The sequence below is a fragment of the Netta rufina genome (assembly GCF_964035555.1).
Source record: "Netta rufina genome assembly, chromosome: 15".
In the NCBI taxonomy this organism is placed as follows: Eukaryota; Metazoa; Chordata; class Aves; order Anseriformes; family Anatidae; genus Netta; species Netta rufina.
Genome location: NC_140138.1, coordinates 6,356,658 through 6,564,951, shown reverse-complemented (window position 1 = coordinate 6,564,951; position 208,294 = coordinate 6,356,658). Strand labels below are relative to the sequence as shown.

At 44.8% G+C, this 208,294-nt stretch overlaps 4 protein-coding genes across 9 annotated transcripts; 2 read left to right on the top strand and 2 right to left on the bottom strand.

Annotated features, from left to right (window-relative positions):
• Positions 1-2,602: 2,602 nt before the first annotated feature.
• Positions 2,603-74,360, bottom strand: CLUAP1 (clusterin associated protein 1). Of its 5 annotated transcripts, XM_084295843.1 has the most exons (13): positions 74,330-74,360; positions 73,990-74,101; positions 72,005-72,089; positions 67,210-67,389; positions 66,076-66,171; positions 50,658-50,741; positions 48,421-48,554; positions 47,092-47,233; positions 26,063-26,135; positions 15,848-15,955; positions 6,547-6,602; positions 3,575-3,628; positions 2,603-3,055 (listed from the first exon to the last, which is right to left on the bottom strand). In XM_084295843.1, exons 1-13 carry the CDS (start codon positions 74,349-74,351, stop codon positions 2,900-2,902), a joined length of 1,302 nt encoding a protein of 433 aa, XP_084151969.1. In that variant the 5' UTR covers positions 74,352-74,360; the 3' UTR covers positions 2,603-2,899. The 5 variants fall into 5 exon arrangements, with proteins under 5 accessions (XP_084151969.1, XP_084151970.1, XP_084151967.1 ...); XM_084295844.1 differs by lacking the exon at positions 3,575-3,628; XM_084295841.1 differs by lacking the exon at positions 74,330-74,360 and having other exon boundaries at positions 73,990-74,275.
• Positions 74,361-87,128: 12,768 nt separating this feature from the next.
• Positions 87,129-90,559, top strand: LOC311215125 (glucagon receptor-like; the record flags this gene model as incomplete). Its single annotated transcript, XM_084296153.1, has 13 exons — positions 87,129-87,206; positions 87,354-87,450; positions 87,668-87,775; positions 88,036-88,157; positions 88,245-88,351; positions 88,494-88,650; positions 88,942-89,101; positions 89,242-89,302; positions 89,393-89,462; positions 89,600-89,688; positions 89,811-89,949; positions 90,202-90,243; positions 90,488-90,559. The coding sequence occupies 13 exons, from the start codon at positions 87,129-87,131 to the stop codon at positions 90,557-90,559; spliced, it is 1,302 nt and encodes a 433-aa protein (XP_084152279.1).
• A 3,638-nt stretch (positions 90,560-94,197) lies between these two features.
• Positions 94,198-109,550, bottom strand: ANKS3 (ankyrin repeat and sterile alpha motif domain containing 3). Of its 2 annotated transcripts, XM_084295832.1 has the most exons (18): positions 109,519-109,550; positions 107,024-107,134; positions 106,713-106,888; positions 106,146-106,344; positions 105,807-105,928; positions 105,060-105,141; positions 104,237-104,372; positions 103,767-103,925; positions 102,518-102,643; positions 101,205-101,320; positions 100,177-100,344; positions 99,587-99,711; positions 99,184-99,325; positions 98,442-98,614; positions 97,165-97,250; positions 96,175-96,258; positions 95,581-95,675; positions 94,198-95,351 (listed from the first exon to the last, which is right to left on the bottom strand). In XM_084295832.1, the coding sequence occupies exons 3-17, from the start codon at positions 106,880-106,882 to the stop codon at positions 95,593-95,595; spliced, it is 1,971 nt and encodes a 656-aa protein (XP_084151958.1). In that variant the 5' UTR covers positions 106,883-106,888; positions 107,024-107,134; positions 109,519-109,550; the 3' UTR covers positions 94,198-95,351; positions 95,581-95,592. The 2 variants fall into 2 exon arrangements, with proteins under 2 accessions (XP_084151958.1, XP_084151959.1); XM_084295833.1 differs by lacking the exons at positions 94,198-95,351; positions 95,581-95,675; positions 96,175-96,258 and adding an exon at positions 97,340-97,495 and having other exon boundaries at positions 97,166-97,250.
• A 1,837-nt stretch (positions 109,551-111,387) lies between these two features.
• On the top strand, positions 111,388-206,543 carry DNAAF8 (dynein axonemal assembly factor 8; the record flags this gene model as incomplete). The annotated part of the gene is made up of 31 exons (XM_084295756.1): positions 111,388-111,534; positions 114,043-114,156; positions 115,376-115,873; positions 118,688-118,784; positions 119,212-119,350; positions 120,195-120,341; positions 121,183-121,251; positions 123,985-124,350; positions 125,950-126,109; positions 140,837-141,028; positions 143,591-143,746; positions 148,401-148,595; positions 157,282-157,398; positions 159,625-159,769; positions 161,931-162,243; positions 165,008-165,114; positions 168,332-168,486; positions 169,838-169,985; positions 173,737-173,868; positions 175,317-175,511; positions 176,786-177,112; positions 178,646-178,708; positions 180,347-180,400; positions 182,515-182,684; positions 188,019-188,214; positions 192,221-192,315; positions 193,907-194,027; positions 196,621-196,835; positions 198,431-198,516; positions 202,467-202,536; positions 206,466-206,543. 31 exons carry the CDS (start codon positions 111,388-111,390, stop codon positions 206,541-206,543), a joined length of 5,067 nt encoding a protein of 1,688 aa, XP_084151882.1.
• Between the last annotated feature and the right edge of the window lie 1,751 nt (positions 206,544-208,294).

The following is a 208,294-nucleotide window of genomic DNA, read 5'->3' as shown; positions in this document are numbered from 1 at the left end:
CTCCTGGAGGACTGCTGGGGTGAGCTGTGCGATCTGTACATACTTGGAAATAAATCAGTTCCTAGCTGGAAAAATTCCTTTGCACGGCCTTTCTCTATTGCTTGTGGATCATCGCATAGGACATTCAGCGTGCACCACTAGGGCTGCGTGCCCCTGCCCAGGCTGGAGCCCCCACACCCTGCTCTAGCACACCAGGAGGGCTCATGGCTTTTCCATGAGGCATTAGAGGCTGGCTCGTGATCTCCAGCAGGATATAGTGATGCTGAGTGACTGAAGTCCTACCTCTGTCATCATTATTTCAGGGCAGACAGAGCCCTGAGGCCAGCTCTGCCCCAAGTCTGTTTGGAACCCTAAGCTAAATGTTACCTGAAGTACCAAAAGGAGACAGCAATCAATGATCCCAAGCAGGCTCACAAACCCTGGAGCTGCAGGAAATATGAGGTTAACAACAACCTGAAAGCCATTTATAGATCTGTATGCACGTACACAGACCTAGCTATACGAAAACACTTCCATGCTGGAAGTGTCAAATACCCAGAGGGTGCATTTCCCCCAGCACTGGGGGTGGCTGCTACAAGCACTGCTGCTCACACCTGATACAAGAAGCTGTAAAGCAAACCACAGCTCCCCTAAATCCTGGCGGGCTGTGTTGGAAGGCTAGGTGGCAGTGCTGCCTGAAGAGCCTCTGGCTCTGCGCACGTGATTTAGTGCATCAGCTTTCCCCTTCAGTCTACAGTATAGGAAATAACAGAAAACTGGTCCAAACTCAGAGACTGTGCCCAGTCACACGGGAAATCTCCCTCACAGGTCAAAGGCATCTCTTTCAGCATGCAGGGAGGACCAGAGCAGATTCCCTGAATACCACAAAATAATGCTTTCCGATCAGGTCCTAAAATCTGGACATTTCAGCCCTTGGGGCAAGCACATACACTTTTTCCCCGGCTGCCACAGGACCACCCTAATGGATTTGCAGTAGGTATCTAGCACTAAGAACACCATCTTCTGTGTCTTTCTTCGAAGTGAGGTGCAAAATGCTGATTAACTTTATAATTACGGGTGCAAAGAAAGGTCCTAACTGTCAGCCAGTTCAGCTCAAGCCTATATAATTCAGTGCATTTCAGCTCGTCACAGCACCCATATATGTCCTGTTAACTGCATAAAAGTTGTGGAGTGTGTACCTGTGAAGTTTGGGCTCATTCCAACAGGACATTTTAAGTTCTAAGCTCTGCTGACAGGTGTCAGAGAATCGGAGAGATGGAAAATCTCTTGTTTTTTCAAGTAACTCACGTGCATTCCTTCCTTCAGTGCAATAATGGAGGGGTTGGACCTGACTGTAGACTTCAGATGTAGGGAAAGCAAAGTACTTCGGTGATGTGAAGAAAAGAGAAAGGCAAGAGAACAGCCTGGGCTCTTGCCTGCCCTGATGAACACACACCAGAATGAACTCTTCTAATCAAGCACTGATTTCTGCTCCTGTGAAGACAAACCATGACACTAAAGCAGTGCTAAAGGGAAGGAGGGAACACACTACAAAAACTCCAGCTTTTGCTTTCATCTGAGTACCTTCACTGGTGGCACCAGTTAAACCCACCGACCTTCCCAGCACACTAAGCACTTCTGCGAGCAGCAGACTACCAAAGCCTGGATGCCTACAGGCTCATGTTCATGTCCCAACACCACCACGGCCCTATACTAACCTTCAGCTCCTACCACATACCTTGTGATCCTCTGGCTCCTGCACACATCTCTTATTCCTCAACAGGTTAACTGAGTATCCCCATTAAATGTCCTCCTAACATCTCCTTGTTTTTTTCCCCAAAGCGTGCAGGAATTTAATATCCAGACATCCTTACCACTCTTCACTGGAACTGGCCAGGTATCCTAAAAGTTCTTCAAGGAGGGGTAGACAAAGGGGGCAATCACTTGAGCTTGTTCCTATAGAAAATCAGGCTAAAACTGGTGAATAATTAAGTATGGAAAATACACCTATTCCCGATACAAGTAGGAATGTTTTCTTAAATAAAAAAATGCAAAGGGGACCTCTTCTGCCGGGAGAACAGCGTTGCACACCAGTCAAATTCTACTGATTTCTGGGTTTGGACATCTGTTCTCTTGGTGACCCGTGATACATGAAGAAAGGCAAGCAGAGGAACAAAAGGAAGCAACAGTGCCCAACTTCTGGCCATTTGAGTGCCTAAAGCTCAGTCTGCCCTAGAAGCACCAGTATAATTAAAGGACTAATTTCATATGGATTTAATTACAGCACAGTCTCACACAGTTGCTCTCAGGACACTCAAGCACGGTGCACTCAAGTCTGAGAACAATTCCCATTGACACAGCTGAAATGCTAAGAGATGCTGCATGGAAGGCAGGCCTTGAGGATCCCTTCACTAGTTTCCCAGTTTTAACTTCACTCCTTAGTTCTGCTGGCACTGCTCTTTGTAGAGACAAGCCCTTGATTAAGTAAAGGGTATGCTTAGGATAAACAGATTTAAGCCAGTTTTAAAATCAATTTAAATGTGTTCCCAGAGCAGCTTTTCATCCAGCTTTATTAAGCCAAAAAATCTGTTTGGACATAATAAAATGCAGGGAAATCAGGCACACAATGCTCACTGGAGTGAGACTTCTGGCACTGCAGCACATGAGGGCCAGTTCTAATGCAATTATGGAAATAACAGCACTCCACATTACTGTGATTCTCATTACGGATAAACTGCTCATACTTTGCGAGTCACAGGACTGGCAATCCAGGTTTAATTTTCAAGTTTAATGAACATTATTTACCAACTCCTGAATTCATGCTGACGAGCGCTTTTCAGATGGCAGGATATTAGTTCCTGGCCTGAATGCTCTCCAAAGTTTTTATTTCAAGGTGCCTCCTGGTCCTGCTGCTAGAGGGTCAGAAGTCGTTGTCGCTTTCCTCTAGAGGTTCTGGCTTCTTTGCTCGCTGACTGGATTTGCTTGGGGAGATTTCCATGCTGTCATCTTCCACATCCTCCTCCTCCTCTTCATCTTCATCATCATCCAGGTCAATCTCGCTATCCCCCGACTCCTCCTGCAGGGAAGCACACGGAGTCCATGACCAGTTCAGCTCTCGGGTGGCGAGGCACCTCTGCCAGCTCAGAAGTAAAGGCTGGTGCCTCTGGCTGACATCGAGCTGCTTCCTCCCCTACGCCTGGGGCCATGGGGACGGCCATTTATTTGTCTGGACTGCTACGGATCCAGACTTGGACTTGCCCTGGACAGCAGCAGATTCTGCCAGAGGTTTTGTTCTAGCCCACAGCTCCAGCTGCTGCCTTTTAGAATAACAATAGGCCAGAGCTCAGCTGCCTCTGGGAGCTAAATGCCCACACGGCTCCACCAGCAGCTCCCCGCCTTGCTAGACACTGCCTGCTCCAGTCGATTGACAACAAACATCCTTCCTCGCTTCATGGGGCTGACAAAAATGAACTTCCTGACTTCTCCTCAATCCGTGGTATTAAAGGCCTCGCAGAGTGTTTAATTTCAAAGTGGTACCTACTGTGAGACCGAAGAATCAAGGCCTAGTGGAAGAAAAACTGCAGAAGAAACCCACCTGTGCCTTGGCGATGATCTTGCGCTTGCCTGGCTGGGCTGGGGCAGATCTCCCCTTGGAGAACCAGAGCAGAAAGGAGAGGCAGAGCAGGAAAAAAAAAAAAAAAAGTACAAGAACGTAAAAGAAAAAAATAAAATAACCAGAATGGGAGCAGGAGGGAAGGTGGCAAAGGCAGGTACAGCTGGGGCATCACATGCCACATCTGAGAACTGGTTGTTATGCTGCAAAGGACACTGAGAATACAACCAAAGGGGGGGAAACTGAGTCTAAACTAGAAAGCACAAGTAGGTGCCCAGAGACCTGCTCACCAAAAGGAGCCATGCAGGTGGTTCTGCCTGAATCGTGTGCTGCAGGAAAGCAGCTGCCCTGTATGGGAGGGGAGCTAGAAGCAGGGAAAGGCAGAAGAGCTGCCTGGACTGGGTTCACGTCCCCATCCCACATGGGGCAGCAGTCACCTTCAGTTCGAGTGCTCACCTTGTCTTCCCAGACTCAAGGGCAGCTCTGCCAGGTGATGGGGTCGGTGACTGGACCCCAGTTGTGGTGTTGCAGGAGATGCCCTGCTCCACACACAGGAGAAACCCACAAGCAAAGGTGGGGTGCCCCGTGCAGGGGGTGCAGGCTCACTGGTACAGCTCAGGGGCTCATCGGATAGGAGAAGGGAAGGACAGGGGAGCCACACAAGCAAAGAAGTGCCAGAAGCCAGCTCCCGGGGAGGCTGCAGTCTGCTCTCTTCTCAAACCCAGAGCCTGATCAGCTCCTAACCAGCCTCACTAGCTTTGTTTCCTGACCTCAGACACAGAAGCCTGCAGAAGTCCCTAGCAAGCTTCTCAGCCCTGGTGCCTGCTGAGATGCAGAACTAAGAGGGCAGAGCCCTAAGACAACCAGCCTGGCTGCAGCTGAGGCAACGAGAGGCTTTCCTTTCCACACCTGATGTGCCAACAGGGAGACATGGGAGAAGACTGTGAGCAGGACGTGGTAAGAAATAACACAAGGGAAATCCAAAGGGCAGAGAATTACAGAGGATGGTTATTCATAGACAGAGCTGGCCATGACTTGGTAAAGAACAACCAGGCAGCACTGGGACTGAAGTCACAGCATCTTCACCTACAGCACTGGCACTCCTGACCCTACCCAGAACTGGGTCTGAGTGCCAAGGGCATACCTCACTCCCCAGAAAGCAACGAACAGCTCTCTACATCCATTCTGGCAGAAACAAACAGCAGAGCACAGCCTGTAAGCTGCTTTCCAGAGAAAAAAGCGAGGACAAACACGGTGAAGGCAGCTCGTCCCTCTCTGGCAGGGCACTTAACTCCCTTATCGCTATGGTGCCTCCGAGTCCCTGCAACGACCACTTAACAGTGGCATTTTTCCTTTTCTGAACCTACCTGCAGGAGAAATAGCCTGCCCAGAGCTCTGCACCGCTAAGCCAGCAGCATCAGACAACCATGGCAAATGGCTTTCGTATTTGGTGGCAAACATCAGGAGTTCCCACCTATCCTTACATCCCCCCAGCAGCTTCTCTCTCATTTTAAACTCTCCTTGGGACCCTGGGGCCTGGCGACCCACCACGGCTCACCGGAGGGCTCTGTGGCAGGCAGTGCTGGGGATTTGTCTGGGAGGACAGAGGTGCTGACCCTGCCTGTGCCCACGCTCCCAGAACTCACGTGTCACTGCAGGCACAGGCTGCTGTGCTCTGAGCCCACCAGAGCTCTGAGATGCAAAAGATGGCCCAAAGCCTCAGATGCCTGGGTCGCAGGGCCGAGCTCTGTACTCCTGTACCACCCAACATCTCTGCTCCAGTGCAGAGCTGTGGGCTAACTCACAGCTGACCACAAACCTCAGCTTCCTGCTCCAAGCCAGCGCTTTGCTGCTTCCCCAGGGCCTGGAGCCTAGCTTCTGTGAAGGGATTTCTGTAAGAGAGCGTTCTTTGTTTCAGAGAGGCTGAATTTCCATGCCACGAAGGCAGCACTGAGAGCCTGATAATGCCCCAGTGGCACAGGGATGCCTGAACTCCTGGCACGTCTCCTCATCCAGACAGGCAACACGGGGTGAGGTGTCTGCTGGATGGTGAGACAGAAAGGCTCCACGCTAGTAAATTAATAGCATGGGATCAAACGTGAGTTCACAGTCATCAGTTTTTAAGTGTTTGTCCCACTTCCTTACACAGTTTTGGCCTGTGCCAGCAAGCACCCTCCCAGACAAAGTTCCAGCATCACCTGGGGAACAGGACAGCCCCTCTGATCCCTGCTGGCAGCTTGGATACAGGCACCTTTTGGGGATGGCGGGGAGAGCTTACGGCATGGATGCAAGCCATATCAGAGCAGCTGGCTTCAGGGTCAGAGGCTCTGTCTTACTTCTTTGTACAAATGTAGCCACTTAAGAGTGCCCAGAGGCATAGAAAGATCACCCACGTGCCAAAGGCTGAGCGGAGCAGTCAGTAACTGCCTGCTGTACCAACCTGGGCGTGCCTGCCTAGCTACCATCAATTCACCAGGTCAGCCTCATCCAGATGCAAAGCCAGGAGACAGCTTCACCTGCAGGACCAATGCTTGAGATGCTGCGTGGTAGCACAGGTTGGTGAAAGGGCTCCAGGGAGCATGACTTCGAGCAAATTAGGGGACTCAGATCAACACATCTAATTCCTATTACGTTGCACTGATCCCTCCTCCCAGCCACCTGCCCCCACGGCTCAGCAAAACAGCATCACTGTACCCTGTGTGCTGCTATTGACATGCTCTGGGCTGAGGTGAAAGCACAGGGCAATGCGCAGGGACTCTAAGAGCAAAAGAACAACGGGAAAGTATGTGTGTGTGCAGATAAAGGGAGAGCAGCCAGCTGGAGGGAAAGAGGGGAAAAGCAGGCCTGTGGCATGAAGATTGAGCGGATATAAATCTGTTTCTCTAGCTAAGGAGAGGGCTGTCATTCTAAAGCACTGCGGAGAAGCCCTGCAGGTGCATGGGATGGTTACTTACTTCTTCCTCTGTGTCTCCACCTTGCATTGTTCCCACGATCCGCGTGCCAGTTCTTCCTGCAGAGCAAAGAGAGTCACCATAAAGCCAGCTCATGGTTAGCAGTAGCATGGAGGGGGAGCGATAGATGAAGTTCAGGGTTTCCTTTTAGAGAAGCAACCAAATGGCAGCGGGAGGATGAGATCCCAGCACATGTAAGGCCACCCCACTTGGTAAGCCTCAGAACTGGGAAGAAGCTGGAGAGGGTGAGGCTGACAGGGATTCCAGTCAAGACTGTACTCCCAGAGCTACCTGATACTGCTAGGCTACAGCATACAATAGGCTGAAGAAAAACACTAACTGGATGCCTGGTTAACAGCCCTGCTGTGGCCATCCCATTTCTCCATCTCGTGCCACCACTAGTTTTCGCTATGACAGACAGATACAGGATTTTTTCCAATCTAGAGAAGATCTTTTTTTTTAAGCATGAGAACAACACAACTTTAAAATGTATCCTGTAAACCTCCTTTGCACCTCCCCAAGTACAAAGTACCTTTTTGCAGGTTGATTTGGGCTAGTTATAGCAAACAGCTGGCTAACTCAGCCAGAAGCCACCAAACAACCCTTGCTGTGTCAAGACAGATAATTGAAAGGATCCTATATCTTCAAATAAAAACTATCAATCTGGTTGCTGACAACACAGGCAGTGGAGATGGAATTATAAGATGATTCCTGGACAGAGCTTTAGATTCTCAAGCTTTAGAGACTGATAGACATAGCCGTACTACATAAATTCAGAGGTGGTTGCAGCTGATGTCGTTAAATGACAATAAAATGACTTTTGCTCAGCCTACAAATGGGACCAAGAGTTTAACTGCAATTTTCTTCCATAGAAAATTCAGCATGAAGTGCTAGATAGGGATTTACTACCTCAAAGCAGAAAGCAGCAGAGAGTTCCTAAAATTTACTGGTAAGACAAAGCTGAGAGAGATCCCGAAGAGAACCAGACTATCAAACGAGCAGAGCAGATGAAATAGGACAGTTCAAAAACGCCAAGGAAAGAGCCTGGAGAATGCTAACAAAGTCTACAAGACGCTGCTTTTCCATCAGCAGATACAGGAAGGGCATCTTACTGGCATCCAACTGCGTACAGCTGGAGGAAGAAGAGGACCAGGTGCTGCCCTGACTTTGATGCCTACATGAGTTTAAGCTAGGAGGACCTCTTTGAACTAGTGCCTGTGGGATCAGCAGCATTAGACCCCGTGGCACAGCCCTGGGATGCTCACAGAAGACACCATGACATGCAGAGAGCCTGGAGCTTCAGGCTGTGCAATGTGCTGTAGTCTAAGCAGGAGAGAAGGCAGATTTTCCATGTTACCAGAAGAGCTTTTGTGACAGAGGCAGGAGCCTCATTTTACCGTTCCGATATTAAACCCCAAGTCTCTGCGTGTGGGAGCAAGAGAAGCGACAGATGGCCGCAGTGAATTTCCTTGCGTGCTGGAGGGGAGGCAGGAAACAGAGGCGTTGCCTGCACGCAACAGGGAGGGCTGGCAGGTACGGGGGTGTTTGGCACTTGAAACGTACTGGGTTCAATTTAGCTGGGCTCAGCTTGCCGCAGCATTAGTGCTGCACCACTCTGGCCACAGAGGCTCACGCAGCTTCCAAGCAGGTGAAAGCCTGTTATGTTTACTTACAGATAATGTGAATTCAGCTGGGACAGGCTGTACAAAGTGATAATTAGGTAAAATGCTAGTAATGAACAGACTGCAATTCACTGCACCTTTGGATTCAAATCTAATCTCAGTGCATCGCCATGGTTTACAGCCACTGAGCTATCAAAGATCAGGAGTGAATGTGCATCCATGATTTTATCCCGTGAGCATTTGCTATTTTTCCTCTGCGTGTGATGCCTGCCATTGTACTGCCCTGTGCAGCTGCCTACAATGGATCCCCAGGACCAGAGAGATTTACATCTTCTTACTCAGCAGTAGGTATATGCTAACCCTGTTCCTGACAACAAGAAGTGACACTTAACCCGAGAGGTTAGGACAAGCTGCCACGAGGGGAAGGCAGATTTGCAGCTGAGACATTTTGCCTCCAGTCTGGAGATCTACCTTCAGTCTTCCAATCTTAATGCAAATTTCCAGGGTGAGCTCCCTTCCCTCTGGCTTCCCCTCCTTGCACAGAAAATGAGGATAAATCTTTTCCCTGATCTTTCTGATTCGTGCACCCTTTGGGTTCTGCCCTCTTATGTGAGTGTAGCCCTTAGCAGAAGGCCATGATCTCAGCAGCGCCTTCCAGACACTGCTAAAATAAAATGATTTACCAAGCACACTACAGTTGCTGCTCATGCTTCTATTTCTCACACCACCCATGGAAAGGAAACTTGCTTGGAAGGAAGTCACTTGTCTCAACCCCACCATCTCGGACCTACAGCCCTCCTTCTCCACTAGGTCCAGTGGCCATAACACGGGCTGAAAGCACTTGAACGCCTGCAAGAACTTCCCTTTGATGGCGCAATAGGTGCAGCCAGAGATAGCTCTGTTGGGAGAAGATGATGAGATGGAGGGAAGGAACACTATTTCAAGTTAAGACAAACTCACTTCCATGAATTCCAAACCGCAGCCCCTTGTCGGTGTGTCCAAAAGCACCTGACTCTTCTGCCCCCAGCTACACGAGCACATCCAGCAGCTAGCCACATCAGCAAACCTAAAGACTTTGCAGACTTGTTTCTGAAGGATGGGAATTTACAGAGATCCACACAGAAATACACTAAGACCAGAAGAGCAGCTCTACTGGCTTCCCTCCTCCCCAGACGAGTTTCCTCTGAGCACTGCAGTCAGACCCAGCGGTTCCTGAAACAGCGCTGACTTTTCCCCTTCTGCTTGAGCTGAAGAGGCAAGGAAAAAGAGACTAACCTGATTCTCCAAAATCACTTTGAAGCGTTTGCAATTAGAACTCACATTTCTTCATTAGAAAGTATATTCACACTAGAAGCACAATCACAAGGATCCACAGCATGACATGGACACAAAGCCCCAGTCGGATTACAATTGCACATTGTGGTGTTCTCAAGGGAGGAATTTTAAACGTTCACGGAGAATCAGACCAGGTTGGCAGAGTCCTCTGAGGTGCTTTGAGAGCAGGTGCATTTGTGAAATTGTTCTCCTCAACTTCATACCTTATCAAACAGCGGGAGAAGTTGACTCCTGCCCGTGCACAGCCAAATGCCTTTCTGCAAGACCCATTCTTCATGCCTCAGCCTTCTCCCTCTGCCACCACCACAGTACGTGTAAAATCCAGACCCGCTCATCTCCTGCCTTTCACAGACTTTGGATCAAGGCCTGTTTGCGAACACATGCAACAAGAGGCCTGCAAACACCTGGCTTTGTGAAGAGCTGTCAGGAAGAGAGCAGTCTGACCAGGTCAGAAGGGAGTTTTGTTTCTGTTGCTGTGTATCTCCTGTTAACTGCCAAAGAATCAGAGGGGGATTTTCAGAGGAGCTCTGGGGTTACAGACAAGAATCATGAACCTTCAACAGAAGGGAAAAGTAAGAAGAGCTCAATGCCCAGCAGAGCTGGTGTCAAGGCTGCTGTTCGCCCCGACTCACCTGTTGTATATATATATATATATATATATTTATATGTGTGTGTGTGCACAGGTTTATTTCCTTTCAGTGCAAGCATAAAACTCTATTTTCTACTCTGAAACTATGAGATGTAGAATGCCTGCAAGCCTCCCTGAGTATTTGAGCTGCAGATTCCTGGTACCTTTGAGAGCTATTGGGACATTTGGAGGGACACTGACAGCTTCTTGAGTCTGTGGCTGAAGTCTGCATGTGCAGCAGACCCTTGGCAAATCCTTCTTAGTGACACTTTAGTTACCAAGCGTGGCATGACTCTGAACAAGACGTTTTCTTCTGTTCATTTCTTTCTTTCCAACAACACAAGCTCCAGTGCCTCTGACTGCAGCAGCAGGGAGATCCTGACTGCTACCTCTGAACACTGGGGGGAACAGTCAAGTGGGAGACCACATCCTACACTAAGCTGCATGCCAGGAAGAGGCAGCTGTCCCTATGGAAGAAGCTGAGATCAGGGATGGACTCACACAACAGAAGACAGATTAATTATTTAACATACATTTTTAAAAATCAGACAGGTGACATCCACAGGAACTCAATGTGAACAAGACATCAAACAAGGACCAGGCAGCTGTTGCACATTCATAATTGAATCCCTCAATTCCCCCTCATATTGATGGCATGCCTATGGTTCCTAGGCACTGAGGAGGCTAGAGGGAAGTAAAGCATCCTTGAAATTCAGTAGCAGAAGCCTGACCACAGTCATGAGCTGGGGAGAGAATTGCCACAAGAGGAGTCTGACCATTTCCTTATGTGAGAACAGATAAGGACTTCCTTGGTTTTCAGCTTGTGTGCTGTAAGGAGGGATTAGGAAACAGGACTGTGCAAGGCCTGGGAGGATTTCTTGCTGCTCTGTCAAAGCTCCCATTCTCCCTAAAGGACTGAAAACATGAGGGCTGATTCACCCACTGGAGCCTTGCCCCATGCCTGCTAGCTGGCTCCTATTTAATTATCGCCAACAAAAGCTTAAGAATAAAAGTAGGACACGGAGACTAACCATTATCATCTCAAAACACCGAATATCTGGCACAAAAGTATCATTGGCATGCTTCAGGCGTGCTGCTCTGTGCGCACTGCCTCCCTGAGGTTCATCTGTACGGGACCAGGGATCCACACGGGCCTGGCAGCACAGGCACAGCTGGCAATGGCAAACCAGCTCGTGTCCACGGGGACCTGGGGCCACGCTCCCTGCCTGTCCCCAAACTCATCTCTGGTTTGATTGCTGTCTACTTGGTTCCACTTCCTTCAGTGAGATGTAGCTGGCTTTCTTACTAAAACCCCTCTGTTCTCATCTGCTGTCCTCGCTACGTTAAGCTGCAGGTTTTCACAGGCTCACATTTTATCCCTTCCCTGGCAAGTAGTCATGCTAACCTGGCTGCCAGGACTTCATTACCACTTTGATCCTCTGGGGCTGTTCTGGAAAGGCAAGAGGCTCCAAGAGAGCTGTTCTCACTGTTTCAGTGTGGACTGATTGTTTAGAAAGTAAAATTCAGCATTTGATAAAGCTGCCTTACAATAAAGACCAAATGGAACTGGAATTGTAATCGTCTTGACAGCAGAACAGTCTCCGTAGTCCTAACAGGACAAAAATGCCCCTCAACATCAACATCACAAAAGGAAACATAAGAGACAGAACAACTGGTTAACTGGGTTTTGGGAGCTGAAAGATCCTGGCAGTGGGGAATAGAGGATAATTTACTATATGGGCACGGTCCCACTGTTTTGCAAGCACTAATCACTTCTGTTTCATTCAGTAGCGTTTCCACTGCCTACCTTGTTCCAAGCACAGCGTGTGCCAGTCTGCCATGGCTCACACAGTCAGCCAGTGCAGCCTCTGGGAAGAGGAAAGATCCTGAATTTGCTCATGATTCCACAAAGCCTTTCAGAACTCTGGATGAATGAGACTGAAAAGATGGATCTGCACATGCATCACTTCAAAACCTGCCACTTTTGGTAGCATGGGTAATAAAAAAAACCACTTCAGTTCAAGGGGAGACCAGACAGGTTCTTAGAATAAAACACCTACCAAGGGTTAGACCAAGTATGTGGAAACCAAACCCAGCTCAGGAAACCCTGATGGAGCTTGAACCAGTTTGAGAATGGGACAGAACCCAAGGGAGGTCCTTGCAATCATCCCCCCAGGTATGTTCTTTCAGGCAGTGCTGGAAACAGAAGACCAAGCCACATGGACCTTATGCCTGCCCTGGCACGGTACCTTCTACCTTCCCAGGATGAAGCTTTGCATATTTCTCTCCAACATCTATACCATCTGCATGTGAACAACCATGCTGCTGCAGAACACTGCTCTATGGCCTGATTCAGGGAAGAGCTTTGTCTGCATTGCAGATGGCTAAGACCTTGCAACACCGCAAGAATTTCTTTTTCTTTGGCTCTCTGACAAAACAGTCTTATTTCAAACATAAACACTAACTCACAGTTTGACCTCAGGAAAGTTCAAGCATTTGCTATTTTATTTGTGTAACAGCCTCACTTATCTATTCCCAGGCAGAACAAAAGTGGATGTGAATTTTTATTTACGCTTACAATGTTCAAATTAAAAGATGCAGATGATAAATAAATGTATTCTTTCACTTATAAAAGCAAATGATTAGTGACATGTGAATTTATTACAATAAGCCACATCAAGGAGAGGGCTTGCCTTTAGCTGTGTTGACAAAGCTGGCTGTAGTGCCACAAAGCCAACAAGCCAGCATCTGCCAGTTTGGTGCCCATCCTTCTAGACATTCATTCTTACCCCTGTGCCTGTTCTCTCCTTGTACAGAAGCACCTCCTGGCTTCGCTGTATCGGTGAATCAGAGCGTAAATACCTTGAACTCGATGGAGATACAGGCTCCATAGCCCATTTTAACCTCCTTCCTAGCCCGCCTATTCCTCTTTGTACATGGGGAGTAAGGATTTGATTTTCTCTCTGTACCACAGGAGCTGGCAGTCTGTCATGTCTCCCCTAGCCAACACTCTTTTCTGCTCCATGGGAGACTAAATCCTATACTTTCAAGTCTTTTAATTGGCTAAAAGAATAAAACCAGGAGCAATATTGTCAAAGCTGCATTTAGTTTGAATTTTACTGCATTTAGACAGACCTGCTGAAACAACTCGAGAAAGTGTGTTGATTTTCCTCATACCAAGTGGCCTAATAGGAGTGATTATGTCTCCCTATGAATCTTGCCTCTCTAATGACAAAGCACGCTAGAATATCTGCCCATCTATTACAGAGGGAGGAAGTCTCCTCTTACAATACTAATAACACGGAAATTAGAGATGTAAAACTGAATCACAGCAACTGCAAGAACTGACCACAGTGGACTACTTCTCCTTAGCAGAACAAATATGGCTCAGGAGCATCACTTGGTAAGAAGACACAGTACTTCAAAAGAAAGCAATGGGAAGCTCTTGAATTGAGCCAAGGAAAAATGGTAATTAATAAAAATTATGTTCTTATTATATGGTCTTAGTTATTAAATACATTTTAAATTCGAACTACCCATGCTGAAGTACACATATAGATTCTCTCTGCATTTAAGGATGAACAACCAGTGGATGCTCAAGCTCAATCTGTTAACGGAGCTGAAGAACCTGACATTAATCTCAGGTCCCGACGTTGTCTCCAGCACTTCAGTTTGCCAGGCTCACGCAGTCAAACACAACCTCACCACTGATGTGACCAAAGGGGCCAATTAACACAAAAAAGAGGCAGACTCAGGTTGCCCTCGAGGCTAGAACTGCTCCTCACTAAGTGTGCACTCTGGATAAGGCTGGACCTCCTGAAAGAAAGCTTGGCTGGTGTCTTGACTTAGTCCAAGCTTTTTTTCCCCTATGTTCTGTACCAAGAAGGAATCAGCAGGCCTCGGAGAGCTCACTTTACACCAGAGGCAGAGATATAGCGAGGCTGCGTTTCCTAAACAAACCATTTTGAAGCATCGCCAGCAGTATGCAGAGCCTGCTGTTAATCTCAGTGTAGATACAGCTAGAGCAACTAGGTGATTTGCCCAGGGTGATGAGAAGTAACCTCAGCAAGGCAGAAAAGCAAGCTGATAATTCTTCCCTTAGAAGTCTAAGGGTGTTTGTATCCATCTCTGCCAGCAGAGATTGCATGGAAGCACGGTAGGACTGAAGTGCTGAGTTACAGTGGGAGAATACAGCCTCACCCCTGGATGAACCATGGAAAAGGCATCTCAGGATCCATTTCAACATACAAGGAGTTGGTTCAGTAGTTCTGTTCATAGCAAGTGAGAGGCAAAAAGAGGACAGAGAGCTAAGGGAGACTTCCAAATTACAGAGACACTGAGTAAAGATTGGCATGGCCACTGGGTAGTCAGCAAACCACAATCAGAACATGCAAAAGCCAGAGGATAATCGTGTGTCAGAAGTAGTTTACTAAAGACTAGGATGAGACCTACAAGAGCAAAGAAGCCATCTAAGCAGGATGGCAGAGGAAATATCTCAGGGATTTCAACTGTTTTTTTTTTTAGGTTGGACAAGTTAAGGCTGAGTCTCCAGAAAATGCAATTAGCAATAAATTCATCCTAGGAAAAAAAAAAAAATACTTGCAACAAAATCTACAGCTTTTATAATAAAACTTCCTCCTCCTGAAGCTGATGTTAAAAGCTGACTAACTGCAGCCAGGACCTGTACCGCTGGGTTATGAGGGCATCACAGACAGTTACAGTCAGCTCTAAAGCTCTAAAAACTGAGTACAAACTTTTCTTTAAGAAACTGCACTGTAAAAATCATTAGTGAATATTAGGGTATCTGGTACTTTCAAGACTTTCAACTTTTCAAACTTCTCAACAGTTTTCAACTTTATGAAAAGTAGGGGAAATGAGGATAAAAATGCTGGATTTTTTTTTTTTTGTCTTGAGAACTTAAGCTTCTTGCTCTAGTCTCCATTAAAAAGGGGAGAGCATAACTCTGCTCAGAAAGAAAACACATTTGCAGTCTATACAAGTAACACGTTCCAGCAGAAGTAGTGGCACACGGTATTATCCACACTGGCACTTCATCCAGAGCCCAGAGAGGCTTTTGCTGATGGACAGAATCACTCACAGCTGACAAGAACGCCAGTGAGAAATAACCTGATTTTCTGCTTTCATTTTGCTTGACTGTAAACTGAGCAGAACATTTTTTTTTCCACCTAAGTGAAACACAGATCCTCAGACTGCTTCTGACCCAGAATCTATAGGAATCGGCAGCCAGGGGCTGAAGTTCCACTCTGCATGAACTGTGCCAGAAGCCGGGGGTCCTCCCCTGAATGAGGTAACTCAGGTGTGTCACACCCTTGACTGTGTCAGTGCAGGAGGCTTTACAGACCTACTAAATGTCCCATTTTGAAGATGACCCTACAGGAGATGATGTCTACACCTAGAAGAAAATAAATGCCTTGCAATGAGAAATCATATTTCTTTTCTAGGCTTTGCACAAAGCTGCTTCTGAATCTGCAAAGCAATACTAAGAAAGGATTTTTCTCACTTTTTTTTCCTTCAGTAAATCCTCCTTAATTCACTCCCCTGAAAGCACTGTATTTTCTCCAAAAGACACTGTCCTCTTACAGCTCGCTTGAATGGAGCAGTGTCAATATCCTTGAACAGGGTCTTTTATATTTAAGGTTACTCAGATGCTTTGAGCTTGTCCTTTTGAATCAAAGCAACTCAGGAAAGCTGAAGGTACCTTGCATTAGAGCCTCCATGGCCATGTGCCGCTTTATGATCTGCCCCTCTTCCACTTCACTATCAGAGCCTTCATCCTCTTGAATGTCTGCATCGGAATCATCATTATCTGGTTAAAACAAAAGCAGAAAATAAACATCATTAAAACAACCCGCAGCAGCCCATAATAGCAGCTAGACAGAAGAGCTGCTAACGCTCTCTACCTTTGTTCAAGTCCAAGATTAATTCAAAACGTGTTGGAAACAGGGCACTGTCTCTGCTGACAGGCACAGGGGAATAGCCAGCTTCCCCCGCCTCGCTAAGGAAGGCATCTTTCCACACGTAAGTGCCAAAGAAGTTGAGATGAGCAGAGTGCACAATATAAACAATTGTCTTGAGACCATCCCCAGGTCGTACTGTAAAGGCAATGTCCTGAATATGCTCTTTGGGTATGAGCCATATGTCCAGTCAGAAGGTGCTATTTCTGAAACTGATTTCAAAATAAAGATCTTTTAACAGCTTTTGGGAAGTGTGGGCTTATTACATCTTAGTCTTTTACTCTGCCGTAAGTAATATCCAAAAAAAAAAGTCCCCTTAGACTCTTTGCCTTTCACTTAGTCATAGGTTAGAAAAGCACAATGAGACATCTCCAGATAAATGAAAGTTGTTAGAGCTAAACCCAAGATGTCCAGAAAAACAGGAGTAGGAAAAGAGTCTGGAGTTCCCAAGATGCAGGAACTTCACATGTTTTCATAACCTGCCTTTGTTTCCTTCCTCCCACCCAAACTAAAGCCGAATCCCTGACAGCAATCCCCCAATCACCAAACTGCAATAAACCTAAAGGACTTGTCCTTCAGAGTGAAAGGGTGACAAAAACCTTCAAGCACATTGAAGCACCTGCAGTGGAAATGAGGGCAGGCCGTTCTCCAAGTCAGCCACATTGGTCCCATCTGAGCCCAACTTCAAGGTTCACGTGCAAGACCAACCAAACCAATTCTCCTCTCAGCCTCTTCAGAGGCAGTCCAGCTGGGTGCAGGAGGGTGCAGGAAGTTTGGAAGAGGCTTTGCTCCATTTAAGCCTCCTTCTACCCATGAGTTTTTTTCCCCTCTGTGCATGCAAGCCAACTTGTTCAAGCTCCTTGGCTCACGAAGACCAAGCTCTGCCTTACAGCTTCTGCCCACTTGTGATTGTTTAATCCCCTCCCCAGCTGGGTCTTCAGCTCCTGGCATCCGACAAATTCCTGTGTTTTATGCAGAGATGAGCCCCCCTGCAACAGCTGCTCCAGCAGCTCAGGGCTGATGCTCCAGCAAGAAGCGCTGCTGCGTGGTGGCCGGTCTGCAGGAGCTTAAGGAATCACGGGTGCTACGCCAAAGCCCTCGGGACTGCCCGAGCATAGCACCTGGCACAGCAACGAGAGTTGTCTGTTACTTGCAGAAAGCAGGCAATTCCTTCCCAGGTACACTTAATTACACACGTCTGAGGTCAAAATGGAAATAACTACTTTAATTATGATTAGTAACGAGCCGACATGTCTTTGCAATATTTAATTATCAGACAATATACAATATATTAGACTTTTTCTACCATAATCTTTTCCATTGCAGTATTAAGCTAATGACAAAACAACACGGGATATATTTGATACCCTGGTAAGACTATGAGGCTCCACGACCATTAGCTACAATTTCTGTTCGTGTTGCACCTTCTTCCTTGGCAAGTGATGGAATGACTGCTGTGGGAGCTGAAGACTGTTTCTGTTTCCCAATATTCAGGGAAGCCAGGTTTTGTTCAGGCAGACCCCTCTGGAAGACCCATGTGTAGCCTGAATGAAGGATTCAGATTTGTGCTGTTGAAGAGAGAGACTACCTCATCTGCCAGGGCTCTCACTGCTACTTCTGAAATGCTCTTTTTCATTTTGGACTTCTTTTTTGCCCCTTCTTTGAGCAAGGATTCCTCTCTTGCAGATTTTGTCACATGTGCTCCTCCTGTTCCGCAGCACCACCAGCCAGAGCGGAGGATGCTGCTGAGACCAGGTCAGATTCTTCCCCATTAGCACCTTTTTCTCACTCTCCTGAGCATGAGCCAACAGCTGAGACCTGGACTAATGGATCCAGTGCTCTCTGGTGGCAACCCAAAGTGACAAACCCAGTTAACACCACTTTGGGGACAGGACTCAGAGCCTTCACCCTGCAGAGGCACAGCGATGCGATTCCGCTCGGGGCAGGGGCACTGCTGTAACACACAGGGCTTTAATTTCACATTTCACTTCTCTGGAAACCATTTTTTAAACCATTGGTAGCAACAGACTCTCAGATACAACACGTAAAACACATTTCCCTTCAGACAGAACAATGGTAAGATGACAAGGAGCACAGAAAGGAACCTGCCATCATCCCTCTGCTGTCCGTAGAGGTGCCCTCTCCCCTAACCAGCCGTGCTGATGGCTTCATGCTCTCCTGAACCACGCGCACCCTGCTGCTGCCTGCAGCACATTCCAGCACTGTTCAGCCATTTCTGACCCATTTAAACTTGCAAAAACGGAAGATCAGCTCATCATATAATTCCCCACAGTATCTTTCTGCTGGAATTGGGACTGGCAGTAAGATCGCATGGCAAACAGTGCCTTGGGACAGAATTGATACCTACCATGGAGACAGAATCCGTGGCTGGAGGGCCTCAAGCTGCTGCTTCAGGAAAGAAAAAGGTTTAAACACAGCTTTTTTCTCTCCCATCCTCTTCTTTCACTCAGTTGCTCTGCTCCTCCTAATGCCCTCTATCTCACACTTACTTTTATCCCTCTCCCCCACTGACCCAGATGTTTTACCTCTCACCTGCCCGTGCTGGAGGTGCTCAGCATGGACACCACAGAGAGCCACTGGCACCCCCCAAAAAGCCTCAGCTCCACCTCTCCTCTTTCAAAGTGTGCTCTACCAGTCAAGCCAACAGCAGCTGAAAACCTAGCTTTTAATTACACCTTTAAAAATCCCGGATTACTTTCCAGTAAAAATGAAGAGAAAATCCATCAGGTGAATTACCGGCACGCAAACACAGATTGCTGTTCTTCCAGCTGAGCTAAGACCTTGAAACAAAGCTTGTTATGGGTTTTGGCAAGGGTCTGGACTTTCTTTGAACAGCCTGTCTGGAACTGTGCTGCACAGACCCCAACGTGAAGTTTTACCAGGCTGCTACAGTGAGCACACGCTGAAGGAACAGTAAGGTTGGAGCTGAAATACAAATTGTGAAAAACAACCTGTGCCTCTGAGCCTCCTGCCTACTGCCTGGACAGACACCGAGCACCCTTTTTACTTGAAGAAAAAAAAAAAAAAAAAATAATAATGCATTGCTCTAACCAAGCTTTCTGTGTTGGGTGGCTCAGTGGCTCCTAGCACCATGCTCTTCAGCCCACAGGGCTGTGGAGGGCCAAAATGCCAAGGGCACAGAGCGGAGCATGTTGCTAAAAATTATTTATATATGGTGAAAACCAGCTGAGCAGAGGTTTTATGGAAGGATGAAATGGCAAACTAGTCTAATGTTGTGTGATCTGACCTACCTAGAGCATTACAGGACTCCTCCGCCCTGTATTTCTCATTGTACCTGCCCAGGGTGTCCAGTTTCCAAAAAAACCATCCTGGATCCTCAAAAAAACGGTGACAATTCAAACTTTCACTTAACACACAGAAAGAAATCCTACAAGAGGTGACAACCACTAACTGTGTAATACTGCACAACAGAAATTACAGCACAACAGAAATGACAACGCCTCCATTCCGAGCACAATGGGAGAGTTTTTTATGGGGAAAATGTGGATTTCTCTCAGTATCAATATAAAGCAATGAGAATAATAAAGCACTCTACTTCCAATTCCCACATACTCGTACACGAAGTACAGAACACATTCTAATGTAGCTGGATTATGAGATTTGCATGGCTTTACATGAAGATGATTTAACTTTTAACAGTAAACTGCAACTCAGCAATCTATGTGCCCAAATTTAGGCTAATCCTGGCGGCTTACTGAAGCTTAAGGCTGGTATTTTAACACGCTCCTGTATTTTTACTACGGAAAGGTAATCAAAAGAAACACTCCATGAACTGCATTTGGCCCACTTCCTCACTGCTGGGATGTACTCTACTGCACAGAGAATATTGGCAAAATATCAGACCACCTGAGAGAATATACTGGGATTTGAAACTCTTGCCTTACATTTCAGTATTTCCACTTCATAAAGGTAGGCTTTAGTCAACTAAATTAGTTTCAATTAAACTAGTCCAGCCACAAAAAGTACATCCTGATTACAATTGAGAAACAGTGCTCTCAGAAGGCGTGTCATTTGTTCCAAAACACACCTGTTTCTAGAAAAAAAAAGGCAAGAGCAGATACCCGGACTGATAAAACTATATTTAAATGATTAAATTTGGGGTAATTTGCAAAGCTTGAAGGAAAAGCAGCATGATTTAATAACATACCAGTGATTTCATTACAGGTTTGTTAGTTTGCATAAATATTCAAGTAAACGTATCCAACTGTAAAATAAGAAGGTAGTGGGGTGAAGATAATGAGCACAAAGGGCATAGTTTATTGATAAAAAGAAGTAAATTTAGAATTAGATGTAAGTGTTGCTTTGCATGTTCTATTTCATAATAAAAATCCCTGCTTTGAAAACAGGCCCTGACTGCATGATTACCGTATTCAGGAAGACGTTGATTTTAGTGAAAAATGTCATGAGAAAACCAAGTGGGTAACCAACAGCCACTTGAGCCAAAATAAAATCCACTTAATAAATAGCATTAAATTTTAGAACAGGAAAAAATAAAAAATAAAAGGAGCGGATTAGGATTTTAACGTTACCAAGGGAGGAAAAATGTTCAGCTCCCACTTGAAAGGCCCAGTTCTACCAAAGCCACACTCATGTCTCACCAGCCTCAGAGAAACCAGTCATACAGTTCAGCCCGGACACTGATGTATTTGCAGCTCTGCAAATTTGAATGGAAATAAATGCTTTGATATATGCATTTCAGTAGGGAATATCCCAAATAGCACAAAACTGAGACCCTTTGTGTCATCTCAGAAAAAAGTCACGTTGGTCTACAAGCTCCCAAGCAAGGTCTGAGCCCCTATGGTCCTACCGACCTCAGCAGAAAGCATGGATGTTCAGACTTAACGTAGGAAAACTGAGCAATGCCATGCCCACAAACACCAAGCAGGTGTTGCAGTTAGGTCTAAGTGCACTTTCTCACCTCGTATCATTTTTAAAAGGTCTGTTGCTGCACTACCCGATCTCATGTCTTAAACAGTACAGATAACTAACCACTGCCCAGGGAACCTACAGGTCTCTGTCACTTGAAATCGTGAAGAATAAATCTCCATTCAAACTGGGATTCGTAGCCTTGGCACAGGAACGAGTAGCTATTTGGCCCATTTTACAGAGGGGTCGTACTCAGCCACCATAACAAGTTTCTGATGATCTCAGAGGCCAAGAATCCATCGCAGTACTATTAACCTAGAACATGAATTTGCGATTATTTAATGAGCAAAACACAAGACAATTGTGGACAAATTCCAAGCATCTCTTGCAAGATGGATGGGCTTAGCATGCTCCTGGTGAAGGTGCTGAGCATTAGCAATAGCAGCCAGGCACCCGTGGGGATTACCCAGCAACTCCCTGCCACACTTCAAATGTGACAATTACTGCCACAGGGCTTTTTGTTTATCACCTGTCAGATGTCAGAGCATCAGTTCTGGAGTGGAAAGAATAGAAGAGATTCAGTACATCACTGACCTGCAACAGCACCATGTGATTTGCTATCCAGAGCACAGCATCTATTTGCTCTGTTTATCTGAGCAAGATGCTGGATCTGGGCACATCTTGCTTGCCTGTCAAAAAAGAGTTAGCTCCACACGTAGAACTGGCCAAGAAAACGCTTTGGTTGTGTACTGGGCAGAATTCAAGCTGTACAGGAGCATCGGTCAGTCCTGCTGCTGGGACATGAGGTTTGCTCAACACCACCAGAGAGCTGCACATCTCAGTGCTGCATGGCACGGGCACTTCTTCCTTCTACAGACCAAGCAGGAGCAGCCAGGGCTGGGCTGGCTGACTGCAGCGGCAAGCCAGGGAATGGCACCTGCACTGAAAAATGCAATTTGACAGCAAATATTTTTGCAAACTGAAATCAAATGCTAGGCACAGATTTGGCCAAAAGAAATATAGGAAAGAGTTTGAAACCTTCTAAGGGTTTATTTTTATATATTGAAAATATATATATTTTTAAAATATGTATGTATATTCTGCTTTTAAATTCACGAAAAGAAAGAATGTGTATAAATGAAATAGGCTGATTAGTCTGAAAAAAATATATTTTAGCTTAGAAAAAAAATCACTAGTTACTTTTTTGCTCAGCAAACATTTTTTTTTTTCAACAATGGGAGAAGCTGAAAAAATGCCCTGAATTTCTGCAGTGGTCAGTGACCTTCGTAGCCCTCTCCTCTCACACCAAACCATTATCAGAGCAACTCTTCACGTATCTACACCTGACAATAGTTCTATCAACAGTTTTCACAGTGCTCATCCAGCAGTGTCGAATACAATATTTTAAGAGGCACTGTTCCATTACCCACCACTACAGCAAGCCCCGAGTTTCAGGCAATTGGCATTTGTTACTTTGCACCAGCCTTGGATGTGCTACAAAGGCAGCACGCTGTGAAAAAACACCACATCGTAGATTGGTTTCTCTAACAGCATCTTATGTGAAATTAGGATTACAAAAATGCCAGCAATTTACTTATCACTCTTCACACACACACAAAAAAACAACATTTCTGTAGTGCTGCAAGTACTTAACTGCATATATTGTCATCATGCAAATACTGCTGAAAGCCTGATCTGGATCTAGAGTTCAAGGTCTTTACATAATTTAAGAACAGTTTTTACCACATAAAAAAAAAAAAAAAAAAGCTAACGCTAAGTTAAGTGCAGTGGTTTTATGAAGATGTTCTGTGAGAAACAAAAGATGATTTGCAATGTACACTAGGGGAAAAAAAAAAAAAAAAGAAAAAAGAGCCAGGCTATTTCTGAATTGCACTAAATGTTGTTGCAGATTTTGTGCGTGCATCCTGACATATCCTTTGCCTTTTGCCTGTGTTCCTAACAGACCTGCACAATTCAACCTGTGTTTTACAGCCATTCTTCATGATAAATGTCATTTAGGTTTCTTCGCTATTAGTTCAGCCTGAAAGGAAACCGAGAGCTGTCCAGAATTCCTGCAACTTCTGCTGCAGAGGAATGAACTGTTAATTTGCAGCCCTTCTTACCAAATTAGCAGTGGATAAGGTCAAAGGATTCAGACAATAAAAGAACTGCATCGATTACAAAGGTATGCAAAGGTGAGAGTGCTTACAGGGGCAGGCTGAGTGCTGACTTTTATCAGTTAATGGTAACAAATTCATCACCTGATTCCAGCCTATGCTGTTCCAAGAGCCTCATTAAGTGCTTTGCAGCTCTCAGGGGCAAAGTGTAATGAGATTTAGAGCACCTTCCCTTTCCCTCGCAGGAGGCACTGGCCCCGTGCTGCCTCTGTGCAGGCAGACCACGAACCTGTCCCAAGGGAGCTCACGGAGAGGTTCAGCCTTAGGAGACAGGGACCCAGGCCAGGCTGCTTACCTCTGAGCAGAGCTGCAGGGGAACGAAGCTCAGACCTATTTGTTGCCCTAACAGCCCGGACAGCAAGGTCCTGAGGTTTTTTGACAAGCTGAAGATGGAAACCAATGCTAAAAGCACTTGGACTGCGCGTGTGTTTATTACTTAAAAATGCAAGTGAAATAAACAAGTGATTTTTTTCTCCTAAAACCTGCTTCAGAAAGATCTTCCTAATGGGGAAGAAAAGCCTTTCTTTCATCTTCTTTGTGCCCGTCTCACTAAAAGGCACGTCCTATCTTTGAAGGAGGATACAGCATGCAGAACCTCACACACTGGTAAAATATAAGGTCTAAATGCTCGTGCCCATTAGGTTTTACACCAGTTCCTCACAATCCATGTGATGCTTGCAGCAGTTTCTGATAAAATCACAGAGTGCCAGGCCAAGGCTGCAGGGCTCTTGGGAACCCTCAACTGCCAAAGCTCCATCCCTTGCTGTCCTTTCTGTTTCCAGTGTGAATTTCACTAATAACCTCTTTGGGGCAGGCAGAGCTGTTCAGTGGCGCTGCACCGATTCTGCTGCTGTTTCTGTTGCCTCTTGTGCAAGATATATTCTTGACTTGGGGTTAAATTCACCCTTAACAGGGTGCTGTGCCACTTGAGATACCATCTTCTTCCTTCTCTTCTCCAAGTAAATCCCTTTGTTTTGAACTGTATAAAAGGCATCTTGTAACTAACAGTGAGAGGAGGAAGCGGGGTCTGGTCTGAGAGAACACAACTTGGTACCTGATCATTTCATGTTAGCTAACTGTGATCTCAGCCAGTTTTACAGCATTCAATAAATTAACCTTATAGCACCTGGTAACAAAGCTGTGTTCCGTGATCAGCACTGGGGAAACAGCCTCCAAGAGCCAAATTTATTGCCTCAGTTACATCCCTGCAGCTCCACAGACTTCAACACCGTGTTCAGGTAAAGGCAGACTGTAGCTTAGAAAGATGACTTGATTTGCCAAGGTTATGGGACAATCAATAAATGAGCCAGCAATGATCCAGGATCCTGTTGCTCCTATCACTAGAACAAACACTAATTTTGTCATTTTGGAATAAAGACATATTATGGCAATATTTTTTTGAGGTCAGTAAAAGTCTTAATTATGTGTTCTTAGAAGTTAAATCACTCACTAAAAGGCAAGGTTTGTATTATTTGGAAGATGACTGAGCAATTTTCTAAGTGAAAGTCCACTGGCAAGGAAAAAAAAAAAAAAAATCAGGAAAATTTCATGTTACACTTCACATTGCTAATTACTGATGATAAGTGTTCTTCCCTCTTGAACTTATTTACTCTGGAAACCTACTGAAACCAAACTTAATCATCCTGGAAACTATCACATAGCAGGACTTGGACTTTTTCACTCAAGTAGATCCTTGAAATAGTTCCACATTCTTGCAATTTACATTACAAATCCTGTGTTTCAGATAAAACTTCACTTTTTACTGCATTGACATAAGGAGATGAGATCAAAGATGGGCAGAGATGAATGAATTTCCTCTTTCATGAGCTTGTTCAGAACACATCTGCCAGCAAACAAATTGTGAAGCGTAACTTCTATGTCCTTACCCAATTTTAGCTTTCCTGAACTCTCCCTTTGATCCTGAGAGTTAACCCTCCTCTTGTTTTTTTCACTACCAGATAAAAACGCACATATTGCAATATCCAATTCACAGGGGCAATTAATGGGGAAGTTCTGCTGACGCTTGACTCAAAAGAAGCAAAATCTGGTTTGTTAGCTTTCTGCAAAATCTCAAGGGGTTTTTGTTCCTTTCTGTTCTTCAGCTAGAATTCTAATTAATTAAAAATGTATATAAAAAAAAGATAATCCCCAAATTTTAATTGCATTCACATTTTGCAGGTACACTAAATCAAGAAAACCCAAGAAAGCAAACATGGATCACACTTTGAAGACTAGTGATATTAACAAGGATTTCAAACAGAAGTTGTTTCATCAGTGAGTGTTACAATCTGATAGATACGTCACAAAGAATTAGTCCAAACACACAGCCACCTCCATGGCACACGATGTGGCAGACTAACCGTTGAGGACAAAATTGATCCAGTTTTGCAAGGCAAACCAGCACCCGTGCACCACGAGGCAGCCGGGGAGTCCCACAAACCAAGGAGACGACTCACCAGCACACAAACATTTTCCCAGGCAGAATCCTCTAACCAAGCTTGGTAGCAAACCAACTTTACATCATCAATCCCACTGTGCTGGGACAACTGCTTCATCTGCAGCTAGCCTGAAGGGGCTGGGATGTCAGTAAAATGAAGCTGCCTGCTGCAGCTGCACAGCATGTTTAGCGAGCGACTGTTTTCGCCTCTCAGCACTGCAGGTAAAATTCACAAGGTGAAGGAGCATTTCACAGAGGTTAGGTTCTCCATTTCATTGGTGTTCTTTTAAAGTTATCATCATCCCACTTTTTCTAATATAATTTGTTGACTCAGTCGTCTATCCCATGTCCCTGTGGCTTGTAAGTGTGCATTTATACAAGTAGTAGCCAGTGCTTCATTTTTCTGTCAATACAACTAGTTTGGAAAACCCACTTACTTCCACTCTTAAGCAGGTGCTGCTCCTCTTCCTTCAGCCTGTTCTGCATCAGACGCAGCATGTTTGCTGCTTCCTGTAACGGGTGAAAACAAACAAGTCAGAAAAGCTGCCACATTGCCCAGTCAAGCAGCTAACTAGATGGCCCTATAACAGTTAAGAGCACTCAAAAGCAGAATGAGAAAGGAAAATTTCAGCACTGGAAATACTTAATGGAAAAAAAAAAAAAGGTCTTAATTGAAGCTTGGGAACTCCTACTTACTTTGCCCATGAGGTCAGGATATAAAGCATATACCCATGTAAAACAATGCACTGAAAATCAGCCATACATTCCCGTCAGCTGAAACTTTACTTATTGCAGTGAAAATAAGTTCACTTGTTTCTGTCCCACAGAACATTACTGCCATTACAGAACAGAAGAGACTTTCTTTGGAAAGTGGTTTTTGGTCTTTTTTTTTTTCCAACCAATACTTCATCAACCACTAGAAGTGGTTTGTGAAATGACTGCGGCTTTATAATACATGAATCAAACCAGGATAAATTCACACATTTCCATGCATGCAAACAAAATGGGAAGAAAAAGCCCAGACAACGAGCTGGAGAAGTACAGCCATACACTATATAATACTAGTATACTATGCTATTGGATAGTACTACTGGTAGGATTTGGGTACAAAGAAGAGCCCTGATAACAAGACTGCGCAAGGTGTATCGTTGATTTTCTTTTTTAAATATAGCAGATTAAAACATGCTGAGAAACAGTACTGTACTGACAACATGACAAAGTTCTGACAAAGGCAGTTAGCAAATGAAAAGGGTAAGTAGAGCAGTGGTTGCTGTGCTGAGGAATAGCAGCAATCACAACCTTCAACCTATTCAAATGAATGCCAACGATAAAAGGAATATTACAACAAGGCCTACGAGGACTTAAAAAATAAAACACACTTAAGTCTTGCAGTTTCAACTGAGCAAGAAATGTGACAGCTCGGAAGGGAAGAAGTAGGCTGACAGGAGCTGGGCAGCAGCAGTAAAAACAGACATTTTTAATCTGGCATAATGGATTAGTAAGAAAACATGCCTGCCTCTGTAGACAGTAACAGATAGGAGTAATTTTAATCTCCTGGTATACATGCATTTGCTGAGCATCGCATACCAGGTAGACTAAAGGAATTATCTGATTGCCAAACACAACGACACAATTCTAGGAGGTCTTTTGCTGAGTTCATGAAGTTCTCCATCCAGTTAGGGCTAAAATCTACCAAAGTTACCAAGGGGTTTTAGAAATTAAGGTTCATTATTGCAATAGCAGCATCAGACAGAAAAATATATTTTTAATTACATCTAGTTTAAACTAGGATAACATCGATGGCGAAGAGCAAACTAAACACGGTAGAGTAGGTAAGACATAAAACATACAACCAGATCAAGATAGAACCTATAATATTAAACAGATGACAAACAAGTGATGGAAGGATTTAGCCGCTCGTTTTACTAGCTCTATTTTTTTCTACAGTTGCACTCATGCAAGACAAGTAGATGGGAACGCTAATTAACTGTAGATTGAGCTGCAATTCTTCTGAGCCTTTGATTTTCTATGCAGAACTTGTATACAATTAAAAAATAAACAGACAACTGCTGCTCTGACATGGTCAAGTCTGCACATTAAGTGCACGTGCAGAAAGGACCCAGTGGATCAACTGAAATACCTGTGGGACAGAGGGAAAAAAGATCATCTGAGAACAGCTGAATGGTAGGAAAGATTTTTACTCTCAGATGGAACTGTGTATCCTTACATACGGCAACAGTGAGGTAGCTTGAGAAAGAAAAATCTCCCACCAACCTCTTGGAAAACTACCAGGCCCTACCAGCACACGAGGAAGCTGCTGGAGATGAAGGCCTGGCTTGCACAACACATCGCATCTTGGGATAAGCATTCCTGTCTTTGGAGTTGAAAGTCATGCTGAGAAAGCTTGCAGAGAAATTGCTTCCAGGCAGTAAGCCGAAGTCATTTAAATTCTGTTTTTGCCCTTAGTATTTGAAATAAGTAGTGAACAGCATTTTTCTTCATTGGTTGCTTGAGTTTGGTAGTTGAGTTAAAGGACTGGCTGGGTAAATGGTCAAAATTGATGTCTAATCATGTGTTGAGTATAATTAACAAGCAAGGTCAGCAATGGCATAGGGATCAGCAGCCACATTGCTGCACGGCACACGTGCAGCTGTCTGTGTGCTCATATAACCTTAGAAGTTGTTTCTAGGCCAAAGATTTGAGTTTCTGTGTGGTTGTGCTTGACCAACCATAGTTTTGAATGCAAAGGAAGTGGGAGACCACAGACAAGGGAACAGGGCAAAACCCAGACTGGCTAGGGAAGCCGGTCACATACACTGCCGTGTCAGGTACTGACACAAGCTGCCAGCACAGGTGACTGGAGGAGTTTCAGCTAACACAGCTGAAGTCGCTCAGGAGGATGCCTGTGACTCCCAACACCACCTCCCGGACAGCAACGTTCATCCTGGCAGCTTTCTGAGCAAGACTTACCCCATTTCAAAGATCCCAGTAAAGGTCTCTTACAAACAACTGCAACTGACCGCTGTAGTTCATATCGTGTGCAATAATTAAAGCATCACCAGCAAAGAGCTTTGACTTTGTCTAAATCTTAGAAGAAACTGTAGGAAGAGGTTACTGGACCCCAAAATTCCCAGATTACTTCTCTGGGTAATTACAGTCCTGCTTGCCCAGATCTCATTCTTCCACGAGAGATGAGGAGCAGATTGCATCAGGCCAGTTAGCTGGGGGAGCTGTGCCAGACCAACACACAACCTGTGTGAAAACCAGGAGAAACCCAGGTCCATTGCCTTTTGGCAGACAAATCACATTTATTTATTTCTCATACACTAAAGCAAGGGGATTTTTTTTTTTCTTTATGCTCTTAGCTCTTTTCCCGACGTTCTCCTGGAGGACAAATTGTGACCCCCCCTCCTCCCCAGCACCACTGCACCTCTCTGTCCTGAAATGGGGCGGGCAGCGAAGCAGAGCCCCAGACCCCGTGAGGCTTCAGGGCACACAGGAGCAGAAACCCCACAGTGCCCGATCAGCTCCTGCTTTGGGGTGACCTGGGAGGCCCCGCTGTAATCACTCTGATGCACATTCACTGCCTCATTCAGATTTCTTAATTAGAAGCTGACCAGGCTGCCTCAGCCTCTCTCCAGTGAGCCAGATGCACCCGTAATACCCTAATAGCTCCTGCTCGGCGAGGCTGAGCTTGCTCCGGGTCTCGGCTGTTCGGAAGCAGCTGGAGCACAGGCACCTTGCACCGTCTGTACGGTGCCTGAAGGAAGGAAATGACAAGTGCAAGAGGCATCTCCGTAATGCCACGGCGGCTCACACGGGTGTATGGGCAAGACACAAAATACCGACGCCTGAGATGCAAACCTGGATGTTTTAACAGGAGGATGAGAGCCAGAAAGGGGCGAAAGGCTCCTTGGAAATGTCAGGGTGTCCGTGGGGAAAGCCCATAGGCATGGAGAAATAATCCCTCCTATAATGAAAGCCTGCTGACCAGAATTTTCTGTGTGCCTGGGCAGGTGCTGAGCACCGGTGGTTGCACAGGCACTCAGCGAGGGGCCAGTTGGGCTCAAAAACCTGCCTGGGAATGTACAAAAGGTTCTGGGGAGAAACCAAGCGATTCCTGCTGGGAGATGGAAAGATGACTGCCATTGCAAGGAGCGTTACACAAAAGGCAATTGTGCAGAAGCTACCTGGAAATCAGAACTACTGGTGACGGACTTGTATTCTGCAGGAATTTAAACTGATTTAAACAAGCCTTGCCCCTGCCCCAGCAAACACTTACAATGCTTGCTGTGTCCTTGGGATGAAGGGTGCAAACGAAGGGATCTGTCAGCCATCCGAATCGCAACCCCTGTGGCTGCTGCAGCCTACGCAGTGCACAGGGCAAAGATCAACAGGGAGGGAGAGAAAGAAAGGACACTTCCCAGATATCATGGGATATCAAATTCATAAACTTAGAAAACATGTTTAAAATACATCTATTCACGGACCACTGAAATAATAATAGATACAATCATTGCCTAATAGTGTAATTCCTTGTGTAAGTAGTGTAATGTATCTGTTAAGACTGCTGAAGGCAATCCAAATTCAATCCAATAAGCAGCCTCACCTGCCCCGCACCCTCAGCCACTTGCTCCTTTGCTCCTGCTCTGGTGCCAGCATTCGTGCAGCTGCACAAAAGAAACCCAGGTGTAAACTACAAATCCATCAAAATAAAATGAAACCAGACAAATTCTCCAGTGCAGTTCAGCATGATGCTGCACGAAGTCTCAACTTGCACATGGAGGACGGGGCGTTGCCGTTGCAGGAAAAACTGTGAGGGTAAGAAGAGGGAGCAGTGTGGCTTTCAGCTTCAGGGCTGATTCCTGTGCTTAAAATCTAAGAGAAGTGGAGCCTAAGACAATGATTTGACCATACAGCTGAGACTTCTCCCCCTTTCCTGGAGCCTCTTCCTTGTGCTGGCAGCAGCATCTCAGCTGACCTCGTAGCGAGCCAGCACAGAGCTCACTGGCAGAAAAAAAAAATGTTGATTTTTCTACAGTTTAGATTTCTGAATAGCTTCGTGCATGGTCAGATAAACGCTGCAGTCAGCCCAAGGGAGCTGTTGAGACTGTACAACACCATCCCTTTCAACAACAGCCCATCACTGCATCAATTTAGCTGTGCTGCCAGGCTACATCCTACAAAAGCTTACCAAAAACTGCAGCAAAACAAATTTGTTTCAAACAGGCAGCCTCGAACCAGTTGGAACCAGGACAGCATCATTTGTGCTGGCTGTAGCAGTTCTGAACAAGCAAAATCTTCAAAGGAGAAGGCAGATGCAGTAGCCATTTATGTATTTAGAAAGTGAATTATATTTACCACGGTTTGTTTTTTTATTGTCACATTCTCACTTAAAGGAATCTGAAGGAGACAAATTAGTGAAAAAATTCAACGGCTTCATTTGTTTTTAACACCTAAATCTTAAACCACGTCAACTTTCAAACAGCTGCATCAGTGGTAGCTTCAGTTTCCCTCTTTCTCCCTGCTGCTTTCAGTGCCTGCAGTCACCGGGCTGTATTTTCTGCCCCCACCAGGCTCCACCTTCACCCCAAACCCCTGTCCCCAGACTTCACGTTATCTAACAGAAGCGACTTTTACCAGCTTGGGGAAAACAACAATGTGCTAATCAGGGATGTTTTCCAGTTTTATGCTGGCCACTTCTGTGAGACCCAGTGCTTCCCATATGCAGCAGGGAGAGCTAAGGGCACGATGAGCATGGCAGAGATGCTCCTTCGACGTACTAAGACAGCAGCAGAGCAGCACCCCACGCAGGACAGCAGTCCTGTTTTCTGCACAGGGCAGCAGTGACAGCCCCATGAAGCCAGAGATGTGGCCTAGCAAACCATGCAGCAACACAGGAATTCGTTGGCTTTGTTTGTCTGAGAACAACCTGGGCTCCTGGGCACGTCAGCAAGTACCTGCTCCAAGCCCCTGCCTCCAGCAGGGTCAGCAGTGGGATCACACCACAGAGCTCCTCAGGTCTTAAAAACCTCCTGTGACAGAGCCTGGGCAACCTGCTCCTGTGCCGCCTATCCAAACAGCAAAAAATATTCCTTGGTGTCAAGTCAGAACTATTTTTCATTGCTAGCAGCTTGTTCATGTCTTACACGTAAGGGTTCTGTTCACCATAGCCGCCAGTTGTGTGACCAGCTCTCCGCAGCAGCACCAGCAGGCGATGCAGGATCCTTCTGCCAATAAGCCAGGCCAAACAAAGGCCTTTTAAATAAGTTTCATGAATATTGACAATGAACTGTGCTTTTTCATGCTTATTTCTTCAAAGTGTCCAATTCAGCATCAATGTCACCCATCCCTCCAGCAGGCCAAACGCTGTTGCGAGACAGGTGTACGTTCTGCATGGAACGGGCACAACACAGATACCCTGCACCTGCTTTGAGTGGCAAAGGGAATGGCTTTACCTCTCACGTCAGGCTATGGAAGCCTTAAAAAACAGCAAAGAGACAAAACATGTCTGTTTGGCAGAATGTTTTACTATAATCTAACTTGTTACCCTACAGACAAGTAAAACGCCATCTACAATTCCCTACAGCGGAGAGCGGGACTTGGCTATGAAAGTCCTCCTTCATACAGCAAGCTGTATGAAAGCAAAGCCCAAGAAATGCTTTTTCATTTATCAGTTTCTTATTTATCATGAATTATAATTTCTCTGAGAGACATTGCTAAAAACCACGCCATTACAACCACTTGCAGACTATACATAGCTATGAGCAGGGTCTGGGTGCGGGGCAGATTGTTTGGGTTGTTTTTTTTTTTCTGGTTGTTTTTAAACAGACCAACACACCACCATGCAAAATATCCTCCAGCAGCTGACCTCCAGATCGCACAAGCTCTGCCACCAGCTCATTGCTTGACTGAGGGAAGCGATCCATGATTTGAATAAGCCACATGATTTCTTGACAGCCAGTCCCTCATGATGCAGCTAATGCTGCTGAGCATTGTTTCAAACAATAAAATTGAGTTGCTGAAATCATGTAATTGAAGACACCTCCACGTCCCTTCAGAATGAGAAGTGGCAAATCTAGGCTCAAGAAAAGAGAACCAAAACCAATGCAGTATTTCATCATTTAAGGCTTTTTTAAAAAAATAAAAGTTAACATCCAAATTTTATTGGGAAAGGCGTGGAGAAAATGTCAGCAGGATTTTGAATACCAAAAGTCTGTGCTCTGGAGTCAGCTGGCAGACAGTGTGGTTACCGCTAAGCAAAAAGACAAAGGAAAGAAATGAAGACAATAAGGGGGATAAGTGTGAAAGAATGACAAGACAACAACTGCAGATAGCTGGCTTTCTGTTCAGATGCTACCATTTCAATTTTTGCCTTCATTATTTCTTCTGCTCTCAGACACCCTCCAAATCCCAGAAATCTCTCAACAGCTCTCTCTCTACGTATAACCTTTTCATCTTAGTAAGAGAAAATGATGTTTCCTTTTTATTTTTTTTCCCCCCTTTCCTGGCGATTTGCTAGAGCATCTTGGTAATCCTCCTGCTCTGTAGTACACTTGAAGCGAAGCGATTTGGAGATGAATTGAGCCACCTCATCTTCACCTTGCCTGTTAATCTCAGCAGCTGTTTCTTGCTTTGTTAGAGAACAAAGCAGCTGAGATTAGCTCTTGCTACGCTCATGCGATGGGATTTGTTTTTCATAATAGAGTGTTGCCACTCATTCAGCGGGGGTGATGAGATATAAGGACCAGGAGAAATTGCACGGTGCCTGAGCAGAGAACGTGACCGCACTCTTAGCAGGAGGAAGCCTGCTAGGTACAACAGAAACACAGGGAACACAACACCAAGGCTGCACAGCTGAAGCTCACGACAGCATGAGGTGCCAACCTACCCAGAGCTGTTCTTTAAGAACTGAAGACAACGCTCCCTATCACGCCAAACTGCTTATAATTACCTCACCCCAAATTAATTAACCAACCCGCGGAAGCCCATCTCTAGTCCTGTACCCAAAAGCGCACGGCATAGAGAATGAGATTGGAGGCATTAAGAGGCACACAGGTGCAGAGCTTTGAACCCACTGGGATTACAGAACCACAGCGAGGAAGTTTGCAGCCTCAGAGCGTTGCAAGAGATGGATACGGGCACTCCAGAAAAGGCAGGCTGGGAGAGGAGGATGAGGAGGGGCTGCGCTCTCTGCAAAGGAGCAGCTTGAATGCACTGAGCCGCCTTGCATTAGGTGCTGAGCCCGGTGAGAGCTGATGGTTACAGGTCAGAGGACAAAGCACCGGCCTATAAACCAACACAGATCATGCTGCATAAACTAATGTTCATTTTAACCTCAAGCTTTGAGCTGCCTAAGTCATATTCTTAGCACATCAAATCACTTCAGTAAAAGAAACAACAAAGAAACCAAAGGCACAGCTGGGATTCTCCGGTTTCCCATCTCACCTGCAGTCACTGGATAAAGACTTTCACTTTCCTATAGAAGCCACCAAATCTGAGAAGGCCAAAAAAGCCACTTCTCTCCATATCACATGGTATTGCACTCGGTGAACAGCACAGAACCACAGCGGAGCCGGCTTGCAGTGCTTAAAGCTGGCAATAAATCAGGTCCCCAGCACCCTGGCTGGAAGACAGACTTTGCATCTAGAGGTTGCTTTCCTTCGATGCCACCACCTCAGCACTTCTGAACTGCTATCACTGGGAGGTAGCTTCCCTGATAAATGCAAAAGCCACAACCTCCCTCCATCCTGGTTTTAAATCAAGGACAGTGCTTTGGAGATTGGGGCCTCCAACAAGCTTGTCACTGCTTCAAACACAGAGCTCTGCATCAGGAAGAAAATACAACCTTGTCCTAGCAGATTCTCTGGATCACTCTAAGTTCACACTAATAAAAAACTTTTACATACATTTATACCTCTTTACCATTTTGGCCTGAGGTGTGTCTGAAAATCACCACCTCTGGCCATTTTATTTTATTTATTTTTTTTTAGGAGAGGTCATCCTTCCAGTGGATGGGCACGCACTGAATGAATTGAAAATCACTAGCCCCTATTACAGGACCATCTGTCTCCTCCCTGGTCTCATTATTCCCATCTTCTCCCTCAATTTGATGTCCTGAAACAGTCATTGCCTCTCATCATTAATGGCCATTTTTACAGTAATCATTTCTACTGAAACACACATAAAGCATACTTGAGAGTATTTTATACGCTTAACTGATACTCAACAGAAATTCACCAACTGTTATCATAACACTGTCCCTACAGCGATGGGGGGGGCAGCTCATTTCTGCCAGCGTCATTATTTTAAATAATGAATTTGATTCATTGTCCTTCTTCAGAGAAAACTGTTTACCTTGAAACTATTCTTCTGTCCCAGCTAGCCATTACAAACACCCGTTGTTGATATATTTATCTAGAATAATTTTTTTTTTTTTTTTGAAAAAACAGCAAATCTTACGCTATTTTACAACATGATTTGGTCTTTCCAGTCTGTTCTTTTCCTGTCTTAAACCCTGCTAGCCTTATGTTTTGCTGCTTTTTGTGGTAGAAGAAGTGTTCACAGGGAGTACTGTAATAGACACTGTAAAGGTACTCGAATAAATGGGGCAGAAGAGTGTTAGTCACTAAAGCTGACAGCATAATACCTATCCAAGTGAAGCACCAACTTCATACTGAAAGGAGCTCGGCAGAATCACAAAGACCTTCACGTTCATTGCTTCACAGTACGTGGAGAACACTGCAGCCTCCCCAAGACAAACTCCAGCAATAATATTTAGCAAAATAAACAATTAGATCTGACAGGTCACTACCAAAGTGCACTTTCATCAAGCAAAGATGTAAAAGACTTGAAATTTTCTTGAACCGTTTATCTTTACAAGGAAGCACACAGTAATTAACCAAATGCCACTCATGCTATCATAAAAGTGAGAAAGACTAAAATGTTTTCTAACGTAATTAAATTTATCATAAAGGAAAGACAGCATAGTATTAAAATATCAGCATGCGCTTGGACAATGACTGTTTTGGAGAATGTCTTTAGGAAGGCGAGCTGTTGTCAAGGATCTGTAGGAAAGCGAAGCCAGCACCAAGCTGCCCGGCTGTGCCTTTGCAGGATGCCACCTGAACAGCAGAAGGCAGAGAGAGACAAAGCTGTGATTTATAGCCTAAACTACCTACACTAATGCTACTCCCACCATAGCAGCTCTTACTGCTACCAAGCTCAGGCCACAACCCATAAAATACACTCAAAAAAAACACTAAACATAATAGGATGAAACATAATCCATAGGACGCATTTTGAAATTACATTGGTTTAATGTTTCTCACATACTTCTTCCTAAAACTCCCGTAATTACTGAGCAGTTTTGACTTCAGTTCTTCCAGCTCACAAGCACTGCAATAACCACTTTTCGCGGAACAGATAAATTGGAATTGAAACTGAACAGCACACTTCATAAAGTGAAGCTGAGAGGTGGCGTCCTGAGACTTTCGGCGGATCGGTTACTCACCCTCTTGAATAAGCAAACTGTGCATGAAGGTCTCACCTTGAAATTAATGCTTTCCCCTCAGGAACTCAAAAGGATGGGACTAAATAGAAAGAGCAAATTAGCTCAGGGTGACAAATTCCACCTTGGTAAGTGTTTGCTCTTGCACTGCTGGTTGGGTTTCACGACTTGCCCTATAGACTGGAGGGCCATGTTTGTGCTTCCTGTAAACTTCTGCCTCCTCCTGCAGCTCTCCCCTCTTGTCCTTATGAAGTAAATTGGTTCTTCTCCTAGTGGCATGTTTCTTGATGCACTATAAAATCTTTCTGCACAGCTTTCTCCCCCATCTCTGCCACATACACGTTTTTCATTCAAATGGTCAAACATCTTGCCCAGGGAGGCCACGCAGTCTCTGTCCTTGGAGGCTTTCACGACCTGTCTGGATGGAGTCTTGAGCAGCATGGTCTGATGCCATAGCTGACCTTTCTTTGAGCAGGAGGTTTGGCTGGAGACCTCACAAAGTTCCTCTCCAACCAGAATTAATCTGTGAATCAGTGGTCAGTGTGAAGCAGGCTTAAACGTTATTTACCTCTTTTGACTATTTTTCTATTTAAAAATAAAAAAAAAAAGCTACCCCAGATAGTCATCCCCACTGCTGTACTGTACTTGTTTTGTGCTAGATATTATGACGGATGGCAATTCAAGGAATTTGACATAAGCTACATGAAGGCTCCTGAGAAGGGTGGCAGTTCAGCTCTCTGTAATTTTATCTCCTTCATTACGAGCTCTGCCAGTTCTGAAGTCAATGCTGGCTCCTACGAACTTGACGCTTTCAAATCCTTTTTTATTCCATGACCTTCCCTCCCCTCTTTTTGAGGCCTCAGTGATCAGGATCCCTTCTTTTATGTACACATGCACCCTATTTTCATTCCTTCTTGGGGCAGTCAGTTTCCCCCCACATTTGTGCGTGCATTTTATACAGCATGGGTCACTTTGCAGATCGATGTGAATTTTCCCTTGACTACCTCCACTCGTTCAATAATAAAGGGAAAGAGGCAACATGAATGTGGAGAAGCCTTCATAAAACACACAGGTGACATTTATACCAACTGTTTCTGCTGAACTGCTTTTCCAACACTACTCCCAGAGCACGCTTTGCTGTGCCACCAACCAGAGCCATCTCATTATTCACATAAATTGGGCCATTTGGAAACGAGGAACGGTGCAATGTCATCATTCACCAGGATAAGTACAAGCATCAACGCCTTTTTTCAGCTGGTTAAAGCAGCACAGGGATGCTGCCTACAGGTAAGTCTAGCATGCTTATACTAGGTTTAGTTTCTTCTTTCACAAAAAGATTCAGGTTTAATAAAGCTGACTAAAGGCCTGAAGTTAAAGGCCCCAAGAGGATACAAGGAATACTCCTGAACCATCCAAGAACCACAGATCAGAGCTGAGGGAGCAGAACGTTATTGGTATTACAGCACTGGGTCACTGAGGATTTCTGTGACCACCCACGACAAGGCTTAGCTCAAGAGGATCAGGAAGAGACAGACGAGAAAAGGGTTGGAAGGGAAGCAGCCAGACTGCATCATGAGACTGGGTGTGATCACAGGTGCCTAAATCATCCTCCAGTGCTGAGTGACAGAATCCAAAGAGAACTGAGAAAAAAAAAGCTGGGGGGGAAATCCCAGACTAACATTTTCTGCCCAGAATTTTCCAGTTAAAATGCTTTCATACGAGCTTCAAGTCAGCACTAACACTCAGGAATTCGCCGCTACCTGAAATTGTGTCACGGAGGATAGACTTTATTCTGCCACTCAAATGTAGTCAGCATCAGATTTAGTGCAAGTTTACCACCGTGACAGCTCCTCTCTATTCTTCCAATTCGTTTTAGTGGAAGACGTGAATTATAATGACTCAATAACAGCTCATTGAGCATTCCCTCCATGTATTACACTTTTATTGTACTAGCTTACAAGCTATATTGGTTAGATGTATGATTTATCTGAATTAATGTACAATTCCGCAATGTAAACCTGAGGTCAGTGTGCACTGTGTGAAGAAATTATCATCCAAATTAGTATTGATTGGAAGTTAGTAGTCACAGCTGTATCTTGTTTACCACCATAAAGCAGTCACTGTCCCATCACCACTAAAATCTAACAGCAGAATTATCCCCTCCCTGTGTCACAGGTAGCACAAACCTTTAAGCGTTCCAAGGGGAGTCAGGATCACCAGCTCTTTTCGAGGATAGCATTTATTATATTACAGGGTAGTAATTCTTGTTGAACTCAATGGTTCCAGGAATTGACAACAGAATCGGCTTTCATCTTGAGATCAATTAGTTCCAGTACAGCCCATGTTTCTTACAGCAAAGAATCTCTTCTACAGGTGGCTGACACACACACTTCAGTTTATTTCTCAATTCCCACCAGCCAAGCCTCAAATTAAGAGGCAGCACCAGCAGCCTCTGTCTTAACAGCGCTGTTGTTAGAGCCCTAGCACAGGGCTTAGAGAGCTGGGTTTTACAATTTCTCCTGCCTGACAACATTTGAGCCTAGTGCCTGCTCACTAAGACAGCGCTCTAGCTACAACAGTAGAAGACAGGGATAAGGCTTTTTTTTTTTTTTTTTTTTTTTTTTTTAATTTCTCATTGTGATGGGTAGAGAAGAATAAAGTAGACAGGACTTACTACGCAGACAAATCTGTTTAAAAATCTTAGTATTTCTAGGACTATTCACATACATCAGGCTATTACTCTTTAACACAAAATAAGTTAATCATTTCTGGGCAACCACTGACCTACAAAAATATCAGGTTTCACCTTACACATTCTTCTCTACTTTTCAGTAATTCTATGCTCTTCACCACATAAGCTCTTACCTCATTTCAGGGTAGCTTCATTCCAGCCTAGCGTGCAGATTAAGAAACAGGCACTGTTGACTTAAAACTCCTTGTGCCGAGAAGAAATTGAGATGTAGGATGCGCTATATGATACTCTTGCTTCTTGTTGAAAGATGGCCACCACCAACTATTTCAAGTGAATGCAAACTGCCAAAAGTGAGTTAGACCCTGCTTAACAGGCTGACCTCTCAGAGATGCAACAGAGCTTGAGCAAGAGAAAGGCACACAGCTCCACAGATTTAAAAGAGAAGGCCCTTGGAGAATGTAGCAGCCTTAAAATGGAGGCCAAGGCCAAGTCAGAACGAATATGGAATCCTGGCAACACAAATGTGACTCATAGTCCCTTACCTTTCCTTAATCCCGATGCTTCACCCTCTTGGAATGCTTCTGAACTGGTCCAGCTCCCAGTTTAGAGTGCCGGTATCCATCTCAACACCAGAACCAGCTTCTGGGAACCCCAACAGCATTCTGGAGCATTCAGAGGAGGAAGGGAAGGACTCTGGGAGGTGCCGTATCTCCTACCACCAGCCCATGGGCTAGGTGGGTGTCTGACACAAGGCTTCTTGTTCTGTTCGTACTTGCAGTCTTTCATTTTCATGTATTTCATATAACTAGAAATTGTTTCTACCCAGCTGGAAATCTGAGAATTACTCTACTATTTAACATTATATAAAAAACAACCTGTTTTTCACATTGAGATTATGCATGTTTGTGTGAATCAAAATGCCAGCGTTTCACAGCTACCTGCCTCTGCTGCTAAGCACCTTGTGCTGTAGCAGAACCTAAATTTCACATCATTTTAATGTTACCTACTTATGGCATTTGGTGCAAATCAGTTGCAAAATGTCAGTCCCAAAATAACTGTTATTTGGGCTTTTTCTTTCAACCAATTCCTGGGCTTGTAACCGCTTATTAAAAGGTTTCTTGTAATGATTTTTTTTATTTGTGTTGATCTTGTGGGGGGGAGGGGAAGGCTGGAAGAAAAAAAACTTGATCCACTTGATCAATGTTGCTTCAAGTGATCAGTAATTGTCTTCTGCTTTGTCTTCTACTTAGCTAGATTTCTGTTACATAATTCACACACCTAAAATACTTGTGAATATTCAAAAATGTAACTCAGGCATACAGGGAAGGCAGAAAACTGCCAGGTGAACAATCCTCTTATCCTATTTTCTTGCCAAATAGGATTGGATAAGAGAATACTTAAAAACTAAAAGGCAGAGCATTCTGAACACACAAAATAGACACCATTATCCTCTAATGTTTCTTGAGGAATGGGGGTCACTACTGAAGAAATTCAGCAAGACAACCTAAGAACTTCAGAGGCTGCACAGTCTCTGATCTCTAGCAGCATTTGTGGATTTCCAAGCTAAGCTATCACCGTAAGCTGTTACATCTTGTGCTTTACAGAAATGATTGCTGGCATGACAGAGAAGTTACCTGAGAATTACTTAGTGGATGCTGTCTCCATCTTCCTTCCCCAGCTGCAGAGCATTTCATACCTAACAGGATGACAGCGGGTTTGCAGCAGCAGCAAAGAACTAGCCTGGAGCAGCCTACGAAGGGGGGGTTCATATCCAAGCACAGCACCAAGCCCAGATGCACAAGGATCCTCTCCACCTCTTGCTGCTGAGGAGTTTGTGGGCTGCTGAGGGGAGGGTATGAACATAGAAGTTTTTTCGGAACAACAGCGAAGTGATGAACCTGTACTGAGTGGTTCCTTCCAAAAATTGACAGCAGTAACAAGCGCAAGACAATTTAGCAGCCACTCTGGGAAGTCATCTTCAGTCCTGCCACCCCCTCAATTCTTTTAATGAATCCCACTTCAGGCTGTGTCAGAATTTGATGTGAGAGCAGAGATGACCTGCATTCCTGCATCATTCTCCTCTTACCAAGCCCCAGCAGTCTTGGCTTTTTTCTCTATCGCCAGATGTGTATTGGCCTATTCAAAAGCCTCTCTTTCCCACATATCCCTAGCTCACTGAAATATTTTAAATCTCATCTTGGCTCCCTTTTTAATTTAGCGAGCACAGTGAAAACAATGTTGTCTACACAGAGGTGCAGTTCTGTACTTGTACCTCCTGAGCCACCAGAAAACAGTTAGGGCTTCTCAAATATCAGAGTTTTATTCTCCCAAAGTCAAACTAGGGGTTATCAGGTGCTAGATACAGTGAGTTTTAAGTGGTATTGTTAGGGTTTTAATCAGCTGTTTTTTGATCTCTGAGTGCAAAAAGTTCTAGAGCCTGTCGAATAAAAGGAACACAAAGCCTTGAGTCAAATGACCCCAAATCCAGGCGACAAACGCAAGCTTGTTTGCCCATATGGCACATCACATGTCCAGAGAATCGTAGCAAATATGTGGATCTTTGAGCACTGAGAAACATACATCTCAATTGTTTTCGTTTCCCAAAAAGTTTATGCTAAGGTTTTTAAGGTGAGACAGTATCAATAAAGCACCAGGAGCACACAACCACTTCAGGGCAGTTCGAGGTACCTCTGAGACTCCAGCTCCAGTTGCCATGGTGTTGGTAGGGGACTGCAGATTTTTGCTTCAGTGGAAAGAAAGCATGCAGCAGCAGCTCCTTGTAACCTCCATCTTCTCTAACTTGCTCTTCACATGCCCTCCCACCTTTTCTGTCTCCACCATCTTCTCCTTCTGTGTGACCGTAATTTCTCAGGCCAGCAGTTTCCTATGTCCTTTCCTCCAACGCTCCATTGCCCTCATGCCTATGTGATCCCTTCCTCCTCTTCTGTTTTTTTCCACATTTCTCCATTATGGGATTTCTGTGTCTCAGCCCACCATCGCTGTCGTACTTGTACACTGGACTAAATGCCAGAACAGAAGCAATCAACAATTAAGATGCCTGTGCTTACTTTTACATCTGATATTCAATATAATTTAGCAATGCTGGACCAGGAGTGCTCTCCTGATACCTATAAAAATGTTACCAAACTGTCATAATTCAAGTGCACATTAGCTAGAAGATTAAAGACTGTAACCAAACCCTTTTCATATTAACCTTCTGTCTGGCTATTTCAGAAAGCAGACATTGCAATGGGAATGTCTAGATTTAATATTTCTAAGGGATAGCGCAAGGTAAAAGACTAAAAGCAAAGCAGCAGAACCTAAGATTATCTTGGAGAGCAGCAGAACTCCGATATCCCTGATATGTGCATGCTCAGAATAAAGTGCCTGGTTCGGGTATGGAGCTCTGATAGGAAAGCATTAGGTAAATGAAGACAGGATTTTATCTGGGTAGGGTGGGTTACAAAGAGAAAGTCATGATGTAGTTTGTTTTTTTTCCCCTTGCTTAACCTTTCATCACGATGGACTGCTTATTGAAAGTAATATCAGAATGATGAAAAGAAAAATGGTTTAAGCAATCTCAAACCAAAGATAATGACAGAGAAGCTTAGAACATTTTTCCATATGCCCACCACTCCACAGCATTTCTTAGTTGAGATTTCACAGTACCATCATAAAAGCAGTCTTAAAACACATCAGTAGGAAGTAGCTGAAGAAAATACTCCAAGCATGCCCCCTGCAAAGCACAAGAGAAACAAGTATATTCTGTCTTAAAAAAAAAAAAAAAAAAAAAAAAAAAAAAAAAAAAAGGCCAGCAAATGCTAAAGGACGTTGCCAAGTTATTCTGGCATTACACAAACTAGTTTCAAAAATGCCTTTCTAACTGTATTAGCCTGTGCTGTCCTTTAAAGGACAGGCATCTATTACAGTCCAAAAATCCAGCCCCCAATCTGAAAACCCCTGAAACTTTGAATTTTACAGCAGCCAAAGTTCTAATAACTTTAATGGCTAAACATCAGAACCAACTTGGTCTTAAAAATAGGATAAAAATTAATGAAGAGCATCGACTCTTTTTACATAGAAAAATAAGAACAAATCCTTCAGAAGACACGGCACATAAATCCCCGCTTCTGCACAGACATGCGAGAAGATGGATTAGTGCCATGAGCAGCACCAGAGAACGGAAACAGAATAAAAGAAGTGACTGAAAATGAAAAAATAGCTAAGGAAATCACAAAGACAAAATACCCTTATTTAAATTCCTTGGATCCAATAATAAATAGTGCATGACAGTTTGTCAATAAATGTGAGAAACTCACTCAAACGAGGAGTCATGTAAGGACTTCTGACATTTCCACAAACGAGAGTTGATAACGGACAAAAAAACTTTGTATTTTTCATACGTTTCAAAGGGTTTCCACATCAAACAAGCAGGCACTCTGCAGGTGGTAATTTCACCATCAACTGCTCAGTTCTGCCAATTCTTTAAGTTGAGACTCAATAGCAAGCCCTCACGTTCCTTTTAACACCGAGGGATATTTCTCAGTGCGGTGCTTGGCAGGAGACTACCGCCAATTGTCCTCCGAAGCTGCTCCCTCTTATCACAGACACCGGGTGGCAAAAGGAACGGGAAGCTCGAGGCAAACCCAAAAAATCCACACAAACAACAGGCACCACGGTTGGGAAAGGCTGGAGTGCTTCCACTGCTCAATGTCACTTAATTAAATCTGTGTGCTTGGGTACAATCTTTAAATCACTTTTCTAATTAGGAAATGCACTCTGGCCTATGTCATTAGCCATGCTACGTCAGCAGGCTACCAAAACGGCTTTGAGTCTAAGCACGCTAGAGATTAGTCTCGTTATTCAGCCACAGTCTCTCAAACAGAACAAAAATTCCTCTTTAAAACATGCAACCAGTCAAGGAAAAGTGGTCCAGGAAACAGCCCTCAGTACTGAGCAGCACACAGAGTGCTGGATTAATCTAATTACGTTGCTGTTGCTTTTCCTAGCAAGCTATTTAACAAAATACACAGCAATGATGAAAGAGTTGCCTCTCACTCTACCACAAGATAATTAAGATTTGTTTGGTGGAACAAAAGACAAATCACAGTTAAAATCAACATAATTTTCAGTATTCTTGACAGTTCAAGAGACTGCATATTAAAATGGATTAAATGCAATTATCCCAGTTATTTTTCCTCTGTTGATTCTAAAAGTGATACCGAGATGATAAACTCTCAGACAGCATTCAGCATCAGTTTGGAGCAAATTCCTTTTTTCAAGCATGTAAGAAAACCACCCACTGTTTTGCTTCACCAACACATACCGAAGGTGAAGAAACACTACCTGAAAAGCAGACCAAGTCAGAAAAATGCCCTGGTGTGCCAGCTTGGCGAGAGACTAACATGGAATAGATTAAACACAGCACTTTTAAAAATAAAAATACCCTCCCACCAGTTTGGAGCTAGGAGTGTGCCAGCAAGTCTCTTGGCTTAGTCAGGACCCAGATTCTTCATTCTCTTTCAGTTACCAAGTCCTGGAGCCTGATTTCAAGCACTGACATCTCATGGTTTCATATACTAGCTTGGACTTCAGCATTCTTGAAAATCTGGCTGTAAAAAGACAGGCACCACCTCTTCTTTTACTAAAGCAACAGCTTCTGCAACAAAGCAGTCATCGCTACTTGAGTCGCTGGATTGCTGCCCACAAAGGGATGTTTAGAGCCTCATCCTTTAAACATCTACATATTTTAGATACTCTAGTTTTCTGTTCTTGATCCCCATGCTCTTTTCCTCAGTCTGAAGAAAAACTGTTAAAAGGTACCTTTATTCTCTGTTTCCTTGTTGTCTTTTTTTTTTTTTTTTTTTTTTTGGGAGGGGGGGAGCAGTATTCTCAAACATTGCCTCAGGAAAAGATTTAACAGACATTAACCTACGGGAAGTGAAATGAAATTGTCTCAGCGTCTTTTCAGGGTTTAGCTCAAGCTATGGAACTAGACAGGTAAACTGCTGGTTTAAGCTAACGCAATGCATTTTACAGATGGTTTTAACAGATTAATTTGATCATTTGAGATCATTGTTAGGAACACTCAACCATGGCAAGAGCACATTCCAAGTGCAGAAGACTCTATGCTATTTTAATGTTAACATAAAACATGTGTTAGTTTAAGAAGTTTCCAGTCCTGATGCTTGCTAATGTGTACCACACATAACAAGTAACAGAAGTATGCAGAGAAAAACACTTTTTCTTTTTTTTTTAAAAGCCTTTAACACTCTTAAATTCTGCACAATGTTGAAATATCACTATCTGCTTAGCCTACTAAATTAAAAGCCAAAGAATCTATATGGATTCTCCTGGCATCTCACAGAAAGAAGAGGGAAAATAAAAAGTGTTCTCCATATTCTAAGCACAGGAACATTCCTGAATGGCAAAGGCTTTTCCTTCATCATATTACCTTTTAACAAAAATCCTCTCAAGAACTGTAAGCCAACTCATTACTAACTTCTGTGCATGAATTTATAAACAGTTCCAGGTAGTCGAATTCAAAACATTTCTACCTCTGGTATTAAGTCTCAATGACATTTGAGCAGAAGGGAAAAAAATAAATCAGATTTTAGGCTTCATTTCAAGAGTATGATTTAATTGAGGAAGGTGTTTTTTTCTTCCAAAGAGATGGGGAAGAACTAGAGCATTATTAAACAAGACACATGAAAATATGAAGCTCGCTACAGGTTAGAAATATGTGACACAGTTTCTACAGAGATAGATAGCTTATAAAAAGGGAGATTAATATGAAGTTGGTTCACAACAATTAACAAGTTGTCAAATGCCCATGTTATCTTTTAAAATACAGATTGACTTTCTCCTCAGGCAAATAATGCAGCAAAATATTTGAGCCTTCTGAACAAAATAGAGCATCCTTTTCCTGGGTCCCAGAGGTGATGGGCATTACTGTATTTTCTCTAGACAGCAAAAAGGACTGAGAGCCTGGTTATGAAGCCCTCTGTACACCATGTTGTGCAGCTCAGATGCACAGAAAGAGTGCAGACAATGCTCAAAGGGGAGGTTTCTTGACACAATCACTTCTACAGAATTGCAAAGCTTTCTAAAAAGATAAAATCTCACCAGCTCAAGAGAGACATCATAGAAAAAGAGGAACAATAAAGCTACCTTATCTTATTTTTAGCCTAAGCATGGCTCACGAAATTTTACTCTAACTAAACATGAGGGTAAATGACTTAACTGTTGTTTTTTTTTTTTCTTCCCCAAATCATTAGGCTCATACAGATACGACAAAAGCAAAATGTACAGTTAATAGACCAGACACAGGAAAGTTACTTGCAGCTCTCCCAAACTTCTGCCAAGAACAGTGAGTTGCGTTGACAAAATAAAACACGGTCTGCATATGAAAGGTAGGAGACCAGGAAGTGGAAGCACTGTTTCACTCAAACAAGGTATAGCACACCCACCAAGATTAAGGTCCAAGGGGAGATCATTCACTGAAACATCTCTTTTCAATGCAGACAGAAAACGTACTGGGTAAAGATTGCAAGAAGGATGAAAAGCCAATAATATCAGTAAACCATGAAGCTACAGGAAGCTGAATAAAAGGCTGGCTGAAAGTGCTGCAGCCCAATAAACACCCAAAGGAAAGAAAAAGATGAAGTAAGATGAGATAGAGATGCATATTCTCTATCCTGTTGGATAATCAAGAATCACCCTGAACTGATACAATTCAGTAAGTCAACAGAAAACAGAATTTCTCTTCACTTTTGTTTGGCAGAAGATTCCAGCATATCTGATTTTTTCACTGCTACTTTTTGTTATGTTTTCATTAAAGAGAACTATGAGGAAATTGAAGAGCCTTGTGCTAAGAAGCCCTTATAAATAAATTGTTGGCAGGCAACAAAAATAACTGTCTAATAGCTGTTAGCACATACACTGTATGTAGCAAGTAGAAGATTAGAAATACTGCAAGTACTCCACACAATAAAAAGCATCAATTGAGAAATAAAGAATCAAGAAGTTAGTCTGCAAAGGGGTATCGTTACATGGTTTAACTTCACTAACTGAAAATAGAAAGCTCGATTATCACATTTGTCCAAGAGCAATAATACTTTACAGCACATTAGTAAACTGCCAGTCATCCGGGGCTGGTTCTACGAGCAACAGGCTGCTTTGGCAAAGGGGTATGACAACATTTTCTGTTATAAGGCTAAGGACTACAAAAGAGAGTCTTGATGAGCATTTCTAAACTGTTTTACCTCAAACATCTCCTGCTCTGTCCGACGATGATCATCCAGGAGCTGCTCCAAATAGGTTAGATTACGGAATTTTTCTAGGTAACTACTGTATTGTTTCTGCAGTTGCTCCTCTATCTTCTCATACTCATCCATAAAAGCAGGACTGCAGACAACAAGAACAAACTACTCAGAGAAACACAGACCTGTACATGGGGAAATCTGAAACAGCATTCTTGTTTTTGCAGCTGCTTTTGCATGTCTACTGTATTAATCTATAAGGACCTTCTCTTCCAAGGTTCCACGATACTTCAGAGACCAAAAGCACAAGGCAAAGAAATACTAAGCTGTCCCATGAAAATTATAGCAAAGGTAACATTATTGCATATCCACTACCATTCCTTTCCAAACACAGAGAAGGCAGCATTTTGGCCTCTTTAGCAGACAAATCTAAATTAATCAGCTTGCTGTTCCTTAAATCCAAAAACTAAAAATAAATAAATAAATCTTGTTGCATGAATGGTAAGCCACCTACTTTACTGGAGGCTTATCTGCAACAAAACTGTACTGTGTTGTTAGAAGCATAACTAGTCCCAATATAAGTGATGAGGCCCTTTACTATAGTGTCTAGTGCTGTGCCCCACAGAATACCACTCATGTTCAGTCTTTCACTTCTACCAACTGAAGTGTTCCAGATCACAACGTGTATAGGAATCCAATGTTATTCTTCCCACCACTCATGTTTCTCATATTTATATTCTTTTTTTTTCCTCATATGAGGTTCAAAAATAGAGAATGATCTTATAGATTGCATAAATCTGCAATTTAACCAAGGGGGCATGGTTAATTTAACCAAGCTAAACCACGAATCTGAACATTTTTATGTTATGGCAAGCTGTGTCACTGCCCAGAGGAACCTATCCCAACAAGGGACGCTTAAGTACTTTGGTGGCTGGGAATGCTGGTAGCCTCTGGAACAAAGGGAATAATTGCACCACGTGCCATTTTCAGTGGAGGTACATGCCTCCATTTATGTTTACTAACAAAGGAAAAAAGACACGCTGCCTGGCCATTTGGTACAGCTCAGGCAGCAACTAGGCAGCCCACCAAATAATGTTCTGGGGGCTTTTAACAGCCCTGATAATCTAGTTTCAAATACAAAATAACCAAAAAAATAAACAACTACAATCCAGAGTGGGTATCTCTAGAGATGAAAATCCTTCTCCCACAGGCCATCATCTCAGTCTCATTAACGGACTTCACTCCTCGCTGATCTAAGCATTAAGAACACACGATACCATCATTTATGCTAGCACTCGTTTATGAAGTAGGTAATCGGTTCATAATCTTTACCGAACACTCTGTAGGGTCTGTAGCCTCTTCTGGCTTCTTTCCAGCTCCAATTTTCTTTTTTCAATCTTGGCTTCCAAATTGGCTTCATCCAAAGCCACATTACTCAACATGTCTTTAGTCTTTTGGACTTGTTCCTAAAGGAGAAGGATGATAAGCCATAGCACGCACTGGAATAATTAGAATTGTCTTTCAGATACTAAACCTACTTCTGTATTATCTCATATAACGTGTTTTCATAAAACTTTATAACAATGAGCTAGCACAAGCGAGGCAATGAGATTTTTATTTTTTTGTGACCAGGATAATGAACTAGCTATACATTTAGAAATTTAAAATATGTATTTTTTCCCCATACATTCTTAAAGAAAAAAAAAAAAAACAACAAAAAACACACAAAATAAGTTGTCCTGAGCTTTAACTTCCTTACTTTCTTTTTCAACAAAATGGTACTAAAAAACAGGAAGGAAAGAAGCCCCCTCCAAAAATCTGACAGGATACAGAAAGCCATCTTTCAACAGGTAAGCATCTGAATAAACACAGATGAGAAATGTGTTTATTTCTTGGCACTACTTTAGGGAATATCTAGGCTTTTATCAACATTCTTTTTCTTCCTGATAAATGTTACTTTTGAAAAGACGTTAATCTATCCCAATACCTTCATCCTCTTCTGAGTCTTGCTGCATCCATCTTTTCAAAATCTGGGAAGCATCCCAAAATTTGCAACACATTATAGGAATAAGGAGGGGAAAGCTAGTTAGAACAACTGAGTGCATTCAGGGTGCTCATGCTCTAGAAACTCTTGAATCTCTCTTGAGTGAAAGGGAAGAAGGACTTCACAGTTGCTGTTATTCTAGCAGTAATTGTTACGTGCTGTACAGCTATAATAGGTCGTTTCATTAACTGGTCCAGAACTAAACCAGATGAGGTATATGTTATTGGTATTTCTCAATTGCTCTAATATTTTCCTGTTAATTTATTAGCACAACTGCCTAGAATATCAATGCACATTAACAACATTTAGAGTTCATATGGACTGCAAGTAGGAGCAGAAACAAAGAAAGATCGCCAGGAGTATCTATTGATTATGCTCTGGCTGTTTAAAACCTGGAACTCCACTCCTTGTAATTATGCAATTGGACTGGATACAGTTTGCAGTTAAATAACTTCGAGTATTCACTAGGATTTAATTAACCACCATACTTGCCTATCGGGGCAGCTAATGATTCAGAGATACAGGAACCCAAGCACTGGAGCAAGGACAATGTTCCCGAGACCAGGACAAGGGACTTCTGAAAACTAGAACTGTAATGAAGCATTGGCATGCCACTAATTAGCACAGTGCAAGTTCTTCTCACCCCTTTCTCAGTTCAGGTATCCTTTTTCCAGAGCCCACCTTCACATCCCCAGAGGCAGCAACACATTTTGAGTTACCAGGTATACCCCTTGCAGCCCGGACTGTAAAATTGACGCAGCTCAAACAGTGGAGGTGGCATGCAGATTTCTGTGCTGATGCAGTCAATCATTCCTGTAGAGATTCTGGGGCTACTGCTGAGCTCCTACCAGAAGCAGGGATTACGACTAAACCACAGAGGGCTTTTTTATTTGTTGTTTTCTCCCAAGATAGAGGCCAAGGGAAGCTGTTCTTTGACACAGCTGTATTGACAGCAACACCATAAGTTTGTTACCAAAGTCAGTGCAGCTGGGGGAATATTTCACACATTAAACCAACACAGCCACACAGCACAACAGTCTGGCAGCAGAGCTGTTCTTAACATGTTCTCCTAGGTGCTGCTGCTAGCATAGTTTATCCGTTCTGCTGCAGGCTGTGATTTCTGACTGCCAGCTCAATCACTGTGCAGACACCTCTTCTACTCTGCCAAGAAAAGCTACCAGTTAGTTAGCAGGGTTGCTCACTTGGAACACAACAAATTTTCCAAAGAAATCATAAAGATCATCACTATATTCATTGCCACGATGCAAGGAGCCATCACAGACCAATCTCTGCCTTGATGAACATAGGTAACATTAAATGTGCGAACACAAAGACCAAAACTTGCATTAGCCATTAGTTGAAGTTTCACATTACCTGTTAACTAACCAGGCAGAGCATTACTTGGCCCAGTCAGTTGAAGGTGATGTGCACTCTATGGCTTAAACCTAGGCTGTTGATAAGAACAACTATGTTCTTCTTACAGGAGAGGAATGATGATTTTGCAATTAAATATCAATTTGCTTACCAGAACACAGTCAATGGCAATTTTCATCATCTTTTCAGCCTCATTTATCTCCAAAGGTCTGGCAATAGATTCTGTTCTTGCTTCCTATGAAATAAAAGTACATAAATATATTTAAACAGTACACTACAAAATTAGTATTTGCAGAACAGAGGACGGTCAAGCAACAACAACATAATCATCTGCATAACAAATGGCAGAGGATTTAGTATTTATGCACCGAGGCTCAAACAATTAAAAGAATGGGAGGTTATGAAAAAGTCAGTTAAGCAAGGCTGGGATCAACATGGAGCGATTAAGGTAACTTTTCAAAATGAAGTGTTATCATTAGAACTGCAACTATTCTTGAACGCAGATTTTTTGGAAACTGCACAGGTTATTACACATTAAGCAAAGTGTGCAACATGGAAGATTTCATCATTACAATGCAGCTCACATAAACAGCATTGTAGGAAGATGAGCCCAGTGTCAAAAATTCACAGACACAAGCAGTGTGAACCCATCTAACTAAGCCAGGAATCTGGGACAGCCTGTAGGTGCTTCCCACGCGGGTGTAGACCCATATAAAATGAGCTGATGATGCAGATGTACTTCTCTGATTTAGGTAACTGAGTGATTCAGATTCCTCATCAAGACAGCATTCCTTGTTTATATCCCCCCCCAAACCTCTTCTGCATACAGCAGTTCTGGGGACAGATGGGCTTAGGAGCATTCAGCATGCCCTCATCTGTATGACACCTTACAAAACTGACCAGGTCATTACACAAAAACACTGGATCGGTTGCTTGATTGGGAGAAGAGGGAGATTGTTCCAGCCAAAGGTCCTTAAAATCATCTTATGTCGGCAAACCATTTGGTAGCAGGTGGATAAAGACAGAAATAGCATCTCTCTAGAGAACATCTGACTAAGAATCTGAAACCACTTTATACACTGCAACAGGCTGTACCCAGCCTACTACAGGACGGATGCTGGAAGCAGATACAATTACTCCGTTACATTACCAGGCCAGACACTCCAGCTTGCGTAAGCAAGTACTGGTGGAGGCAGCCCAACTCCATCCTGCTGTCTCACCAACTCAAACTTGGGGACTTGCACCGTGAATCCAATCAGGGAGCTCACCTGGACAAGTTGCTTTTTGTGCAGAGCTTATTCCTCTGCTGCATCAGCTCCCTGAACCAGCCTGCCACATGATGCATGGAGGGCTTTTGTTATTTTTTGGGGGTGGCACAAGAGAAGTAGGGGAAATATCTTGTTGGGGAATGACAAGAGCTGCATCTGTTAGTGGCAGTGACAGCTTACACTGCCTAAGGTGCTTGTGAACGTTCCCCTGCCCACACAGAAATACAAGCTCCAAGCAGCAGAAAGTCAGTCTGGTTGAATACAGGATGCAAGGAGTCTGCAGAGTACATATTCCTGAATAACTCCACAGGTAGACACTTTTGGAGGAAGGCCGGAGAGGAATAAGTAGCTCAGTAGCTATTATGAGACCATTCTGCATCTACAAGCTCAACAAAATGCCTGTTCATTTGTGAAGACTCCACCTGAGCCGAGATGCACAGAAGCTGAAAAGGAAGCCAGATCAGCTGCTGGAAACACCGCCCTGCCAAGTGCACTCAGCTCTCCTGATGGCAACAGTGAGATCTCTGCTACAAAGCGACTGTATTTCAAACAAAATAGTTTACCACTCAGCAGGAGGAAGGAAATGATTTCCCTTTCCATTTTCAAACGGGATAAAAGGAACAGCGAGGACCTTAGGTTTTAATTATATGCAACTCCCTTACCAATTTCCTTTCAGTAGCCTGGTGAAGCACCCACAGATAATGCACAAGTCACTCTGACCTGTGTCAGATCAGGGTAACTGATGGGTTTCAGATATACCTCTGAGGAGCCATCATTTCATGCTGGAATCATCTCTACAAGTTTGATGTTTCTCCTTCTACCTTCCCTCTACCACCCGTGCAAGTTTTACCTACAGTCTTCATGGAGAAATCCACATCAATATCCAGAATGAGGTTTAGTGCTGAAGTCACGCCTGCTTGGAAAAATTTGTCAGGCCAACGAAGAGCAGAGTTAAGGCAGCAATTTGTATTTTCAGACCTGATTGCTGAACCATAGTTTAGCCAAAACGAAGGCAGTCAGTGCCATGAACATCTTCCTCGCACTCCAGCAGACCAAGAGGTGAACCCAGGTGGACCATCGCAGCTTCCATGGGCACACAGCTCCTCCCTAAGGGTCTACATTTGCATGCCCATTTTTCACTTCACTGCTACAAACAGTGCCATGAACCTGTGACACTTCAGAGCAGTAAATGTAAGTGGGTACTAAATCATAATGGAAAAAACAATACATTTTGAGAAAATGAAAATGGTCAATGAATTAATTAATGGATGTTTGAAAAGGCTCCCATCAGCAGAACATCTCCTTCATCCCATGAAAACTCTTGAAGGGAAAGCTTTTACTTTCAGTACCTCTTTTGAGGAAGGACCCTGCAACTGGCCATAAAAAGAAGATAGCTCACATTAATGTGCACAGAGAAAAATAAAATAACCCACAAAGGCTATGGAGTCGTTATGAAAAGTATTTACTTTAAAATACCAGAGTTGACTAATTTAAACATTATTAAGCCATTAGCAAATGAAAGAAAATGAATTTAAGTTCACACAAGCGCTTTGACAATCTCTGACTCCCCACACGAGCAAATAAACCATGTTTTCCTGCCAGCCCAACTTGTCATCAACAGCATTTCTTACCCTGTATAAAATACGCAGCAAGATGACAACTGAGATTTTTAAAACCTGACTTGGCACAAAAGCTGCCTGTTTGTGCTTAAATCTGTGGCTACAAATAGGCTGTACACCTGAAGGCAAACCAATATTCTGAATTTGCCCAAATACCAGGTATTACATTGCTGCTGGCTGTACTCACAATTCCATGTGCTCAAAAAAGGTGGGCAAATGAAACCAAGCTGCAAAATGTGTCTTTCTTCATTTTCTGTTAAAGTAATGTACTCTTTGCAATTAGGTGTACTAATCAGAACGCACATTATAATACACAAGAGGCTTCCTTTAAATTAACCATTAAAACCAGAGTTCTCAGGAGAGGTGAAAAATATAGAAAAAAAAATTATCAAGGCAAGGGGAGGGAAGAAGCTGAACAATTTAGGACTATGCCTAGTAATTACAACTTAAGAAGACAAACATATACAAAAAGAGAGAGGTCTTCATGAACAAGCTGATTGTTTACCACTTACTAGTGCTTCCTGTTCAAAGTGTTCAAAGAGCTCCCTGGCTATACTTTTACATGATAAATACTAATTAAAAATTGGGGAAGCCAAGTGTAAAATTATTTTTGATGAACTAAAGCTGACAATTATTAAAGAAAACACACAGAAGTACACAAGAGACACCATTTGCTGGCATTTTTTACCCACTCTGGTTCAACCAGTACTTGGTGCTGCACAGAAAGGCTGAGATGTTCAAGTTTTGCATCTCACTTTGGACAAAGCCAACTGGAAGTACTATCAAATTACTTGGCTGGTTTAGACTCAAAAATTTTTGTTTTCTTTGGAAATGAGAATTTCATTACAAAGTTAGGAAGATCTCTAATCAAAGGCCAGCTGACTGCCCAGTCAAGCAGAACAGAGCACAGCCTGACAGAACGTTCCCTGCAGGATGCAGAAGGCTAACAGGGAAGCCAGCTCCACCCAAGTTGCACCAATTTTGGCAGCAAAAGTGAAGATAAATTTCCTTAGAGCAAAACTGCACTGCTGTCGTTTCAGGAAATAACACTGAGCTTAAAGCCTTCAAAACTCCATCTGTCTAAAGAAATCACGAGTCTCATGTGTGCACTGCTGCTGAGTGACCATCCCCTGGGTCAAAAACCAGCAAAGGAGAAGGCCACAGGAGATCCCCCCAGTCTGAGGTCCTGTCAACAGAAACCACGCCAGCAGCTGGCCTTCCAGAAGCTGTGACAAGCTGTGGTTCTGGTCATCTACCCTGGCAGCCACCTTTTGGCTTCTATTGCAGACGTCTGCCTAACACGGGACCACAAACTGTCATCATAGTCACAACACTCAGTTTGGTGTCACAGTACAGCTTCTTTCTGCCAAAGGACAAGGAAGAAACCCGTTCATTGCACCAGGAGTTCTGCAGCACTCACCGAAGAAGCATCCTGTAGGGTACAAATACAGGGACGCTAATTCTATCAAACCCTCTTTCAGTTTCACTGCCAAATACCCAGTTACCATACAAAGGCCGTTTGAAATATAAAATGCAGACAAGCAGCACAGGACCTGCCTTCCACAGAGCTCTACAGACAAATTTCCTGGATGTGAAAAAACATGGATCTCTAGGATCATTAGGGAATACTTCTCTTCTATTCAAAGCAAAGTATTCCTTCGGGTATATGCAGGAGCTCTGAAATAAATGCTAACATGCAGGAGACTCCAGTGCCTGAACAAAGATGTCACTCATCTTCCAGGTATGCCCTAAGTCCTGTATTATATTTGCCAGCCATTTTCAGATGTCTTGGTCAGCCTCGGCCATCCGAAATGGGCTTATATGGCTAGATTTAGGCACCTGTACTGCAAATTAAAAAATAAAACAAACAAAAAAAAAACACAGTATGGCTGTGTATATATATAAAAATAAAAGCCAGATCAAAGCTCCTGTAAGTTTGGACTTCAGCCCACTTACGCATCAATTATAAGAAATATTCCATGCAGTCAACTAAAATTGTCAAGAAAGAAATACCAAACTCTCCCAAAGCACAGGATTCAGTAGCAAACACTACAGAAGGAACTGATTTGTTGTCAAGTGTCGTATGGGCTCCACAGAGCAATTACTGGCAGAGGGTTGACATACAGCTCCCAGCATCTTCTGAAAGTACATGGGATCGTGGCCTCAGCAGAAACCAGCAGCAGCACTTCCACAGTACATTTTAGCTTTCCATTATGCAAGAGGTGTTACAATCTGATTTAGAACCCTTACATGAAGGGCAATGTTGTGAGCCCATTGTGAAATTTAGAAGCACTTACGTGGACTCAGCTGTAGCTTGGCTCATTTGGCTTGCATTTCAGACCTAGAGTGGGAAATAGCTGGACAATTTCTCAGCCTTCTACCACAACCTGAAGAGCTTCTATTAAAGTCAGTGGACTCTGAGTATGGCAGTGATGCTGGCACTTGTCTGTACAGGAAGTTCCTGCAAACAGAACTAAGGTGGTGAATTTTGAGCGTACCTGTGCTACTTCGCGTTGTCCTGCTGAGCAAATACGCTGACACGCAAGAGTGATGCCACTGAGCGAGGCAGCTCATTCCCACTATGCTCCCGTTGATTTGTTTCCCTGGGTGCTGCAGTGACTACAAGGAACACTTAAAGTCATCCTAAATTCACAGGCTGCCTGGCCACAAAGTAATGCCAGAACAGCCAAATGCACCTCTTACCACACAACGTGGGGCCAGGAAGTTGCTGCCACTCCTGCAAAAGCCCCCACTGCTTCCTTTGCTAAGAATTTTTCCCTCTAAGAGTTGTATATTTGGTTAAAAATGAAAAGCCACTAATGCAAAAAACAGTCCACAAACATGCCCAGTAAAGAATTTCCAACTAGCTATTGTTTTCCATCGTGAATCACAACCAGCTAAGCCAGCTTCCTGCATGCCTATGTATGCAATGAATGGATGCACGCATCTTCTGAACTGCAGGAAGGGGTGCACAACTAGCACACAGGTCACTCATGATAACTGTTTTATATTATATGTATATAATGAATTCAGGAAAATAATTAACATACACCATGATCGCGCATTTGGCCAAAATGGAATGGATTATTAGGCACGGTTACACGTGAACAGGAAGGTACAGGATGGAAATTAAAAATAATCAAGACCTTCTGAAGGAACCTGATACTTGTAACAGCCTAATTTTTTCCTCAAGAGATTAAAGCTCAAATTAATTGAGATTTTTGCTGCTTCCAGGCTCCCAGGAAGCTGCTGTCTTGTACGCTCATCTCAGTAGTCCACAAAGTAAATCCACAGAGACATCTGCCTACTCAGCAATGCAGAGCCCTCAACCAGAGCTACCGTCCGAAGCCCCAGTAGCTATCGCAGTGTTTAAGAAGCGTGGCACGAGAAGGGGATCTGAGCTAAAGAACCAGCTGGAAAGCACAACTTTCTGCAGAGCAAAAAGAATCAGGCAGCCTGCCTAGCCAGATAAGACGTAATCTGAACATATGCTTTATGACAGAAGGAAACATTGCAAACATTAGCGTCCAGACTGCTGAACTGTGAGGCAAGAAGGAGAACTGTAAAGCTTTCTGACAGGCACATAGTTACACTGCTCTCCCCTCCCCACACCGACCTCCAGGTGGTCCACGGGTCTTCCAGCTCAGGAGCTGTTTCCACTGAATTACCTTCTGCTCACAAACCCCAGCACGTGCTTACTGGTGTCTTCCTGCATCCTTAAAACCCTCACCTTTAATTTAACACTTGCCAGGTTTCACAGCACATTGCACTGGTAAGGCTTGCATTAGCCCACAGGGCTGCAGGGTGCTGCTTGGACCAGGGGTCTTGATCCAGGCAGCAGCTCGTGATGTCTCTTCCATGGTCTGGCAAGAAGACAATGAACGTATGCCTGCCAGCACAGCAGAAGCTGTGTTTGTGAGTGGATTTGCTATTACAAACAGATGAAATTGGCCTTGGGCAGCATGGACAGTTGGGAGCATGCTTTTTGTTTTTTAAAGGAAAAAACAACAGGGTCATCAAAAAGGCAAGGCACCTGGTCAGGCCAAAAGTTACTTCAATATCTCCTTTTATCCACAGCCTTCTGTAACAAATGTTTTTAAAAGTATTTCCTTTCCCTACTCGATAAAAATAAAAGGAAAGCTTCAGGAAGGGTTATGATTTCCTCAGAACAAAAAAGAAGCATCAACAAAATGAATGTTTTGTTCAGCAGCATCTTTCAGACCTCAAAAGCACACTGTGACCCCATGCAAAGCTGCAGTAAAAGTAGAAACAGGCACTGGGTATGCAGCAATATCACCCAAGAGACAGTTTAAACTTTTTAACTCTCATCGAGCCCTTGATTCCACAAACATTGCCGCACAGCTTTGGGTTTCCATCCCCAACAAAGCTTAACCAGCAAGCAGCGGAGTGGCCGGTGAGCTCCAGTGACAGAAACACGGGGCGGCTCTTCGGCAGAAACAAAGGCAATTTAAGTCAGCACATTTTCCTCTTATGTAATTAAAATTTTGACATGGCTATACTTTGTGTCTAATGAAGGAAGGTTAGGAATAATGAGCAACTGAAGCCTCACCAGATATTCAGAACGCAGCGTTGCCGATGTAGCCCAATTATTAAGTGAACCTTCTTGCAGAGCCGTGCAGTTTTTGACAAGTGCTGTGACATGCAGAAGATGGTTTGGATGTGATTTGCTTCCCAGCTAAGCTAGAATGGCTTTTCAAAAACAGTCTAGAACTGAGCTACAAGCATGCAAGTCTTCCAGCTAGTTGACAAAATCGTCTCTGCACTGAAACAACTGGCCTCAAACCACAATGAGAAATGTGCCCCCTACCAATTTATAGGTGATGCTATGTCTCCAAGCCAAATACTAATGCAAAGCTCCCTAGAAAATCATTTGTCACATGAACATATAACCATGCCTATGGTTAAAGAAATCCAAAGTACAGGACAGCATTGATTCAACTTCTCACAATTTCAAGGTTTAATTCTGGCTTCCCACCTTGCAATAATCCCTCTTCTTCAAAACTGGTAAGTTGGGTTTTGGTTTGAAGCAGCACAGTTCAAAGAATTTGAAGCAAACCAGGCAATTCTCCGGAGTTCTGGGAACTTCAGAATTACAACTTCCCACTAGAAATCACTTTTACCCCTGTGATGTGCGTGGCAACTTTGCAGCCAAGGCACGGGGAAGAGAGAAATTCATTTATCAGCCTCCCCAGGCAGTATCTACTACCCAGAACTAACATTTGGCAAATGGAAAGCGTTTCCAACGTTACAGGTAAAATAATTTCTTGTAGTTACCTTTCAAGAACGCAGCTGTCATTCCAAGCCAACCCACCTCTCCCTCCACAGAAAGGGGCAGGCAGCAAACTGCAACAGAGCAAGCAGGGGGAGGCAGGGGAGAGGGACGTTTTAATCAAGAAGCAGGGAATGAAGAGATCCAGTTAAATGTCTTTAGTGGCATCTCTTTATGTTGTAACTAATGCCATTTCAGTTCCGCAGCTGGATCTGAATGCTTTTGGCTCTTCTGAGAGTTTAATTCAAGCATGTCACAAACTGAAGTCAGCAAAGAGATTCTTGATGGCTTCCATCAATTTTGGAATAAGCTTATACCGTGTGCATACAGAACAATAACACTCGTACCAACACCCTGTACTTCAAAATATATCCTCTGCAGACTTGGAAACACTGTCTGGCTGTTAAAAGCTTTGATCTACAAAATTACAGAAATTACTTTATTTACACAAGAGAATCCACAGGGACTAAATGGTTTGTTCAAGGTCGCAGACTGAGTAAGAGCCAAGAGGAGTGTGAGAATACTGACCCAGGGCACTGCCCATCCTCAGCACAAGCAAAGTACATCAAGAGAGAGATGATTTTCACCTTTCTTCAGTTGTACATGGCCTGGAGTTAATTAAGAGGTAAATAAAATGAAAACAACCTTGAGAAGGTCAGAAATCTTTACGCCTGCCACCAGCACAGAGGCAGTTTTATTTTGGAATTTTTTTTTGCTTCATTATCTTACTGTGTCTAATAAGTCAGCAAGCCTAAGCAAGGCAGCTACTTGACAGGCTCCTGCTAACATGTCCACGGGATCTCTGGCAGATGCAAAGTGGCAGCCTCTCCGAGACAGTCAGCTTCACCCACGTGTTATAAATAGCCGTGATTTTTTTCCTTTTGGACGTTCAACGTATGACAATTCAGGAGCATTCTTCCTCGGTTGATCACAATTGACCTTGAAAGTCATTACTGCTTTATCCTAAAGAATTTTTTGGGTCACCTCATCAGCCCTCCCTCCCAGTAAAGGCTCATCTTACCATCTTCCCCACGAACGACCTGTCAGTAACCAGCTGTTACACGACACAGAAGACCACTGGCTTTTCTAAGGTCTCTGGGCCATTTACAAGCCCGCAGCAGTTAGCTGTGTGGGTCCAGAGTCAGCCGACCCACGTGAAAACTGAACTGAATGCACAGTGAAGTGGTGCTGAATTTTGCCTGAGCACCAACATTAATTACTCTGGTGCTTTTCTTGATTTGGGGCTTGCCAAGCTTGATCACAGCATGGGTGAGTTTCTACTTCTACTTCTTTTGGTCCTCCTAAGCATAGAAAATACTGTATGCAGAGAGAGAGAGAGAGAGAGAAAGAGGGATAGAGAGAGGGAGAAATATAAATCAAATCCCTCCATCCCCACCCCAAACTCAAACCAGCCCCCACATTCCCTCATCTGGGTGGGGAGGGAGTGCTAGGAAATGAGAACTCAGTGTCTAGTTACTCTTCCAAAGCTGGATATAAATACTCTGAAAATTAAGGCCACATAGTCATGCAATGCAGAGGAAGTCCCACTGGCAGTAAAGGAGACAATGAAGATAAATACATGCATCTCCGTGCACAGAATTTGCTTTTCAGCCAGGGAACTCACTGTGTTGCACCAGAACTCATTCATCAGCCCCACTACAGCCCTACCATATATCAAGATTACAACGATTCCACGCATGAAGAAACAATTACTGAGCGCTAGGAACCAGCATATTTAAAAACAGGCTCTACGAACTCCAACTTTCAGATTTCTATACTTGGACCAGTAAGACTGGAAACTGCAAACTATCTGCAAATATAAGGGCTAAATCCATTTTCAAACAAGAAGTCTGTCCCTCCCCCAGCGCACTGCCACAGGACACCAACCTATGCTGTGCTCACCAACAGCTGTTCTTGAAACACGGCATCCTGGCAGCTTCAGTGGACTCCAGCACTGCACTCCAAAGATCCCTGGTGAAGCACAGCTTTCCATCTCTCTCCCTCTTAGTGCTCAACTGTGCCAAGTCGCCCCCCCAGCTGGAACAGGGCAAAGGCAGCGCCTGCACCTCTCCCCAACCACACCTCGCACCCCACAGCCCAATGCACGAGGTGGGAGAGCAGGAAAGGAAATGTCCTGACCTGTTTACAGGGCTGGAACCCAGCAGCTTCTCCTCACATTTTGGCTTTCTGCTGCTGTAGGGCTGTTTATCAGGAAATGCCTTCCCGTTCTGCTCCAATATAAAATCCGATTTCTTATTTAAACCAAAAAGGACATCTGTGATTTTCATCTGATGAGATAAGCATAGCTTTTAGTTAAGATTCTGACCAGAAAACCTACCAACAGCACCCTGGGCTGAATTAAGCAAATGAGTGCCTGTAGGTTTTGCTTCCACCAGTATTCTTTAATTAAAGGTTTGAGTGATGTTTATTGGTTGTGGGGTCTTTTGTTGTTTGAACATTATAGATTAATTCTAAAAGCAGTTTACAAATCAGAAATTCAATGAGGAAATCATGGATTTATAAAGGCATGACAAAGGCACAGCACCACATTTCCATGAACACAAATACTCTTTCAAATTAATACAGATGCATTTCCATCAATACGTACCTACGACACATCTGATATAAACTTTCCCTTAATAAGCCCTCCCTTTCTCTAGCTGAAATTTGTTTTCATTCAAAAAGTAATTTACAAAAGTGGCCCATTACTTGGATCAATAAGGTTTATCTTATGCATAAGGATTTTCTACATAGCTTCTATACAAATTATGTGCAAAAAAGAGCTCCAATAAAGAAAGCGAAGGTTGTGACACATTATAGTCAACGTTTCTACAGGAAATAAAAGCGAGTTTTACTTCACTTTTCCCAGTGATCTTTCCCCAAAAGGTGCTTTGACAATGAAAACAGATCTATTCAACCCATTGATGACAAATGCTGGCATTTCTTTTACAGTTACAGGAAAATGAAGCAGTCTTTGCTTAGGATAGAAACAAGATCCTCAGCTTAACTAAGCCTAGGCAGCAAGATCCTCCAATTAGGCATTTGGAGATGGATGAATTGGAAGGGAAGGAAGAGGGAGCTCAGGAAAAGTAAAACCACCGTGTTCTCAAATTCATTAAAACAATATCACAACTGTCGATGCATTTTAATATATGCAACAGGTTTCAGGACATAAAACGTAATTAACAAATAAACCATACGGTTCTCCTACTGCCCTTCAGTAGCGCGGTCTCTCCTCCAGCGCAATTTATCGTGTGCGTTACTTAGCCAAGCAATGTCAAAAGAAAATAAGCAATGGAAATCAATAATCAACACATTAAAAAAAAAAAATACTAAAAGTAACCTTAGATTAATGGCAGCTAATTTGATATGTACAGACAAAGCTCTAGCTCTCCCCATGAAGGCAGAATTCCCAGCACTTCTCCTGCCCACCTAGAAGGGGGTGGGAAGGGCAGGCACAGGATCTCACCCCTCACCGAGTCTGTGAAGAATCCAGGGAGATGGTGTGAAATGATGACGGGCGATTCCTTACTGCCCTCAACACTGGCTGTTTGGAATTAACTGCAACTCCACTGACTTCCATAGGCACTATCAGACTTCATGGCAATGGTAGAAAACAGCAGCATTTGGCTCTCTGCCTCTCACTTGATGAGTTCATTTCATACTCAAGTGAGCTCATGTAGCCCAATTATTTTAAAATATTTGGGAGGAAAAATTAGGACGATGAAATCATCTACAGGTAACCATACATCCCTCTTTTTCCCCCAGAGACATCCTCCCTCCCTGCCATAAACTTTGGGTAGTAAAACCCTGCAGCCCTGAGGATTCTGCTCCCCCAGCTGGGATAGCCTGCAGCGAGGCTGGAGCTGCTCCTGCCAGGAATTTGAGGCACAGGAAAGCTCTCAAGCTCAGCATTGCTGGGCAGCACATCAAATGTCTTACACCACACGCACTCAGGTGTTCAGATCTGTGATTGCAGGATCACCTGGTGCACCCAGCCAAGACCTTTGACCAAGGGGTGCACCAGCAGGTGAAAGGGGAAAGCCACCTCACCGAGCTGCAGGTGTCTCGTTTGTGCCATCCACACTGAGTTCCCTTTATACTCATCTGAAACATGCATGCATGCAGTGCAGTTCTGCTGCTCCAACATACACGTGAACTTTGGGGGTCACAAATCACACCCTGGGCTCCACTGCTGAAACGTGTAGGTTACCACCAACTAGAAAGGAAGCAAGGGCATTTATTTACAGAGGCTCACGGTGGAAACAGGACCAAAGTCATGAAGTCTCAAGGCAGAGAAGTTCTACAGGAATTCAAAGTGCAAAATCTGTGGTGCCAACAGCTTTAAAAGGTCTCATGACACAGCTGCATCACACGCAGTGAAGCTGGGCAGTATCCTGCATCCCAGCAGGACAGGTGGCTGAGGCAGACGCTGCTGGCTTTCCCTGGGATGGACTGCATTGATGTGCACACCCCACAGCACCACCAAACAGCACAATGGAGCAGTGAGCCAGTGACCCAGCTGCACATTCAGCTGAATTCCAGCTTCAGGGTAAGATATATCCCCCACCTATACGTTATTTCTGGATTCCCCTTTTCCACCTGCTTCCTAAAGTACAGGGCGAGGGTCTCAGGTTCTGTCACAAAGATCTCAGTACCTGCCAAAAGGAAGGTTATCACTCCTGAATCGAATCCCGGCTGTAATTATTCACAACTGTATTGCAGATTCCATCAGAAAAGCCCAAGACAACACTCCCCATATTATTAGTTAAGCTTCACAGAGGAAGAGAAATGTATTATATCTACTTTACAAAGAGGTAAACTGAAGTGACCCCAGTACCAGTTTGAGGGTAAAAGTTTTGCTTTGTAACTCTTGAAAAGATAGAAACGACAAGAGCCAGGGGAATTCTCTTCTATTTAGTCTCACTTCACCCTATGTTTTCTAAGCTCTCCCAAAGCTGCTGTGCTGGCCTCCACCGTCTCTCCAAACAAGAGGCATGACAGTGCCAAAAGCCATAAAACTGCCCAGCACTTCGGTCATTTCCCGGTATAAGTGACCTGTAAACTACTCAGAACAACACATTCAGTTCAGCTAATTTTTAGAATACATTTTCTGGTGCACGGGCTGGAAATAATTTTTACAGAATCTAAACTGCAATTTTGTAAAAAATGGCAGCAACAGGTGTCAAGTCATAAACTTTCTATTACTAACTGAAAGCAAGTTCTTCATCCCTTCCTACCAACTTATAGGTTCTTTATATGATTAAATACATTTTCCATAAAAAAGAAGTCCCAATTAAAAACCAACCACCGTGAAAGTGGTTGCTTTTCCCATACCCATTTTACAATATTTATTCAACAGAACAGAACACGAAGACACAGTCCTCAGGGAAGACCATATCCATTGTGCTCCCATACACAGCCCTAGACATATTCCAGGCATGGATCAGTTCCAAAGAGGCCATGGCTACAACTGCCTTTTGTCCCTTCCTCTTTCTAAGATGTTGCAAGTGCTCAGAGTCCCCATTTAAAATAAACAAACAACAAGCCAAGTACTCACCATCACCATGCTAGCAGTCTTTGTAGAAGAAAACAAAGCCATGAAGTAAAAAAATAACTCTGCTTATAATTAAAACAGACAAACTTGACAAACTCCACCAGAAAACTGCTTATTGCAACCTCATAGCTTTTTAACCTGAACATTATTTGCTTTGCTAAATGCTTAAATCTCAAACTCATCACACAATTACATACCAAACTTGGCATTTAACACACAAGCCAATTTATTTTTTTTCCTCCAGTTTTAACAAATCACTCAGAAGGCTGGAACCAGTATCAAAGGAAAAGGAACAGAGCAAGAAAGTTTCTTTGTTGCTCTCCAGGTACTCACTGCACTGGCACAGTGTCATGTTGTGCTTTAAAGATACAAACTTGTAGCTAATGAGACAGAAGCAAAGGTCATCTTTCCTAGTACAGGATTTCTTAAAGATAAATTCTGTCTGTCAAACCTTTTTGCAAAATCCAAACTGGTTACCTCTGCAAGATTAGTTAGACCCAGCTTGTGCACTTGGTCATTACACCACAAGAAATATACGCTCTCTACAGTATATAATAAATCCCATCCTTTTACAAATTGCACCTTTAAACAGACTACATTTGAAGGTCTCTTAATGGGTGCAATGAGAAGTGGCTGCGATGAAGCACTTACCCATCTCTTGATTTTTCATTTCACGCTTTCAGCACTCTGCACTTGTGTAAGTCCCTATTTTAAGGCCCAGTTCTAAAGTCAGTTGGACTCCAAAAAGCCTTGATTTAAAGTGATTAAACAATGACCAATTTCAAAGCAATGCTTAAGAACTTTTTAAAAATGCTGACTTACACTGACCTACACTTGACTTTTCAGCTGAGCTCTAAGAGATGCTGTACACAGGAAAAAAACACTTTAATGCTCTAAATCAAACATTAGCACATTAGGCAGTATTCACGTGAAAATTATTTCAAAGCCAGCAAATTAAGCAAAAAGTAGAAGATGAGGAGTGACTGATTAACTGTTTTGTAAGGCTTGTGTACATTGAATTAAACTGGTTATCACTTCTCTCTCCCTTCTAAGATACTAACATCTTTCACACAGCTGTACACTATGCTAATGTATCTAACAGAAAAGAAAACACTCCGCAGGTAACCTTCCCTGTACATCATCCATCCTTTGAAACACTTGCACTCCATCAAACAAGGACCTGGAAGCATTAGTTGCCTACTGCTCTTACAGGATGCACTTCCCACAGCTCAGATAGTACAAATCTGAAGATTTCCAAAGACAATACTAGAATATTCCAGGCTTCCCTTCCTTAAATGCCTGTTATCAGCAAACAAATGATCTACAGCATTACAGACAGAAGCATTAAATAAAATATTGAAAGACTTATTGGCAAAGTGTTTGATGACACTTGCATGACTTCATGCAATAGCTTAGTTGTAAAATCACAAGCTAAAGAATATGTACCCTGCAGGCTTGTGGGGCTTTCAATTACTGTAACAGAAATAATGAGCCTTGCACTTGGATAACTAAAGGCATTAATCATTTATCTTTCAGAACACATTCATCACCGCTGCTAAAACATACACATGAAGTCAATATTCCCAAATAGTTCTTCAGAGACTATTCCAGTTTTCTTCTGAAGAGAAAGTGCCAAACTGTTCTCTCAGTTTGATCGCAATCCAGATGTTAATATGAGCAGGAAGAAAATGCAAACTTTCTGACCCAATCCTACAAATAATAGGATATTCATTTTAGATGCAGCTGTTAAAAACAGCTACATACTTCTTCCACCTTTTTTCCTTTGCAGCACCCAGCAAAGGAAAGTTCTTATACACTCTCCAGGGTTTACTTACCCTTAGCTCAACTTCTTTGCCAAGTAAGTCATACAGACTTGCTCCTTTGGAGGTGATTTCAGAAGCAAGCTGTCTAGCTGCCTTCAAGTCAGCAATCTGGAAAGAGAGCAACAGCATTCATTGGCAAAAGAGAATCCACAATATCACACAGAAGATCCACAGATTTTTCCCGTTTTATGTTAAAAATGTACGGGAGGCCAGCACAGAGGCTGAATCTCTCCTGTAGCACTGAAGTTCCCCACTGGGATCACAGTGAGCCTGTCTCTTGGCTTTAAAGTGGTCTAGATTAGCCTCCGTTTACACATCAGTAAAACCTCAGACACCTCAGGCCAACAAAAAACACTCCCCAAAACTGACTCTGCCGGTTGTTGGTTCATGTGCTGCCCAGGGCAAAGGGAAATACCTTTTTCTACATGCAAAAGTAAAAAGTGCATATAGTAGAAGGTACATGGCTAGCACAGTGCACAGATAGCAAATGCTGATTGTCTAGAAGCGTGTTTTCATGATTTCTTCTAGGTACTTTCTTAGCAGATGTGACAGCACAGCTATAATAGAATCAAAGACTAAGAATATCAGAATATAAAGATGTGCTAAAAGTAACAAAAAAGCAGCAACAAGAACAAGAACTCCTCAGCTTATTCAACACAGTTTTTGTTGGTTGCCTTTTTTTTTTTTTTTTTTTTTTTTTTTTTAAGAAGTATCTAGAGAAGGCATTTACTTTAAGGGCTTGAACAACTTTGATGTCCGTTAGGACGATGGGAAGATTCTCCTTTCACTCAATGCAAATTGGCTCAAAACTCAACTATCAGTCAGTGGTTTGGAAGCTCCTTTGTTGCAATGAGATTAAGAGAGAGAAAACAGCCTTTATTCTGGCCTACTCCAACAGCTCTGCAATTTCAATAGCAATTCAAAACAAAGATAACCAATTTTGTGCCTCTGTTGCCTCTACTTCTGCTTAAGAACACACAACTCAAAAACAAGTCATAGTGTGTAACTTCAGGCACAGAAAGTCTGAGATAAAGACTTATCAACCTCCTGTAGAGAACGTTCTCCACTTCAGTTTCAGCCACAAAGTGTATTTTTTTTTTTCTCCCCCACAGATTAATACAGAACAAGACTACAAGTTTTCCTTACTTTTGAGCCAAGATCAAACTTGAATTTGCTGCTCTCTTCCTCACTCACGTCTGTGCGCTCCACTCCCTTGGTGTTCATAGCACTGTAAAGCACAGAGGTGACTTTCAGCAGTTCCTTCACTGCATAGCCATCTGCCTGGTAAAGCTTCTTCGTGTTCAGCTTTATGTGAGCCTTGGTAGCCTTTGGGAAGAAAGAATTTATCATGTAACAAAGAATAAAATCTTTACCTTTTCACACTTCGCTCTAAAGCTCTTTTTGGGGGGCACCATCTTCTTTATGAGAATAAATCTTCCTGTTTGGAAACAAATTTGCCTCACCATATTGCTGATGTTTATAAAAGAAATCTTTCTGAAATATGCGCACTTTCTGCACGTCAGAACATTTGCAGATAATTACCAGAATAAAAAAAAAAACTCAAACTATCCATTAATTCTTCCCTGTGTGAAGATCAGCAAAAACCCTGTGCACCACTTAAATTCAAATTAAGTTTAAGTGGAATGTAAGTGCTGCCCAGGTCTTGTGATGATGCTGCAGAGAGGTAAATTTCACCCTTAATGAGTTACAAGAATAAGATCAATTATCCTAATTTAACTGTCTTCTCTTCCACCAGTACCTGCAGAATATTTTACTGTTTCTCTCAAATTATTCCCTGCTACAATATTACCGACTTTATTCCCTTGTCTTCCATCTCTGAAAAGTACAGACAGACCAGTAAGGAAAAAAAACACCAAAAACTATAACGTTATCATTTTTTAATTCAAAATAGAAAAAAAAGTGAGCATCATAGAAACTATGCATCTGCTGCAGAAAGGACACAGTTTTCTTGAAATTCCTGACAAGATTACGTTACACATGAACAGCCACAAGGAGCCAGTGCTAAACTCCAGGTCAAACTTTGAGGCACTCTTGCTAATGGCCTGACTAAACAGACAAGCAAATAAAAACTGTTTGCCCTCTAGTTCTACAAATACAAAAGCTAAGTTTTAACTTCAGATCCTCTTATGGATGCCTAGCTGTGCAATACCTTCAGTCTTGGGATACATGACTTGAACACCAAAATAGTTGGTACTAGCTTTGTCTGCTCTACACTGGGCTTCTCCAAATACTTTAATGCAGGAAAGTTTCACGTGAAAATGGAGAGAGGACTGCATCTCAAACCACGGACCTAGCTCCAACTTTTCAGGGAGCAAAGGAAACAAAACAAAGAGCTGTTGATTAATGTTTTTTTCATCTGATTCCGGTCAAGCTTCATGACTTTACAACCAGATTTCTGAACAGTGCTTGCATCTTGCCTCTTTCTTCACAAAGCCACAACGCAGCACAGTGCCTCTACGCTCACTTCCTGCACGCAGGAACACAGCTAAAAGAGAAGTGAAACTTTCCAGAGCAGGTTACTGATGTTGCACACCCTGATCATGAGACTCACAGTACAAAACACTGAAACCGCTTTGGAAAATTTTGGCCAGTGTGACCTCAAATGAACCAACACACAAAGCAGAAAGCCAGATGTGTTCTTCCATCTCTTTGGGTACAAGAAATCTAAAAAACTAGACTGTAGAAACAGTGGGTATTAAATTTTAAGAGAAGTATGCCATTAAATTGGCGGAATCCGTTAAACATCCACTACACAAAGAAGACTAATACACCACATCATGAAGGACATGGTTAGAGACAGGAATTCCAATTTCAGTTCCATTCAACCTCAAGAGAGAAAAATCAATGTCTAGTAAAAGGAAAAAAATGTTTTGCACTCAAAGGCTACTTAGAAAAAAAGAGGAAAAACACACATAAAGCTACATATATTTTTCAGATTGACATAATTGCACTGCCTATTCAAGCAAGCAAACAAACTTCATGTTTGGAAAGCTTGAGATTCGGTCACCTATTTTCTAACAACTCTAAATAGTTGTAAAGTATCATGAAGAATCACTTCCATCTATCCTGAAAATCCAATTATTACAACGCAATAAAAAAGAAATAAAAATTTACTGCAGGAATGGAATCAACAGCCAGAAAGTTTGCTCTACTTTAAAAACCTGCTTCATTATTATCATGGAGCCAAATTGTGGACCCAAGGCAGAGCCTCAGTAAAGACGTTCAGAGAAGTGGGAACGCGAAAGGTTCCTGCCTGACCCACAGAGCAGCACGGCACCGTGTCACTGCCACTGTGCTGCAAGTCCCCTTCTTGGGGGATTAAAGTGGAACTGCAGAAATGCACCAGCCATCTTCCCACAGTGCTGTGTAGGAGGGGATGCTATGCCCTACCACTTAAACCACAGGGTGGTGGGCTCAGTACCTTTGTCCTTGCTTCTCCAAACAGTCTGCATCTTTCCTGTTACACTAAAACTTTCTATCAATCAATTCAGTAATTCAATAAGAGACAACCGCAGGCAGGAAGAATTTACATTCCTATGAGACAGGACAAATGAAACGGATATCCTAATTACATGAGGTCATACGGATCGTTACCCTCCTCCAAATCCCACAAAACCACAAGGTCCCGAATCTGACAACAAACATTAATTCCAACAGTGAGGGCAGTCTCAGGACACAGAGCTATGGACACACCACAAACACAGGGCCTTGCTGTGCAAAGCAACAAGCCCTACAACTTATTTCCTCTACCCCATGGCTCACTACTAACACACTCCTGTGCTCCTAAGAGCTCTCTGCACATTACCAGTACAGCATCCAAAGACAGTCATAGTTCAGGCCCTGAGATCCTTGGTTGGTTTCAGCAGCAATCCCTGTTGCTGACATTTGGCTTTTCTGGAACCCTGACACAGCGGTAAAGCACACAGCCCAAGCCGTACCAAGAGCAGCATTTGTACCTATGCCAGACACAGGTTTCAGTCCTTATAATCAGTTAATTAGCCAAATAATGTGTGATGAAAAAGCAAAAATAGCACAGGGAAGAACCACCAGAACTCCCAGCTGTGTGCTCCAGCCATTCAGTCACAGACCCATAGTCTTTAACCCATCTGGCCCAAGCATTTTGCATTCTTTCTGTACATCAGCACAGTCTCGGTAGTATCTAAACCCAGTAACACAGGGCAATGCATTGTTTGAGTAAAAACACATTTATACTCCTTGTCTGGTAAAAGACAGGAATATTCTGGATATATTTCATGGTGATTAATCCATCCTGATATTCCCTAAGATAAATCTGTCTCTATCACATCTCACCTCTAGCTACAGACACATAAAGCTCCCAGCTACTAGACAAGATAACTGTGGATTCCACAGACGTTGAGTTATTAAGGAAACGTCTACAAGCTTTTCTCATTCTGAAAATGCTGAAGAACTACAATAATCCCCGTATTATTTCTGTAATATCAACTAAGCATAGGATGATTAAAGAAATTTCAATTCATTTCATTTTCTGAATCAAATACTTCTAAAATCTTTAGGGATATCTTCCGTGAAATCAGGTAGTAAAAGGAAAATGTATTAACAACGTTATTAATGACTCCATCTTCTCATTTCAAAACATGCTTGGTTTGGAGGGCAGAAATCCCTCCCAACAAAATATATCTGTTCACTTCATCTTATGATGCTCCAGGACTCAAAAGTACATTCTGGTATGTACAGATGTGAACCATGTTCTGAACAAAGTAAAATTAAGAATCAAGGAAACTTACGGTGGACACCATCACAAATCTGAAGACAAAAGTGATCCTGATTAGAATATCATTTTAATACATTTTAAAAATTCAGAGAAGTTGGATAAGAAATTAATCTTTGGCTCTAGCATAAAGAATTCCACTGTTTATAAACCCATCTGGAAGTTTTAACCACTAAGTTTTTTCCACCTGATTAAAGTTGTGCACAGGTGTGTCATAACAGCAAAGGCTCATGCCACATCAAAGCAACAAGGCTGATGTGAAGGAGCGTGTTCACAGGAGACTACAGAAGTTGATAACCTAATTCAAGTGTGGCTAAGAATAAGGTGGTAAAAGATTGGCTCTGAGAAAAATAAACCTCAGCCCCATCACCGAGAAGGCTCATACAACAGAATGCCAGTGTACAATCCTATAGAGCACATCAGAGGTTATAACTACTCAAGCATACGAAATAATTAGGCATCCAAAGTTAGTAGTAAATAAGACAGAATCTCTTCTGAACCCATTTAAAGAGCTTCACAAATGTTCTATCCACAGCTATATCTTTCACTCTTACTCCCCCCCCCAATATTAAGAGATAAAGGTGAATTTTGTTTTATCATTAGGTGCTTAGATTCCAATTCTGTGAAGTCACAGACATAACTCTAGGTGATTTCAGTAACAACACACCCTGGGCTGCTCAAGTTTATAACAGCTGTTACATGAGGATCCCAAATCACCCACAAGGTCACCACTTGTTTTGGATCCGTACAAATACAAGCCTAAAAGAACACTCTAGACTCAAAGACCCTATGAACCAAGGAAGAATACTTCTACTTGACTTCACTACTATGACTCAAATGAAGCTACTTACAGTATCAAGTAGTTGTGCTTATATCATTGCTGAAGCTTTATTAGTAGTAAGTTCTAAAATTAACTCCTCCCTCCCTTTCTCTTCATTTTCTTACTATTTTTTAATTTGCATTTTTGGTCCTGAGCAGAATTCCCCAACCAATTTTATAGCCTAAATCATTATTTCAGAGAGAAAACAAAGCTGACCTGCAATCTGACATACATCACAAGAGTACAGTACATACTCAGCCACCCACCAAACAGAAATCATAAGGGATTACGAGGGAAACCATTAAAGCTAGCAAGGAACATGTATTTCAATGTGAAATAAACAGACATACCATAAACTGAGCTACAGCCTTAATGAAGAAAACGCGGTCCTGTTCTGTCTCAATATCAGGAGGAATGTCAGTCTGAGGCTCGTACCTGTGGAAAGAAGCATGCAGCAATTCTGAAATAAATATGCAGGATTGAGGAAACTCTCATTTATGAGGCAAAATCAAAAAGAAAAAAGACAACACATGTACAAAACTGAAAATAACTCTTTAGCTCCTACCGCAGATACAGGGATCCAAGCCCTGGAATGCATTGAGGGATTTGTGTACAAACTGCAAAAGCTATGAAAGTCGAGATGCTTCTCCAGCAGGAATTATTACTTCGGGATCCAGAACACATCTTTTCACTCAGGGTTTTGCAAAGGAGCAAAATTTAGCTGACTTGACCAAATCTGTGAAATACTTATACTCAGCAATAACTTACTACTTAAATCACAAGCTGCTTCTGTAAATCAAACTAAGCTCAATCACATGTGGCTTCACAATTTAAAACACCTGGCATATGACAGAGCTCATCTTCTCAGCCTTTCAGGTGGTACATTAAAATGTTGTGTGCTAGATTACTAAGGGCAGTAACAAAAAGAGCCATGTCACCTTTTAAGATGTTGCCATACATGTTTCCACACTCTCAAAATACATGAGAAAAGTACACGCTCACAACAATCCTTTCACACAGATTACTTTCAGAATTAAATGAAATGCAAAAAAGCAGACAGAAAGATTGTGAACTGCTTTTTAAAAAGCACTTGCAAAGTGCAGAAACTTCCAGAAGTCACCAGCCTACAGGAACCAAGGAAGAAAAAAAAGTAAATTCCTGGGGTTATTCCCGGGCTTTGAGATTTTCACCATTCAGACAGGCAAAAAGAAAAAGCATCTTCCCTTTCAAGTCACATTTGCAATTAAGAGCAAGGCATGTGCAAAGTAGCCCCTCTGCTTTAAAGTGTAATCAAAAGGCTTCTTGAGAGGAAAAGCTGCTTGTCAGTGTCAAGTGTAAATCTGACTCATAACAGAGAAGGATGCTGGCGTTCAGTTGCTGTTTGGCCTGAAAGTGAAGCACTTCCCTAACAGGCACAGAGCTCCCAGTTATCCCACAGTATCGAAGTTTAAGCTTTTAAGTAGAGAAACACTTTTTTTTTTTAATGATATTTTGTTATTTTTAGAAATACTATTTTTTAAATGATATTTTAATTTTCTTTCACAGCAACTCTGTTGTGTTGCTGGGGGGGACGCTGATTTACACTTTTAAACATGAGGTGGAAACAACAAGTAATTTAGACCCTCTGTGTAACAGCAGTAGCTTAAAGAATACTCAGGTAACTCATTTCAAGGACTTTCAAATCATTGTTAAGTATTCCCCCATTTTATTACAATTGGGGCAGCATTCAGGAAACATCCATTTAATTTTAACACTATTATATTAATTACAAATCCAGGCCAAAGAAACAGCTATCAGGCAAACAGATCGCTGCTATATTTTCCATTGGAATATTTGACGTGGGGGGTAGCTTAGGTTGTTTTATTTTTTCGTGTATGTGAAGGAAAGAAGAGTATGTATTAGCAGGTCAGGTTTCATAAACATTTAAACAAAGCCTGTCAATGGGTTAGGTGGGTGCGAAACCATAACCGGATAGCGGTGGGTGAACGCTGTGTTTCTATGCACATGGTTTTAAAACGCAGCACGGATGCTAGACGAGCCCAAACTGAACCAGTAAGAGCTGTGAGAGGATAAAAACTGACTGCATCCCGAGCAGCTCTGCCGGGACACAGCCTGCGGAGTGTGTGAGGGACAAAAGCACCTTCAGGGTGCCGTCCCTGACAGGAATCGGGCACTATTCTCTACTTCAGTTACCAAAACACATTGTTAGGTTCTGTAATCAAACTCCAAAGCCACAAACTTAATTACTGCATGTCCTGCGTGATGTGGAGAGGAGATGCCAGAGATCGGCCGGCTCACGGTAAGTTTCTCCACCGGCCCGAGGCCCCCCACCCACCTCTTCACCAGCCACAGCAGCACTTCGGCGACCAGCATGAAGTTCGGGGCGTGGAAATTCTCCAGCGAGATGAGCCGGGGATAGCCCAGCGCCCGCATCATCTCGGTGAAATCTGAAAAAAACAAAAAACAAACTAAAAACAGCCGAGAACGAGCGTCGGGGGGGCTGCCGCGAGCACCGACCCCGAGCCCCCCCCCCCCAACCCCGTCAGGAGCCGGGGCCCTAACGGAGCGCGGCACGGCCCGGGAGCCCTTTGCAACCAGCCCGGGGACACGAAGGGACATGAGAGGACACTGAGGGGACACCGGGGGGACACGGGGGGACCCGGGGCCGCGCTCACTGCGCAGGTCGCGGAACGACATCGCTGCAGCAGGCCGCGCCGCTCGTTGCTATGGAGACCGCCCTACGGCGCAGCGGCCGGGCCCAACTTCGCCGGGACGCGAAGCGTCGGGGAGGGCGTGGGGGGGGGCCGGGTCCTGCCTCAGGTCCTGAGGGGGTCCTGGGGGGGGGTCCGGGTACTGTTTCGGGTCCCGGTGGGGGGTCCGGGGCCCCGCAGCCCGCACACTGCAGCGGGGCTGGGCTCGGGGACGGGCAGCAACGCTGGGAGCACGGCCCGGGGGGGGCATCAGCCACAGCGACAGTGCTGGCAGCATTTCGTGGAGGAACTATAACGCAAAGCAAACAAGTTATAAAGTTATAAGTTATCTAAGTTATAAAAGTTGTAATTTATAAAGTTATGAAGTAGGTATGTGGCTTATCTTGGTGTTGGGTGCATGCGGGATGGCTCCCAAAGGCATGTGCACCCTAACACGGCGACTCGCCCTGGTTATCTGCAATAAAGAGCACGAATTTCCCAATACACCTCTACACGTGCATAACCTGTCCCTGCTGTGTACTACAATCAGCTCCAAGCAGTCATTTCCATGAACTCCTCTTGTCTGTGCCTGCTGCTGGTGGTGGTAGGGCTGAAGGCCGGTGACTCCTCTCCATCACCAGCAGCTGCCCCCTGCCTCTGTGCAGACTCAGCTGCTCCTCGACTCTCGTCCAAACCACAAGGTCATCTCAGCTGGTTTTTGAGGCAGGTTCCCCATTTTTGTCAGGAAATGTCCTCTGTGAGGGGCCCCGAGACTCCTCGTTTGGGTTCAGTAAGCAAAGACACTCAGCAACATCTATTTTAATGTGATTAAACAAGCCCCCATTCTTTCATTCCTGGCTTTAATAATTACGATTGTTTTATTTAGAAATCATTAATATGATTAAGCAAGCCCCCATTCTTCTATCCCTAGCTTCAGCAGGACGTGCCCCGCTCACCAAAGCGCGGGGCAGCCCCAGGAGCAGCCTATGCCGCATGCAGCAGCACAGACCCCTTCGATGAGCAAATACCTCCAGCAAATACCTCTGTGTTCACTGTCCATCCTCACAACACCCAAGAACAGCCGTGTCCCCAGGCCAGCCCCTCGCTCCCTGCCACCCCTCGGCTCCTGCCCATGACTGATGCTGACTGATCCTGTCAGCGGGGTTTCATAACAAACTACTCAAAGGCTATCGGTGTCCCGAGTTTGCCCCTACAGACATAGCCAACAGTTCTCATGTTGATGAATCAAGTAAGGACAACGTGACAGTTTTTCCGCCAACACTTTGTTGTTTCAGATGTCCTAAAGGAATGGGAGCGCTGACCACGGGACTGCGGAAGCACCAGGCAGAGTGGCCACAGCTCTTACTGACAGGGCCATCAATATTGCGGGGCAGAATGAGCTGAAAATAATCTAGATGTCAGGCTGATCTATGGGTGCCTCAGTACATTTTGTGAACAGTCCTCAGTTTACCAGTTCCAACTGCTCAAGCATATGTAACACATGCACACACAAACTCTGCTGAGAAGCACCCTATCTACATGATTGAAAGAGCAATCAAAACCAAGGAAATAACAATGAATCCTATAAAGATAAAAATTGAAAATAAGTAGTTACATTAAAAAACAGGATACATGATTAGAGGTTGGGTTCCTAATGCCAGAAAGCCATAAGATAGAAAACTTTAAATAATTCATTAGTTCAAGAGCTTATCAGCCATCCAATAACTTGGGCAGGGAGAACCAAAGAAGGAAGGAATCATTCCCCTGCTGTACCACACTGACCAGCGGGCAAAATAAAATAAATGGATGGTCATCATTTAACTCAGCTCTTCTTATTCATAGATGAACACTAGGCAGCATGAATGTCACTGGAGTGAATGCAGCTTTGAAGTAAAAGGGCCAGGAGGAAACTACAGCCACGTAACTGACAGGAATCTGCAGTATGGGGCCAAACCTTTCTCCCTGCCATGTTCCCATCCCCAGAAACTCTGACCCAAAAGAAAAGTGCTATACATTTGCGTTCATACCCCCAGATATGAACTAGCCTCCATGTAAACCACTCTTCATTCCACAGCCCAGTTCACACTTGAATGTTTTAGCATTGGGTTTTTTCCTTCCCTTCACTACTACAAAAGCTGGACATTTTGTTGGAAAGGAAGGAAAACCTAAACTTTTGGTGCAGATTTCCTGCAGCAATAGGTGAACTATCTGACAACATTGCAGATTTCTGAGTTGATAATATCTTCACTGCACACCTGCAGCGACTGGTCTCCATCCAAGCCTCTAATTTCATCTAAATGCAATTTCATTCCATTAGGGCTGTGGGAAGCTTCGACCTCTGCTGGGGGCCTGGTGAAGGTGTAGAAGGAAGCCAAGCAGGGGTGGTGAACACCGCCCAAGTGTTTTGTGAGCATGCAGGGCACTGATGGCCCCTCAGGCACAAGCAGACCAGTGCCTGGTGGAAGGTGGTGGCTGCACCACTCAGCCCAGACCACTGGTGGTAAGGAATTAGCAGCCCCTGCTGTGAATGGCAACGCTGTGAGATGCAGGTGGGGATGACAGAAGAGACCATGAGTAACAGTTTATTATTTAAATCCTCATGGAAAAAAAAAAAGTCTTATCTGCTTGTTTCACACACTGTACACATGAATTTTGGGGCTCACCAAATCACTTCAGGGCTGATAAGCACCATGTGTGCTACAACTGGGGCCAGGCAAACCCTTTTCCACAGCCTGGGCCCTGTTTGTATCACCCCATCCCACTTACATCCCCTGTTTTGACTTCAGGGCTGTGCCAACACCTTTTAGCCATTTCTCTGGCTCCATACCACTGGAGTGGAGTCATCCATTGGCTCATGAGCATCCATCAGGCAGTGGTTTCACCAAGAAAGCACTGACCTGAGCAGCTGAACATCATTGATCTAGGCTGCATGCCATCCGGTCCCTTTTAACTGCTGCAAGTGTTTAGCAGAATGTGCTTTTAAATAGTACATCATTCAAATATGCCATCAGACAGCCTGATGTCTGTGTCAGCTCCTGACTTCGTGCCAGAGGCTGCTGTGCAAACTGCTGTGCCTCTGCAAGAAGCACAGTTTCTGCAGCAGGGCTGAAGATGAGCTCCTCAATCCGAGAGGCGGCAGGCAGGGAAGGAGCAGTCTCACAAGATTTGACCACACGACCCTTCTAACCTCAGCCATTCTGTGAAGCTGTCAACAGATGAAGTATCCTTATAGGTATCTTATATTTAGCTATGTAGGATGACTCGCAGCTAGCTGCTGAAGAACATCTAACACTTCTTGACTATTCAGGAAAAACTGTATGTAAAGTAGATTGTAAAGAAGACGGAGTGAGACTCATTTCAGTGGTACCCCCTGGCAGGATGAGTGGCAACGAGCACAGCCTGAAACACGGGGGCTCCCTCTGAATGCCAGGAAACACTTTTTATTTCAAGGGTGACTAGGACCAGAGAGGTTTGTGAGTCTCCATCCCTGGAGATGCTGAAAAGCAGTCTGGACATGGTCCTGAGCAGCCTGCTTTAGGTGACTTGCATTGAACCTTGAACCTCACAAGGGCAGCCAGACCTCATGGCACCTATCAGTCTCCGCTTGCTCACAAGAGCTGTTTCCAGAGCCCTTAGAAAGGAAGAACTATTTGGTCCCATCTGCCTACCACATCATCATCTGAGAACAGAGGAAGAGTCTCGTGGCTTGACCTTTCCCTGGTGTTCCCCAGGTGCCCCTTGCAACCACAGCAGCCCTGCTGACCTGCTGCTCCAATTCTCCTGGCCACCAGCCGACACTTTCTGGTTCCCCTCTGGCAGCTCCACACAACCCCGTTGCATCCGGACACTACCCTCCTACCCGCCAGGTCCCCAGCACAAATAACCAGCTCTAGTAATTTTTCCTTCTTTCAGCCCTCTGAACTCTTGTTCCAGCTTCCTGCAGATGAAGCCTGTTTTTTTTTTTTTTCCTCCTCATTTTTTGCATTCTGCTGTTCTTTCCTGAGGTTGTTCTTTTGGCAGCGCTTGACATTAAAGTTGCTATCGCACGTTTCTAGCCAAATTCTCACACCTTCACATCGTAACACCTGGCAGATTGTCCTAAAGTGTTTTTTCCTTAACACTTCATTGAGAGCTGTTCTTCCATGCTGTTCCCACAGGGGACTGATGCTGGCAGCCAGGCCAACCTGGCCGCTCATCGTGCATCCCTGGTGGCATCTGCCCATGCTCAGGGATGCGGAGGCAGACAGGGGCTGCCAACGAGGCTTCTTCCAGCTCACATGCAGAAGGAGTGGACGCAGTGCCTCTGCCAAATCATTGAAATGGAGGTTTCCGGATGCTCTAAAATCCCAAATAAGCTGCACTTGGTGGGCAGGCGAGCAGCATGGGGTAGTCTGGGGAGCATGAGGGCAGGCGGTGGCATCGCATCTGCAGCCACAACGCCCTTCCCAGGGGCAGGCTGAGCCCGTGTCCATGCTCCTCTGTGCCCTGGTTTCAGAACTGCACCCCCCCTAGAAACCCACATATCTAAAGCTGAAAAAAGTAACTTTTTTTCTAGCTAAAACAAACTTCTGAGAGCCTGAGCGCAGTCTCCCTCCAGCAGCAGCTGATCCCTGCCACATCCCAGAGCCTTGCTGCTCACCAACTTGCCAAGCAGGGAGAAGAGCTGCAGGCTTCACCTACTTTTTTTTCCCTGATTTTGTCTCCTTATCTCACCTGGCTCTTCTTGCACTGCAAAAATCAGTCCTTGATCCCAGGGATGGCATGGCCAGAACTCTTGGCAGGGCTGCGATAAGCTCTGCTGTTGAAAATATGACCATGTGAGAAAGCCAGCAATTTTTATTCTCATTTCTCTAATTTTTTTTTTTTTTTTTATATTTTTTTAAATGAAAGGTAGAAAATTTTGAGGTGATCGAGGATTCTTGAGATTCCTCAAGCACAAAGCAACAAGCACTCATCTGTGCCCTCCCCGATGAGGAAAAAGGAGTAAAAAGGCCTCACGCTTCTTGTACATCCCAGAAGAGCCCCGTGTGAAGTCGCTGCAGGCATCAGCCTGCTCCAAGCCACCTCTCAGGCACCGCAAAATGAGAGCGTGGTTGCCTTGATGGCTGAGAAAATAAAGACTGCTTCTGCTGTGCTGCTTCCTGAGCTATCTGTGAGATAAATGCTGCAGAGAGTGTCAGCTCTACGGGCAGACCCCTTATGGCTTGAAGGGCTGGGAAGGGAATCTGCCAGAGCAATTCACTCAGAGAGAAGCTGGTGAGAAAAGAGAAGAAGAGGCAGGGTGGGGAAAAAAGGCTTTCATTTGGCTGGTATATGTGAGTGCCACACAGATGCTTCACATTCAGGTTTCTGCACCCCACTTCTGGTGCCTGGCTTCTGAGCCTCCCCCAGCTCACAGCTGGGGCAGATTCACTGTCACCTGAAGGCTGTTTTGTGCCAAATGCTGTCACCTTCGCTGCCCCATCCACTCTATCTGGGGTTTCTGCTTGCTGCTGAGTATGGAAGAGAGTTTCAGGAGCAGCCCCCACCCTTTCCACTTGTTTACCATCTCCTCATTGCTCCAGAAGCGAGGACAGGACAGGGACTGCTACTTCTACATAGGGGAGAACAGGGGATGGCTGGAGACCACTGGTAGGAGCCTCGGGGCTGTTGGTGCCAAGGAACCCCAGAAACACGGTGTTTTGTGCCTGGGGAAAGGAAGCATCCAGGAATGTCACGTTCCCCATAATTACATTGCACAGCTGCTCCCTCCTGCTAATGTGCTGGCATTAAGGGAGCCTGGAGAGCAGAGTGTGGTGCCCAGGATGAGCAGCAGCCCATGTATCATGCAGAAGGGCTAATAAATCAACCGCCACTGTTTGATCACTCAGCAGATAAGCAAGAGAAGCTACTTAGGATGAAAAAACATCCCCAAGCAAATAGGTTTCCAGATCTATCTCAGACTTTGTCTGACAGGTCAGGAGAGGAGGGACTGGATTCTCATCTATATGCAGTGAAAAACAAGACAATATTTCCACTCTCCAGCAGCTCCCTCCAAAGCTGAGTGCCACGTGGCCTGCCTGAAGCCAGCTGTAAGCACTTTTCTCCCCCAAATCCCCCTAATCTTGGGGTGTCTGAATTCAGATGGCTTGGCACAGCTTGATTTATAGTCTACGTGGGGCCAGAAGTCCAGATCGTCATCACTACTAGGCAAAGGGACCCAAAATCATGGTTCACTTGGGAAAAGTTTTGGTCTCTGCTGTACAGTCAATATTTTGGCTCCTGATCTGTGCGGATAGGACACTGGGCAGGCCCTGCCCATGCGCAAGCATGACTGCAAGGCAGAGATGAGCAATAGCAGGGCCATGCCTCATCTGCAAGCAGCCCAGATGCATCCTCTGGGCTTCCTTAGTGCCTATTCCTATCGCAAAAATCCACTCAGCTGTGAAATTGCCCGTGGAGGAAGCGATTGCTCTTGGATCAACACAACATCGTTCCAGCAGCTGGCTGCACCGCAGTCCTCACCTGCCTCTGTCTAGAGCGCACAGCGGATGGGGGAGCCCTTTGTAACCTTCCTGCAGTTGGAGCAAAAGCTGTTGCACTGAAGATATTGAGGGATTTGGGGAGTTATTGGTGAGGTAATGAAGATCTCAGGTTGCCTGGGCAGGTGACATTGTTTCCTCTGCAGTTAAGCTGTTGGAAGATCTGTGGTGACATCAGGAGAAGATGGTGAGCACATCTGCACCTCCTTGAGCAAAGGGGACACATGCACCCAGAAACCTCCCTTGGGGGGAGCTCCAGAAAATGCGCCATGGTGCCAGTGAGCCCAGGGCCCATCTCCAGCTTTCATTCACTAAATGAAAACTCCTCAGAACCTCACCCAAAGTTGCAGGAGGCTCCTGGGCTGCTGACCCCCAGCACTGCCTGCAGGACACTCCTCATGCGTGCTGCAAGCTCTGGTGCACAGCAGAGCTCCGCACCAGCAGCACAGCACAGCCCAGTCCCAGCCCAGCCCAAACTGGGAGCTTGGCATGGTAACACATGCAAGGAACAGCTACAAAGGGAAGAAATCAGCAAGTCTTGTTTTTGCTTCAGTTTCCCCAAAGTGAGGAAAAGGGGAGGATTTTGACAGTGATCCTGAGCCAAACAGCAGCTTCAGGCAATTCTCACACCAGGAGGCTGGAGTAGATGCAGCTCAAACAGAGCAGGGCTCACAGGGCCCTGCCTCCAGCTTCCTCTGGCTATAAACTATGTCTGGTACCCGGGGTGGAGGGACACTACTCTGTTATTTTTCTTAAGCCCTCAGATTTACCAGAGAGGCACACAAAGGAACCCAAGGCAGCAGCACACCCACCTTTGCTCCCACGTTGGGGCTGGTGATGTGCCCTGCAGCAGGACCCAGCTGCCATGCCTCCAGCAGCAGCCAGCGTGCATTTCAGTGAGGAGCAAAGGAGCTTGCAGGCTGCCCAGCATCCATCTGAAGACTTTTAGGGAGCAAATTACCCCCTTTTATCTCCTGCCCAGATCTGGCAAAGCAGTTCCTTAAGCCTGGGATGCACCTAAACAGTCAGTGGGGTGCTCTGAGGACGATGCCTGTTAAGGGTGGGCACCTGGGCTCAGCCCAGGCTGAGCTCAACAGCAACCGGCTGTGGTGCCACCTGGAGCTGGGGGCAGATACCTGCCATGCTACAGGCTAAATATCTGCAGCTGAGGCCTCGTGGTGGCATTTTGAAGTCAGACCCATTTTCCTGGGACAGCAAGGATGGACACAGCCACATCCCGTGCTGAGCAGATGCCCCATTAGCTGCCCATCACTAATAAAAGCAACGTCCCTGCGGGTTTCTTGTGATGCACTGAGCCTCAACCCTCCAGCTTGGTGACCTCAGGGGACAGGCCATCCAGAGCCACCACTGCGAGGAGCGTGGCTTTATCCAAGTGCTCCTGTCCATGGCGAGTGCAGCAGAGACCGAGCTGCAAAATGCATCCCACGGTGCTGGCTTGGCTGCAGCAGAGATGCTGCCAGGGCTGGTGGGGTGGTGGCATGGGACAAGCGTTGGGGAGAGGTCAGGGACTCCTTGCCCAGGTTGGTGGCTGCCCAGGTCGGTATTTCTCACTGGTGGGAAAAGCCAAATGCTGTCAGTTTTCACCCCAGTTTGGGGAGAAAGATGAAATAACATGACTAGAGTGTATAACAATAAATCGAGCGCTAAGAGGTTTGGGAGAACAACGTGCAGATGCAGACACGGCATTTGCAGAGCGCGTTGAATCACACACCTCTCCAGGAGACCATTGGCCACCAGTGCCACTGCTTTGTGGCCGCCCCGGGGACGGGCACGGCACCGAGTCACCGGTGTCAAAGGGAGTGGGAAAAAGAAAGATGGTGAAATGCAAACACAGGGCTATGGAGAGACCTGAAACCGATCTCCGCATGTGATCTAAAATTATTCCATCGGGAGAAAACTTCTGGATTTGGCTTCCCTGTCCTGGGAGAGAGGACCGGGCAGTGATCTTTTGGACGCGATTCTGTTAAAATAGGTGGTAATGGAAGAAGTTGCAGCCAGCCTCCTAACGGGCAGGAGTGAAATAAAAGCTGCAGCCTCTTATCCACTCCTTGAATTACGGATGCCGGGGGTATAGCGACCCTGCCCTGCAATACGGCTGCCGCGCCGCCTGCCAAGCCGTTACATATGGAGGAGGGCAGGCCGTGCCCTTCAGCAGAGGACGGGTACAAAGAGTCCAGCTCCAGGGCAGGATGTGAATATAGATGATTTCCAGAGAAGTTCTTGATCTTATCGTTCAGCCTTCCTGCTTGAATAAGGCGAGAAGCACAACGGGAGCGCGAGGGGCTCGGTCAGCTCGGAGGGCAGGCCCGGCGAGCCGCGCACCCCGGGGCGCTCCGGGAGGAAGGCGTCTGCTGAGGGCTTCTCTGAGAGAGTGCCAAATTCGATAATGGCTTTATGAGCTGGGAACAGTCATTTATCACGAGCATGTGGCAATGCGGCGCTGAAGCACCAGCTTGGAAGTGACCTTTGCTGCAGAGCGCTGACTGTGCCGGCGTCCCCGGCCGCCGCTGCCCCAGGGGATGGAGGTGAGGGCGACGGGCTGGCCCGTGAAGCCCATGGACTTGTTGACCGTGAAGACCTGGTGCTCCCCAGGGGTAATTAGGATGTCGCTTTGTGCAAGAGCCACCCCAAGCCACAGCCCTGCAGGAAGAGGAAGCACTTTGTGGCTGGGCAAAGCTCGGGGTCATTTTTAGGGTAGAGACGTTGAGGCTGAAGGCAATGCATGGAGAGCGCACCGCTTAGGGGCAGCTGCTGCACTTAGCCTGGCGCTGGGTTGCTGTTGGCTCCGGTGTCTTGTTTTCAGGATCCCTCCCCTGCCAAATCAGAGAGATTCAAGCACAAAACAAATTTTTCCCGTACGCACACAACGGCTTCTGAAAAGAGCAAAGTCTGGGGCAAGCGGCTCACCGCTCGCACAGGTCTGCCTCTGCGTGTTGTCGGGCTGCGCTTTTGCAGCTATCTTTAATAGCACCATCTGCTGATATTAAAAATACTTTGCTTTTTAACTATACAAAAGCCTTTGGTGCGCTGAGCAGGGCAGGATGGAAGCGCGGCGCTGAGCATCGTCCTGCCCGGCTCCCACCCGCACCGCGCTCGCTGCCTGATGAATTTCCCTACCCGGTACTGCTCCGGCAGCCTTTTCTGAGAAGTTCACTGAATAATTGCAAGTCAGGGTGCGTTGATTAGCATTTCAGTGGGAAGCAACACATTGTGATTAGCAAAGTCGGCAGTAAGACACACGTATGACTTTCCCTGCCTGCAGCGGCTACACGAAGCGCAGCCTGCTTTCAGGAGGTGCTGGGGAGCGGGGCCGTGGTGGTCCCATGGGGTCTCCCCAGGGGTGGAGGAGGTGGGAAGGGGGTTCAGGCATGTGTGTCTCTTGCAGAGCTGCTGGAGCAGTGGCTGCAGGTGCTGGGACCTGCCCCAGGCACCACGTGGAGGATGCGGTGAGCACGGCCTGGCCGCAGGACAGGTGGGGTGGCCATGGGAAGTGCCCACACAGCCCCAAAAAGGCTGGGCAGCAGCAAGGGGCAGGGGACAGCGGAGCTGCCACCTCCATCCCGGCCCCACTCTCACGGCATCCGGGCTCTGCGGCGCCCGGTGGGTCAGGATCCGGCCCCGCCGAGCTGCAGGCGCTGCAGTCGCTATGGAGACTCTGCCCGAGATGCATCAATATGGAGAGGAACAGCGCGTTCCTCACGTCCCCGTTCAAGGCACCGGCCCCATCGGGTCCACTGCGGGCTGGAGAGGGGCTCAGGTCATGCAGGGGGCAGACACGGTCCCTGCAAACGGCCATCATTGCCAAGGGATTTCATTTACCAAACCCCAAGGAAAAAACCTTTCTTCCTGCCCAGGCGTCTCCCTGAGCGCATCCGTGCGTGCACGCTAACAAGCTGCTTATGTCAACCCGAGATCAGGGTGTATTTCCTACGGTGCTGTTGAGAAGTCCAAAGGCACATCAGTACCCCTGGGGGCAGGATGTGACCCTGTAAGAGCCGGAGCCCTGGGAGGGTGACCTGAATTGGTTCACCCCGGCCAGGAGCCCTCCCGCAGCCAGGAGCAAAGCCCTGCACCGCTGAGCACCCACATGCGTTGGTGGTAGGGAGACCACACCAGCATGCTGATGCTTTGTCCCCACAGCTCCCATTTTCCCCATGGGCATTAAAGCCACCGTGTGGCAACGTCATCCCATGAGCAGGGCTAATGGGCAGCAGGAGAGGAGGAAGAAGAGGAGGAGAAGGACGAGGAGCGGTTCTTCACCTGCAGCAGCAAGCAGCAAGGGCGAGGAGTGGAGCTGCAAAGCCCTGGTGCTGCTGTCTGTGGGAGGCTCCTGGCCAGGCTGCAGCCCATGCCCCGCTGTGGCAGGGGTTAGCTCCGTGTCCCTGGGGTTGACATGGGGGGACGTTGGGGCTTTCTGCTCTGGTTTGGAAGGGAACCCACACCCAGATGCTCTGCTGTGGATGTCCTAGGGAGAGGCTGGAGCGAGGGGCGTGGGTGGGTGCAGCCCCCAGGTTCCCGTGCAAGGAGCGGCGGGCAGCCACAGCCGTGTGCCCCGGTGCTCTGCTGTGCCCCAGGCACCTGGTAAGGCCACTTCCCAGTGGCTTTTTGGGCATTACATGCTTGTGCAGGCAGCATTTGTCACCCTGAGGCCAGGTTAACTGCCTGTCAAGGGGAAGAACGGCACAACCCCCAGGGAAAGGGCTTCAGCAGCGAGGCTGCGGTGACATCTCCAAGGCCACGTACCTCCTCTGCGCCTCGGCCACCACCAGGGTAAGGAGCCGTGCTGGCCGTGCTCCGAGTCACTCCTTCGTCCTCCAGCAAGGCTGTTCTGGGGGAAAGAGCATTGCTGTTTGGGCTGAAGCTGCCTGCGGGTGCACATGCTTACCCACCTGGAGGTTTGCAGCTTTCCCTGGTGGCTTGGTGGGCAGCAGGGCATGGTGCTGTGCCCCATCCCATGTGCTCGGTGATGCTCAAGCAGAGAAACCCCACTGGAAACCCTCTTCCTCTGGATCCTCTGCTGTCCAGAGGCTTTGGAGATTTCAGTCACAGCCCGACTTCCATTGCCAGCCTTGCCCCCCGAGGTCCCGAAGGGCTGACTGAAGCAATGAGCAGAAAACAAAAACCACAGGGCAAGGAGGCCCCAGGAAAGGCCCGGTGCCACCTCGTGCTGGGACAGGCATCCTGAGGGCACGGCTCCCCCCGAAACAGCCGGGGAGGGATGGGGGTCCCCCCATAGCGCATCGCCTCTGCCAGCCCCACCAGCGGGTTGCACGTCCCACAAAACCAACCCCTGCTCCCCGTGCTGCAGTGATGGGCACAGCTCCTCACTGCTCCCGGCCGCCTTCCCTGCCATGAGCCCCCCGGGCTGTTTTTAGGGGCGAACATCTCGATTTTGCGAAATAAATGTGGTCTTTTCTAGCAGGGTCAGCCAGCAGCGTTTCGGGGTGCAGCCTCACCCCCCTCGAGCACAGGGCGCCCCATCACCTCCCCCGGGCAGCTCGGGGGGGCTCTGGGGGGCACCATCGGTGTCCAACCCCCCCCTTACCCTCCCCTATGTGGGGCTCAGCCCCTCCCCGACAGCGCCCCAAAGGGGACCCCCGCGCGGGGTCGCCGCACGTCCCCGGTCCCCGGTGGCCCTGGGGGGGGCCAGGCAGGGCCGGGAGCTCCGCGGGGCGGCCCCGAGCCCCGGGGGGCGGCGCCGCCTCCGCCCCCCCCGTCGGGGCACGGCGCTGGCGGGAGGTGCCCGCGCCGCAGACGCCGCTCGTTCGCCGCCGCGCTCACGTCGCGGAGCCGGTACGGGGCTGGGGGCGGCACGGGATGGGATGGGATGGGACGGGCTGGGGGCGGCGAGGGGCTGGGGGGGCGGCGAGGGGCTGCGCGGCGGAGGACACCCCCTCCCCGTGGGCAGTGCGGAGCTCCGGGAGCCCCCGGGCGAGGCTGGGCCGGGGAAGGCGGGGAGCGCCCCTTTACAAGGGGGAGCCCTGGGGGGGTCCAGCCCTGAGCCTTTCCCAAGGCTGGGGCACCCCGGTGCCCCCCCCGGGCCGTCCCTTCGCCCCCCGCCAGCTCGCAGCCCGGTGGCACCAGGCTGGCACTTGGTTACCCCAAGTGGCTTTTGCTCCCAGCGCAGCCAGCGGTGCGCTCGCAGCCCGGTTCTGCCCCGGGGGGCGCAGCCCTCGGCCGTGCCGCCCCCAGCAGCCGCCTCTCGCCCAGGATCGGGGTGCTGAGGGCCGGCGGGGACAGCCATGAGGGACCTGATGGCGCCCCGGTACCGGCGGAGCCTCGTCCACCTCGCCTGGATGTGCCTCTTCTCCTCCGTGCCGGTAAGGTGCAAGCCGGGGCTGCGGGGCCGGTGCGTGCCGGGGGGGTCCCTTCGGGTTCCTTCGGGTTCCTTCGGGCCCCTGCGGGCTCCGTACCCCCAACGTGTGGGGCTGGTGGCTCCACACCGGGCTCTGGGTGTGCTCTTGCAGCACAGCGGGGCCAAGGTGCTGGAGAGGACCTTCGAGGAGTGGATGCGGTACCGAGACGAGTGCCTGAGGAGGATGGCGAGTGAGCCGTACCCGGCAGGTACCCGGCTGGGTGCGGGGCGTGGGGCTGGGATTTGGCCTCCCGGTGACACCGGTCACCCGCAGAGGGCTGCTGAGCCAGGACTGGGTGTCTCCATGGGGGGCACCCAAGGGCTGGGGTACCAGGGGGCTGTGGTGTGGGGACAGTGGGACCAGGCTTGGCTGTGCCACCTGCGTCTGACCATCGGCTTCTCCCCGCGCGGTGCTGCTGATGGCAGGGCTCTTCTGCAACCGCACCTTCGACATGTACGCCTGCTGGCCCGACGGGAGCCCCGGCACCGCCGTCAACGTCTCCTGCCCCTTCTACCTGCCCTGGTTTGAGAAAGGTGACAATGAGCCTCGGCCATCCCGGACCCTGTGGGGAAGCGGGATCTTGTGCTGGAGGGTCTGGGGGCGTGGGGGTGAGCGGGGTCCCACAGCCTTGGGATGCGCGTGGCACGGGGAGGGCAGAGCAGAGGCGGCCCTGTGGGTGTGAGCCGTGGCTGTGTGCCCCGGTACCCCTGCAGAGAGCCATGGTTTTATCGTGGGGTGGGGGTTTGGGGCCCCCGGCAGCCCGAAGGAAGCCTCTGCTGCTTTGTGCCCGCAGTGAAACACGGGCTGGTGAGCCGCAGGTGCGGTGTGGACGGGCAGTGGGTGACGGTGAACGGCAGCCAGCCTTGGAGGGACTACTCGCAGTGCGAGGAGGAGATGGAGTCCACCATGGAGGAGGTGGGAGCTGTGACCGGGGCGGGGGCACCCCAGGGTGCGCGGCGGGTGCTGCTCAGCCGGGCTCAGCGGAGCGGTGCTTGTGTGCAGGAGGGTGCCCGCAGGCTGATGGTGAGCTTCAAAGTGCTCTACACCGTGGGGTACTCGCTGTCACTGCTGACCCTTGTCTCTGCCCTGCTCGTGCTCACCGTCTTCAGGTAGGACAGGCGGGGGGCTGCGGTCCTGCCACGCACCGGGGGTCAGCCCCAGCAGGGCCACGGCCCCTGCCGCACACAGCCCCTTGTCTGTGGCTGCCAGCCATGGCCAAGGGGTGTCCCCCGACCCCCTCGCTCTCACCAGGAAGCTCCACTGCACCAGGAACTACATCCACGCCAACCTCTTCGCCTCCTTCGGGCTGCGGGCGACCTCGGTGATGGTGAAGGACGCGCTGCTGGAGAGGCGCTGGGGCATGGAGGTGGTGCAGGTGGCCGACTGGCAGGCCCTGCTGAGCCACGAGGCAAGCACGGCCGGGGGGGTGACACCGAGCATGGGGGGACACTGACCCTGGGGAGGGCGTGCGGCTGGGGGCCGGTGCCCACACAGCCCACGTACACAGTGGGTGAGTTCGTGGGGTGCCCACGCAGCCAGTAAGCAAGTTTTTGGGGCACCCCATGGGCAGGCTCTTGGGGCACTTGTGCACCATGTTGGCGAGCTCTTGGAGCACCTGTGCGCCCTGTGGGTGAGCTCTTGGTGCACTTGTGCACCCCATGGGTGAGCTCTCAGCCCCATGTCGGGTGTCCTCTGGCAGGCGGCGCTGGGCTGCCGTGCGGCACAGGTGCTGATGCAGTACTGCATCCTGGCCAACCACTACTGGTTCCTGGTGGAAGCCGTCTACCTCTACAAACTGCTGATCGGTGCCGTCTTCTCCGAGAAGAATTACTACAGGCTCTACTTGTACCTGGGCTGGGGTAGGAGCCACCTGGGCGCCCGGTGACAGGGGGGGATGGGCCCTGGGCCAAGCTGCCACCCCGCAGCGTCCCCAGCCTGGGGGCGGTTTCTCAGCTCAGGCGGGTGCTTGGTTTTACAGGGTTTGCTGTGTGACTTGCAGGGACCCCCGTGGTGTTCGTGGTGCCCTGGATGGCCGCCAAGTACCTGAAGGAGAACGCGGAGTGAGTGGCTGCATAGAGGGCCGGGCATGGCCTCATCCTGCACCCCTGGCACATCATAAACCGGGCTGCTCTCCGTGTCTCCCCGGGCAGGTGCTGGGCGCTGAACGAGAACATGGCTTACTGGTGGATCATCCGCATCCCCATCCTGCTCGCCTCCCTGGTAGGGGGGCCCCAGCAACCCCCAGAGCCGTTCCTAGGGGCTGGAGCCGGCTCCTGGCTGGGGTTTGGGGATGGTGGGAGGGAGGGAGGGCTGGCCCCAGGGCGGGACTGGTCCATGGGTGCCCCCCTTTCCCCCAGATCAACCTGCTGATCTTCATGCGGATCCTCAAGGTGATCCTGGCCAAGCTGCGCGCCAACCAGAAGGGCTACGCCGACTACAAGCTGCGGTGAGCGGGGCCACCCACCCTGCCAGCTCCCCCATCCCGTGCCTTATTAAATGACCACTCAGCTTAAATGAGAGCTCGTCCCTGCTCACCAAAGGGCCCTGCCCCCCTTGTGCTCTTTTCAGGCTGGCCAAAGCCACGCTGACGCTCATCCCCCTCTTTGGGATCCATGAAGTTGTCTTCATCTTTGCCACCGACGAGCAAACCACAGGCATCCTGCGCTACGTCAAGGTGTTCTTCACCCTCTTCCTCAACTCCTTCCAGGTGAGGCAAGAGCACTCGGGGGTCCTCACACCATGGGGTGAGCATTGGGGCCCCCTCCTCCAGCTGGCTGCCCCTGAGCTGGGGGACGGGGACGCCGGCCTCCTGCCCAAGCCCTGTTGAGCGTGTGATGGTGACTGAGTTGATGCCCATGTGTGTTGGGGATGCTCTGGGGTGACCCTAAAAGCACCCAGAGGTGAGACAGAGCCAGTCCCATGCACTGATGTGGGGCTCGGGTCCGTGCTCTCTCCGCAGGGCTTCCTGGTGGCTGTGCTGTATTGCTTTGCCAACAAGGAGGTACGTACCCTGCCCTCCCCATCCCTGCTGGCCCCAGAGCACCAGTTTAATGCTGTGGCACTGGCTGCTGCCCCACAGAAGCCAGCAAAACCCCTTAACCTTGCTTTAACCTCGGCTTTATTGGGGTGGGTGCTGGGAGCTGGGCTCGGGTCGTGCCAGCCGCAGGCTTTGCGACTCTGCCTCTCACGTGGCTTGGTCTGGGGAGGGCACAAAAAGCCAAACCCTAAGCCTGCCGCCCTACCAGGTGAAGTCCGAGATGAAGAAGAAATGGCAGCTCTGGAAGCTGGACCACCCCGCGCTCTGCTGCACGCAGTGAGGGGCCCCGGGCGCTGCTCGGACACCGCCAGCCCCCCGTGCTCACGCAGGACGAGCGAGCGGTGTGAGGAGCTGAGCCTGCTGCTCCCCGGCCCCACACCATCACCTACCTCTGCTGGCACCACCAGACGATGCCGGCCGCAGGAGAGGCCCAGCTGAAGCAGGACACGGGAGCAGGATGGAGGCCGGGCCCTGCAGGGCTGGTGCTGCCCCAATCCAGGGCATCTGCTCCTCACCTAAGCGAGGGCCCTCGCTGCCACCCCGAGACGCTTGTTCTGGAGTCATCCTGCAAAGCTCTTCACCTCCTCACCACCCGCTGCAGGCCATGGCATCGGCACCTGCCTCCCTCCTCGCTGCTCTCCAGCCGCCCCCTTTCCTCCTCTCTGCGACCTCCTCCTGTGGCAGAGCCCCCCAAAGCCCCCCGGCAGCCAAGCGGCACGCACGCAGCTTAGCGCAGCGCTTGAGCACCTGGGCTTGTGTTTATCCTGCCCCTGCTGCTTCTCTGGTGGGCCCAGAGAAAACCACTGTAGGGGAGAGCGAAGGACTCGGACCCCGGCCTGCCCTTGGCCCCCCAGGCCCAGGCACCTCCTCCGCAGTGAGCCCTGCACAGGAAAGGTTCTGGGATTGGGAAGAGAAGGCTGGCAAAAAGCTGGGCATTTTGGGGCCCGGCTGTGAAGAGCTTTGCTTTCCAAGAGGGGGCCAAGCACTGGCTGCACCCCCTCGCTGCCAAGTAGCCTGTTGGGAGCCCAGTTTGCTGCTGTGGCCCAGCTCGGCATCCCCACTGGGAGCACCCCAACCCCAGAGGAGCCTCCAGCAGCGCCTCCGCACCTCACCTTGGAAGCCCAGCCCGGCTGCAACCGAGAGCTCCGTGTCCAGGACTGGTCCCAGTGCTCCCAAAAAAGGGGCTGAGCACAGCAGCGGCCACCAGCAGCCCCCCAGCCCCCTGGCTCTTGCCTTCAGCAGCAGGACAGAAGTGCTGCCCCGTCCCTAACTCCTGCCACGCCGCGCTTTGCCTTGCCGAGGCCGCTCCATCAGGAGGGAGGACGCAGCTCTTACTCCCCGCTCCATGCAAGTGGACACAGGCGGTGCTCCAGCTCTGGGCGAGGGGCTCGCACAGCCCCTGGGCTCATGGCTGAGCCTCCTAGAAACACGGCAGCTCGAGGAGAGCTGCCCTGAGCACGGGAAGGACAGAGCTCAGCCACAGCGGCACGTGAAGCTGGAGGGCCAAGCAGGAGGTTTGCCGGACAGCTGTAAGCCCTGTGAGACCATTTTGCACATTGACTCTCTTCAGATGTAAATAAATGTTTATTTTTCAGCAAGCAGAGCATGCCACGTGTCTGCTCTGAGGGAAAAGGGCTCTCAGGCACCAAGGTAAAGGCAGCTGCATGTGTAAGGGCACTGATGTGCGCTTATGCACACACACTCCTCACTTTAGGATATTAAACAGGCACCAAGAGCTCCTCGCTCAAGATAGCCCCGTGTTCCCCGCCCTGGGATTACATTACAGGCTACACAAGGACAAAAACAGCAAAATAAGTCAACATGGTGATAAATAATACAAACAGCTACCAAAACCAGATGCCAGCTCTGGTACCAGGAGAGCCGAGTCACACACAGAACAAGGGAGCAGGCAGTTTCTCCCAGCCAGGAGCTGGATTGCAGCCTGGATTCTTCTCTCCCAGCAGGGGACGGCCCCAGGAGCTGCTGCTGGGCCTGCCCAGGGCCACAGTGCCTCGGGAAGAGCTGGCCCTCCTCCTGAGGTCAGCTAGTTGCCCCCCCAAACAGTGGCCCCTGGGTTCTGTGTACCGTTCTCCCAAGTGCTGCTGCGTGCAAGAGGAAGCTGAGGGACACGCAGCAGTTCTTGACACCATGAAAGGGAAGCTGGTGCCAGCTCTCTCGCAGCAGCTTCTGAAGTGGGTATGGGACCAGCCCTGGCTGCACCGTCCCACAGGCAGGCTGATGATCCAGGGACCACGGGGAGCCGTGTGAGCCTTCTCTGCTCCACTCCCACCCGTTCAGAGCCCAGGTCAGCTTGGTTTGTGTTTCAGCACAGCAGCTTTACTTCTGAGCAGACAGCAGGTTTATGTAAGAGCTGCTGAAGGGGAGCTCCTCTTGCCCACCTGTCTAGTGCCAGATCAGAGCTTGGCTGAGGGTTTGGCAGAGCACAGTCACACTGACACAGCTCACAAGTCTCAGACCAGAGCTGGGCACCAGATCAGCATTTCACCTTAAGAAAACCCCAGCACGCAACTCAACAGGGCCTAAACTCATTTCTGAGCTACTGCAGAGACCGCCGCCTTTGTCAGGCAGCTAAGACCTTTTGGGTGTAAAAGCAGCAGTTCCCAGCTAGGAAGTAAAAACGCTCACTGTTACCTATGCACTCTCCTCCTCTGCAGCTCTGGTACTGCCTGACTACACGAGCTCCCCCAGCACCAACCCAGCCAGTGCTGCCAGGGCATCGCCTCCAACAGGAGCCAGGCAAGGACTGGGAAGCCACGGACAAGGCAGCCCCAGAGCCCTGCAGCCACCTGGGGGAGAAAGTTGGAAACACCACATGTGTTCCCGATGGTCCTGAAAGAAATCGGTCAGGTTATTCACAATTCTACACCAGCTCCCGCCCGAGAAGCCCACACACCAGACACCAGAAACAGGTTTTTGGATTTTATTGTTTTAGCCAAGTCAACAAACGCTATTTAATTTGGACAGCTTGACTTCGGGTAGCACCAGACTCCCTGCTGCCTGCACAGCCACCCTTTCAGCACTGAATACTGTCAAGGCACACATTCAAGGGATTGCTTCCTCAAGGGAACACAGTTCTATAAAGCCCCTTCCCTGGTGTCCCCCTTGGGACACTATCACCCTTCTGAGCCTTTACAGCTGGGCTCCCAGAGAACCTTTTCTGTTGGGCTTCCTTCACACCTACACTGCGAGTCTCCAGCCTGCCCGTTCTGTAACAGGGAATGAAGGACAAGGCCCCAAATCCTGCTCCTAGCATGTCCTCAATACCCTGAGCAGCTTTCAGGGATGCTGCCTCAGAATAATTGCCTCTGCCACAACAACGGTGCTTCAGTATGAAAGCTCCTGCAGCCTTGTCCTACTGCCTGCAGCACTTGACACCTGCATACACCCATGTCATTCCCCAAACAAGACACACAAGGGCAGCTTTTTCATTTCAAGAGTTAAACATGAATAGGGAGCACCATTCCCCAGCTGAGCACGCTGCCAGGTGCATACAGGCTGCGGCAGTGCAGGTGTGCCAAGTGGTGTACGTACCTGCCTCAGCGCCCCAGGGACGATTCACTGGGACAGCCCAGCTGGATGTCACCTTCACCAAAGGCAGACTCATTTTCAAGCCTAAGTAGACCTGGGCAGTTGATCAGAAGGGGATAACTAGCTAAGGATGGAGCTGGGATGGTTTTTTGCACTTAATCACAAACGCTGAAGGTTAAAAAACAAAACAAAACAAAACTCAGAATACAGTTTCTCTCCCTTCTCAGCAAAGAGAAGGGGACTTCTGCAGACTCGTTAAGGCCACGGTCAGACCACAGGTATTCCCTCCCCCCCTCCCACCCACCTTGGACTCAGCAATAGGCAGGAACAGAGCTGCTGCACACTGCTGGAAGCCGTTTTCTACGATGTAACTGTCACCAGAGCCCCTGTGGCTGTTTGCCCAGCTCCAAGAGACCCGGCAGTCCCCTTGGGAGGGGGCCTCTTCCTGCACCATGCGGTTGCCCTTTGAAAACACACAAAGTGCCAACACAAGAATGCCTCAGCAACCTTATTTCCTAGCACTGAAGCCTGGAAACCAAAGGCAGGCAAAGCTGGGGACTAAAGCTTAGCACTGCAGCTACATCTGCAACTGGGATATGATTTTATTTATTTTTTTAAATCTGCCTCCCGCGTGGGGACAGATCTATTCCTCTGTTCTTGTTCTGCCCGCCTTGGCACTCTGTTGCTTGCCAGAGGCAAAGGAGACCAAACAGTCTTGAGCTTTTCCTTCCCTCTCATGTCCTTCCAGGGGCACATCTGCCTTGCAACCACTGTCAGTGTTGGGATCTTGGCACCGACAAACCTGACCACTGGAGTCTCTGCCACAAAGCTTTTACCACAAAAAAACAGTTATTTGGGAGTGAAAAACATGATCAAAAGTGACCCCAGAGGCAGGCAAGAATCTGAACTGAACCAAGGCAGGCTGGCTAGGAGAGGTTTTGAAGTACAGATCCAAGACAGCAGTAGGGAAGTCGTTCCAGTTAGAGACTAGGGCTGCGTGAGCTTCTCTGGAGCTCGCTGCAAAACATCACCCCCTCTGCTCACTTTACTCATCCACAACAAGCCTGCCCTCCTTATTGCCTCAGATACATTTTCTGTGTCAGCTCCTGAGCAACTACCAATCCACGTATGTTGGAGGCCTGCAGGAGGGGATTCTGAAAAGGATAGCTGATTGCTGTAGGTAGCTGTCAGCTTTCTAACAACATGCGGCCCTGAATGACAAAGGCTACAGGGAGCTTAAGGCAGATAAACCCTTTGGGCTCAGTGCTTGTCCTCTTAACTTAACCTTCCAGTATGGACAACACGTTCCGGGGAACCTAAACAACAGTCAGGCCCATACAGCTGCTGAGTCCTTGTCCTCTGCTGTCCCTCGTTCTCCCAGACACGTTTTCTGATGGCTGAGACCTTCTTCCACACATCAGCCAGCTCTCAGCAGAGCTGCGGTGCTGCCAGCACAGTGCTCACGCTCACTCTCCCAGGCACACTCAGCTTCCGGGTGGAACAGTCACCCGACGTCAGTATTCCTGCAGCCACCAGGAAAAAAACAGGACAGTTACCCTTCCAGGGAGGCACAAAGACAGGTTTTTCCAAATAAAAAGCCAGTCGAAGGGCACGTGAGGACGGGAGTAACGCCTCAGGGTGGATGCTCTGAGCAAGCACTGGGCACAAGCCACAGGTGGCTGTTGCTTGCTGCAAGGAATGATGCTCCCTCAACTCCCCAGCCCTTTCCAGCTGTCATCAGTTCCCACTCACCATCCTGCTTTGTTAAGGCTCTAGCCAGCTCTGCCCGCCCTGCCCTGGGGCCTGGAGCCTTTGGAGGTTTTGAGTCACAGTCTGCAGAGCTTTACCTGAGGACAAACCAAAAGGAAAACTCATTGTTAGCAACAGGCCAGCGAGTGGTAAAGAACAGGCTGCAGGCTGCATTCAGCCACCATTATCCTGCCTCTGTGCCATCCCCTTCCTTGCAGGGCCCATAGAACAAAAATGTGCCTGTTGTTGGGACAAGTTCCTGTCTGCAGGGCACCTGCTTTGGGAACCCCTTCACATGCAGCTCTGATCACTGAGCAGCAGGAGAGGACAGCAGCAAGGAGAACACAGGGGGCTATGGATCCCCTTCTCTCCGTCTGGACCTGTCAGCAGATGCCAAGGCAGAGCCCAGCGTTTGCAGTGAGAGTAAGTGCAAGAAAATGCCTGCAACAGCTTCATAGCTGGGAGACTTCCCTGAACGAGAGGGGATTGTTCCCTCTAACCCCTACCACTGCCAAACCATCAGAAGCCTTCCCCACCATGCCTCCCCTCCAGCACAACGGTCACTTCACATGACCAGCGTCCTCTCCCCCACCTTACCCATTTCTCCCACACACTTCTCTAGAACAGCTGACAGCTCAGGCAAGCTCAGAGACTTCAAGGAAGGTGGCCATCCTTCCCGCACTGCAAGGAAGAAAACACACATTTGTCAATCTGCATGCTCTGCAACAAAGGAGACAAGGGCTTGGTGTTGCTGTGAGGTGTCTACACCTAAAGTGGTTCCAGTTGAGGGTTCTGAGTCACATGTGAATGGAACTGGAACTGCCCACAACAGAAACCGAGTTTTTTCCCCCAATTATACCACTTGTGATTCCCCCACCCCTCAGAAACACTGGCTTGGTCGCACAGTAAGACAGATCTCAAAAGTTAGGTGTAGCAGACTGAAATCATCTCTGATTATGTCACTTTTAAAACACAAGCAGTGAAGAGCACATCATGTAGGGTAGCAGGACCATTTGCTAGCTCCTTGTGATCGGGAGCTGGAGAGCCAACCCTACCCAGCCACGTACAGCCGTCTGCCTCACTACATGAGCAGCACGATCCACCAGACGGGGTCACTGAACCAGCCGCTGTTTCTGATTCAGACCTTGCTCTAGCGCACAGTGCAGTAACACACCTGAGGGGCCCACAGTGCAGTGCAGGAAGGGGAAGCCACAGGATCTTTAAGCACGACTGCCACTGAGTGCCTGTGCTACAGCTCTACGTTTTTAGCCAGAAACCCCTGCCAGACCCCAGGACTTCTGCCTTGCTAGAGATCAAGAGCTTCAGAGAAACTCTGCTGCAGTGAAAGCCCAAACTCCTTGGATACTTCAGATGCTTTCCCCAAGCAAGACTTTTTTAATTATTATTACATGTAAGCATTTACCTGCTTATCTAGCATTCCAAATCACACCTAGCCTCACCCTCTCAGCACTGAAAGGCAAGCACACGGCCTGCTCTAGGGTCTCCCACTGTTTGCCCACCCCCTGCTCCTGTTTCTTTGGTTCGATGAGCTCTCCCCCTTCCCCAGACACACTACTCAACTCTCACCGGTTCCCAGCTGCACCTTTGTGTCCAGCGCTCTGCCAGCTGCCTGCTCTTGGGTTAGCCGGGAGGACAGCTCTGCTTGACAGGATCTGCCAAACAAGACAAAGCCTGTCAGAAGTGCACAGGGTGGTTTCTGGAACAGCATGCCGGTCTGTGCCCTCCTACATCCTGCAAGTACCTGCTTGGGATGCCGAGGGACCACATCTAACGCCCTGGGTTACAAACTGCTCCTTGTTCCTTCCCAGGAAGAGGAAGACGTGCCCCAGACAAAGCTCGGGGCGCTCTCCACTGTGCCCCATCTCCACAGCAATCTCTGCCCCTGTCCACAGAGGAGCTGCGGGGGGAGAAGAGAAGGAGGGGGTGGGGTGAGCAGGAGAAAGCCTAAGCCAGGGGCTGCATCTGGTTAATGAGAATCAACCCCAGTCCAATGTTTCTAATGGGCAAATGAAGCTACCTCAGGACAGCCATCAGGGGCACACATGAGGTTCTCTGGTTAACATCATCATGCTATCAGTTCAAACAGTGCAGCCTCAGCTCCTCAGTGGGAAGAGTGCTCTGGGAATATCACTCTGCTGTCCTTTGGAAGCCAATCCCTGGCTTGGAAGTGAGCTGAGCCTTCTCCCTGTTGGGCTAGAGACTGCAGCAGTAGGACCACTGTCACTTTCAAGGACACGTCAGTCCTATCGACTGACAGATCAGGGCCCACAACGGAACAGGGGCTCAGCTGGGGCATGGAGAAGAGTACCACAAAGGCAACAAAGGACATTATAGCAGGTAGGGGAAGACTGAACTCAGAGGCAGGGCAGGCTTTTCTCTGTTAGGCATCAGAGCTGCTAAAAGAGTTTTCTTAACTAGCCAGGTTTGGCTACTGGAAGTCCTTTGATACTCTTTGGAAGTTAGAAACTCTTTCCTGCATTCTTGCAGTCACCAAGCCACATGCTCCCTATTACTTGGGCCTCAGATAAGCACTTAGGCTTTTGGTTCCAAAGGAGCTGAGATCCTTCAACTTTGAGTTGGAATAGGAGCACTCAGCACTCTGAAAAAAACAGCCCATTTATAACTCATGCATCTAATCAAGGCTTCAGATCTGCTCACGTGGCCATGACTTTCCACTAGAGAAAGCCACAGAGGATCCAGAATGAGTTCAGATGCCTCGTGAGCTGTCCTGCCTTACCCTAAGGTATCACCTGTAAGAGTGACAGTATTACCCCTGATCTCTGCAGAGCCCAAATCCCCATTTTCCCCATTAGCTTCAGTGACATTTGCTGGGAAGAACTTACTTGATCTGATCCAGTAAGACCCCAGCATCCTTGGTGATGGCCTGAGCCTCTCTGAGCTGGCACTGGATGGCATTCCAGCTCTCATCCCGCTCCATCAAACAGCTCTCAGCCACCGCACGCAGCTTCTGCTCCTGACACACCTGGCCCTTCATCACCTCCACCTCTTCACACCTCTGCAGGAGAAAAGAGGGCAGATGACTCCACTGCAAGTACTGTACATCACTCCAAGTCCTGCGCATCACTCTCATAGTGCCTCCTCTGACACGTCCTTGCTGTTTTAAGGGGTTTGGCAGCCAGAGGGTCCCTGCAGAAACGTGCCAAAACCAGCAGAAATGGAACTGCCCAAGATTTATACACTGAACACAGATCCTATCCACACCAAGACCAGCCCCAAAGTTACAATTTCCTCTTGCTCTCCTTTACCAAAGATATGCAGAAGACCTGATTTGATAAATCAGTAGAAGCCCATTTGCAGATAGCTGCACAACTTCATGTGAAGTGATGCTACCAAAAAAGGCAGGTATTCAGTTCCCCTCACACTCTTCATTTCAGTTCTCAGGTAGATGCAGAGGGAAAGATTTGCATTTATGGGGTTAATTGATCTACTCAACACCTAGTGTGTCCTCTGGAAGTTATGCCTGTTCCTTTACCCCAGTCCATTAGAGGCAGAATGTAGAAACACACTACCGGTCACTCATAAGACCATGAAAAGCCACTGAGCAGCTCCTGGCAGACTTCTTACCTTGTGCAGCTGAATGGCCAGCTCCTGCATCTCAGCCTCCAGCCGATCTGCATAGGCCAGCTCCAGGGCATCACTGGGCGGCCGGGCATTGCTGTGCCATCGGGCAATGGCAGAAGTCATCTTCCTCTTGGGTCCAAACAGGCTGGTGGGAGAACGACAAACTGTCAGGGAGCAAACATTGCATTGTCCGTGCCCAACAGGATGCCTGGAGGACCTTTGCAACCTCCTGGTTCTTCCAAGGGCACCGTCCACAACAAAAGCTTGCTGTGGCCAAGAACTAAGAGATATCAAAATTGTGTGGGAGACTTACAAAACAGAGAACCACTCACCAGCTAAGCTTTCTTTACCAGGTTGCATTTGTAGTTTTAAGGGAAGAGATAAGAACTACCTGACAGATACTCACGTGATGCCTATTTCCTTCAGGTCACTCTCTGTGAGGGTCAGGAAGATCCTGAGGTCAACATCTTGCTCCTCAAACACTTGCAGGTACTTCAGGCACCCAATCTGCTCAAGGAACGTTGCCAGGTCCTGCAGCCCATACAAAAACCATTTATGCTCTCACAAACAACAGCATCACCTCTCTTCTTCACCATAAACATATGCTTCCTCTTGTAATTGTTATGCCTTCCTGGGTTCCAGCATGTCATGACTTCCCCTGGCCTGTGCACTGCAGCTACTACCTCTTGTAACAACTGAGGAAGAGACAGCTAACGGCCCACCATTTGCCCTAGTCCCAACCACAGCCCTGAAGGATCTGCAATATCCCTCCAAGCAACATCAACACCTAAACCAGCAGTTCTTTGTACAAGACATTGCTCTTTCACAAGTACTTGATACTGGGCAGGGGGGGGTGTTATCAAAGACATTCTGACAACTTTCCTTTTATCCGAGAAGGCCAAGAAAGCAGCTTGAACAATTTCAAAGAAACCTCCCAGGCTTGATACAGTGATGTGGTCTGCATCACTTCAAAGATAGCTTTCTGTCCTCGGTTACCTGGGGTCCTGTATAGGCAGGGGGCTCTGGAAGCATGAGGTGCTGACTAGAGCCTCCAGCTTTCCCTGGGCAGTGGGTCCACTGGTTATCACTGTTGCTGTAGCGATTCTTGACCTTAAAGCTTTTGGCTTGTTTCCGACTTGGAGGACTGTTTGCGTGGTCGGAATCCTGAAAAAGAAAGAACACAACAGGGAATGTAAAGGTCAAGGACAGTCATGCAAAGGTGCCAGGATCGCTATGTCTAAGAAGCGCAGGCTCCAAGCCTAAAGCTCTAAATCCAGACAATGGTCTACAAACACAAGCAATGATGAATATAAACCTTTTTAGAAAGGGCTGAATCAAATCACTGTCAGGATGGCACCTTGTTATAGCACTGCTCTAGACTGGCCTGGAATTAACAGGCTCTTGCAATTCCAGCCTATGAAGCAGCATGCGGGAGCAGAGAGCAGCACCAAATCCTCCCCAAACCAGTACAACGCACTGAGTTCCTATTTGTGAGAAGCACCTCAAGAAACAGGATCTGTGTTCCCAACCCTTCTACATACCAGCCCAGAGCTGGCTCTGGGGTGTGAGCTGTGACTTGAACCACTGAATAACCTCTATCCTTTTCTGTATTTTACACTGCCAATATAGCATTACTGTGCTTCTCCAAATCTTATGATACTGCCTAATATCTCACCACGCTAAAGGACTGACCCAGCTCTAGCAAGGGATGTCCTTTACAGATTGCTAGATAGATACTGCTCAAAAAAAAGAGTTCAGAAGCAACAGAGAGAGCTTAAAAACCATTCACTCAACATCAAAAATCTACTCGAGTGAATGCTTTGATAGTTGGCTACTAGACAGAGATCAAACAAGCCAATGTGTAATCTTCAAATACAGAAACTTGGTTTCATGTGCCTTCATGTACCTTTTCTCACCCAGCCTGGTAATGCAGCCTTCTGTGGAGGTAGAATCATAGGAGGCTGTGGAAGGGTGACAGCATAGGCCAAACTGAAGGCAGAGAAAGGAAAAAAGGACAACCTCACCTCATTGCTTTCCAAGGAGCCTTCGCTGCTGACCCCCAGGGCTTTGGTCAGGCATTCACTACTGCTGCTGCTGCTCCTGATGGTTGCTAAGTTGTTGGTGAAGAAAACATTATCCTCTGGAAAAGAACAAGAAAAAAAAAAAAATCTTGAGATTGAGCTTTATTACACTCAAGACTATTTTTGCCACACAACAATCAGGGAAGTCTCCTGGAAGGCATAAAGGAAGTCTTGTTATGGGTTTCTCCTTCACGTGCAGTACTCATGATTACAAGACAATTCTGAGACAGATATGTCACAAGTCTGATCCCATGCACTAGTCTTTCTCCTAGTCTGCTTAGTACCTCAGAGAGCAGGAAGGCCAAGTGTGTGTTTGTGTATTTCTGTGAGGCTCTTGGTGACAGGGTAGACAAGTGGATTATTACCTACAATAAGCCCTCACTCCCATTACTGAAATCCAGGGAAAATCTCTCTGAGCAGAGCCAGCACAGTGCCACGTTACCCTCTATTAGTTTAGGAACTGCCCAGAGATGCTTTCCTCGTGCTGCTTCACAGAATCGTAGAACAGTCAGAGGTATCTTGAAGGGTATCTTGTCCCAAACCATGCTCAAGCTAGTCACCGAGAATCACGTAACAGCAATGTCTCCAAGAAGGGAGTCTCCACCCACCTAGGCATCCTGTTCCAGTGTTCAGTCACCCTCACAGTAAAAACTGTTTGTTTACATTCAGAGGCAATTTCAGTTTGTGCCTGCCACCTCTTGTTCTGTCACTGGACACCACTGAAAAGAGCCTGGATCTGTCTTCTTCACACCCTCCATTTGGATTTGTACACACTGACATCCCCACAGAGCCTTCTCTTCTTTACACTAAACCACGTTGGTGCTCTCAGCCTTTTACTCAGAAGGGAGATACTTCAGCCCCCAACATGTTAATGGCAATTTGTTGGACCTCTTTTACAAAGCGAGTGTCTTACTCACTCCAGAATGCCTCCCTTCTGCCCCTCCAACTCCAGGTTCTGGGATTTCTCAAGGTCAGTCCTAGTACTAAAGAGAGAGATGAAGGCAGCATTCAGAATGGTCTTTCCTCTCCCTGCCCACTGGGGCGTCTCACTCTCTGCTTGGAGGGTCAAGCACAACCTGGTTCTGGCCACTGGTACGATACTATGATGCTACAGACTCAGGTCAGAGGTGAAGATCCAGTGACCACAGCTGCCTAACAGCTAAACAGACCAGAAAGTGAACACAGAAGCCAAGGGGCTGGTCCCACACCCAGGTGAGCTTTGCAAATAGATTATTTTTTCCAACACAGTGATTTACCCCTGCTGCTGCTGCTCTCCACATCCTGCTCATTAATTGGAGAGGTAACATCCCGGTTCTGGATACCATCTGCTTCACAGCTGCCATCATCATTGAAGGTAACATAGCCCTGAGGAGGGACCTGCTCTGTGTGCACGAAGAAGGGAGAAGAAACAGAGTAGTTAGAATTCAAGTTACCAGGGAGGTCCCCTAGGGAGGCTCCAGCAGAAAGAGCATTCATTCAGGGATTTCAAAATAATCAAGAGATTGTCACTTCAACTAGCAGAATCCATTTTAAAAAGCACAGGGGAAAGAATTCATATACATAGTTTCCCTCACACAAACAAATAACTGGACTTTATTTAGATAGTGGCATTGATGAAAAGTCAGAGGAAACAGCCTTATATCAGAGCTGTACCTTACTTAGCTTTCAAGCATTTCTTTTTATCTCCACACCCACACTAAGTGGAAAAACATCTGCTTAAGAGAGCAAAGTGCCAACTGCGCTTCACCCCCCCAGCCAAGCACACTGTAAAACAAACCCTGCTGCATCTGTGCTAACATCCCACTACCATTTCAGATGCTATTGTGCTGATACAGTCACTGCCCATGGTGTATGCATCTGTGTTAATATGATGAACCAAGTTCTGACTATGCTTTTAAGCCCATATTGGCTATTTCAGAAAACTGGGTAACAGCCTGAGGAATACCTATAGCTATGACACATGCATGAGAAGACAAGTTCATACCACTGCATCCAGTGGTCGATGTCTGAACTACAATGATCTTTCTCTTGGCCTTCTAAAAAGGCCTTGAAAACTTTTTTTTTTTGAAGTGGTACTTCAAGCATCAAGGAAAACAAAGCTGACAGGTCCAGGTGTAGCAAATTTCCTTTCATTATCAGTTATTTTCTGGATTGTGTGACCTCTTCCTTTGTCATCAGCCGAGAAGGGCTCTCAAGCCTTTGAGCCCACCTCAAAAGAGAAGCTGGGCTGTTTTCAAGAGTGAGGGGGAACAGTAATTGAAGTAAGAGCCGTGCTTGTTCTACAGATAATTTTCCACTCGATATCCAGCTCTCAGAATTGCATTCAGCAGACTTTGGTTTTAAACCAGAAGCTCTATAGCCTTGTATGAGGGAGTTCACTGTTTTCCTTTTTGTATAAACCATGCATAGAAAAACCCAAATGAAAAGAAAATTGTTGGCACAGAAATAGCTGTAAAGCACCTGAGACCATGAAGGACTCTCAGTTAGGCTTCAAACTATTCTCACCATAGCGAGACTGCTTCTTTCCCCCGATTCCAACTGCTGTTATCTTAGCCAAAGCCTGGGGCCCATCATGGATGCTGGGACCCTTGGTCCTACGAACAGGTCTCTGCCTCTGGGGAGCAGAACACGATTCATCTGAAGAACTCAGCTCTTCATATTTTCCTGTAGTCCAAACAAAGACTGTTAGCAGCATGATAATTCATGTACCTACTCATTTACTACTGGTCCTATAAAACCAATGAAAAGAAAAAATGAAGCGTTAAAAGAGAGGGTGAAAGTTCAACTAGGTCAGGAAAGGGCCAGCAGGCAAGAAAAAAGTGTTGGAGCTGTGCCTCTTACATCCTAAAAAAAATACTGGTATTTCCAAGACAGACCAGCTAATATTACCCCATATATATAATCCCATACTTACAAGAGATCAAGCACCTATCTTCACGTTCTACCTTAAGATGAAGGAACTAAAACCTGTTTACCTGGACCCCTGCAGAAGACCTTGGGTACTGGGGCTGCATGCAAGTCTATCAACCCCACAATCTTCGTATGTCCATACTTCATAGCCAGTGTCCGTGCCGTGGCTCCAGTGTTATCTCTGACATCTGCTTTCACTCCCTATAGAAAAATGGGCATTTGAAGTGTTCATAGCAGATAACTATTACTTAGGTATTATATAAAAATTAATTATTAAAATTTAAAAATTATCTTCAAGCAAGCTAAAGAATTGTCTTCATTTCTCCAAGCCTATCAGAAATACAGGCTCATCTTTGGTAGCTCAAGCTCCACTATGAATTCCTTGTTGCCTTCCTATTTGGTTTTCCCAATCCCCAAGGAGGCATATGGCTCTTGTGCATTGCCACTGGGAGCTACTTAGTTTTATCTGAAATGTTTTGCATTGCTGCCTCCTTCTGGAAGTAAGCTGGACCAGCTAAGTGGGCTATTAAAAACTGTTTAACTTCAAAAGACATGAATGCCAATAAACTTTAGGATAGACTTAAGATTCCCAGTAGTCCAAGCACACAAATCTGCAAACTCACTGCATTAGCTGCTTCCTAATTCAGCCAATATTCAGTCACATCAGATTTTCTCCTCCTTGTGCAAGACTAGCAGTGCACAGAGTACGAGCCTTCAGAAAACAGCTACTTTTAGAACAGCCCTTGAAATTCATTACTTTAGATCAAAGATGACCATCACTGATTAAACAACACTTAGAACTGTTATGGTGTTAGCCTTGTGGTTCTCCCTCTCTGAAGGCTTAAACCACAGATTTTGAGCTTTACAGAGATCTGTCCAGACACTTACATGATTGAGAAGGTATTGAACAATTATCTCATGGCCAGAAGCAGCTGCTTCCATCAGAGGCGTATATCCATACACAGGCTCCCTAGAAAGGGAACAAACACACATGGCCTGGAGTAATCAAAAATGCACTGCATTCCTTGCCATATCATTATAGGACACTTTCAGCCTCCACCCTTAGCTGATCACAAACTATACAGCATATTGGCTATATATACACACTGCATTCTGGCCTATCTCAATTAAATAGATGCAGAAAGTGTTACCCTGCACAGCAACATGCTGCTCCTCCAGCTGCCTGTCTGCCTTTAATTGCCAAAATCTGTTTTTCAGGAGCTAGCAAAACCGAGAACCTCTTGCTGTCCCTAGGCAATCAGTACACAAACGTACAGGTGGCTCCTAAGTCACACGAATTTGCTGCACACACCAAAAACTAGAAACTGAACTTGAGTTCAGGAACAGTTGCACCTGTTTTCTTTTGGAGTTTATCCCATAATTAAGCCAGTAGTAAATCTAATTGCTCTTGTACTAGTTTAAATAAGCGATAGCAACATGGGCAGCCTCCACTGTTCTGTTTGCAAGTCACCTGTCCTTGTACTAGCTAATAGCGTACCACACTTCCTAAAGCACAGGGTAGAAGACAAAAGCAGGCATCTTCTTCCTGTCTGTGTTTGAGTGCATTCATACATCAACTGTTGCTTTCCTATCTGAAATAGAAAATCTTTTGCAAAGTGATAGATTCCTCCTTACTTGCAGTTGGCGTTTGCCCCGTTGTCGAGTAAGAACTTGACCATCTGCTGATGTCCAGCACTGGTGCAGTGAAATAAGGCTGTCCAGCCGTGAATATCTTTCATCTCCAGCTCTGCGCCTTGCTTCAAGAGAACAGAGAATGTTCTTTACTGCATCCCCTCTGCTGGGTCTCTTAGCCACTGCCCCTCTGTGGTGTGATACCAAGAAAGTTTAAATCCCTGTCAGGAAGCTGGACTCAACAGAACAAATTGCAAGTTTTGGTCGCAACTGATGGAGAATTCTACCCTGTGCATTTAAACCATGCAGTGTGGCTTTACCGACTTATTACAGGATACACACCTGGAGGAGGAAGTAAGCAACACTTTCATTTCCACAGCTGGAGGCCAGCATGAGCGGTGTCTGTCCTTCTGGTGTCGGGATGTTCACATTCACTCCTGCTTCCAGCAGCAGGTGCACAATGGTGTCATGGCCAATGTAGGAAGCATACATCAGTGGAGTCCAGCCACCACAGTTCCTCTTATTCAAATCCAGATCTCCACTAAATAACAGAAAAGAATTCAGCTGCACTACTGGCCTGGAGATATAGCTCACAGCAGATTCCAGCAGTCTCTGCTACTACCACCACATTGAAAGAAGGCTGAAAAAAACACAGAAAATCTGGCACTGAAGCCTGCACAGGAATTCCTACCAGTTCTGGAACAACATCCACCAAGACACCAAAAAGATCATTTTTAACCAGCAGGATTGCCCCCTTTAACTGTGTGCCTAAGAACACATCAGGAATTCCATGGTGTGACCTTCTTGCAATGTTAGGCAGACCTGTACGGCAGCCAGAGGGGAAGAAAAAAAAAAACAACCTAAGTCCCTAAGTAGAAGAGAGCTGTGCCCTCTCCAGCCCCTCCTTACCGCTGGATACACTCCTGCACCACTTCATACTGGCCGATGGAGGAGGCCGTGTGCAAGTCCAGAGGAACATCCAGTTCTTCCCGACAGATCATCTGTCCGACCCCATGCCACATGGAGAGACTGCGGCTCAGCAGCTCCGACTCGCTGGCTTCATCACTCAGCTCCGACATCCCGCTCTGAGCAACCAAAGCAAAGCAGAACTTTGAGCTGGCTGCTCTCTGTCCTGCACCGAGCACTGCCTCACCCGGGAGCTCTGAAGCTCCAAGGCTTGGAGGCAAGGTCACCTCAGAGGCACAGTTTCAAACTCCTACCTTTACTTTGATGGCCTTCGTAGCCTGCTGTAGCCTGAAGCAATACGACTTGCCAAGGAGTTTCTGCTGGCAGTTCTTTCTTGCTGCAGTAGACTCTGGGATTTGAACACGCTAGAAAAATAAAAGCCAATAATGCTAAGAACATCTTTCAAATCTCATTTTAAAGGCTTCAGAAGCACCGGCTTTATTTCCTCCCCTTCTGATCAAAACATGCCTAAGGCACCTTTGGATAGCTTCATCAAGAGAAGACGTTAAACTTCCATTTAAGTGCTGATAGCACGCTTAGTGCTATACAAAAGGATGCAATTCTCGATCTGCATGTTTTATAATTCAGAGAGAATTAAGAATCAGTGTGTCAGGAGAAGCACCAGAAACATCTGTCTTGCACCACAGGATGGCCCTGCCTAAACTAGAATTTGGTCATTAATGCTGACAAGTGCCTGCTGCTCTCAAAAGTAGTTAAGATCACCTGAACAAGGTGCACACTTTGTCATGTCATCAGGTTATAAGGAGATTGTTTCCGCACTTCAGCAGCAGCCTGGTCCTACTGCTGTGAATCTTGGAAATTGCTGAAATGCTTTGAACAGCCGTGCACCTGCCCATTTGTTATCTGACTGTACCCACCACTCTGCAGACACTAACTTAATTACAAAGCTAGCACAGTTTCAGGACTGTCTGAAAGGTTTATTTTCCATCCCTAGCCTCGGGGAGCAATTGCAAATTAATCATTCTAACTACTCGCAGGAGAGCATTCTCATTTGGCACTTCATAAAAAGCTCTTCAACACAGCTGCATCTATCAGCTGTGGTCTTCAGCTGCGGTTTCAGGCTACATCTGAGTCAACCCAGTGGGAAGTGCTTTGCCATCCCTCTAGTCTCACTGCCTCCCATACAGCACTTCTGGGGTTTGCCAGATCCCACCACACACTATGTTGGGCAGCTGAGCTAACCAAGAAGCATTCTCTCCTTCTTGAGAGCTTCTTGCCAGTTTAAGTCCTCAGACTAATTCATCAGGGGGTCACGCAAGTGCCACATTTGGCATCAATGAAGGAGAGACAAGATGTGTTTTTCAGCAGCAGTTGTTCTTTATGTTGCCTCAGATGTAACAGTAGAAAACAAACATGCTTTTGAAAACAATCAGGAGTCCTCTTCTCACAAGCACCAGCCCTTTTGCTTTGCAAGATAAGCAAATCAGCTTTAACTCCGACCTCTTTTCTCCCCCACTGGAGATTCCTCCCATATCTTGCTTCCCCTTCTGCCTTCTTTAACTTGCTAGGACCACAAAAGCACCATCCATTCTACCTAATCAGCAAGTGTTGGTAATGTCTGATTCCTTTCTCAAGGCATCACCTATTTCACCTGATAACAGCAATTTCTATTACGCTGGCAACGCAGGGGCCTCATGCGGGAACACACAGGGCTGAACACAAATGAAGAACCAGAAACACCCTGACCACCTCACAATCAAAACACAAATATCTAAGCAGATAAGCGAAACATAAGCAGGAAAAGTAAGAGTGTTTCTCACTGCAACAAACCAAAGCTTCCACTGGAAGGCAACAAGGCATGTTTGCAGTCAGTTAAGAGCTAAAGTCCATGACAGCTTGTACGTGCACGTTCAGGTGAAAACAGAGCTCACTGCTCTCTCTGCAGACCTTCATTTTAATTGGAAACGTTTACCATAACACCCAGATGTTCAGCCTTTACCAGAACCTGCCCTGTGTCAGTTACAAGTTACAAACACAACTTCAGCAAGATGTCAGAGCAACACTGACAGCACTTAAAAGTTGTACCTACCGCCTGGCTCCAGGATATTCAGGGCTCCCAAGCTCCTTCCTACCACCCTGACTCTGCTCTGACTACCTACACCCTGAGAGTTTAAAAGAGGCAAAAGTTTCACCCCAGACTAAACTGAAACATGATATTAGCTGCGAACACACCTGAGAAAATACAGAGAACAGCTGAAGGAAATACAGAGAAGAATAGAAGTGATCAGAGCCCTAAAGACTAAAGAGCAAACTGCCTGAATAGGGTTGTCCAGACTGAAGGGCAGAAGCCCGGAGGAGATGCGTGACAGCCTTCAAGCGCAGAAATGGTTGCCACAGAGAAAAAGAGAGGGCAGAAATACCCTGTGCCTTGGGGCCGCAGGGGATATGACAAGATGTAACGGGCTTCAGTTGTAACATGGAATATTTTGGCTGAAGACCGCAGAAACCCTTGGGTAAGTCAGCAGAAGCGCACCAGGACAGAGAAAGGAATTGTTAAAATTATTCTGAAAATTGCCACCGCCACGCAAAGGGCCCGGCCCCGCCGCCCCCGGTCCCCCCGGCCAGGCCCCGAGCAGGGCGGCCCGGGCCTGCCCCACCAGCGGGGGGAAGCGGCCCGGGGGCTGCCGCAGGGCCCGGCCCCGCTCCGGGCGGCCGCAACCGGAGGAGCCCCCGGGGAGAGGCCGAGCCCCGGCCGGGCCCCCCCTGCCCCGGCCCCGCCGCCCCTCACCTGCCGCCCGGTGAGGCGCCGCTGCCGGAAACCAGCGCCGAGGCTGCCGGGAAGCAGCGCCTCGGGACTACAACCCCCAAGAGCCCCCGCGGCGGTAGAGCCAAGCCCCGCCCCCCTGCGGGTAAAAAGCCAATAGGAGGCGGCGCTCTGAAGGGGGCGGCGCGGCGAGCACCAATGGGCTTCGAGCCCCGCGGAAGGGCGGGCGGTTCGGCGGGCGTTGCGGGAGGCGGCGGTGGCGGCGGCGAGGCAGGCGCGGGGGTGACGCGGCGCTGCCGGGGACTCCGGGGCCGCGCTCCCGCCTCCCTCCGCCTCACGAGCGACTCCCCCCGCGCCTCGCCCCCTGCCGGGACCCCCGGGGCCGAGGCCGGTGGCGGGGGAGGGCGGCCGGGCTGCTGCCGGGAGGGGAGGGGCCGCGCGGGCGCTGCGGGCCGCGTTGCCATGGAGACGAGGGGGGCGGGGCCGGCCCGGCGCCATCTTGGCCGCTGGGCGCCTGTGGCGGCCCCGCTTTGCCCCGGTCCCCTCAGCGCCGTGTGGAGGTGCCGGGGGCTCGGCTCGGCTCCTGCCGGTTCTTTGTCGGGCCCCGTGGCCGGGAGCGCCGCCCCGCGCCGCGTTTCCAGCCGCCGGCTGCGGTCGAGCCCCCAACGGCCGAGGCGGGCGTGACAGAAAATGTCGGCTGTGGCGGCGGGCGGGGGGCGCGGGGTCGCCTCCTCAGGAGGCCGCGGCTGTTCTGCGCCCACAGCAGGGCTCGGCCCCCTCCCCACCCCCCGGAGGACGCTGTGCCGAAAGCTGAGGAGCCAGGTCCAGAGCCCTTCGTTTTGGGAAGGCGGCCTTGTGCCTCTTGAGCCGTGGTGGGCGGTTTGGTGTTAGCCCTGTCCTCGTAGTGAGCTCCTGCTCGCTGCCAGAACGCAGTGCTTCAGCCTCGGTGACTTCTCCCCCTCTACATAAATCAGATCCCAGCGTAGGCTTACGAACACTGTGTGAGAGGGGCACATAAAGCAGTTGCAGTGGCCTTTTGTGAGCTGTAAACTTGCCAGGACACAAGATGGGTTCAGAGGATCTCTCAGTCCATGCCAATGCAAATAACAGTCTAATCCTCTGGACAGTTAGTTCTGTACTGAGGAACATACAGTCACAAACCTCTTAACCTTTCTCGCCAAACAGTACTGATTTATTCCTGCTTTTGATTCCCCAAGAAGCCATGCAATTTTGGCATAAAAACTTAAAAGCAAAGGTTTTCCATGAGGGTTAATTATTCAACTTGCTAGCACAGCAGTAGTCCCTTGATTCCTCTTGTGCATCAAGGAAAACACAAGGAAGGAGTCTGCTTTAAAAATCCTATAAGAGGTCAAAATCCAAGAGCGTGCCTGTTCTCAGCTATTTTTGTACAAATCCAATGACAAAAAGCAAGCGTAAATCATTTATCTATTGTTGGATCAGTGAGGAGGGGAACATGAGGGGAAATGGGAAAGAGGAGTAAATAGAGCAGAGGTGTCGGTCTTGTCCTCCCTCCCAGTGCAGGCGGTGAGAACAGGCTTTCCTAAGAACACAATGACAAGCCAGTCCAGCTAACAATCCTGGGAGTTCTTTATAAATGAGGGGCTAAAATGGCCTTGGAGAGGCCCCAGTTGTGCATGTGTACGGGGAGTGGGGCAGAAAGCTCTGAGTGCTGTGAGTTAAGGTGGGAAAGAGTGAGTCGAGGAATGCAGATCCTAATGTTCACTGCTGACCATGAAAACCCCGGGAGCGCTGAGAATTCTGCCGACACTGAATGCACACACTTTGTTCTTGCTCTGTTCTGTTGTTCCCTTGCTTTCTTTCCTGTGGTGTACTTAAGTTCATCTTTCATTTGATTGAAGGGAAGCTGTTCTAATGGCCTCAGAAGGGCAAAGTGAGGATACAGAGCACCCACCTGAGCCTCCTACAGCCCCTGTTCAGAGTAACAGAGCCTTGCAGTGGGGAGCTATACTTGCTGCAGTGAAAGATCAGCTCCCATCTCTGGACTCTGACACTTCCACAGTAAGCACTGGAACCTGCCTACCTTTATCACTGTCTTTTAGAAAAAAAATCTCAAAATCAAGGTCATCTTTGCCTAGCATGTTATCCTTAATGGTGTACTTGTGCATTCTGAGTATCGTTACGGTGTGCGTTAACCCACAGCGTTACCTCTAATTGTCAGTGTAATTGCTATCATTCACTGTGTTCTTCGGAACCTCGAAGTGGGACTGATTTCTCCAGATGCTGATATCGCTAGGTTGGGAAGGAGCGGGCAGCAGACACCTTGCAGAATGACCCCGCATTTCTGCTTAGTTTGTTCAGTCAAAAACACAGGATGAAAGAATCATACAACTGATCCAAGATGAAATGCTAAGGTTTTATCCTTGAGAGTATTGGGTTCCTCGTTCTAATAATGTACTGGCCAGGCAGTGGGCCCATACAGAAAGTTTTTCTATGTATGAGGATCACAGGAAAGACGTGCTCCTGAAGCCTTTGTGGTCCCCCGGAAGAAGCATTTGTCTGGTATTTGATTCCTGGATTCTACTTTTTTTCCCTGCCTGTAATTCTCACAAAGCCACATTGATTTCTGTTCTTCAGTTCTACCTGCATTGACTTTTCCGAGGTGATAGTGGGTCTCAAGACTTGATTATTAGTGGCCTCAGGTCCAAATCAAAATATTTTGTTAATTGTCAAGCATGTAACTGTGAAAAAATGCTTTTGAACTCTTCAGGAAATTTATTTAGGAGTTTTATTCCAATTTAGCATGCCCCTTAATGATACAGAGGGAGTCTTGTGAGCCATGAAGGAGTCAGAAGTGCCTTCATGGGCTATTTATTGCCTGTTAATAATCAGTGATGAGAAGCAGTGTGATGGAGTGGATAAAGAGGAGACACAGATTCCATGACCTGTTTTCTGCACCTGGCTCTATCAGGAACATAGGTGTTGGACAAGTTATATGGCCTTACTGTTTCCCAGTTCCTCCCTACCTACATCCTGGGTTAGTTATTTAAAGCCACTGTTGCATTTTCAGGCATGTCTATGCAGTACAGATTAAACGTCAACACTCAGGAATGATTTCTGGTCATTCTTGTTCTATAAGTGTGCAATAAAGCTATGGCAGAGAGATAGCTTTGTATTTTTATGCTAAATACCAATCTATACATCACATTGACCATTTTTTTACTCATAAAAAATCTCCAAATCCTTTGTTTCTATCACATGTGGAACAAATTTCCTGCTGCAGGAACTGCTGTAGTCTATTTGGCATTTACATACTACCCTTAATTTACATTCAAAGGATCTGCTTGTACAATCCCTCTCCTGCTTAATGTAAACCAGTAGCCTGCTGAGCCTGTGGTTTCCCTGCTGCACCTTTGCCCAGTGGTTTCCACTTGCGGGAAGATGCATTTGTGTGTCTGGGATCTGTAACCTCAGCGGGCTGTGCTCCTGCATCGCAAGTGGCACTGACAAATAGTGTCTTTTGCCCTGCAGTACTTTCATTACCTTCATATGCATTTTATTAAGGGGAAAGAAGTTACGTTGCGCTTTCGTCTACATTAGGAAAAATTAATTTTGCCAGAGAGAGTTCTCCACAATGTGGCTTAGTGAAAATAGACACTTGCAAAACAATGAGACAAGCAGGAAGCCAGGGTCCTAACTGCAGGAAAGCTGCTTATTCTCTCTTTGTTGTCTGTGCGTAAGAATCCATGTCAAACATGCACTTTACGTTCAGAAAAGAGATTTTTAAAACTATTTAAGCTCTGTCCAACCGAGTATAGATAGTGATTTACATTCTGAACAGTGAATATCAGAGCCTTGAGTGCAATAACAAGCCTTTATGGCCCTGACCAGCCTCACCTGGAGCTTCCACCCACACCCACTGGCCCAGCAGCTCTATTTAAACTCAGCCCTGGGCCTTTACTTTCAGTCTGGGCTCTGTTAGAGGAGTGCTGGTCTTCAGCCAGAGATCTGCCTTGATCCAGGCTTTGACTCATGAATTGATTTTCCACTTAGCCTCGGGCATACATCCTCACTGCAGTCTGACCTTATAGCATGGGTTCTTAGCTCCACGTGCCCACTGCTTCTGGCCTATCTTGCTTATTCCTCTTCGGTAGTGAGGTTCTGAGTCCTAGCTGGTGAGGCACTTATGTTTCTGCCTGATCCTCCTTTAGGGAGCAGCTCTGCTCTTGCTGCTTCCCAAGGGGTAAATAAGGCAGTACAAAGAATCATTTAGGATCTTCAGGGCTCACACACCCCTTTCATTACTTTGCTCAGAGGACTGTTAGTTACCACACTCTGGGGCAATTCAATGTTTTACCTGTTTTTTACTACTGTAGCTTGCTCAAATATTAGGCTATTTTAAGACAGTCTAGGTTGCTGAGTGTCAGGCTGTCTAATAGAGATGTGATTGAGGAGAAAATGGTGGTTTCTGAACTTCAGTTGGGTGGTGACAACATAGAATTTGTTACCACAAAACAAGCATTTAAGTGAAGTTTAATCTTCTATTTAACTTTTCTTCTCTGTTGACAGTCTGATTGTGAGAGTGATGAGGAGCTTTTTATCTTCCATCGAGAGCATCCCAACTTAATTCCTGACCTGTCAGAAGAATTGCTGGAGTTCTCCCTGGAAGACGCTGACACGCAGGTTGTTGGCTGTTGTGAGCAGGTTGTATTACTGTAACCCCCTTTTCGGCTCCTCTCCAGTGTAGGCAGCTGCTGTTATCTGACCTATTTGGCTGAATAGCATGACAGAAGAACATGGTCCCCAGTACCTTCTCCCGTTGGAAATTAGGTCTTTTTTTTTTCTATATATAGTGACCCTTTTAAGCTTTCTCTGCTTGTGTGCTTTCAGACTTTTTTTTGGTCCCATCATCTTGTTTTCATTATTTTCCTTTTACCTTTTTTATGGCTATGGCACACCTTAGATCCTAGTGATGTGTATTCCACCTTTTCTTTGTTAAATACTAGTCTTTTCTTTGCTTGTGGTCCTGTCTCAAGATGATGTGTGTCCCACCTTTCCTTTGTGAAGTACTAGCCTTTTCTTTGCTTGTGGTCCTGTCTCAAGAAACCTTTCAGTCTCTTCTAAATCTAATGAATTTTGTTATGGTTAATGCACATGATGGTGCATATGGAGTGGGAAGGCACAGTTTGTCATGTGAGAACAGGTGCCCAGTTTCTAGTCAGAAAGACCACGCAAGTATTCGTGGGTTGGCAATAACACAGAGCCCTTAAGGCAGGCGATGCTGCTCACTGAGTCTGTGGACTTCTCTATAAGAAGCTCAGTACTGGAATGTTACCTGCAGCTCAGCTGAAGCCACAGCTGTGTGTTAACAGTAGTGCTGTGCAATGGCTTCTAAGTTTTAGACAGCTTGAAATGGTTTCAGCCACCATTTTACATACCTAGAAAAAGCAGAATTCCTATTGGCAGTGTACTAAGGAGGATGAGTAGGGAGTTGAGCCCTTGTACCGGTGTTCTGAGATAAAATGATTACATTGCATCTGCACTGATGAAGACTAGGTGTCATGAGAAGCTGGGAGAGGAGCCACCTGGCCTTATTTTGTCCTGGAAGAACTAACTTACTGCGCTGCTTTATCCCCATTCATTTATCTCAGTGTAAGAAGTGGCGTGTAATGAGCAGATGTAAGGCAAATTAATTTCAAGGGCGCTTCGCACATCCTGAAGCTATAGTCTTTGCAAAGTAAACAGTCTTACTGTTTTCTGTGATGGACGTGGTGTGTGCTGCTAGCAGATGGTGTCTGAGTTGGAGTTGCTATCTGCCAGTCACTTTGTTTTGGTTTATTGTCAGCTTCTTTAGCTCAGGGAGATGTGACTTTGTGCATGTGTGTATTTTCTCTACCTGTAGCAAGTGAAGGAAACAGGAAGATATCCATGGGAGATCTGGAATGGAGATCTGAAAAGTTTTGGCTTTCAGAAAAAAACAGATGGTGCCCAAGTTAGTGCAAGAGAACATGTACTGGTGATTAAAGATGAGACTTCCAGTCTTGCCAGCCATGCTGAAGAAATTCCAGGCCAAAAGGGAGCTATTTTTTCTGAAGAACCTCTTGCAGATTCCACAGATGGACTTGAAGAGCAAGAGCTGAGCAGGCAACAGGCCAAGGAAAGAGTGAACTCTTGGCTTAATACAGCATCATTAGTGGAAGAGCTGGGCAGTAAAAAAGAAAGGAGAAAGCTGATAAAGACAAAGATACTCTCAAAAATATATCTAGAGCCATCACCAGGCCAGCCAGAGCTAAATGTCAAGCCTCCTTCCCATGGCATGAGCGACAGTCTAGAAAGAAGAGTTAAGGAAGAAACTTCTACCGCTGGCCACCTTCAAGAACAAACCCATCTGTCCTCGCAGGTGAGCAGCCCAGACAAATGCTTTTAGTGTGCTGTTTGTGAGGTAGAAGGGCTAGGGCATTGTTTGCATAATCTTACTAAAATACAGAACCAAAATGCTGAATTCTGCACATGCCACAGCATTTTTCTTTGTTGTTGTCCCAAATTTGAGTTTTGTTGGGTTGTACAAGATACAAACTGCTAAGAAGCTTCTCTTTGTCTTGTGGAGCTGCCATTGACAGTCTGTAATGGTAGCAAAAGTTGCTGGTCAGCGGCATGGTTTGAGCTCTCATTCAGGAACACCAGCCACTGCAGCAGTCCCTGGGAAGGTAAGGGATCTCTTCTGTTTGCAGGCTTTCTGTTAAAACAGTGAGCTTTCTGGTTTTCCAGTATCTTGTCTCTCTTGCAGCAGTGTAGTAATGCTGGAGGTAAGAAAAGAGCAGTCAGGGTTCCTGAGATCTTCACTCTTAAAAATAAAAACCAAAACCATAACTTTTTGATGTTGGAGCTCTGCTAGTACAGGCAAAGAGTGACAGTGCTTGCCTTTCTTTTTGCATTGTGCTGAACCATTTAATCATGCCGTTATTGGAGGGATTTTTATTTTGCAAGTGGTTCTAGGTTTAATTCCCAGCTCACTTAGCACGAGTCAGTTGCTCTGTTACTTGGAGAGGTGTGGTTTTGCCTTTAGAACATGTTTGGTATCACTGACTTTAGTGAACTGAAGCCTGATGCTTTTGTGTGCGTTCTGAGACCAGGCTTGGTGTATTCTCACTTCACAACAGTGAGGGCAAAGCTGCATCCTTTGCATGCATGGCGTATATGTTTAGATTTGAAATCAGATTGCTACTTCCCAGCTCAGCAAGGTACCTCAATTTGTCAATTAAAATTGTTAAAACTAATATGTTTGGAATCAGAAGAAATTATATTAGTTCATTTGAGAAACATTTTTTTCTTCCTTAATGAATATTTAAGTCCCTCTCTGTGTTTGAAATTTAATCCTGTAGATTTTGATTTCTTACTCTTCTGTACCCTTGCAATACCTTACGATAGTCTCATTCCTATTAAAGCATAGGAGGATAAAGACTTACTACTGCAAGTTAGATGATAATTTAGTCTTTTTATTATAATAGTTGATATTCAAGCAGTACTGTTGAGTGTCGGTTGCATCATAGCATAAAAGCACGCATGGTCTTTCCCTCCAGGCTGTCCGATAAAACAGCACCTGTACTGAACCGTGATGTGGTTCTCCTTGTAGCGAGCTCAGCTGTCAGTCACTCGCTCTTCCAGACCAATACATCTCAATGATCTTGTTGAACCAAGATTAGCTTATGGCGATGTGAGAGACTTCAGCTTGTGGCTAGCATCAGCCTTCAACATTGCATCAGCTGTGGCCTGTAATATTAGAATAGATCTGATCACGGTTCAGCTATGCACAAAGATTTATTGCTCTGGAAAGAGTGAGAATCGACTCTTGATTGGGAGGGGCAAATGACTGAGGTTTTTACAAGGTGAAGCTGTTTTCAAGGCTGATTTTGCTTCTCTAAAGTCCATAAACAGTCACACAAAACACAGGGTAATTCTAGTTGTGACATAAAAAGAAATTGGCTATTATGACAATTAAAAAAAATATATATATATAAATACTTTTAAGTTCTGGTGCTTCAGACTAGATGTGCATATCTTATTTTAAATGAAACTTCACATTAAATATTCGGAGGGGAAAGCAGGCAGTGTCTGAAATGCCTGGGAGCCTTTGTCATCACAGACTGGTTCTCATACCTAAATGGGTGGTGTGCACAGTGAGCGTATCTTCAGCCAGTGTACGTGTGATTTGAGCTAACAAAATTGATGATCCTGTCTTCAGTTTGGGATAAGCAGCTGTGATATCCCAGCTGATGCTGACTGGCCTTGTGTCAGACCATCTTTTAGCCTGTTTCACTATCTACAGTGGTTTTCTAGAGTCTGTATCAAAGGCATTCATGATTCTCAGAGAAAAAAACCCAATGGATGTGGATAAGGCAGCTGAATAGAAGCAGTATCCAAAGAGATAAACACATCCTGTTCTTTACAGCACTTCTCAGTGGATCTGTTTAACAAAGCAAGTTAGGGGGAGTGTCAGGGACTTCATCTTTCTAAGATGGTGAAAGGGAGAGGAAAATAGTACTTGGAGGGTGGACAGAGGAAAATAAACTGCAGGGATCTGGTCCTGCTGCTGGCTTTGAGGGATGCAGGGGCACACATGCTGTTGAAAAGACTCTCCCTGCATGTGAGTACATGTGGAAGGCTAGGCCATCTGGAGGATATAAGGTATGTCCCAGTGTATGGAGGGAAGAGTCAGGTGGATATTTAAGGTGGGCTTCCATTTTTTCCTTTAAGGAGCTGTCAATTCAGTCTATTCTGGAAACATCTTTTAGACATTGCAGTTTTTTTCAGGTAGGGAAGGAGAAGGTTCTCCACCTGTGTTATATCTGAATGAGCATCAGTTCATTCGGAACAGTTCTTTTAGTAATTATACTGTGCTTGCCTACGCAGAGCCTTGCTAATAACAGAAAAAAGCCCTGTTCAAGCAGTACATATCCCTTTGCCAGTCATGCCAATTTTTGAGGCTTGTGTTTAAGCAGCTATATCCAGAGTGACCCAGCAGTTCATGTACTAGCAGGTGACAGTAGTGCAGTGCTCGGGATAAGTAAGGTAAAATTTTGTGTCACTTTTGTGTTTATGTAAGGCAGAAGAATCAGATGGAGTTACCACAAAGTGTGCAAGTCAAAGGAACTCTTATTTAGTAGCAATCTTTTGGTGGTGAATTTTCCTTCACAGTTTGGTTCTCTTCTTTCAGAATATTGAGAAATGGGATCTAGACAAGATTCTGGAGGAACAGAAGCAGCAGAAAGATAGCATTCATGCAGAATTTGCCTTCTCTTCAGCAGATCATGGTAATACTGCTAAATTAATACCAACTTTGCTGAAAACATATAAAAATAAAGAAAACTCAGCTTCATATGTTCAAATCATTCCTGCAGCATCTTCTTGAATGTTGAAACCATGGTAGCTTTTTGACTGCCTCTTTAAAATGCATTTTTTTTTTTTTTTTAACTGATTAGCTTCCCTTAAGATTCTGTCTTGCTTTTGTAGCTTGCAAAAAGTGCTTTGTGGCCTGTCATAGTCTAAGAGTGAATCAGAGGCAAGACAGATAAAGGTTTGGAGTGAATTTAGTGAGAGGTGATTTACATCAACAGTATTTTTATCCTCCTTCTTCTGACAGGCTGTAGAGAAATGTGTGCTATTATAACTGGGAAAGGGTCTTCTGCCACTGGATCACCCAATATACCACAAATGGTGACTTTTGTTGTTGTCTCATAGAGATCTTCAGGTGTAGATCAGAACATCAGCTCATGGAAAAACTAGCAGAGCTGTGTGGCAGGCAGTCCAGGACAATGTCGCCATGCCACAGGAGGCCATCAACCAAGATCTCCTCTCAAGAAGAGCAAAAGAATAAGAAGTAGGTCCTTTGCTCCAATCGTCATGTACAGTAGGTAGCTGCAATTGGTGGTGGAGATGCTTGGAAACTCATGGTGTTCTCTAGGTTCTTTTCTCTCTAGCCTCTGCAGAAAGTTTGTGTTGTTGTTGGAATATGTTGTAGTGGTGTTAAAAGACAATGACTCAGTCATTCATGTACGTTTGATAATAAACAGGCAGTATCCTGCCACCTGAGCTTTCTCTACCAGTTCTGTTTAGATCTTGCCAGACTTGAAATGAATGGAAAAGGAAGAGGAACAAGGTGAGCAAATGATCGTGGCCATGTGTTTTTTTTGTCATTTGGGTTAATTCTAAGGCTTGCAGTTTCTCTTACTGGTCCTGATTTAGCTAAAATACTAATTTAAATACTAACATTGCTAAAAGTCTCCTTGCTGGCAGAGCAGGAAGAGCCATGAAGATGACTTATACTTTGTATGCTCTGAAGGATAAAATGGACTTGCCACAGGAGGCAGAGAGAAAAAAGGGGCCTGGTTTTGCTGATTGACACTGGGATCTTATAAGTTATTGGGTACAGTAACTGCCTCTCTTTGTTCTACAGAACAATTTGACAGCGTCAGTTTTTAAGAACTAAATATCCCTCATTTTGCTGCCTGTGACCTGTATTCCTGGCGGGGAGCTGAATCTTTGAGTTGAGCTCTGGAAGGTGGTGGATAGCAGGCAAAAGAGTTTGAATTGGTGTGGTAGCCAAGCACAAAGCTTCTTTCACAGTCCAGTTTCAATCGTAATCTGTGCCCTGCAGGATTTCTCCTCAGGATAAGGGAGAGAATGTGTTTAAAAAAAAAAAAAAAAATGCTTTCTGTACTTAGGGATGTTGCCTTCCTGTCATCTTTACCAAGTTCTCCAAGGATGGACACAATGAGATTAGCCTGCCTGCCAGAGCCTCAAACTGTGTACATTGATTTAAGAGATGCTAAACCACAGAAGTCAGTAACGTTCCATGATGAGAACCAAAGGTAAATTCTGGCTTTATTATTAGAAGTCAATACCAAAGTGGGAAGTCGGAAGAAACCTTCTGTCTGTATCTCACATTTGTGAAATAAACTTTTAAAGTTTTCTCTTCTTACACACCTCTGTGACCTTAATAGGAAGGCACAGCCCATAGCTGAGCATGAAAGTATTTTGAGGAGAGAATATCTTGTCTCAGAATGTGTAAAGGTGCAGGGATGCAGGCAACGCAGAAGGGACATGCAAATCATCCCTGGAATAACATTTAGAAAGTTTCCCATCTATGAAGGAGTGGGCAGTGATTGCACAGCAATGCTTGCAGCTGTCTGTTGGAATTGGGCTAGCATTTGACAGCACTGTGTATGAAATGGACTTCCTTGACTACATTCCTGGCAAGCAACGTGATGATTTCTCAGCCTCCTGTGTGATAAGAGGGCTCTATATAGGCTATAGGAGGCCCAGTTCTTCTCAGTCTGCAACACATTCTGGCAGATGTGTCCCTTCTTCAGAACTAATGGTGTCTGAGGTAGCTCTTTGCTTCCTTCTCAAGATGCCTACTTACTGCAGCAAGAGACCAAAAAAAACAGTCACCACAAGAAGACTTGTTAATAAGCAGCAGAGTGCAACTAACACATTATGATCTAGAATTGCTTGAGTGTTGTTTGCTTTTTTTTTTTTTCTTTGCCTTGCTGGAGTAATAGTGTGAAGAGCTATCCATAAGACCCAAAGATCAGCCCTAGAAGTGTCTCCTGTTTTTCCTAATGGATCTAAATTTGCATCTTAGAATTGACTGAAATCTAACACACAGTTTGAATGAAGTCAAGTAACAGTATCTAATTTATTTCATAGTGCAGGTGACAGCTCCACTGAAGAAGAAGAAGAGACTGTGACAATTAAGGACCAAACAGAAAGGAGGATGTAAGATTCTTTACCTTGACCCTAATTCAAGCGTTACAAAATTAAAATAATTCCCCTAAGAGTGATTAGAGTGAGACCTCACATACTGAAATATCTCCATTCCTGGTTTTCACAGCAAAAGTGCCCAACCTAATAATGAAAGTGTTTCAGTCTGGCCCCAGATCTCTGTTGCATGGTAAAGATAGTGAAGTTAGAAGCTGCTTGGAGTGAGATGGTATAGCACTGTGCTACTTTACAGCTGTGTGGCAGTAGCATAAAAGACAGAGTAGACATGGGTGGCTGGGAAACCTGACTCTTTCTCCAGACACATTTAAGTGATATGAGAACTGCTTTTAAATGACTTGGAACCAAACTTTGAAAATGTTACAGCAAATTGACTCAGACAAGCCTTTATTTTTAGCAGTAATAAAATAGGCTAGAATGCATGTTGACTTCGAGAGAATATTGAATACGTTATGTGGGCACAGATGCTCACAGTTCTCCTTAATTGTTTAGATGTGTGTGTGTGTATATATAGTCATGGAATCCTAAAACGGAGATTCTTCAATAGGCACAGATGTCAGCCTTTTCCTGTTACTAAACTTAGGGCTTGATTCATACCCATAGGTTTTTAGACATACATTAAATGTGAAACAGGTATGTCAAGTTTTAAACATCTTACTGTATTTATCTTCTGTATTATATTTAGAAACCTGATGCATGTAAGTTCACGTTACAGCAGTACAGAGGACAGGCAGAACACTTTGTATTGTTGTGCCAGCCAATTATTCTTACTCTTTTTTAATAGTCTGAAAGAATAAATGACTTGGCAAGGAACAGAGCTGAATACTCAGAGTAACTTATGACATCTAATTCAAAACCATCAGAAAATGGGGATGTGATGATGCTTGGGGAACTCTCACTGTCACTGAGGCAAATGCAGAAGTTGCATCAGTGAAAATCTGGTGTGATGGAGAACAGCTTAGCTGAGTGGATTTTGATTTGTTTTAATGGTGTTGAAGTAAATACACAAATGAAACATGGCAAACATTATTCAGTTCTGTTTCTAAGAAAGCCTCATGGTCTCAGCAGCGCAAGATCCCAATCTCATCATTTGCATGGGTTCAGTGCTATTTTCACTTTTATTTGGATGGAGTTATTAAATATGGCAATGTATGCTGTAGCGCAATATACCTACATGTTAGGGCCTTGGAGTGATAGTCTTGTAGTCTTAAGATCTCCAGGCACTTCCTTAGCATGGAAAATACTCTGGTTTATTGCCAGAGTGGTCAGATAGTTCAGTGCCATCTCTAGCACTATACTATAAGGCTGTTCTCCAGTATATGCCCTTCTCCCAGAAGTCCTACTTTATTTTCTGAGTGTACTACAGAAGAACACAATACAAGTTTGGGTCTCCATTTAAACATACCAGAGACGAAGGTCAATAACTCTCAGAGACTTGTTTGAGACAAACCGTTCTTTGTCTCACCTGGTCCATTCTTGTTTGACTTACTCTGTGACAAAGCTCTAAGGGCTCTAACTCTTTGCCTGAGGTCAGTGTTATCCTGCAGCTCTAACTGTTTCAGAACATTCTTCTAGACACACTGCTCAGGAAAAAAAAAGTTAGGAAAATAATCAGGAGCCCACATCTGTGTAGATGGGGTCTATTGTCACAGCCTAGAGTCCGAGTCACTCATCTTGTAAATGCTGAGTATTGTACAGTCCAGAATCATACTGAGTTGGAAGGGACCCACAAAGATCACTGAGTCCATCTCCTGCCTTACATAGGACCACCCAAAAATGAAGCCATATATCTGAGAGCATTGTCCAAATGCTTCTTGAACTCCAGCAGGCTTGATGCTGTGATCTGGGTATCCAGCGTGGAAGGTGTTAACGTGCTCACACTACTTAAGCATTCTCCTTAGTGTCAGAGCTGTCAATGTAAATGTTGATGTGGTGGCTCTGGATTGGTGATGTGATAGCAGGAGAAGTGAAATCCTTAAGAATACTCTCCATCTGGATTTTCTTTGTTCCAAGAAGCACGTTTAGTTGGGATTAGTAGAGCACTATGATGCTATGTACTCAAACACACCACCTAACTGCAACATCAATATCCAACTGGAGCAATCCGTCACTTAATCCATGTGCTGTTCAGCTACTACTAAAACAAGGTATATTTGCTACAAATAGATGACAGTCTTCCTGTAGCAGATAACCTGGGAGCTTCATCACTGAATGGAACTGCAAGACAAAATAACCGTATCTGCTTACAATGTCATGAGGACATTTCACAGCAGAATACAATCAAAATACTGTACTGCTGACAATACAGCAGTCACAATAACTTGGTGGAGGCATAGGTGAAATGAAGCTAAACACTTAAAAATCCTAAGTTATCAGAACTCTTCCTCTCTGTATTTGAGTCCCAGTACCCATATCCAAAGAAGACAAAAATCTGCAGACCTTATTTCCATGCCAACGTTACAATTATTCAGGGCTCTTCTAGTAGTTAGTTGTCTCTTCTGCCTGAAATCCAGGAGAGGTAAGAAATACCTATTAAGACTGGATTCACATTCTGTCACTGTGGTGTTACCTGTATGCTGGTGCTGCTTTTAGCAACAGCTATTAATCTGTGTAGATGTCCAGTCTTTTTTTTGAGCTGTTACTAATGAGAAGTTGTTCAGAGCATAAATTTATTCATGTAATGCTTTATCTTGATTTAATCTTTTTTTTTTTTTTTTTATTCCTCTGCAGGAGGAGTTGCTCAGGGAAAAGCTTGCTACTGCAACAACTCCGTACAGCCCGTAAAGAAGCCTCAGAGCTTCTTCATGATGCACCTACCCCAGCTGAAAGACTCAGAGGCACAAAACAAGATCCAGAAAGTCTGGAAGAGATGGGTGCCTCTAAACTCAGTCAAAAACAATATCGTAAACTGAGAGAAGAGACAACGAAGGTGATTTCCAGGAAACTGAGACTGCAACCAGAGAAAAGAGATGTCCCCTTGTCAAGTCAGGGGAGCAATGGAGCTGACACAGAAAGAAAAAGCGAAGTAGAAGCTGAGAACATTCAACATTCAGGAAACGTTCCAGAGTCCCCTCTACCCGCAACAGAATTGCCAAGGTATTGCACAAGAAAAGTCACCAGTGGTTTTGATTAGGGCTTATCTAATTGTAATTAGATAATTGTGTAAGACTAAAGAACATGGCTTATCTGGTATGTAAGTTGGAGCAAAAGGATGCGTCTGGTTTTCTTACCTAGAAAGATGGTCAAACTTGGCAGCTGTTGCTTAACATTTTAGAGGCTGCCAGACTTGGTAGATCAGAGAATTGGCCTAGGATTAGACATGGCTTACTGTGGCACTTCTGACATGGTAAATTTAGATGTTTTCTTTAGTCTTGATTATAGGTAGGAGGGTAACAGTATTGATCACCTTTATGAAGAACAAAACTGAAATTTACTATGCATAGCATCATAGAAAATAAGTCAGGAAGGGTCTGTCTCCTTGCACCAATATTGGGAGAGTTATAATCTAATTCATTCCTGTAACTTTTTTTTTATTTCCCCTGAACAAAGCAATTTTCACTCTGTCATTGAGAAAAGAGCAAGAGCTCAGTGGGGCAAAGTATAACCATGAGGACCTGTTTTTACCACAGGAGTTCCTTGGAAAGCTAGAAGAGAGAAATAACAATGGTAACAATTGAGCAAAGTGGAGAGTTTTCTCCAGTTACTTGGGCTTCTGCCTCCTTGGGCTTAATGAAGTGTATTCTGTGTAAGATCTAATTTTAAAGTGAAATCAGATGGCCACCTTATGCACCTGCCCAGCTATTTGGGAGATCTCCATTATTCTGACTTTTCAAAAGCTACATTCTGCCTACTATTTTCAGGGTGAAATTTAACATTTTGACTTTGATGTATGAGCCCTTGGAAAAAACGAGAATCTGCCTGCTCAGAGACTTTTTCAGTTGTCTACCCTATCACTTAAACATTTTAGCTGGCATGTACTCATTTTAAATGGCAGATGGTTGGTTATGGGTTGTTCCTTCAAGAAGCTCCTGATACTAAAACTCACTGCTTCCATCAGTTCTATAAAAACTCCATTTTGTCTACCTGTTAGCCTGCTGCATAGATGGCAGACTGCAGCTTGGCAAGAATCTGAGTTGTTGTTGTTGCTGAATAATAGCTCACATTGATTTTTAACATATTTCAGTTTTCTTTCTTGCTATTCTAATTGTGGAGTCACCTGGGGCTTGAAGGATTGTGAAGAAATTGAACTTCATGTTTGCTGTGGAAATGGCAGATGAAATCTTGCTCAAAATATAGAAAGATGGAAGGTCTTGCTTCAGGGGAAACTTGCCGCTATAATAGCAGATAGGAAAGGAAATGGCTGGAAGGCTGAGTATTTTGGTGTGGAGATGGGGAATGAAGTCTCTGCTAAATGGCATGTTTCGGTCTCCAAACAGATTGTCACTGCTTATCAGAAATTTGAGGTCTGCTCCTCTTCTTTGTTATTTCAGAGAGATGATCTCACCCAATGACAAGTTCCTGTGTCCCCCACAAACACCATAAGTGCTTTCTAAATCTATTTTAGCCTTTCACGTCACGATCCACCCTCAAGTGTATGGTATAAACATGAGAATAAGAAATGCAAACAGATGAACAAGGATGTCTTTTCTCCCAAGTAAAAAGTCAAAGCAAAAAAAGAATGTGTATATTTTTCAGGACAGAAGAAAGTAAGATAGAACTATCTCAAAAGGAAGAACAGATGAAAGAGAAACACAGGAGACACAGATTCCAGGAGCAGCTGGAGAGATTGCAGCCTCATCATTCAGTTACTGGAAAGCAGCCCATGGCAGAGAAAACACCGGTTTTGTTCCACATGGTTAGTAGTTCAGCATAGGACTGTCCAATTTGGAATGGCTTCCTGGCCAAACATGGATGTGGTTGTAGAAGAGAGAAGTCATTTTTATTGCATTATTTAAAATCTGTTGTGGAGCAGCATTACCTGGATAGATGAGCAGTCCTACAGCTCTTCTCCCACATTAATTATGTTTTTCTCTCCTTCCCTGTAAGGGGAGGGTTCCCTGTACAGCTGCCCACCAGACTTGATTCCTGTCATGACCCCATGCATCCGAACTTAAGTTGGAGGGCTCAGTGTCACTTACTTCTCTGGAGCCAGACGTTTTTTTTTATAACTTTAGAAAAAGTGGAACATTTTTACTGTTGTACTTCTAAAGCAAAGCCTATTCTGAGTCCTGTCTGGTTGTTTGCCCCTCGAAACTTTATATTTCAGTTTTGTGGGTGTGTGTGAATAAGTAGTTGTTGAGGATTGTGATTTTAATAACAGATCTCGCTTTTGGCTGAAGCTCTGATTATGGGAGTATGAAATTAATCCTGATTTTTCCCCAAATCTAAAATGTGGCTCGGAGGACAGGGTAGTTTTTCCTTCTGAGATGATTTGTGTATGTAGTCCTAATTCAGCCTTGCACTGATTTCAGAGGGTGCAACGCCAGCTGAGAAGGTAAGAGGAGATAAGAAACTCTAGAACTTGTCTATGATTACTCTGTGATGATTTTTCTGGGCCAGTAACAATAAAAAAGCTCTCATCAGTACAAAAGTTGATAGACCTTACAGCCCTAACCTTGGGAATGGACCATTTGGATGTGCTTGTTTTGTAATGAATTGAATGCCATATTTCTGCAGATTAAAAGCTCACTTTTTCCCACATTGGATTAATTACTGTAAAGAAGTACAGGACTAACAGACGGACGGATGAATTTCCCCTCTATCAGCCTGCTTTGGAATAGACTGCACAGAGCTGTTCCCTTAGCTCCTTCAGTCCCTGGTGTAAAGGTTGTGAATTTAGTCTTCAGACTTGCTTCTTTCTCAGTCTGCCAGGAGGTGCTACCAGATTCCAGTTAGCCCTTATTAAAATGCAGACACTTTCTCGTCAGAAATATACTTGAGCTTTGCTAACTCATTCCTTGCAGTGCACTAAGTGATTGCTGGATTGTGTTGTATCCTGGTCATTTCCCATATTTGCTGTGATGAAGCCAATGTAATGAAGATGAAGGCCTGGTAATGTGGTTTCTCTCAAGTACAGCTCAGGGTGTATCTGCAGTGTAGTCCTGCTGTCACCAAATCACTGTGTAAATACACCCAGCTAGCCAATGTGGTGTGGTCACTGCTGCAAGCAAACCAGCTCAGAATTTACTCGAGTTCTGAGGCCTGTAGAAACTAGCTGGCAGTTGGGGTAACTGGCACCTAAACTGACTGACAGGCTGCTTGGGGGAAACCTGCCCAAACTTCCAAGGCGCTATTGATAGTAACAAAATCAGCGTAACCTGTAATCTTTTATTACCGCTTCTTCGTACTGCAACTTTGCTCTTAGTTCTTCAGAAATACTCATTAAAATTAAGAATGAAAAACGGATCAGCATCATCCATCAAATGCAAGCCATTTATAAGATTACTTGAAATTCATTCTGACAGCACCGGTTTTTGTCTTTGAATTAGAACAGGTTTCCTTTCCTTTCTTTTTTCTTCTGCACATAGGAAGGCAGAAAAACTCGAATGTTTTGACATTTAAAACTAAAGGAGTGTAATTTGGCAGCTGTGTCGCTCAGTGAAAATATCTAATATCTATATATAAACATGTATATTGAAAGAACAAACCACAATGTTTGACAGAGTAGAATGCTTTGAAACTTGTTTTCAAAGTTCTTTGTTTTGGCAATGATAGATGTCGAGATCTGGAACGCTTGTCATGGTTTCCAGAATTCCTCTGACCATTTTTAATGTACATAAATAATTGAATCGAATAATAATCAGAGGGGAAGTTTAGAAACTCTGTAGTTACTGTAGCTGAGGTGCTTGGAAAGAATTGTAAAAATTTTAAAAGCTGCATTATAGTTACATCAGAGTTCTTGTCTAAAATTTGAAAGCAGTGAATTTCAGATTTAATATTACTGTCTCTTTCTTAACCTAGTTCAGTCAAATTCTGTAAGCAGCCTTGCTCCGTGGGATGCACTAATATAAATGAGATTCAGGTTTGGGAAGAACACTTGCAAAACTGCACAGGTAACTTAAGATGCTAAAAACTAACTTTCAGAGGTATTTCAGCATCTAAAGAAGGGGCTGATAGCCAATGGTATTTTCAAGACAAGCAAGTACCAAGTTCCCATGGAAATCAGTGGGCTCATTCTATGAATTCTGCCTGTCATTCAGATTTCTAGACACTTTTTGCAATCTGAACCAACTCTTATTTTCAAAAATGCATGGAAGAGCCTGACTTCTCCCACCTTCACCCCTCCGTTCACCCTTCCTACCCAAACTTTCAGTGAAACTTAAGACTGGCATAAGTAGATTTCTCCTGAAAATAGGCCCTTTAGCCACATTTTAACCTTTGGATCTAGTTCAGAGCTGATTTAAGGAACTGCAGCTCTGCTGAAAGCCAGCTGAGTGGTGATGTAATCCATGTTGTAAGGTCAGGTTGAATTAATAGCTTAAAGTAACATGTGCAGGTTTTGTTTCAGTATTTGAGCAGAGCATTGTTGACAGGGGAGATGGAGAAGGAATGCTGTACAGCATATAAAACAGTTAAATGAAAGATGTAAAATGAAATGGGTTTGACCTGTCATTTAATTGATGTTGTTTGGTATGATAGAATGACTTAGTACTGATGTTTATTTCTGTATTACATTGACATTAGATCCAGATAATAGTTGCTACTTTTGCTGGGCTCACAACTGATTTTTATGTCAAGGAGCAGCACAAGCTACTGTGTAGAGGAAGATGAGCCAAGAGCTAAAGGTGCCAGCAAGGTACCTCACCAGCAAGGAGTGCAGTCCCACAGTGCCCAGGCAAGAAAAGCAGAGCAGGTCCTGTGAGGGTAACCAGTTACCAAGTCTCTGGTGGTGAGGTAGGTCCAAGATCAAGGTGAGAAAGTCAAGTCAGGGTCAGGATTGGGTCCAGTGACGGTAAGCAGGGTCAGCCAACAGGCAGCGATTATGCAGTAAGGCTGTAGTGATGAAGAATGTGGCCATGCACAGGTGTAGCTGCAGTGTGGCTTGGTAAAGGATCAAGGGCAAGTGTCTCAGCTTAAATGCAGCTCACAAGCAAAGGGGCAAGAGGCTGTGCTGTGTCAGAATTGGCCTTGAACCCAGGCAGCTAAACCACTGCAGGGGACCCTGATACTTTACATCCAGCTATAGATTTAATTTAACAGACAGCAAATGTCAGTTAGCTCTATGAAACTTTTATTATTAGGACAAAAACGTTGTTTTCCAATGGGGCTTCAGCTTGATTCTTTGTTTACCTTTATTGCTTTATCATGATATGGCAGAACACAAGATAGTGCAGTTTGAAAGCTATTAAGAACCACCTTGTTACCAGTACCTTTTAAACACTGTTTTATCTACCTTGTACAGTCAAACTGTTTGGAAAATGAATGCATTGACTCATACTGAGACTCTAATTTTTCTTGGCTACACATTCACTTTGGCTAACCTTGTGCTAGTAATTATATTACTATGATCATCGTCTTATTGCAGCTTAGCTTTACAGCTGGCTTACTAAACAAAAACAGTCGGGCATGCAACCGAGTCATTCTAGCTTAACAAATATATTATGCAGGCAATTGCTTTCCAACCTGCAAATGTAAGACTCTATAGCCTTTCTGTCAAAATTGGCAGGGTTGTGGTTTTTTATATTAATATATCCTTGATTCAGCTCACTGATGTCAGGTAAAATTCTTAGACCAGAAGATTTTCTGCTTGCATTCCCACAAAGCTAAACTTAAAAGTACTATGGTCAAAACCTTCCTTGACCTTTTGCTGCCTTACTCTTCATTGGATCTGATGTGACTTTCACAGGAAAATCTCTGAAAAAAATCCTGGGAGCAGTGCTGAAGTATTTATTGTATGATTGGATACTGTGACAGTTACCCTGGGCCAGCACAGTATGACTGAAAGTAGAGGTTGATTTCCAAAATCACTAGAAATATTTTTAGTTCAATTACTGGTCCTATGTGGATTCTTTTATGTAGAAGATGCCTTGATCTGCACAGTTTTCAGTGAATTGTTTTGATTCTTCACCTGTCTTACTAAAATAGGTGTCTGTGATTTTCATTACTATTGTAGAAGAGTCTTGATCTTTTTAATGCAGTAGTGTGATGACAACACTGGAAATTGCCTTTTTCTTGCATCTCACCTGAGCACAAAGAGTTGCTGAAGGAAATTGACTGCGGGTTCCAGGGTCCCAACCTAACAATTTACCAGCTGGACCATACTACTTTGGCATCTCACCAACTCTGTTGTGTATCTGCTTATGTGAATGTGCTTAGATTATGTCCTAAGCAATATTTACAAGTTTTCTGTTTCTATCACTTTGGAAGAGGCATAAATGAAAAAGAATTATGATTTCTGCAGGTTATGAAATTAAACAGATAAAGCTACGTAATTTTATACACTTGCTTCAGAGCAGGGCCATGCTGACCAAAGAGGAAATGGTGAAATTCATGTCTCAGTAGAAAGACAATACCAGGACCCTATCCACCAGTTACGAAAGGAATAGTTTTTATGCTGGTTCTGCACAGAAATGCCAGTTTTTCTCCAACAGAGTGGTGCCATATACATATTTGCAGAAATCAAGGAAAACTTGTATCTTATTTCAGTTACAATGATCTCATCACACAGTAACTGAACTTTCTTATATTTGTGTTACTCTGAAACTAATCTTGCAATGTTAAATCTCCTTGTGACCAAGTGTTGTTTTCATTTATGCTGGACCACGACAGTTACTACATTTGCACCTCTGTGAAGGTAACAGATACCAGCATTTAGCCCTTACTATTTTATTATAGCTTAAAACAATAAATTTTAAAGATTGCAAAATATTTCATACTCAGCCTTTTTCTGGCATCAGAACTGAATTTGGCTTGTCCTTCACTCTAGGTCTTCTCACTCTCTTGGTCTGACTCTGTTTGGGGTTGTGGCCAGCAGTGATGTGCCAAACAGCCAGCAGATGGCCCCTGAATTCCTCCCTTTTTGCACAGTGAGGTATTTAATGAGTTCCTGGAGCAAGATTAAAATCTCTTGTACTTAATGAACCTGCTGCCTCGATTCAAGAAAGGCTTAAAAATAAACTAAAGCAATTAGAGATGATGTAGTTAAATTTAGCTTGCAGAAACAGAAGGCCAAGGTTCCTGTTTGTACCACCAGTCCAGCACACAGGATTCAGAATAGCATGGAAGTTCCCAAGAAAATGTTTTTCTATCAAAGGCAACTGTTAGCTGGCACAGGGCCTGTATTTCTGGCCTCCTCTTCATCTTCCCACATGGTACCAGAGTAGGAAAATGGGAGGATTTGTTGGCAGAGTCCTTCGTGCTTAGGTTGAGTTCAACTGATTTATGGTCCCCCTGGTTGTGGTTAACAAGCTAGAGGAACTAAGGCTGCTACTGCCTCTGCCACAGCCCTGGATGTCGCAGATGCATCCTGAGGATTTGTCTTAGCAGGCAAAGCAAAGAATCTAAGCCTTAAAAGTCTTTGTCACAAACAACTTCCTTTCTACAGGCATTCTGCTTGCTTGCTCTTTGTGTTCTCAGAGTAATAAATGTTACTGGAAGTGTGTGCTTTGGCACGCTTTGGGCACGGATAAATGCAAGTCAGGAACTTTACATCCTGATAACTCTCCCAGTAGTTCTGTGCATGCAGCAAGAGCAGTTAAACATGACATACACTAATCCTGCTTTAATAACCTGTTGTCTGCTTCAGCAGGTTTCTCAGCCATGTTACTGCACCTGTGCACAGAACCAGGAGACACTCGCTCTGTACTGAACACAGCAGGACTAACAAAATGCTGTAGAGAACTTCTTTGCATTTAAATGTCCACACAAAGACCCGGTCTGGTTGTTTAGCAGGGGCTTCCACCTTTTTCCACTGTACTTACCAGCTATGGAAGAATGGGACAGTCAGGTCTTTTCAGAGATGAGATTTTGTGCTGTTTTTCTGATGGGAGTTTGAGATGGCCATAGGGAAATGTGAATTATTTAGTCCTTTATATTTTCTGACACATCTTGGAGGAAATTAAAATGTGTTTATTTTATTTTTTAATATACTTCTGCATGATCTTGACAGATGGGAACATTCATTGTTGCTTCCAGGACGAGGGGGAATGGGCTTAAGTTGAGCCAGGGGAGTTTTAGGTTAGATGTTAGGAAGAACTTCTTCACTGAAAGGGTTGTGAGGCACTGGAACAGGCTGCCCAGGGAAGTGGTGGAGTCACTATCCCTGGAAGTCTTCAAAAGACGTTTAGATGTAGAGCTTAGGGATATGGTTTAGTGGAGGGCTGTTAGCGTTAGGTTGGAGGTTGGACTCGATGACCTTGAGGTCTCTTCCAACCTAGAAAATTCTGTGATTCTGTGATTCTTAAGGGAAAGGGTAATATAAGTAAAAGAAATATAGTTACCAGAATTACATGTGTGAACTTGCTGCCAGTAGAGGTCCTAACCACTCCTCAGTTCACATTAGAAGAATGGTTCAGATTAAACTTGAAGAGAAGACAATAGAGCAAGATGTCCATGGGCTAATATTTATTTCTCATTTAGAAGAGGGCAGGAGGAGAGAGAGCCTTTTTCGCACCTTGTGTCTCTTCAGGCCTTGCTCTTTTACAGGTCCTGTGTTAGCTGGCAGAAGGACCAGCTACAATAAGGTTGTAATGCATATGAACAAGTGCCAGTCAAATTTACTTATGTAAAGAAATACTTTCTGCCATGAGCATCTTTCTTGGAACTCCCAAATGGGAGTTCCCATTTCCTGGCCTTACCTCATGGTTGAGACCTGTGAGGCTATTTGTAGATGAAAGGAGGTTGAATGTGGCCTTCTGCTCTTCCAAGGGGCTGTTCAGGCATGCCTGACGCAGCTGTAATGCTATTGTTAAAGAAGCTTTACAGTTTAAACTGTATTCCTAGTTTTTCCTCATGCCTGCTTGCTTAGCATCATGACTTTGGTTGGACTACAGCCTTGAACCTTGACACGTAGGGGGATAAGCTTCGTTACAGCTTGTAAACACTTTATTACAGAAATAATTATAGAAACATTCTTAGTGGCAGGGCTATTGAAAGGAATTCAAGGCTTTGTGTGAAATTACCAAGTGGAAGAATCTTACAGTTAGCTTTATTTTAAAAACATAAAGCTCTGTCCAGTGATGTGCCAAGCACTTGGAGTTCCCACAAGATTTGTTGGAGATTGTAAGCACTTCGGAGTTCTCAAAATCACAGATGACCCATATTTACAGCCTAGAGAATTCAGAGGTCCAAAGGGTTGTATGCATAGTATGTTGCAGCTGGACACAAGATCACACAGCCCGTATGACAAGCTGGACACAATCCATTTATGAACTGGCAGCCGAGAGGTTGAAGAGCAGGCCACTTAAGCTCTGGTAAAACTTCTGGATAAATCAGCTGAGCTTTCAGCAAACCAGCAATGCTGCAATATGTTGTATGAGTAGTCCAAACCAGTACCTGTTATCACGTTCGCTCTGCAGGGTAGCTAAGCTCACTCTGAGTTTGGGCATGACACTGCCTCCCAGCATGTCTTTTTCCTATGTCCATTAGCGTATTGCCCTAATCAGGGACTTGGTAACATCACACTGGGAGGGACTTGAGTACTACAACTGTAGGAGCTGTAGAAGGACTCAAAAGAGACTGCATAGTTAGCTCCCCACTTTTTTTTTTTTTTTTTTTTTTTGGGGGGGGGGTTCCATAGACTATCAGAGAAATACATGACAAGATAAATAGGGTTTTTAAAATAGAAAAAAAAATACAGCTTTACCTAAGTTGATAAGCATATGATGAATTTCTTGGAGTATCAAACTACTCGTGTCCTTTTAGCAGTATTTAAAGCCAGCAGGGAACAGTTGTGAAATACCAGCCTAGTTTTCAGATGGCTGAGGACCGATTCCATGCTCTATCACAGGTTTTTGAAGTGACTGTGTATAATTTCCTTCCCTGCTGCAGGTATGGAAATGACAGCATATTTCATTTGTGAGACAGTTTGAAATCAGCTGAAGAACAATAGAAGATAGAGATACTAGTGCTTGGATTTTAGACATGATGCTGTTTCAGTAATGTTTAAAAAAATTTTCTTAATCTTTCTTGGTAATTTTACTCTGCTCCTCTTTGGAGTATTTTACAGGCTTTTGATATTTAATTCAGTTAGCAGGGATCTAGGGTAAGGAAATGTTTTACTCACTTTGCAGTTCCATAGAGAAATAATCCATTCCAGAGCCAAGACTAAGGCAAAAGTTCCTAATTCCCAGTACTATGTTCACATGAAATGTGTAAGTAATTTAATTTATTTTACATATTTCAGCTGCTGCTTGTCAACCAGGAGTAGAAACTCAGTAGAGCAGGAGCTTTTTGTTATGTGTGCATAGAATACCAGCACAATGAGGCTGTGAATCCTTCCAAGCCTAAGTGTTACTGTAATGTAAACACCAATCATGGAGAAGGCACTTCTCATTTTTAATGATTATGTCTCAGAAATCAAACAAAATCAAATGGGATTCAATGCTACTTTGATTTAAATTTTAGTGCAATTTTCAGAGCATTTCTTTGTTTACCTGAGGAGTTGAGTCTTTGACAGAAAATTTTCCCACTTCTAGCTAATAAAGAAGAAATTGTGTGTAAAACAGCTGCTTCTTGCATGTTATTTTTGCCAGTTACTTGAATGTTTTTAGCTGCATTCAGACTTGTTGCCAAATGGCCTCAGTTTACACATTTTTTCTTGAATATATTTAGGTGAAAAATAACCATTTAAAAACATTTTTGATTAGTTAATATGCTTCATAACCACACAAACATTCTGTGTTCTCATGAATTATGTTGGAATTGGTCCAATTGGTCCTCAGTCATCTGAAAACTAGGCTGGTATTTGACACGTACTCCTAGCTGGCTTTAACTACTAATTAGAACATTCTATGTGCTAATGAAGTATTTCAGGGAGCAATTTTATCAAGGAAGTCGTAGCGGCTCTGACTGTGCTTTCCCCATCACTGCTGCCTGATAGATGTTCTTGTTTCATTCATACTCTTCTGATCTAGTGATCTCAGAGTGACTAGAAAAATGTTGTCCAAGAGAGACCGTTACCTGGCTGTGTAAGGCTCTCAGATGGTGATAATGTTCCCAACCCAGGACAGAGCAAGAAATCCCAGTAAGTCTCACACTGGCATATATGAGAGACAGCATGACAAGGGCAGTGCTGTGTGCTTGCATTAGGAGTACTGGCAGCACAGGCAAAAGTTGAGCAGGTTAGGACAGAGAGCATACCCTAAGGTACAAGATTCTTATTTAGGACCAAATGCTTGATGCTGTGGACTTGTCTCGTTCACTGCAGACAACAACAACAACAACAAAAGTATGTTGAATTTTGGGCCAAAAATACTTTTCTCTCTGTGTGAGCCTGAATAATTACACAGTGTCTCTCTAACATATTCTTTGGGTCACATCCTTGATGCTCCTGCCAGAAAGGTTATATATTTTTTTGTTAGCACAGATGAGCTAAATGTTAATTCTAGAATTCTAGTGAAGCAGGTGAAAAATCCCTTATAGGGAATATAGGATGAGATAGGATGAAAAGAGATTGTTGTAGAACAATGACACATCCTGACCCAGAAACATAACTGATCCTGCCTATCACTGACTGCCAGAGCTGTGGTGGATATAAAGCTACTTCAGATTGCATTTGGGGTTGACAATGCTCGGGTGGCAGCAACAATAAAAGGTGTACAAAGTGAGGTTTTCTGTCCTTGGTTCCTGTGCCACACAGAGCTCAGTTTCTTCCTCTGTGTCATCTCTGAACTGCATTCCTATGCTCAGTAAATGCTGGTGGTGAGCTGACATTTCACTCTGACACTTACCCTCTTTGTGCTCCACTAGAGGTGCTGGCTAGTTTTAGCACCTCCATGATGCCAAGGATGGATAGGTGTCTCTTTCTGAATCAGAAGAAATTATATTCTTCATGCCAAAGATTAAGAATAATGGTCTAGAACATTAAAAGAATTTTCAGCAAAGAAATTTTCTTTTTTTTTTTTTTTTTTTTTTTTTTTTTAACTTAGGGCGCTACATATTGTGTGAGGTTATCTGGAGAACAACCAAGATCATAACAAATAATGCTTCTGTTTCTCAGCACTTTGAGTTCCTGCAATCTTTCTCTGGGAGAGTTTTCTGCTTTGGAGGATTGTACCTCCTCCATTTTAGCAATCTGAAGCTCAGTTCAAATAATAAAAAAAAAAATTCAATAATATCTTGCTACCATTATATTTTTCAGGTCCATAACCTCAGCACGGTTGATATTCAGAAAGCCATTCGTGCTATATAGAGTGAATCTAGTACAAAAATGCATTAACAGAAAGACCATTCAGACCATTAACATCAATCATACTCTCCTTTTTATTATTAAATGTTGCCTTTCTAATTACAGTATGTTCTGCCAGTTGCGTACAGGAAATGCAGATACTTTCCGCATTCTTATCTGTTCTCCCACTTTGCAATGATAAAGCAGTTCTTTGAATAGTTTCACGGTTTATTCCACCATCTAATGTGGAATTTCAGATAATCTAGCAGATGGCATTGTCATCATTTTTCCTTCCCTACAGAATGAAAATGAACAAACACTTGACATTTCCAATATGGCTTCATCTAATGCAAGAATTTTTAGAAGCCATGAAAGCGTTATCTGCTTTGGTTTGGAGAGAGGGGCACAAATGTTAAATGTATCCCAACTATCTACTGTCCTACATTAGCAACATGACTGCATGGAAAATAGATGTATCACCACATAATCAGCATGCTTGTGTTTTGTACTGTGAGCTGTGCCTCCAGCGAAGCATGAACATGCAAAGCTAGAGCTATTTCAGCATGAGAGTATAGAATTTTCATTAGAGAAATTAGCTAGAGCTGCTAAAGTACCTAGAAATCAGTTCACATTTACAAACGTACAGCAGATGCATCATTTGGCAGAAGATTTCTGCAGTCAGTAATTTGCCATTCATCAGGGATTGCCTCTGAAATCTGCGATCCAAGCTAGGGTGCGGATGACATAGGAGGATAAATTTAGACATGGCTGAAAACAATTATTTTGATTAAGCCTTCAGCCAATGAGAGGAAGATTCTTCCTATTCCTCCCCTTCCCCCTCATTCACCTCCTCCAGTAAAGAAGGAGGAGACTCAGTAAGTATAACTTATATGTTTCACATGCAGCAGATGCTTTCATTTAGCTCTCCATGCTATAGAGTCTGCTCAGCATAGTAGAGAGTTTATTTTGATTGAACACGATGCCTTCTTTAGCATTAGCATCAGTTTAGTTTGTATTGGAAAAAAAAAATCTGCTAGAAGGAAAATGCTAAAGTTTTTTTATTTGCAAAAGTGAGGCTGTATCTGTAAAAAGTTTGCTTCTCCTTGACCTACCCTTCTCCTAGGAGATAACCCTCAGCCTGGGTGAGCTGATTCTGATGAGAAATACTGACTGCTTTCTTGGATCCGTGCAGTGATGGGAACTTTCCAAACACGTAATGTAGAGTGTTTTTCAAACAGCAGTTGGATGGCAATCACTTTCACTTGCCATCGGCCTTATACCTAGCTGGGAGCCAGCAGCAAAGTTCTTAGCTGGCCCCCTTGGCTCTTGAGCTGCTGCTCTGTCGTTCCAGCCTCTAACAGCTTTGATAATCTTTCCCAGTTCTAGGGCAACAGAGCTGTTTGTCCAATGCGGTGTGCGGGCGTAGTAAAAGCAATGCCAACTAGTCTTTTCAGAAACCATCAACAAAAGCATCATTTAACCAATTAGAGCTATTTTATTAGAAACAAAATGACATTAGTCTTGGCTGACAAACTTGTATCCACTAAGCTTCAGCTTGCTGTGATTATAAACAGCTCTGATTAAAAAAAAGGCAGATCTGTGCAGATCCCTTTGAATTGCTTTTTGTTTTGTTTTGTTTTGTTTTTTAGCTGCAAGCTAGAAGACATAGGTATCCATAAGGCATCTTGCAATTAATTTCTCTTTCTTTCTTTTCAGTGTGGATTTGGGGGTAGGTTATTTAATTTTTTTTAAATATCTATTTAACATGACCTCTAGACATGTTCTTCCTTGGCTGCTCAGTGTGCCCAATGCTTCTGCTTGCGCAGTTGTTGTGTCACAGTGGAGAATTGTGGCCAGAACTGGGTGTGGAAGGGTGGATGGAAAATCAAGCTGAAGGGTTGTAAGCTGCAATGTTGTAAACTATAATTGCAAAATAAAATAGCAAGCACTTTGGAAATAGGAAATTTTATCTTATTTACTCTATGGTAATTGCTGGTACTTGAGTACAATCAGCTGCAAGCCTGTCTGTGATTGACAGCACAATTCTAGCCAGAGCAACCAAAAATAGCTCAGGATTTCAGTCATTTCTATCTTTTTACAATCTAATACTGTCACAAAAGTCAGTGTAACATGTAGGGAAACTGGACTGTCTTCGTAGGTAGACTAGGTAAATTGGACAATGCTGAGCAAAGGCATACTAAGAAAGCACTGAATGTAGCTGACTTCAGCAGTTATTGCCTGGAATTAAACAGGATTAGCTCCTTTTCATTTTTTTGTTCATTAGTCTTAGTATTTCTGCAATTAGTTAAGTTCTTTGCCTAGATCTTTGTTGGGTAAGGAGGCTGACAGAGGAAGAAAAGGGCAAAGAGCAGTGTTCAAAGCCTCATTTGCTCTCAGGAAGAACCTTAACAAGTGCAGAAGTGAAATTCTTATCTGAGCTTGGTCAGAAAACTTACTGAGCCCTCCCATGCCACTGGGCCAAGTAGATTTGCAAAAGTTTGAAATTTCCTGCTTAAGGAATAGATCCTGGTTTAATCTTTAGCTCTCAAGTTACCTCCAGTCATTGATTGCACTCCCCATATGGTTGCTGAGAGAGGAAGAAAGAATCACGTCTCCAAGCAGGCTACAGAAGACGGTCATATTTTTCTAAAAGTCTCCAAGTTTCTTTTCAGGCCTCTTTCTTGGAGAATTATGATGGTAGTGTCAAAGCCATGTTAGCTCCCCAGGGCTACAGTAACGTGAGTACTACAGATCTGCAACATCAGAAGATTTTGCATGACTATTTTTCTTTTATTACTAATTGCTTTTTATTTGGTGCTTGTAGGCCTTAGCAACAAAATAATTGGGCAACACAGTAGATCTGCTTGTGGCTTTGTATTTATGGGTGGTGTGTTTTGTTTTTTTTTAAAACCATTTTAAGGAATCCTGTGTTTTGAGGACAGGCACAAAAGTCAAGCTACATTAACTTGTCAAATGGATTAGTCGTTAAACACCTTTGTGAACGTTTAAATTCAGAATTAAAGTGGCTTTAATTGGATTTAGCTGATTTTGCTTCCAAAGTACATCCAGGTAAATCAAATTAAGGTTAATTCAGTGTAAAGGCATGGGCAGACATCCTCATTAAGGGCTACTTGGAGCAACTGGAAACAACTGCCCAGCTGCTCCTCAACACCCTTCTGTTCTCATTGCGCTCCTCCTGTGTTCCCACAGCTCAGGTCACAGAAAGGGGAGCCTGCTAGCCTCGTACTACAGTAGGTCACTTCAGATTGATTCTGCCCACCTTAATTAGCAGTGTAGTCTGCTGGCTGATTGCACTGATGTGCACAGGAAGTGCAGTCTCCTTGCACTTTGCTGACTGAAGTGGTGAGCATAGCCTTCATCTGATGCTGTAACTAGTAGCTTGGAAATAACATCACCATAAACAGCTCCAGCTATTTGTAAATGAATGTGTGTCGAAGCTTGTAGAATACATGCTCTCAGCTTGCCTTGGGGGGGGCCCTTAAGGTCCTTATTCAAGGATCGTACCTGTTGAGGAACAATACTCACATGTGTACTGGATAATCTTTGTGACTTTAGGGACTAGTTTCCTAATTTACAGAAGAAACGTCAGGAGCAGCAGGCTGAAGATAGATAGGAATAGCAAGCCAGCTAATAATTACAGCTATTGCATCTTTGGAGAAACAGAAGAGATCCCTTAAACTATAATCCCACAATTCAAGGTTGGGGCTGTTTGTTAAAGAACAGGTCTCCTCAAGGAGATGGATTGCATCCAAAATAACCAAGTATCAATGCTAAAGTAAAAGACAGGCAATGAATTCACTTGAATGTATCATCATCTGTGAATGAGGTATGTAGATGAAGCAGAAAATGATGAAAGTTTTGACACTTCTGCCATGCTTGCCTTGAAGGCGTTCACTGATTTTTAAAAGAAATAGTGCCAAATCTTAAAGAATACAGAGTAAATCTTATCATGCTATATCCAGCTGTAACCACGTAATCTTCCATTTACCGAGTGGTATTAGGCTAAATGAAGACCCAGGTGACAGCTCTCCAAGAAAAACTGAAGTGCTCCAGAATGTGTCACTGATATAATGACCTCGCTTTTTTGGCTCCCACTTCCTCTCTGATAAATGCTCACTAGATATTAATTGTTCCTCCTATGATGGCAATGAATATAATTCATTCGTGATGATGAACACTGTTCCAGTAATCCAAATGACATTCTTTTTTTTTTTTTTTTTTTTTTTTTTTGGACAGGAAGCCTCTTATTTGCCAGATATTGACACATTACCTAGATCAGCCCCTATGAAAAATGAGGTGCTGCTTATGACAATTTGGCTGTCAAGTTGTGGCCAGGTATCTACAGATCAGTGCAGTGGGCAGGTGCCTAACGTGGAGCTGAGAGCAGCAGACATCTACAATGCCCTTGTGACATGGCTTCTGTCTCTGGTGAGTATGTGCAGTGACTGCACAAAAGAAGGTTCTGCATGATTAAGGGTGTGCTTTTCCCTCCAGTGAATAGGTTCTCAAAATCGCTTTCTTCCAACAGCTACAGAACAGTGGTTAAACGGAGGGGAAATTGTGTCCTACCTTGTCTTTAAATGCAAGTTTTGCTGGATTATGCCTGTAGTTTACAAAGAGCGTGGCAGAGAAAGTAAAAATAAATTAATTCATTTTAAAAAATAGTGAGGTAGACTCAAAGTAATCAAAAGTGATTAGTGAAAGCAGAGGGCTAATTATTATACTTCGTCCACAGCAAAATGGAGACATTTCCATCCTTTCACTTGTCTTGACACGTCTATTTAAGAACAAATCCTTTCTGATAGCCAAGAGGGCAATGAACAAGTGCTGGTCTGTTTTGTCTTAGTTGTCCTTTGGATCACACCTTTTCCACTCTAAAGAAACCTTCACTCTTCCCGTTCATCTGATGCTACCCTTTTCCTCTAAGAAAAATGGGAAGTATTTTTTCTTTCCCCCCATCCTGCATTTTGGCCTTCTTATCTTCCCTTGTTAAAGACGTTGGCATACCTATCCATGTGCTCAACGTGAATTTCACCGTGAGTGGACAGCATGCACAAGGCTTTTAAATCACTTAAACTCCACTTAAACAGTATTAATTGTTAATGATGTTCGTGCTTCCATTAAAACATTGCCAACATTCCTTAATGTTAGTTCAGTGCTAATGAAAATTGCCACTTGAACAACCCCAGAATCTGATTCTTCCATTCGGAAAATAGTTAGCTCATGAACAGCTGCAGTGTGAGGTTTCTTCCCTTTACTCCCACTTAAAATGCCTGAGCTCTGACTTGCAGCAGCTCTCTTCAAGCCTGAAAGGGCATCTCAGCTTCCAGGGTTCAGCGTCGCCTCTATTAAGAGGGTCAAATGTTGTGATGGACTCTATGTCCAGTGAAAACTGGGATAAAAGCCACAAACTGATTTCAGACAGGTTCCCAAACAGCTGCTGGATAGCAATGAAAACGTCTGTGTTTCTGTAACGAAAGAAAAGTTGAAGCATTTTAGACCAAATTCTCATCTGCTGATCATCTGTGTAATTCCACTGAATCACTGGCTTCCTGGCTTGTGTAAATCAGCATGTCTTTATTAACTTCCTTGAAGATATGCTGATTTCTACTAGTGGAGAATGTGGTAAAGATGACAGCATTCTCCAGTAGCAGAACTACTACAGAAATTCCCATGCGAAACCAGTATTCAAGGCAGTCAAGGACTTGGTAGTGCTATTTTGAGTGATACAACTGACCTATTCCACAGTTTGAAAATGCACTCGCACCTTGTGTTGAGAATATCTTTTTAAAGGCATTTATCTCACTGTAAATAGCTTTGTTTTATGTATGCAGTGAACAGCAGAGCTATTAATCTATCTAGAGATCACAGTGACAGTGTAAACCATGAGAACAAGGCTTAAGTGGTTTCAGTATTCACCAGAACCCTGGGAAGGAATTACAGTCCTGTAATTCAAACTTGCCTGTCTCTTCATCTAGTATACAATCTGGGTCAGGGATCTTTGCCTCACATGGCTGCTGCTCTTTCTTGTGGCTTTGGTTGCTTGTGTCTGAGTTTCTGATGGTCCTCTGCCCTCTTTTCACCTGCTACCCAAGTTTCAGGATGCCTTGCAGTGCTGTGATGTCTTCCCAGGCTGTTTTGGGTATCTTTTCTGTCTTTTTTCTACCCAACGGTAAGGTTTCTCATGTATTTCATTGCTGAAACGCATCCTGTTTCAGCCTCATTTGGGGCAGCCGTGTGAGCCAATAAGTGGTCTCTACTCCTGGAATCCTGTCTCTGGAACAAAACTGATGCTCACAATACAAGATGCCCAGTGTTCATCTTGAGGTTGGCACAAGTCCCTTTTTATCCTCCTTGTTTTGGATCAGATGTGTGTATTGGCAGATAGAATGCCTCCCACACATAAAAAAAATCTGTCAGAAAGAAATCACCTCAAGTCTAACTACAAGGTGGATTCACTGAACAGAGATTGATGGGGTTCTGCCTTTTAGAGATCCCTAATAGGGAAGATGAAGTCTTATTAAAGATGCCTGCAATAGCTCCTCAGAATGGCATAATCACTGAGCACTGTTTTTTGAACCGAGATCGGACTGATTTCATTATCATTGACAAAGGCAGCATGCAGTGCCACGAATGGGCAGTGTTGACAGGGACTCGGTTCTCATTTCTTGCTAGACTAAAGAACAAATGTAGGTTCTTGCTTTCACTTAGTGAAACTGGTGGAAGTCAGAGCTTGCAAGTCACGAGAGTCCTCACTGAGAAAATAAATCCTATGACTTATCAAAACCTACATGTTATTCCTATTTAATTTGGTCTTTATTGATTTTTCTAGTGGCTAAACCATAGCTAATCCACTAATCAAGTGAGAGTGCTCCCTGGGTTATTGTATATTATGTGACTACTCAAAAGCAACAGAGCAAGATAAGGGGTTACCTTCAGTCTCTAAATACAACCATCTAAAAATGAAATTATGTTCAAATGGATTTACAGGTGCCTCCTGTGAAAATTAAAGGTGGACCCAAAGCTCCGTTTCAGGTGGTAGGGCTACAGCAGGCCTGGCAAGAGGATGGATTGGCCCTATATGCTTGTCTAATGGCACCAGATGAATCTCCAGCCCAAAACAGCACCAAGATCCCAAAGATTAAAGTAAGTAGCAGCCTTTACACTTGCTAGTCATACAGAACTGCCACAGGCAGTTACCGCTATTTTTCACTAGAGACCAGGCTTGAATATGCCAATTCAAGCTCAAATTTCAGTGAGCCAGGACAGAAAAGCATAAGTGCTGCTCTAAATTAGAATGGGGGAACAGCCCAGTACTGTGTGAACTGAAAGACTGCTTACAGCTAATTGCCAACTCAAGCTGTCCTCAGTTATGCTGAATTTAGATTATGTGCAGATGAGGAACCAGCTCTATATGGCGAAGTCTTTTGTCTCTGCTGCTCATTAGCTGTTAATATATTTTTGGTGGCTGTAACCCCACAGTGCAGGGACTTGACTGAGGAGACATATGTTTGTGTGTATTATGTTTTGTCCTGTTATATTTTAACTGTGTGAAGAGTGTGGCCTATGAGAGGGAATGTTGTCTTGCTATTTGGTTCCCAGGAGTCAGGACCCAAAGATAGGACCCAAGACTCTGTTCCCTCAACTCTGCTAGACTACAGAGTCTGTGCTGTGCACCAAAACACCAAGCTGAAAGGTCTAGCACAGAAGCTGAAAATCTAGCATGTGTAGGTGGCACAGTGTATTGTAAGGCATGATGTGAGCTCGTGTCCTGAAAACAGCAGAGCTGTGAAATGGAACAAAGTGGGGCCCAGAGTTGCTGTCTTTTAACAGAGCTAATTTGAAAGAGATTGCATCAAGATGCTCAGAGTATCGACGATTTTGTTTTCCTTTGTGGAGACAGCTTGTTAGAGCTGAGACCCACTGTGGCCTTGCTACTCTTCCCTGGTAGGGATACCTGGCTGCCCAAAGCCCCATCCAGCCTGGCCCTGAACACTTCCAAGGATTTCCAGAAATTCTGTAAGGAAGAATTTCTTCCTTATATCTGGTCTAAACCTACCCTCTTTTATTTTAAAGCCATTCCCCCTTGTCCTATCCCTATAGCCCCTGACAAAGACTCCCTCCCCAGGTTTCCTGAAGCCCCCTATAGGCCCTGGAAGGCTGCTGTAAGGTCTCCCTGGAGCCTTCTCATCTTCAGGCTAAACAACCCCAGCTCCCTCAGCCTGGCTTCGTAGCAGAGGTGCTCCAGCCCCTTGATAATCCATATAACCTTCGTCTGGACTCGTTCTAATAGGTCCATGTCCTTCTTGTGGGGGGACAACTTGCTTCAGCTTCCCTTGTTCAGCTGCAATGAGCATTCCTTGCTCACAGCTGCCTGTCTATCAGCAGTAAAGATTGAATTTCCCATGATGTGTCATAAAGCCTGGAGTATGACAGCTGCGGCTCCAGTGCTTGCACACGTAAATGATTGATGCTGGCAAAAATGTTATGATTAAAACACTACTCAAAAAAAAAAAAAAAACACCTTTCAGCTAGTGTTTGGGCATCTGTTAGCAGAAGCAGCAAAGCTAATGAGGCTAAGCAGCCTGCTAGGCTGGACAAGGGCTTAGTGTTGATTTCTGTCTCAGGTGACTCAATTCCAGATGTTTTCTGTGAAACAAAGAAAACAGGAACAGGGACTAACCTGTCTCCTGTCCAGTTGCCTTATCACTCTCTGCTGATCTCAGATGAGGAACTGACCAGAGCATCAGAACTGATGAGCACTGAGTATGCTCAAAATATGTATCTGGTGTCAAATAATTGAATGAACTCGTGAAGCTGCAAGCCCAGGCTGCTCTGAAGGTTTGCTTGGAGCCGGGAAGGATTCTATCACAGGTTGTCAGAATGAGCCTTGTGGAGTTTCCAGTCCGCATATAAATTGTAAATGCTTTTTTACTGCCCCATTTCCAGCCACTAATGTTGCTGTTGAGTCCAGCTAGCGTGCATGGAAGTGAACGGGCAAGGCATTTGGATGGTATTGCTCAAAGCAAGACTCCGTATAACTGAAGTTTCCTCTTATTGGAGGCTCTACCGTGTGTCAGTTTGATAACAATGACTTTTGTCAGTTTTGCTTTCTTGAGGCATTTGTAAAGCTGCTGCTCTTTCCCCAATGGAGATTTAAGCTGATAGGAACAACAAAAGTCTTTCAGAAACGTCAGCCCACAGCAGAGGTGAGGAAAACAACTAGTCCTAATGGGGAGATTAGCCCTGCCTCCCCACTCTTCCCCAAGAACAGCTTCAGCTATTGTTGGAGAGAGATGTGGTAGACTTTACTTTTCACACTTAAGTCTTCAGTCTCGTACTGTAGAGTTAATGTACGATACTTCAATGGTGGAATCGGATAATCAAATTATTCCGTTGTGGCATTTACTGATTCTTGTTCTGTTTGTCTCCTGTTGGCGCAATAAGAACCAGTTACCTGGGCTTCCTTCAAAATATGAAAATCCAGGAAAAATTGGGGTTCCCAGGCATTATTACTGCAGCTACTGACTCCAAGAATGACTATAAAAATGTAGGAAAATTTTCCTTACCTTTTTTTTTGTATTGTGTAGAGAGGCATACCAAGTAGTATAAATTTTAACCAACTGCATCTGACAACTGATATTTAATGCTTTTAAAGTGGAGGGTCCAGGGTCCATTTTCAGTGCCAAAGATGGAGATGTACAGACTACACAGCTTACTAGGTAGATTTTTGCTTATTTGATGCTAGGAAGGAAATGCCCATCTGTGTGTCTGTACTTGTATCTTGTGATAGCAGCAAAATGACAGTTGTCCATGGATTTTGTTCAGATCATAACATGAATATGATTTTTACAGCAGATACTGGATTGCTAGAATCTGAGGACCTATCTGTATCAAGAGGGCAAGATTTCACCTTCTCCAGCTTGCCTCACTGATAATTCCCGCCCCTGGTGCGACTGAACACCCTGAGCGTGTTCATCAGTCTCATTGGCTTTGATGTATTTGATTGTGTGGCTTGGTGCCTGCCCTAGCGTCACAGCTCCAATGATGCTGGGGCACAGTTCATCACCAGCAACTGGAACAAGACAGCCTGCTGCTTTCACGTAGCTATAGTGTGCTGCTGGTTGGTTTGGGGTGTTTCTTTGCTTGTTGTGGTGTTTTTCTCCAGTTACTAGTAACTGGAGATGAGCTACATTACAGAGCTGTAGGCCACCAACTTTTTATTTACTAGCTTCTTCGCTACCATATATGTCTTTCATATGGTTATGAATATAATAACAGTTTCTTAAGGAAAAAGCTCCTGTCCTAAGCAGATTAACTTTTGGCTTATTCAATTATGATGACATCTGTTTCTCTATCAAATGCTTCTGCAATGTTTTAATCCCTTTTTGGGGGTTTAGTTTTGCTCGTTTTATTTCAGTGCCCCTTCCAAACAATTGAGAAAAGTGGGAAAGATTTGAATATTCCTTCATGGTTTTGGTTTCTTGAGTTGTTAGAACAAATGCTTTTACACCTCTTGTAATTTCTGCATGCAGATCGACAAGCTGCATTTACAGGCATGTCTGATGGGAATTAGATTTGTACAGAGCATGCTTTCTACGAATCTACTCAGCATTCCCAATTAGGCACACTAGCACCACGTAGAGCAGCATGGTTCTTCTCTGTATGCTTCGATCACTTAACAATTCCGTGGTGGTTCAAAAGAGCTCACGATCTCCGTCATTCAATTTGGGGCTTTTTTTTTTTTTTCAGTCCTTTACTGCTCAAGTTCTAATTTCTAGGTGCCATAATAGAGGATATGGAGAAGATGCTTTGCATAATTGCTAATTCTGTTCATTTCTGATTGGGTTTCATTGAGGTCACCAATTTGTTCTCTGGAAATCTGACTAATTAAGAACAAACTTGAAAGAACAAAGGGCTTAGAGGGGAGGTTAAATGATGGAAAATGTAATTTAGCAGTACAGTGTTCAAAATTAATGTATCGATATTAAGGTTAGTATCAATCTTTTAAAAATCATGAAATTAATAAATATTTTCATTTTTATCGCTATGAAACCCTTTGCAAATGTATGTTTCATTGTATCAGCCTGTTTTGTCTCCCTCTTCAAGAGGGATGTATGTATGTAATGTGCTTTGGAGCAGTATCTGTGGGCTGTCAGATGTCATGAGCCAGTTATTTTATACCAGTGTCTGGCTACCAGTCGAAGATTGCTGTTAACTCTCCAGTTATCATCCACGATGGGGTTTTATAGCTCAGCTGTCCAAGCGTATCGAGGACTGTGGTGGAAGGGCAATGCTGCTAATCTTCTCAGCCCCTTTACCAAAGGGGTTTTTGAGGCAAGTCCACATGGAAGCGTGTCTCCAGGCCATGGTGTGAGCACATCACACAGTCAGCTGGTGGGCATAACTGGCTGTTGCAGACAACATCTGCTCTCAAGTCCCCTCTCTGGTGTCACAAACCCAGACGGTATCAGGACCTTCAGTTCTGTCTTTGGTCATGGAAGTGGAGATTTTGTAGAGTGACAGCAGGATCGTGGGAGGAGTGTGCTTTCTGTGGGTAAGGGGACAAGTTTAGAAGCTCTGGTTGCAGGGCTGCAGGATGTGATGGTTTGGGAGGCTGAGAGGTGTTAAACTAAGATCTTGGTTTGGAGACACTGAAGTGCAGTTGTATGGCAGATGCGTGAAGCATGAGGTTGGGATCGTTGCAGGCAGAAAGAGTTGTTACAGGTACACAGTGCAACACAGAACAGCGAGCTGCAGTGCCTATCACCAATGCATTTTAATTGTTGACTTTTTGCAGACTGAAGAAGATCTCCAAGGAATATCCATTTTTTACCAGAGGATTACTGAATTTCTATCCTGTACGTGGCTTCCAGATGTTATATGGTGGAGACCAGAACTGGTCAATTGCTTCCAAAACCAGCTATATCCACTTGCTCCTGAAATTCCCTCTGTCCTGCTGAGTTGCATCACTACTGTTAGTCCTGATCCTCAGGTACTGTACAGAAATGCTTGGGCTTCTGATTTTTTTTTCTCATTATGTCCAGTAGAAGTTGTTGTTCTTCCTGTGTTACAGGTATTTTCGTTTGGTTTAGCTAAGCATTTAAACTCTGTTTGAAAATAAATTCTTCAAAGCAGTGTTGATTTTCCACTGAAGTGCATGAGATTACAAGGACATAGCACCACTTAAAATCAAGTGATTAAACTTGCTTTCTTAGAGAAGTCTGTAGGAACACTCACCTCATGCTGTCTGGAAATAGAATGATAATTAACTTCTTCACTTCTGTCAGTTTAGCAAGTGTTCCATAACAGATATTCAAGTGAATGTAATGTTAAAAGAATTCATACACCTTGGGCTTACTCAGGGAGTTTATTCCCTGTGGGCATCAAACATTGCTTTTAGGCCTCTAAGAACATAACTGCCTCTCCCACTTTACTGTAAATATTTATCCCAGCTTTTCAAAGAAGCACTGAATGCTACCTGATTTCCATACCTTTTGAGGGAATGTTCCACTTATTCCTTTCCCATGACATCACCAGCCTTTAATTGATCATGTTTTTTTCCCAGTATTTCTAAATCATCAAAAAAAAACTTGAGATACAATTCCAGGGAATTGTGAAGGCTGCAATTCTGGTTCACAACAAAGTTTAGTTCTGAAAATAGTGTAGCATGAGAACTTTGCTGCAATCCCAACCAGATTTGGGGATTACTATTACAATGTGAGAATCAATGCCATGAAAGCTTAGGGGCTTAGCAGTGCACTCAGCAATTTGCCTCAAGGTTTATCCCGCTTCTCTGAAGGAAAAGGAGGCTTAATATTGTTGATTTGCAGTCACTGTAGCTTTCAAGTACAGGCAAGTGCAATAAAGCAGGCTGACATACTTGTAAAAGATAAATCTGCTGTATACTTGTAAGGCATAAAGTAAGGCATCATTTAAAACAGTCAGGGCTTTTATGCAAATCCCCTATTAGGGGGATTATAAATCATTAGAAGTTGAACAGCGAGATAGCAGGCACTTTCTGGGGGTAGGTCTTTGCCTTGATGCCATAGAAAAATGAAAGTCGATTTAAAGGCCACATTCTCTTCCTAAGTTCAAATGCTCTGTGCCACCCAGGTTCCCAGGCCTGAATTACACTGAGACCACGATGTATCGTGGCTTTTTAATAGATGTGTCTTGCAGTTAAACAGAAAGGCTGACTTCTCTAAGCAAGGCGCAATGAGCCAGCCTCTCAGCAGGCAGCAGCTAACCCTGTTGTCTGCCTGAAGCTTTACAAAGTGATACCAACTGAGAATGTTCCCAAGTGTCATTAAAATACAACCAGTATAAATTCTACACGGAAAATTCAGTGTCACATTTTTTAGCTTCATTGGCGTGAAAACTTTGCACAGGGCCTGTGATCCGTGCTTGCTTTTTATTTACTTGATTTTGGAGTGGTGTATGCAAACCTGAGCTGACCAAAGGACCTGCTGCTATCCCTTGGAAAGGCATACAGCGAATACATAAGGCATACAGTTCTTGCTCCAGGTAGCTTAGTCTGAAACTCAAGTCCTGATGGGTGGATGAAACAAATGGGTAGGAGTGGAGGGAGGAGGAACATCAGGTAAAACTGCCATCTGCTTGTGTGCTGCCAAGCTCTGTGTACGGCTTTACAAGCAATTGATAGCAGTTTCTGTAATACACTCAACAAAGTGCTTAAAGGTTAAGCCAAGGTCTTGTTTTCAGTCAATTGTTCTAGCATTTTTTCAGTCTGTTCTGAACCCCAAACAGATTGCTTTTCTCTTGCAATCTTTCTTTGAGGCTTTCTTATTAATACTATGCATGCTGCCTATTAACCTCCAGTAACTCACTTTAGCCATGAAGAGTAAACTCACAGAGCAGTCATTAAAACCGCAGGTTAGGTTAGGAGTGGCACAGTCCCCGTAGAAGTCATTAACTACAGTGTTCCTTGTCAGCAAAAAGAGAACTTCATTTTAACATGGAAGTACTCTCTGCTGTTAAGCTTTAGGATGCAAGCATTAACCCTAGGGACACGGGAAACCTGTAGCCAGCACTGTTGCTTTTTGCCTCTGCTAATTTGTTTCATTAAGGCACACTGCTTTTGTACTGCACTTTCTCCAGTGCTCTGTACCCTGGGACCCTTGCCCAAACGGTACAGCCCCACCAGCTATCACTTGACATCTTTTTGCACGCTTCCCGGAGCATCTTGTTGAATTCCCAGCCTGTACGGATACGTTCCATGATAAGAGGAGTCAGGGTACAGCAGGACTGGGTGAGTGATCATGTCAGCAAGGTTACAGGGAAAGGAACCTCCATCCCTAAATGGAAGTGAAGATTATTTTATTTTTTTTAACTCCAAATAATTGCTTTTGTTGCACCTCCTGGTGATCAGTTCCCTACTTGCTCCTTCTTTATTCTTTAGTTTCCCTCCTGGCTTCCAGCACAGGTGTTAGGGTTTATTTATTTATTTTTGAGACAACAGTACTAATTGAAGGCAGGTCTACACAAAGCTCCCTCTTTGCTTTTCACTTAAGCAAAGCTCCATTTTTTTTATTCAGTTTTGGCTAAGCAAGGATGAGAATTCCAGAACTGGGTCCAGGGCACCAAACTTGCCTTGATGTTGCAACTCAATGCTGCAAAAAGACTTTAAACAGTGGAGGCTGAACCAACAGGAAGTTTGATGTGTGGGAGGGGACTTGCAGAAAGTACATCAGTTCTTTAATGTGGTATTACTGTAGCACAAATGCAAACTTTTGGGATTTTCCTGCTGGCGAGTTGGTGGCGACTACGTTACCAGAAGAGCTTTACGTGTACAGGCATTCAAGCTCGAAAGTTGCAAACTTTATTTTTTTTTTCCAAAGACTGAAATAGCCAGGTAGAACAAGAGCAATGCATGGCTGAGGAAATTAGAAATCACTGTTTCATGCTATGGAAAAGTGGGCATGGATTCTTTGCTTGTTACTTTGTGCACTTTAAGGCACCTAATGGGGACATGTGAGTGCCTGAACTTTGTACGTAGTCTTTGAAGCGGGAGTGAGGAGCATTTCCAGTGACAGCGTGCACAGGGTGACCCTTCTAATTTAGGCACGTAGGTTAAAACCCTGCCTGGCATGCACCTGTTCTCCAAATAGCATGGCGAGAGGGAAGCTGCTTGATGTGAAACTTCAGAGACATTGAAAAATCTCCCAGGAAAAGCAGCAGAAACAACGTTTTTGCAACATTCAAAACAAGAGTAGGAAAAAGCCATCTGACAAACTGAGGTGTCCCAGTGGAATGAGCCAGATCGTGCAGTGGAGCTTTTTGGATTCTTCACTTCTGACTAGAAATGAGGAAGCTCTTTCCAAATTAAAATTTCCTAACAGGACCAGAACCTTCTAGAGAAGTGGATGGGGAAAAAAAAAGGCATGTTACAGGTGGAAGTAATCCTTAACATTTCCATTTCCTAATGCTTCCCTCCCTACAAACAGCCCACAGGGCATGTACAGTTGTGAACCTGTAATTTAGTGTCTCCTTGTCAAGCTCGTGCTGAGCTGTAGAGTTTGAATGCTTTGATGTCTCACTGATGAGTATCATGGCTTTACCCATGCTGAGTGGCTTCAGCATCTTCCACTGTCTTTTACTACAACTTTTTAATTCCACTGCTAAAGAGGCTTGCTCAGAGAACTGCAACTTAATTCCACATCAGCTTTTCACCTGGCACTCTTCAGGCCCAATGATCAAGCTTGAAGGACTTGGTCATTGAGCTGCTAAACTGGGCATTGGAGTGCTGGACGTGTGGGGAGAGGAGGTCCAGCCCCCAGAACAGCACCTCCACATCTGCGTGCCCAAACGGGAGAGCCAGCAGGATGCTGAGACTTGCAGCATGGCACACGCTGGCCCCTAAACCCAACAGCTAATGTTTAAGTCCCGGCTGAAGTTCTAATCCAGAAGATCTCTTCATCCTGTCCTTTGCTTTCCAAATCTTGCTTGTGTCTCATCTTTCCCTGAGTTGATGCTAAGGGCCCATGTGTCTGGCACCCTGCATCTGCTAGGCAGCCTGATAGCCGTATCTCCAGCTTTGGGGAGAGCACTTACGTACATATCACACATCATTGGACTGATGAGTCCGCGTGGAGATGAGTCACCTGTGGGTGAGACATTTGTCCTGGGGCCTCCTCTCTGCGTTTATAGCAATGACTCCGTAGCAGAGGAGCTGCATGGCTGTATCTCAGCCATCTTCATGCGACAGAGGGGAGGTGGTGACAGCCTGGCTGTAGCTGAGTCCTGTTGATTTTTTGTCATGCTGTTGATTTTAGTGAGGCTCAGGAGTTCGGGTTGTCACCAGGAGTTGTAACTAGAAAACCCAAGCCTTTTTAAAGGAGAAGGGACTACAGTGGTGTCTGCCTAAGTTTGTATGGAGGTGAAGACTTCACATAGGGAAGAGTAGGCCATTATAGTTCATTTTTCCCAAAGTTTGGTAGCACATATTTAAATTGGGACCATTGCTAACTATTGCAGAAGCAAGCAGTTTGAAAGACCTATCAAGCTAATGTGCTTTGCCATTAGTGCTGTGCATGATTGGCAGAATGGGTGGAAATTACTCTCATCCATTCTCCTGTGTTTTAGGACATCTCTTTGCTTATACAAAAGGGGTGCAAGTGGAAGGAGAGGCATCTTCAAACTGCCTGAAATACAGTCATCAGAACTGCACGTTTTTAGTGACGAAGTCCTGAATTAGCCCGCTCTCTCCCCAGACTTTCCCCTACCTGGGATCTTCCTACTGTGCTTGCGTGTTTCCTGCACTAAATCTGCAGTCACCTGAAGGGAGTATGCAGAATGGAGAAAAGGTGTGAAGAAAACAAACTCAAGTTTGTGTTAATCTGTATTCCACAAGGAACACTGCACTAATGCATTTGAGTTTATGACAGCTAAGAGAGGAGAAAGTTTGAGGATAATGCACTCTAACTCAGCGGCATGATTGAGCGTATCCCATTAGCCATGAGCCTTGCCTGTATGTTAATGTCAAAGCCTTTGGAATGAGAATAGTGCTTCCTCTGCTGCTGCTGACGTGGTCAGTAGAGTTGAAATGTTATATACGTATCGGATTCACGGGCTGTCTTTGGAGGTAGGAGGGGATGCACCATCTATCTCCTAGGGATTTAGGTGCTGTCTTAGTGATAATGGCTGAGCAAGTCTTTGCGTTAGAAAGCACTTTGAGTGCAAGGGGATGAGATTGTGGAGTACATAAAAAAAAATTCTTCCTGTTTTCCTGCTGTGGCTGGGAAGCAGTCTAGAAGACTTGTTGCAACTTAAAAGACTCTCTTAGATCATCTGACAGCAAAAGCTATTCCTTTGTTGTCGGAAATGAGAACAGAATATGCTGTAAGCGAGAAGAGGTACTGGATTTGGTCATATTTCTGTATGACAGTTAGACTCATGTTTTTGCTGCACACAGCTCCAGTCTTCTCTAAAATGTGCTTATTCGTGTTTCTGCTCAGTATTTTACAACATGTTTTTGTTCTGCTGTGAATTTCCTTCCCATAACTGTCTGGCTTCATCTCAGTAATGCTGTCTGAAACAAAGCAGTGGCTCTGGGTTTCTTTTTAATGCTGTTTGAAAAATGATGTGTGTTCAATCCTAGCTGTGTGGTGTAAATCGTTCTTTTCCACTGTTTTAAGATAACAGAAATCAGAATTTGTCTCCTCATTTAAAAAAAAAAATAAGATATTTTTTGATAAAAATGTAGAGTACCTACAAATGGGAAGTTACAGGCGTGCCCCTCCCTTCCTGCTCTGATAGCAGCAGTGTGTATGAAGAAGATGTAAGGGCTGTAAAAAAAACGATTTTGTGAGAAGGTGGGGGGAGATGGTTGTGGAAATGGTCATAGTTAAATGATCTGGGGTTTTGGAGCCTGTCACAGCTTAAGTCAAAGTATCCTGGGGCTGCTGTAGCTGCCAATGAGTACAGGGTACGTCTCCTCACCACTGTAACGCCTTCACCATGAGATAGAAGATTATTGGAATGCTCTGCAGAGCCTTTCAGAAGAGGCATTTTCGGTAGGTATTGAAGGCTGGCCTGCCTCTTTACCATTCTGCACAGTGCTCGGGGAGGGAGGGACAGGTCAGTGCTCAGAGATGATGTATCAGCTAGCCTGGGAGAGACTTTCTGAACTGCTGTGTTTGCACAGAAGCTTTACAGCTACTGTAATATTGCTAGAGGCATAAGAGAAGAACCAGCCCTGAGGTGAAACCAATACAATTCTCATGCCTACCCTGTCTCTCGCTGTGGAACACTGCAAGTAGTGTTATCCACCAAACATAAGAGAGTAGCTTCGAGCTAAAGAGTGTCAGAATCACCAAAATTATTTCAATAAGAGTGAGGTCACTCAGCTACCTGGGGAGGATCACTGTACAGTGCCTGTCAAATAGGGCTCATCTCAATATTACAACAACTGAACTTGATGCAGTTCTCTTAAATGCATGGGAACGTTGCTTTCTTCCTGTGCGTTGCATGGGAAGGTGGTGTCAGGAGTTTCCACTTGAACATTTTGGCTGGACTGAACAAAACAGGCTGTCGTATTGCAGCCAGCTATGTGTATTTCCTTACCCATGAGAAAAAGGATTTTCTGGGAGATCTAAGGCTTTTCAAGCTTAATTTTCTGCTACTTTGTGAAATCACATGCAGGGTGGCTGCTCGAAAACAGAATCTGACAGATCATAGAAACAATTTCCCATGGGCTTTGATTCCCTAATAGGTGTGGCCAGATCCCTGCTCTGGTGGGGAGGGAGCCCGGCCAAGCTGCCTCGGATGGCAGCTGATCCACAGCTTACACCACGGCACTTTGTAAAGGTCAGCTTTTTACCTTGGACTTCCCAGCTTGTGTCCTCTGCGTCTGGATGATTGTAGTGAAGGTTCCCATGGCGATGCAGGCTGGAGTTGGTTTGTCCACCCTTGGCCCTCCTCTTTTCCTTCTTGGAAGCTCACAGACTTGAGGTTTGCTCAAGGAACAGCTTGAATGAATGGAAGCCTGGGGCCTTGCTGCATTCCTGTTTTGTAAGGCTTGTCTGATCCCTCGGTGCTCACTGCACCATGCCAGTGTTGTTCACAGGAGCTGGCAGCAAACATTGGAAAAAAGAGGAGCTTCTGCTTCCTTAAATCAATGTGTGTTTTTTTTTTCCTCTAATGTTTTCCACAGCAACCATGTTTAATATCACATGTGAAGGCTAGTGGACGATGAATTGCAAAATGTAATGAGTGAATCCTTGAGAGATGTCAGAGCACTCAGTTTGGGGTAGTTGTGCTGACTGAAACCAGGTGAAAAGTGAAATCTCTGGTTCTGCTTTTAGGCAAATATCTTATAAAGCACAGAAAACAGAGGAAGGAGAAAACACAAAGGGCAGATGTCAGAGGGATTTTAATATCATTGAAATAAATTCACTTTGTAGATGTTGTTTTTCATTTATAGAATGATATGAAGTTCATACCTTTTGCCAAGCAGTGAAAAATAATCTCTAATCTCTTTTGTGATTACACATTTAAAGAGCATTATATGTACCTCATACTCTAAAATGGACACTTCTTCATGCAATTAATACATTTTCCATTCATAATAAGTCTTGATGGGACCATGTTGAAATATAACTCCTCTTTTTTTTTTTCTTTTTTTTTATTCTGTGATATGAATAAAACCACATGAGATGGGAACAGACTCATGACTGCTGAAAGTCAAAGTAGAGACCTTACAAATAGTGAAAATACTCAGGTTTCACCTTCTGAGCCTATGTCTCAAAAGGGACATTTTTTTTTGTCTTGGGATTTCTGCCCGATGTGCACTCTGCCTAAATGCATCCATATTTCTGGGATGCTCAAGATCAGTGTAGCTACAAGTAACGCTTTTTCTCAAAAAAGAACTTGGCAAATGGGTCTTTCAAAAGCTACATTCCTTTCTGGACTATGGCCTTGCTTACGAAGCATGAAGTCACAGCAGATTCTCATGAGTGACACATACTTCAACATCCTTAAACTTGCCCTTGTGCAGGTTGCTTGCTTGACTGCCCAGAAAATGTATGAGAAACAGAATAACGTGCTGAGATTGGGAAATGCTACATTTCTGTAACGCTGTGACCTAAATGCCAGAGTCTTTTGCCTATTCAGGAGTATGTGGCACAGTAAGACTTACAGATACGTGCCACTTGTGGTGACATGAACACAGGAGAAATGTCCTATTTTAGTTACAGGCACATAAAAAATTCATGCAATTCTTTCCCCGCCCTCTGTTTGGTTGGTTAATTAGAGCATTCGCTTGACAAAGCTCTTTTCTGCTGGATGCCCAGTATGATCATGGAGAAACAGGGTCTCGAGCTGCTGAGCCTGATTCTGCAGCGCCTTTTGTATGTGACTCCTGTTCATGTTAGTGTTTGCTCCCCATGTGGAGGGCCACTGTGTTGGACCCTAGGAGGGTTCAGTCCCTCAGGAAGCAGCTGCAAAGTCATATTCATGGGATATAATTTCACTGGAGTTGGTGGTACAGATGCAGGAAAGCAAATGATAGGGGAACAACACTGGGCTAATAACTCTAATCTGTGAATATGCATCCTTATATGTTCTTTAGCCATAAAATTAACCATAATGTTTTTTCCTAGCTCTTGATTTTGAGGGATCAAAATAACATACAGGTAAGAAATATCATTTGTGTGTTTCAGGCGGTGGAGAAAGCGTTTGCAGTGCCAAATGGATTTTACTGGCAGACAGTTGAAACTGATGAAAAATACTTCCCTAATAGCAGCAACATTGAGGCTTGCAGCGACACAGACACTGAGGTAAAAATAATAATAATAATCATAATTAAGTGACCTGAAATATTTCAATGCTTAGGTTTGGTACAAATACTCAACTTGAAGTATTTTCACTCAAACATAAGTAAGCTGAGTCTTTTGTGGCAGTGGTCTTGATATACCGATTGCTCTGAGCCACAGAAGATTAAACTATGAAATATATGGGTTGGAGAAATTGCTACCAACCAGGTGCAGATCAGTAACAACAGACAAATTCTGCTAACCCAAAGCCCCGTGACTGCAAGCCAGCGTGCAACACAACTTTTATAAAACTTGTGCTCCGGAATCCAAGTTTTTCTGAAGCCTCTGGTACTATTTACCTGACCTACAGTAACAGTGTGTTGTAGGAACAAGTTGAAAGTATTTCCATGTTGTTTAACCCAGAAGAAGAGGTCACTGTAACTTGAATTAGCTCATCTTTACCTCAGTGTAGGAGTGCATACCAAAGCATACTGGACCCCTATACAGATATGATATGTTTTACCCGGGGTAACTCACCTTTCTTAGCTCTTGCACAACACAACCTGGCACATTTGATCTGACGAGTTCAGTTTCCTGTTAGGAGTGAATCGGGGAGATGCAGATATCTTTATGTTGTCCTAACAACCAGCAAGTCTGGCCAGTGGCTGAGAGTGGTTAGCTGTACCAGGCTTGCTCCTGGAAGATACTAGAAAATCAGTTATTTATTGAAGATATTGGGCACCTGGCACAGTCAGGAAATGCCTCGTATGTCTTTGTGACAATTCCTTGACTCGCCTCAGGAGTCCTACTAGGGAGCCCATACAGAATCTCTCACAGCAGGGGCAGGATGCTCTGTAAGGAAATGGCAAGCCGGGAGGTGAAGCTAACAGCAAGGCAGGCAGGGCCAGCCACCTCGCTTGGCAGGGTGCACTCACACGTTACCAAGTGAGAAGAGCAGAACAGGTCCAGCAACAGCAACCAGGGTCAGCCAAGAGTCCATAGGGACAGGGCCAAGCCAGAAGGTCAAGCCAGCAGATTAGGATACCGGCCAGAATCACTGACATATGAGACTGGCTGCAGGCATACCTGCAACAAAGCTCAGAGACCAAAGCCAAGTGGCTGGCTCCCAGGCAAAAGGGAGGCAGCAGTTCCTGAGGTTTGTCAGTGCTGGACAGCTGCATTATCAAAGTTGGCCTGGAGCCCAGGCAGACAGACCCCAGGGACTCTTATAGCTGCTACAGAAAAATGCTTCCTTACTGGCTGCTGTGATCGCTGGGTTAGCATCAGGAGAGCTTGAGCTAGACGAATGTAAAGAAATAAAGCTTTTATTCCTAATTAGACTACTTTTTTATGATTTGCGTAAATTTATATCTTCATTTATTATGATGTTATAAGCCTTGTTGTGTGTTTATGGGGGAGTAGCATTTCATTTAAAGTGTCCAGTAGTGATTAATTCATTTGGTGTTCACTGCAGACATAAAGCTTGCTGCTGGGGATAGCATTGTGTCTTTACACCCAGGAGAACCATGCACAAATTTGAGGCCAATACAACCATGCTTGTCTGATCCTCAGCTAGACAATTTATTGCCCTCAGCATGTCAGGCACCACACAACTTTCTCTTGTAAAGCATCTGTGTTTCAAAACAATAAGTTTCTTCTGATAGGAGAGTGCAGAGCTCAAAGTAGTTTGCTTTCCTGTTGGGTATAGACATTCAGTATGTAACAGCGTATGTCTTCCTGCGTATCAGGATGAGCTGAATTGCAGTCATCTGGTAAAGAAAAGTTCAAAAGGTAAATCTGGGACAGTACCAGGGATGTGCCTGCCTTTTGAATCATTTTTTGTGTTGATCTTGGCTTTTTTGTAGGTATAAGGAAATAACCAGTTGGCCTATTATTATTGGATCATCTTTCTGTAGTACGCGGAGTTAAACAAGAATGATTCACTTTATTCTCTGCCCCAGAGAACTTGCAGTCTTTTACTAGTAGGTTTTTGTGACAAAAGGCACAATTATTTCAGTAGTAGTACATAATTATTATTCAATCATAATTATCATCGTTATGATTCAATTTGAAGCTAAAAGCCTGCTGTGCTGAACTGCATGTAAACAGAAGAAAAGAAAGCCTCTTTATAGCTCTTGTAGTGTAGGTAGGGCATGGGAATTTAAGGTGAGTAGAAGAGACACAGCTGTATGGTCACTGTGGGCTTGGAAGCATTTTGGCTCACTCCTCCAATGTGCTCTTGCTGTTCAGGTTGCCATGGTATTGCTGTTTGAAACTCTCCTCCGAAGTTCCCTAGCTACCCATCACATGTTGCAGCTGGTACTCAGCTCTGGTCTGGATGTCTGCGGACTCCGCCTGCTCTATCCTCAGCAGGATGTGCTGCTCTCTAGCTCAGGTGAGGTCTAGTTTTCCTCCAGTGATTCCACTATGTAATGATACTCAGGTGAAGGTCTTTAACTCTACTAAGTTGAAGAATGATGTGGTGCTGTGGACATGGAGAAAGGGGTATTGGATTTACAAGAGCATCACATCAGTTCCCTATATCTTTTCCAAAGGCAATTATAAAAGACCTTAGGCTGTTTCTATCTACTCCCAGTGTTGCTAGAATTCAACTACTCCAAGCTGAATTTTTAGTCCTTTATTTATGTGTGTCTCAAACCACTTTTATTGATCCTTTGTAGAGACCATTTGCAGACTGCAGTGCTGTAAGCTGCAGGATTAGACCCATGTAAGTTAGGGATACCAAATTGGTTACTACTGATTTTTCTGGAGGTACTGCAGAGAATCCAGCCTCTCTTCCTCAATTCCCCCATCCCATCACCTCTGGTACTTCAGTCTTTACTTGACCTTTAGGAGAATGGTTGAAAGGAAACTACAGATCTATCCATCCTGTAATTATGTTGTCTGATAAGCCATCACCAAAACACCACAATTTGCCAATAGCAGGTGGTCTGAGGTAAGATACCAAAAAGATAAGGCAAACAACAATTGTATGAGTCCCTGATGTCAAATCTCAAAGCCCTTAACGTTAAAAACCAGTGGCCAAGTGTTGGCCCATGCCACTCAAGTCTTCCATTTGTGAAGTAGACATAATGAAGCCTGTCTCAAAGCTTTTATGGAATGTTATTAGTAGATAATGCAGTATAGCCCTACAACAACGGGCAATTATACGAGCTGCAAGGTGTAGAGATGGCCTCTGAAATGTTTTGTGGCTTGTACTTTCTTTTAATCCAAAAGTTCTCCTGGAAGGTTTGCATGTGGCACCGTAGTGAATACAAGCAATCCATTTCTCTTGCGGAAAGTTGTGGGCAGACAGAGAGAAGCAGGCTTCCGTTTGCTTTGACAGAAGATGAGCGCAGACCTGCCTAAATAGAGAAATATCCTGCAGTTTCCCTGCACCTTTTTACATTTGAAAACCATACAAGCAGACTGCCTTAGAAATGGGATTGCAGTTGTCTCAGCATTGTGCATGTAATGTATTCATATTGATAGCTGCAGAAATGAAGAAGGACTTCAGAAATGAGTAAGAAAACCATAAAATCACCAGTCATTAAGAGATGACAGGCAGCAGATCTGCTTCAGTGCTCTGTACCCTGTATCTAAATAGGAACATTTTGTATGAAGGGACAAATCACTTGAGCTGAGGGCTACTACGTGAGTTTGTAGACTGGATTTTTACCGTTAGCTTGAAAACTTTAAAATGACTATTTTAACTATTTTCAGTCAATTTCTCCATTGTCTACTTGTTCTGGAGACTTATGTTCTGGTTTCTGATTCTTAGGCAACTAACGATGTAAATGAATACATTTAAACTCCAGGGAAGAGAATGACATGTCTTTTTGCTCTTATACAGTAAGAAATGTGGAGGAGGCAAACTTGCTCTTTACTGGGGTTACTTATTGGACCCAATAGTGCCAAAGTGACAGTGGAGAAGGGTTTGCCAGAGATGTAGGGAAGAATTGTTGCAGGAAATAAGGAAAGCCACAGTTCAAGTCCTGGAGGGGAAATAAAGGTGGCTAATCAAATATTTGGACACATTAGGCAACATAATGCAAAATTGGTATTTGATACAGAAGAAATGATCTAGAAAAGATGTAGATGGATATCCAGCCTGTGATTCCCTTCCCAGTTTTCCCATTTCTGATTAAAATTACAGAAACCATTCTTCTCTTCAGGCCCATATTCTTGCCGTCTCCCCTTCAATCCCACCAACCTTCCTTATGAATACAAACAACGTGCAGCACCAGAAGTTGAAGCGCTGGCTTCTAGTGTATCAGTTGTATAGTATTTAACCCCGTGCACACCCTTTTCCATAGCAAATAAGAAGCCAACACACTCCTTTTTTCTTTAACAGGTAAGCTATCTTGAGTAATCTCAGAATTACTGCTGGGTAAAAACGCACAGCTGGTTAAAAGCATAACACTCACAGGACAGGTAACCAGTAGGTTACTTTGCCTAAGTCCACTATGACAGAGCTAAAAAGAGCACGAGCAGAATGAATGACCTTGGTGAGGGTTGTTCTGTGCTTTAGTTACAAGTCTCTTTGTCTTTCACAGAAAAACTGCCTTCTTCCTATGCTTCGGAGATGGGCATGGTGCCACCAGTGCTGGCTTTGGGCGTGAGAGGGCCTAAAGCACGTAGCACCTTGCAGAATATGATGGGGCCATCCGACCCGCAGCTGGCTGGCGTGACAGACTGCAGTTCCATCAATGCCATCTACTGCAGGAGCCAAGCAGAGCCTCTCGTCTACCTGCCCCAGCTGGACAGCCGCGTGCACAGGGAGCTGTGCCTCTGGTTCGGAGGGAGAGCTGCTCATGCAGCACTGCATGGTGGTGTCCTAGATCCAGCTTCCAGATGCAACAGAGTGAGGTGATGGCACTGGGCTGCATGCTTCTGAGCTATGGTAGTGCTCGTAGGCAGAGCATGACATGGGTGGCAGACAAGCACACAGTTACTGTGCTTTGTCTTATCAATTAGTCTGCTAAAGGTCTGAATGAACCAGAGTAATGGATAGGAGCAATCTGTACATTTTCAATTTTCACATATGTTACTATGGTCTGTAAAAACCCTCAGTCTCTCACAGGACCATCTCTTCTGGTTGTGTTGGGTGTGGGATTCTTGCAGTTGCCTCCCATCACGAGTTCCCAGGTAGCTAGACCTGTAATTCATACACTTGCAGCACCTGCTCCTGGGTCCTTGCTGTGCCAGGCACAGCTGATCAGCCTGATCTGAAATCTCTTTCAGCTGTACCTGGTGCTGGGGGAAGGCTGCAAGGCTGTGTGCCTCTGAGGGGCTTGTTCTCCAGGAATAGCTTTGCCCATCCTTATCAACTGATTGGAGATAAGGAGCTGCAGATGAAAAAGGTTCTTCAGAGAGTTATGACAGAGGTCTGTGAAAACAAAGGGTGGCTTAGAAACTCAACTCAAGCAATCAGTGTGAGAAATGCAATTTAGGAACTGGTGGTAGAGCAATAGGGTGCCAAAAAGTGCTGGAAACAAGTCAGATTCAGGAGTTTGGAATCTTGCTCTCAGATGGGGCTGGACATAGCTGCAGAGGGAAATGGGCTAGTAAGTAGCTACTAATCCATCATACAACCTACAGCGCCTGCGCTCTGCTACATAGTACTACAAGGAGGGGGGACTACAGCTTCCAAAGGCTCACGTTTCTGTCCAAAATAGGCAAAACCTATCTAATGTTTTTTATTTTTAAAGTTGCTTGGTTGACAACAACATAGCATTGATGCTAGGCTGCCAGAAAGTCTGCTCTTGACCTTACTCAGCAGAGCAGAAGTACATCAGGGAAAGGGATGAGAGGAAAGGAGAAAAGCTTCTGTTCAGCTCTGTGAAGTCAGCACTGAGCAGCACACGGTCTGCAGCTGCAGAGAGGCAGAGGGAAGGTCAGATCAGTAGTCTGAACACTCTTTCAGCACTCCTTCCTAATACTCTGTTCCCAAACCTCTCTGCAGCTTTTTTTTTTTTTTTGATGAAGCACTTCCTAACAATCATTCCGTTCCTGACAATTTTGCTACTTTATGGATAGAGGCTTAAAACTAAGAACCCAGGAAGCACGCTCAGTCCACACTGAGCCACACTCAGTAAATGAAGGGCTCTGCTGTGCTCAGGGATCCTTTCCTGAGACTGTTACAAGGACAGATCAGAGTAGGCTGGCCTGCAGAGGGAAGAGAAGAGACAGAGGTATTCTTTTGGCTTTTGAAAGACACTCCTTTGGTTGTTCCAGGCACAGGATCTCAGCCTTGAAGCATTTGTTTTACAGTGCTTTATTAAAAGATTTGGCTTAGGGCTTCAAGGAATTTCCACCAGCCAGGATAATATGAAACTCAGACCTCCTCTCCTGGCTGTCATTTGTCACACGGACCTGTGTAATCATGTGGGGTGACAGCATTTACAGGCTGGATTCTTCAGACCCTGGGCATCTCTTTTTAATGTTACTGGATCAAATATGTACTGATGTGGTGAAACTCCCCTGGAGAGAACTTATATAGGGCCCTGCACCTACAAATTCTGGATAGGTTTTTTGGAGATCCTGGTTGCTCAGTGCAGTGTGGAACACTGTTGTCAATGGCAGCAAACCTGGGGTAAGTTGTTCTGCAGTCCTCTTGGTGCTTCCTGCCAAGAGGCAAGGTGCACCCGTGTAGAATCAATCCGATGCACACAGAGGGGATTGTTAGTTTTGTTTGGCCACGAACAGTGACTCTCATCATTGTTAGTTTTAGGATTTGAAAAACTCAATTTGGCAAAGTTTCATTCATTTTATTTATTTGTTTTCCTCTGGGATGCTTTTCCTCCTACAAAGATGATGAATTCTGCTCCTCTGGCATAACTTAGCCAGTCCGGAGTGGTGCTATGTTCTAAATAATGCGCTTGTCTTTCTCTTAATGCTGGTAATTCGGACCATTGGGAGATCAGAATACAAACTGCACCTCAGAATTCAGTTTTTCAAATTTTACTTGCAAATACTGGTGGCTTCCGTTGGTCTCCTGGGAGCGACAAGCAGGATGTATTCCAGCCAACTCAGTAGCAGGGGATGAGGCAGACAGGTTTGCCTGAACAGCCTGCATTTCCCAGACCTAGCCAAGCTATTTTACAGAGTGCCGTTTGAGTTGTCAGTCCCTGGCTTTCAGAACCACACCTTATGCTCACCATGCCATAATTTGGACCTTTTGGGAATGCAGAAATGTTTAGAGGTTTCACTGCCATGAGCATCTCTGCCAGACTTGATAGTTCTTGTTGCCCAACATGAAGCAGCAGAGGAGTATCGTGAAAACTTTAAAATTGCTTAAGCTCTGGCTAAAGAACCAAAAGTGAATAGCAGCTGTAATATATTTGTGGCTGGGAAAAATGCTGCTAATGCAGCCTGACATATTTCTTGATTCCCGTGTTTCTTTGCCAAGCTGGCTACTTTGTATGAGGTACTTATTGAACAGAGAGAGCCTCAGAGGGAGTAATATAGAGAGAGATGTTCAATCAGAGAGACCTTGATGCAGATCAAGTCATGGACAAGGGGTTGAAATGGTGGTTTCAGTAAAGCTTCCTTGTCCCTGGGCTTGTTGTAGAAAGTGGGTTAGAGTCAGAACCTTGCATAACAGCTTTTAATATCTATTGTTTTTCTTTAGGTCTCAGAGTCCTTCATCAACTAGAGCAGAAGCAGATGAAGAAAACGTTCATCTCCAGGACATGGCGCAACCTCGACCTCCAGCGATGCTTGTCTCAACTTCCAAAGGTCTATGATAGGGAATGAATCATGAGGTTTTATGGTTCTTCTTCGCTGACAGTGTTACCTTACTCCAGCCCACCTGTTTCAGGAAATTCTGCCTCCCTGGATTATTCAGTGCTGTGACCTGGCCAGGTCCAGAGCTAGGAATGAGTTTCTAGTGAAGCACTGTTGCCTAAAATGAAGTGACAGAGGAGTGTTATCATCACCTCATCCTCCTCATGGGAGTAGCTGCTAGAGTCCTGTAGGCTGCTTAGATTGCACTGAAGGATAAAGAAAAAAAAAGAAAAACACAGCAAATTTTTGCTTGTAGGGGACTTGTTCATCCAAGGAACCGTCATGTGAAGACCTACCAGTGTCTTTAAACTGCATGTTTATCTGATTAGAGATCATCTACCTCTATTATTCAAGAGTTGAATATAATGGGGTATGAAATTAAGACTTCATTCAAGCCAGGACTGACCACACAATCAGAAAAGAAAGTATTTCACAGGGCTATAATATTAACTAGCTCTCACCTGGCTCCTCTGTCCAAATCCCCCTTTTCCCTTTGTAGCAGTAATCTTCCAGCTTCTGAACTCGTACCTAGGTAGCTGCAAGCTGACTGTGCTCAAGGGAAGCCTGCCAGGGCATTCAGCATTACTACTGGCTAAGAAGGGTCTATGTGGTTTGGGGAGTCTGCTGTAGACAGGCCAACGTGCTGGTAAGCTTCTGCAGTTTGGCCTGGCATGGCAGATCTCAAATGCATATGATTTTGAGATGATGCTATTAGGGCACTGCTGCCCTGTTTCTACTCCCACAGTTAAAGACAGCTCCTTGGGGAGAGTAGGGGGTGGGAGGGGTGGAAACTCAGCAGCTGTCAGAGAGAAGATGGCAGGAGGAAAACAGGATTGTATTGACATAGAAAGAAGGTACAGAAAATTATGGTGCTAAAGGAAAGAAGGTACGAAAACATAAGCCATAAAGATGATAAAGGGGAAGGTGACAGAGAAGGTGACAGGAAGAAAAATAGAGAAGGGAAAAGGAAAGGAAGTGAAGTCTTACCTTTGAGATACACTCTTTCGTATAACTGGGCATGTTAATTCAAGTAGCTTGGCAGACAGCCATTGGCTCTGCGTTATTTGGGATTGGTATTGATGGCAGCTGGTTGCTGCTGATGGAATGACTCACATTTTTGCATCTCCTTCCTTTTATGGCCATTAATGATTCACATTTGATGTGGGCTGCTGAGTTACACCACACCACGTTCCATCTGTATTTGGGCTCAGGAAGTCACTTTCAAGCTTTGCTCCTTAGATAACTGTATCATCTCTATCATGACTCTCAAAGAGAAGCTGAAAACCTGGACTGGGAGCAGGCACCCTATGGGGTGTTAAGGAAAAGAAACATTCACTTATTCCTTCCCTCAGGTCTCCAACAGCTTCTCTTTGAGACAGGAAGATACACTCATGCAGAGCATGCAGAACAAATATATTGCTGCTCCTACCAGGTATATCTGCCCCCCTTCCTTCCCAGTAATCAAAGTTTTATTGATCCTAGCAGATATTCTTGTTAATTTGGGATATGTGTATGTGAAATTTTGTTTGTTTGTTTAGGTGTTACCAACTAGAGATGAACCAAAATCTTACCACCTGCGACCCTGAATTTTGACAGTTCATATATAATGAGTGCAGCACTGTCAGCCTGGCTCAGAGCCTGCAGAATTAAAGCCATATAGAAGTTTTAGGCAAAGTAACACTCTGCTTGTTGTATCCTTAACAATAAACACAAGCTTTCCCTTGTTTTGTTGCTATTGCTTTGAAATGGCAGGCTGAGCCTTGGTTGAGTTCTTGGGGGACAAATATCTATCACAAAGTTTAGAAGCCCAGGAAACATACACTATTGATAGGTCCACCACCAAAACCAAGTGTAACTGGGACACAAACTAAAATATATTCAGCCCCATTATATGATAGAGCTAGGAGAAATTAACAGGGCAGTACAGAGGAAACCCATGTAGAAATGATACTGAGCGTTTACTTTCTTAGCTCTTGGCAAGTTACGGAGATCTGAATGTGTGTTATGTACAGGAGAAGAAAATCTGTTAGAACTAGGACAGTATAATAGCAAAAGAGATGGTAAGAGCAGAGACCCAAAGTAAGATCAGAACAAAGCGAATGCCTTAGGTAGATCAGAGGCTACTGGGAAGCTCCATCGTAGGTACAGCAGGATGCTATACAAGAGATACGCTGTTCAGGAGGCCTTGTGGGCTATTTCTCCTGAGCTCATAGCATCTGTTTCCACCGTGTTGACAGTGAGCTTGGGATTCAATTTAGAAAATGGAAGTGGAAAAAAAAAATACGACGTTCTAACCCAACATAAACTCCAGTTACTTCTACGAGCTTATCTATTGGAGTGAGAGATGCAAGCAGAGCACAAGCAGCCAGACTTAATGCATTAGGCTCAGATAGCAGGGAAACCCAGGAAGGAGAGAGCAGGCTGGTGCCATTATGATGACCAAAGATAGGAACCTGTGAAGCCATGGATGGTACAAAACCATAGTGGGGTGGTGTTGTGATCAGAGGCTGGTCCAAAGGTACAGCAGCCCATGCCGCAAGGCAAGCTCTGGGATGCAGAGTAAAGACAGGACTAAAGAAGGGCTGAGAGGGAGCAGAAAGTAGTGCTGACCAAGGCTGTAGAAGCTGTGGGTCCTACAGGCTTAGGACCACTAGTAATAGCAGAGAGGAATGCCTGGGATTGCTTCATGTACTTCGCAGTGGACAAACCAACAGTCAGTCTTGTCCTCATTTAGTTACTCATCAGTTTGGCCAGGTTTATCAGGTCCTTACTCCTCAAGGGGTCTGACTGCCATCAGACCAGCTGTAAGGGTAACAGCTCCAACACAGCCTGACAGGGGCTGACACACAGCCGTCACGTGAACTGAGAGCGTACGTACCTCAAAGAGAGATAACAGCACATAGACAGCTAGATAGACCTTATGAGACAGAGCATCTGGGGTAGTTGATTCATAAAGAGATTGCTTCTAATGTCATAAGCTTTATTGTTCTGTGCTGACCTCTGACAGCAGCCATTATAAGCTGAATAGAGCAAATAAACCATAAAATACAGCATCTCCATTTGGAGAGTGCTTCAAGTAGGAACTGGCCACTATGTGAGTTTCCTTGCAGTAACACCATAGTTTTTGTGGAAGTAACATGCTGTTTTTCTTATTCTCTTTTTGACCTAGGGGACATTATTTTGATGGTGTCGCCTGTGGTATCTCCTCATGCATATGGTAATGTGATCTCAGTCTGTACTCATCGGGGGTTTCTTCTGCAAGGAATCAGACGGCTGCAGCTTTCACCCAAGCAAGCCATTGTGCTGAGCATGACAACAAGTCAGGTACCGGTCAGAACATACAGCTCACTTGTATGCTTTGGGTTACCATTTCTGAAACTTATTATACTGTGGGTTTATGGATGTGTGAACTGACACACTCCTGTAGTGAGTGTTCTTGAGTGTTCTTCTCTGTTCATTATCTCTTTACTAGCTAGCCAACACTTGTGTTCCTTGTATTCCTACGAGTGGTGCTCTTGTTGCTTTCAGTACTGATGTTTTTTCTTTAGTAGGAAAATCCCACTAGGCCTAAGCCTCTCACTGAGACTAATACACGATCAGGCTTTCTTCTACTAAGTAAACATGAATTTTACCATTGATATCAAAATAAGCTAGAGCAGGCTGTAACCTCATAAACCAAAATAACAATCTCTGGCCTGTAAATCTATATTCAAGAGAATAGTCTTCATCTAACAGACTAATGTGTGATTATGTACTTTGCTGTCCCTCTGGGTCTGCTTGTGGCCTTTCAGAATGAAGTCCCCTAGCGTAACGCATTCAGATGGCTTGTGAGAAGAGCTTTCCTATTGTCAAAAATTGAGTGTTTTGTGTTTTTTTTTTTTTTTCTTTCTTTCAAGGTCTGTTAACATGATGATAGATTTATTTGAATTAGAGTGCAGTTGGCATTTTGACATGTCAGCCTAAAGAAACAAATAATCATAAATGCAAGATTTCAGTCAAACTCACCTGTACAAGAAGACGAGTTCTGCGTATCTTACAAAATAAACCAGCCAGGAATCCTATGACAGTTTGTCTTATAAAGAGCTGGACCCCTTGCTTTAAATTTTCGTGCTTGGAGTTGTTTCCTATGTCAATCAAGAAATGCATCATTTTGCAAACTAAACTGTGCACAAAGCCCCTATTTTCTGCTTGTTCTTTAATCAAGCATGAGGAAGAACACTTTCCCTGCTCATAATATTTTATAGAATAAAAGTAGTACTTATCGAGTACTATAGTAAAAATAGCCAAATATCTGGAGCATGCTCCTAAATGGCCATTTCAGAAGTTCAGGAACTATTGCTTTAATGTGTTCTCTGGTGCTGTTGCAGAACCTAGGGCTCATGATCGTTATTGCATGAGTGACTTAGGATGGTACCACATATTGGCTGCACTGTAATTGTTGTGGTTTTAGTCCAGCCCAGTTGTAGAGCAAAACATTTTCTATTAAACCTTTTCCCTGATGTTTAAATTCCTTTGTGTCATGAACAGATGACGCATGAACAGCCAGTCATTGGAAGTTACTATGGCTCTGCTGGTGTGCTGTATCTTGATATGCCATTATAACTTAACTATTTGCTTGAGCCCTACAGTGATTAAATCTGCATTTAGTAGTCTAATCTGGTCCTTGTTATTTCAGATTGCTGTATTTTGCCCCACAAAGTTTTCAAGTTCACCTGTAAACAGTTCTTCAAGAGGAGAGCTTTCTGCTGAGCCACGCACACACAGTCTCATTTTGTTGCTGAGAAAGGAGAATGCTAGTCACCATATTCCTGCACTGGTAAAAGGTAATGCTTTCACTTAACAACCTCAGAAAAGAAGGCTTGCATTTCAGTTCATGCAAGCTAAAGATTAAAAGCCTAACCAAATCTGTTACATTGCAGGAAAGGTTTATTGAGAATATCAGGAATTTATAGTTTTGCTATATGTATCTCCAAGCCCACCTGTAAATCAGCCACTGCTATGTGTCCTACATAGTAGGTTAATCTTTGTCAGTTGTATGATCTTTAGCACTGAAGTCCTTTTGACTTAGATCATAAAATAATTCACGTTGCAGGGGGCAACAGAAAGTTGGTCACCCAATGGCCTGCTCAACACAGCATCAGCAAAGAATTCATACCAGAATGCTCAGGGCTTTTTCCAGTCAGGTCTTGAGAATCTGCAAGGACAGAAATTCCCCAATCTCTCTGGGCCTCTCTTCCAATGCTTGCTTATGCTCACAGGAAACTGTGAACTTTCCCTTATGTCAAGCTGGAACCTCTTCTGTTTGAATTCCTGACCCTTGTTTCTGGACTTCCCACTGTACACCTTCATAATAGTCCTAGATTCATCTTATCAATAACCTTCTCAGGTATTCTTATTGCCCAGAGAAGTATGCTACCAAAAATACATGGGTGTCATAGAGCCTGAGGATAGCACCTGATCCTATCAACCTCAGCACTGAGTTCTGCATGCTTTTGATTTCCAAGCATCTGAACTGCAACTCATTTTATATGCAGGGACTGCCAAAGAACAGACAAGTAGCTGCCCCAAATCTTCTTAGATGAGTCAGACTCTGTTCCGATGCTCTCGTTCAGGAAGAGAGTTTAGTTTTCTTAAGGATAAGCTGATCTCTAGGGAAAGTCACAAACAACAACAGGGATCAGTGCAGAACAAAGAACCCTGCCCTGCCTGCTTCCTCCTGTTCTGGCAATGGGCAAGTTGCCTGTAGCAGGAGAGTCTGTTCCTGTGTCTGTTTTTCTGCAACCTGCCCTTTAGTCACCACCACTGGGAGAAGTGGGTCAGTGTAGCTTGGACAGTCCCCAGCACAGTGGTTTGACCCCTCCATTACCACCACCACAGCTAGTTCCTGATGGAGGCATTCATCCACTGCCTGACTGCCCCTTCATGGACAATGGAAAGGAACATTGAGAGGTTTGAGGGGGAAAAAAATGAAAATTTCAAAAAGTCCTCTGCTTTTTTTCCCAGGACTATCACAGTATGTTCTGAAAACATGTTCAGACACAGTGGATTAATCATGGCAGACTAATTACAGCACCGTGTCACCTGCTGCCTGTAGACCTAAGGAAAGTTGCTTATTAAAGAAAGGCAGTTTTTTTTTATTTTTTTTTTCTCCTCTGAGTGCCAGATGATGTTTAAAGTGTTCGTTTTGCACTGCAAAATTTGCACTAGAAGTATCTATGCGGGCACTGGAACAAAGGATAGTCTGGAAAGGTCAAGTGTTTTCCCCCATTGTAGAGAACTGGTTTTTTCCCTTTGTAGAGAGATTTTGCAAGTGCCTCTTTTATGTCTTCCTTTATTGCCTCAGAAGTGATCCAGAAAGATAGCTTATTTCATATTCCAGAGCCCTGAAGAGGGGAAGCTGATGATATTCCCACATAAGCTTTGGCTTGGCCTCTGAGAAGTGTAGAACAGCACTAGGAATTGAGCAGGGTAAATACCATACTAAACAGTTTCATATTTTTAATCAATGCCTCCTGAAAAGTAGTCACCAATTTGATGTCCAACCCTATTCAACCTTCAAAGCAAAGAAAACTTAATAATTCCTACAACAGAAGAGAAAGATATGTGTCTTTAGGTAATGTATTTCTGGCTTGAGAGTCAAAACACCATAAATTTTTGACCAAGGTTTTCTTCACTAAGTTTGAACAGACAGCATATAATAGTCCTGGATCACAGTCAGTTAGGTTGGAAAAGACCTCTAAGATCATCTAGTCCAACCTTCAACTTAGCAATGCCATGTCCACTGTTAAACCATGTCACTAAGCTCTACGTTGACATTTTTTTTTCATGACCTCCAGGGATGAGCAACCTTATCAAGTGAAAGGTGTCCCTGCCCATGGCAGGGGGCTTGGAACTAGATGACATTCAAGGTCCCTTCCAAACCAAACCATTCTATGATGGTGACTCGGCTACTTCCCTTGGCAGCCTATTCTAATACTTCACAACCCGTTCAGTGAGAAACTTTTTTCCGAATATACAACTTAAACATCCCCTAGCACAACTTAAGGCCATTTCCTCTTGTCTTATCACTTGGTGTTTGGGAGAAGAGCCCAATTTCCACCTTGCTACAGCCTCCTTTATGGTAATTGTACAGTGCAATACGGTCTCCCCTGAGCCTCCTTTTCTCCAGGCTAAACAACCCCAGTTCCTCAGCCTCTTCTCATAAGACTTGTTCTCTAGATCCTTCACCAGCTTCGTTGCCCTTCTTTGGACATGTTATAGAATCATAAAATCAGAGTGTGGTTTGGGTGTAAGGGACCTTAAAGATTATCCAGTTCTAACCCCCTGCCATGGGCAGGCACACCTCCCACCAGACCAGGTTGCCCAAAGCCCCCATCCAACCAGCCCCCATCCAACCAGGCCCTGAACACTGCCAGGGACAGGGCATCCACAGCTGCTCTGGGCAACCTGTTCCAGTGCCTCACCACCCCCATAGTGAAGAATTTCTTCCTAGTATCTAACCTAAATCTACCCTCTTTTAGTTAAATGCCATTGCCCATTGTCCTGTCACTATATTCCCTGATAAAGAATCCTCTTCCAGCTTTCTTGTAGGCCCTCTTTAGTAACTAGGGGGAAGTTTTGGTTATTCATCCCGTCTGAATTTCAAAAAGCAGACAGGCAATTTGCAGTGGTACAAGTTCAAATCTGTGTCACTGCCACATTTGGCATCTAAGGTTTGTCGTCAATGTCTAGTGCTAATAATCTAGTTTCCATTCTGTGCTGCAGTAAATTGTTGACAGGCTTGTACAGTGAAAATCAATCAAACATATGCAAAGTAATTGTAAAAATAACAAACCTTCAAAAACGTCTGGAGTGTTATTGCAGAACACAACCAATTGTGAAGCTGTACTGTATGGCAGTACCTTAATGCACTGCCTGTGTGTCGCCTGGCCCTTTGGGGGAAGAACGGGAGCTGAGGGATTGCTGGTTTCCAGCACTCAGTATTAATAAAAGTGGAGTGGAATCAGATATTTTCTAGACTGGTACTTACATGAGCAGAACGTGGTGTTTCTGTTCAGGTCTGATCCTCACAATGCCCCTGTGGCCACATGGCACTGTGTAGCATGCAGGACACTGGCCTTGTTGCTGACCTTGAGGGCCTGGACTCAAACACTGGGCTCAAGATTTGTGACATCTTTTCCTTTTGGGCACCAACTTATTTAGAACACCTACTGCAGTTCAGGAGCTGTGTAGGATCTTCTATGTGTACTTTCCACGATTCAGATAACTTCCTGTAGCTGAAAGGGAAGAGAAACAAATGGGATCCTGGTCGCAAAGCAGAGATGTCTCCAGAGAAGCTGGGGCCAAACCTCAATTTTTCAAGTTACTTTTCTAACTGTAAGTGAATATGAACAGGGGGAGAGGGGATGATGGAATTGCATTTCATATCTCTTAGGTGAGCTCAGCACAACCCACACAGATGTCTCTGTAATGGTTCTGTGGTCAGATGAATCAAAATATTTGATAAGCGTGTTTTCATGTCAGACTGTACCACAGAGTTATGTATTCCTCATGCGCTCTTTGTTCTGTGCACAGGACTGATGAATGAACTGGCAAAGCAAGGGCTCCTTGGTGACAAGCAGAGCAACCTGCCTGCCACTGCTGGGCTGGATCCCTCTGTGTGCTTTCATGTGGCTCCTTACACCGAGACCTTGCTGCAGGCACTGGGTAGGTCAAGACTAGGGGGAATGCATTGTTCTGTCTCTTACAAGGACCAACATCTTTATTAGAGGATTTTCCTGAACAAGGATGTTATGAGTATGCTTGTTGCCTATGATAACTTGTTCAGTGTTCTGATGTCCTTCAATTACAGTAACTCTCAGTGGATGTCTTCTACCACTGGGTAATGAATGTGAGGATCATTAGAAAAGTGATATAGAAGTATCTTAAAAGTAGATTGAAATATATATGGAAAAATAAATTATTTACAATTAAATATGACCTGATAACAACCAATTAAGCCTTAAACCTACCATAAGTAAATGAATAGTATCCAATCAATAAGGATTTACTGACATAGTTTCAAAGAGAAGTCAAAATATTAAAATGAGAAAAATTGCTCATTTAGCATGTAAAACTAGAATTTGCTGAAGTGATAAATGTTAGCAGCTGTAGTTTCTTGTGTAGGTGCAGAGAAGGCACTTCTTCATTTCACTTTACTCAGATGTTCTTAATTTTAGTTTATACAGTTGAATTCACTTCAGTAACTCATTCATTCAAAGCTGGGAAATTGATAAGACTTAGAAAAGCAAGTAAACTTCTCTTACAAATCTATGACTCAGACGGATAGGAGAGTCTTTAAGTTCTTTACAGCTCTATACTAGTTCTATGCAGCTGGAGGTCACAGCAATCAGAAGTTTATCTTGATAACTACAGGTAATGTTTTCTTATGTATTCAGCCGATTAATATAGTTTTATTTAATTATTTTAAATGTCGGATATCAGGATTTGTAATTGAAGTCTATCGCTTTCCAAAAACAAGTCTTAAGGAAATACAATCAAATGCATGCCATTCACTATTTTCTGGCATTATGAAATGTTGAGGTGTTGGAATAACTAAGTACATGGATATTAATCTATACAATTGCTTAAATAATCATGTCGTTGAAACAGTATAAAATCAAACACAGATTTCTGCAGGGTATTTTGCAGGCTATGCTGCAGACCACGGAAATGTGCATAATATGGTAACAGGTCCCTAATTAGTCCTCAGTTGTATGCAGTGTGATCTCCTAGAACAGAAAGTGAAATATCAATTTAATGTGAAGGTAGTCCTTAGTTATCAATCTGAAACTGATGTCTTAAATAATTTAGGTATAGATCTATCAACTCTGCTCAACAGTGTGAATAAGGATATCAAAATTAGGATTTAATATATTTGCTTTACATGCCAGAAGCAATTCCAATTAAGGAGTGCGACTGATTAGTAAAGATTTGCTGTGATACTGCTCCTCAAGTATGCTTCTTTTTCTGGCCATGCTGAGCTGCAGCATCATGGTGAGGCATTGGCCTTTGTTTGCCCAATAGAGAATTAGTCAATTCCTTCACACTAAAAAAAGAGTGGATGTTTGTTTCTCGGCAGTAACTACATCTGTTTTGATGGTTCTCTTGGCCAGGAGGAAACCTCAGTGCAGTGCCAGACCCCTGTAACATTCCTCTGGATCTTTTCTGCAATCGAATATATGCCTCTGAACCTGAAATGGAGCAGGTTGTCATGCTGACACTGATCGGAGTGGATGCTCTGAAGAGTGCTGGAGAGCTGCTTTGCCAGATCCTTCTTCCTGGGAGCCGTAACCAGTCTCAGAATGCAGGTGACCACAGCTCTGGGGGAGGACTGCAGAAGTCAGTCAGGGAAGTCTAGCCTGTCAGCTATTTTTGTCATAGCCAGAACACGATGAATAATGTGGTAAATGGGGCCTCAGGAAGGACCAGTTTCTTTGTTTACCTGCCTGAAGCGCTAAAGAATTTATCACGGCTGGTTAGTCATGGGCAAGGCCACTTTTCACATTACAGACAGGACATTGGCATAAGTGGGCATCATTTTCTTCAGAGAGTGTCAAAATAGTTCAAAGATGCGCGTAATCCAGAGCATTGTGTCTTTCCCTGTCTCCTAAGTATTGGGAGATAATGCAGCTGTATAAGGGAGACGGAGTGACAGGAATTCAGAAATCACAAATTCTATTCCTGGTCCGCTGACATTCTTTGTGATCAGAAGTAAGACACCGCACCTCTTCAAGCTTCATTTCCTCACGCACACAGGAAGAATAATGACGCTGTCCCCCACATTAAGTGCTTATAAATGCATGCATGAAGAGTGCTGTCAAGTGCTGAGCACAATGATTTTAAATAATTTCATGATGCAGATTTTATTGGAGTTCAATAATACAGGCACTATGCTAATAAAGGGCAGAAGTCTGGCATCCTGTCTTATTCTGATGTATCCTACTCTCTTGAAACAATGGTATGGAGTGAGATCTGTACCATGGTAGGCAAAGAGAAGATTCTAGCTAACAGAAACTTCCAGCAACATGCAGTCATGGACTGAGCCCCAAACATCTTGTTACATTGGAAGTAAGACTACTTTACAAATAATTTTTAAATTACTTTAGAGACAAGTCAACATTAAATTGTAGCTTATTATGGTAATGAATATAGCTTAAAATGGAATGTTATAAGAGGTGGTAAAGGATCTATAATTATGGATTATGTTGTGACAAAGCACTTAGCTATCAGTCTATTCTCGGTATTTCCCTTTCAACTCCTCTCCATTTGCTGTGTTCTCTAATCAAATCATGGCAGTTATTCTCTCTGGCTCCCTGTTGATTTCCCAGATAGGCCATTTATTGTTTTCACTGTAATGTAATTTTCTAGTATTTGTATCTTGTGTTTTTTTTCCCCAGTATATTTCTATATCTGCGTTACAGTCCATTTTGGATGCAACCAGGACTGAAGTCAAAGCAACTTTGGAACTTTAGTCTAGTTAAAAAATAATCATAATTTAGAACGCTTCTCTCCAGTATAAAACGTAGTTTCTAGGAAACACATGCTGTCAGTTTATACTGAATGTATTTCCTTTCACTTGCAGAAGGACCTGATTCAGGATTCGAACTTCTAGGTCTCAAATGGTTGCCCTATCTCACTCGATGTCAGGCAAAAGAAATAACCCCTTTTGAGGTTGGAGATACTTCCTGGCAAAGAAGCCTTGATAGACTCATGTCGAACCCAGTCCTTGTGTGTGCATTACGGCGGATCAATGCCTTCAAAGTTCTTGCAGACACACTGAAGCTATTAACACAGCACAGGGAGGAGCTAAGCAAAAGTGGGAGTGCTCTACAGAGAGTAATGGCCTTGACCCCAGAGATGACGTTCAGACAAGCCATCCTCTTCTTCACAGAGAAGGATTTTGTAACGAGTAAGCCATATTTTACCATTTATAATGTTCTCAGGTATGGGGAGTTTGGGAATTCATTGCACTAGGATAGAGGAATCCATTTCTACCTGTTTTGCTATGGCACAGAAAAACTTATTAATCTGGGGTTAAGTTCTTCAGCTGGCTGAATGATCAGTGATATGAAATTACCAGGAGCCAGTTGAGGTCATCTACAAGTTGGCCTATTTATTGTGGCTATGTGTGGCCTGGTTCCCCTTCTGAAGATCTCAGGGTACTAACTAGATGTTACAACAGTTAGCAGGACCAGTAAATAATATTCTATGCACTTTGCCTCTGTATGAAAGAGCAACTGGAAAATGGAGGCCAAGATCTGTCCTGCCCTGAGCTTGTCCTATACTCAGGGAGGTGAAGGTACTACCTAAACTGCAAGAGATGAAGAGAACAGTATTTCTTGAGAATTTCTTTTCATCCTGGAGCAGGATGAACAGTTCATGAGGAATGGAGGCCTTTGTTGTCAAAACTTCTCAGACTTCAATGATATACGCTTGCATTGATCTGTCAGCATAGCAAAAACCTGCTAGTTTCTTCCTGCAGCAAGGAATGTATAGCCACACCTCTTTAAATTAAATCATTGTGTGGACTGAGGTGTTATTCATTTTGGATGCTCTGGACCGCCACAGTATGAGCTCCCACTGTTTTCTTGTAATGTGAAGCATAGCATGTCACCTAAGCTCTTGGGGAAGCCTGACTCTTTACACCTAAAGATAAATAGTTCCAAGCCTGATGATTTCTGATTGTTCAGGCGTATAGATAAATCAGGATAGTGGAAACACTCCGTGTCAACAGAAGGAGTGGTGGAGTTCCATACGTGCGTTCATGCTTTGTAGTTTTAGCTCTTCCTCTATCTTTTCACAGGGAAGAAAGGTTCTTTGTTGTCAACACCAAGTTAGATGCTAGTTTCAAACGTGCTGTGCTTATGTAGTGCAGAATAACAAACTGGTTTTACTGAATAGAAAGAAGAAAACGTGGTGGTGTCAGGAAAAAGATACTCATTTTAGTCTCACAAGTTAGGTCTGACAGTGATCTATGTGAGTCTTTTATGTGAGTTTGGAGAGCAAGAAGAAGAGGTCTTCAAAAAACAAGGCAGCAGACATCCCAAATTACTGCACGAAACTGCAAGATTGCATGCATTACTGTCCTTTGTAGGGTTATCTTGAGACCAGAAGGCAGGATAACAGAAAGGCAGAACTGAAATCAGTTTGTTGAGGGAGGTTGTAATCGCAGTGTCAGCTTTTCCCACCTAAGCCATTGTTGGTAACAAAGGAGCACAAACATATCTTTTAACTGTGACTTCAGCATCCTCCACTCTCTCTTTTATAAGGTCATTACATTTTTCCTCCTGTTGTTGGAGGAGTGGAGGGGTCTTCATTCTATGGAACAGCTCTTCAGCTCTCATTTGTCCTGTTAAATAAAATTACCTTCCTCGACCCCTGCCTCCCCAGTGAAGGTTCTCCATCTGTGAATCTGTAAAAGCACATTTCCTTCCTTTTACAGATGCAGAGTACCGCCCTGCTACAAAATACCTGCCACCACCTAGAAAAAAATCCAGGGCTGAAGGTAAGATCAAAAGTATGCACCAATTGCCTCTTGAATAAATTTTTTTTTTTACTCTTAAAATAGATTCAAGAAAAAATAACTCTACATCCTCTACGTTGGAGTCATCAAAATGGGAGTAGTAAACCCTTGGTTAGACATTGTAATCCTGGGCAATTAAGAAGAAAAGGTCTGATAAGTCTACTTGGTACTGGGGGAAGGTGGTATTATTGCCTTTATTCTGCACAATTCTTCTCTGCATGCCTGGACAACCTGTCTCATGCTGCTGTGGAATGTAGGCTAGAAGAGTAATTAATCCCAGCTCTTTAGTAGTACTTGAAGAATATGCATTTCGTCATTTTACAGCAAGGATAATTGAAGCCTAGAGAGGTGAAATGTGTTGGTCACTGTTTCCAAATAAGCGAATGACAGAGATCAGAGCAGAATGCTCATTTCCCAAGTCCCAGCCAGGGGCTCTGCTCATTGCATTACATTGCCATGCAGGTCACTAGGCACTTCACAGATGCTAGAAGTTTTCAGCCAACCCTAATACTAAAGGAAAAAAAGTGGCGTTTTGAGGATGGGAGCTATGAGGCAAGGAGATGGTTTCACCTTATATGTTCATTCTTATTATTTACTGCAAAATAAGAGAAATACATTTGGAAAGGGAAAAAAAATCTCATTAAAATTAAAAACAAAAACATTTCAGCTAGATAACCTGCCAGATATGTTGCTCTGGGAAATAGAAATACATGGACTTCAGACAGTAATAAATATTGATGACAGTGAAAAATGATGATTTTGTTTTGACAGACAGATTTTAGTTTTATGCTATTTACCTTGTATGTCTCTTTGGTTAAACTTACCAATGAAGATCACTGGAAAAGGAAGTCCTTTATCAGTCTGCAAGTCTCTCCTCATTGCACCTTCGTCCTAGCTAACTTCTCAATTCACACATGCCTTGAGGTGTTGTAAATTTTCCTCACCTCTCTAGGTCACTGCAGGCTTTACATTAAACTGAAGGAAAAACATTTTTATATGGACTTTTGTTGGAAGGCCTAACTTGCTCATACCAGGCTCCTTTTGCACTGCCTTGCTTTTACGAGGAACCACTGAAGCTAATCATTCCTGGCTGTTTGGGGAATGTCACTGAGGTTTCATCAGCAGAGCTGGGGAGAGGACTGAACCACAGATCAGTGCTACCTAGGTGTGTAGTCAGAATACACAGCCCTTCTTTGCTTCCGGGGCAGGGAAGGAGAAACAGGTCTGAGTTTCATGGCAGCTTCCAACTCGACTGTGAAATACTGGCAGCATGAAGTTGGCTTAAAACTGTTTTAGCTGCTCCCTGAAATGGTGACTAAGAAAGCACCCACGCAGAAAATATAACTGAAAATCAACATAATTTAGTATTTGTGGTCTTTTTCAGCATATACTATTGGGCTGTCTGGAGAAGTGAAAAGTACTACATCTCCCAGGGTGTCCCAGTACAACTGAATTCCCAACCATGTCTGAAATCAAGTCATGCATGTGCCAGGGTTGCATTTTAAAATGTATGTCATAGCAGTGTTGGTTGCATTATGCAGAGAAGGTGGCACTATTCTCAAATTACTGTCCCAGAACATACATACTTATTAATCAGATCTATCTGCTTATTTCGTTTAGCAGAAAAGAGCCAGAGATGCCGTGAAGAATCACTGTTTACCTACTTGCAAACAGGTGAGAGAAGAACAAATTGGAAAATGTGGCTTAATAAGGCCTTTGTGGACATAGCTCATGTAGATGTACCAGCAAAAAATAAGTGAAAAGATTTTCTTTTTTCTTAGGCTTGAATACTGGCAGTGATATACATTCACTTTTCTAAACATGTCAGGAAATCTGATATTTGCTTGTCTTGAGTTTACACTTATTTTAACATGCTTGTATCTTATGTATATAAATAGTATATAAAAGAGATCCAGTGCTGTGGTTCTGTTACACTATGAAATCAAAACCCATATAAATAATTAGGGGAGGAGGGTGGCCCAATCATGGGTCATAGGAAAGGATCTAAAAATATCATGGTGCTGAAAAACATAACAAAAGACAGGAAACTTGGGCAAACCCCGAAAGGCCACTAAACAGCCAGAACTGATGAAATCAGGCATGTCTGAGGGCTGCCAAACAGGCCTTCGTGGTAATTCATGATCAACAGAGACTGTTCCATTGATAAACAGCATTATGTTATCAAATGTCACTTAACAGTCACCAGGGAGAGAAAACCAACTCTAGGTGACAACATGTCCCACCTGGTTTAGACACTTGCCTTTGACCAGAGCAAGAAGGCAAAGTGAGAGAAGATAAATCCCCTCCTGAAGTGTCTAAAGTACATAATTATGCGGCATGTAGTGATTCACACACCACAAGAATGAGAATGTTTGCCCAGAAACATAGCAGATGGTGAGTAAAACGTCTTGAGGACAATGAACGTTTATGTAACCGTATGCAGTTCAGATTGCCATTCTGTGTGAGAGCAGCTGAGTGGATCCGAACGGCTTCCTTCTGCACTTGCAGGCTGTTGCTATGGCATTTAAACCTTTTTGTTCAAGAAATATGTGCAAAAAAGCAGCAGTTCCTTAATATGAGGGCTTGGTGCAGGAGAAGGGTTAAGTTTCCGTATCAAATGGGGGCAGCATTCCTGCCTTTTATTTTTGATCCCATATTTCTCTGTCACTGAATCAGCAACATGCCTCTTGCCAACTGAAAATAACAGTATGCATCAAATTATATGCAGCATGGTTGATGCTTCGTTGCATCGACATCTGTATAATTAGGAATGGGGTGTATAGGAAGTATAAAATGACATTTTATGTACACAAACAGATAATCATGGATCAATTTTAACAGCCTGCGGTACTGTTACCTCATGCTTCATGCTAATTGACATGGTTGGGCACCAGCAGTTAATGGGTCCTAGCTGACTGCTTCCGACACTACAGTTGCTAATAAATCTTCAAGGGGTGTTATTAGGATAAAATCTTAACTACAGTCCCATTAATACAAAGCTTTAGATTTTAGACGGTGCTTTAGTAGAACTAATAATTTGAAAATGCTGTCATTTAAAAATGTAATTTATGAATTTTCTGCCTTTTATGACATTTTGTATTGTCAGATAGCAAAACTATCTTGGTCCGTTTTGTTCTGTTTGTCGTAGCACACTGTGTGCTATACCTGGCTGGCAGCCCTGCTGGGGAAATACTGTCAGAAGCAAAAACTTTTTGCTGAAATCTCAATTTTAGTAAACACAATCCTATTCATAATAAGGCTTATAACGTTAATTGGAACCTGTCATACTTGTTAGTGCCTCTTTGAAACATAGCTCTAACAGAGAGATACAGAGCTCTGAGAGATAAACTATGAGGAATAAGAATTTAATAGGTGCCTGAAGGATTTTATCACATAATCACTACAATTCACATGAAAAATGTAAAAGGAAATATTTTATCCTGCTCAAAACATTCAGATATAATAAAAAGGATGGAGTCTCATTCTACAGACCTGCCAGATAAACCTTTTGGACTTGTAGATATGGCAGATTTCCTGGAGAAAAAAAAAAATCTACAAGCCCAAACTGTTACAGCTAGCTTTTTTTTTTTTTTTTTTTTTCTTTAGATAAATATATGTACACAGCTTTTTTATGGACTTGCTTGGTTCAAATCTCTATGAACTTCACACCAACTTTTAGATAACCCTCTTCTAGAGATATCCGTCCTGGCTAGTGAACAAATATTGCTGTATGCTTTGCCTCTGTTTTTAAGAGCAGCTTTGGGTTTGACTAGTGTGCTTTGTTACAGGAGCACAGATCCTTTGCACAGTGCTGCTGATCAAACCTGGTGCCTGGAGCCATCGTCTTGCAAGGATCCTCCAAAAAATAGGCCTAGAAAAATTCACTGTGGTTGCGATGAAACATGTACACCTGGAACCAGACATTGCCTTAGGACTCCTTTCTTCTGAAGTGAAGCAGGTTTGTTACGAAACTGGCAGATCTACAGCTATGCTTAGGTTTAGAGTGGGAAAATATGTGAGCTAGTGAGTAATCCATTCCTGAAAGAGCAAAAACTCCCATCCGGGATTTCTTAGTTATTGTTAGAAGTGAGCTATATAGAACAATCATATCTGTACAATACCATGCACAAAGCAAGCTGACAGGCTGACAGTTTCTTTTATCGTATGCCATAAAGAAGCAGACCTAGTTTCTCTAAAACAAAAGTTCAGAGGACATGGGTGATACAGACCTCCCAAGAATTTGTTTAATTGCTAATTTACAATGCTGACTCTTAACTGCAAAGCAGGTGTCCCCTGTTTCTTCCCTTACAATCAATCCAGGTAGGGCACCTCAAGAAGTGTACTGCCCTCCCTGCCCGTGTGCCTGGTTTTCCATCCAGCTCCAACCATGGAGCTGGAGAACATTTCCTTGCACTGCCAGAGAATATATATACTTCTAGAGCCCAGTGACAGTATGGCATTACATTACATCTACAGTTTAGTTTCTGTTCCAGAAGCATGTGTGCAAGAGTCTATAAAAATGACCTGCAAAGAGAGAAAATGATTTTGCTGTCAGTTCTACTGTCTAACAGACAATAAAGAGGGTTTTTAAACCTTGGGGCGTTAAAGGTTTTTGTTAGCTGAAAATAGGTTTGTTTCTGCTCTGTTATAGCATTAGAAATTCTTTTTTTGCCCAACCTGAAATATTCTGAGATGATAGCTGAGCGTAAAGATATTGTGAAAATCAGGAAATGAGGAGGGTTTTTTTGTTGTTATTCTTTAAAAAATATATTATTTGATTGCTTTCCTGAAGACACTCAACCAATTAACTTTTACCGAGAACAAGCCTTTTTAGTGAATATTACTCTTGAGTTAAGTTGGGAGAGTTTAAAGCACCTATCACAGGAATTCATAATAGTCTTCTAGAAGAAGATGGGAAATATCACAAGACAGTGTTCTAACATAACTATCTATCGGAAAAAAAAATAATACTTTCTGCATAATAGCAAAGGAATCGGGCAAAAGCATCTGATACTTAAATATTTGCAGATCTTTGATAAGAGGAGTATAGTGCCTATTAGAGTTGCTGGGGAAGTACTTTCCAATACAGTTTTTAATCACGTGAAACACAATAATATTTAGTTGATCATCTGAAACAAAAGACGTTTAAAAAAAATCTAAATGTCTACCTTGGGAAGTAATGTAGATATTAGGGTAAATTTGAAAAGAAGTTATTTCATGAAAATTTCCTCTTGTTTTTAAGAGTTCTCTAACACACTGGAGCAGCTGTTGAGCATTGATTTAGTTTCCTTGAAGAGCTGGTGACTAATGAGCTTAAAAATTACAGAGTACTGGGGTTTTGTTCATGGAAAAAAGCATGTTCTGAAAGTGAGAAAGCAGTGATAATAGACTGCCTTTGGCAAGGGGCAATGGGCAGTAGGAAATGCTTGCTATTGTACAGGGGCTCCTCCTCATTTTAGAACATGTCCAAAAATCTTTTAGTCATGAGGACTGATATGGTTTGGGCTCCCAAGACAAACAGGTAAGATTTTCAGAAAGCCTCAGCATGCTTCAGGGACTGGATTATTTTGAAAATCTGGCTTGTAATTGTTACAATGGCAGCTGGTGAGGGCAGAATTATTTTTCACAGCTGAATTTCATATAAGCAATTGAATCAGAGCAATGTTCGTTGTAGATCTGTCTCTCTGTTTAGGGGACAACAGGATACAAGGCTGTTTTTAAAAAGAGGCTCTTAACTTGGAGGCAGATTGCTGAGATTTAGCATCTCCTGTTGAAGAGCTTGGAGCCAGTGTCAAACCCTTCTAGAAGTTCTGTTCCAGGCTTTCTGTCTCTTCCTCACCCAGATTCTGATCCAAAATCCATCTCTAAAATAATCTCTAGAAACTCCCATGTGCTGTGTAGTGTGCCAGTTAGGTTTATGTACATAGTACTTTGGTATCAAATTTGGGATTTAGTCACTGGTAGCAATACCTAGCATCTCCTTCCTCTTTCAAACGTGTTATTTACATGCACATTTATGAATATCCTCAGCAACATGCTTTCAGCAACATCATTGCTTTTTCAACTTAAATACTAGCAGTCAGCTTCTTAGTAGCTTTTGGCCATTGGACTATGATAAATAATGGGGTGGTTCGCTGTTTGCTGAGATTGTCTAATCACAATAATGCTTTTTACCTGAAGGCTAATAATAATAATAAAAGCAAAGGTCAGCTAAACAGAGCTGACACTGTCTTCTCAGCTTTTACCATGACACTAATAGTGTTGAAATTGTGAGAAGGAACTGCTCCCAGAGGGAGTTCTGCCTGTTTTGATTGGTTTTCCTGTCTGCATTTATCCAGGATCCAGAACTGCAGAGACTCACAGTTGTAGCTGCTAGAGAGAAAGCCTGATTTTACAATGGAAGCTGATCAATCTTCCAGGAATTTACCTGATACGGTTGCCAGTGGCAGCAGGTCACTGGATTCAATAACTTGACTGCTTCCCTCCAGTCCTGTCTTGTGAGTCTAACGGCAGAAGCAAAAGGACAGTTTTGCTGCATTTTAATCCTGTTAGTCCTCCAGAGCCAGCACACAGCTGGAACTTCCTCTCTGTGTGCATCAACAAAATTGCTCACTGAATTCGAGTCAGCTGCACATGTGCAATCTCGCTGCAGCTGCTCGGGTATCAGCAAGGACACGGTTTGAAGACAGTGCAGAGGCAGGATGTAAATAAAAGCATCATTTGCCTGGAAGGGTCTAGACCGGATACGAGGATGTATAAAAAGGAAAAAAGTCACCTTGACTCACTGACACCATTGCTAGCGGTTAGAAACAACATAGTCTTTAACCCCAAGCCTGCTCATAAGGCAGGATACAGAAACAAAAGGCTTTTGTTACATAAATCTAAAAGCACTGTTCAGAAGCTCTGGAACAAAACAATTTCATTTTTTTATGTTCTGTTTAACAGAAACTGTCTTTGAACATTTTCTTTTGCAGATGTGTCTGACATGGAGTCAAATGAATGTTGATATGTTTTGTCCAGAGCTTTTGAAAGTTTTCATGGAGACGTCATCATTGTTTTTCATCTCCCAAGAAGAAGTCTTGATGACTACTTGGAAAAGTGGATTATGTGCATATTTTTTAAACTATCAAAAGTTTTCAAGCAAAAAGGGCTTATTTTGTATTATACAGAACTGAATTAATGTCAGAATTTTGCAGTGTGCTATGACATGCTGAAACTCCTTATCCTAATCTAAACAGAGCATTCTAATCACAACACAGCCTGTGAAACTTCCCCGTATGTTTCTCATGTGCAGTCATGCAATGTGACTGCCATCCCAGAGTTTCCTTTGCCCTTTATTTCCATGGGATGGGTGGACTGCCAAATATCACAACTTGTATCAAATCTCTTATCTAACTAACCAGCTTAAGAATGGGTCTGTCTCATGGATCATTTTGCATTTGCAAATATCAGGATTGAGTCGGTGATTTTCAATTTGTAGCCTGCTTAGAAGTATAGTTTAAGAGGAATGTGAGTGTGAGAAGATTTGGGTCAAAGTCAGTGAATGGTTTCCTATGATAGAAAAACAAAAGAGGCCTTGAAGTATTTTATCTTCATTTTTTTAAATGAAATGGTAGGATTTTCCTTCGGAAATGCTTTATCTAGAGAACTGTCATTCTCTGGTGCTTTCAAAAGATTAAAAAAGAGAGGAATGAAAATCTTTAGGGGGCTGAATGATGTTATTCAGTTGAATCAAGCAAGAGTTTTTCCCTCTATGTTTTAATTTCTTCAAAAATTGAAAAAAAAAAAAAAAAAAAAAAAAGGAAGTAACCATAGCTTGGTTTAGCCAGCAAGCTGAAAATGTTGTCTGTAAGCTGTAAAGAGCACACAGCAGTGCCCTGGAGCTGCTTGGCAGCGCTGGTGTTGCTGCACTTTGCCATTTGGAGGGCAGGGAGGCAGACCCGTGTGCTTCTGCCACTTTTTTAAGATGAAGGGAGCAGGAAGAGGCAGCTTGCAGCTGCTGTGGACACCCTGACCTCGCACTCAGTGGAAATATCTGCAACAAGCTTGGGTTTCCAAGGTTTTGCTTAATGAAAATAGTCAGCTTGGCCTTGACGGCTCCGCTGCTCAGCCACCTTCTGCCCCAGGCGCTTGCAACCTTTCCCTGGGTTTCTCACTCATTATGTCTGTCTCTGGCCAACAAATTGGTCTCTGGTTGCTGGTGCAGTGACTGCTAGTTGTTTTTACCACTCATCCTGAGTTAAAGAAAGATCCCAGGGTGCTGTGACCTGCACAGCTGTGTGACAAATATCTCTGCTCAGGGTGAACTGGCAACATGTGTAAAAGAAACAACGGTAGAGAAAATTGTTGTGGAGCACACAGTACATCAGTGGCAAAGCCAGGAGGGCAAGCTGTTTTCTTTCAGCCTAGTGCCCTGTCCTGAGCATCCTCATTTTAAGCTCGCTGTTTTTGTGGTCCAGATCCTGACTAGTGCATGAAATTGTACCACCCTCTAGGAGAGGCTGGGCTCTAGCAGCAGGGGGTGTGTGCTGGGGCTGGGGGGTCCTTTCTGTGAAATCAAAGAAGAGTTCTGGTATTTGTAGTCTAGCATGCTATATAAGCAGAACTAAACATGGCTCCTTATCCCAGAACGTTTATGGCCTCCGTGATATTGCTCATGTGTGTTGCTTCCCTACCTGAATGTCATGCTGAAGGTACTGTGAAAAGGGTATTTCACAAATCAACGGTTCGGTAGTGGGCAACTAAGCTTCAAGTAGCAGTTTATATTCGTATTTACCCACAAAAAATGAACTCCACCTCCAGCCTAGCATGTGCAGATCATCAGAACAAGTCACAGCACAAGGCTTTTCTTTCTTTTAGAAACACAATTTTGGTTCCTTTCTTACTAAAGAATTTTAAGAAATTAATGCAAAAGCAGTTTGTATGTGTAAGAACTGCCATTGGCTGATCCATGAACCTGAGGACTAAAATCGTGAGCTGTTTACAGCTACAAGACAAGCTCAGTATTTAACTTTGTTTAGCTCCATGTGTACTCAGGATGGGAACTAGACCTACTATTACCAGGTGATTGTCGCAGCAGATGCCAGCTCGGTGACTGTGGTATATGCTCTGGAAGCTCTGCTGGCAGAGGCCACTAGCATGCGTGTTGCAAAGAGGAGAGAAAGCAAAGAATAATGGCAGATCTGTTTGCTTCAAACAGAGATGGTTATAGCCGAAGGAAAAGCTGGGATGTATCCAGGACTCACCTGCACCGTTTATTATAATCTGTTCCCTTTCCATTATTTCTTTTCAGGATCCTGCTGTTTCAGAAGCTCATTGTACCTACCTTACCTCAGGCACTTCTCTTGTGCTTTGTCTTCAAAGACCAAATGCTGTGAAGAAGCTGATAGATTTACTGGGGCCGGAGGATCCTAAAGTGGCCCAAGCATTAGATCCATTCCTCTGGAGGGCTCAGTACGGCATCAGCACAGTCCAAAATGGATTTTATGGTAGGTTTTTGTAAAAAGAAAAGTCTGAAGGCTCAGATAGAAAATAGAAAAAACGTTATGTACTGTTTCCCTCCTCCATCATCACTACAGATCTGGCCTTAGCAGGCAGGCCATTATTCCCTAGAAAGCTTTCATTGTTTTCTTGGTGGCAGAGCTGAGTATGTCTCAAGCTATGAAATATTCTCCCAGAAGATATATCAAAAAGTCATCTTCTCAGAACAGCCCCAGATCTGTCTTCCTTCAGAAGAGATTTCCTTTGTTCTCTTCACTGCTTGGTTATTTTGCAATTATCCCCAATAACCCATCTGTCTTCTCTCTGCTTGTGAGTCTCCTCCTGATAACCATTGGCCAATTGCAACCAGATTTCACAGAGGGTTTAAAGTCTTCAGGACAGTGAGCTCCTCTAGTATCTCAAAACATTAATGACTGGGTAGAAAGAGGTGATCAAAAATTGCTCCCAATGAGGAAAGCAGGTAAACTCAGCTGTTTTCCAAGAGACACTCTTGCCAGCTGGCACATCAGCAGAGGCATGCAAGCTAGTCAGCATCCTCAGTGTGCTGAACCAGCCACAGTTTCATCTGCCAGCAGCAGGTGGAAGAAATGGGAGGGGGAGCTAGGATGTTGCAGTGTATATGTTGGGTGGGTGAGATAGAAGATAGCTGAGAGTATGGGTGAAGGGTGGGAAAATGGGATGTACTGCCAGAGAGAGAACTAGGAAGAACTAAGGGTATTGTAGGAGAGGGGGAAGGGGGACTTCCCAAGGGGGGAGGGGGAAGGATGTAATTTAAAAATTCCTAAGGAATCATTAGTTGACTGCCCATGAGTAGTTTGCTTTCCTCAGTGTGGTGCTCTTTGTGCTGTATGTAGTTAAAGGAGTATATCAATAGTAAAATCAATAAACATAAACACAGGTGAGCTAGCAGGGACTGTATGCTTTCAGGTTCCTGTCAAGATCCATTGGATTAATTGGCTCTTTTTATTGTATTCTGTACTGTCAGATCGCTCCATCATTTTGTCCATATCAAAGAGCAGAACTGGTAGTGAACAAAGTATCATAGAATCATTACGGTTGGAAAAGACCTCCAAGATCATCTGGTCTAACTGTCCCCCATCCACCAATATATTCACCACATATGGCTTGGGGAAGAGAATCGACACCTTGATTTAGAATGTCATTTTGTCAGATATGATCATAATCCTTAGGACTAAGATACATCAAGAGAGATCTCTTACCGTGATTACTTACAGGATCTCATTTGTAGGAGTGACAGGAGAGCAGGGTCTACCTACACAAGAAATGGTCAGAGCTCTTCAGCCAGTACTTTTCCGTTATCAGCCCCTGCTTCTTTTGCTCATAAGATTAATGGATTGCCTTTCCATGTTGCCTTGAGAATGAGAACTCATCAGTCATGGGTAATATATACCCAAACTTAATGTACCCATACTACACTTAGAGCTTTCCTAGCATAACTCTGTTAGTTTACCCTGTTGGCGAGAGAGCTGTGTGTTAGAGAAACCCTCAGATGTTTGCTTCGGGATTCCCTTCAGATCTCTGCTTCCTCCCAAGGCTGGGCTGGGCACAGAGCTGAACTAGCTGGCCAGCACCTGCCTGCTGAGACCAGATTGTGTATTAGTGTATTAGAGCCAGCTATACGGATGGCTCACAAAGCTGTAATTGCACACATTCAAGGAAAATTGTTGCAGCTGTAGTTTATGTACACAGCAACTCAAATTCAGGAATTTGATCCAGCTGCTATGCTAAGGAGGAGTCTGTCCCTAAGGAAAGGTGTGTTCTTAACCCTTTGCACCTCCAAGAGTTTATCCTTCAAAAAGGGAGAAACATTTGCCTACAAGTTAAGCAGGAAGAGTTTAGTTGTTGCACAAGTGATCATCTGGGGGACCATAGAAAATACTGCTTTCCTAGGAGGGAATACCGAGTTTCCTCAGTTTTGCTCCAGCTGAGGAAGATCTCTAACCAATACCATCTTGCTGAAATGGAACAAACCCTCAGTGTTTCCTTTGGAAGTGACTAGGGAAATTAAGTAAGATGAAGACCAGCTTCCAGTGATACAGTCAAACCAAGCACTGCAGTTTTAGTGCTCTGAGGCTCTGCTGCAGAGGTAAATCTGCATTCCTCCCATCTCCTCCGGGCCTTATGAAGTCACTGTGTAGTGCTTTTTCTTGAACCCAAGGAGCTCTGTGTGTGCATCTGTGCATCTTATACAGTCTTATACCTTGAGCAAAGTGAGAGCAAAATGTTGCTATTCTGCTTTGAAAGCATTTGTGTCCTTTTTGTAACAGCATCAATGATTTAAACAAGAAAGATTTGACATAGAGGTACATAAAGGATACGGCATGACTTATGCACTGGTTACTTACACAGTCTCAGGATTGTAAACTACTGCATTAAGGACTCCAGCTATACAATACCTAGAGTTATGAAGTTCCACACAGGGCTGAGTGATCTAGGAGCAGCAAGGCAGAATTTTTTTTTGCAACATGTAGCCTGCAAAAATGATAATATTTCAGAAGATATTTGCGTTTTGTATATTTGTATCCCAGGAGGATGGATCTGTGCCAGCAAATTGACAATCTATCTGAACTCCAGTTACATAGAAATAGCTTTTCCTTCTTAAACATTTTCCACCCACAAATCTCAAAACATTCTGAGTAGTGGTTTATAACAGTGTTGCTTTATAGGATAATATTCAAATGCTAAACTGGAGGGACCTCTCAAGCCCCTGAGTTGAGTTAATGCTATCACTGGCAGCCCCATCATCGATTCACTTTCATAAGCATTCACCCAATTGGATAGCTGTTAGAGAACTTCACAGCTGTGGTACCTGGAAATCTTATTACATTTTCAAATTTAAACATAGTCATAAACAGCTTGCATCCATTTGTTCTTGTGCCAGTACCTGTACTTTAAGTAGTTCTTTTTCTTCTCTGACCTTTTCACCTTGCTGTATTTATCAGAAATCAGACTCCTTATCTTTTTGTTATGTTGGATTTAACAACCCAAGGTCTTTTAGTTTTAACTCTTCAGATGATTCTCCGTTCCTTCTCTGATCCTCATGTTCATTCTTTGTACCTCTTCTGATGTCAATCTGCTTTTTGTGACCACAGGTGAACGGAATAATATACTGCTATCAGTAATATCTCACTAATTATAGAATCACAGAATGATTTAGGTTGGAAAAGACCTCTGAAAGACCTCCAACTGTTGTTGGACTGTAATGTTTTCTTTTGCCCTGTTGTACACCCACATCACCGGCATATTTGGGCTTACATCATGGTTATGAAGCACACTTGCTTTAGTATCTAGTAACTCCTTCCCATTCAGCAAGACTGAACTCTTTGTCAGGGAGTGTAGTGATGGGAAAAGGAATAATGGCTTTAAACTAAAAAACGGGTAGATTTAGATTAGATTTAAGGAAGAAATTATTTACTATGAGGGTAGTGAGGCACTGGAAGAGGCTGCCCAGAGAAGTCATCGATGCCCCATCCCTGGAAGTGTTTGAGGCTAAGTTTGATGGAGCTTTGAGCACCCTGGTCTGCTGGGAGGTATCCCTGCCCGTGGCAGGGGGCTAGAACCAGATGATCTTTAAGGTCGCTTCCAACCCAAACCATTCTGTGATTCTAAGACTAGCCTGGTGTGATCCAGAAACATGGGAGAAAAAAAATGGGGGGATTAGAGCTAGTATTGAAGAGTTTCACTGGCTCTTTAACATGCTTCCCTTGACTACACTGTGAGGAAAAAGGAGTCTTGTTTACATGTAGAACAAGCTGCGTGATAATAGAGTAGAATCAAAATACCAAGGAGGCAATGAAACTATTCTAAATATAATGGTTTTAAATGTTTGCTATTACTGTACGGAACAGCTGGCCTTTAAAGCAATTACTTCAGTAAGTTGCACATCATCAATCTCTCAGGAAGATGAGTGTGAGTCCAGAGAATGTTTAATTCATGGCCTGAGAGAATCTTCTCATTGTATTTATCTCTCAGGCTCCAAATCCTATCAAATAGCTGTCCGGGATATGAAGCTGTTTTTCCCAGAAGGGCTGTGCTGCGCCGAGTGTCAGACATTAGAGGAGGAAGAGGTAGGATTCTGCCCTTTCCTGAAAAGTATCCTATTGTGTCAGAGCAGTGACTTTGGTCCTGCTACCCCTTGACTTCCTTCCCCTTACACTGTAGATAATGCGTTCTTGCTGTGTTTCACCAGCTGCTGAGATTTCCTTCTCCTGTGAATGTCCCTGTCACAATGTGCTAACTTTGTATTGACCCAGACAGTCTCAGTGGAAAAGTGCTTTTTCAGAGATGTTTGTTCAGTGACCTGTGCTATAAATTCAGGAGGGCTCAGGGCTGATGCTTTAGAAGCAAACTTCCCACACTGAGCCAACATCACTTTGGAAGCAGGTCATAGGGAAGCAGCATCACTGGTGATTGCTGAGACACAGCCGGCCAGAGGCTGATTGTTACCAGGTTTTCTCACGTAGTGTTCAGGAACTGAGAATGAAGCAGGACAGCTGATAATATAGCTCACCAATTGCTGAATGTGTCTCCCAGAGTGCATACATGCTCACAGCATGGAGCACTGCCACATGTGCGTGAGAAGGGTGCTGTCCCCCAGAGGTACTGGTCCACAGCATGGGAAAGGGTGGAGCAGTCTCTCGTAAGACATCTCATGCTATAAAGTACTGACACAGCTTACAGAGCTGCTGGGTGCCAGCATCTTTGTCTGCCTACACTGGAAGGCATAAAGACTCAGACCCTTGCCTCTTGGCTGGTATTGTGGGTTGTGCTGAGAAGCCTACTGGTACTGGCATGAACAGCTTCTGCTCATCTGGCCCTTCACACGGCGTCAATGCTGGTCTCTGATTCAAACCACCATAATTTGCCAATGGCTAAAATGAAACAATAAGTCTTTCCTTTTCAGCTAGTTTTGTATGTTGTTTCCACTCTGACCGGTTTCTTCTCAAAACCAGAGTTTGAAATGATGGGTTATGCCCAGCGAAAGGCTGGAAATTTTTGACCGATGTCCTCATGGCACAGAGGTGACCCAATCAAGTCAATCCAAGGAGGTTAGCTCTAGAACTGCAAGTAACTGGCCAGATCTTCAAAGTGCTAAATGTATGTCCTCCCTCTGTGACTCGGTCCGGAATAGCAAGGCTACACTGTGCTGGGACACATGGGTGTGCTGATTCAGCCAGAGACAGAAGGGGGCTGCTACACACTGGAGTGACACTGGGTAAAGATCTCACAGAATCACAGAATTTCTAGGTTGGAAGAGACCTCAAGAGCATCAAGTCCAACCTCTGACCTAACACTAACAGTCCTCCATTAAACCTTATCCCTAAGCTCTACATCTAAACATCTTTTAAAGACCTTGAGCCTTGGAGTCTTTGAGCTTCTGGCCTTTAAGAGTTGGGAACAGAGGTGTCTGGATACAAGACCATTAAAAGGATAAAAAGATGCCGTACTTAGTTAAGCCCCAATAAAAAGGAATGCATAGAAAATGTTCTTTTATTTCCAGACAACCAGGTGTTTTCTAGGCTGGCAATTATAGGAGTACACAACACCAACAAAAGCTTCACAGCTTGGCTGAATCAATACTTAAGAAGAGTTATCCTTGCAGATTAGGTAACAACGTTCACATGACTTGCCTCTTTCTCCTTCCCTTCCCTCCTGCAGATCTATAACCTGAAACGTGACCCCATAGTTGGTTTGGAAATCAACAAGCAGCGCAAAATCATAAAACATGAAACAGGAGCGCGGCTCAATTTATTGGGCTCTGGGCAACCATGCGATCTTGGTAAGGAAACGCGTAACTCTTGATATAGATTGAGACTGTTATTGATTAATTGGACAGCAAGACAAACCATCTGGTGACAGCAAGATTTGGTATTGATGTCCTTTCAGAAAGGAGAGACAACTGAGCTGCAAAGAGCAGCTCCAGTGGAGTCCGGCCGTTTAACTGTTTACCTGCCAGGTCTTGCCAGTGCTTTCCTGGGCTTAAATATAGGGCTGTTCAGAAGTGCTGACTTTGTCACCAGCAAAAGAAAAAGCACTGTCAACACAGATAATGTAAGAAGCAGTGAACTTTTTTTCTGCTGAACTTTTACAATATGTTTCAACACCAGCTTGGCCACAGTGGTTTGCGTGCCCATTCAGAGCTTGCCACAGGAGAGACCGAGACGCCATCGTGATGGGCAATCGTGAGACCTTTTGTTCTGTACATAGATAGGTAGCAATTTATGCAGGGAGTGCTTTTGGCAGTGTAGACATCTATCTCTTGGGAACTGGACTGAGATCTCATTCAGTTCCCACTAGCTGCTGAATAGCTGCCAGCTCAAAATGACTTCCAGTTAGTGCTGGTCTGAATTTGTTCTGAAGGCACAACTTCAGCAAGCCTGTCAGTGCCCTCAGATGCCTACGGTTGCTCTGGGTCTTTTCTGCTGATTGTACTTGATTGCATGTATACAACACAGGCTGTGATGCTGTGCCTTTTATGTCAGGAGATGTAACTCACACATGGATGTTTGTGGCCCGATCCCAAGCTTTTATAACCAAGCAGTGACCAGGTAAAATATCCCTGTGGTATTCACTGGGGAGCAGACATGTTTGGACTCGGGTCGTTCTCATTCCTTTCACTTGAGTTCCAATGTGACCAGCAACCAGGAGGGTGGGCAGCTGAGAAAATGTTCCTGCACTGCAACTGATTGCTGCAGTTAACCCCAGCAGTAAAACCACAACATTGTTGTGGACTGGCAGAAGAGCATGATAAAAATGCTGCGGATATACAGGTGCTTATTTCCTATCTTAAGCCCGTACTGATGTGGGACTTTTGGCCCCATACCAGCAGGTTCACAAGATAGCACGTGTAGAAGTGCAAGGATGATGGCAGTAAGTCATGACCTTTGCCTTAATGAGAGCAAAGGTGCTTGGTAGGCACCAGGTCACTTTGTGTAGGGGGTCTCTGAAGAAGAAATTTCCCAGGGTCATTATCAGTGGATTCTTTCCATTGTCTTATATTGACCTTGGATGATGTCCTACACATTCTTCATGATAATGACAAAAATCACATGTGTAAGGCCCTGTCTCCTCAGGCAAGCTCCTTTTTTTTTTTTTTTTTTTTATGTCACATGCTAATACATCAGAAATTGGCTACATGAACATTTTAGATTTAAATGTTAGCTGGGGTGAGGGGTGAGGCCTGTCTCACAACATTACTGACATTCCCAAGCCGTTATATGAGCCCTGAAATAAGAGATTGGCAACTGTGTGTATTTAACAGCAGCTTCTGGGGGGGGTGACCAGGCTGTTCTGCATGTAGCTGCCTGACCTTATCTGGATGGCTGTGGAGATGTCACCACATTGTTGTGTTTCCTTTGGGATGTGTTGGCTCAAGCTCTGTTCAGAGGGCAAAGCTACAGTGAGAGGAGACTTGCAGGTGTTCCCCATCCAAACTATTCCATGCTGCTATTGCTGACAAGCAGAGTATTTCCCCCAACAGCTTAACTGCACCCTGGAAAAGGACCAGGCCTGAAGCGCAGTTTTGTTGTGACTGAAGTACTTCTTGATTTTAGCCTAGCTTGCGAGTTAACAATAATAACAACAGAGAGCTAGTTGTGGAGAGAGCACGGGTATTCTGCAAGTTTTGTATGGCTCAGTCTTGGGAGCAAATCTCAAAATATGTGCCCCAATTTCCTGCTTCATAAGGAAATCTCTTTGCTTTGAAGATCTTTAAGCAGAGTGAAAAGAAAATTAATGTACAGCCCTGATGTGTCTGCGTCTCAGAAAATGTTTTTCAAAGAGCTACTGTCCTGGAAAAGCAAGTACACGTGATCTCTGAACTGTCAGGCACGATATAGTAAGCGCCGCCAGCAAACCAGACACATCATTCACTTCACGGTCTCATCTTAAACGCTAGAGGTAGCTCTTGCACACAAAGAAACCTCCTTTCTGCAATTACCACAAAGCTCTGCCTAATGGACAGACGGATTTATCATGGGGAAAATATGAAATACATTAAATCTTATGTATGTTGCTGAGAATTACATTTTGGATTATAAAAGCGGCTGGATTAACAGATTTCTTTGCTTGGAAGAAATTAAATGGAATAGTGTCTGCTGTAGCAAACCAGCAGCTGTCCTTGTCTGACTCCTGAAATGGGGTCACAACTGCTGTCTTGTGATCTCCAGAAACGTACACGTAGGCATACAGCAGTTTGACAGTTTGGGATGAGCAATCACATCTGGGAACATCCCAAATGATATAACAATGCCTGAGTGCCTCTGATCTTCCAGTTACTTGTATGTGGCAGGGAAGAATTACTTAGAGGGCTAGCAGTTGGCAGGGGTACGTATAAAGCAAGCATCTGTTATGTTTTGATCTTCTCCCATCAGATCAGCCACTGCTTGATAACCTCTGCCAAACCACTTGCCTCGTCTTGCCTGGGATCATCCTTCGGGGGTCAGACCCACCTTATGTTGAACTGCTTGATCAGCTTATTGGCAAAGATTTCACAATGACTGGAGTACGCCTCACTGTCCTGGACGCACCACAAGCTCATTGCATCTCTGAGATACTAAGCAGGGCAAAGTGCAGTGTTGCAGCAAAGGTATGAAACAGCTGGAGTTGTTTTGCTTCTTTCCCTGTGGAAGAAGAGTCATTTGATGCAGTGCTGTGCTAAGATGTCCAGGCTAGCTCTGGGCAGCCTAGTTTTGGTAGCAGCATTAGCAGAGCACTGCAATCTGGTCTCTAATATGCTGGTAAGTAATTTGGGCAGCGTGCCTTGCTAGCTCGTTCCTACCTAGTGTTCCTCTATCTCCATTAGCTCACTGACACCTAAACTTGACATTGTTATGTTCAAACATATCCTTACTGTGAATGGTTCATCCCCACTAGACATTTTATTCCATTCACCTATCAGTGAGCAGTTGCTGCTATTATGTATGTTCTGCTGTATTTATCTGGAAGAACAAGACAGAATACAGCATTTTCTATTTCCCTTCCTGTAATCACACACCATTAATCCTCTTCTACGATGTTAAATAACCCTTCCACTTTTTGGATGGTGCCCTGGAGTTCTGGGCAGAGATTTAATTTTGTGTCTCATTCTGCTGGTGATGACAACTCAAGCCGCAGTCCAGCATTGGGTTTAAGCAAGTGCTCACGGGGTGTAAGCACAAGATATGCTTCTGGGGCGAGCTAATACATCACTTGACATCAGTGCAGCACTGTGCCTGAACTGTTTTTCTCTTTGTACTTGATGTAGGATAAGCCCAGCATTTCAGGAACCTTGCTAGAGCAAAGCAGTAAGGTGGAATGCACAAGAAAGTGCTGTTAGGAGCAGAGAGTAAACACCAAGGGAAACTACTTATACTGGAAGTAGTGATCAACAAGGGGCTGTTAGAGGCACACAGCGGTTCCTATGAAAAAAATACAAACATTTGTGTTCCTATCCCTTCAGTTCTTATGAGAGTCTTAGGTGTTACCTGTAATAAAAGCAGGTAAGATCTTTTTAGGTTGTGATTTTTTAAACTGACAGCATCCCTTTGAAGTACAGCTGTACAGAATAGCAATTACATCTAGCATCCAATTAGTCTAAGCACTACTTTCTTCTCCTGTGGTTCCCCTGAGGATGCCATCCCTCTGCGCACAGGAATGTGCAGACCTCTTTAGGAAGGACAAAGCGAATCAGCGTGTGGGAAGGAGAGCCACAGCAGTGGCACTGCTCTCCTGGCGATGGAAACGCTTCCTCCTGTCAGAGATGAATTACTCTGGGCAGAGCTGGCATGTCTCCAGGAGGGTCTGGCACTGCTGAGCCAAAGGTGAACATTACAGCATTTGTGTTCCCTTGCCAGAAGGAAGATGGGCTCCTTCAAGTAATGAGTGTTTCTGCTACAGTATCTCAAACATTTACAGTTATCTCCATATTCCTGCTTCCAGCAGACTTAGTGACGGAATAACACCTCCAAGCAACCTGCTTATTTTCACTCTGAGGGATGAGAACAGGAATAATAGCAAGCCACAGGAATGGGTTAACTAACGGTCCAGACGTGATATTCTTTCAGTTTGAAAGAATCTGTGTCTGTCTTTCCTGTCCTCACACAGCACACAACCAGTTATCTGTGCTGTCAGCAGCTCATCAGTGAGGCTTACAGACTTATTTAAGTGGATAGCAACCCAAAGCTCTGTTCTTCCTTCCCGTAGTGTTCCCTTTTAATGGATGGTTTGTGTCTGGTGTTAGCGGCAGAGCGAGACAATGCGGTCATTTGCTTCGACTCCCTGCTGGACAGGTAAGTGAGGAACAATATCACTTTAACAGCACTTTTTCACCACTGTCTCAACTCTCTACCATATAGTGTGCGATCTGAACAAGGACAGCTGATCTTTGTTTCTGTAATTCTCTTGTGGTTTAGACTCACATGATGTTAGGTACCACTCAAAGGTGATATGTTCATCCTAAGCTGTGTTGTTTTTAATCTATTGATATCTCAGAGCATTCCTTAGTCTCAAGTCCGTGTGCCCCATGCTCAGGATGTTAAATACTGAGTTGTGTTGTTTGTTAAGGACTTGGAGTGTCTGTAAGACTTGGCAACATCGTTCCACAAATACAGGGAGTTCTCTAAAATAAGGGCTCACATTGGGAATAGACCTGCTGAATCAATACAATTCCTAGGAGAAATATCTTAGCAGATTCTGTGTTTGTTATGAAAAAAAAATGCTTAAAATAAACACCAGAGAGCAAAATCAAAAATCAGCCTCTTAAATAAATCACCACAAATGCTGGGTAGAGGATTTACAGGCCTGGTAAAACAAACAGAACCCCTCTACAGGGACTGATTAGTGAAATAGAATGATTATCAGGCCAATTAACCCACTGTCTCCCAGAGGGAAAGTTTCCTTGCACAGGGGGTGGTATTTGGCAATGTGATGTGTAGTTCATGCACATGGTTTCCTCTGGGAAAGAAAGCCAAGAGAATCTGTTTTCCGACACAGTATAGAGCAGTCCAGCAGCTACACCACTAAGGCTGCCATGACTTTGGCTGTTCCATCAGGAGGATTTCCAGACACTGTCAATGGGCAGGAAGAAAAATTCAAGGATGCTGGAGTTTACAAGCATCGAGGTGATCAAATCAGAATATTTGAATTGGTAGACATCTCAGAGTTCTCATACTTCGATCTAATTTTATGGTGCTCAGCTGCAAGGAAGGACAGGTGGAACAAATTTTGTAGCATATTTTCAAATATGCTTTTAAGCTAATGACAAAATTTGGATATTGCTCCTATTGGTTTAAAATCCCACCCTAGGGAGCCACATCCTAAATCTTCCATCCAACAAGGTACAGCGCTAAGGGAAAACAAAGAGCAACTGATCTTTCAAGTGAGTTTCCTTCTACCCTTTTCCTGCTTCACAGGAAAAAGTGATCATCAGGAGCCCCAAAGATCACTGCTGAAGGGAGTTCTGGGAGAGTGGCCGTCAGCAGGGCTGGGAGCCAATACAGGATCTCCCCCTATTTATTTTTCCCAGACTTTCAGAGTCTGGGCACTGCATAACACGATCTGTAACACAGTGCTCCCCCCTTCTATAGGTTTAACTTGATGTGTTTTAAGATTGCCAGTCTGGAGGCAGCCCCCACAGAGCAGACATCACAGTGGCTTCTCACTGCCATTCACAGTGAGCCCAGGGGCTGAGAGGGAAGTGGGGAGGAATAGATGTGGACATGGCCAGTCTCAGCTGTGTCCCTCATCCTGTATGGCTGCCTGTACAGCACATAAACTTCCTTGCCAAACTGCAAAACACATGTGCGTAAATCACAGTGGCACTCCCAAATGGCAGGATCCGCTCTGCCTTTAGCCCTGGTGCCAGAACTGGTGATCCTGCAGCCGCTTAAAACTTGCTCTACAAGAATAATACTTTTCTTCCTGATCAATGATGCATGTGGAAGGGAGGGGCAGCAAAGTGTTGCCTGAGGATGGGGAGGTGGAGAGGCATTGATCCTTGGGGAGATCAGCTTCAGCCAACAGGTAAGCTTCCTCCACCATAAGCTATCATACTGTTTAAAATCAACTTTGCAAATATCTTTGAAAACACAGCCAGTCTGAGCTAGTGTCTCATAAGGACACTTCATGCTAAGGCATCTTCATTGCCTAGTTTATAAACATTTCAAAATAACATCTGAGGTTAATTACACTTATGGCTCCATCAGCAGGAGCCACGTGACCGCTCTTGCACCGAACAGATCGCTGTGTATTTATCTCACCCTTACTGCAGCAGGCCGGGATTCCACTACCTGCACGGGCTCTGGCCTGCATTTCAGCTGCATTGCTGAAGCACCAGGGTGTAAGAGATTGTTTTGTGGCCCTGGGAGCTGATTCACAGCTGAGCCACATCACTTAGGCTCTGTGCCACGGGGAAAACATTGCCATCTGTATGAAAGCCTGGACATGATGTCAGAGATGGGCTGTGATAAGAAGGAGGAGTCAGGTATTGGGAGGAACAATGCAGGCTCTGCCAGTGTAACTGCTCTCGGTTCAGAGCATATTAAAACTTTCCTAAGCCAGCTCTATCAGTGGCACATCAAGGAGACATTCAGTCACTGGAGGATGTGCTGTGCAGAGCAGCTGCCTTAAAGACAGACACAGATCCTCGTAACTGTGCAGTGGTTAGTGTTCAGCTGCAGTGCCCACCCCGCGCACTCTGTTCTCTGGATGTCTATAAATGGCTTATTTCAGATCCAAAGGGCAGGAAGAACAGAGAAGGGGACAAAATTTATGCAGGTGGGGGCACAAAAGCAGCCCGTGAGATTGGCTGGCTGCAAAGAACAGAGCCAAAGTAGGAATCTGGGAGGGTGCCAAGGGTAATTCACAGGGCAGAGTGAAGTAAGTGTTTGGAAGAGGTGAGGGGAAGCTGAAGCACAGCCCAGGAGCAGTGGGGACTGGGATGGGGGAGAATCAAGAGAAGGAAGTGACACACACACAAAGAAAAATGATGTGAGACATCTTTCTTGTTCTCTTAGCATCCAGTTGCCTAGATCTCCAATATATATAACGTTTGAATTTACCCTGTCATAACTTGTTTTTAAAGCCAGACTTCCTAGCTGCAGGGTGGCCGAGGGAAGAATTTACAAGTAGATTCAAAGCAGCTACTAGAAGAAAGGCGTGCTCTGCTTTTTATGCGTGACAAACTAGATTTAGTTCTGTAATAAGTGATACATATTTTATAGTGACCACGCTAGGAACTACTCCTGCATGGTTATTTGAGCTTGTAAAAAGTACTTTGAGGTGCTCCTAAGGTTGTTAGGACCTAAGTATGTTGTGTAGGGTCTTTAGAAATTCATCTAGTTAACGTGTGGAACTCAGCAAGCAGAGTTTGACCAAAGCTACAGAAAATGTAGCAGTACTGGAAGAAAATCAGAGTGCAGACTAGACCCTCTACCTTCCCCTTTCTAGATAATGCAGTGCAATCAGAACAAATGCCAAGTGTTAAGGAACTTAGCTGGATGTTATTCTGTCTGATGAAACATTCTTACCAAATGTTAATTGCTGTTAGCAGGGAGTGATGTTATCCCTATAGGAAGCTCATCTCTGGAGGCTTTGGAGGGAAAGGAGGTGTAGAAATCAAAAGATGAACGCATGAGATGTAAAATCCTGGAGCTGTTGAAAACCACTGAAGGGAAAACTGTTGCCAAGCACAATACCTGGATATGGGGGCAGGGAGTGGTTCTAGAAGCTGAAGACTCTGCCTGTGTGTGGAGTTAGTTAAAAAGGCAATTTTGAAATTTGTATCTTGCCTTTAAATCTCTCTTGCCTATGTCTTGTGGTCAACTCATGTAGCTTGAGGGAGACCAAAGCAAAACAAGGGCTCGTGAAGCAGAGCTGTTGTCAAAGGCAGATTAGAAAGTCGTAGGTTTTTGGAAAAACATGCAGATTATATTAGTTGAGAAAAAGGCCCTTGCAGAGATCTTAAACATCTAGATGTACGTGCATTTCCCACTGCCCTAGAGACCCCATTATGCAACAGGTCATTACTGTTTGTTTGGAGGCTTATATTTTAAGAATCCAAATCCATTTATACAAAGCTTTGTAAAACCCAGGATTTATCTGTGTAAAGAAGTTCAGTAACAGATGCACATGGCCAGAGCTGCTGGCACTCAGCATAGCTCTCCTTAAAGCTAGGTCATCAGCAGTCTCCGACAGCTTAGATGGCGAAGTAACACTGGCTTCTCTTTTTCTTTACCCCCAGTGTCTGTTGGCAGAAGCAGTCGCTACTGGACACTGCACAGCATCTCCTTTATCCCCAAAATGAGAAACAGGCAAGTAGAGAAGTTTATAATACAAATATATGTTCCTTTGTGCTCCTGTGGTGGATGAAACTTGTCCAAATCGATTGAATTTTAAAAGAAAATTTCAACTTGTGTGAGATGTAAATGTTGCTTCATGACAGCCCCAAGCCTTGGCTTATACTGAGAGCTCAGTGCATGATGGCAGGTAGGACCAAAAGCCTGTCAAACTGGCTTCCACATTACATTGGTATCACTACTTTGAATCAAAATATTTGGAGATTTTGATAAAGATTCAATATTTTCTGCAGACTTTTTCAGTTTTCAGTTACTTTTTTTTTTTAATGAAGAATCAACGCTTTGTAAGATTTCTGTGATATTTCATCAAAAATAAGACAGAAAAGGTTCCTTCAGCCCTACTGCCATGCTGTCACGTGTCCTATGTTCTAGAAGTCATGTTTCAGAAGCCCAAATCCAAATGGAAAATGCAAAACTAAACCATTAGCCATTCCAGGGACGGGCTGGCTGAGTCTTCTCTCAGAAGCTCGCCCCAAGAAAGGAAGCACTAAGTTCCCAGTTTTTAAAGACATTTGAGCACATAATGGAAATAAACCAAACAAATATCTTTAAAATTCTGTCTGTAATCATCAAAGTTTAGTATGAAACAAATAAAGAAGGCAGTGCCTGAAGAGTTGGGACTAGGAGGTATAGAAAGAATTTGGGAGAATGAGAAAGGGTAGCAAGTAGGCAAGCCTCTCCTCTGGATCCCTTTTGGTCTCATCTAAGAGAGTTAGATGTGTTTGTAACTTCACATAATGTTGCAGAGCTGCTGCCTTCAGTACCAGTGCTCCAAGGATTGAACCTGAAAAGACACAGAGCCCTCTTTGAAGTCTGTGTTCCTGCCTGTAACACAAGCAAGACTACCCCAAACTTCCCCAAAGTCTCACAGCTGCTGTTTTCAGCAGCTTTCTCTAAAGTGCAGCGAGCTTCTCCCGGGGTTTAGCTGGGATTGTGTGTGCTGCAGTGCCTGGAAGGTCTGCCTGCACAACTCTGCGATAGCTGCAAGGCTGTCACAGCACAGCGCGTACTGCTGCCAGCATGCCCGTCTGTTGCCAAGTAATGTGACAGGGCAGCCAGGCCAGGCTGGCTTCTGATTTGCTTTGAAAAGGACATTGCATATCTCTGGCTGACACAAAATCCTTTCTGCTTCACGGCCATGGAGAATCAGCCTATCAGCACGAGGTTTATAGTACTTTCTGTGATAGATAAGATAAAAAGCAAATACGCTCAGCCCTTTTCCCTGCTTTTAGCAGTCTGGGCCGCTGAATCAAATCCCTCTGGCATTGCTGGAAGCAGGGGCTATTCACAGCAGTTCAGAGTTTAGACCACAAGTCTAGCCCTGGGACAGTGGTGGCTGCAGCACTTCTCAGCGTGGGTTGCAAGAAGCACAGCAGCAAGGGGTGTTTATTTTCAAAGGGGCCTTTTGCTCTATAGTTCAGGGTGGGTTTAGAAATCACAGAGCAAGATCTGAGGAGCAAGCTCACTGGGGAATGATTGTAACTCAAAGGATGTCCCTAGAAACCATGTTTGATCCTCTGATCTCGTGCTAATGAGTTTATGAAATGTCAGCTAGGCTTTCCAGGTCAAAGCTAATGATCATCAACATGATATCAGGCAAAGTTCAAGAGGGTTAAGTGAACATGGATTTCAAATCCTCATGGTTTCAGCACAGCTGTACTGTTCACTGGTGGAGTCAAGCCATGGAATTGAAAAGGAATTTTATACTTGCTCCCTGTGTGACTTGGGACTAGGCAATGGGATGAGAATTCAGATTTCCAAATGCTTACTCTTTCTGTGCTGACATCTATGTCTGGGCTAGTTGTCTTGCCCCCTTCTGTAGCTGCTGAGAGAAGCAAGCATTTTTATTGCACATTTCATTTGCCCTATTTGAAACATTGACCTTAGGAACAGATGAATTCACGCTTTGGAAGTGCCTTATCCTCATGCAGTGACCCTGCAGATGCCTGCTCTCCACGCAAGCTTATCTCACCACACACAGACCAGCTCATATCTGGAAGTGATAGCGCCACTTTTTGTTGGTGTCACCGTTAGGGGTTGGAATTTCCAGTGGGTCTCTGTGACATGGTCTTGGATGTCCCCACACCTGGACAGGGCTGGAATCTCTCCAGAAAATAGAGCAGTCAAGGAGTGCTGTGTTCAAACAGCATTACGATACCTCAGGACTCAGATGTTCTGTGGCTTGGCAGAGTTTCTCCTTGCGTGCAGCTCTCTGTACTGCAGCTGGGACAGGGCCATGAGGCCAGGGTGGCTGTCCCTCAGCGGTGGTGCAGCACGTCACTGACCTGCCACCATTAGCAGGTCAGAAGAGGAGACAGCAGGGTCTCTGCACATTCCTCAGCAGCAGCCCATGGATGTGTGTCTGAGCCTCTGCTGACAGGGAGTGCTAATCCCTCTGCTTTGCCTGGAGCCCTCAAGCAGATGTCAGCAGCTACGATGGCTGCTCCAGCACCTCCCTCCCTTCAGACACAGCCAAAAGCTGGGAGTGGAGCAGAGCAACACAGGCAAAACACATCCTGGGCACAATCCTGAGCCCTTCGGCAGGAGGGCTGCTCTCCTGTAAGAGTCCTAAAAGCAGCTTTGAGGAGAGGCAGAGTAGTGGCAGGAGGAGGATCCAAGGGCTGCATGGGGTGCACTGCCAGCACAGTATGGTTAATGCTATGGGGGAACATGCTGTTCATCAGCACAGTCGGAATGACGGGCAGGTCACAAAGGTCTTGCTGCTAAGCTGGCCACCTTATTTCTGAAGCCACTGTGCCAAAGAGCATGAAGTTTAACGAGAGCAAGTGTCGGATTCTGCACCTGGGGAGGGGCAACCCTGGCTGTACGTACAGACTGGAGGACGAGAGGCTGGAGAGCAGTTCTCCAGAGAGGGATCTGGGGGTTTTGGTTGATAGCAGGTTGAACCCGAGCCAGCAGTGTGCCCTGGCAGCCAGCAGGGTCGACCATGTCCTGGGGTGCTCCGAGGCTGGCACTGCACTGCTCAGGGAGTGCTCATCCTGCTCCGCTCTGCCTGGTGCCGCCTCACCTCGAGCACTGCGTGCAGGGTTGGGTACCACAGTATAAAAAGGACATCAAACTATTACAGATCGTTCAAAGGAAGGCTACAAAGAGTTGTGAAGGGTCTGGAGGGGAAGATGTATGAGGAGCAGCTGAGGTCCTTGGGTTTGTTCAGCCCAGAGCACAGCAGGCCGAGGGGAGGCCTCATGGCGGCCTGCAGCTCCCTCACAGGGAGCGGAGGGGCAGGCGCTGAGCTCTGCTCTCTGGGGACAGCGACAGGAGCCAAGGGAACGGCATGGAGCTGGGACAGGGCAGGGTCAGGCTGGGGGTTAGGAAAAGGTTCTGCATCCAGAGGTGTTCGGGCACTGGGACAGGCTGCGCAGGGACATGGTCAGGGAACTGAGCCTGAAGGAGCTCAGGGAGCATTTGGACAGCACTGTCACACATCGGGTCTGGTTTTTGCATGGTTCTGTGTAGAGGCAGGCATTGGTCTCAAAGATCCTTGTATGTCCCTGCCAACTCAGGACATTCTGTGCTTCCAGGGGTGAAATTTGGCAAAGTGAGGCAGAAGCAGCCAGGGGGAGGGAGTCAGATTTGGAGTGGGGAGTCCCACTTGGCACTTCACATGATATTCGTTTTCAATTCCTTGAAAATCTTGAGAATGGCCAAACAATTGTAACAAGTAGCAGATTTTTCATGCTATGGGATGCTCATAGTTACCTCTGTGCAGGGATTAATCCAATCCACAACACCGCTACCTGGTAAATACCCTCACCGTGCTGCCTGCCTGCACCATGCGCAGGAAACCTACCTCTGAAAAGAAGTTTCTTTGCGATGCACAGAAATCACAGCTTGCCCCCAACACCCTCCTCATTTCTCCCCAGGCTAAAGAGCTGCTCTGTTGCCTTTTTGACTCCCTGACGTCTGACAGCATCCACCGCATTGAATCCCAGGACTGCTAGCCAAGATGGTCAGTGCCGCCAAGCAGCACGGGGGTGGATGCCATTGTGGTGGGTATCTGTGTAGACAGACACCAAGGGGGCTCCCAGCCTCCGAGAGTACTAAGATTTGTTTGTCATTAAAACAAAGTCTGAAGCATGGTATTAGCATCAGTAAGATAAATGAGATTGGTGGGAGGAAGGATCAGTGCCCAGGAACAAATCTTGCTGAACTGCAGCTGTGCTTTCTAGTGGAGTGCATTCTCAGGCAATCTTCTTGCGTTTGTGGAGCAAGGTTTGGAGTGTTCAGCTGGCTGGGAAAAAGATCAGGAGGCAAGCACAGAGGCAGAGGTTCGCTGCTGGCTCTCTCTCAGGTACCTGGGGGCTCCCATCTTCCTCAGGCCCAAGAGGCAAGACTCCATGCTCTGCTGCTACTGTGGTCTTGGAACCAAAGACAAAACCACAGTAAGTAACGTGGAAATAGGTGGAGGGAAGGTTGGATCCCTGGAGAGCTGAGTACACCAGGTAGAGCCAATTAAAGACAACTGAAAGCTGTCTCTGCTTTGGCAGCCCTGTTACCATCTCTGCCCAGCCCCAGCTCATTGCCCACCCGTGGGTGCTCAGCCCTGCCTCGTGTTCCTCACACCCCAGCAAACTGATCTAGTGCTGCTCCTCCTCTGCAGAGTCCTTTTGGTGAGCTGTCTGGCAAGGTGGCCGGCTTTAACATGAGGACTGTCAGTCTTCTGGGGACCTTCTGGGCAAATTGAGCTCCTTTGGGGAAGATTTCTCAGCCCAGCAGGCCTCTTGTTCCCACCTGTCCCGTTGAGGCAGACTTAACACATGCACCTCGTCCAGATGTCGCAGTCGTGGCACCAGCAGTCCCCGTGTCACCTCCAGGTGGTGTTAATGCAGCGTGGCATGCAGCTGGCCGGCCACCTCTGGCTGCTGCTGGCAGGGTGAGCCCGTCCCACACAGAGCCTTTCCTTCCACAAGAGCCTGGAGCAAGTCCTCCTCGCAGCCATCCCTCACGCAGAACACCACTGCGTGTCTTCTCAAGAGGAGCTCCAGAAACCACGTGCCCTGAGCCCTCGGGGCTCAGCATGACCAAAAAGCCTGCTCTGCTCCTGCAGCTAAGTAGGCCATTTTGCTGCACTCCAGGCACACTTCTGTCGTGCTTATTAGCCACGTACAGCCTTGAAACAAACGAAAATTAAAAGGATCCTCCCCCTGCGCTTGGGGAATTTGATCTGAAAAGAAACAAATGCGAGAAATGGGATCACAGGGAACTGCACAGCCCCTTTCTCTGAGCCTGGGGGACTCGCACATCAGGAGGTGACGCTCCTGTGACCGGCAGCACTCAGCCCAGGGAGGCCGTGTCCCGTCTGGGGACACCCCAGCAGCACATGGGACTGCAACAGCATTAGGCCAAGTAACAAACCAGGGCCTGGCACAGCAATCACCCGGTACCTCAGCCCCTTCCAGAGAGCCCCACCGTGGAGGCTTGCTCTTTGTGAGCCCCCGGCTGCAAACACCCCAGGGCTGTGCCTCGGTTTCCCACCCATGGCACTGCCACATCCCGCGGGGACGCCAGCAGAAATGGGGCAGCACCTGGGGATTTTTGAGAGACGCTGCAGCCCTGTCTTCAATCCCAATTTTAAAGCCCAGCTAATTAGTCTCGGTGTAACGAACTAGCACGCCCTGCGCAGAGCAGGGGAAAGCATCATCCTCTGATATTTCCCAAATGCCAGGATTCCATAAATAACCTCACCAGCCTT

Excerpts from the sequence above, each read along its gene's own strand:
- CLUAP1 (XM_084295841.1), bottom strand. The coding sequence starts at position 74,273 with ATGTCCCTTCGTGTCCCCGGGCTGGTTGCAAAGGGCTCCCGGGCCGTG. Across the intron at positions 67,390-72,004 it reads AGGCTGTAGCTCAGTTTATG|GCTACCAAGGCTCACATAAA; the intron begins GTATGTCTGTTT and ends TTCTTCCCAAAG. Across the intron at positions 15,956-26,062 it reads GCACCTGCTTAAGAGTGGAA|ATAATGATGATTCCGATGCA; the intron begins GTAAGTGGGTTT and ends TGTTTTAACCAG.
- ANKS3 (XM_084295832.1), bottom strand. The coding sequence starts at position 106,882 with ATGTCGGAGCTGAGTGATGAAGCCAGCGAGTCGGAGCTGCTGAGCCGC. Across the intron at positions 105,142-105,806 it reads GGGGCAAACGCCAACTGCAA|GGAGCCTGTGTATGGATATA; the intron begins GTAAGGAGGAAT and ends TTCCCTTTCTAG. Across the intron at positions 104,373-105,059 it reads TTCAATACCTTCTCAATCAT|GGAGTGAAAGCAGATGTCAG; the intron begins GTAAGTGTCTGG and ends ATTTTTCTATAG.